At 39.6% G+C, this 288358-nt stretch overlaps 1 protein-coding gene and 1 long non-coding RNA gene across 2 annotated transcripts; one reads left to right on the top strand and one right to left on the bottom strand.

The window, feature by feature from the left end:
- The first annotated feature begins 48580 nt into the window (after positions 1-48580).
- Positions 48581-173054, top strand: LOC128741049 (transmembrane protein 208). Its single transcript, XM_053836627.1, has 4 exons — positions 48581-48685; positions 48787-48942; positions 102400-102536; positions 172796-173054. The coding sequence occupies exons 1-4, from the start codon at positions 48683-48685 to the stop codon at positions 173013-173015; spliced, it is 516 nt and encodes a 171-aa protein (XP_053692602.1). The 5' UTR covers positions 48581-48682; the 3' UTR covers positions 173016-173054.
- On the bottom strand, positions 68768-70158 carry LOC128741050 (uncharacterized). Its single transcript, XR_008412195.1, has 5 exons — positions 69986-70158; positions 69828-69927; positions 69595-69745; positions 69404-69460; positions 68768-69346 (listed from the first exon to the last, which is right to left on the bottom strand). It is a non-coding gene; the product is annotated as an uncharacterized LOC128741050 (long non-coding RNA).
- Positions 173055-288358: the final 115304 nt, after the last annotated feature.

Raw genomic sequence — 288358 nt, 5'->3', positions numbered from 1 at the left:
GCCATCTCCGAGAAAAGTGAGTGAGATTGAAAGCGTTACATACACACACACACACACGCACGCACACACACACACACACACACACACACACACACACACACACACACACACACACACACACACACACACACACACACACACACACACACACACACACACACACACACACACACACACACACACACACACACACACACACACACACACACACACACACACACACACACACACACACACACACACACACACACACACACACACACACACACACACACACACACACACACACACACACACACACACACACACACACACACACACACACACACACACACACACACACACACACACACACACACACACACACACACACACACACACACACACACACACACACACACACACACACACACACACACACACACACACACACACACACACACACACACACACACACACACACACACACACACACACACACACACACACACACACACACACACACACACACACACACACACACACACACACACACACACACACACACACACACACACACACACACACACACACACACACACACACACACACACACACACACACACATACACACACAGAAAATGCTCAGTTTTCGAAACTGAGTCGAATGGTATATAACATTCGGCCCGCAGGACCTTCTTTCCATTTCCGGTTTTCCAAATGATTTCTATGCCTTAATACTATATATTTATATAGTAGAAAGGCAAAACGTATTTATTGTCCACTACCGACCAGACAGGTCGGCGTGCCAAATCGGACTCTCCTTTATTTTCCTAAATTTTTCTCACAAAGTTATTTCTTACTTACTAAAAACTCTTTGCCCTAAGGAAATTCCTCCTTCTCGAGGTAGTTCCGTCCTATTCTGCCTAGCCCCCACGCTGTCCGTCGAGCTTCCCTCTCGCGCATACATTTTAGCCCCTCGCGCGGGGACTTTGTTTTTGTCAACTCGAACAGTTCCGCGCTTCATTGTTTACCTTAGTCGACAAAATGCAATGGCGCATTTGTTTTGGGAACTGTTCGTTACCGCAGGTTAAGAAACTTGCGCGTTCGTTTACCTAGAATGTGGTGGAAGAAACGCGACGATTGTTTTCATTTAAGTATTTTGCCCTACCGGCGCCGTCGCACGATCGAGTCACCGACCGGCGTGGGTAATCGAATTAAATGTTAAATTTAATGATATTAAATTGATATTTAAAAGCCGACCGGGTTGATTCATCCGGGTTCAGCCAGATGAAAATGCGTGCATGTAATGTTGTAGGGAATGAGGGTCGCTTCACTTCCCCACCCTCACAAACCTGCTGTGCGTCTCTGCAGGAGAGGCGCAGCAATTCGGTAAGTAAGAGGGAATGTTTAGATAAGATTAATTTCGGCGCGGTGGAAGAGCTCTACGTCAGGTGGAAACAGTATGCTATGGTTTTCGATTATGTGTATATATTTGACTTGTCCTTGATTGTTTTCTCTTTGATAAGTGCTAAAGCCTCTTATGGCCAATTTAACACCATTCCTCAATTTAATCTAATAATGGTACCGGGTTCCTACCTCATAATGTTATAATGTTATAGAGAAAAAATAGAATGTAATAATGTTATAGAAAAACTGAATATCGGAGATTAACTCTCGTTTAACGTTTGCGTACTATAATATTTGGCCTCAAGTGGCGAGTTGTAATTTCTAAGTATACGAGTGTTGATGAGTGTTTTAATGGAATTCAAATGTAGTGTTTATGTGTGTTTTGTACAATGTAGTGTTATGTTATAATTGTGTAGTATTGCATTCGAAACCATATTGGATGGTTTCTGGTGTCTTCCTCGTCTCGTCTTGCGCTTCATTAAATTGTTCCAGGTTAAGTTTCTCTTCCGTGATTAAGTGCTCGTAGTATAGTGGTGTCGGGCATCGGTAAGAAAATGTAATGGAATGTGATTGAATGTGGCCTGATTTGATCCAGGATTTCGTCCTTCGGATCCAGGCAGGATTAGTATACGGGAGAGTAGCGGGCAGGGTCGCTACGAAACTTTGAAAGCCATGCAGAAATGTATGGACAGTACGCTGAATAAGATATTTTAAATTTTTTTGAATATAAATTCCGTTCATGATACTCAGAAGCATGCAGTATAGTAATCAATTTTAATGATGAATAACATTGTTACTTATACTTGTGAAGCGACCCTCATCCCCTGTGAACATGATCTCACGTATTTTTATCTGGCTGAACCTAGAGGAATCAACCCCGGTCAGCTCAGAGCACATCAAAATTTAACATTCAATTTGATCACCCGTGCCGGTCAGTGACCCGATCAAGCGAGGGCGCCAATAAGGCGAAAACAATTTAAAACTTTACATTAAAATGTCGCGTTCGCACCATATTCTAGGTGAACTAACGCGCCAAATTCTTAACCTGCACCAACGAACGATTTCCAAAGCAAATGCACTATCGCATTTCACCGAATAAGGAAATAATGAATCGTATGACTGTTCGAGGTGCCAAAGCCACGTGACTTAGCAGTGGCGAATTGACATGGGTTGGCCGCTCAGCGAGGCTGATATGCTCGGAGCGTGCAGGCTCTCTCATAAGAATATGTCGTTTGTTGACAGACAAAGTCCCTAAATGGGGGCCAAAAATGTACGCGCGAGAGGGAGGCTCGATGGACGGCGTGAGGTCTGCCGTTAGGCAGAATAGGACGAAACTACCTCGAGAAGGAGGAGTTCCTTAGGGAGAGAAATACTTTTAGCAAGTAAGAAATGAAATTGTAAATTAAGTTTTAATAAAAGATTGATTCCGATTTGACTCGCCGACCCGTCTGGTCGGTTATAGGAAAATTGGGTTTTATTTCCTTGGAAAAGAAACAGGTACCCTCAGGGGCCAGCACTTGTTACTAGTTGAGCCCGAATCTTGCCATCTCGAGTATATAAATGTCTCTTCAGAATTCCGAAAACTGCGGATACATTTCATTGGCCAGTGTTTGCGAAGATGTTTAATCTTTGTGTTAGTTCTTTGAGTTCTTATATTGCATAAGAATTATTATTTAACTGAATAAAAACTTCAGGCTGTTTGCAACATTTATGCAGTCTGATTAGAGTAAAATGTTGCTTAGATAATTTTTGATCGTTTGCTATCTGATTAAAAGAGTTAAGTAAATTTTAATTTTGCGACTTAGTCCGGTCTGATTTAACACCGACCATATGATACAGCGACAAGCAATCCAGGCCAGTCAAGTCCAATCGAGCAGTTAAATCAAGGTGTTCAGTCAAGCAGTCCGGTCGAGCAGTTGAGTCGAGCAGTCGAATCCAGCAGTCGAATCGAGCAGTCGAATCGAGCAGTCGAATCGAGCAGTCGAATCGAGCAGTCGAATCGAGTGGTCGATTCGAATGGTCGATTCGAATGGTCGATTCGAGCAGTCAAGTCGAGCAGTTAAATCGAGCAGTCCAGTCAAGCAGTTTAATCGGGCAGTTGAATCGAGTAGTCTAGTCGAGCAGTTGAATCGAATGGTCTAGTCAAGCAGTCGAGTTAAGCGGTTAAGTCGAACAGTTGAGTCGAGCAGTTCATTCGAGCAGTCGAGTCGGGCAGTTCATTCGAGCAGTCGAGTCGAGTAGTCCAGTCGAACGGTTTATTCGAGCAGTTGAGTCGACTAGTCGAGTCGTGCAGCCAAGTCGAGTAGTCCAGTCGAGCAGTTGAGTCGAGTAGTCCAGTCGAGCAGTTGAAGCGAGCAGTTAAGTCGAGCTGTCGAATCAAACAGAAGTCAAGCAATCGAGTCGAGCAGTTAAATCAAGCTGTTCAGTCAAGCAGTCCAGCCGAGCAGTTGAGTCGAGCAGCCGAGTTGGGCAGTCGAGTCGAGCAGTTTAATCGAGAAGTTAAGTCGAGTAGTCCAGTAGAGCAGTTGAATCGAGTAGTCTAGTCGAGCAGTTGAGTTGAGTGTTGGATGTTCACTTCTCGCGTCTATTCGTAAAACTGCCGATTCTCCTTCAAAGTATCCGAGATACACAAGGTATTGATAGCAATGCAATGTATTCTATCGTACGGTGCAAGGTATATTGTATTTCCTACAAGTGACTCCAGTACACTTACGAAATGCATCCGTATGCCACTGATCCAAACAAACGACTTGCTTCTCTCGTATACTGCAATGCACGCTAATCTCGAAATATACAGAGCTACAACATAGTACAGTCATGTTCCTATATGTAATAATATACGATACCCTACATTGAGCAGTCGGGTCAAGCGGTTCGGTCGAGCAGTTAAGTCGAACAGTTGAGTCGAGCATTTCAGTCGAATAGTCCAGTCGAGCAGTTGAATCGAGCAGTTGAGTCGAGCTGTCGAATCAAACAGTTAAGTCAAGCAGTTGAGTCGAGCAGTCGGGTTGAGTGGCTAAGTCGAGTAGTCTAGTCGAGCTGTCATTTGTGCCGTGCAATCAAATCGAGTAGTCTAGTTGAGCAGTTGAATCGAGCAATCGGGTTGAGCAGTTGAGTCGAGCAGCCGATTCGAATAGTCCAATCGAGTAGTTGAATCAAGCACTTCATTCGAGCAGTCGAGTCGAGCAGTTGAGTCGAGTAGTTCAGTCGAGTAGTTCAGTCGAGCAGTGGAATCAAGCAGTTGAATCGAGCAGTTGAGTCGAGCGTCGAATCGAACAGTTCAGTCGAGCAGTGTAGTCGAGTAGATAAATCATGCTAAAAGGAAAAGTGCTTTATATGCACGACAGTCATTCTTAACGAAAACTCAACTCTAAACCCCTGAATATACCAAATTTTATGTAAACAAACCACCCGGTGGTGTCGGTCAAATGCAAAATAACGTCATCATCTTGTGATCTATTCTAACCATAGACCAAGTCAATTGACAGACACTGGCGCCCTTCTTTACTGTTTGGAAAATTTTCCTTTTCATGCATTTTTAACATTTTACTGGCATAATGGCCTTTCTAATTTAGTCATATTGCTATTTAACAACAAACTTGTCGTTTAAATAACTGAATCTTCGCTGGATTCTGTCTTCTGTTATGTGAACAAGGGCGCCAGTATCGGCCAAATCGGCTTCGTGACGTCACCTTGATTTGGTCTATTCTAACTGCCGTGTATACGTACATGCAAGGGGTTTAAAAAAGCTACCATTGATGACTTTACTGATTGCTCCATAATATTGTCTATACCTATAAAAATGGATTTCTGTCTGTCTGTCTGTCCCTATGTTCCTTATAGAATCGAAAACTACTGAACCGATCGGCTTGAAAACTTGCATGTAGGGGTTTTTGGGGCCAGGGAAGGTTCTCTCGATGGCAAAAGACCCCTCCCCCCACTAAGTGGGGGGGCTCCCATACAAATCTATGCCTATAAAAATGGATTTCTGCCTGCCCTATGTTCCTTATAGAATCGAAAACTACTGAACCAATCGAGTGAAAATTTGCATGTAAGGGGTTTTGGTGCCAGGGAAGGTTCTTATGATGGCTACAGATCCCTTCCCCCACTAAGAGGGGGGGGGCTCCCATACAAATCTATACCTATAAAAATGGATTTCTGTCTGTCTGCCCGAATGTTCCTTATAGAAACGAAAACTGCTAACCGATCGGCGTGAAAATTGGAATATAGGGGTTTAAGGGGCCAGGGAAGGTTCTTATGATGGTTAGAGACCTCTCCCCTCACTAAGACGGGGGACTCCCATACAAATGAAACACAAATTTCTGCATAACTCGAGAACTAATCAAGCAAATGGAACAAAATTTGACAAGTGGGTGTTTTTGGAGACAATAATTTTTTGTATGGTGAATTGAGACCCCTCCCCACTTTAGGAGGGGCTCCTATACAAATGAAATACAAATTTCCTCATAACTCGAAAACTAATTAATCAAATGGAACCATATTTGGCATGTGGGTGTTTTTGGAGGCATGAATGTTTTCTATGATGAATTGAGACCCGTTACCTTTTTAAGAGGGGGGCTCCCATACAAATGAAATACAAATTTCCTCATAACTCGAGAACTAATCAAGCAAATGGAACAAAATTTGACATGTGGGTGTTTTTGGAGACAAGAATTTTTTCTATGATGAATTAAAATCTCTCTCCACTTAAGGAGGGGGAGGGGGAGGGCTCCTATACAAATGAAATACAAATTTCCTCTTAACTCGAGAACTAATTAATCAAATGGAACCATATTTGGCATGTGGGTGTTTTTGGAGGCATTTTTTTTCTATGATGAATTAGGACCCCTTACCTTTTTAGGAGGAGGGGCTCCCATAGAAAAGAAAAATAAATTTCCTCATAACTCCAGAACTAATCAAGCAAATGGAACCAAATTTAGCATGCGGGTGTTTTTGCAGGCATTTTTTTGCTATGATGAATTGAGACCCCTGCCCTCTTTGGGATGGGAATAATGACCCCTCTCCCTTTCAAGAGCGGGGCTCCCATACAAATGAAATACAAATTTCCTCATAACTCGAGAACTAATTAATCAAATGGAACCATATTTGGCATGTGGGTGTTTTTGGAGGAATGAATTTTTTCTATGATGTATTAGGACCCCTCTCCCTTTTTAGGAGGGGGGCTCCCGTACAAATGAAATACAAATTTCCTCATAATTTGGAAACTAATCAAGCAAATGGAACCAAATTTGGCATGTGGGGGGTTTGGAGGCAGGATTTTTTTAATGATGGTTTGAGACCCTTCACCCCTGTGGTAGGGGGAAAAGGACTGTCATACAAATAAAACAGAAATTTTTGCGTTACTCAAAAACTAGTCGAACTCGAGAAATTCTAAACTCTTTCATAAAACATTAATCAATAATAAGACCACCAAAAACTATCAATAGTAACATTAGATAATTCAGCGCGAGACGGCCGCAGGCCGCGAGTGTTGCCGGCGACCTGCCGTCGGAAGCACCGGCCACGGGAGGGGGGAAGGTTCAGCCCCCCGTAGAGATCACCTCTATCTAGGTTTATTTAATTTCCTATCACACTTAAAAAAAAGTGCCGAAGTCAGCAAAATTTTGCCGAGATTTGGACAGCCGAGCGTTTGGTAAAATTTTTTATGATGCCAAACGTTAGTAAAGATCCGTAAACGTCGATTTGCAAAACTGAAATTTTCACCGAACGCTCGGCTGTCCAAATCTCGGCAAATTTTGCTGAGTTTTTTAAGTGTGTAGATCTACTGACCTCTATTACTTTCCTTCAGTTGGGTCACCCCTGCGAAATGGTACTTTCTACGAAAAGATTTTCCGTGAAATGGTACATCCCGCGTAAACTTTTTCGCGAAATGGTATTCGGCGAAATGGTTTGTAATGATGGCGAATATTCAAACGCTATCCACTTTATTTTATCAGGCTGAGCGTTGGGGGGTGTTGTTTTCTACTTTACTGTGAGGAAAATTTGTATATTAAAACACCCATGAACTCCTCAGAAACTAGCAAAACTCGAGATTGTGACAAAGGTCATCAGAGATTCACGATTTATGTACAACACAGTTTAATTTGTGGCAATACGAGGTTGGTCGGGTCAGCTAGACTAGCATGGTCAAAAATCGCATCAAATTGTTGTCATCGATACTCAATCACCGATTCAACTCACACAACCATCACCTTTTATATGCTCACTCAGAGAGTATGTGTGCTCTCATAGCAGTTTGCATCATTTGTTGCAAACGAACCAAATTGAATATGTGCTGAACTGATTGCGATTGCGATCATGCCTACTCTGTTTTTTTCACTCTCTGACCCTAACGAAGCGAACCAAACGTTTGCCACTGAGCGAATCCGATTTTATTTTGCTTTTCATTTTCTCAATCGTTTATGAACCGAAAATGATTGCAATCATCATTTGAATCAGCTTTAATTTTGCTTCAATAAGTTATGTAACTTCTGAATAAGTTACATAACTTATTGAGTGTTTGAATATTTGAAACATATGGAAAATAATTACAATATATTTTAATAGCAGAAGTGTGAATATCATTGAGTTAAAACTGAACGCTCAGTGAGCGTAAGTGAACCAAGTTCAAACCGATTCTCATCACTTTCGTCTTGCTATTGTGTCAGTTCTGATCCAATCACTATTTTTTCATATCCCATTTGAATCATTTCTCTTTCGTGACCGGTTCGTGCACAGTTGAAAGCGAGAGCGAATCTGCATAGTTCTGGATCACTGCTGAGCGTTAGCGGTAGTAATCTTTTTGCCTTCGACAACTTATGATCGTAAATCAGCGATGCTCACTTGAGTGAATGACTTTTTCCATCCTTGCAGCTAGTTTTTGATAAAAATGCTTTTATATTATTACTGAAAAGTAATGTTCACCAATGATTACAAAGGTAATCTTTGATTACTATGGACGATTTGTTGTTACTTTTGGTGGGTATCCAGCTATGCTGTAGAAGTGCTTTTCAAATTGGGTGAAACAAAACGCTAATCTAGCCACAAATTGACAATCTCTATTGGCGATGCCAGCAGTGAAAAAGATTTCGTAGGCTGCTCGCATTTGCAGGAAATCTCGTGCCGAATTGTCAACGCGTGAGTGTTGACAAAAGCAAAAATACTTACCTTTCTTTTTTTCTCACGCAAAATCCTGAACAATATCAGTAACGCTGGCAAGGCCAATCAACAGAGCGCACAATCCTTGTCGCTGCTATAAACTTTTGTATGCTTATAGAGAGCGCTTAAGTAAAACTTCAGGTATTATTGCGATGAAATATAAAAACCCGATTTAATCCATCTATTGGTGAAAGGAACCTTTGTTATATCATCTCATTTGTCAATTGAGTTCGAATTCGACACGCCTTCGGAACTCAACTTTTGGATAACACTATGGTAGTTATCATCAATACATATGCATGTCTATTTAATATACTGATAAATTTGTATAATGTTCCAAAGCAATCAAAAAATGTCTTCCTTTTATTTGTATAATTTGTTATTTTGAGTTAATAGCGGGGTGACATTCTGGGGTTTGGTTTAAGTGAGCAACTGTCCGTTTTCCTGGATGTATTCGAAACGTTCCTAGAATGTGTCCATCTGTGGCCAATGTAACCCAGGACACTTTATGTGTCGACAAATGAACTACTTTTGCAATTTTGAGTACTTAAAGATGTCATATGTTGTACGTTAGCTCAATTCAGAAACTGATCCCCGATCCGGAACATTCCCGGACGTGTTGTTCCGGAATATCTTCGGAACCGTACATCCGATCCAAATTCTGTTCAATAGAATTCATCTAGGCCACAAAACTCTGTGTTTGTTCGTTATTCAGTCAAATCGGTCCAGGGATTTTCTAAAAGCAGATGTTTATTGTTATATTTTCACTACTGAGACTGTAATGCGTTTATTTGTAACTTGTAACTGACATACTGTCATATTTTTTTCAAAATTTTGGGAACAAACATAACATTACTGTTTAAAATATTAAAAGCATGAACAATTTAAAGATGATTCCCAGGCTCATCTCAAAAGTGGTGAAAATCACATGGGACTGTTATGCATTTATAGGCAGTAAAGGTAGTTATCATCAACACATATGCATGCATATGTAATATACTGACAGATTTGTAGAATACTTGAAAGCAATCAAAAAATCGTGTGCAAAGTTCTTGGGCAGGATTGATATTTAAGGGGGGCCCTCACTGGAAAGTCGAAAAACTTGTTTGTTTTGCATTTTCAGAAGGCTTTTATCTTTAGAGATGTTGAGCCCATAGTATCTTTCGATACGTGGTCTCGTTGAGAATTTACAGTAAAACTGTTGGATCACTTGAAGGGAAGTGCAGTGCTGTATAATAGTTTAAACGCGCTCTCCTCGAAATCATATGTTTTCAGCGACTGTGCGTGTATCGCAGTATCTAGAGGATTGATTTGGGTGAATTTTTTTTGACGTGTAAAAATTACTTATCTAAATTGTGACGTAACCGTTTTTCGATATCTCAACTTTTTAGTTTTCGCTGCATTTTCAAAAAAATCGTTACACTTCGCAACCAGTAAGAGATAGATAGTTACTATGTACAGCAAAGTTGCTTATTTTACTGTGTTCTGTAACTTTTGTGGAGACACTGTACTTTTTGGACGCATTAAAAAAAACAAAAATTTGTATCACCCTAATAGGTAGATTTACCGTCACCCTAATAGTGTAAAAAGTTGCACCACATTTTTTAAATAAACTTTTCCAAAGACACACCATCTGGAAAATTAAGCATTTTTACGCTAGAGCACATGATCGCGTTTTTTTTTTATTTGGTTCATATCAGTAAAGTTTGCTTAAATAATTTCAGCAATGTTTTTCAAATAACTTTTGACTGGTAAGGCCAATTCTAATAAGATTTAGCAGATATGTTCACAGCGTTAAGTCTCCTGTTTGATACTAAAAGAATTGAAATCTGATTAATTATCTGGTTAAAACCGTTATAAATAATTGTAGCTTTTATTATGCTGTACACGACTGCTCATAACTTTCAAATTAAACATCCAATCAAAAAACTACAAGGTATACAGCCCTGGGTTGTACGAAAGGGTGACGTAGGCCTATGTTAACCTTCTGCGGCTGAGGTGGTAGTCTGACAGACACCAGAAATCCGAAAAATGCAACAGTTGCGTTATGTATTGTATTTTTATTCTAAAGTTTGCAGTGTCTTCCCGACTCATATCTGCGGTCTAATTACATCCAATAAATTGCTAAAGACATGTACTCAATTCTACAATAATAAAAATTAGAATTTACATCATTCAATAAAAGCAATTATTAAGCAAAGTTTAGGTGTCCAGCAGACTACCACGTCGGCATAATCGTTAAGATTAGGGCACCTCAGCCGCAGAAGTTAAACATTGTATTGTATTGTACATATTGAATACATGTTTTACTCGATGAAGTATTCCTCTATGTCAGATCGTTAGAGCAAGAACTAATGCAGACTGCATTTCAGGCATGTTCATAAGTATCTATCGCCTCCAGCTTGGCTCATCAAAACAGTAAGCAGATGCGCTACGGAAACCGCTCGTGAGGTTCAGATCTTCCTTTGTTTATTGTTTGTGAGTGCTCTAGTCAAAATGCCGTCCCGGAAGGCACATAATTATCATGTCATTCGAGCTCCTAGTAAATGTTTCAAGATAAATGTGAATATCATCCATCAATCAGCCTTGGTGGCCTATAACATCAAGTAATAAGGCCAATGCAAATCATTTTTAAAGTTTTTGTCACCCCCCTTGGAAATTGGCTTGAAAAATCGGGGGGCAGAAAAATAATTTGTAGGATATGAGTCAAATTTTTTTTTATAAAATCAATTGTCTGTGGGCTCTACAGTCTGAAAACCCGAAAAATGAGTGTACAAGTTGAGTTAATGCTTCTAGCACGAAACAGAAATGGAAATTCGAACAATGGAATTTCCGAAAATCGTCCAAAAAAAATTTCCTTCGTTTTTGTCTTTTTTCGTAGATTTTTGCATAGAAAATAATAACTTATATACTATAAGCAAGAATAGATTCGGTTTTCACGTTTAAACTTTAAATAAAAAAGCTAAAATCCAAACTTTTTTTTTGCTCGATTAAAAATTCACTTTGTTTTTTTTTTGAACTATTGAACTAATCAGAAAGCATTTAAGCACAGTCTATTAGCCATAGTTTAACTATTAGTAGTTGTTATTTTCGATATGAAGGCTACTTCAGAGTTGTCGCCATCAGTGGATGTTTAGTCCGCCAAATTATGACAATTTCTCACCTCTGATAGCAACAGGCATGTAGGTTATCAGCATCGATTCATTGCATCCTGCACCGAAAAGCTTTTACTAGCCACTATCACAGTGGTTTGCTCCCGTTTGTCATTCGTACTTACCGCCAGCCTTCCATGTTAACGAAATTTGACCTTGTTTTTACATACATTTTCCCTATTAAGCGTATGAAAGATTATTATAAGTATGTTACTATAAAATTGCATTTTATCTTTCCAACGACATATTAACAGTTATGTTTCGTTCAGTAGTATAGAAGTTATAAGCATTTGAAATCTTTCATTCAAACGTTACACTTCTATTTTCGTTTTCACAAAGTGCTACCCAGTCTCAGTATAGTAAACAAAGACGTAGTCCTACGTCAAAACAAATCAATAGTGATCCATGAGGCTATATTACCTACCAAATGAGACTAATAGCGCATAAATCGGTTTGGCCATCTCTGAGAAACGTTCGACTAATTGACACCTTGAAAAAGCACACTTTTAAGCATAACTTTTGAACCGCTTGATTGTTTGCGATAAAACTCTCCACAAAAAATTTGCAGTAGCAAGAGCCTTCATTTGATACTAAAATTGTTGAAATCGGTTGAGCGGTTCCGGAGAAAATCATGTCACGTAATTTTTACATTTTTGCTTATAACTTTTAAACAAAATGTCGGACCGCACAACAATTCAATAGTCATCTACAAGGTGATAACACCTTTCAAATAAGCGTAATAGCAAACGAATAGGTTTAGCCATCTCCGAGAAACAGACGACTAAAGTCATGCGTCACACACACAGACACACACACACACACACAGACACACACAGACACACACACACACACACACACACACACACACACACACACACACACACAGACACACACACACACACACACAGACACACACACAGACACACACACAGACACACACAGACACACACACACACACACACACACACACACACACACACACACACACACACACACACACACATACATATACACACAAACACACACACACACACACACACACACACACACACACACACACACACACACACACACACATACATACACACACAAACACACACACACACACACACACACACACACACACACACACACACACACACACACACACACACACACTCAATTCGTCGAACCTTATCGATTGGTATATGTGATTCGGGCCTCCGGGCCTCGGATCAACTTCGTGTTTTTCGACTAATTTTTAAACCTTTGTTATAGTATAACAAAGGTAAAAAGCGTGCAGTACTACATATATGTCGATCTAGTTGATAAACTTTACAAACAAAATTGTCAATAGATAGCGCTTGCATGTAAACGCCATCTATTATTAGGGTAAATGATTTTGAATGGACCTAGTCGAATTCTGATCTTGAATGGACGACCTATTTTTAAATAAGAATTTTAGGACATAGTTATCAAGTCTTTGTACTGTATCTTACTTTTATGTTTATCTTTAATCATTTCTGAACGTAAATATACTAAAATTAAATTAAAATTATAGCCAAAACCACTTTATAGCCGCGTATTTAAAAGTAGCTGTTTTTCCGTGTTTTGGCAGTCACCATAGAGTATTTTCAAACTGTTACTACCCGGAACCCTTTTGGTTTAAAATCAAACAATATTCTTAAAATGATGCTAAAATATGTGTAATTTCAATTTAGGTATATAAAAGTTCAGTAAAACCAGTAAAATCTTCAAATTCCTTAAAAATGTTAACCCCCTTTTGTGATCTTGAATGGACCTAGTATTGATTTTAGAATGGACCTAGTTTTGCGCTTCGAGACATCACTGACGGTAGCTATCATTGCCTGCCACTAACGAACACGCCGTTGTATATTCATTGAAACTGCTTGTTGTCACTAGTATCTCCGTTTATAATTAATCTATAAGCACGGGATATTGAAAGTAGGTTTAATTTATAGCCCAAATAAAAACTTAATTATATTGATAAAACTAACTATTATTATCCTTTTTCGCAGTTGCAGCATAGTGTTTGTACATTGTACCCTCAAGTTTTGAAACTAAAAAGTCTTCCTAATTAGTTAGCATAACATATATCATTTTATGCTTAAAATAATGTAAACTTAATTTATTCTCAGTATTGTACAAAAATAACCATTATTGATTAAAAGATAGGATGGATCAAAAGACAAAAGGGATACTAATTGCCTTCTGTTAAAAAAAGAGCTATTTATGCGTCATACGCATTTAGCAGAAAAGCAGTTACACTTAAGTTTTTCAATTGGATTTTACGTATTTGTTTTAGCACGAAGCACTTTTGGTAATCTACATAAGTAGAGTAAAATTTTCCCAATTTGGTCGCCCTATGTAAAAAAAATTCCAAGTTATCCTAAACGGGACAATTTTTGTGTCATTTAAAGTAATGAACAGAAGAATGAAAGAAGTTATTTGAGAATACAATTCCGAAGATTTATATATAGCTTTATTGTATAGGAAGCCCTAATATTGGAACTTCGGAATAAGTTACGAAGCTAATATTCCAAACTCTATTTAAAGTGGTTATCCATGCTTAACTATCAACGGGCAACATCGTAAAAATGGTTGGAATCAAACATTTTTTTCATGAACGAATAAACGTCCTGTATTTTCCATATAAATACAGCAATAAATTAGCTTAAGTTTTGACAAAACTCAGATAAGGGGGCATCCATAAAGTACGTCACGCTTATAAAGGGAGGGGGTTGCCCTAATCGTGACGATTTGTGACGTAGGGGAAGGGGGGGGGGGTTTGAAGTTATAATTTAGCCTTCATTTTAAGATACAACTATTGAAGGCTTCTATAAAATTAACGTACTGATGAATTTTAAAACAAATAGGTAAATTTTTTGAATGACATTTTTTCAACACATATGTGTGAACAGGACTTATTTATTCTTCTATGTAGTATAAACTCTCCATTAAGGTTTTACAGAATATGCAGTACACCGCTGAAGAGCTGCTTGAGTACCGTCCTGCCTAAAAGATGCCTAAAAGACTCATGAGGGGCTACGGGGTGCTACCAGAGACCCAAGGCAATGTTTTCCCTCGATATTCGTGCTGAACTCAATCGATGAACATTAACTCATACCGAAATTCCACGGCTGCTCTTAAGGTTTTTCGTTATAATTTATACTGCCCCTCACTCAAAAGCTCTTTGAAGGATAGAGTGTATGCCACTTGCGGATTATATTTCGTATCTAAGGTAGTGTTGAAAGATTACACGATTGAATGAATAGACAAAATGACAAAATCCATCAGAAAAGTTCTTCCAAGGCGTGTTGCTGCAAGACGTTAGTAGGAAGTCCTGATTCTTTAAACTAGATCAGACGAATTTGAGTGGATGTAAAGGACGTGGATATGCGCGAAACATTAATCGACGATACATCAGCGACTTCTGAAGCGAATCCGATCGCAGCAATCGGAGATCACCTTCAAACTCCGTGAATCGATGACTTATAAGCTCCAAAACTATCCTTTTTTATTTGCTGACATTCATTTGATAGCTTTAAATAAAAAGGTTGGAATGGATATTTGTTTTTTTTGTTATGAATAGGGGGTGGGGAAAGGGTGGGGTTGCCGTGACGTGACTTACTTTCTCAGGGGGGTCACGAATGTGTGACGAAATGTGACAAGAGGGGGGAGGGGGTTTGATTTTGGTCAAAATTTGCGTGACGTACTAAATGGATATCGCCAAGAAATAGTCTAAATACGTTAATCAAGCATATAAGCATATACCAAAGCTTTAAAACACCTTTAGTACGCTCAACGAAAAGCCTAAGGCCAATAAAAGTCAACCGGCTCCTGTAGTCACAAAACCAGACTCGTCTTAGTAAAAAGAAGCAGCCACTTCTGATGGTTAAGAACGCCAACTTCTTCACCTTCGTGAAACTCTGCGATGCCCAACCGACCTACAAAATTACTCGGTTTGGCAATAAAATCCTCTGTGCGCTATAAATTCCATATAAATGTGTCAAAAATTGAATAATTACCATTAATCAACGAATTTTTCATGATTGCAACGGTTTTATGTTCAAAATGTTCGATAGGGGCTGTCACAAACCTCTTGAATCTTTGCAGTAAGACGTAGTCCTACGTCAGTAAAAATCTTACCTTTCGAAATATTTAATAAACAAAAACTCGTATTCCCGCTTTACTTGATAAACTGCGTATAATACAAGTTATTTTACATATTTTTTAATGAATGGTTTAAATGTTTGAAACTAATAGGCGAGATAAAATTTTTATGACATGGAAATCGTTTCAATCATATTTGAACAACAGGTAAATAAATTTCCAATATACAAATGACACACACAGAAACATACACAACACATACCAAAACATTGAAACATTGTTCAATTGGGTAATTTAATTTTCCCAAAAAAGTGGATTTTTTCACCTTATTTGATAGCTCGTCGTTTTCTGCATCTAACAGTTCTTTTTTTATTTCAACTAGATCAATATTTAGGCTGTGAACCATTTCGCGAAATTTTTAATTTTTAACCATTTCGCGAAATTCTCACCCCTTCTAGGGGGTGACATTGTGCCAAAAACATAATGTTAGGCTAAAAACCTAAACAGTGAACAGTAGCATGTTTATAAACAATACACATAAATATCAGTATAAAGTAGTTCATATGGGGCCGTCCATGAACTAAGTGGACTGTTAGGGGCAGGGGGTCGGCCAAAAACAACGCATCATACAAAAAGTATGAAAGAAAATAACCCGGAGAGGTCTGAAATAACTAAAAATGAGTTCGTAGTCAATGGACAGCCTTTATATAGCCAGTAGTGTTTCTAGGGTTAACAAGGGGGAGATATATAAAGGGGTGTATCCTAGGGGGCATACCTATTTGATCATTTAACAAAAGTAACCATTACTTCGTTCGAGAACCCGCGGCCGCAGAACATGTGGCCCATCCCACCCCCCTTCCTCTCCTTAAAACTGGCAGTTTATTCACGGTATAATATATTCGTCTTATATTAGAGTGTTTATTCAAAGTATCTGAAATTTCCAGAGAAAAAGAAAAAATTTGTTTAAATTATTTAGCAGACCTATGAATGATACTGTTTGCTCTAAAATGGATGATGCAATCTAATCTGTCGAAATATTGTGCTCAATAGTAAAGAATGTGAGTGTACTGACGTATTTTTGTTGTGTATGTGAAATCCTCAAAATGGATCGATCATTATGGCTTGGCACAATCTCACCCCGGTGAAGCTCGAAAAGTACAAAGTTTCGAAAAATATTATTTTCGTTATCAAAACTTATCCAACGCATAATAACTTTTCAATACATTGTAAATGATTAGTTTATATACCTTCAAAATAGCAAGTTGATGCAATTTCTTGTTTGAGTTGGTTTATGCGGGACATTTGTTACATGCGTTATTTCCGAGTGTTTTTGATCGCGAACTTTGAAATCCCGTTTAGGCTAAAAAGTTTGCTAATATTATCTGTATTCCATTCTACGTTATGAATAAATATGTTATGTTCATCATCATTTTGAATTTTTCGTTTTTACCACAATCTCAGCCCCGTGGCACAATCTCACCCCGGATGGCGGTACTGATAATGTAGAAAAAAGGTGCTATTTTCCAACAAATAGTAACATCACCACATATTATTTATGAATGACGAGTAAATTAAGCAGAAGTGTGAGTGGTGGTGTTAAAAAGCGCTAAATAGGTCCATTCAAGATCAATTACCCTAATTTATAATGGACTGAGGAGCTGGGATTTTAACCAGGCAGCTGACATCTGTAAATTGTTGCATCAAAAATATTGTCGTTTTTCTTCTATAGCCTAGGCAAATCCTGCCCTGGATAAGAGATTGTTCGTGAGGTGCTCGAACCAGCTGTAGTTGTTTTAGAAGTTGTATTATTTTCAGCTTTGTGGTCTTCTTTAATCACCGTACGTTATTCTTTTCGGATTTAAATTGATTTTTCTCGGTGAAACCATCAAATTTTAACTTATCGTTAACGTTTCAGCTTACTCTATTCAGCCATCCTCAGAAAACAAGTTATAAACATTCAAATTCAAACTCAAACCATTTGTTACCGTTGCCGGTTCACTGTTTCAGCTCTAAGTGAATGCTGTGAATGCTTTATCGCCTATATTATACGTTAGTAATGCAAATGCAAGTAGGTATGAAAAATATTCGAATTATTGCAAGTGATAATTTCACAAAATCATATGGGGCATTCCATTACAAATGACCCAGAAAATATGCAACCTGATGCTGTGATAACGACAATCCCTGAAAATGTATGGTAGCACCACAGACAAACAGACATAACTCTTGGACGAAAAATCAACAAAAATTATGGTACCTCACATTTAGCCTGAACACTACTGTGTTACCTGACTCATAACGCACCCCTATTTCCGAAATTCTAAAATCTCTCATGCTTTTAGGATTGGAGTAAACATGTAATTTCTTATGTTATATCACAGACAAACAGACATAACTCTTGGAAGAAAAATCTATAAAAATTATCGTACCTCTCATTTAACCTGAACACTAGCACCATCTATGATCGACATTCCCAAATATCAAATAGCAACAGGAGTATCCCTCCTCGAAGTAGCAAGTATTTTTATGGGGAATTCCCTTTCCAGGTAAAGATTCATTTTCTATGAAACTTATTTTTTTTTCGTCAAGCGTAACTGCTCAAAAGGGCGTATTTAAAAATGAGGTCAATATTTAATATATAGCCTAAATTATGCTTTAAAATCTGGTGACGTGTTATCGATACGAACACTCCTTCGAATTTGAAAAAAATCTTTAAAATTTGAAATTTTATTCGAAAATACCTAAATTTACTTTCTTTCAACAAAACTCAAACAAAATCAAATTCTACGTAGAATTTTGAACAAAATATGTCATATAATCTTTTTTCTCAGGCACAGCCGTTCTCAAGTTATTGTAAATTCAAGTAAATGTTAAATGTATGTATGTATGTATGTGTGTATGTATGTATGGGAATCCACCATCAGTTCAAAGTCCTGCCAGTGTATGTGGGTAGACTTACAGTAGATACAAATTTGATTGTCAAATGAATTTCACACTAAAGCTGTTGTAGAAGGATCAAAAGGGATTGGGCGGTCCCACAAGCAGAGACATTCCGGGATTATAAGAATTTCCTTCCAGCATTAGGATCCTTCCATGTAACAAACAATTTCTGCTGCACCAGTTTTTACCCACGTGATGATATGCTTGTTCGAAGAGTGCAACATAAATATTGTTTCAAGCACGCACACACGCACACACACACACACACACACACACACACACACACACACGCACACACACGCACACACGCACACACACGCACACACGCACACACACGCACACACGCACACACACGCACACACGCACACACACGCACACGCACACACACACACACACACACACACACACACACACACACACACACACACACACACACACACACACACACACACACACACACACACACACACACACACACACACACACACACACACACACACACAGACATTACTCAATTCGTCGAACCCTATCGATTGGTATATGTGACTCGGCCCTCCGGGCCTTAGATCACCTCCGTGTTTTTCGACCAATTCCTAAACCTTTGTTATCTTCTACTATATAAAAATGGATTTCTGTCTGTCTGTCTGTCTGTCTGTCTGTCTGTCTGTCTGTCGGGATGTTCTTTATAGAATCAAAAACTACTGAACCAATCGGCGTGAAAATTTGCATGTAGAGGTTTTTGGGGCCAGGAAAGGTTTTAGTGATGGTTAGAGAACCCTCCCCCCACTAAAAGGGGGGGGCTCCCATACAAATGAAACACAAATTTCTGCATAACTCGAGAACAAATCAAGCAAATAGAACAAAATTTGGCATGTGGATGTGTTTGGTGACAAGAAATTATTCTATGGTAAATTGGGACCCCTCCCCTCTTTAGAAGGGGAATTAGGACTCATCTCCCCTTTAAGAGGGGGGGCTTCCATACAAATGAAATACAAATTTCCTCATAACTCGAGAACTAATTAAGCAAATGGAACCAAATTTGGCATGTGGGTGTTTTTGGAGACAAAAATTTTTTCTATGATGAATTGGGACCCCTCCCCACTTTAGGAGGGGGGGGGGTCCTATACAAATGAAATACAAATTTCCTCATAACTCGAGAACTAATCAAGCAAATGGAACAAAATTTGGCATGTGGGTGTTTTCGAGGGCAAGAATATTTTCTATGGTGAATTAGGACCCCTCTCCACTTTAAGAGGGGGGGCTCCTATACAAATGAAATACAACTTTCCTCATAACTCGAGAACTAATCCAGCAAATGGAACCAAATTTGGCATGTGGGTGTTTTTTGAGGCAAGAATTTTTTCTATGATGAATTAGGACCCCTCCCCACTTCAGGAGGGGGGGCTCCTGTAAAAATGAAATACAAATTTCCTCATAACTCGAAAACTAATCAAGCAAATAGAACCAAATTTGGCAAGCGGAGGTTTTTGGAGGCAAAAATATTTTCTATGATGAATTGAGACCCCTCCCCACTTTAGGGAGGGGGGGGGGGGCTCCTATGCAAATGAAAAACAAATTTCCTCATAACTCAAGAACTAATCAAGCAAATGAAACCAAATTTGACATGTAAGCGGTTTTGGAGGCAAGATTTTTTTCTATGGTGAATTACGACCCCTTCCCCTTTTAAGAGGGGGCTCCTATACAAATGAAATACAAATTTCCTTATAATTTGAGTACTAATCAAGTAAATGGAACCAAATTTGGCATGTGGGGGTTTTTAGGGGGCATTTTAGGGGGCAGAAATTTTTTCTATGATGAATTAAGACCCCTCCCCTGTTTAGGAGGGGGGCGAAGGGGTCCCATACAAATGAAATTCAAATTTCCTTATAACTTGAGAACTAATCAAGCAAATGGAACCAAATTTGGCATGTGGGAGATTTTGGAGTCTTGAATTTATTTTATGATAGTTAGAGACCTCTCACCCCTGTGGTAGGGGGATATGGACTCTCATACAAATAAAGCAGATTTTTTTGCGAAACTCAAAAACTAATCGAACTCTAGAAATTTGAGACTCTTCCATAAAACATTAGTCAATAACAAGACCACAAAAGCTATCTATAGTAACACTAGATCATTCAGGACGAGACGGCCGCGAGTGTTGCCGGTGACCCGTCGTTGGAAGCGCCGCCCACTGGGGGGAGGCAACTCCCCGCAGAAATCACTACTGTCTAGGTTTATTTGTTTTCCTAGGTCTACCTGGGTTTCCTGGAACGAGCGACAGCGAGTAAGGAGAGGATCGCGAAATGGGACTTTCCACAAAAAAGTTTTCCGTGAAATGGTACATTCCACTTTACGTTTTTCGCAAAATGATATTCGGCGAAATGTTGTACAATCATGGCGAATATTACTATCCGCTTTCTGTCTATGCAATGAGGGGACAGGGGAGTTGTTTTCTACTTTACTGTATAATTTGTATATTAAACTACCCATTCCTGGTAACTAATAAGCATTAACATAAGCAGCAAATCAGCGTATCTGGCATTTTATACTGCGCGTTGTTGAATATTATGTTTTTGACTGCATAGGTGTTGTAAATTGGCATCTAAAATTGTATTCAAATTCTTCGTGTCGGTAATTAGCTGTAAATTAGCATTGTCAGCACTATAAGAAGGTTATCAGTAAAGTAGCTGTATATTTTGCCAAAATAGCATTTAATTAGCATTTAAGGCGACTTTAATGCTTATTAGCCTACATTTAAATAGCATTGGTGATGCTTATTAATTACCTGGGATGCTTTCATAGTTACGTAACTGCCAAAATGAATCATCTAAGGTTGAACTCCTCAGAAACTTGCAAAACTCGAGATTGTGACAAAGATCATCCAAGATTCATGATTTATGTACAACACAGGTTAATTTGTGGCAATACGAAGTTTGTCGGGTCAGCTAGTATAGTATAACAAAGGTAAAAATAATATTGTACCAAAAAAAATCATCATGTCGAAAAAGTCGTAAGAAATGATTTTTCTGACTTTTGGGAAGATAGATCAATAATAAATAAAACATTTCTGATATCTAAAAGTCAAAAAACTTGACATACCAAAAAAAAATTTGTACCGAAAATGATGATTCGATTATCCGGGCTGAAAATAAAAATGAGCATCCGGATAATCGAGTTTATATAGTAGAAAGACAAACATCTTTTTCAAAGACGGAAAAATTGCAAAAACGGTTTCGCATAATTTTTTAACTACTTACCTTAAGAATGTGTACACGACGGTTCCAATAAGAAAATTATCTTTTTCTAGCCACGATCGATGTTCAATCAATATATCAAGTAATCCCTCTACCAGAGCGATATTTTTTGGGCTTATATCTCCACCACTGGCTTGCCTAAGTATATTCCATACAATATTATCAACATTAAGAACTTGATTCCTAATCAACTCTTTAAGAAACCATAAAAGCTGTTTTCGGGGAAGATCGTTTAATCTTGGATACTTTTCAGCCACCAACATTGCTAAATTATTTGTAACAAATGCAAGCCCATCAGGTGATAACAATGTTAAATCAGAGTATGCTTTCGCTGCCGCACTGGAATCCGTCAAAATAACATACATAATTGCTAAAGATATCTCTTCGTATTGTTTTTCTTTGCTGATAGAGTTGGACACGAGCTCATGCAGTTCCTTTTCATTTATATTGAAAATAATTTCCTCATATTGCCGAAAAGCTCTCTCATATTTCTGTAAAAATAAAGTTATTAGCATTCATCTGGCACAATACCTCAGAAACCATACCTCTTCGAATTCATCTCTAACATCAATAATTGTTGTAATAAATAATTTCGAAATATCCATGCTTGAGACTAACAAGTATATGAATGTGTATAATATATTTAAATTTCGGACAGCGCTTAAAATTTTAAAATAAATAATACTACTGTACACTCTTAAATGAGTTTAAAAATATATAGTAAAGCCCTATAAATGTAAAGTCTAGTCATTACCCCATAAAAAGTTTGACAGATGGCATTTTACGCGTCTCCCGACGAAATAGGGTGTCTATATATTGTGCTTTGCAAGAAATCTTTTCATTCTCGGAAAGTTCATAGCAAGCTGTCAAAATAATTCTGTATTGAGCGAAGCAGACGAATTTTCGTTAATTGAATATCGATATTTTTCACATATCGATACGTATACTCAGCTGAGAGCATAATCAGCAAAAATGCTCGCATCACGTGACGATCTGCATTTTACATTTGTTTTATAACACTCCGTTTGACTTGTTTTATAACGTGTTAACATTTACAAAGCTGTTATATGCATGCCGCAATTAACTATTTCGAAAAAAAACTATCGAGATTTCGTCCACGAATATCGGTACCAGTTATATCGATACATTATCGCCCAATGCTGACCTCGCCAAATATTGAAGGATGTGCTTTTGTCCAGAGCTGCCATACAAATAGATTAATTTCTATTGTTTCGATATTTGCAACCCCATTCCGTACTTCTTAAATTTTGTTACTATATTTACACATACAGGTATACCTCGATATAAGACAGCCTCGTTATAAAACAACCTCGATATAAGACAATTTTGTCTTATATCGAAACAAATCCCTTTGACATAGCTGATAACGATACCAGAGCTGATTTTCCATTCTGAAATCGGTGCCATGGAGATGTTCATTATTTCAAAATAACCCCAAAAATAGTAAAAAACTAATAGTTTAAACAATAATAAATAGTTCAAAAACCATAAACACATAACACAGAGCAAAACTGGCGACCGCTTATGCAATTTTTTTTTGAAAAAACCATGTTTCGATATAAGACAATTTCGATATAAGACAACTTTTAGGAATTATAAATTGTCTTATATCGAGGTATCCCTGTATTTTTATACTTATGATATTCAATGAATTTATATAATACATATTTTTGAATGTAAGATGCTAAAAGACATTTTTTATGTAGTTTTAGTTGCTAAAGCATCAGTAACAATTGCACATATAAACCAAAAAATATTTGGCCACCTTTCCTTGTTCTCGTTGCGGTGATTGACGATACGGGTTACCGCCGCAACAGGATGAAAATTTATGTAAATAACCACAATATAGAGCATTCAATGGAACGGCATAACTGCAGTTATGCGTGTGTTGCAAGGGGTCGGTCACTCGGCACAGCCGTTTTTATGTTAGGCGACTTGAAACGAGCCGAACTGTGCCGATGCTGTACCGAAAGTGCCGAACTGTAAGATTTGATAAATTCGTTATAATCTGATACACACTTAACAAAAAGCATCGAATTCGGTAAAATTTTACCGAAATCTAAACAGCTGATCGTTCGGTAAAAATTTCGATGGTGCCAATCGACGTTTACAGATCATTAGTAATGTTTGGTGCAATAAAAAATTTTACCGAACGTTCAGCTGTTTAGATTTCGGTAAATTTTACCGAATCGTTAAAGTGTGTAGATCTGGCAACCGTGCGAGATGATTTTGACAACTGGCAGTGCTCCCCAGGGATGGTTCGATCACTTTGACTCAATTTTGATTCATTTGACAGTACCGTCTTAACAGGGCCAAATATGACAAAGTTACATATGGGACATTTGTAGAACATGTTATTATTGTGCATTGCAAGAAATCTTTTCATTCTCGGAAAGTTCATAGCAAGCTGTCAAAATAATTCTGTATTGAGCGAAGCTGACGAATTTTCGTTAATTGAATATCGATATTTTTCACATATCGATGCGTATAGTCAGCTGAAAGCATAATCAGCAAAATTGCTCGCATCACGTGACGATCTGCATTTTACATTTATTTTTAACACTCCGTATAACGTGTTAACATTTACAAAGCTGTTATATGCATGCCGAAATTAACTATTTCGAAAAAAAACTATATCGAGATCTCGTCCACGAATATCGATACCAGTTATATCGATACATTATCGCCCAATGCTGACCTCGCCAAATATTGAAGGATGTGCTTTTGTCCAGAGCTGCCATACAAATAGATTAATTTCTATTGTTTAGATGTTTGCAACTTCTTTCCGTACTTCTTAAATTGTGTTACTATTTACACATATTTTTATACTTATGATATTCAATGAATTTATATAATACATATTTTTGAATGTAAAAGGTTAAAAGACGTTTTTTTATGTATTTTTAATTGCTAAAGCATCAGTAACAATTGCACATATAAACCAAAAAATATTTGGCCACCTTTCGTTGTTCTCTTTGCGGCGATTGACGATGCGGGTTACCGCCGCAACAGGATGAAAATTTATGTAAATAACCGCAATATCTATATTTTTGCTGAATGAAGTTATGCTGTATCTTTTGTAGTTACAGCGCTACAATGCTAGTATCTTATTAGTGACTAAATGAACGTTCATTTAGTCACTGATGAGTTACTAGCGTTGTAGCACCGTAACTACAAAAGATACAGCAAAACTTTGTTAAGAAAAATGGTAGATTAGAACTAGTTCTACAAATGTCCCATATGTAACATTGTCATATTTGGCTCGGCTGAGACGATACCGTGAAATGAATCAAAATTGAGTCAAAGTGATCGAACCATCCCTGGTGCTCCCATTTCATATGTAAAATTGAACCGGAGGTGTGTAAAGTATAAATGTTATTTTTATAATGCTTTAGACGTGTGCCGCTTGATATCTCTGCAGTGCCTCGGCACTATGTGCTGAGTGTCCGACCCCTTGGTGTGTTGCTGTTTGAAAATGAGGCAAACAACAACAGTAAACATGAGAGATGCATTCCTTTGTCACCAAGGTACAGAATGAATTTCGTCTTCCGCTGGCTTAAATACAGCAAATTTTCAAAATATGTGCTTGAATTTGGAACAGGATGCCCAGGTAACCAATAAGCATTTCCAATGCAATTTAAATGCAAGCCAATAAGCATTTAAGTTGCCTTAAATGCTACTCAAATGCTATTTTGGCAAAATATGCGGCTACTTTACTGCTAGCCCTCTTATAGTGCTGAAAATGCTTATTTGCAGCTAGTTACTGACAAGAAGAATTTAAATAGGATTGTGGATGCCAATTTACAACAGTTATGCAGTCAAAAAGCTGATAAACAGCAACCTGCAGTATAAAACGCCAGGGATGCTAATACACGATTGATTTACTGCTTATACTAATGCTTATTGGTTACCTGGGTGGAAAATTTGACCGAAATATGTGCTCTGCAGTGTGACAAACGGAGAAACACAAATAGTAATCGCTATTTTTCGGTTTGTTCCTCCACCATCAGCTGTTCCCCAAAATGAAGTAACCATCATGTATATACACGCGTATTTCGTGTTCGCTAGTGTGGGGGACGAGGGGCAAGACACTGTCGAAAATATATTTCTTTTCCCTATGGAAATATTTTTCCAACCTTAATATATTGACCTTTCCCACCCATAATATAACCGAAAGCCCTATAAAGTTACATTTATTTATACATTTATAGGGTTTTAATAGAGCCTAATATATTAATATTATGATAATATTATGAAGTGTCTTGCCCCTCGGTGGGGGATTACCCAAGGGGTCGGTCGCTCGGCACAGCCCTTTTTATGTTAAGCGACTTGAAACGAGCCGAACTGTGCCGGTGCTGTACCGAAAGTGCCGAATTGCAAGATTTGTTAAATTCGTTAAAACCTGATAGATCTGGCAACCGTGCGAGATGATTTTGACAACTGGCAGTGCTCCCATTTCATATGTAAAATTGAACCGGAGGTGTGTAAAGCCCTATAAATGTTATTTTTATAAGGCTTTAGAGGAGTGCCGCTTGATATCTCTGCAGTGCCGGGGCACTATGTGCTGAGTGTCCGACCCCTTGGGGATTACCACGAATGGCCGAAACACAAATGGCCGAAATAACAAATGGCATAATATATCTAATGGCCGAATCACGAATGACCGAATCACAAAAGGCCGAAGCACGAATGGCCGAATTTCATATTTGGCCGAAAATTTTCACGGCCTTCAACCTGCACAAAAGTTGGGTGCATGCTGTCCTTACTCGCTGCCGCTCGTTCGGACTTAGCTAAGGGATAATCCAAGGGGTCGGACACTCAGCACATAGTGCCGCGGCACTGCAGAGATATCAAGCGGCACACCTCTAAAGCCTTATAAAAATAACATTTATAGGGCTTTACACACCTCCGGTTCAATTTTACATATGAAATGGGAGCACTGCCAGTTGTCAAAATCATCTCGCACAGTTGCCAGATCTATCAGATTATAACGAATTTATCAAATCTTGCAGTTCGGCACTTTCGGTACAGCATCGGCACAGTTCGGCTCGTTTCAAGTCGCCTAACATAAAAACGGCTGTGCCGAGTGACCAACCCCTTGGGATAATCCCTACTAGTCAGTAAACCTAGAAAAATGCATGCATCTAAATAGAAGTGATTTCTGCAGGGGGGCTGCCCCCACAGTGGCCGGCGCTTCCTACGGCAGGTCACCGGCGCACACTCGCGGCCTGCGGCCGTCTCGCCCTGAATCATCTAGGAAACATTTGCTACTGATACGGTGAGGTCTCGCATTTGCGCTTAGGGGTAGAAATAGCTTTCACTCATCTTTACACTATAGTAAATAGTTGTGTTGCTTATTTTGTTCTTTGTTTGATTAAAGTAATTAGTTAACTGCTTGCCAATTCATGTTTTTTTATTGAATAGTTATATAGACATTCCGAAAAATTTCGGCCTTTCGTGATTCGGCCATCCGTGATTCGGCCTTTTGTGATTCGGCCTTCTGTGACTGTTGTTGACATTCGGCCATTTGGATTTCGGCCATTCGTGAGGGTGGCTAGTTGTTCAAATTAAAGAGTAACCCCGTTAGTTTGCATGAGGAATCGTTCAAACGAACGGGGGTCCACTGTATAGCAAATTTGTTTATTTAATCCGGGTTGAAACTGGACGAAATACATTGTGCCGGAAAGAAGTTTCGAATAACAACGCCAGTGGGCGAACGATAGCTGCAGCACATTTCTTCAGAACACAAGAAGGAATTCCGTCAGATCCAGCAGCGAACAAATATTTCAGATTTTTGATCGCGGTTTCAACGAGTTGATCGTTTATATGTAATATACGAGGGGCAAGACACTTCATAATATTATCATATTATATTAATATATTAGGCCCTGTTAAAACTCTATAAATATATAAATAGATGTAACTTTATAGGGCTTTAGGTTATATTATGGGTGGGAAAGATCAATATATTGCGGTTATTTACATAAATTTTCATCCTGTTGCGGCGGTAACCCGCATCGTCAATCACCACAAAGAGAACAAGGAAAGGTGGCCAAATATTTTTTGGTTTATATGTGCAATTGTTACTGATGCTTTAGCAACTAAAAATACATAAAAAACGTCTTTTAACCTTTTACATTCAAAAATATGTATTATATAAATCCATTGAATATCATAAGTATAAAAATATGTGTAAATAGTAACACAATTTAAGAAGTACGGAAAGGGGTTGCAAATATCTAAACAATAAAAATTAATCTATTTGTATGGCAGCTCTGGACAAAAGCACATCCTTCAATATTTGGCGAGGTCAGCATTGGGCGATAATGTATCGATATAACTGGTATCGATATTCGTGGACGAAATCTCGATATAGTTTTTTTTCGAAATAGTTAATTTCGGCATGCATATAACAGCTTTGTAAATGTTAACACGTTATACGGAGTGTTAAAAATAAATGTAAAATGCAGATCGTCACGTGATGCGAGCAATTTTGCTGATTATGCTTTCAGCTGAGTATACGTATCGATATGTGAAAAATATCGATATTCAAATAACGAAAATTCGTCAGCTTCGCTCAATACAGAATTATTTTGACAGCTTGCTATGAACTTTCCGAGAATGAAAAGATTTCTTGCAATGCACAATATTGTGCTTTGCAGCTGTACCTGGATTAATCCAGATTATTTTCTCTAATGCCAATGTATATGACAAAAGAAAACAGCAACACTGCAGTTGTCACTCTTTCTCTTTCTCACTCACAGCATTCGCATTGTCGCACTTTTTGTGCCAGTCGCACTTTTAGACTGCGGTGTCCAGTAAGGTGCAAAATGCGGGATATTAAGGTTGAAAAAATATTTCCATAGGGAAAAGTAATATATTTTCAACAGTGTCTTGCCCCTCGGTAATATATTCAAGTTGATCGCATCACACACACTTAGTTTTTATTCAGATCTTCGGTAATTTATTTTGCGGATTAAATCAGCACATTTGGAAAAATGCTGAGCAATTCGGTAATTTTTCAAGGAATGCTGAGTATCGCCACTACTTGACATTTCTTAATACAGATCTTCATTAACCGGTGGCGAGTTCGTTAATATTTTTAGCTGTATTTTTTCGCAAAGCGATTCCATTTCGTAACTGTCAATAATTCAGCAATTGTTTAACGAACTATCAGTATTTATTACAGGATAGCCCGCAAAAGCTATGCTGAGATCAGCAAAAATTGCGGAAGTTGTCATCAAGCATTTATTAGCTGTCAAAATGAAGCGCAATCAAGAAAATACTTTATTGCGTGTTTAAAGTGTGTGGAAATTGTTCAAAATATGAACAATTATAGTTCTTCTTAAGATATGAGTGGCGCATAGCAGAGCTTCTCTACGTTATTTAACCTTCTTTATATAAGGTATGCCAATTTATTATGTAATTTGTGTTTTAAATATATATCCCTCCATCTCTCATTCAGTTAATATTAATTTAAATTGTAAATCTTCATTTTCCTTCTCATTCAAAATTTTGTCATCATAAAACAAAGCAGCAAATGCTACTTAGTGCTTCGGTGCAGACTTCGCAGGTAGCTGCAGAACTAGATGACGATTGCGGGGCTGGTGCTACAGATAGGTTAACTCGGAACAACCTCTTTTAGTCCAGATTCGAACATGCGGCGGCTGGCAGAGCCATACCTCGAGACCAAGTTAGAACCATATCTGTGCATCATAGATCCTATATAATTAATTGTATTTATTTTTAAGACATGATTTCAATAAAAATATTTTTTTAATTTATGACAATTCAGTACACATTACCGAAGTATCAGCACTATAATTACGGCTTTCAGCAATGATTTTTGCTGAGAGATTTGTTAATTTATACTGAACAGTCCGCAATTTTTGACATTTCATAAAAATATTTTCATTGCCGAGTGTTCATCAAGCAAATTAATTACCGAACTGACCACCGAACGTTCAGCAGTTCTAATTTCGTCAAAAAATTACGGTGTTCGGTAAAAATTTTTAAGTGTGCATGGAGTATCTCGGATTGCAGAGGCAGTCTGCATTTCCGAAGCAACAGAAGTGTTAAAAGAATTCTTGAAGTGAGTGGCAAAGACCTCGCATTTTTCCACGGCAGTGTTCGCACATACGGTACCCAGAAACATGTTTACAGGCAGTCCTACCACAGAGAACAGACATCCATTCAGGAACAAATTTTTCGGTAATTCTTGGATAAAATTGCAAATTAAAATCACCTAATATGCTACCCAGGTAACCAATAAGCATTTCCAATGCAATTTAAATGCAAGCCAATAAGCATTTAAGTTGCCTTAAATGCTACTCAAGTGCTATTTTGGCAAAATATGCGGCTACTTTACTGCTAGCCCTCTTATAGTGCTGAAAATGCTTATTTGCAGCTAGTTACTGACAAGAAGAATTTAAATAGGATTGTGGATGCCAATTTACAACAGTTATGCAGTCAAAAAGCTGATAAACAGCAACCTGCAGTATAAAACGCCAGGGATGCTAATACACGATTGATTTACTGCTTATATTAATGCTTATTGGTTACCTGGGTAGCGTCACCACAACCAGGGATGGCCAGCACCTTAACTTGCAGCGGGTGAGAAGAGTGATTCACACAGTTCTCTCAGCGAATAGCAAGGATGCAGAGGTATAATCATTAGTTCACTGGCTCCTAGATGGAGTGTAAGTGGCAATGGAACTGACGACAGCGTCTTTTCTTCTCCGAAACACCGCACAAAGCGGACATGAAAACAACTACACTGCCACTGTGAAGGCCCCAAGTGTGGCTTCACTGTGAGATACAAGTGTGGCTTGGCTGTGCGATCCTTACTGTGAATTCACACTTCATAGAAATGTATAGTTCACCAGCGCGCTGCAGCGGTAAAGATACTGAGTTGAGACGTCACTTGGAAGCAGTTTATTGGGGAGTTCGCTTTGTGTTGTTTCCATTTCGATGAGCTACACAGAAATTGAAATGCTTCTATGATGCATGTCAATGAATGATTTTTTCGCGTGGAGCTGGCGGTAATAAGATATTTCGAAGATATTTCATATTTTTATTGCCGTAGGACTACGTCTTACCGCAGATTGCTAAAAACTTACTAGCACCGGACAAATAGCTCTAAGCGGACTTTTTAAAGATAAAATAGTTGCAATCGTTGATTAATAATATTTAGTCTATTTCCAACGCATTTACATTCAATTTTTGACGTAGGACTACGTCTTACGGCAAGTTTTGAGATAGGGTGTCATTCCAAAAAATCGAAAATGCGAGCGTCACGAAAAATGAAAGGTTTTGAGCGCTAATAGCTCTGCGGTTTTCCGATCGATTTTCAATATTCTTACACCAATCGATCGGAAAATCTTCTAAGAATTAACCCAAATGAAGAAAAGTATGGATTCTTGATGATGAACTATTGAAAAACTGAAAATAATGAACCTATGTTTTACCTGAATTCTCGCTTCGTGATTGGTTGGAAGACTCTTTACGATGATCTAAACCTATACCAATTTGATATCTGTGCTTGGGAAGTAAGTTAAAACAAGTGACAAAGTCCCCTCATTTCAACAAGATATCTTAACACCGCGGTTCAACCTAGACCATTTTGATGTCCTTGCTTGGGAAGTACGCCAGAGAGAGTGACAGAGCCATCTCGTGCCAACAGATTTCTTACGAACGCGATTAAACCTAGTCCAATTTGATGTCTGTGTTAGGGAAGTGTACCAGAAAAAATGACACAAGTTCGTTGTCCCAACAGATCGCAAATTCTTTACTGCGTGACGATTAAACCTCGGCGAATTTGATATCTGTGTTGGAAAAATGTGCTACAGCTGTAGTGTTCGGTTATAATACGGCTCTGTATGAATACGCATGCTTGCTGTTTCATTAGAAGTGTAGTGAAAAGATGTGCTGTTGATAAAATAGGATTGAATTGGTAAAATCCCTTCAACGTGGGAAACTATGGATAATAAAAACAATCTTTAATTTCTTGATTTTGTTAAATTGTTTTCAAATGCACAACCTTTTGAGAATTGAATGTATGCAATGTTACTACTTTGATAAATGTTACATACAACGCATGTAGCATGTATATAAGTTGCACATAGCATGTATACATGAAGAATCGAATGATTATAAGCATGAATACATGCTACTATCGCTACAAAGAGACTTACGTAGTCCTGCGTCACCTATATAGCCGGTCGTGTCTTGTGCACAACCCCTCTGATTTTTCATTTCAAAAAAGGGACTCGATTTTAGTTAGCACGGTTTCGATTTTCGCAACATAGGCAATACGCCGTTGTTGCCTAATTCGAAATCCTACTGTATTACAAATCACACCTGGTTGTCCGCGCTCTTAGAATACCATTCTGGCCCAATTTTCGAATAGGTTCTATTGTTGCCATCAACGTAAAAACCGCGTGGGTTATTCCAAACTACCATATAAGGAAACAAACACTCGCTTCTTTATTTTTGTTTACAGGACTTAACTAAAAATCAGGCTAGCAGTTTTTCTCTATTTCATTATCGCTAAGAACTTTATTCACTATGAAAATTTATTGTAATTGTAATTTATATAATTGTCTCGATATTGGTGTTTATGACATATACGAAATAATTTTTGATTTGATTTTTAACGGCTAAACATTTAATTATGAATAAAATACACGAATGTTGCATGTTGTAATATAATCGACACATTTAGTTAATAATCCAGTCCGACGTGATTTTGTACAGCTATTTTCGCGGTATTAGCAAGTAGGTACTATCTAAAAACTGACATGTAGCATGTAACTTGTTTTTATAATTTTCCCAACATTAATGTTGCCCGATGTTTCCAAGAAACTTTGGCCACACCCCACAAATATTAGGATGGCAACAGAAGTAATATTGATCAAAAATGAACAAGTCGCACCTTAATTAACATTGACATTATTCTAGCAGTAGGCGAGAGTAGTCAACAGTGAGTCAACGGGAATAGCTAAGTCATAAAACAAGATCCATGATATTTACATGGAAAGTGAAGTTTGTGAACCTACATCGTATAATGCAGTTTGAGAAAAAAATGTTGATTTTTAAATATATTTTTCAACAAAAATCAATTTTAGGGGGTCAACATAAATTTTTTTGCAATCATTTTTAAGTGATGTTCAACAACAAATACATATTAAATTAAAACTAAAATTACTGCACGGCATCACATAGTAATAATAGTTAATATTAAAAAAAATCAGAGGGGTTGTGTACAAGACACGATCGCATAGATAGGTGACGCAGGACTACGTAAGTCTCTTTGTAGTGATAGTGGCATGTATTTATGCTTGTAATCATTCGATTCTTCATGTATACATACTATATGCAACATATATACATGCTACATGCGTTGTATGTAACATTTATCAAAGTAGTAACATTGCATACGTTCAATTCTCAAAATATTGTGCATTTGAAAACAATTTAACAAAATCAAGAACACAAACTATTGCTTTCCTGCTACCTTACTGAAATTAAAGATAGTTTTTATTTTCCATGGTTTCCCACGTTGAAGGGATTTTACCAATTCAATCCTATTTTATCAACAGCACATCTTTTCACTACACTTCTAATGAAACGGCAAGCATGCGTTTTCATACAGGGTCATATTATAACCGAACAGTACAGCTGTAGCACATTTTTCCAACACAGATATCAAGTTCGCCTAGATTTAATCGTCTCGCAGTAAAGAATTTGCGATCTGTTGGAACAACGAACTTGTGTCATTTTTTCTGGCACACTTCCCTAACACAGACATCAAATTGAACTAGGTTTAATCGCGTTCGTGAGAAATCTGTTGGCACGAGGGGGCTTCGTTACTCTCTCTGGCGTACTTCCCAAGCAAGGACATCAAAATGGTCTAGGTTGAACCGCGGTGTTAAGAAATCTTGTTGAAATGAGGAAACTCGGTCACTTGTTTTGGCTTACTTCCCAAGCACAGATATCAAATTGGTATAGGTTTAGATCATCGTAAAGAATCTTCCAACCAATGACGAAATGAGAATTCTTGTAAAACATAGGTTCATTATTTTCAATTTTTCAATAGTTCAACATCAAGAATCCATACTTTTCTTTATTTGTCTCAATTCTTAGAAGTTTTTACGATAGATTGATGTAAGAATATTGAAAATCGATCGGAAAACCGCTGAGCTATTAGCGCTTAAAACCTTTCATTTTTCGTGACGCTCGCATTTTTCGATTTTTTGGAATGACACCCTATCTCAAAACTTGCCGTAAGACGTAGTCCTACGTCAAAAATATTGTCCACTAGTTCACTATTTTTTATAAAACATTCCTATTAGCAACGGTGACACACAGAGACGCGGGGGACAGTTAGACATAGCTTTCACCATGCATATTTTTTTGATTTTTTTTGTGTTCAATTGCATTAATCCATAGGGATAACCTGTAAATAAATGTGTTAGTTAACACTCCATTAGTCGCGCAGCTAAGCACAATGTAATTTCTTTTTTCTTGTTCATTCAGGTATATGCTTCAACTAATGCTTGTGGGATATTAATTTATCAAACATAAGGTGTTTGTCACAAGACAAGTCAATTGCATACGTTGTGTAATTTCTGAGAAAAAGGTACATAAAGTTTGAAAATCGTGTTTTTCCAGGAGCGGCGTTTTATTCGGCAGGGTTGTTTTACGCCGCACTGGAATGCTTATGTGTATGACTTTGTGTATGATTTTTTACAAATAAGGCCATTGCAAATAATTTCAAAAGTTTTTGAGTTCTACAGCCTGAAAAACTCGAAAAATGAGTGTATGAGTTGAGTTAATGCTTCTAGCACGAAACAGAAATAGAAATTCGAACAACGGAGTTTCAGAAAATCGGTAAAAATGCCTAAGATCAATATTTTTTTTTGCTCGAATAAAAATTTTTCGGCCGGTTTTCTGAAACTCCGTTGTTCGAATTTCCATTTATGTTTCGTGCTAGAAGCATTAACTCAACTCGTACACTTATTTTTCGAGTTTTTCAGGCTGTAGAGCCCACAGACAATTGATTTTATGAAAAAAATCGGAGGGGTTGTGTACAAGACACGACCGCATATATAGGTGACGCAGGACTACGTAAGTCTTTTTGTAGTGATAGTAGCATGTATTCATGCTTGTAATCATTCGATTCTTCATGTATACATGCTACATGCGTTGCATGTAACATTTATCAAAGTAGTAACATTGCATACGTTCAATTCTCAAAAGACTGTGCATTTGAAAACAATTTAACAAAATCAAGAACACAAACTATTGCTTTCCTGCTACCTTATTGAAATTAAAGATTGTTTTTATTATCCATGGTTCCCCACGTTGAAGGGATTTTACCAATTCAATCCTATTTTATCAACAGCACATCTTTTCAATACACTTCTAATGAAACGGTCGGTAAGCATGCGTATTCACGAGAAACTAGCAGTATTTGACTTTTCGCCGCAAAGCCCAATTTCGGAAGCAGCTTTTCGGCCCAAAAGCGGGATTGTATTTATAAAAATGTATATACTGCATTCTTCTTGCCAATCTGAATACAGCGAATATATTTTCATAAACCGAATTTTTGTTTCAAACAAAAAAACTGCTTTTGAAATTGGCAGAATCGATGATGACTAATTTCACCTTCATACAGAGTCGTATTATAATCGAACACTACACTGCCCATAAATGGAAGACAGTCACATCTGCAAAATCGTGCAACTACGAAAAACGCTGTTGAAGCCACGACCATTTTGACGTGGGACTACGTCTTACGGCAAGTTTTGAGATAGGGTGTCATTCCAAAAAATCGAAAAATGCGAGCGTCACGAAAAATGAAAGGTTTTGAGCGCTAATAGCTCAGCGGTTTTCCGATCGATTTTCAATATTCTTACACCAATCGATCGGAAAATCTTCTAAGAATTGACCCAAATGAAGAAAAATATGGATTCTTGATGTTGAACTATTGAAAAATTGAAAATAATGAACCTATGTTTTACCAGAATTCTCGCTTCGTGATTGGTTGGAAGATTCTTTACGATGATCTAAACCTATATCAATTTGACATCTGTGCTTGGGAAGTAAGCCAAAACAAGTGACGAAGTGCCCTCATTTCAACAAGATTTCTTATCACCGCGGTGCAACCTAGACCATTTTGATGTCCTTGCTTGGGAAGTACGCCAGAGAGAGTGACAAAGCCCCATCGTGCCAACGGATTTCTTACGAACGCAATTAAACCTAGTCCAATTTGATGTCTGTGTTAGGGAAGTGTGCCAGAAAAAATAACACAAGTTCGTTGTCCCAACAGATTGTAAATTCTTTACTGCGAGACGAATAAACCTAGGCGAATTTGATATCTGTGTTGGAAAAATGTGCTACAACTGTAGTGTTCGGTTACAATACGACTCTGTATGAAAACGCATGCTTGCCGTTTCATTAGAAGTGTAGTGAAAAGATGTGCTGTTGATGAAATAGGATTGAATTGGTAAAATCCCTTCAAAGTGGGGAACCATGGGTAATAAAAACAATCTTTAATTTCAGTAAGGTAGCAGGAAAGCAATAGTTTGTGTTCTTGATTTTGTTAAGTGGTTTTCAAATGCACAATCTTTTGAGAATTGAACGTATGCAATGTTACTACTTTGATAAATGTTACGTACAACGCATGTAGCATGTATATATGTTGCATATAGCATGTATACACGAAGAATCGAATGATTACAAGCATGAATACATGCTACTATCACTACAAAGAGACTTACGTAGTCCTGCGTCACCTATATATGCGGTCGTGTCTTGTACACAACCCCTCTGATTTTTCCTTTAATATTCAATCGATTTTGGAAACAAATCGTCCAAATCGTCATAAAATCACTTGAATGTACATAACAGAATATTTTTACAAACAATTTGTTCACAAGTGACCTAAAATTTGTTCCAAAACTTAGAAAAACTGCCGAAGTTACTGATATGCGTTTATTTGTGCTTAAATAAGCAAGAATAAACGCATAACAGTCACAGGTACAGCATGCCTTGATCCTTGCATTGTCGGTGGCTCGGCAGTATTTTCAAGACCACGTGTCGTTGTTTTGATAATTCACGTTCTCGTTCAATTCGATTGGTCAAAATGTCCTTTTTGACTCAAATCTCTTCCTGGCCTTTTCTCCTTTTTATTGTAATTTGTTATCTTGAGTTTATAGCGAGGTCGCATGATGGGGTTTGTTTGACTCAGAAGCTGGCCGCTTTCCTATGTGTCCGGTACACTCCCAGGACGTGTCCGAGTATGACCAATGTGAACCTGGACACTATATGTGACAACAAATGAACTATTTCAAACTAGTTTTGCAATTTCGAGTACCGACTCAGAGATGTCACATGTTGTATTTTAGTTAAATTCAGAAACTGGTCCCCGTAGACTGGAGAGGAATCCGGAACATTCACGGACATGTTTAGATGTGGCCAATGGCGTCTTGAACACTTTATACGACTACCAATAGTCTAGATTTGCAAATCCGTGTATTTATAGGTGTCACATGATGGGTTTGTTGTGATTCAAGGTGCTTCTATGTTTAAGTCCCATATATTCCGGAACTTGTTCCCACTGTAACTTCGGAACCTCATCCGATCCAAATTCTCCTCAATAGTGTTCTTCTAGGTCATAAAATCTTCCGTTTGGTAGTTGCTACAGGCGAATCGGTCCAAGCATTTCCCAAAAACAGATGCTTATTGATATATTTTTACTACTGTGACTGTTATGCGTTTATTTGTAATATGGGACTGACATAGTTTGATATTTTTTTCAACATCTTGGGAACAAACATAACTTTTTTGTTTGAAATATTGAAAGAACAGTTAATTTAAAGATGATTCCCAGGTTTATCTCAAAAGTAGTGAAAAGTCAGATGGGACTGTTATGCATTTATGGGCAGTACAGCTATAGCACATTTTTCCAACACAGATATCAAATTCGCCGAGGTTTAATCGTCTCGCAGTACAGAATTTGCGATCTGTTGGGACAACGAACTTTGTCATTTTTTCTGGCACACTTCCCTAACACAGACATCAAATTGGACTAGGTTTAATCGCGTTCGTAAGAAATCTGTTGGCACGAGGGGGCTTTGTCACTCTTTCTGGCGTACTTCCCAAGCAAGGACATCAAAATGGTCTAGGTTTAACCGAGGTGTTAAGAAATTTTGTTGAAATGAGGAAACTTGGTCACTTGTTTTGGCTTACTTCCCAAGCACAGATATCAAATTGGTATAGGTTTAGATCATCGTAAAGAATCTTCCATCCAATCACGAAGCGAGAATTTTGGTAAAACATAGGTTCATTATTTTAAATTTTTCAAAAGTTCAACATCAAGAATCCATACTTTTCTTCATTTGGGTCAATTCTTAGAAGATTTTCCGATCGATTGGTGTAAGAATATTGAAAATCGATAGAAAAACCGCAGAGCTATTAGCGCTCAAAACCTTTCATTTTTCGTGACGCTCGCATTTTTCGATTTTTTGGAATGACACCCTATCTCAGAACCTGCCGTAAGACGTAGTCCTACGTCAAAAATTAACTCATACCCTACAAATTATCTTTTGCCCCACGATTTTTCAAGCCAATTTCCAAGGGGGGGGACAAGAACTTGAAATTATCTGCAATGGCCTAACTTTTAAACGAAACCTCGGACCGCAAAACAATTCAATCCAGCTTTTTACTGGCGGACGTGTTCGTAATATTTGAACAGCATCTTTGACATTTCCCTAATACATCGCACGTTTGCTTTCCGCGCGTTCACGGTAAAACTAAAGGAATGCACGGAAAGAAAACGTGCGATGTACTAGGGAAATGTTAAAAATGCTGCTCAAATATGACGAACGCCGTCCGCCATTATGGCTCGTAAAAAGCTGGATAGTGATCTGCAGTAACACCTTTCAAACAAACTTAACGGCGATCAAATTGGTTAAGCCATATCCGAGAAACAGATAATTAAAGTCAAGCGTCACACACGCACGCACGCGCACACACACACACACACACACACACACACACACACACACACACACACACACACACACACACACACACACACACACACACACACACACACATTTTTAGTCGTTTATGTCCCCTTAAACAACACATTCGACTAAAGATTGAGACTCTCACCCTCGCTCTATTCGCTCTAAGTCTATATTTTTGGCCTAATATTAAGAAAATAGGATATTTTCAATTATCTTAAACTTCGCATATGCAGTATACTGCAACTGCAACCAAAATCCTGACAATGCTGAAGCCCTTAAATATTAGTTGGTACTTGTCACCATAAATTGCAAAATATAATTACTGTTTATTTCAAGGATTATTTGTTTCGAATTGATAGATATCTTATACAAAATTTATACTATTTTATTCAAACTCACATTTGCTGCATCGAACGGAAAAATATGCTAGGGGTATTCACGTAGCGCTTGCAATGTTGCGTATACGATGTATTGCGTATTTATACTGCCGCTATTTACATAACAGTTTCATCTCCATAGAAACTGGGACTGTTATGCGAATAGCGGCAGTATATACACGAAACACATCATCTATGCAACATAGCAAGCTCTACGCGAATACTACTGCTATGTTTTCTATTCCGTGCCGTCTTGCATTTGTGTGATATCTACGCAGCTTTGGCTGTGCCAGCGCACCTTCTCCTGTGCGAACTAGCGAAACACGATGGAAAAGAGGAGACTAACAAGTGTGAGTGTGAAGAAACAACACACTCACCTTTGAGTACGCTGCACCGATGCTGTGTGGTTCAATATTTCACTTCTCTGACCAACTGTGATTCACACAGGAAAGAGCGGGTGTACCCAGGTAACCAATAAGCATTAGTATAAGCAGTAAATCAATCGTGTATTAGCATCCCTGGCGTTTTATACTGCAGGTTGCTGTTTATCAGCTTTTTGACTGCATAACTGTTGTAAATTGGCATCCACAATTCTATTTAAATTCTTCTTGTCAGTAACTAGCTGCAAATAAGCATTTTCAGCACTATAAGAGGGCTAGCAGTAAAGTAGCCGCATATTTTGCCAAAATAGCATTTGAGTAGCATTTAAGGCAACTTAAATGCTTATTGGCTTGCATTTAAATTGCATTGGAAATGCTTATTGGTTACCTGGGCATTTACTCTTTCCAAAAAATTACTAAACAATGATATAAGTATTCATTATATAAGGTTATTAAAATAAACATTGTACCATTCCGTATGCACTGAATTGTATTTATTCGCCCACATATCAATAGCGAAAATGAATTCAACAAATGACCAGAAAAAGAACCAACAGGACCATTCATTTTAAATATCTTTGACGAGTGTCAAAAGCCTTATTTTACTGCAATGAAAATAAACATTTAGTAAAAACCCACCTTCTCTGTATTTTTTAGTTTTACTGAATCAGGAGTATCAGGAGGTGATCATGATCAGTTTATTTCAATTTAGACTCGATTTAGATTTACATTTCACGAATTCCTGATACAAATTGACTGCCATATTAAGCACTGAATAGACATAATCTTAACGTTAAATAATAGTAACAACAATTCTAACAAAATAATTGAGGTTATTTGGGAAACTTGCAACAAATAACAAGTGGGCGACATGGGGGACGAATTTTGGATCGCTATGGGCGAAATGTGGTACTAGAGGTTCCTGCTCAAAATTGAGTCTTTTGCTATCAAATTTCAATTTTCGCTATTCCGAATAGCCAAAATAGATAGAATATTAATATATAGTCATACTTGTCTGAGTTCAGGGCTGATTTTATAATAACATGGCGATTTATTCATTTTACTGCATAAAAACCTGATAAAAGGGGCGAATTCTGGGGTCGTTACCCTATATAGAGTGGTGACAATGTCAAAATTGGAATGATAATTATCTGTCAGCAAGTCTGTCAGTGTCATTCCAATCGAGCAGACGACTAATCCAACGCGTATGCAGGAAAGAGAAAGATAATAAGCTTTGCTAGAGCATTGCATATACTTTAGGGATGACATGTCGCCACTCTGTATATAGTCACTCTAGATGTGAGCTTACAGCTTGAGTAAATCACTGTCTGAAAATGGGTATGCAGGTTTACTGTATTAAATATTCCTGTTAACTGGTAAGCATACCCATCTTACCTACTGAACTATAGGATATTTTTTGACATAACTTGGAATTCTTAACTAGCATTTTTGGTTAGACTGGGTTTGCAATGCTAAGATATTAGAGTTTTCATGATATTATCGAAATATTCTTTTTTATCACCATGATTATTTCTTTGTTGTCTGTCTGCATTGCATTTTAAATACTTTTCAAAGTTTTATCCATGACAACAATTTTATTGCGCCTATATGCTTTAAAATAGTAGACGGATTTTTCGCGAGGTTTTCCATTAGTCGGATTTATTCGGAGAAAAGTTGTGATTTTTGAGAATATTATGCGCGTCTTACTAATTCGTGCGGTTTTAATATTATTATGAATTTCGATGTCGATTATTGCTAATTCAACATTTCGTTTGGTAGAAACTCCATTAACCCATGTTTAGCCGGTAATTCTTTTGTTAGATGAATTCAAATGAAAATATTATGTGCTTTCTGCATCAAAATATTATTTATTCGATACTTTTACTCACCATTTTGATAAACATAAATCAGCGAACAAACTAGTCGATTGTGACTCGCTTTTACTTATGTGTGATGTGTGGCATATTTGTATATATTTTTTTTGAAACGATGGTTCTACAATTGATACAAGGGACGGTAGGGGAAAGAAATGAAAATTTTGGTGAAGGAGGGGAAAGAGCGGAAAGGAAGGGGGGGGGGGTATTGGTAGCTATGCTTGACAAGTAGTCATTTTGACTCCTACCTTTTGTCCAATACTGGAAGGTGCATGAGTCGAACCAAGCTGTAATCTGAGATTATAACCGGATTCGAACCCACAACACCCTCCAGGGCATGTGGTTCGCTGGTACTTGTACCTTTGAACCATAGAGGCGCTGGATATATTTGTATATGTTTGATAGATGAGGGCGTAAACTGGTTCACGCAGGAAGTTCGCTTAAGTATATACAGATTCGACCCGGGCGAACTCATATGATTTACAATACCCAGTTTTCGCCCAGTGCATTTATGTTCTATTTTCAGCAGATTTGCAATAAAATATTAAAATAAAAGCACAATTATGAAATTTGAATCAAATATAACGAAATTGATGCGAAAAAAGTGCAAGGAGATACGATTTTCCATTACTTTTCCTCAATTTTATTTTTCGTGCTCGTTCTTGAGAATGGAAAAATCGCGTCTTAAATACAATATCTATTTTTCGAATCACATTAAATCATTAAAATACATAAAACAACACAACGAATTCTATTCAAATAACTGAAAACTGAGTTAAATTGAATATAAATTGAACTAACAACTTAGAATTCAACTATATATTGAGTTAAATCTCGGGAATACCAATGGGAGGGCGAATTCTGGGGTGGGGGCGAATTGTGGGGTTCTTACCCTATAGTCACTCTACTCACATCGAATCGAACCATCGGAAAATCGATGATGGAACATCGATATTTCGATTTATCGATGTGACATCGCCCATTACTATCCCAGATCCGTCATAGCAAAAACTAGAGTGACTATATATACAGAGTGGCGACAATGTCAAAATTGGAATTATAATTGAAGATAGAATTAACAAAAGGGCGAATGTCGCAAGCGTAAACAAACCGAGTGAGGGTTGATTTTCCTCTGCTGGGCCAGCAAAAAGTAACTCTCACCCGTTTTGTTTACATTTGCGACATTCGCCCTTTTGTTAATTCTATCTAGAATTATCTGTCAGTGTCATTCCAATCGAGCAGACGACCTATACAACGCGTGTGCAGGAAAGAGAAAGAAAAACCTTGGAAAATCCGCATTGCATACATTTGGGATGACTTGTCGCCACTCTGTATATAGCAGGGATACCAGACTTGTAGATTTGTCTGCAAATTGCAGATTTTTGGAACGGTCTTGCAGATCATTATAAATTTGCAGATATTTGCAGTTTTTATGACTTTTATTGTTTTGTTGCAGATTTTTGTTCGAAGCTCTTTGAACTTTCACAGACTTCGTAAAAAAGTGTGCAGATTTTCGCAGATTATTTTCAAACCAGAAAATTCGAGTAGCCGGAAAACTGCACGATTTTTTCGGTTTTCGAGCAGTTGCAGACATTTTTTTTTTAAATATGGCATCTCTGCTGGCAACTCTGCCAAAAGTCGAGCGACAGTAACAGCAATGCTATCTGCCGAGCTAAAGTTAAACTTTCGCATACTAGTGTGTGTATATTAGAATATGGATGTACACAAACACGTATGCAATGCATTGCCACGCTCGCACACATCTTTTCCCACCAATACATGTACAGACAGCTTCAACTTTTGTCGGGAGGGGTGCGCTGTTGCTTCTGTTGCTCGTCATTAAATGACATTAAATTTTGTATATGGGCGCTAGGAAGAGATGCCAGTGTTCTTGATGGAATGTTTTTGGTCATAGCGAATAGGAAATACTAGATAGAATTAACAAAAGGGCGAATGTCGCAAACGTAAACAACACGAGTGAGAGTTATTTTTTGCTGGGCCAGCCAGCAGGGGCTTGCGATGGGTGCCATGTTTTTGTTGCCAACATCTCAGCACATCTCGACAAAGGTTGGCAGCAAATCTACCTGTCAGACGGGCGCTATTTCTTGCATTTTTTGAAATAGCGCCCTTCGTTAAGTGGACTGTCAAACACCGTTCGTTAAGATACGGATAGCACCCCGCTGCCAGCCAGCATAGGAAAATCAACTCTCACTTGGTTTGTTTACGCTTGCGACATTCGCCCTTTTGTTAGTTCTATCTTCAATTTGGCCTTGCCAGCGTTGCTGATATTGTTCAGGGTTTTGCGTGAGAAAAAAAGAAAGTGAAGTATTTTTGCTTTTGTCAACACTCACGCGTTGACAGTTCAGCACGAGATTTCCTGTAAGTGCGAGCAGCCTACGAAATCTCTTTCAACGCTGGCAAGGCCAATAATTCTACAGCAGTAGACAGCGCTGCCAGATCAGCGGTTTTCCCGCTAGATTTAGCGGGATATCAAACCGGACAGCGGGACTTAATAACCAAGCAGCGGCTAGCGGGAATCTAGCGGTTTTCTTAAATAACTCAGCGGGATTTTAGCGGGATCTAGAGTTAGCGATATTTGGTAGGCCAGGAGAATGCTGAAATAAAGGTTGACAGCAAAACACTTCGTTTAGTGACATTCTAATGTCTGCTCATGCATTGGCAGAGGGTTCAGTATATTCTGTTGATTAGAAAACTCCGTGGTTTTTGCCTAGAATGAGATGAGTTCTGACAAATACTCATTAGAACTTTCTGAAAAAGTAGACCACCAAACCAATCCGTTTTGCGTATTCCTAATTTTTCCACTAACTAATACCACAGACAAACAGACATAACTCTTGGAAGAAAAATCAATAAAAATTATCGTACCTCACATTTAGCCTGAACACTAGCACCATCTATGATCGACATTCCCAAATATCAAATAGCAATATGGGTGTCCCTCAAAGTAGCAAGTATTTTTTATGGGGAATTCCACTTCTTTCATCAAAAAGCGCCACTTTGACCAAAACGGAGACATTCCCAACTAAGCCCAAATTTGAAATGACGGTTTTATCGGTACGATGAATGGAAAACGAGTGTTATGTCTGTTTGTCTGTGCTAATACGTTGTCAATGGCAAAATCTAACTGATTCATGAATTGGAAACAAAGCAACACTTATGTATGTATATCAACGGGGTAACAAACTGACAGCTCCCATATATAAAAAAAACTTACCTCGAAATGCTGGTTCCTGGTTCCGTTACTAACCTTTGAGTGTGGTGTATAACTCGAAATGATAGCAATTGGGTCCTAAAATTTGTGATAAAAAGATGATTTTTTTAGAAGGAACGATAAAGCTTCCCATTATGACTACCAGAGTACCGTGGACCCCCGTTCGTTTGACCGTTTTTAATCTGAACACTTTTTAATTTGAACCCCGCTGGTTTGCACGATGTGCAAATTAAAAATGGTTCAAATGTCATTCTCAACATGGCATCATTTGCCTTCGCAGACAATGCTCATAAACACAGTTTGTTTGTACTGATCTAGCGTGTTTGATCCTAGTTTAATCAGTTTCACATTTCGTTTCCCTACGATTACGATAGAAATCCGATCGGATAATAACATATTCGCTGCTTGCAACTACCAACTAATCGAGGCTAAATCAAACCATCAAACAATGACAAAGAGCAGGGTGGCCAGTTCATACAAGTTTCGGCATATTTAGGGTTGCTAGTTGTTCAAATTAAAAACGAACCCCGTTAGTTTGCATGAGGAATCGTTCAAACGAACGGAGGTCCACTGTATAGTTTTTTCTTTTTTAAAAAGAAGCAGAGCACTAAAAAATTAAAAAACAAAAATATTGTAATTTATTCTCCCTTGACATTAGAGATCTTTCTTGACATAACGAAAATAACACGTTTCTGGCAACAATGATAACTTTTTCTCACTGGCAACTCTGGTTTGACATTAGAGCAGCTGATCGTTTTGACAGTTACAGCTTCGCAGTTGTCTCTTGTGCTTGTCTGCGTTTTGCTGGTCGTGAGGAAGTGGAACATCAAATTTGTACTAGTTATCGGATAAAAGTTTTGATTCGGGCAATGTATTCCAATCCATCGATTCACGGTGCTAGACTTTGTCCAAATCTAGTTTGCGGTAAGAATGACTAAACGATGTCAAACTGATGGCCAACAGTATAATCTCGGTAAAATCGACCCCGCAGAACAGTATGAAAAAATAACGCCAACCGAAACTGGCACCGTATTATCAATCAGATTGGTATGTTGTGCTACTCCGATGTGAATCAGCAGTAGGGCGAACGGCAGACCAAAAATTTCTGTGCGTTTCTAACCAAACACGGTCGCATCTCGATGGCGGGTGTTGCATACGAAAACTGAAGCCATCCACGCTGTGACCAAGTGCAATCACTACGCTTATTGCTGATTTTGACAAAGGCCTTAATTAAACTGAGATGACCGGAACCGGAAAATGAGCTGTAAACTCAGAAAATGTTTTAGGTCGCGATTGTCAAGCCATTTCCTGACTTTGCAACTTTTGACTTTTTGACACTATCATATGAGCGTGAAGGTAAACAAAAAGTTTTCCGTGACATTTCAAGACATACTATGATTTCTTTTTATAATTCGTGTTGTCTAGACCACCCCATCGGCAGACAACCATGTTTTCGCCGCCAACATCTCGTGTGTGCGAAAATGAAATAGCATGTCAGCACTGCGTTTCACTCAACTGCCAGCAGTCTGATTTGGGCCCGCTGTCAAATTTTGAGCCCCGGACATGCTGTCGCTGACGTTTACTGCAGTTCGATATAGAGATATCGATGGGTTGGTCTAGACACCGCTTGACACAACCATGCACAACTATAGTTTGTCTATATAAGGTTGCCCAAATGTTTATTTTTTGTTCAAAATTTCACAAAATTAAAAAAAAAAGGTTTTTAACGGCAATAGCCTAAAAATATAAAATTGAATATCAAAATATGTGTTCCTAACCCTAACCTCATCGATTCAAGCTAAAAACGACATAGGGCTTTAGGACCCAATTCAAGAATTTTCATGCAATACGCGTTAAAATTTTCTCTTTCAGTATACTATTTAGAAACTATTGTTTCACTCAAGACCGTGAAAAATTGATGGCATGGACCGACCATTCCAAAATCATCGTCGTAAATACTTATTGCAACAAAGTTGATCTACCTTTTCATCTTACTTTTTTCGTTGAAATCTGCGCGTAAACAGATACATAACGTTTGAAGCATGAACCTACAAAAAGGCATTTGTGCAAACGAAAACCAAAACAGGTGAAAGATTGTTTTTCTACATATGCTGGCAAAAAATTTCCACTCGGTTTGTTTAAGTTTGTATATTTGCCGTGTGATGGATTAAGTAAATCTTATTTGCTTACGACTCATCTTAATTACATAATTATAAACAAATACAACAAAGAATAAAAGCTATCGATTTACAATCAGCAAGATAAATGTGCAATTTTGTAATACGCGCATTTCAAATGTAACGCAAAATGAGGTTTTGCTTCCATAATTGATGCTACAAAAGTGAACGTTTTCCTATAGAAATAATGCATCACTTATTATGGACGGCCCGAAAATGCGATTGCAGCGCCGCTCACAACACTGGTAGCAGTTACGGGAAACATGCTCTGAACTGTCATTATAATAGGGGGTAGATATATATACATCATAATTTTCTATATACCGCAGCATTTGTGTGATAACAGATCCAAAAAAAATCGGTACATCAGGCTTGCCATACACTTTTCTCTTCGATTTTGCTCTTTTGATTACTGCATCTCAGCCAAGCAAAATTTGAAAAAGTGATGTATGGGGCTTTTTGAAGCATTAGTTATTATCTACAATATTGCTGAAGTGCTATGCCTATTACTATGCCTTTTGTATTTATGGCGCTATAAGGCTGCCCTCTTGGTAGCAAAAAGAGCGCACTTTTTACCACCAACGGCATTACAGCCACACAGCGTCGTAAATACTAAAAATAAAACTTTACTTTCTTCGGCAATATTATAGATAATTACTAGCTCTACAAATGTCCCATACACCACTTTTTCAAATTCTGCTTGGCTGAGGTGCAGTAATCGGAAGAGCAAAATCAAAGCGAAGAGTGAATGTCAAGCCTGGGAACATTTTTCCTAAAACAAAATATCAGCGAGAACAAAGAACCGATGCGCTTTACAGATATTTTTGATTTTTGGGTGCTTATGAAGATTGAAACATATCTTCTTTTGTCACGAAAACCCATAACCATTTGCCAGCGTTGCTGAAATTTTGCATGATTTTTATCGTAGCTAGACACAGAAAAAGAATTTGTGCTAAAAGCTTTTTTCGAAATTTTTGCATGTGTTCTTAGACTCCTTAATCTTATAATTCTTGCGAAATTTCGTAGTAAACTTTCATTATATGAGGGATAACAAGATATTTCTTTTTCTGTTTCCTGAAGCCAAAAACCTCGTCAAAATGAATGCAGCAAATTTGCATAATGTTCATTTATTCGCAACCACTCAATTTCAGATCATCTTAATTTCAAATACAAGCCTACACTGAAATGAATATTTTTTATTTTTTATTCTGCACTAAAAACGAAAGAATAATATGACTTTTGATTCAGCGGGATTTCTAGCGGGAAATAGACTCTAGACATCGGGATTTCAGCGGGAAATCAACCTCTGGGCAGCGGGAAAATAGGCAGTCGACCTGGTAACACTGGCAGTAGATCTCCGCTGGATTGGACTAGAGTGACTATATACAGAGTGGCGACAATGTCAAAATTGGAATGATAATTATCTGTCAGTGTCATTCCAATCGAGCAGACGACCTATCCAACGCGTATGCAGGAAAGAGAAAGAAAAACCTTGGAAAAACCGCATTGCATACATTTGGGATGACTTGTCGCCACTCTGTATATAGTCACTCTAGATTGGACATTAACATTATCAACAATGGTTGGTTTGCGCAGATTTTAAACTTATTTTTTTATTTTCCGGGCAAAGTTTTATCCAATGAATGTACATTTTCAGCGTATAATCTTCACTTATAATTTCAGGCTTCTAAAGGAAAACAGGGAACTAAAGGTAGTAAGCAGATAATGGTAGAAAATTGTGCCACGTTGAAATTCTATCGAAATATGTGCTTGGGCACAACGGCATTTTGTTTACTAGCTCAATATTTTTTCATCGAGTCGTTCGGAGTTCTACAAATGGTATGTATAATAAATTGAAACTAGACCTGTAATGTAGGTATTTTACGGCAGATTTAAATAACAATTGTACTATATTTAGACGCATACATACATCAAAATGATTCTGTTAGTTCTGAAAATTGATCGTTCGGCCTATGCAAAAACTGATTATGGTTCGGCCCATCGGCTTGACTATGAATAATTCATTAAATATTTTGAGATTTAAGTAGTTTGATCTTATTTTAGTTTAGTATTTTAGTAGTAGTTTGATTTATTAGCTATTTAAATTACTATAGCTAGCTCAGATAATTAAATTTATATTAACTTACGTAAATGCGGCTTCCAATGTCGTCATAAAAGCATAGATTAAAAACATTTTTAAAACATTGATTCATCTATAATCTTTCATTGTTGGCACGTGTTATTCCAAAGAAAGAGTATGGACTTATTACGAAATGCGATTTTATTATTTTTTTCATAGTAGGGGAATTGTGTATAACGTGCCCCCCCCCCTGGCCAATGTGCCCCCCTCTTCGTTTTTCTCTAATCAAGCGAAATTAAAATGCAAAACCACCCAGAATCCATAGTATTTGATGTAACTCGCCTATTATGCAATTATGACAGGTCATATACTTTAAAAACAAAACAAAAATAAATTTGTTTTTGAACAGCTTCCGATGTAACTTTTGGCGTCTTTTATATAAGCTATTTACTTGTCAAAATCAGTAAATAACCGGTTGTAGAGATGGTCGGGTAGCGGAAAATTTGCCCGAAACCCGTACCCGCCGGGTTCGGGTATTGAAAAAAAAAAAAAAAAAATTGCGGGTTCGGGTCGGGTACGGGTTCTTAATTTTTGTTTTTGAAACCGGGTACGGGTCGGGTCGGGTATCTCTATTGACCACATTTAACACTAAAGATGGTCGGGTACCCGGGCCCGTCCCGTACCCTTCGGGTTGCGGTCGGGTTCGGGTATCAAAAATAATAAATTTGCGGGTTCGGGTCGGGTACGGGTTTTCTATTTTTTTCTTGATCGGGTACGGGTCGGGTTCGGGTATTCAAATTTTCATACCCGACCATCTTTAACCGGTTGTTGCGATTCGATTGCGTAAAGTGAACTTCAAAGAGACATCTCTGCCAAAAATGACGATATGAAACGCTTGATTTGCTTTAGCAATAATATTTTTTCAAATAAGTGAAAGCAGGCCAATATGCCCCACTTGCGGTGGTGCAATTTGCCCCTTGCAAATGTGGCTATAAACATAGGTAAACAGATCTAAGTTCAAGTCAATTGGCATTATTTAATTCAATTAGTATTGTAGAGTAACCGTGGTGGGAATAATTTTTATACCAACGTCCAAATTCCAGGTAATACAACTACGCGGTGCAAAATGCCACAGCTGCAGTATAATGTGTCCCATGCAGAAAAGAAAAAGTGCACCAGAAGGCCGAAACTAGGTTTATTTTATATAAAGATACGAGATTTTGAAAACAAAAGAAATAGTTTTGCTTTCTACAAAATAGAGTTGGTCACTGTCACTGGTAGAAATACTCAAATTACCGCACTGGGCATATTATACCGCAGGTGAGGCATTTTACCCCGCGCAGGCGAGAAACACGACATTTAGGTGCTTTTATTAAATAATTCCTATCATATTTATTTCACAATACTAAATGAAATAAACAATTGCAATTGGTTGTCAGCTTAAATACCAACATATGCTCGTAGTTGTCACGTTAATTTGGGGAAGCATAACAGAGATATATCCATTTATTCTTAGGGGGGCACATTATACACAATTCCCCTAACTGTTCGGCCTAAGGGCATGTACAACACTGTTTTACTATATATGAAAGTTTTAAAATGAAACAAATTTAAAATATCGGTAACCCCAACAGAGCGTTTCCGTTCTATTTTTTCTAACAGTTGAGTTACAAAATTTGAAACTGGTATACAACAGTGTTCTATTTCTGCAGATATTTGAAACACGAGTAAAGCGGAGTTTCAAACAGATGGGATATTGTGTATGTAGCCAATAATAAGCAAAACACAAACTTTTGACAGTTGATTGTTTCATAATCGTTTTGGTTCAGAATGATACAAGTAATTTAAAAAAAATTGGGATGTGTTTCGGCCGACGGTTATTTGTTTGGTTGTTTCCTATTGTAAAACTTGCTGTGAGTATAATTGCAGTTAAGTACGAAATTATTACAAAGATTTCTAAATTTCGCGACGGCAGCACTATTGCTTTGCTATCAAAATAGTAGTAATGACGGATTTTCTTTAACGCTCATTAAAAGATGACATTTACATCACTATTCGCCGGTCCAGCAGAACAAAGAGATGTAACCAAAGACATCCATTGCTGAAGATTACCTGGGGTCCTATTCTCACAGTCATCTCATCTAAATTTTTTGGGTGAGAGCACAATTTGCGATTCTCAGAGTCACCTAGGTGACTCCACTCACCTGGGTGATTGTACAAATCAAATGGGGCCGGTAAGGTGAGGTGAGGGTGACTGTGAGAATAGGACGCGTGAGAGAAATGAGGTGAGGTAACTGTGAGAATAGGGCCCCTGGTATGGCTTCCACCTGTCGTCCGGACCAGGGGGATTGGTATGTTGTGGCAGCGGTTGCGTAAATCTGACAGATAATGCTGGACAAACAGTGGAGTGCTGGATAGTGCTTACTTAGTTAGGTGGACTGTTGAATAACATTTCTGTTGAATAACATTTCTCCAATCAACTTGGTTGTAGGCTACCGCTCTCCAATTGCTTGGACACCGAGTACTCTCCACCAGATCTCGCTCCACATGGTCTAAACATCTTGCTCGCTATGTTCCTGGTCGTCTTGTTCCTACCGGATTTGAGGCAATCATCATCTTTGCAAGGTACTTGTCCGGTATCCTTGCAACATGAACTACCCATCGTATCCGTCCAGCTTTAGCCACATCTTGGATACTGGGTTCGCCATAGAGGTATGCGAGTTCATGGTTCATCCTCCGCCTTCATACTCCGTTCTCCTGTACGCCACCGAAGATCGCATTAAATACTCGTCGTTCGAAAGTTCCGAGCACTCGCAAGTCCTCCTCCAGCATATGACATATGACATTTGTCCCACACAAATCAACACGCATCTCTAAATAGGGGGAAAAGCAGGAAGGATTGTTTATGGGGTAATATCAAACAGAACTGCCATTAAAACTGGATTGCGGTTGCCTGCATTTTGTTTCATTTTTCACATGTTACAAAATTTAAAACTTATAAAATATAGAATAGAACAAACATTGTGCTGCACATGCCCTAAGGGTACCGCCAGAGTAAACGCGACAGCGATGTGACGTGACTTTGCTCACATTTGTTTAAATACGCAGCACTTTTTCGCCGGTAGCAGGGCTGGGTATTTAAATGAATGTGAGCGAAGTCGTGTCGCGTTTACTCTGTACGGGGCCTAAAGCCCTGCTTCCGGCGAAAAAGTGCTGTGTATTTAAATGAACGTGAGCGAAGTCGCGTTGCGTCGCTGTCGCGTTTACTCTGGCGGTACTCTTAGGCCGAACAATATTCAATATCCTTTTTAGTGGCAGCGGCGATTTCATTAATGCTAATAGCTGCTGGACAAGAAATGTTAGCAACTTCTCTGATGATTCGTTCAGATTCTTCGTCGAAACATTTTCCTTGATTTGGTATGGACTGACATAATCGAGACAATGGATCGGCTATATTGTTTTTTCCTGGTCGATACATGACTTTGTAATCATAAGCCATCAATCGTAATTTCCAGCGTTTTGCATTTAAAATGGAATCGAAATCTACCATTCAATTCCATACGCTCCGTTTCAAAATGGATTGGTTGAAAGACAGAATCGTACAATACTAAAAACAATTAAAATTAGCGTCACTATGGGTCGCGATTGGAAATCAGATCTGCAAGATTTTTTACTTGCTTATCGTGCTACACCTCATACGGTTACTAACTATTCTCCATCTGAACTCATGTTTGGCTGGAATATTCGTGACAAACTACCAGGAAGACAAAGGAAAATACAGATTGATCAAGCTATTGGCAATGACAAACAAACTAAGGAAAAGGGAAAGAATTACACGAATAGAAAACGTCGGGCGAAAATTTCTAACATTGATATCGGAGATATAGTTGTCGTTAAAAACTTAATAAAAAGGAATAAACTTACATCTACTTTCAATCCACAAGAGTATATAGTTACTAAAAGAGAAGGAACCAGATTACATTTACGGAATTTGAAAACAGATGTTATATGTAAAGGTACCAGTACACTGTTTGCTGAATCATCCAATATTTGATCTATTTCATCAAATAAATTTGAAAACCCGTGTACTGACCCAACCAAATATTCGAACAAATTTTATTTTTCAAAATGTCGCCGAGCTTTTCCAATAAAATTTGGTGGTTTGTAAAACAGTGTAATATGCCAATCAAATTAAATTTGTTTTCGTAACATTTTGCGCTGTTCGCCGGTTTGTTTGCTTGAAACTTATCAAAAAAGCTCACAATGTTTATTATTTGAACTGCTGTCAAAATCGAATTTGGTACAGGAAAAATCGTGCAGAAAGGAAGTTTTGCAAAGGAAATGACACTGGAATAAATCAGGACATTATTAAATCAATAGTGAAAAGTTAAAAAGATTATGAATAATGAGGAGATCACTTAATAGACCTGTTTTTCGAACATGATTTGTTTAACGGGAAAATAGCAGTCATTAACTTTTCTTCGGAGAGCCTAATTTCGAAAGCAGTTTTTGGACCCAATAGCTGGGGTCTGGTTGTAAAAATATAAATACTGCCTTCTTCTTGCCAATCTGAACACAGCGAATATATTTTCATTAACAGAATTTTTGTTTCAAACAAAATACTGCTTTTGAAATTGGCAGAATCGATGACGACTAATTTCACCTTGAATCTATACCTATAAAGAAGGATTTCTGTCTGTCTGTCTGTCTGTCTGTCCGTATGTTCATTATAGAATCGAAAACTACTGAACCAATCGGCATGAAAATATGCATGTAGAGGTTTTTTGGGGCCAGGAAAGGTTTTTGTGATGGTTAGAAACCCCTCCCCCCACTAAGAGGGGGGGGCTCCCATACAAATGAAACACAAATTTCTGCATAACTCGACAACTAATCAAGCAAATGGAACCAAATTTGACATGTAAGTGGTTTTGGACGCAAGATTTTTTTCTATGGTGAATTAAGACCCCTCTCTTCTTTAGAAAGCGAGTTATGGCCCATCTCCTCTTTAAGAGGGTGGGCTTCCATACAAATGAAATTCAAATTTCCTTATAACTTGAGAACTAATCAAGCAAATGGAACCAAATTTGGCATGTGGGAGATTTTAGAATCTTAAATTTATTTTATGATAGTTAGAGATCTCTCACCACTGTGGTAGGGGGATATGGAAATTTTTGCGAAACTCAAAAACTAATCGAACTCGAGAAATTCTAGACTCTTCCATAAAACATTAGTCAATACAAGACCACAAATAAAACAGAAATTTTTGCGAAACTCAAAAACTAATCGAACTCGAGAAATTCTAGACTCTTCCATAAAACATTAGTCAATACAAGACCACAAAAACTATCTATAGTAACACTAGATCATTCAGGACGAGACGGTCGCGAGTGTTGCCGGTGACCCGCCGTCGGAAGCGCCGCCCACTGGGGGGCTTGCAAAACTCGAGATTGTGACAAAGATCATCCGAGATTCATGATTTATGTACAACACAGGTTAATTTGTGGCAATACGAAGTTTGTCGGGTCAGCTAGTACCCTCTAAAATTAGGCACTACCACGTATATAATACTACATATGTAAAACATTATTCTAGTAAATCTAGTAAATAGTCAGCATGTAAACGTTCATTTCAGGATCGAAAGGCTACATTCTGTTTCTGTTAACATGGATAATTTACTAGAAAATATGAACAATAATTGTATGCATATCCACCTTTTCGCGCGCTTAATGGCGGCTAGTGGGTACGTTTTTCGACAATGTTTATTTGCTTTTGGGAACTCCGCTCACGTATGCTTGAAAGTTCTACAACTACAATTAAGGCTGGAAATATTAACTTAACGTGAATAAACCTGCCAAAAGCATGCTAACGTTTTCCGAAAGTTGTATCCACTAGCCGTCATTACGCACGCGAATAGGTGGATAGCTGTGTGACATTCAATTTTATTCTGGTTTTGTGTGTCGCAAGTAGTGCGCTGTAATCGCACAGTGATGTGCTATCCAGTTTTTACACCATCTGCCATAATAACGGACGGTATCAGGATTGCTAATGTGCGACTAATACAGTGGTTTGTGTGCATCGTGAAAAATTTTTCGCAGCGAAAATAAATTTGGAGATGCAAACAAACCGCGTATAGGGTAATTTGGGGGAATTTGGACACCCTAAGCAAATCACCTATTATCCCAAAATCTATGCATCAAAACTCAAAAACGTTGAATCGTATACTGAGATTTACTTGTTTTCTGTTTACCAGCGGAGTTTAACAATTGTATCTAGCTTAGTTTTGCTAAAATAGGTTAAAATAAAAATAATGTTTTTTTGGCAGCAAAATTTTGTTTGGGGTGATATGGACACCCACTGGGGTGAAATGGACAATGTGTAAAAAACGGTTGTTTTTAATTAAATAACATACTGAGGCTCATAGCAGATAACTTAGAAACACATATTAACTAGTAATAGTGTTTCGAACTCAATTCCGTCTATCTGAGTGGAAGAGCCAGTTCATAAGTTATACCAATATCACTTTAGTTTTTTCGCAAGTAAACAAAACCTTACTTCGAAGAATCTAGATCTTATTTAAAGTCTTATTCGACATGTGTCACATGCAAGTGCTCCTGCATTAGTTCCTGGTGGCTCATAGAGGGTGGTTAAACCTAAAGCTGAAGCTATAATGACAATTCGACATATCGATTAGGATAAAATAGTTACGATAATAAAATGAAAGTGACATTGCATTTTGCACAACCATAGACAATCAGGGATTAGCGCCGAGTGCCTCAAAAATCAAAAAATTTCAATATGATTCTGAGTATGAGGGAAAATGACCAGAGAAATATTTCGTTCAGTTAGTTCTCAAACGCATCGAAACCCTATTATTAAAATCCCTGACTTTTGTTGCGAATGTTCCCTTTGGCGATTGGCGGGATTGCAAATACTCTCAAATACTCAAAACCTATTCTTGATTGTCTATAATGATCTTTTCGGTGGATTCTTGTTCACATGCACATCTTTTTTGTACTTTTACGGTATCTAAAATTAATGAGACCGAAGAAATGGTTTAAAATCCACTGGACCATTTCACCCCAACAAAACTGTCCATTTCACTCCACACAGCATACAACAATATGAGTTTAAAAAAATGGATTTATTTTTATATAATCTAGCTATAATTTTCTGTCAAACAGTTTCTCTTATGTAGCCAAACAGAACTGCACTGCACAATAATTTGAAAAGTTTGTTAAATCACTGGAAAAGCCTTAAAACCTAGAGCAACAAAATTACTTTTGGTGTCGTTTTAGACAGTTGTTTTGTTTACATTTACATTTCACAACACCTGTCAAAGTTAAGCCCAATTTTTTTACGTAAATAATGGTGTAAGAAGATAAGGAAGAAGTTGAGAATAGTGTGAATGCAGAGAAACTGCTAGTTTCCGAGATAAAGCACCTGTCCATTTTACCCCAGGTGTCCAAATCACCCCAAACGACCCTACGTATACGCGGCGAACTGTGCGTGCGGTAAATGTCAGCAATCTCTATAATACAGGGTGTCGATTATCCGGTGAAAATAAAATTCCCTGACTTTTCCAGGTGTATTTCGAAAAAATTCAGTTGGAAAATATCTCGCTAATTTATCTTTTCAAAGTGTTTATTAGACTAAATTGGTTAATAACTCTTTAATTACTATTTCTTGATGAATCCATTTGTCTTTTTCAATTCAAATTCATCTTTTTTGCGACGATGAATTGAGCAACACGCTTCGTTCTACTATTTGATTATCCAGATCAAGGGGTTTCCAACAGCAATGATTACTACGCACCTTTGAAAAAAGTTACTTTTGATTACTTTACTGATTACCTCTGATTACCAATAATCAATCTCTTGTTACTCTTGATTCAAGCCCATGGCAGACAACTATGTTCTCGCCGCCAACATCTCGTGTGTGCGAAAGTGAGATAGCAATTCAGCACTGCGTTTCACTCAACTGCCAGCAGTCTGATTTGGGCCCGCTGTCAAATTTTGAGCCCCGGACATGCTGTCGCTGACGTTTACTGCAGCTCGATATAGAGATGTCGATGGGGTGTCTTGATTACTTAAGATTATCATTGATTACTCTACTGATTACCATTGATTACCTAATTAATTCGAAAATGATTACAAAAGTAATCTCTGATTACTACGCACTTATACGCCTTACTGGAAACCCCTTGATCCAGATCTTCTGTTTTTATTCAATCTACTTGCAGCTAGCTTTTAATATTCAGGATTAGAGTGACTGTATACAGAGTGGCGACAATGTCAAAATTGGAATGATAATTATCTGTCAGTGTCATTCCAATCGAGCAGACGACCTATCCAACGCGTATGCAGGAAAGAGAAAGAAAAACCTTGGAAAAACCGCATTGCATACATTTGGGATGACTTGTCGCCACTCTGTATATAGTCACTCTATTCAGGATAACTTCGGGTTTGCGATTCTATCGACTGTGCTCCCAGTCGAGTTTCACACATATGACTGATTTGTTTGACTAATTCAAGATTTTGAGGCTGAAATGGTCTATCCTCCGAAAACGAATTAATCGTAGGTTTTTACTAGTGATCGACATCAGAATAAAAATGAAAGTCCGGGTTCCGGCACAAATGGGTTAAATATCGTAGCTAGTTTCAAAAGCTGATTTTTGTTCAGTTTGATTCGTTCTTGTTTCGGTTACAGATTTCGGTCCGGAAGTGTGGAATTATCTAGATGCAAAGTTTCTTTGTTTTAAAGATTGGACTTTTTCTAAATGTCAACTCCCATGACCCAATGAATAGTTGTTCTCGAAGCGTAGAATAGTGTTTTAAGAATCTTGCTACATTGGCCGCAGAGAAAGCAGAAAATGTATTGTTTCAACAATAGCACGCACAGACTAAAAATATGCGCTGTGCGTTTCAACATCCACTAGCCACACCGGACTTTTTATGTCACTTTCCATGCAAAATAAACAAATTTAGCACAAGTTGTGCATAAAACTTTTGTGCTAGATATCCGATCAATATCGAAGAATCCAATAAATATTGATAATGATTAATTAGGTGGTGAACCCTTCCGAAAGTCGATCAAATCGGTCCAACCGTTGTTGAGAAACGTGGCCTGGTAAAGAGCGGGTCAGTCGCACATTCATGAAATTCTAAATTTCGAAATTCTGGTACGCAACAGATTGGTTGCACGTGAGTCAAAAACTTCATTTGTGCACACGTGATGGCATTGAGTAAAAATGTGCCAACTACTTGAAATAAATGTTATCCTTGCGAAGCCATAGCTTTTTCAGTATATTTTCTTCCCGTGTTAAAAATCCCTGACTTCAAATGAAATTCCCTGACATTCACTGACTTTTCCAGGTTGAAACGAATTTCCCTGACATTTCCAGGTTTTCCCTGATTTTCCAGGTAATCGACACCCTGTAATACGTACTAGTACTTCATAAACTTTGTACATTCCCGCTTAGGCGCGTCCGGCAGAAATCGAACAAAAATCTGGCAGCGAAAAACTTTTTCTGCCAGACATTCTGCCGGATTTCTGGCCGCCGTCACCCGTGAAAACTAGCAGAAATGCAACAACCGATTCTAGCAGAAATTTCGCCTAACGGTTTTGTCTGCCAGATTTCTGCCAGCCATGTCGAACAGAACCGATACCGAAACCGATTCAACCGGTTTGTGTTTTTTGCGTAACTTTTTGATTAAAAAAAGCTGTCATCAATAATAAATATATATATTTGCGCATTTTACACTACTTTATTGTTCATTCTTCAGCTTGTTTTTGTTAGTTTTCGGTGCATTTCAGAAGCTGAAACCAGATGAGCGGAACCTTCGGTCTGAAAACAAAAAGAATGCACGAAGCACGCACGTTATTGGAATCGACCATTTAAAATGTTTCGAGGCTTTAAAAACAGAAACTAAATCCCGCAGAAACAGGTTAAATATTATTTTCTTACCTGTAACGCAGAACTGCAACATTAGGCAGCATCGTGTGAAGCACGTATCTCCCGTTTTAAAATGTCATTTTTGACATACAGAAAAGCGAGCGAAAAAAGAAGAAGACGAGCCTGTTCTGAATGTCAAATTTTGCCGGCGCCATATTGATTCTGTTCGATTTCTGCCAGGTATCCGAATTTTTCCTAAGCGGGTTATAGCAAAAATTAGACTGCAAAAATGAAATACTGCGGAAAAATAATGTCCCAAATTTATGAGCATGCATAAATTTGGGACATTATTTTTCCGCAGTATTCATTTTTCTTGAATAGTAGGGGTATAGATTACCGGGTAATAAGCGCTTGATTAACTGTTATTCAACAGAAATGTTTGTTGGATATATCTGGCATCTGCTTACGACCTTTTGAAAAGTTGGTGCCGAACTTATTATATACCAAGCAATGTCTTTATGTAAAGAGCATTTTACGTGACAAAGCGACATGCTGACTGGCTGATATCGATGTTGCGCTTTCCCTGTGCTGTGCTGGTACTTTGACAATCCGCAGATGCCCCACGGGAAAGCAAATCAGAGCTGCCACAAATACAGATATTTGTGCATACATAAATTTGGGACCCATCAATTCTTTCAGTTGCTGTGATTTCTGGCGCTACTAATGTTCCTGAATTTTAAAGTAGTCCATAAACTATTTATGTTATTTAAAAGAATGGGTGAATGACCAATTGGTTAAAACCACAATAAATAGCAATAAGCAATTATTTAAAAGATTAGATTGAGAAAATTAAATACTCCGGAGAAAACGGTAGGGTCCCAAATTTATGCATGCACAAATATCTGTATTTCTGGCAGCTGTGAAGCAAAATCAATATCAGCAATGTTGTTATGGTTCGTAAAATGGTCAATTCGGCTGATATTCCAATACCAATATCAGCGACACGGCTGACATTGGTATTGATATTAGTGATGTCCGAAATTTTTAATTATTCGATTGCCGATTAATCGATCGAGTAGGCACTGGTCGATTAGTTCAGTATTCGTGCTAGTAGTAGTGTTCGACATCGGAACGAAAATTGAGGTCCGGGTTCCGGTCCGGTAAAAATCGGCACGAATTTTCTTATTCTGGTCCGATTTGGCTCTGTTCCGGTTCCGGAACCTAAACAGAGCCAAATCGGACCGGATCATTAGTCTTTATAGTCGGAATAACAAAGTTCGTGCCACCTTTTAACCGGACCGGACCGGAACCCGGACTTCAATTTTCGTTCCGATGTCGAACACTAGCTAGTAGTATTCGACTATAAATATTCGAATATTTCGTTAAATTATTCGATTAATCTTACGATTATGAACGATTAATGGGGATTATTCTCATTTTTTAATCTTATTTAAACTATTCGATTAATGAATTACTCGTGCCAGCAGTATTCGATTACAAATTATTCGATTATTCCATGCTGTAATCGATTAATCGAGAAATTACCGGACATCACTAAATGTAGAAATTGAATTTACACTCAAGTCGCTTTTTACGCGAAGGATACGTCCCGCGTAAATCAAAACCGCGCAAATTCCGAAAACCGCGTAAATTCTGAAAACCGCGTCAATTCCGAAAACCGCGTAAATTCCGCGAAAAAAACCCATAAAAAACAAAATTTCGCGTAAAAAACTGTGGATTTCAACAATACGTGTAAAAATAGACGTTTTCAGCACATCCGCGTAAATTCAGAAAACCGCCTAAATTCCGAAAACCGCCTAAATTCCGAAAACCGCGTAAATTCCGAAAACCGCGTAAATTCCGAAAACCGCGTAAATTCCGAAAACCGCGTGAAAATAGTCGCGTAAAAATCGCGTAAAAAGCGACTTCAGTGTATATAAATTGCATTTTTTCATACCGCAGTAATTTGTATTGATTATTTTGAATTAATAATAATGCCTGTATTAAAAAGTGTTTAAAAAAATTAAAATGGCTTTCAGCTTCCTGTTAAATGAATAGCCTCACTTTCCGAGCGTACTTTTTTTTGCGTATTTGCTCTGTTTGATCTGCACAGAAATCTGCTGGCGCAAACATTTTCGGGCCGAATGTATTTGATAATCTCACGAATTTCAAGCTGTTTTGCAAACAGTGTACTGGCCCCACAAAATATGTCAAAATTTATTTGATTTTGTAACACGGGTAACGTCTCAGATCGAATTTTTGACATCAAATTTGACAAACAGTGTACTGGGCAAGACAAATATGTCTGTCAAATACCAAAATTTGCCCAAATTCTGACAGGAAGAAAATTTGACGATAAAGCAAACAGTGTACTGGTACCTTAATAGACACGTGAATCATGCGAAGAAAATTATTTGTCAAAATCCGCTTTTTAATCAAAACTCCGAAGCTCAGCAAGTGTTTCGATCGGGTACTCTGATTATCTCTTCTTTATTTTCTCTTATTGGAAAGAATCTTATACCCAATATCATTTCAGACACGAAGAATGAACAATCTTCGTCAAATAATCCTCAAGAAAAGAAGCAAAGAGAAAATCATAAACGCTCTGCTGAACTGCCAACTCAACCATCTCAAAGAACTAAACATAGACCCAACTACCTTAATGATTATGTATTGTACTCTGTTATTACGAATTAATTGTAAAACCCATTATTGAAAAGAGCGAGAGATTGTAGGATCTTAGTAGACTATAGAAATATGTATCCTTGACTCCGTGTAACCAATACTTGCTATAAATAAAATTTTCATTCTAATCTGAACCACGAAGCAGTGAAGACTGACTTCAACAGTGATTCGTGACCGCCTATTTTTACAGATAAGGTACGGCCAATTAGATATGATTTCAGCCATTCAATTATGTTGGAAGAGGCTCCAAAGCGCTCGAGTTTCGCCAATAGGATGAGGTGGTCTACGCGATCAAATGATGCTTTTATATCCGTATACACGGCATCTACTTGAGCTCCGCTTTCCATAGTTTTAATGCAGTGCGAAGTAAACTGTGCTAAATTTGTCGTAGTTGATCTGCCTGGAAAAATCCATGTTGGTCTGTTGAGATGTATGCTTTAGCTTCTCGGAATAGCACTCCACCAATTAGAATTTCAAACAGCTTTGAGCCCACACAAAGAGACGTAATTCCTCGATAATTTGCTATGTTTTGTTTATCGCCTTTTTTAAAAATTGGAAACATAATCGATTTTTTCCAGCGCGTTGGGAATATCGCCTGCGCCAGTGACTGATTATAAAGTATTTTCAACGGAGCACATAGGGCGTTCGCACAGTTTATTAACACTATCGACGGGATTCCATCAGGCCCTGTTGATGTTGAAGACTTCAATTTCTTCAGTGCAGCAAAGATATCTTCGTCTGAGAAGCGGATGCTTCTAAGGTTTAGCACATTGTCCGGAACGTCACGGATAGCATTTTGGACCTGAGTCGGATTAGCTGAAGCAGTTGCAAACACACTCGAAAAGTGTTTAGCAAAGAGATTGCAAGTGTCACTCGTCTTGCTGGAAGTTTCGTCTGCTAGAAACATGCTGCAAGGTAGCCCGTTTTCTCGTTAACAAAAGACCAGAAGCGTTTGGGGTTTCTGAATTAGTGTGTTCGAGAAAATGTCTACTGCGGCGTTAACATCGGTTGTGTTGTCTAACAGATTATTCCAGTCAATGTGGGAGAGTGATTCTTGGAGCCCAGAGAAATCCGTTTTTGAAAAATTAAACTCCTTTACCTCAAACACATCTTCGTAGAGTACTTGGTGAGAACACGTAAGGAATACTGAAAGCGGTGGATGCTGCGTGTCGATATCGACAAGCGGGTCGCATGCTTCGAAACAAGTGCATTGCGAAGAAGCTTCTGCATTTACAAACACAAGGTCAAGTGTTCGATATCGGCAGTTTTTAACTGTAGACATCTGAAGCATGTTCAACAAAGACATGCCGTCAAGTAGCGCAGTACTAGACCGTGTGAAGGTGGATTCGACGGGGTCGGGTACCGCATGGCCAAAGGGTGTGCTGTTCCAAACTAGTCCAGGCTGATTATATTCCCCAAATAGTAGATGGACTGCGTTGGGATTTAAGGAATTAGCAACAGTGAGCGAGGAGTTTTTATGTTTATGTTTTTATAACAGCGAATTTATTTATTCAGTCCAGGTTGGAATTGGAAGAATTTTTGGTGTTCATTTGCTCCTATTTCATAGATAAAATTTATCTCATTTAATTTCGGATTGAATAAACAAATTTGTTATAAGTTAAACATCCATACATTGGTGAAAAAAATTCAAGGAAAAATCAGTGAAACACATCGAAGCTCTTTCCTCACCTGTGGCATATCTCATTGGCTCTCAGAACTTAGTTAAAACTAACCATGCTCCCGAGCAGGGTTATTTTCAAAAAACCTTCGTACTGTCAAATTTTATCCAAAAAGTTAAAAATTTCGCGAAATGGTTCACAGCCTTAGTGGGTAATATGAAGTATTGAGCCTCATACAGAGTAAACGCGACAGCGACGCGGCACGACTTCGCTCTCATGTTGCTAAATGCACAGTCCTGCTTCGGCCGAAAAAGGGCTGCGCGTATAACCACAACTACAGCAAGAAATGTCGCTTGCACTCTGGCGGTACCCTTAGGCCCCGTACAGAGTAAACGCGACAGCGACGCGACACGACTTCGCTCTCATGTTGCTAAATGCACAGTCCTGCTTCGGGCGAAAAAGGGCTGCGCGTATAACTACAGCAAGAAATGTCGCGTCGCGTCGCATGTCGCTTGCACTCTGGCGGTACCCTTACGTGCGGTATTGCTTCATTTATTTCACATTAAATCCCCAAATGCAGAATTTGTGAAAGCATTTGGCATCTTTGGTGCTATAAAAGTCATAATAAAAAAACTCGCTGAGTCGCTAGTCACTTGCAAATATGATGTTACGTAGATAGTCTACTAGCAACAAGCCAACAAGCACACACGCCGAATAGCGAATAGCGAGTTAAGTAGAGCAGCATTCAACTTTACTCGCTACAAGCAAACATTCTGATAGTTTAATACCCTGCTTACACGTAGACGAGTCCCTGCCAGAGCTGCCATAAATACAGATATTTGTGCATGCATAAATTTGGGACCCTACCGTTTTCTCCGTATTATTTTATTTTCTCGATAACCTTAAATAACATAAATAGTTTACGGAGTACTTTAAAATTCAGGAACATTAGTATAGCCAGAAATCACAGCAATTGAAATAATTGATGGGTCCCAAATTTATGCATGCACAAATATCTGTATTTGTGGCAGCTCTGGTCCCTGCGTACGAGTTATTTTGTTTTGTATTGCAGATTGCAAGAACAATCCTCACATTGCGGTTATCTTGACTGTTGAGCCAAATCATCAAAAGATCACCGCAGAGCAGATTTCTTTAAGGGGAAACCGAAAGTGGCTCAAAGATGGCTGGGTAAATGGCTACCATTCGAAGCATGTATTGTTTTGCACCTTAAAAATGCATCTGTATTGGCAGAGTACGTTTTCACCACGTAATCAGTGCTTCCAGCGCTGTTATAATTTCCTAAAACTTGTAATTCAAGTTATCGATCTGCTATGTATCAATAAACGCTCAGCAAAACATAATTGCTAATGGAAAATAAATTTAACTGATCATATCGATCATTACGTGTTCATAAAAGCGACTAATGTATAATTTGGAATTAGTTAATAGATATTTGGTTGCGCACATATTTCGTTGAACTAGCGATTTCCGAAAAAGCAGCAACACAGTATCAAACTTTCGTCACATCAATGAGCTTTTAAAGAGCTTTCAACTTTCGCCGCATCGATGAGCTTAGAGTGAGGTAAACAAACAAAACGCAAACGCAGGAATCAAAAACGCAATCCGATGCAAGCGGATTAATTAAACATCCTAGTGATCCTACGCATTATTCAGTTGCTGCGGTTAATTTTGATTGAATCGGAATGCCTTGATAAAGAAAACAAACCCTTTTTCGGGATGTTTGTAGTCAGTGCGGTTGGCTGCGGATCAGCTGTTTATGTTTGCAAGCTCCGCTATTTGACATATATTACCAATACTAATGCAATATTCAAATAAACGTTTAGGTTTTTAACGAACACGAGCTGTAGAGTACAGTGTTTGTCGCACTAACACAATAACGTTAGCCACTTTCGGTTCCGCCTTAATTTAATACATGGAAATTTACTAAATCAATTGTTTTTCATCAAAACCATGCTTCAAAACTGTTATTTTGTAGAACTGCAAACCATAAAACCTAAATTTTAATATTGCGTTTATCTCGCGGTTATCTCCTGAGTGCGTTATCACCGCCGCTGCAGGCGGATTTTTCTTAAGCGCCGCAATATCCGTACACAAAAATTAAGATGTGATGTGCATGTCATTTGTCAATAGGGTGTTTTAGGGTTGCCAAGGGGCCGGTTTTTGGCCGGCCCGACCGGTTTTTCACGTGCAAAGCCGGTGGCCGGTCAATCCTGCAAAAAGGCCGGTTTTCCGACATTTGAAGCTGGATTTGTACTTTTTGCCTGATTTGTTAAATTTTCTAATGAATTTATTAGCCATTCTGAGCAGTGGATCATTGAAAATAGCCAGTTTTGCAGTGACAATACTTTGCTTCTGGCGGTAATATACATTAAATCGTTCACTAGCACCAGAAGCAAGTAGTTGTCACTCCGAAACTAGCTATCTTCAATAATTCATTGTGGTTTCGTTTCGTTTCGTTCAATGTTCGTTGTGGTTTCGACTGCGATGTCCTACCAGCAACCATTTGCTTCTCCACTACTGGCTGATCATCGCATTTACACGGGAAACTGTCAACCGACTTCCGGCGGCTGACACATCCTCCCCCCCCCATTTTTTGAAGGCAGGACCGACCGGCCGGTTTATGTAATTTTCAGACTTGGCAACCCTAGCGGTGTTTGCAGAGTGCAGAGTTTGCAGCTTTTGGTTGCGAGTCCCTGCGTATGATCTATCGCATGCTGACAAGAACAAAAGAATATTCAATTCGCTTCAAGATTGGAAGCTTCCAACTTTTGAAGCGAGTACCGTTTTCAGGTAGCCGCAAGCCAGAATGAGGTACAGCAGAAAGGCAAGAAAAACATTTCTATCCTGTGTGGGCGTCATACACCCTTATTCTGCGAGTCACGTGACTCAATACCACAATTGTCACTCGCCGTGACTCGCCACGGCGAGTCGAATTGACTGCCGTCACCTAGGTGACAACCGTGTCACCTAATGCACTAATTTTAATTGTGGGGGAATGCTCATCAACTTTTCCGGTCCACCTCTAGCTTGAGGTGCCAGGTGAAAACTTACTGATTACCTGTCGCTCTACCTACCTAAGGATAATTCTGCATAGAATTATCTCAGTTTGAAATATTCCGCCCACTATTATCACAGTAGCTATAGTGGCGGTAGCTGAACGGAATAGAGATAAGGACGGCAATGTGTGCAGGACCAAGTCCTCCCGCCTGGCGCTGAAGGATGAGTACGCGAACGCCAGGCAGCTGCAGCACTGCACAGCAGCAGCATCAAAAACAACCACGAATCCCCACGGGACATGGAAGGGCCACAGCACACAGCAGCCATAGTATGTCAATCGCATAAGGCAAGTTCTTTGACGATTTGAACGAAAACATACATAGGATACAACTGTAAGGTAGATTGCATATTCCATAGACTGGAGCATCAAATTTTAAATATTTTTTGCTACATATTGCGTCACGTTCAAGTATATAGATTGAATATTTTATATCAGCATTATATATTATACTCCCTTATTCAATTAATTATTTTAACTACATTAAGGCCATTACAAATATTCAAAAAGTTTTTGTCCCTCCGGTGGTGGGCCACTGAAGAGGGGGCGAAAAAAAACAAAGAGAATTTTTTAATCGAGCAAAAAAAATATAGATTTTAGGCATTTTTACTTAAAGTTTAAACGTGAAAACCAAATCTTTTCTTACTTTTAATAAATACGTTGTTATTTTTCATGCAAAAATCTACGAACAAAAAGACAAAAACGAAAGAAAATTTTTTTGGCTGAGTTTCGGAAATTCCACTGTTTGAACTTCCATTTCTATTTCGTGCTAGAAGCGTTAGCTCAACTCGTACACTCATTTTTCGAGTTTTTCAAGCTGTAGAGCCCACAGACAATTGATTTTATAAAAAAAAATTTGGCTCATATCCTACAAATTATTTTTTTGCCCTCCGATTTTTCAAGCCTATTTCCAGGGGGGGGGTGACGACAAAAACTTTGAAAATGATTTGTAATGGCCTAACTATTTTATCTCGTTACAGCAAACCAAATGCCCTCGACTCTATTATTTCACTTTCTATCTCCAACTATATTCTGTGTCCCAACAGCTGAAATCTCGGTGAAAATCTCGGTAAAACATTGAAACACCGAGACCTTGGAAATCCAAAACATCAAACAACTGTCAAACTTTACCGACAATCTCGGTATTATTTTTCCAAGATATCCGGTAATCAATACTGAAACTCGGCTGAAATTGCCGAATATTCGTAAAGCGTAAGCGACCCAAACTGTCAAATTTTAACGAGATTTTCTGTAAAACACTAGCTGAAAATGCCGAACTACGGTATTAATATGCTGAAAACTCGGTATTTTTAATAAATTTATGAAAATCAATAAAATTTTGAATAAAACTATCATAACTAACCAATATGCACATTTTTTATTTTAAACAATTATTGTTTAACAGTATAATAGTATAGTTAATAGTATAAACTATTGAAATATAAAGGCAAAGTTAATAGTTAGAACCACGTAGAACGAGCAAATTTTTCACCTGTAGTGGTTAATTTGCCTACTGAAAAAAATTGTTGCTCTGATAAACACAAAGAATTGCTTGTTGCTGGGCATGCACTTGGTGGCACGCGTGCGCTTACAGCCTCTGGTAGGGTTCTTAGACCGAATGATAGCCAGGGATCGAAAAAAATCTGCAAGAATTTATGCGTTAAGTTAAAACATTCACACATTCATAAACATTCCATTTACCATCCGAAATTTCTTTGAAGAGATTCCGATACGCGGTTAGAATTTTCTCCTGCCAGATCCGCCATTGATCTATACATACTTTCGTACATTTGTGTATTTTGCGAAAATCGATGTCAATCTATGAAAAAAATCATCCATTTAATCCATTTTCACAATTTTAACTTCACCGGTAACGAAGTTGTTGAAAAGTGAGCTGCAGTTTTGTGATAATTTTGTCATTGAAATACTGTTTATCTTGTAATTTCACTGTGATAATCGTGATCATTGGAAGATACTGTGCTCGGAAGTATTAAAGTTTCTTTTGATAACGTGATTAAAGTGCAAAATAAAACAGCAGTAGAAATGGATCATCTCTGCAACGCCTGTGCTAATGTCATTCATACGGATGCAGATACAGTTGTTTGTCAAGGTTTCTGTAGATCAACATTCCATTTTGGATGCTCCAAGCTTAATCCAGCAGTATGGGAAGAGGTAAAATCTAGCGCTGGTTTATTTTGGATGTGTCACGCTTGCCGGAAAATTATGCATAATGTAACTTTTCGAGATTCTCTTACCAATGCTAATAACGTACTTCACTCCGTATTGGATCAGCAAAGCAAAATGTTCGAAGAATTAAGAGATGAAATCAAGAAAAATGCAAACATGATTAATCGAATTACGCGAAAAATTCCCGTTACGCCTTCAACTCCCAAAGTGATTCCCGGGTCAGAGGGTAGAGCGCCTAAGCGTCCTCGCATTCTTGTAGATCTCCCACACGAAGAAACAAATGCCGTTCGAATGCTTTGTGGGAATAAAGAGCCACCGCAGGGTTCATCTATTCCGATCGTACCGCTGCCCCCTCGAGTAAATAAATTCTGGCTGTTTCTGTCTAGATTCTCCCCACAAGCCACTGTGGAGGAGATTTCTACACTAGTACAGCAGAATCTGGAGCTGGAGGGCCCCGTCCAAGTCATTAAATTAGTCCGCAATGGTGCTGATTTGAGCCAAATGACATACGTGTCATTTAAGGTGGGAATCGATATCGCTTTCAAAGAAAAGGCGATGCAGCCCTCGAGCTGGCAAACTGGTATTTATTTCCGCGAATTCATAAGTGAACCTCGAACAAACACATTTCAAAATATCAGAGATAATGAGTCCAATCCAGAAAACTTTCTTACACCCCTTGCCAATACACAGTAGTAATAACGATCCTGCAATATTGAATGATCATAATCGTATTGAAATTAACATAAATGCTACTGACGTACCTGAGTTGGAACCAAATTTGACCGTCACTAGTCCTATAGTATCAATGACACGAAAACCTACCGAAAAGAAAAAGATATTGGATGTATATTATCAAAATATGAATAGTATAAGAGGATGCGAACGACAAAAAATTGTCTATATGTCGTCTATTGAATTAGACATAGATGTATATTGTTTCACTGAAACTAACCTGGATGCAACTGTACTGGATGGTTCATTGTTTTCTTCCGCCTTTCGTGTATACCGTTGTGATAGAAATGCCTTCAATAGTGAAAAAACCTCTGGCGGTGGTGTTCTGATTGCCGTCCGAAATAGCATCGCCAGCACAGAATACGCAGTGGCTAAAAGCAATGAAGCACTCTGTGTTAAACTAGCAGCAAAGACCGGATCACTCTATATGTGCTGCGGATATATTGCACCTACCTCTGGTATCGATCGTTATCGCTCGTTTTGTCTTTTTATTGAGTCCATAGTTGTAAGCATTAGTCCGGAAGACGAAGTTATCGTTGTCGGTGATTTTAACCTGCCAAATTTGAATTGGAATCAAATTAATTTCGACTCAAATAATCCATTTTACTTACCCGAACAAATTACTTCACAAACCGAGATAGCTATTGTTGATAGTTTTCTCGCTGCTGGGCTGATGCAAGTATGCAATATTGTAAACAACAACAATTGCTTTCTTGATCTGGTGTTCACTACTGACACAGACATCTGCCAGGTGGCATTAACGGATCCATTGATCAAGAACGAAATTCATCACTGTGCGATGTTATTGACCATCGAAGCGGCCGCATCGAACGAGTGTGACATTGGGGTGTTCAAAAAGTATTTGAATTTAAATGCAATGGACAGTGTAGGCGTGCGTACTGACTTAGGTAATATTGAATGGAACAATATCTTTGTTACAGAGGAAATGTTCCAAAGCGATGTAGCGGGATATGTTATGCAAGCATCTGTGCTGCTGGATTTTATTCGCGCCGTTGGTGTTCTCAATGTCGATATCGGGGATGCTGCGAATGTTAATAATTCCATGGATTATAATATTTTGTCGTTTTATCATGTGATTTTCGATATTTTTTCCCGTCATGCTCCAATGGTCATCAAACAGCAAAAATCACAGCACAATTACCCCGAATGGTTTTCTCGGTCGCTTATCAATCTAATGAAAGCCAAACGATCGGCTTTAAAACGAATGCATCGAAATAGGTCAGATGAAAACGTGACGCACTATAAGCAGGTTCTACGTATGTTCAAAGCTGCCCACCGAGAAGAATATGAAGTTTACCTAAGTGAAATACAAAGATCTATAAAAGGTAACCCGAAATGTTTCTGGAAGTTCGTAAATAGCAGAAGGAAGAACTGCAGTATTCCAGATCACGTTAAGTATAAGAACGTTACTGCTACCGGTGCTCAGTCATCAACGCACCTATTTGCGGAACATTTTAAAACCGTATTTGACGAACATACCTCCGCCAACAATATACCATTTCAATACAGCGATGCAGAAGCATACCAAGTATCTCAAAACAGCATCGGAAATGCTATTCGCAGACTCGACAAAAATCTGTCACCTGGTCCCGATACACTATCGAATAAGCTTTTGAAAGAGTTTCAGAATGAACTAATAGAACCTCTCGCGAGTCTATTTAATGCGTCTCTAGCCTCCGGTTACTTCCCCTCGATTTGGAAGGTATCTCGTATTAGTCCAATTCATAAAAAAGGATCTCGCTCAGATGTGGAGAACTATCGAGCAATAACTATCCAGTCGGCTATACCGAAGCTCTTTGAACAAACAGTTTACGATCATCTATACGAAACGGTTGCTGATCGTATCTCTTCTGCTCAACACGGGTTTTTGAAGAAAAAATCTGTAACCACGAACCTTTGTGAATTTACGTCTCTGGTAAACGATTATATCTCAAGGGGGTTTCAAGTAGACTGTGTATACACTGATATGAGTAAAGCCTTTGATTCTGTTAAGACGGATAGTATTATGCAATCGGTTACAGACTTCGGCATCGATGGACCGATTTACAACTGGCTAAGAACTTACCTTTCGCGCAGAGTTCAGTATGTGAAAATTAAGGAAAACGTCTCTGCTTCATTTGTTGTTAATTCGGGAGTACCGCAGGGTAGTCATCTAGGACCATTGCTTTTTGTACTAGTGATGAACAGGCTTCCGGATATGTTGTCCAATGCTACAATCTTAATATACGCAGATGATGTAAAAATCTTTTTACCTATCAAGACTGGCAGTGATTGTCTTAAGCTACAACTTGACGTGGATAACATTGGAATATTCTGTTCGAATAGCGGCTTGAACATCAACCCAGATAAATGCTCTGTTATGACTTTTTCCCGAAAACTACGTCCAATCGAATTTCAATACTCCTACAACGGAATCGTTTTGCCACGCAAGGAAACCATTCGTGACCTAGGAATCATATTTGATCGTTCACTTTCGTTTACAAGTCACATAGACAACGTTATTAAAGACTGCTTAAAGCTATTTGCTCTTGTGAGACGATACGGTCGTGACCTTAAGGATCCATATGCAATACTAGCAATATATGTAGGCCTTGTGCGAAGTAAATTAGACTTCGCAAGTGTAGTTTGGCGTCCGCAATATGTAACCTATATACAACGGATAGAGACAGTCCAAAAAAAGTTTGTTCGTTTTGCATTGCGGTACTTGAGGTGCAATGGAGATGAACTACCGCCGTATCACGACCTATGCTCTTTAGTCAACATTGACACAATCCACTGCAGACATAAGATTGCCGACATAGTGTTCTTCACGAACATCCTATCTGGACGAGCCGACAGTCAAATGCTTGCTTCAAGGTTGCATTTCAATCACAGCCAAGTTGCACTTCGGAACACCCGGGTGTTTAATCCACCTCATCGAAACAGGAATTACTCCCAGCATGAGCCAACGTGCCGTTTCATGAAAGCTTTCAACGATCTACAGCATATAGTTAATGTTACCATGGCACCAGCGAATATTAAAAATAGGCTTAGCTTGTATTTTAGGGGACAGTTGCATCCCATTTGAGTGTTTTTAATAGTTAATGTTCATAGTTACTAAGTACTTTTTTATTGGAAAACGGGCTTGAAGCCTAAACCTTAATTGAGCAAATAAACAAAGCAAATAAACAAACGAAACTGCTGTCGATCGCGCACAGTTAATTTTTGACATTGGTTTCCGAAATCTCGGTAAAACAATCTGTGGCTTTTTTCAGTAGCATTAAACGAAATTTCGTTAAAACGATATTGAAGTACCTAGATTCGGTACTTTATTTTACTGAGCTCGGGGCTTTACGCTTTACTGTTTTACTGATCTTCTCGGCAAATAAGATTGCAGTATCTCGGTAAATAAGCTTCATTTCCGATATCTCAGTAAAATAATATTCCAAGTTACGGAAAAACGAGAAATGCTAACCGATATCACGGGAAAACAGACCTATTTGTATGTAGTTCGGTATTTTACTTTACCGAGACTTTATTTTGGAATTAAGTGTGTAAGTTTCTTCAGGTCCTCGTTCAGCATATTATAGATAGAGATAGCCTTACATTAAGCTTAGTGCTGACCAAGAGGTGTAGTGTTGTTCCTGCTGGTCAGGGATCGTCCGATCACTTTGACTCAATTTTGTTGATTCATTTGACTGTGGCGTCACAGAAGTGGAAGTAGAAATCCAAACACGTACATGCTACTTTCTACAGATACTAGCGAATCTGGCGGTAGCGAGTCACTTTTTTCCACGAAAACACGAACGCATACGAATGCACACGAAAGCATGTGAAAGCTGCCATGCGATTGGCAACGAGCGTTCTGCTTATATTGCTGTTATTCGCTTCTATGCGAAAACCTTCCCAAAGAAAAATAAAAACAAAAAAAAACTGTTACCAGTTTTGAACGCCGAATCGTTTGAACTTCCACTTCTGTTCTGTGGTGCCGTCTCAGCCGAGCAAAATTTGAGAAAGTGGAGTGTTCTTCAATGATATGCTGCTCAAAGGACTTGTTATGTTGACAACGTTGACAGACATTTGAAGGCGATCCAGAATGTGGAATGTTGCGATGTGTGGAGCTATTCGTTAAATGTCTCACCAAATTCGCATCCGGGAAACGGATAAGCAATTTTTCAAGGCTTTCTGTGGCGGTGTATCCAGCGGAATCGCCCAAATTTTTGTGATAGATGTAGCAACGTTCAGAGCGACGTGCTCACCATGCTCAGCGCAATAAATTAAGAATGAATGCTCGAGAATGGGAAAAATCATACCTGAAAGCTTCCGAAGCGGTTGTCAATGCGCATTTTCTATGTTAATGATTTTCTGGATAGCGTCTATACAGCGGCTGAAGCAGTGGGTTAGTTCTGGATGTGCAGTACGTTCACTAGCAGGCCGGATTCGAGATTAAAATTTTCTTTTCCAATGCCCCGCAAGTATTGGATCGTCTGGAGAAGTCGAGGGAACCATCCTGCAAAATCATGAATTTGGAGAAACCCAAACATGTGGAAAGAGTGCTCGGGTTGGTATGTCAACGAAGCGCCAGGTACTGAGGACGATTATGAGATTGTTTGACCCTTTAGTGTTCGTAGCTCATTTCACTGCAAGCGGGAAAGTTCTCATGCAAAGTGTGTAATCTGGTACAAACTGGGACGAGCGCACTCCGGAAAAGTTAGTGTATGAATGGCGCAGATTTTTTGTTTGTTTAGATTATAGTCACTTTAACCAGTTTTGGGTCATTCGTGACTTCTGCGGGGTTATCCTTTTGGTCCTTCACGAACAGCATTGACATGAAAGTTGCTAGGTAGATAAATTCGATTCTGCAGTAATTCTACTTGCATACAATGGGAAACCCTTGAGGTGATGGTGGCTAACCCCTTACATACATACATACATTCGTGACTTCTGCGGGGTTATGATGCATAATTCATGATCATCATCACCATCATTAAAATAATCATCAACAAAATCATCACCATCATTAAAATCATCATTATCATCAACAAAACTATCATCAAAATAATCATCATCAGCAAAATCATCATCATCACGATCAACCAACATCGTCATCAGTAAAAAAAATCAAAGGAAGGAATTTTCTAACTTTAGGGTAAATAATATTCAATAATAGTAAACATTTAGTACCAAAAATATGATTCGATTATCCGGGCTGCTGAAAAATATATTAATTTCTCACTGATAAAAAAGCATTTTATAAACTAAAAATCGATTTTCTAGGCCATTTCAGAAATTGATGAATTCTTTTTTTGAAGACAGATATTTATGTGGCCTACAATCACAGACAAACAGACATAACGCTTGAAAGAAAATCACAAAAATCGTGCCACACATTTTTCTTTAACACTTGCACCATCTATGATCGACATTCCCAAATACCAAATAGCAACAGGAATATCCCTCGAACTAGCAAGTATTTTTTATGGAGCATTACCCTTCTTTCGTTAAAAAGCGCCACTTTGACCAAAACGGAGACATTCCCAACTAAGCCCAATTTTGAAATGACGGTTTAATCGGTCCGAAGAATGGAAAACGAGTGTTATGTCTGTTTGTCTGTGCTACAAGTCTTCCATACATCCCAAAATGCGCAATATTCAAGGGAAAAAAGTTAGAAAACAAAAACTTTCATGTCCATACTGACAATAGGGTATTGTCGTCATCGTCGGGCCACTGTTATGGTCGGGCCATCACGATTTTACAGTTTAATAACTCATGATATCTATGATACAACCATTGTAAAACTACTTACTGTGATAGCTAACTTTTCACAATATTGTGAGTTTCAATCGTGTATTCAAAACACCCGTACTGAATTCAGTGACTAAATCTTACAAAAAATCAGAGGGGTTGTGTTCAAGACACGACCGCATATATAGGTGACGCAGGACTACGTAAGTCTCTTTGTAGTGATAGTGGCATGTATTCATGCTTGTAATCATTCGATTCTTCATGTATACATGCTATATGTAACATATATACATGCTACGTGCGTTGTATGTAACATTTATCAAAGTAGTAAAATTGCATACGTTCAATTCTCAAAAGATTGTGCATTTGAAAACAATTTAACAAAATCAAGAACACAAACTATTGCTTTCCTGCTACCTTACTGAAATTAAAGACTGATTTATTATCCATGCCATGGATTTCATGGTTTCCCACGTTGAAGGGATTTTACCAATTCAATCCTATTTTATCAACAGCACATCTTTTCACTACACTTTCAATGAAACGGCAAGCATGCGTATTCATACAGAGTCGTATTATAACCGAACAGTACAGCTGTAGCACATTTTTCGAACACAGATATCAAGTTCGCCTAGGTTTAATCGTCTCGCAGTAAAAAATTTGCGATCTGTTGGGACAATGAACTTGTGTCATTTTTTCTGGCACACTTCCCTAACACAGACATCAAATTGGACTAGGTTTAATCGCGTTCGTAAGAAATCTGTTGGCACGAGGGGACTTTGTTACTCTCTCTGGCGTACTTCCCAAGCAAGGACATCAAAATGGTCTAGGTTTAACCGCGGTGTTAAGAAATCTTGTTGAAATGAGGAACCTTGGTCACTTGTTTTGGCTTACTTCCCAAGCACAGATATCAAATTGATATAGGTTTAGCTCATCGTAAAAAATCTTTCAACCAATCACGAAGCGAGAATTCTGGTAAAACATAGGTTCATTATTTTCAATTTTTCAATAGTTCAACATCAAGAATCCATACTTTTCTTCATTTGGGTCAATTCTTAGAAGATTTTCCGATCGATTGGTGTAAGAATATTGAAAATCGATAGGAAAACCGCTGAGCTATTAGCGCTCAAAACCTTTCATTTTTCGTGACGCTCGCATTTTTCGATTTTTTGGAATGACACCCTATCTCAAAACTTGCCGTAAGACGTAGTCCTACGTCAAAAAGTTTTCCAGCTGCAATGAACTTTTCTTCAAGAAATGATTCATGAAATGCAATTATCGAGATAAATTTTTAAAATGTATGAAGTGTGTTGTGCTGCCCACGAAGACTATAGAAAAATGCCCTCCAGTAAGCTGTTTGGGCAGGCTAAGGTGAATACTAGAAAAGCGTTATTTGTAAAGGTCGGACCACTTGAGTAGTCACGGTTGGGCCACCATAATTTTAAGCACAGAAGCGCAATAATCGCTAGAGAATGTCAGTCACGAAAAATGTGAGGAAATAAAGCAAAATTAATACGATAAAAATCTAGATTTTTGTTGTTTTTACCTTTGTTATACTATATAACAAAGGTTTAGGAATTGGTCGAAAAACACGAAATTGGACGAAGGCCCAGAGGCACTATGAGATATCAGGCGGACAAAAAACAGAAAACTGACTTTCACTAATCCTTCTAATGAAATTTTCTATTGATAGTAAACACTTTAATTAAGAAAAATTCAAAGTAGCAAGTCTCTATACGATGTTGTTTCTGAGATAGAGGCTGTCAAAGTTGAAAAACGATATGACATGTATGCTTTTTGCCGTAAAACACGTTTGATTTCAAATCAATTTTCGAACACTATTTTCAAAGTTAAATCTTATGTTTTATACATCATTAGAAAGGCAATGAATTGAGCTTTCCGAAAAACAGATGGTTTAGACAGCTAGAGTAAAAATAATAATCATAAAAAGAATGAGAAGAAGAAAAACATGGAAAAATAAGAGAATTTTCTGCTTTGTTAGACGAGAACTTTTTTTCTCCAAATATCTCCAGGTCAATTCTACATTCTGTGTTCAGTCTCAGGTATATACTACCAAATTATGAAAGAATTACGTGCCACCATGCGCCACTCTGCGAAATATAGTGTTTTGAAAATATGGGAGATTTCAAGACTAAATATATTTCCAGCGAATAACACACACACACACACACACACACACACACACACACACACACACACACACACACACACACACACACACACACACACACACACACACACACACACACACACACACACACACACACACACACACACACACACACACACACACACACACACACACACACACACACACACACACACACACACACACACACACACACACACACACACACACACACACACACACACACACACACTCACACACACACACACACACACACACACACACACACACACACACACTCACACACACACACACACACTCACACACACACACACACACTCACACACACACACACACAATCGCGCGCGCTCAGATAACGTTATCAACGTGAAATGATGTCAACAGAAGAAGCATTTAGTGTAATAATTTTTAGAAACTGGGTTAAGCAAATTTCAATATGAAATAATTCAGAGGGAGTCACCATCGAGATTTCCTACTTACGACATTATTGGAACTATGAAGAAAACATGCGCCCCTCCTGCTAAGTTCATCGAAGAAACACCTTCGAAAATTTAAAATTCCAATCCAATTGAGTGGGCTGAGTTCTTAGACCTATGGCCTATTTTAAGATCTATCTTCTAGATATGTTGAACTTATGGACCAATTTCGGTGAATCTTACAAAGTTTATATGGGACGAAAGTATTTTGCAAATGAAATATATTGTGTGACATTTGTTTGCGCCATCTCCGAGAAAACGTTGGTAGACAATTGATTACTTAAACGCATATATAGAAACTCATACGTGTATATATATAAATTCATACATACATACATACAATCAGACATTTGTCGATCTCATCGACCTGAGTTAAACAGTGAATGACACTCGGCCCTTTGGGCTTTGCTAAAAAGTCAGGTCTTCTACCGTGCGGCAATTTTTCTTCTGTTCTGAGTTCCTTTTATGATTTTTTGACGAGTTTCAACATAAAACCAAATTTTTTTGAGTTTTGGTTTTTGAGCCGAAAGGCCGATTTTGAAATTTTAAGGAATAAGGGACTATTAACATTTTATGACCGCCATCTTGTCCAATATAAAAAAAACATTTATACATTTGAAGACAGGATTTGCAGTCTTAATGCAAAAAACAGATCGAAAATCGGTTGAAAATTGATCATAAAACGGCGATTTTACAAAATCATATATTAGTTTTTCGCATATGACAAATGTAAAAAGTTAAACCCTTTTCAAAATATGTTCGTCAAATATTTTTGACCGCCTGCTTGTATGGAAATCCCCCATAGTGGGAGGGCCGAGTCACATATACCAATCGATAGGGTTCGACGAACTGAGCAATGTCTGCGTGTGTGTGTGTGTGTGTGTGTGTGTGTGTGTGTGTGTGTGTGTGTGTGTGTGTGTGTGTGTGTGTGTGTGTGTGTGTGTGTGTGTGTGTGTGTGTGTGTGTGTGTGTGTGTGTGTGTGTGTGTGTGTGTGTGTGTGTGTGTGTGTGTGTGTGTGTGTGTGTGTGTGTGTGTGTGTGTGTGTGTGTGTGTGTGTGTGTGTGTGTGTGTGTGTGTGTGTGTGTGTGTGTGTGTGTGTGTGTGTGTGTGTGTGTGTGTGTGTGTGTGTGTGTGTGTGTGTGTGTGTGTGTGTGTGTGTGTGTGTGTGTGTGTGTGTGTGTGTGTGTGTGTGTGTGTGTGTGTGTGTGTGTGTGTGTGTGTGTGTGTGTGTGTGTGTGTGTGTGTGTGTGTGTGTGTGTGTGTGTGTGTGTGTGTGTGTGTGTGTGTGTGTGTGTGTGTGTGTGTGTGTGTGTGTGTGTGTGTGTGTGTGTGTGTGTGTGTGTGTGTGTGTGTGTGTGTGTGTGTGTGTGTGTGTGTGTGTGTGTGTGTGTGTGTGTGTGTGTGTGTGTGTGTGTGTGTGTGTGTGTGTGTGTGTGTGTGTGTGTGTGTGTGTGTGTGTGTGTGTGTGTGTGTGTGTGTGTGTGTGTGTGTGTGTGTGTGTGTGTGTGTGTGTGTGTGTGTGTGTGTGTGTGTGTGTGTGTGTGTGTGTGTGTGTGTGTGTGTGTGTGTGTGTGTGTGTGTGTGTGTGTGTGTGTGTGTGTGTGTGTGTGTGTGTGTGTGTGTGTGTGTGTGTGTGTGTGTGTGTGTGTGTGTGTGTGTGTGTGTGTGTGTGTGTGTGTGTGTGTGTGTGTGTGTGTGTGTGTGTGTGTGTGTGTGTGTGTGTGTGTGTGTGTGTGTGTGTGTGTGTGTGTGTGTGTGTGTGTGTGTGTGTGTGTGTGTGTGTGTGTGTGTGTGTGTGTGTGTGTGTGTGTGTGTGTGTGTGTGTGTGTGTGTGTGTGTGTGTGTGTGTGTGTGTGTGTGTGTGTGTGTGTGTGTGTGTGTGTGTGTGTGTGTGTGTGTGTGTGTGTGTGTGTGTGTGTGTGTGTGTGTGTGTGTGTGGGTGTGTGTGTGGGTGTGCGGGTGTGGGTGGGTGTGCGGGTGTGGGTGGGTGTGTGTGTATGTATGTGTGTGTGTGCGCTTCATTTTCTATCGCCTGTTTCTCGGAGATGGCTTAACCGATTCGTTCGATTTTACTTTTGTTTGAAAGGTACTATTGCCTAGTGTATCACTATTGAATTGTTTCATGGTCCGACTTTTTGTTTAAAAGTTATGAGTAAAAATGTGAAAACTACCTGATACGGAAGTTTTATTGAGAGCAAACAAGTAGTTTAAAAGTTAACCTTAAAAAACCTGTTTTGACAAGGTAATAATTATCGCCTGTTTCTCAGAGATGGCTAAACCGATTTTTGTACTGTTAGTCTCATTTGAAAGGCAATATCTATACCTATAAAGAAGGATTTCTGTCTGTCTGTCTGTCTGTCCTGTGTTCCTTATAGAATCAAAAACTACTGAACCAATCGGCGTGAAAATTTTCATGTAGAGGTTTTTGGGGCCAGGAAAGGTTTTAGTGATGGTTAGAGACCCCTCCCCCCACTAAGAGGGGGGGCTCCCATACAAATGTAACACAAATTTCTGCATAACTCGAGAACTAATCAAGCAAATAGAACCAAATTTGGCATGTGGGTGTTTTTGGAGACAAAATTTTTTTCTATGATGAATTGGGACCCCTCTCCACTTTAAGTGGGGGGGGGGCTCCTATACAAACGAAATACAAATTTCCTTATAACTCGAGAGCTAATCCAGCAAATGGAACCAAATTTGGCATGTAGGTGTTTTTGGAGGCAAGAATTTTTTCTATGATGAATAAGAACCTCTCCCCACTTTAGGAGGGGGGGCTCCTATACAAATGAAATACAAATTTTCTCATAACTCGAGAACTAATCAAGCAAATAGAACCAAATTTGGCATGTGGGTGTTTTCGGTGACAAGAATTTATTCTATGGTAAATTGAGACCCCTCCCTCTTTATAAGGGGAATTGTAACTCCTCTCCCCTTTAAGAGGGGGGGCTTCCATACAAATTTCCTCATAACTCGAGAACTAATCAAGCAAATGGAACCAAATTTGGCATGTGGAGGTTTTCGAGGGCAGGAAAATTTTCTACGGTGAATTAGGACCCCTCCCCACTCTAAGAGGGGGGGGGCTCCTGTACAAATGAAATACAAATTTCCTCCTAACTCGAGAACTAATCAAGCAAATAGAACAACATTTGGCATGTGGGTGTTTTTTTTGGTGACAAGAATTTATTCTATGGTGAATTGAGACCCCTCCCCTCTTTATAAGAGGAATTATAACTCCTCTCCCCTTTAAGAGGGGGGACTTCCATACAAATTTCCTCATAACTCGAGAACTAATCAAGCAAATGCAACCAAATTTGGCATGTGAAGGTTTTCGAGAGCAAGAAAATTTTCTATGGTGAATTAGGACCCCTCCCCACTTTAAGAGGAGGGGCTCCTGTACAAATGAAATACAAATTTCCTCATAACTCGAGAACTAATCAAGCGAATTGAACCAAATTTGGCATATGTGTGTTTTTGGAGACAATTTTTTTTCAATGATGAATTGGGACCCCTCCCCACTTTAGGAGGGGGGGTCCTATACAAACGAAATACAAATTTCCTCATAACTCGAGAACTAATCCAGCAAATGGAACCAAATTTGGCGTGTAGGTGTTTTAGGAGGCAAGAATTTTTTCTGTGATGAATTAGGACCTCTTCCCACATTAGGAGGGGGGGCTCCAATACAAATGAAATACAAATTTCCCCATAACTCGAGAACTAATCAAGCAAATAGAACCAAATTCGGCATGTAGAGGTTTTTGGAGGCAAAAATATTTTCTCGGTGAATTAGGATCCTTCCACACTTCAAGAGGGGGGGCTTCTACACAAATGAAATACAAATTTCTTCATAATTCGAGAACTAATCAAGCAAATGGAACCATATTTGGCATGTGGGTGTTTTTGGAGGCAACCATTTTTCCCATTATGAATTAGGACTTCTTACCTTTTTAGGAGGGGGGGGGGCTCCCATTCAAACGAAATACAAATTTGCTCATAACTTTAGAACTAATCAAGCAAATGGAACCAAATTTGGCATGTGAGAGTTTTAGATGGCAGAATTTTTTTTCTGTGGTGTATTACGACCCCTTTCCCTTTTAAGAGCGTGGGCTCCCATACAAATGAAATACAAATTTCCTTATAATTTTAGTACTAATCAAGCAAATGGAACCAAATTTAGCATGTAGGAGATCTTTGAGTCTTGAATTTATTTTATGATAGTTAGAGACCTCTCACCCCTGTGGTAGGGGGATATGGACTCTCATACAAATAAAATAGAAATTTTTGCGAAACTCAAAAACTAATCCAACTCGAGAAATTCGAGACTCTTCCATAAAACATTAATCAATAACAAGACCACAAAAACTATCTATAGTAACACTAGATCATTCAGGACGAGCCGGTCGCGAGTGTTGCCGGTGACCCGCCGTCGGAAGCGCCGCCCACTGGGGGGCTTGCAAAACTCGAGATAGTGACAAAGATCATCCGAGATTCATGATTTATGTACAACACAGGTTAATTTGTGGCAATACGAAGTTTGTCGGGTCAGCTAGTAGCCTAATAAATCACTATTGATTTGTTTTTTGATTGGACGTTTAATTTGAAAGTTATGAACAATCGTGTTCAACATGTCAAAATTAACAATAATTTATAATAATTTTCACTAAGACAATTTATCAAGTTTCAATTATTTTAGTATCAAACGAAAGGCTGCGAATGTATCTACAAAATTTCATAAGAATTGGTCTTACCGGTCAAAAGATATTAATCCTCGAACACTCGCGCCAACTTTGGAACAAGGTTACTCGCGAGCACAATAGCCTAAAACCAAAAAACGTGCGCATTAGTTTTGACTGGGAAAACTTGGTTTTAGATTTATCGAACTTTTGGAAGAGTTTCTTGAAATTGAAAGCTCTATCGTCTGGTAGAATTTAAATTTTGATTAATTCCCTTAAAGTGAAATAAAAAAGATTAATTTTCTTCAGTTTCAATATAACACATTGACGAGTTCTGCAAAGTTTTAGAGCATATTATTACAAGAAATTTTGCTGGAGATAGCAATCTTCTATCTATTCAGCGAAGATAGAAAAACCTTATTTATTGTATATGAATTTGTAAAGTCACACCACCCAGCTAGCTTCGAGGTACGATGCTGGTCTAACAAGCCAGTCGTCGTATGTTCGAATCTCGGCTAGGCGGTGCTTGCTAGTTAGAGTCAGTAGGATTGTTGCACTGGCCCCGTAATTTTCCTGTACTCTAACAGCCGGCTGCGAAGTCTGTCGATAAAGAAGGGTAATGTCTAAAGACGGTATAAACCCATGGCTTTGCTTTTTTTTGAATTTGTAAAGTCAGTTTTTCTATTTTAGTTCTTTTTGGAATTGTTGTATGACTTTTACATGTATTACAAAGTTGTACAAAAATAGTTAAAATGCACAGCTTTGCTAAATATAGTATACCTCTATGTTTGCTTGTTCAGGAGCTGTAGAATTTTGATTATTAAAAATACCCTAATTTTGACTCCGAATTACTTGACTACCAACGGACGGATACATTTTAAAAATTTTACATTTGCTGATAGTTTTGCTGCAGAAAAACATCATTTTTCCATATGAAGAAACGAGAGAAAATTCCGGTTGGAGTCAATTGCGGTACACCTCACATGCTGCTTGCTTCATTTATTCTATTTATTGATCTATTTTCCTAACAATTTAAAGTATTAATGCATTGAATAGTTATGACATTTTGCTCATAACAAGTTTATTGAAGAATATCAGTGGTTGGAGAATTCGCGAAAAAGTGATCATTTGAATCGATGAACATCCCTCATGAACATACACTATTCGCCTGCCTCGCCGATAATGCATGCATCAGCTTTGAATTTTATCACGAACAGAACCTCAATGTGAACATCAGAATTCGTTCAAAAATTGAATATTGAACATTGAGTGTGTTCGATTTATCGGATGTAGAATGCCCGGGGACACCGGAAAGTATTCAAAATAATATTATTACGAAAAGGGAATAGTTTAAAGTAGTGTTAGTGGCTTTACAAGCAGCAGAAAGCAGAAACTCGCACTATTGCGTTACTCACGATATTCGTATATTCAGCGATGCTATGAAGCGTGAGTGTATGTTGCTCATTGTTATAGGCGAATTGAACCACTCGCGTAGCAGTTTTATCATGATAAAAACCGTTTGCCGATGCTCGGCGTATCTATTCATTTTGTGAATTTTCCAACCTCTGAAGAATATACGTTAGTTAAACATCGATTTGTAACTTTATAACAATATGGCATTCAAAAACCTTCACGTGTTGTACAAAATGTAACAGCGTGACTAACCGAAGGTTCATAAAAATTGATGAAATTTATTCAAGAAAACTTTATTGTTGTGAATCAAATAGAATGGCGTTACAGGAAATTATGCATAGTTCAAAAACCTATAAACTAGACCTTTACTACGCAATGTATATGTTAAAGAATAGTATTTCCCCTTACAACTTACTTTTACCTGCACTTACTTATATTAATAACAACTGACTCCTCAATTTCATGGAAAAAAGATCTATCAAAATTTATAAGTTCTCTTATTTTGTTCAAATTTTGTAAACTTATTCAATTTCTAAAAATGTTATCTAAACCAATGCACTACGCAACGTTAACCAATAGATGAATTATGTTCCGAAGACGTGTCGATTTCTATCTTAAATAGCAAGTAAGACCGTATAACAAAGGTTCCTTTCACCACTAGGTGGATTAAATCAGGTTTTTTCATTGTAGTTGTACTCTTCGCAAAAGGCGGTTTTAGCAATATTGATTTTACAAGATCGCCAAAATGCAATTCAAAATAGGATATTTGTACCTATATGAGCCGTTGTTCACGGAATTCATTTTTTTCATGTCTCTATATAGAATTGCAATACGTATGTCGTAGATTTTCTGCGGTGCCCTACCCAACCTGTACAACATGGCCCGACTATGACAACATTTTTTGTCTTCACGTAAATGCCTACTTTTTTATTTTTCAAGCAATCAGTTCAAAATTTCCCGGAAATCTACCTTATTCTTAGACCTTTGCAACAATGTATTTAGTTTTTCCAAATTCCTTTTGAAACGAAAGTTTTGGGCGAATTCCAAAACGTGGCCCAACCACGACGACACTGTGCTACATTATTTTCTTTAGTATGGACATGAAACAGTTTTTGTTAGAAACACTTTTTATATGCGCATTTGGTGGAACGGGGCAATTTAATATATGCCTGACTGCATTTCAAGGTCAAGACTAAAAACCAGTGTTACCAGGTCGACTAGTCAAAATCCCGCTGTCTAGACGTTGAAATCCCGCTGTCTACAACTCAAATCCCGCTAAAATCCCGCTAGATTTTTAAATCGTAGTTTTCTTTTGTATTTGATAAAGTTATTAAAAATTAGGTACGTACCTATTAAATGTTGGATATCTTCAAACAATATGGAAATCTAAGCACTGAATGACATTCGAATGGGACCTTTTTCACGATGTCCTTAACACAGCAGTAAAAACCACTTTTCTTCCAAATGGAATTTGATCACTAGGAAGGCATCTGCAATTTTCTCCCAGCCGGAGCTATCTTTCCAGAGCAGTTGCTCGGGTTTTCGGAATCTGCCGAATGCTTAGGCGAACGACTGAAGATTGTGGCCGTTTTGTAACTTAAACCTAACCGTGTGGAATACGCAGACAGGTAGTAGATTCCAGTGAATTGGACTTCGCACCCATCTTCCTGCGTTTATGCTTCAACCTCTGCAAACGCTTCTTACGCCACTTAGCTCTCATATCTCGTTGTGAAAAAAGCAACTCGACGAACGCCTGAACCGCTTGACACACTTCGAACGAAAGAGGTATTATTTTCTCTGATGAGCGACAAATATTCAGTTTGTATCGTAGCATAACAATGAACGTAGCTGCTCGTGTTAATTATGAAGTGAGAAAAGAAAATTAGATTAGTATTTTAGCTTTAAACATGATGGTAGGTGGTTTATTTAATATGCATACCTATTAAAGCTCATAGAGCGAAAATCAAAACAAAGTCACATAAGTTTTGGTTTTCTCTAATATTTATGTTATCAATAAAATTGTAAAAATGTTCAACTGCCTAAAATTAAGAAACCAAATCAATTAATGAATTACGCAGCTTAATATAAACCATCATTTACCTTACTAAAACTCTAAAATATCTACCGAATTCATTGCAGCGATAAGTTCTTCGGTATCATTTTCTTCATTTTCGTGATTCTCAGCAGCTTTTAAATATTTTTCATTTGACTTTATCTTTTTAAGAACTTCCGAAGGATATTCATAATTCTTACAACATTTTTCATGACGTCGAAGACCATACCGCACTGTAAGTATAGCATTCACCATGTCGTTTAGGAGCCGGTTTCGAAGCTTCGTTTGAACTAGATTCATGACACTGAAAAGCCGCTCCACTTCAGCATTTGAATGTGGCAGAACTAATATTCCCATTACAACATCAACGAGTTCTTGAAAAGGATTTAAGCCAGAGGCATCCGAATAATCTGAAACTTCCATCCAAAACGACATTGTGTCTTTTGTAGCATCCCATTTCACGAGATTAATGTTGTTGTATTGCGATTCAATTCGTGACGCAACACTATCAGATACCCGAAAAAATTCCAACATATCCCTGAGTTTTTCCTTAGATGCTTTTAATGTATTCGAGACAGACAATAGAGAAATCTTTTGCAAAATCGCAACATTATCGGAAGCCTCTGTTGTATTTGCTTTAATAAGCTTAGCACCAAACATTGACAAATCTCTCGGAATATTTTTTCGTCTTCAGTTGAAATTTTACAACGGTTTCGAAGATCCTCAAGCTTTTTCTCTACAACATATCCAAGATATGGCTTTGGGTCTAAATAATCATCGATCTTCGAATGTAAAACATCAATACGAGAAGTCGGTATAACAATTTTTTTAGCAATGGATCGAGTAAGCAAAGTTAAATCCTGGAACGTTAAAAATATTTTGAAAATGAATGACAATTTATTAAAAAATCTATTGATTTCAAGGTTTCGTTGCTAACATTTAATAGTAGGGGAAACTCATTCATATTTTTTTTTTATTCCACACTTCCCCTAAAGAAACTGACTAAAGAAATGACATTGGAGCTCAGCCACTCGCGGCTCAACGATGATTGTTGTGCGTGAACTCTGTTCAAAGTTACTAGAAAAAGTTCTAAGAATAATGTCGAGTTCGACATTTGGCCGATTTTATGAACTGTACGCTACAAATATGATTGCCTGGTGTTTTCGTTAGTCAGCACGGATCGATTTCGTGATATTACGATGATATTTGTTGCCGTTTGCTTGCAGTTAATATTTTCCCCCGCGTTCATCGACTGATATTCCACAAGTTTTCGAGCAAAAAATTCAGAAGATTACTTTGATTTTCATGTTCACTTGGTATTGACGAACCGTTAGTGAGTTACCTGTCACTTCTTTAGTCAGTTTCTTCAACTTCCCCGTCATCTGTTAGAATTCCTGGCGATTGTGAGGCCGGTACTATGATCTTATTGACCCTTACTCTCTCCTTCATCAAAATTCAAATAAACGGCTATTGGATTGTTTGACTGGGGCCATACCTCGACTACATGTACAATTCAAAAACATGTGGCATATACATATACACTTACCTCCAAAAGTTTTGTTGGATCGACGTTATTTGCCTCAAATGATTTATTTACTCTTTGCACCTCCGATAAAATCGGTTGTAGGAAGTTTAAATAAGCTAAATTTATCTCGTTTTGGTACATATTATGCAAGGTCTGCGCAGTGTAACATTTTTCAGTGTCCTTTACCACACTAAAATGTGTTTTAAGTTCCAACCACTGATGGATAATTCTGTTCGTAGCAGGCTCTATAGCAGTGGTGCCCAGGCATACGCGTGATGCGGGCCAAGTCAGATCACCCCATAAGTGCCGCGGGCCGCAATGAGCTCTCGCCATTCCTACGCATAACCAAATGACACATTCCGTGGGCCGGTATACCAGCCAGACATTTTATAAAAGTTGCTTTTAGCATAGTTGAATATTTTTCCATGATTGGGCAATGTTTGAACCTTTAAAAACTGCCATAATTGGTATTCTAGCATTTTCGGAAGTTATATAAAACGTGTATCGAAAATAAATAAAATTTAAAAGAAATAAATGATTTTTTGTGATATTTTTAAAAATGTTGCTACAGTGCGCTAAAACATTTAATAATATCACTTGTTTTCGACCAACTTACAAAGAAATATATGCTGAATCCATTCCAAAAATAGTTTGGATGTAATTTTGCAGTTATTTTTTTATTTCAAGTGGATTAAATAGGGTAATTTTTTTGCGTTGTAACGTCACGAAAAAGGTGTACTTTTTCGCTTTCGCAGAAAAGTACAAATTCGAACAATCTAATAATCCGTATTCTCTTTGTACTCATAATTACTTTTGAAACGGTGCCTAAAGAATGAAGTTAAGTTAAGTATAGAACCTAAATTACAACTGATTAAAGCTCGCGTTGTAACGTCACGGCAGACAGCCGGACGGATTCAAAACAATTGAGATATAAGTAATAGCATCGAAACCTTAAGATATAGCATAATAGTTGCTTCAAAAAAGTTCTTCATTTAAAAAGCACTTTCTAGTGATGAAAAAATCAGAGGGGTTGTGTACAAGACACGACCGCATATATAGGTGACGCAGGACTACGTAAGTCTCTTTGTAGTGATAGTAACATGTATTCATACTTGTAATCATTCGATTCTTCATGTATACATGCTATATGCAACATATATACATGCTACATGCGTTGTATGTAACATTTATCAAAGTAATAACATTGCATACGTTGAATTCTCAAAAGATTGTGCATTTGAAAACAATTTAACAAAATCAAGAACACAAACTATTGCTTTCCTGCTACCTTACTGAAATTAAAGATTGTTTTTATTACCCATCGTTGAAGAGATTTTACCAATTCAATCTTATTTTATCAACAGTACATCTTTTCACTATACTTCTAATGAAACGGCAAGCATGCGTATTCATACAGAGTCCTAATATAACCGAACACTACAGCTGTAGCACATTTTTCCAACACAGATATCAAATTCGCCGAGGTTTAATCGTGTCGCAGTAAATATTTTGCGATCTGTTGGGACAACGAACTTGTGTCGTTTTTTCTGGCACACTTCCCTAACACAGACATCAAATTGGACTAGGTTTAATCGCGTTCGTAAGAAATCTGTTGGCACGAGGAGGCTTTGTCACTCTTTCTGGCGTACTTCCCAAGCAAGGACATTAAAATGGTCTAGGTTTAACCGCGGTGTTAAGAAATCTTGTTGAAATGAGGAAACATGGTCACTTGTTTTGGCTTACTTCCCAAGCACAGATATCAAATTTGTATAGGTTTAGATCAATGCAAAGAATCTTCCAACCAATCACGAAGCGAGAATTCTGGTAAAACATAGGTTCATTATTTTCAATTTTTCAATAGTTCAACATCAAGAATTGATACTTTTCTTCATTTTGGTCAATTCTTAGAAGATTTTCCGATCGATTGGTGTAAGAATATTGAAAATCTATTGGAAAACCGTTGAGCTATTAGCGCTCAAAACCTTTCATTTTTCGTGACGCTCGCATTTTTCGATTTTTTGGAATGACACCCTATCTCAAAACTTGCCGTAAGACGTAGTCCTACGTCAAAACATTTGGACATTAGGGTGTCCCTAAGCAGATACAAAAATTATTTTCTCTATTTCAAGTCAGAAATGATTGCTGTCTACAGAAAATTTGTAGAGAAACTAATTTCAAGAAATTTCGTTGAAGACTGAAGGTTTCTATTTCTTACATGAAAAAAGTTATAGAGCCAAACTCTTAGGGACACCCTTAAAAATAGTTTTTTTTCGATCTATCTCTTTAATAACACTTCGTACGCCTTTTAGATGTTCTTAGATATTGGTAATCGTATTATATCGCACATTTTTGTCGAAAATAGTAGAGATCTTCCCTTTAGGAGCTATCCCTTGTTTCTTTTATTTCTACATGTTCACCAACGGTTGCCTTCATAATAACTTTTTTTAGATTTTCCACAATGTTCTACCCTAAGTTATACATGGTGGAATATAGCATAAACTGATTCACAAAAAACAAGTGAGTTTAGCTGCTCATAGTTGCTCTCCCCCGAGATACACCCCCTTAAAGATTACATGTACATTTAAAAAAAAAAAGCAGTGATAGCTTCTAAAGGGAAAAGGATAGAGCTCTACTATTTTCGACAAAAATGTGCAATTTGATTAGATCACCAATTTCTTAGAACATTTGCAAAGCATACGAAGCGTTATTAAAGCGCTAGATGAAAAAAAAACCTGATTTAATCCACCTAGTGGTGAAAGGAACCTTTGTTATACCGTCTTACTTGCGATTTGAGATAGAAATCGACACGTTTGGTTTACATGAAATTTTTGGAAATTGAATAAGTTTACAAAATTTGAAACAAATAGAAGCACTTATAAATTTTGATAGTTTCTTTTCTCATGAAATTGCTGAATAAGTTGTTACTAATGAGGGTAAGTGCAAGTAAAAGTAAGTTGTAAGATGAAATATTATTCTTTAACATATACATTGCGTAGTAAAGGTCTAGTTAATAGGTTTTTGAACTATGCATAATTTCCTGTAACGCCATTCTATTTGATTCACAACAATAAAGTTTTCTTGAATAAATTTCATCAATTTTTATGAACCTTCGGTTACTCACGTTGTTGTATTTTGTACACCATATGTAGGTTTTTGAATGCCATATTGTTATATAGTTACAAATCGTATATTACGTATATACTAACGTATATTCTTCAATAAACTTGTTATGAGCAAAATGTCAGAATTATTCAATGCATTATTACTTTAAATTGTTAGGAAAATAGATTAGCATAAACCGCCATCACAGAAACGAAGCAAGTAGCATGTGAGGTATACCGCAGTTGGCCCCAACTGGAATTTTCTTTCGTTTCTTCATATGGAAAAATGGTGTCTGTGTGCAGCAAAACTACCAGCAAATGTAAAATGTTTAAAATGTATCCGTCTATTGGTAGTCGAGTGATTCGGGGTCAATATCAAGGTATTTTTTATAATCAAAGTTCTACAGTTCGTAAACAAGGAAACATAGAGGTATACTATGTTCAGCAAAGTTGTGTATTTTTATTATTTATACAACTTTGTAATACATGAAAAAGTCATACAACAATTACAAAAAGAGCTAAGATAGAAAAACTGATTTTTCAAATTCATATACAATAAATAAGATCTCTTCGTTGAAGAGATAGAAGGTTACTGTCTTCAGAAAAATTTCTTGTAATAATATGCTCTAAAACTTTGCAGAACACATCAATGTGTTATATTGAAACTGAAGGAAAATAATTTTTTTATTTCACTTTTAGGGGGATTTTTTAATCAAAAATCAAATTCTACCAGACGATAGAGCTATCAATTTCAAGAAACTCTTCCAAAGGTTCGATAAACTTAAAACCAAGTTTTCCTAGTCAAAACTCTAGTGCGCACGTTTTCTTTGGTATTGGGCTATTGTGCGCGCGAGTAACTGTGTTATAAAAGTTGGCGCGAGTGTTCGAGGGTTAATATCTTTTGACCGGTAAAATCAATTCTTATGAAATTTTGCATATATATTCGTAGTGTGAAAACCTCTCGTTTGATATTAAAATATTTGAAATTAGGTTATTTTTCTTGGTTAAAATCATTATAAATTATTGTTGATTTTGGTGTGGTGTATTGAATTACTCATAACTTTCAAATTAACCATCCAATCAAAAAACCATTCAATAGTGATCTATCCGGCTATATTACCTGCCAAATGAAACTAATAGCACGTAAATCGGTTTGGCCATCTCTGAGAAACAGGCGATCATTTGAACCTTGTCAAACTGGTTTTTTAAGCATAACTTTTAAACCACTTGTTTGTTTTCAATAAAAATTGGCGTGAAGTTTAGCAATAGTAAGAGCTGTTATTTGGTACTAAGATCGATGAAATCGGTTATGTGGTTCCGGAGAAAATCGTGTCACGTAATTTTCACATTTTTGCTTATGTTGGAAGTACTTTCTTTTGGTTCTCTTATCAGCGACGCACCGATGTATTTCGAGTTTGTTTAGCTAAAAGATTTTAGGTAACCTCAATATTCTGATAAGCACGTTCCAACATACGGAATATAAGTTTAAGTAATATTACATTTTTAATCCATCACCAGTTTGAAAATATATTATTTAATAGAAAATATCAGTTAATAATTAATTAACAAATTGCTAACACGCTACATCTGCTTCTAATTGTTTGCGGTTCTGCCTGATCAATTGGTTTTTCCGGTACTGAACGTCATGTATGACATGTAATTGCGAGTTACCACAGTATAATATAACGTGTCTGCTACTCCGATCGTAGGACACAGATTGGGCCTGCGTTAGATGCCGTAACATCCTCCGGCCCGTAAAACTGATCCTTATTGTCCGAATCGGTTTTACTTGGAATAACGTCCAAAAGCGCCAACTTCACAACGGGCCGTAGCATAGTTCCCCGTGATGTTTGTACCAATGCACGACGAACTCGCCCGTCTCGTCCTGTGCGAGTCTCTAAAACACGTCCCCGTAGCCAGCCATTTCGAATTCCCTGTTCGATAAACACGACTAAGTCTCCCGGGCGCAACTCCTTCGTGTCCCGGAACCATTTCGTTCGCCGGGTTATGGTGGGAAGATACTCTTTGACCCATCGGAGCCGGAAGAGATCTACTAAATACCGACACAAATTCCAATCACCACGAGTTGCAGCTTTTGCCTGTACTAGATTTTTCATCGGTTGTGTCACACCACTAGAACTCAACATTAGAAAGTGGGTCGGTGTCAAAGATTCCTGAGTTCCATTCTCTAACGTTATGAAAGTTAATGGACGCGAATTAACAATCCCTTCCGCTTCTACTACTATCGTCGCGAAAGTTTCTTCATCTGGGTGTTTGGATGTCGTCATTGCCGCAAACGCTACCTTCACTGACCTGACGAGCCTCTCCCACGAGCCGCCCATGTGCGGAGATGAGGGCGGATTAAACAGCCACTTGGTTTGAGAATTGGTGAAGGTCTTCACGAGATTATTATTAATGGTTTTCAATTCCTGTTTTAGCTCATTGCTGGCGCCTACAAAATTGCTCCCATTATCGCTGTAAACTTCTGTAGGAGCGCCTCGTCGCGCTACAAATCGACGACCTGACTTTTTGAACGAAGTGGTAGAAAGTGAATGCACGACCTCAAGATGGACTGCCCTCATAGTGAGGCAGATAAACAACGCTACCCACCTCTTAGCAAGGCTTAGCAAGCTAATTGCAGAAATTTGTTCAACTGAATCAAACATCATTCTGATGGGTGATTTTAATATCAATTTGCTTGACATGAATTCCCCGAAAACTCAAGCTTTATTAGACAATTTAAATTCCTTAACGTTCAAAACTGTTCCTTCTTATCCCACATGTCACAAATATGGATGTGGTATGGATATGGATATATTTACAAAAACAGCCTAGACCTCAAGTTTACAGCTAAATCACTGAATTATTACGCGTGATTCTCGGATTTATCTCGAACTGCTACGCCTGTCGTTAGGTACGCGATGTAGAATAGTCCGACGGCTTTTGCAGGTTATATCGCGTTGGCGCGACGAATAGTAGTTTTCGAAGAACTGAGCAAAGTTTGTCCTTTGGTCAGCCTGATGCTTAGACTAGGGCGGGGCAGAAGTGCGATGTTTGAAGTTGTCATAAATGTATTGCAGCCTCCGTTAGATCGAAACTTTTCCAAACGTTTGTTTTTTGTTTCATCAGCGGAAACACATTGTTTTTCTTCGGCCAACATCTGTAGAGCACACAGTTTTCTGCAGATCTTTCATTTCTAGTATCTGTGATATAGTGCCTAAAGCTGTATATAATTAGCTATACATTTTTACCTCGTCCATGAATCGCACTTTTGCCCCGTCCGTGAATCGAACTTTTGCCCCGCTAGGCGCTTGACGGGGTTTGATTAAATTACGGAAAAGCGAAACATATTTTGTAAATTATTTTCGCCGTATTTTCAGAACAGATATGTGAGTGATGTAAAACGCTGCTATAAATTTTCAACAAGTAATATCCTGTTGATATCGCATTTGCCGTATAACGAAAAATTACATCAAAACCGCCCTAAAAGAACATTTGCACATAACTCAGCAACTATGCTTCGTTAGCAACCAAAGTTTACGTTAGATTGAAGCTGTCAAAGTAGTCACCCATCCATGCCAATGTAGAAATTTACCCCTCCTTACTCTGTATATCAAACGGGTTTCGGTATCAGGTAATTTATTGTGCGCGGTTTTGAACCAATCGAATGAATTAAAAGTGCCGATGCGTCAGTATTTGTCGACTAACATTTGAAAGGGGCGGATAGGCCAACTGTCAAACAGAACGAGTGAGAGTTCATTTTCCTATGCTGCTCCAGCAAAAAATAACTCTCACTCGTTCTGTTTGACAGTTGGCTTATCCGCCCCTTTCAAATGTTGGTCGACATTTCATTAATTGCCTTGCGATGATTAGATGGTCGTTCTCACACCGTACGCATGTTCGTAATGATCGCACCACCTACCTCGGTGGATCCAGATCAATACCTCTTCACTACCACAAACTCCTTCCTGTGACACTTGTGGATGATGCAGAGGATTCATCGGTCTCTAGTAGCAGCAAGTGCCCGACTAATATTCCTTCCCTTCCCTAATTGACCTGCATGGACGTGGCCAGCTTTGCTATTGATCACTATAAAGACTTGGATCATCAGAAGTTGTACACTGAGTATGATTTGCTATTCCCGAGCATCATTTTGATGGTTCTTTGTGCAATTTCAGCTGATCTAGATCAATCGCGGGCAACACACGGGCGGTTAAACTATGCTATGCTATGCTATGCTATGCTATGCTTTGCAGTTATATTTGCAGCAATAAAACTTCTAATTTGATGCCAAACTAATTTAAACTAGATAAATTATCTAAGATGCAATCATCGAAAATAATTGTAAATTTTAATGTGTTGTATACGATTGCTCATAACTTTTGAATTAAACGTCCAATCAAAAAACAAATCAATAGTGATCTATTAGGCTATATTACCTTTCAAATGAGACTAATAGCGCATAAATCGGTTCAGCCAACTCTGAGAAACAGGCGATCATTTGTACCTAGTCAAAAAAGGTTTTTTTAAGCTAACTTTTAAACTACTTGTCCGTTTTCAATGAAACTTGGTAAAAAGCTTAGTAATAGCAAGAGCTTTCGTTTGGTACTAAAATCGTTAAAATTGGTTGCGTAGTTCCGGAGAAACGCGTGTCACGTAGTTTTCACATTTTTGCTTATAACTTTTAAACGAAACGTCGGACCGCAAAGCAATTCAATAGTGATATACTAGGCAATAATACCTTTCAAACAAAAGTAAAAGCGGTCAAATCGGTTCAGCCACCTTCGAGAAACAGGCGATAGAAAATGAGCTGCACACACGCATACACACATTGTTCCGTGATCGTCGTAAGGGGGGCCGGTTACCAACGGGACTGTAATATTATTATGCAATATATAACGAACAAGTGTTGCGATATGCACACCATCGCCAGCGGCGGTGGCTGCGAACGGACTGAACTACAAGACTCACGTTTATTACCCTATTTATAGGTACATCGTTTGATAATAGCTTATTGTTCTTACATCTAGCCAGAACAACAATAGCGCTTTGTCTCATATTCGACCGAGTACACTGATTGTTGTTCTGCTAGATGTGAAGGTCAACGTGGTCATATTGCGGCTTTGTGCCGCAACACACATACACACATACACACACACAGACATTGCTCAGTTCGTCGAGCTCTATCGTTTGATATATGTGATTCGGCCCTCCGGGCCTCGGATCAATTTCGTGTTTTCCGAGGCCCGGAGGGCCGAATCACATATACCAATCGATAGAGCTCGACGAACTGAGCAATGTCGGTGTGTGTGTGTATGTGTGTATGTGTGTATGTGTGTGTGTGCAGCTCATTTTCTATCGCCTGTTTCTCGAAGGTGGCTGAACCAATTTGACCGCTTTTACTTTTGTTTGAGGTATTGTTGCCTAGTATATCACTATTGAATTGCATTGCTGTCCGACGTTTCGTTTAAAAGTTATAAGCAAAAATGAGAAAACTACGTGACACGCGTTTCTCCGGAACTACGCAACCAATTTGCACGATCTTAGTACCAAACGAAAGCTCTTGCTATTACTAGAATTTTTACCAAGTTTTATTGAAAACGGACAAGCTCTTTAAAAGTTAGCCTTAAAAAACCTGTTTTGACTAGGTACAAATGATCGCCTGTTTCTCAGAGTTGGCTGAACCGATTTATGCGTTATTATTCTCATTTGAAAGGTAATATAGCCTAATAGATCCCTATTGATTTGTTTTTTGATTGGACGTTTAATTCAAAAGTTATGAGCAATCGTATACAACACATTAAAATTTACAATTATTTTCGACTATTTCATCTTAGATAATTTATCTAGTTTAAATTTTTTGGCATCAAATTAGAGGTTTTCTTGCTGCAAATATATCTGCAAAATTTCAGAAGAATTGGTTTTGCCAGTCAAAAGATATTAACCCTTGAACACTCGCGCCAACTTTTGTAATACGGTTGCTCGCGGGAGACAATAGCCCAAAACCAAAAAAATGTGCGCATTAGAGTTTTGACTAGGAAAACCTGGTTTTAGGTTTATCGCACCTTTGGAAGAGTTTCTTGAAATTGCAAGCTCTATCGTCTGGTAGAATTTAAATTTTGATTAATCCCCCTTAAAGTGAAATAAAAATATTTTTCTTCAGTTTCAATATAACACATTGATGTGTTTTGTAAAATTTAAGAGCATATTATTACAAGAAACTTTGCTGAAGACAGTATCCTTCTATCTCTTCAGCGAAGAGAGAAAAATTTTATTTATTTTGTATGAATCAGTTTTTCCATTTTAGCTCGTTTTGTAATTGTTGTATGACTTTTTATGTTGTACAAATAGTAAAAATACACAACTTTGCTGAAAATAGTATACCTCTATGATTGCTTGTTTAGGAACTGTAGAACTTTGATTATAAAAATATCCTAATTTTGACCCCGAATTACTCGACTATCGACAGACGGATACATTTAAAACATTTTACTTTTGCTGATAGTTTTGTTGCATACAGACACCATTTTTCCATGTGGAGAAACGAGAGAAAGTTCCAGCTGGGGCCTATTGCGGTACACCTCACATACTGATTGCTTCGTTTCTGTGATGTCAGTTTTTACTGATCTATTTTGCCAACAGTTTAAAGTATTAATGCATTGAATAATTATGGTATTTTGATCATAACAAGTTTATTGAAAAATATACGTTAGTTAAACATCAATTTGTAACTTTATAACAATATGGCATTCTAAAACCTACACGTGTTGTACAAAATACAACAACGTGAGTAACCGAAGGTTAATAAAAATTGATGAAAACTTTATTGAATCAAATAGAATGACATTACAGTAAATTATGCATAGTTCAAATCCTTTAAACTAGACCTTTACTACGCAATGTATATGTTAAATAACAATATTTCCTCTTACAACTTACTTTTACTTGCATTTACTCAAATTAGTAACAACTTACTTATACTTTCTCAGCAATTTCATGAAAAAAGGATCTATCAAAATTTATAAGTGCCCCTATTTTGTTCAAATATTGTAAACTTTTTCAATTTCCAAAAAAATTATGTAAACAAACGCACTACGCAACGTTAACGTAGATGAAGACCGTATAACAAAGGTTCCTTCACCACTAGGTGGATTAAATCAGGTTTTATATAGTATAACAAAGGCAAAAATAAAATAAAAAACCCGATTTAATCCACCTAGTGGTGAAAGGAACCTTTGTTATAATTCATCTATTGTTTAACGTTGCCTAGTGCGTTGGTTTACATAAAATTTTTGAAAATTGAATAAGTTTACAAAATTTGAACAAAATAGTAACACTTTTAAATTTTGATAGATCGTTTTTTCATGAAATTGCTAAGTAAGGATAAGTAAGTTGTTTTTAATCTGAGTAAGTGCAAATAAAAGAAAGTTGTAAGAGGAAATCCTATTGTTTAACATTGCCTAGTAAAGGTCTAGTTTATTGGTTTTTGAACTATACATAATTTCCTGTAATGCCATTCTATAGAGAGAATGTAATGCCATAGAAATCAATAGAGTTTTCTTGAATAATTTTCATCAATTTTTATTAACCTGCGGTTACTCACGCTGTTGTATTTTGTACAAGACGTGTAGGTTTTCCAATCCCATATTGTTATAAGGTTACAAATCGTTGTTTACCTAACGTATATTTTTCAATAAACTTATTATGAGCAAAATGTCATAATTATTCAATGCATTAATAATTTAAATTGTTGGGAAAATAGATCAGCATAAACCGCCATCACAGAAACGAAGCAATCAGTATGTGAGGTGTACCAGAATTTGGCCGTAACTGGAATTTTCTCTTTTGTTCATATGGAAAAATGGTGTCTGTATGCAGCGAAACTATCAGCAAATGTAAAATGTTTACAATGTATCCGTCTGCTGGTAGTCGAGTAATTCGGAGTCAAAATTAGGGTATTTTTTATAATCAAAGTTCCAGCAAAGTATTTTCAGCACAGTTGTGTATTTTTACTATTTGTACAATTTTGTACTACATGAAAAAGTCATACAACAATTACAAAATTGATTTTACAAATTCATATACAATAAATAAGATTTTTCTATCTACGCTGCAGAGATAGAAAGTTATTGTATTCGGCAAAATTTCTTGTAATAATATGCTCTATAACTTTGCAGAACACATCAATGTGTTGTATTGAAACTGAAGGAAAATAATTTTTTTATTTCTCTTTTGGGGGGATTAATCAAAATTCAAATTCTACCACACGATAGAGCTTTCAATTTTAAGAAACTCTTCCAAAGGTTCGATAAACTTAAAACCAAGTTTTCCTAGTCAAAACTCTAGTGCGCACGTTTTCTTTGGTTTTGGGCTATTGTGCGCGCAAGTAACCGTGTTATAAAAGTTGGCGCGAGTGTTCGAGGGTTAATATCTTTTGACCGGTAAAACCAATTCTTATGTAATTTTGCATATATATTCGTAGTGTGAAAACCTCTCGTTTGATATTAAAAAAATTGAAATTAGGTAAATTATCTTGGTTAAAATCATTATAAATTATTGTTAATTTTGGTGTGGTGTATTCGATTGCTCATAACTTTTAAATTAAACGTCCAATCAGAAAACCATTCAATAGTGATCTATCCGGCTATATTACCTGCCAAATGAAACTAATAGCGCGTAAATCGGTTTGGCCATCTCTGAGAAACAGGCGATAATTATTACCTTGTCAAAACAAGTTTTTTAAGCATAACTTTTAAATTAATTGTTTATTTTCAATAAAAAAAATCCGAACAATTTAGTTTTAACAAGAGCTTTCATTTGATACTAAGATCGTTGAAATCGGTCATGTAGTTCCGGAGAAACCCGTGTCACGTAGTTTTCACATTTTTGTTTATAACTTTTAAACGAAACGTCGTATCACGAAACAACTCAATAGTGATCTACTAGGCAATAATACCTTTCAAACAAGAGTAATAGCGAACGATTCGGTTCAGCCATCTCTGAGAAACAGGCGATAGAAAAAATCATTACATACATACACACACACACACACACACACACACACACACACACACACACACACACACACACACACACACACAGACATTGCTCAAATCATCGAACCCTATCGATTGGTATATGTGACTTGACCCTCCGGGCCTCGGATCAATTTCGTGTTTTTCGACCAATTTTTAAACCTTTGTTATAGTATAACAAAGGTAAAACCCGATTTAATCCACCTAGTGGTGAAAGAAACCTTTGTTATACGGTCTTGCTTGCTCTTTGAGATAGAAATCGACACGTCTTCGGAACATAATTCATCTGTTGGTTAACCCCAGCACACAAATCTTCCACATGATTGTGAGGAACGTGCAGCTCGAGCCAAAGATGCTGATAACCCCAGCAAACCACAAATCGTATAATAATGTGTGAAAATCATCTTAAATATCGCTAAACAAACTCAAAATCGTACATAAAGCTTAAAGAAGCGCACCCTAGTTTACATTTATTCGCACAAAATGATAGTAACTGATTCACAAACGATTTTCGTCACGGAATTGTATAGCATTATGGAACTAATCATAATGAGTCGGATTTCATCGTATACAAATACTTATGAATGTGAATTGTTCTCATATAATTTGCAGTACGTATAATACCTCCAAAACAGTACGCATATGCTGGTTTCGTGCATCGAATGCGATTTTTCTAGATATATCGGTACATATATCATATTTGTTACTTTGATATACGTACGAAAATGTTTGCTGGGACGTTGCGTAGTGCGTTGATTTTCATAAAATTTTTGGAAATTGAATTAGTTTTCAAAATTTGAACAAAATAGCAGCACCTATAAATTTTGATAGATCCTTTTTTTCATGTTATTACTGAGTAAGGGTAAGTTGGTTGTTACAAATTTGAGTAAGTGCAAGTAAAAGTAAGTTGTAAGAGGAAATATTATTCTTTAACATATACATTGCGTAGTAAAACTCTAATTTATAGGTTTTTGAACTATGCATAAATTTCTGAAATGCCATTCTTTTTGATTGATATCAATAAAGTTTTCTTGAATAAATTTCATCAATTTTTATTAACCTTCGGCTACTCACGCTGTTGCATTTTGTACAACACGTGTAGGTTTTTGAATGCCATATTGTTATAAAGTTACAAATCTGTTTAACTAACGTATATTCTTCAATTAACTTGTTATGAGCAAAACGTTATAATTATTCAATGCATTAATACTTTAAATTGTTGGGAAAATAGATCAGCATAAACTGACATCACAGAAACGAAGCAATCAGCATGTGAGGCGTACTGCGATTGGCCCTGGAATTTTCTCTCGTTTCTTCATATGGAAAAATGGTGTTTGTATACAGCAAAACTATCAGCAAATATAAAATGTTTAAAATGTATCTGTTGGTAGTCGAGTCATTGGGGCTAAAAGCTAAAATAGAAAAAACTGATTTTACAAATTCATATACAATTATTAAGATTTTTCTATCTTCGCTGAATAGATAGAAGATTACTGTATTCAACAAAATTTCTTGTGATAATATGTTCTAAAACTTTGCAGAACACATCAATGTGTTATATTGAAACTGAAGAAAAATATTTTTTTTATTTCACTTTTAGGGGGATTAATCAAAATTTAAATTGCACCAGACGATAGAACTTTCAATTTCAAGAAATTCTTCCCTAGGTTTCATAAACCTAAAACCAAGTTTTCCCAGTCAAAATTCTAGTGCGCATGTCTTTTTGGCTTTGGGCCATTGTGCGCGCGAGTAACCGTATTACAAAAGTGGGCGCGAGTGTTGCAGGGTTAATATCTTTTGATCGGCAAAACCGATTATTCTGAAATTTTACAGATATATTTGAAGCATTAAAATCTCTAATTTGATATATTTTTTTTTTTTGAAACGATGATTCTACAATTGATGAAGGGACGGTAAGGGAAAGTAATGAAGAAGGATTTTTTCGGGAATGAAGGGGAAGGGTGGAAAGGAAGGAGGGGGGGTAATAGGTAGCTATGGTTAACAAGTTGTCGTTGTGACTCCTATCTTTTGTCCAATGCTGGAAGGTTTGATCTAATTTGATGCCAAAATAATTCAAACCAGATAAATCATCTTAGATGAATCGTTATAAATTATTGTAAATTTTAATATGCTGTATTCAATTGCTCATAACTTTCAAATTAAACGTCCAATCAAAAAACAAATCAATAGTGATCTATTGATCTATTGTTTGGTGATGTTACCTTTTAAATGAGACTAATTGCGCCAAAATCGGTTTAGTCATCTCTAAGAAACAGGCGATAATTATTACCTTGTCAAAACAGGTTTTTTAAGCATAACTTTTAAACTACTTGTCTGATTTCAATAAAATTTACCCGAAAAATTTAGTGTTAACAAGAGCTTTCATTCGATACCAAGATCGTTGAAATCGGTCATTGGGCTCCGGAGAAAATCGTGTCACGTAATTTTCACTTTTTTTTCTTATTACTTTTAAACGAAATGTCGGACCCCGAAACAATTCAATAGTGATATACTAGGCAATAATACCTTTCAAACAAAAGTAATAGCGAACAAATCGGTTCAGCCATCTCCGAGAAACAGGCGATAGAAAAGTTGCACCCCGCACATACATACACACATACACATACACAAACACACACACACACACACACACACACACACACACACACACACACACACACACACACACACACACACACACACACACACACACACACACACACACACACACACACACACATGTCTGAGCTCGTGTCACTAGACACGAACCCTTCTGCTTTTCCGAGAATGCTCTACATATTTATAACATGGTTTGTGTATTTGCTTTTAATTTCAGGTGATGATGCTATTTAGCGCTTGCATTTATTTTGGAAGCTATACTTTCTTGATGTCAATAAGTAAACCAAAATATTCAGATGCAGGCAGCGTTTTAGATTCCGGTAATGATTTAAACATCGAAGGTGGAATAGCCGAGTGAGTATAAATATATTAGCATAATTAGTTACACTGAAGAGGGGAGGTTCCCATACAAATGAAACATCTTTCCTCATAACTTGAGAACTAATTAAGTAAATGTAACCAAATTTGGCATGTCGGGGTTTCTGAAAACATTTTTTCATGGCGGTTTGAGACTCCTTCCTCTTCTGAGAGGGGAGGCTCCCATACAAATGAAACACAAATTTCTGAATAACTCGAGAACTAATCAAGTAAGTAAATGAAACGAAATTTGGCATGTGGGGGGGGGGGGGGGAACTAACTTTTCTCCGGAACTAGACAACCGATTTCAATGATCTTAGCACCAAATGAAAGCTCTTGCTATAATATAAAAATTGTCAGAAAGTTTTATTGAGAACAAACAAGTAGTTTAAAAGTTAACCTTAAAAAACCTGTTTTGACAAGGTAATAATTATCGCCTGTTTCTCAGAGATCGATTAACCGATTTTTGTGCTATTAGTCTCATTTGAAAGGCAATATAGCCTAATAGATCACTATTGATTTGTTTTTTGATTGGACGTTTGATTTGAAAGTTATGGACAATCGTGTACCACACATCAAAATTAACAATAATTTATAATAATTTCAACTAAGACAATTTATCAAGTTTCAATTATTCTAGTATCAAATGAAAGGTTTTGACACTGCAAATGTATCTGCAAAATTTCATAAGAATTGGTTTTGCCGGTCAAAAGATATTAACCCTCGAACACTCGCGCCAACTGTTCAACACGGCTACTCGCGCACAATAACCCAAAACCAAAAAACCCCAATTAATCCACCTAGCGGTGTGACCTAGCCTTTCTACTGCCACAATAATCATTATTTAATTTCTCAGGAACATCTATAATTAACTTGACTATATTTTTAAATATCCGTTCCATATTCCTTAAAATCCTTATTTACCAGTAAAATTCACAACGTATTGCGTAGAATAATTATATTTTCTTTCCTTGGGTGCATAAATACTTGTAAGCGTCATTTATGTTACTTGATTATTTAGTTTTATAATCGGTCGGCCTTAACTTTCGGGCTTCAGAGCCACATGCGAAATTTGTTTTGAATTTACAATATGAAATATGTGTTCATAGCAGATTTTTTGATATTTTGATGTTAATACCAAAATTAGCATCTTTGAAAAACAAGAGTTCAAAAAAATTATTATATACTTCACTTTTGAAGAAAAAGGATATCGACAACAAAATTATTAATCTCAAAATTTTACTATTAGTTTGCTTGGCTTCAATTGTGCAATATATCTGAATCAGAAAAAATAACTGAATAGAGCATTAGATATGAAAAAGAGAAATTGAACTTTTTCTTAGCTGGCGCTTCTTCAGATAATTATTTTTGCATGGAAATCAAACTTAAGCTTCTTTTGAATGTACTTTCATGTAAAGATAGTCAGTAGCTTGATCGCATCGTTTTTACAATGTGAGAGGGTTAGGAAAACAAGACGAGGTCGAAAAATACTGCAAACGCTGCGCCACAAACGTGCTTGAGAATGGGAAATATGATCGATATGATTTCCAGTGCTTGTCATTTTTGATTTATTTATTAAAACATGATTCATGACATAAGACATCTGTCCTTTAAAATGTCACTAACGAAAACAAATCTTACAAAATTACTATCGTGCAACGTTTACTTCTTATTTTTCATATAACATTTCTAAGCTCTAGTATCTATTGACTGAAAAGAGCATCTATTGATGCGCAAAATTTGTTTGAAATTTGTATAAATTTATTTGGAAAAATCAACTCACTAGTATTTTTAATCCTGTACACCACTATACCTACATGCTTAAATTAACTGCTTTTCTTCGCTTTTTGCTTTTCTTGTACAATTGTGAGTAACAACAAGTGAAGGAAATAGCAATTGAAATCTGAAATCAAAGAAAAGAAAAACTTTTCGATTGAATCCCACTATTTAATATTTATTTGGAACAGATACGTAGTTCGCCTACGACGTGCAGGCTTCATCAGTGTTTTATTTCAAAGCGTATACGTATCTGTCGCGAATGAATATTAAATAGTGGAATTTAGTCGGTAAAAGTTTTATCTGTTCCTTAAGTTCAGAGTTCGTATTCAACTAAGAGGCTTCAAAAACTTCAGATAATTGGCATGTTTCTCACTTCTCTTGAATTTCAATGCAAATTTAAAAACTGCAAATTGTCATCATATACACACATACATACACACATACATACATACATACATACATTTATACATATATACATACATCACACACATTGAATACAATTAACATTTGATTGATCTGTTTTGATTTCACACGTTTTAACGGTTTAATATACGGTGCTTAAGTGTTAAAGTTTGAATAACTTTTGAATAAACCGTCCGATTTTAAATAACTCGGGTTCGTTTGATAGATCTCAGCAGTAACTTTCAAATGATAATAAAATGCGTGATGTTTTACATTGAATTAATGTTTATATGTTACAAAAATATGTTTTAAATACTATTTTTTCACATTTCTTTATATAACTTTCAAACCACAAGTTCATTCGTCATGAAATTTGAAAGTTAAGGGTTTGCGAGGCTCCTCTTTCATATACAATCAATTTTGTTCAAATCGGTTAAGGGACCTATGAGATAATGAAGTCCCATATTTTTCGTATTTTTATACATAACTTTTGAACTAAAAGTCCGATCAAAATGAAATTCAATAGCGACCTATGGGACACCTATACCTTTCATTCGACACTAAGAAAATTAAAATCGGTGCAGCCATCTCCGAGAAAAGTGAATGAGATTGAAAGCGTTGCATACACACACACACAAACACACACACACACACACACACACACACACACACACACACACACACACACACACACACACACACACACACACACACACACACACACACACACACACACACACACACACACACACACACACACACACACACACACACACACACACACACACACACACACACACACACACACACACACACACACACACACACACACACATATACATACACACACACACACAGTAGCCGCGTTGAACAGTTGGCGCGAGTGTTCGAGGGTTAATATCTTTTGACCGGCAAAACCAATTCTTTTGAAATTTTGCAGATACATTTGCAGTGTCGAAACCTTTCATTTGATACTAAAATAATTGAAACTTGATAAATTGTCTTAGTTAAAATTATTATAAATTATTGTTAATTTTGATGTGTGGTACACGATTGTCCATAACTTTCAAATCAAACGTCCAATCAAAAAACAAATCAATAGTGATCTATTAGGCTATATTGCCTTTCAAATGAGACTAATAGCACAAAAATCGGTTAATCGATCTCTGAGAAACAGGCGATAATTATTACGATACGGGGGGGAGCTTAGCGGTTTCGAGATCGATTATTTTTGTACCAATCGATTGGAAAATCTACTACGCTTCTTCTTCTTCAGCAGCATAGAGCCGGGGTGGCTCGTGCTGTTTCAAGCACTCGTCTCCATTCAACTCGGTCTTGGGCCACTCGTCGCCAATTTCCTAGTCGTTTCAGAAGTCGCAAATCGCTTTCGACCTGGCCGAGCCATCGTGCACGTTGGGCCCCCCTGTTCCTGGTGCCGGTGGGGTTGTTGAAGAGGACCGTTTTCGTCGCACTGTCGTCCGGCATCCTTACGACGTGTCCGGCCCACCGTAGCCTGCTAACTTTCGCTAGATGTACGATGGGAGTCTCCCCAAGCAGTGCCTGTAGCTCGTGATTCATACGCCTCCGCCACTCTCCGCTTTCAGTTTGTACTCCGCCAAATATCGTCCGCAGCACTTTCCGCTCAAACACGGCAAGGGCGCGTATGTTCTCCGTAAGCAGCGTCACGGCTTCAAGTCCATAAAGAACTACCGGTCTAATAATGGTTTTGTACATTGTTAGCTTCGTGCGACGGCGTATGCTTCCTGATCGTAGCGTTTTACGAAGGGCAAAGTAGGCCCGATTTCCCGCTTGGATGCGCCGCTGGATCTCCTTACTAGTGTTGTTGTCCGCGGTCACCAGCGATCCCAAATACACGAACTCTTCTACCACTTCTAGTTCGTCGCCGTCAACGGTTACCGTCCGTGGGAGGCGCGCATTTGTTTCCTTTGAGCCTCTTCCTTTCATGTATTTGGTCTTCGACGCATTTATTTTTAGCCCAATTCTCCTAGACTCCGCTTTCAGTCTGGCGTAGATTGCCTCCGCCGTCGCAAAGTTCCTGGCTATGATATCGAAGTCATCTGCAAAGCCTAGAAGTTGGCTACTCTTGGTAAAAATCGTGCCTCTCGTTTCAATGCCCGCTCGTCGGATCACCCCCTCAAGAGCGGTGTTGAACAGCATGCAGGATAGACCGTCACCTTGTCTCAACCCTCGTCGCGTCTCGAAGGGACTCGAGAGTGTCCCAGAGATGCGTACGAAACACATCACTCGATCCAATGTAGCTCTGATCAGTCGCGTCAGTTTGTCCGGAAAACCGTATTCGTGCATTATCTGCCATAGCTTGTCTCGATCAACTGTATCGTATGCTGCTTTGAAATCGATAAAGATGTGATGCGTGGGCACGTTGTACTCCCGACATTTCTGCAAGATCTGTCGGATAGTAAACATTTGGTCCGTAGTTGCGCGAGCCCCCATGAAACCCGCCTGATAATTCCCTACGAAACCTTGTGCTATCGGTGACAGCCGGCGTAACAGGATCTGGGAGAGTACCTTGTAGGCGGCGTTTACCAGCGTAATACCACGATAGTTGCAGCAGTCTAGCCGATCACCCTTTTTGTAGATGGGACAAACCACTCCTTCCATCCATTCCTCCGGTAGCTTTTCCTCCTCCCAAATCCTCGAAATAACCCAGTGTAGAGCCTTTGCTAGCGTTTCCCCGCCATGTTTATAAAGCTCTGCCGGTAGGCGGTCCTTCCCAGCGGCTTTATTGGTCTTCAGCAACCTGATTTCTCGTTTGACTTCTTGGAGATCAGGTGCTAGGACATCACTATCTTCCATGGGCGCTCCTAGGTTAATTTCCGTTCCGCCTCCTTCTGCGACTTCGCCATTGAGGTGTTCATCGAAGAACTGCTTCCACCTGTCGACCACCTCGCGCTCGTTTGTAATTAGATTCCCTCCCTCGTCCCTACACATGTCAGGTTTCGGTGTGTAGCCCTTCCGAGTTTGGTTCACTTTCTCATAAAACTTGCGCGTGTCATTAGCTCGGAATAGTTGTTCTAATTCTTCACGATCTCTGTCCTCCTTTTGACGCTTTTTTCTCCTCAGGATCGTGGTCAACTGGTTCCTAGCTCGTCGGTACTTGGCCAGGTTCTCTAGTGGCAATACTTAGATAATTTTTCCAAGCGTTTTTTTTCTCCTCCACCGCTTGTTGGCATTCCCCATCAAACCAATCATTTTGTGTACTCCGAGGCTCAATACCTAGTGCCGCGGTAGCGGCCTCTCCGATGGCCGAGCGTATTCTGCCCCAACCGTCTTCGAGGTTTGAAGCACCTAACTCCTCGGAAGAAGGCAGTGCCTCATTCAGTACTCGCGCGTAGTTCTCGGCAGCTTGTGGGTTATCTAGCTGCCTGATGTTCAGCCGAGGAGGGCGGCTTTGACGTGTCCGGTATACGGTGGACAGCTTTGAGCGCACATGTACTGCTACTAGGTAATGGTCAGAATCAATATCCGCACCCCGACGGGAGCGTACGTTCGTGATGTTAGAGAAGAACCGGCCCTCTATGAGAACGTGGTCAATTTGGTTCATTGTACGTTGGTCAGGTGATCTCCAGGTGGCTTTGTGGATATCCTTGCGCGGGAAAAAGGTACTTCGGATCACCAGGCCTCGGGAAGCTGCGAAGTTTATACATCGTTGGCCGTTATCGTTTGTGTTGGTGTGCAGGCTATGGGGTCCTACCACCGGTCTATACATTTCTTCCCTACCGACCTGGGCGTTCATATCCCCGATGACGATCTTGATGTCCCGTGACGAGCAGCTGTCGTACGTAGCCTCCAGCCTCGCGTAGAACGCTTCTTTCTCATCGTCGGGTCTACCTTCGTGCGGGCAGTGCACGTTAATGATGCTATAATTGAAGAAACGGCCCTTTATCCTCAATACACACATTCTCTCGTTGATCGCCTTCCAATCTATCACGCGATCCTGCATTCCGCCCAGCACTACAAAGCCCGTTCCCAGTTCGTTGGTAGCGCCACCGCTCTGGTAAAACTGGGCCTTTCCGCCACGGATCTTCCATACCTTCTCTCCTTTGCGACAGATTTCCTGCAGAGCTACGATGCCGAGTTTGCGGGGTTCCAGCTGTTCAATCAGCACCCGCTCGCAACCTGCGAAATTTAGCGATCTGCAGTTCCAAGTCCCGAGTCTCCATTAGTCGTCCTTATTTCGTCGCCTAGGTCGATGCCGAATATTCCGCTCCGAATATGCTTGAATGTTGTTAGTTAAGTTTATTTAGGTGTGTAGCCGTACTGGGGCAACACTACCGAGTCTCGCGATGGGGCTGCCATCTCATAGTGCCGAGACGCACTATACCTCCTTCCCGGTTAGTATACGACCTTAGTTTCCACCGGGGTTGGTTACCCGATCTCCGCTAAGGTTGCTCGTATTCCGGCTGGTACCACGAGGAGGTCGGGATCGGAGTTGCTGGATAAGAGGCTAACGACCACTATGGGGTCTATATTCCGCATTATCTAGCCGTTTACCAACCACCACCAAATCTACTACGCATCAACCCCAATAAGGAAACCTGTTGATTACAAAGTACGCACTATTGAAAAATTGAAAATAATGAAGCATTGTCTAACTGGAAATCCTCGCTTCGTGATTGGTTGCAAAAGCCACCATAGTTTTAACGTATTTTTAGAAAAAAAAGACAAAATCTTCCCGTCCCAACAGGTCGAAGTCTCTGCAACGATTCAACCTAAACCAATTTGATATCTGTGCTTGGGAAGTACGCCAGAGAGCGAAACCATCCACCCTCTTCAACGGATGTTATTGTTTGAACATTTAACCTACCCTAAATTGATGTCCTGAAAGTAAACAATTTTGTTAAAGATAGAACCACCCCACCCAAATCTAGTCCAAATTGATGTCCTGAAAGTAAAACGTCATATTAGATTAATTTCTTTCGAAAATAATGGACGATACAAAGCAGGAGGAATCAGTAGTGATGCCGATGTTTATTTCACCGTCAACTCAGTATCAGGCAGTAAGGTACGAAACATTATGCAAACAACTTACATAGTAGCTTTCAACCATGAAAATTTTGTGTGTGAAGGTAAACAAATTGGTTTGCTTTTGTTTCGCTCTGTGCTAATTTACACTTTTTACGCTTTTTCGGAATTTATTCGTTGCTGGATATAACTATTTGGAATCTGCTTATTTCATCGCATCGGAGTAATTTGGAGTGCAACATCTTCCTGCGGTTATTAGTGAAAAACCACCAAAAATTTACACTGCTGTTTTACTGACTGCTGATCGTGCAAAAAAAGCAATGGAGTCGGTTTGTTGTGCTTGTGCTTGCGAGTTAGCAAAGCCAGATGAAATTATTTGTAGTGGCTTTTGCAAATCGGCTTTCCACCTAAAGTGTGTTCATATGTCTGCTGAAATGCGCGATGCTGTTGCTGGTTGTCCCCAATTATTCTGGATGTGTAGAGCCTGTACGCAGATGATGAAAAATGCTAGTTTTCGTCAAGTTGTATCGTCCACAAATATGGCGATGCAGACGATGGTAGACGAGCAAAACAAGGTGCTGGACGAAATACGAAAAGAAGTCGCTCTCAACACTACCAAAATTAATACCATACTCGAACGCACACCGCTACCGTCTACACCGCGTCTGCCGAGATCACAACACACGTTAAACTTACGTAAAAGGCCACGGTTGTTGATCCCGGACGAACCCCCGCAACGTGAGAATGCATACGAAGGTACTAGAGATATCGGACCAGATGAAGTAATACCTTTAGCCGCCGCTCGAAAAGAACAACTGTTTTGGCTGTATCTCTCTGGTTTCGATCCTCAGGCCACAGTTCAACAAGTCGAACAGCTTGTGAGAAATAATTTGAAAACCGACAAGACAGTGCAGGTTGTAAAATTAGTTCCTAAAGGAAAAGCACTCGATGAACTATCATTTGTTTCCTTTAAAGCTGGTGTCGATGTTCAATTGAAAGATGTAGCACTTTCCAAGCCGACTTGGCAGAAAGGAATCATATTCAGACAATTTGATTTCCAACACACGACTAACACACGCGCTCCATTTCGCTTCGTATCTACACCAGGAGCGGATCAGTCTTAATGATCCAGTAGCACCATTGCCACTTTGTCACCGCACAGAAAATTCCGACACTAGCACCGAACGATCCACACTCTTGCTCAACCACAACCACACACGTTGTCCTTCGAATCGCCTTATGACACCAAACAGATCTAATCAGACTGTTCCCATTAAAGGTTACCGCTCATTGAACTGCTATCATCAAAATATTCGGGGTCTTCGTACCAAAACAAACGACTTGCTGCTGGCTCTGACTCATAACGACTATGACGTCATCGCACTCACAGAAACTTGGCTAAACGATAATATTCAAAACTCTGAGCTCTCGCACAACTATACCGTTTATCGATGTGATAGAAACGCACAAACCAGTCGGCACAGGCGCGGCGGAGGGGTTCTCATTGCCGTGAAGAACGAACATCGTAGCACAGCTGTTTGCATTGCAGACAGTGATCAGCTGGAGCAAACTATTGTGCGAATCTCGATGCGAAATTTTGACTTATTTGTTTGCTGTGTTTATCTGCCTCCTAATACTGAGCCTGCACTGTATGAGCAGCATGCGATGTGTGTTCAAAAACTGATTGATTTAGCCGGTGATCGCAGTCACGTTTTGGTGGTTGGCGATTACAATCTCCCACACTTATGTTGGTCACGTGATGAAGTTCTAAACTGTCTACTGCCAATGAATGCATCTTCTGACCAGGAAAATGTTTTGGTTGAATCGATTTTATCGAATGGACTATTGCAAATAAACAATATTACAAATTTCAATGGAAGGCTTCTCGATTTGGCTCTCATCAGCGATAACAGTCGGGTGGAATTGCTGGAGCCGCCGTTGCCGCTGCTGCCAATTGATCAACACCATCGTCCCTTTGTTGTAATATTCGAACTTGCGGATGAGAGCAAAAATGTTTCTAATGTTATTGACCCGCTCAACTTTGACTTTAAAAGATGCAATTTTGAATCAATTAATAGACTGTTTGCTGAGATTCGCTGGGAGGAGTTTCTTGTTGGTTGCAGTACTGATGAAGCCGTATCATGTTTCTATGAGCGCATTTATGGTACACTTCGTGGTGTTGTCCCTATGAAGCAACAATTCTGTCAGCGTGGTAGTAGACAACCGTGGTGGAACAACCAGCTTCAGCGTCTGCGTAACCGTCTCCGTAAGGCAAGAAAAAAATATTTTCGCTGGAAAGATGATAGCCATAAAGCTGTGCTGCGTGACATTGAGAGCGAATACAACTCATTGCTTGCTCACTGCTTTCGTTGCTATATTCGTCGCATGGAAGACAACATTAGGCATGATCCTGCATCGTTTTGGACGTACGTGAAAAATCGCAAGCAACAAGGCGGAATCCCTCAACGTGTGCATTACAACGAAAATGTAGCTGAGTCCCCGTCGGAGTCGGCAAACTTGTTCTCATCTTTCTTTCGAAGTGTGCAAAGTAACAACTTACCACTTTCGTCTGAGGAGTATTTGAACAGATTGCCGTTGTTCGATTTGAGCATGCCGCTTTTTCATTTTTCGGATAATGACGTAATGCGGAAGCTGCAATCAATCGACGAATCGAAAGGTGCCGGACCTGACAGCCTGCCACCGCTCCTCTTCAAAAACTGTGCTGCGACGCTCGCGATTCCTGCAAGGATTATTTTTAATCAATCCATGTCGGAAGGAACTTTCCCGAATGTGTGGAAAACTGCTGCTATTACACCTGTTCATAAAGCAGGTAGCACTCACGACGTTAAGAACTACCGCGGAATTTCGATTCTGAGTTGTTTGCCGAAGGTATTCGAGAGCCTTATCCACGATTCACTTTACCCGAAGGTTCATCATGTCATTTCGGAATGGCAGCATGGATTCGTGAAAAAACGTTCGACAGTTACCAACATGATGGAATATGTTTCTTCACTAACGAGTGCGCTTGAAAAACGTCAGCAAATTGATGCGGTTTATGTGGATTTTGCAAAAGCCTTTGATAGAGTGCCACACTCTTTGATGGTCACGAAGCTGGAAAAAATGGGATTTCCTGAATGGTTGACACGGTGGGTACTATCATATCTCACCAGTCGCGTTGCAGTCGTACGTGTTAATGGAACCAAATCCCTACCATTTGAGATTCTATCCGGTCTGCCCCAAGGAAGTCACCTGGGCCCACTGTTGTTCATTCTCTTTGTAAACGACTTGTGCCCCACGATAAAATCGTCCAAGTATATGTTTGCGGACGATCTGAAGTTCTATCGGGTAGTCGCTTCCAGTGTTGACTGCTCTGCCATACAATCCGACATCGATTCGCTGTTAAGTTGGTGCAAACTCAACGGAATGGACGTGAACGTGCAGAAATGTAATGTCATCTCATTCTGCAGAAATAGGCATCTCACCTTGTTTGACTACAAAATGGATTCAGCTAGTATCACCCGAGTCGATTCCGTTAAAGATTTGGGCATTCTTCTAGATAACAAATTATGTTTCACTCAGCACATTACAGCTACTACTGCTAAAGCGTACGCTATTCTGGGCTTCATAAAAAGGAATACGCAGCAGTTTACCGACCCTTATTGCTTAAAGGCTCTCTACTGTGCGATTGTACGCAGTATCCTTGAGTATGGGGCGCTTGTATGGGCGCCCTACCACGCTGTCCATATCAACCGGATCGAACGAATCCAGCGTCACTTCGTTCGGTACGCTCTGCGGTTGCTGCCCTGGGATGACCCAATTCGACTGCCTCCTTACGAACATCGATGCGCTTTGATACGTCTGCCAACGTTGGCGAATAGGAGAACTTTTGCTGCAACGACTATTCATCTTTGATCTTCTTGGAGGTAATATCGACAGCCCGGAGCTCCTAAGTCGAGTCCGATTTAACGTTCCACCAAGGCATACTCGACGAGCTGATTTCTTTAGGCTTCCAATGCACCGTACTCAATTCGCTCAAAACAATCCATTTGACGTATGTTGTCGTGTATTTAATACTGTTTCCGACGATTATGATTTTAATGTTACTCGGACTACTTTCAAACTTAGAATAAGTAATTACTAAGAACTGTCTGTGCGAAATTTCGAAGACTAGTATAAATAAATAAAAAAAAATAAAAATGAATAAAACGATGACAAAAAATTATCGACTTGCAAAAATTTGGATTACTCAAACTGCGGCACAGCCAAGCCATTTTAACATAACCATTTTTGGTATATCAAAATACATATTGAAGGGTATGAAATGGGGAAGGCAAACGAGAAAGCGACCAACATAGCTTTAGCCAGCCCAAGCTCCTACCTAGCGCCTCTACGCGGCCATACACGGTAATACTCTATTGAATAGGTAAGCTAGGAGGTGCGATGCCGCGTGGTTCCCAGATGCCTGATCTCAAAACTGAGATTTTGGGCAGACGGCTGAACCACAAGGACGTGGTAGTTGGTAAGCATAATACGTTATTTTTATTATTTGTTTCGTTTTAACTCAAGTATCTCCTACTGTAAAATAAGCGTGTAGGGCGCTATATCTCTGCATATTAGCGTTGATAGGAGGAAATGCTTATCAACTTAGGGACTATATTGTATGCCAGAAGAGCATTGGGTTAAATACCTTTAAAAATCATTTAAAAAAAACTTTAAAAATAATTTGCAATGGCCTTAGGCCATTAATGAAGAACACAAATCTTCTTATATAGAAAAGAGAACCGAAAAAGTTCGACCGCGCATCACTTGAGAGCGGAGCGTCGCACCAACTTGGTTTTATTATATAGATAGAAGATCGCACCCCTTGAAAGTGTATAAAATCTCATAAAATTATGCTTCTGTGTTAAATTATTTTAGTGCATGAAATACCAAAGGAACAAAGAGAACAAAAATGGATTTAAAGCAAATATGTACTTTTATTAGCATTTTCATATATTTGAAGAGACGGTTAGAAATAAAATTAACATTTCAATTCATTTTGTGGAATAATGAAGTTATCTTGATCAGTTATTTATTACTAAAGCAGTTTGTAAATTACAGCTATCCAGATTCTGCCATGCAATTAGTTCTGCTAATTCTTACCCATCAATTTACAAATCTAATAAAAACATAAATCATATGCTTATTGACATCGAATACATATCAGAATATTGAGTTGAATTTCAATTATCAAGAAATCCCAAATGAACCGCTGATTGTGATGAAGGAAATATGTTTGAGTCTCAAAAAATTGTTGGCTAACTTGAGAACCAGCATACAGAATAGCAAGATGATAATGGGATGATTTACTTAAGCAAAAAAAATTTTTGAGAGCATTAAATGGAACAATGATATATTTCACCATCAATTAAAATATAGTTGGTGGTGTAATGATTACCCAGCTAGCACCAGTTCGTATATCAATGTACGAAAACTATCGTAAATATCTCCTAAAAAACTCGAAATCGTAACTAAAGCTGGATAAAGTGGGATCAAGTTGATTTTCTGTCGTATATAATGATAATGACTGACATACATACGATTTTCAGCACAAAATCGTAGAGTAGTACAGAGCGACTCGCGCTTAATCGGATATTATCGTATATAAATACTTATATAGTCGTAACGCTCAAAATTATTCGTAATCACGTATATCGCCTCCAAAATAGCACGGATATGCCAATTTTGAGCATGAAATACGATTTATTTAGCATGTATATCTGTTCATAATGCTGATTTTTACCTTTTTGCCTTTCTACTATATAAATATATAGTATAATGGTATAGAAATCACTCAGAAAACCGGAAATGGAAAGAAGGTCCTGCGGGCCGAATGTCATATACCATTCGACTCAGTTTCGAAAACTGAGCATATTCTGTGTGTGTATGTATGTGTGTGTGTATGTGTGTGTATGTATGTATGGGTGTGTGTATGTGACGCTTTTAATCTCACTCACTTTTCTCGGAGATGGCTGGACCGATTTTAATGTTCTTAGTGTCAAATGGAAGGTCTAGGTGTCCCATAGGTCGCTATTGAATTTCATATTGATCGGACTTTTAGTTCAAAAGTTATATATAAAAATACGAAAAATATGGGACTTCATTATCTCATAGGTCCCTCAACCGATTTGAACAAAATTGATTGCATATGAAAGGGGAGCCTTGCAAACGCTTAACTTCCTTATTTCATGACGATTGGGCTTGTAGTTTGAAAGTTACATAAAGAAATGTGAAAAAATAGTATTTAAAACATATTTTTGTAACATATAAGCATAAATTCAATGAAAAACATCACACATTTTATTATTATTTGAAAATTACTGCTGAGATCTGTCAAACGAAACCGAGTTATTTAAAATCGGACGGTTCATTCAAAAGTTATACAAACTTTAACATTTAAGCCCCGTATATCAATCCGTTAAAACGTGTGAAATCAAAACATATCAATCAAATGTTTTTTTTTTTTTTTTTTTTTTTTTACGAGTTGGGAAATCTGCTGAGCACCTTAGAAGATACGGTACTATCAGACACCTGAAAAGATAACTCAGGGAGTGGGGTTTAGGTATCCCGACCCCCCTAATGGGGCGTGAGGATCCCGACCCACTAAAACCCTACTCGAGTCTCCAGCCTCAATCCCCCCTGGCACCACCTTATCGGTATTACTTCAGGGAGGGGCTATTGTGCTTAATGCACTCGCTTAGATAACTACTGGACTATGGTAGTTAGGCTGTTTATTCGCCGTTGATCGGCTCTCCAGTGGTTTTGTAGCTCGAGTACAATCTGGGTTGCAGCCGCATTGACCGCTCCCCAGATGTCCGAGCTGGAACACATCTTTTGGACTAAGTTATCCGGGGTAGTGTCCTGTCCGCTCACTGCCATCATGCTGCTCGCGCCCGCGAAACGAGGGCATATGAAGAAAGCATGTTCTGCCGTTTCCTCAACATCCACGCATTCGGGACACGCGGGGGACTCCGCATGCCCAAACTTATGCAGATACTGTCTGAAGCAACCATGCCCTGACAGAATCTGTGTCAGGTAGAAGTTGACTTCGCCGTGGCGCCTGTTGACCCACCCAGATAGTTCCGGGATAAGTCGATGTGTCCACCGACCTTTTGTGGAATTAGACCATGCCCGCTGCCATGTGGTCATCGAGGCCGATCTTGTGGTACTCCGTATGCCTCTAGTTCCACGTTGGTTGAAGCACTCTACGTCTTCGCTGATAATGCCAATAGGCATCATACCTGCTAAGACGCAGATTGCGTCATGTGAAACTGTGCGATACGCACTCGCCACTCTCAAGCACATGAGACGATAGGTGCTTTCCAGCTTGGCTAGATAGCTTTTGGTACCTAACGCCGATGACCACACCGGTCCGCCATACCTAAGTATAGACTGGACCACGTTGGCTAATAGCCTTCGTTTGCTGCCATATACCGCAGAGCTATTAGACATCATACGAGACAATGCCGAAATAGCTGTGGAAGCCTTCTTGCAGGCATAGTCGACGTGGCTCCCGAACTTGAGCTTGTCGTCGACCATGACTCCCAGAAGTTTTAAGGACCGCGTTGACGAAATAGTGCAATCCCCGACGCTGATCTTTGCTTGCTGTACCGACTTGCGGTTGTTCACCACGATAACCTCCGTTTTATGATGCGCTAGCTCCAGTTTCCTGGATCGCATCCAATCTTCAACAATGCTTATAGAGTGGGCAGCCGTCAACTCAACCTCTCTGATAGATTCACCATAGACTTCCAGGGTGATATCCGCAAAGCCGACAATCACCACCCCTACCGGGAACTTTAGCTTCAACACCTCGTCATACATGACGTTCCACAACACCGGGCCCAGTATGGAACCTTGCGGAACCCCTGCGGTGATTGGAACGCACTTCTGACCCTCCTCCGTGTTATAGCATAGCACACGATTCTGGAAATAATTTTCCAGGATCCTGTACAGCGACACCGGCACTTGGACGTTCCGAAGCGAGTTGGCTATGGAGTCCCAGCTAGCGCTATTAAACGCATTTCTCACGTCAAGCGTGACAACTGCGCAATAGCGGATACCTGTCCTCTTGCGCTGGATTGCCACCTCGGCTGTCTTAGTGACAGACAAGATTGCATCCACCGTAGATTTGCCTATTCGGAAGCCGAATTGATTCCTTGACAGACCGTTTGTACCCTCCGTGTACTGTACGAGTCTGTTAAGGATAACCTTCTCCAGCACCTTACCGGCAGTATCGAGCAGACAGATCGGCCTATATGAGGAGGGAACACCCGGAGGTTTTCCCGGCTTCGGCAACAGCACGAGGTTCTGTCGCTTCCATCTGTCCGGGAAGTGGTCAGCTTCCAGGCATCTCCTCATTACTGCTCCAAATAACTCGGGAGCCTCTAACATAGCCGCTTTAATGGCCATATTCGGGATTCCGTCTGGCCCCGGTGCCTTGCTCACCTTTAGGGATTTAGCGATCTCAATGAGCTCCTCATTCGTAACCGTCACTTCGTCCCCGACCGCCAAACCGCCGTCGCCCACGTTACTTTGGATGTTCGGCTGGGAGGCCGACCATCCTACGCTATGGTCTGAGATACTGGAACGTCGGCCGTGGGACGACTCAGCGGCCTGGGGCCAGGGCCTTGGCTCGTGGCGCGGAAAGAGGCCCTCGATGATCCGCTCCAGCATCTCTGGCGATTGCTCTGAGGGCGCCATCACTCCCTTGGTCTTTGCCATTACGACCCTGTAGGCATCACCCCACGGGTTCGCATTGGCACTAGCACATAACCTTTCAAAGCAGGCTCGTTTACTAGCTTTTATCCCACTCTTAAGCGCTGCGCGTGCAGCAGCAAGTGCTACTCGACATTCAGCCCTGCCTTCGTCCGAACGAGCTCTTTGCATAATTCTCCTCGCACGAAAGCAGGCTCCGCGGAGTTCCGCAATTTCATCTGTCCACCAGTAAGCCGGTGACCTGCCATACCTATGTCGACCTTTCCTAGGCATGGTAGCGTCACATGCTCGCGACAGTACCTCAACCAAATGATCAGCGTTCGGATCGGGCATACCACGATCACCGCACTCTCTTCGGATTGCTTCCACAAATACTTCGGGATCGAAGTATGAAGTCTTCCATCCACGGGTGGTTGGAGTGTCGGCTCTACTCGCCGCCTGCCGTCTCGTTATCTGACCGACACCATAGCGGACCGCCTGATGGTCGCTGTGAGTGTAGCCATTGTCTACCCTCCAGTCTCCTATCAGACCAGGACTGCCGAATGTCACGTCGATGATAGACTCCGCACCGCTCCTACTGAAGGTACTTGTGGTGCCGACGTTGACCAGATCTACGTTGAGCTTTGCCAGAGCTTCAAGCAGAATCCGGCCCCTGTGGTTCGTGCGACGACTTCCCCACTCTACCGCCCAAGCGTTAAAGTCGCCCGCCACAACCAACGGCCTTAGACCAGTCAGCACAACTGATACTCGGTCTACCATCCGCGTGAACTGCTCGATAGACCAACTCGGCGGAGCATAGCAGCTGCAGTAGAACACTCCACCCACTTTGGCAACCACGAATCCCTCGTCTGCAGTTGACACAACATCTTGAACCGGGAACCTGCTTGTCGTCCATATAGCCGCCGTCCCGGACCTATCCGACACCCAGTTACCGTTTCCGGCAGGGATGCGGTATGGGTCCGAGATGATTGCAATGTCCGTCAACGACTCAGTAACTGCTTGGTACAACAGCTGCTGAGCCGCGTGGCAGTGGTTCAAGTTCAGTTGCGTTACCTGCACTACGCCCGGGTTTTAGTCGCCAGCGCGCCTGCCGGGCACTTCGGGCCTCCTGTTGTGTGCTTAGCGTCCCGTTGGCCGGTACATATCAGGCACTTGGGTGGCGCAGTACAGTCCCTCGCTATATGACCCGTACCGCCACATCTCCTACACAAGTGGCTTCGGTCTGGCCCCTTACAGCTCCAGGACCTGTGCCCTCTCTCAAAGCACCGGAAGCAGGCCTCCGGCTGCTGGAACACGCTCAGTGGGCACACGGACCATCCCACCTTCAGCTTAGCCACTTTCAGGGCTGCATTTCCGTCTTCCAGTGGAAGTCTTATAGTTGCTACCTGGGTTCCCGCCGGTCCCTTACGCAGACGAACTGCCTCGGTAGTCACCACCACTTTGCATTGCTCGTTGAGAGCTCGTGCTAGTTCGCCCGCTTGGGTGATCTCGTCCAGGTTTTTAAGCTGGAGAGTCATCTCGGGCGTTAGTGCGCGGATCTGCACGCTATCGCCAAGGACATTTTCTGCCAGCACTTTGTAAGCGGAACCCTTTTCAGTGGCGTTCTTTTTGAGTTCAAGAATCATGTCGCCTGTGCGAGAGCGGCGGATACTCCGCACATCCGCGCCAAGACCCTTCAACTGATCATGCCCTCTCATGGCCTTTAAAACTTCCGCATATTTCGGCCCCTCAGTTTTGAGGATAAGGGCATCGCCTTTGCTCCTTTTTTACCTAGCCACTTTCGGTGGAGCTCGATCCTCCTCTTTCTTCCTGGCCTTCTTCTTTTTGACCAACTCCCACTGGTTGTCGGACGCTAACAGCGTCTTGTTACCCTCAGTAGGTTCTTCAGTTGGCTTACGACCCTCTGCTATCATGCGCTTCTTTGGACCCGTGGGGGTTTCTTCCCCTGGGGACTGCCTTGCGCGTTTGGCGGATGCCTTGTCGTTAGACTGCTCCGTAGTCGCGAGTGCCACGGAATGGTCAGTCATTGACGGGCAGGCATCTGTTTGTGCAGACCTTGATACAAGCGTCTTCTCTTTCTCTGCAACTTTTACTCGCGCTTCGAGTTCGCTGTGCTCCTTCGTCGCAGCACGCATGGTGCTCCGAAGCATGAGCAGACTTTGTTTCAGGTCCTTCGCTAAGGTGCTGCGACCTGCCACGAACTCGATAATGGCATCGAGTTGATGAGACGCCGCTACCACTCTTGGTAGCATGTCTCTCTTGCCTGCCACTGCTTTTATTAGCGACGGGCCGTTCATTGCTGCGTCCGGCGTAGATGCAGTTGGAGCGACAGGTGTGCCGTTTCCTTTTCCGCTTACGCTGGCGCTTCTACTGGTATCCATCGGCGGAGACCTCTGGATACCACTTCTTGCGAACGGATTGTCTAATCCGTCCGCGCTCACTGAAGTTATTATTTTATTTTGATTGCTCATATAGAATCCCACGAGTTGAGGGGAAAGAAGAGTCCGCCGCATCAGAGCCCCTCATGATGCGGTAAGGGCTGTTTACTGTGGAGGGCGCTCTGGTACTCCACAGGCTCCGTTTGAGGCTGAGTATTTATGAAACCCCCCCCACCATTCATCCCTCGGCACGGGTCGCATGACACCTTGGATTAGGGGTTTATCCATTCTTGTTTTTACTTTTAGCCATGGATAACAGCTATTAAAACCATCCTCCTTTGGGGGCTTTGGACCCTCTGCTTAGGTTCTCAGTATTTTCAGGTTCATCGAACATGCTTCTACCGAGATCCGTCATTTGCAGGCGGAGAGTTTACACTCAGCCTTCGCGTGAGTGCCCCCTTCTCTGTCCGCATACGACCCTAGTTTCCACCGGTTGTCCGATTTCCACTAAGGAACGTATCCCGGATGGTACCACGGGGAGGTAGAGAGAGGAGTTGCTAAATAAGAGGCTGTGGAACTTCGTGGTAGTTCTGGAGCGCATTATTCAACCATTTACCATCCCAATCAAATGTTGATTGTATTCAATGTGTGTAATGTATGTATGTATGTATGTATGTATGTATGTATGTATGTATGTATGTATGTATGTATGTATATAGGTGTGTATGTACGTGTGTATGTAATGACAATTTGCAATTTTTAAATTTGCATTGAAATTCAAGAAAAGTGAGAATTATGTCAATTGTCTGAAGTTATTGAAGCCTCTTAGTGGAATACGAACTCTGAAATTAAAGAAAAGAAAAAACTTTTACCGACTAAATTCCACTATTTAATATTTATTCGCGACAGATACGTATACGCTTTGAAATAAGACACTGATGAAGCCTGCACGTCGTAGGTGAACTACGTATCTGTTGCAAATAAATATTAAATAGTGGGATTCAATCGAAAAGTTTTTTTCTTTTCTTTGATTTCAGAATTCAATTGTCAAGATATACAGCCCTAAGGGTTGTACGAAAGGGTGACGTAGGACTGTGTCATATAATACTCATTACATTGATAACATGTTTTAATCGATGAAGTATAACTTTATGTCTGATCAAAGACTAATGCAAACTGCGTTTATGCACATGCATATTTGAGTATCTGTGAGTATCATTGTTTGAGTGTTTAATGGAAAAGGAGAGCGAAATATTCTGGTTTAATTCTTCATTGAATCAATGGTGGTTTTGAAAAAAACCGTTCGAAATTGTTTGGTGGCCCTGAAAAGAACTATGTTTGAGCTGATAGCACTTCTTAAAAATCAGTACTATAATTACTGTTGCCAATATATAGATGGATGTCGCTATTCGGTCCTTTAGACTCTAGGATGATGGTTGCCCGCTAATACAGGAGTGATAGGAAATACCAAATCACTGTAAAGTAGAAATGGATTAGTTTTATCAAAATACTGGCCATCCGTCAGTGCGATCGTGCGATAAATGAGCAGACGGCGAACCTAGTGTGCTATTTTATAGTCACTGGCACTGCCGTTGCTACTTGTAAGCTAGTGTAGGTGTGGGAGAAACCAGATCGGCTGCTGCTGCTGCTCAAATAATTATCCGAATGGAACGTTAACCATTTAGAAAGTGTAGAAAAATCTTTCCGTTCTTCAATTACTATAGCTCTTATAAGAACTATAAGACCACAACGGCCTGCTGCTGAATTTACTGCCAGTCAGTCGTTCCGTTTCCGTTTACCATCAGTGTTGGTTTACGATAATTGCGATCGAAGTTGCCGGCAAAATGCCATCGGCTTTGCCTCCAATTGCCGTTAATGTTACCACTAACAACCGGTGTTGCCGCGAAATGTCCTTGGTCTTGCCATCCCAAGCCGTTGGTTTGCCTCCAATCGCCGGTGTTTCCGCCGAAATTCCATCGTTTTTGCCTCCATTTGCCATCGGCGTTGCCGCCAATTACTGGTGTTGCCCCACCAATAGCTGTCGACGGTAAATACTGACCGTCCGTCAGTGCGATCGTGCGATAAATGAGCTGGCGGCGAACCAAGTGTACCATTTTATAGTCACTGGTACTGTCGCTGCTACTTGTAAGCTAGTGTAGGTGTTGGGGGAAACCAGATCGACTGCTGCTGCTGCTCAAATGATTATCCGACGCTGAATGAGCAAGTATTTTCCATGTTTACCATGGTATAACGCAAAATGGAACGTTAACCATTTAGAAAGTGTAGAAAAATCTTTCCATTCTTCAATTACTATAGTTCTTATAAGAACTGTTTAAGACCACAATAGCCTGCTGCTGAATTTGCTGCCCGTCAGTCGATCCGTTTCCATTTGCCTTCAGTGTTGGTTTGCGATAATTGCCATTGAAATTGACGCCAAAATGCCATCGGGTATGCCTCGAATTGCCATTAATTGCCGCAAAAGTCCTTGGATTTGCATCCAATTGTCGGTGTTGCCGCCAAAATGCCATCGTTTTTACCTTCAATTGCTGTCGGTGTTGCCGCCAAATGCCGTTGGTTTCGCTACCAATAGCCGTCGATGATAAACACTGACCGTCCGTCAGTGCGATCGTGCGATAAATGAGCAAGCGGCGAACCAAGTGTACCATTTTATAGTCACTGGCACTGCCGCTGCTACTTGTAAGCTAGTGTAGGTGGTGTAGGAAACCATATCGGCTGCTGCTGCTTAAATGATTGTCCGACACTGATTGAGCAAGCTATCGAACAATTTCGCATGTCTGCGATGGGGATAATGCAAAATGTAACGTAAAGTGCATCGTGTGGGATTCACCTTGGCCATTGCCCGCTGATTCCGCTTGTCTTCGGGGTCGGTGTTGCCGTCAATAGCCATCGATGTTACCAATTGGATTGGAAAAGGGGTGTGGCTTACAAAATGGTCTCAAACGTTATCATTTGGATCCAAATCCTTTGGTGTATCTAATTGTCGTCCGTGCCTGTGAAGCTAGGCGATCACCAGGGAAATGTATGGGAAAATTCGACCTTAAAACTTTACACACATTTTCACTATTTAGCGTATAAAAAATTATTATTAATATGTTACTATAAAATTTCTGGACATTTTATCTATCCAACGACATACAGGTATACCTCGATATAAGACAGCCTCGTTATAAAACAACCTCGATATAAGACAATTCGATATAAGACAATTTTGTCTTATATCGAAACAAATCCCTTTGACATAGCTGATAACGATACCAGTGCTGATTTTCCATTCTGAAATTGGTGCCATGAAGATGTTCATTATTTCAAAATAACCCCAAAAATAGTAAAAAACTAATAGTTCAAACAATAATAAATAGATCAAAAACCGTAAACACATAACACAGGGCAAAACTGGCGACCGGTAATGCAGTTTTTTTTTAAACTCATGTTTCGATATAAGACAATTTCGATATAAGACAACTTTTAGAAATTATAAATTGTCTTATATCGTGGTATCCCTGTACTAACTATTATGTTTCGTTCAGTAGTATAGTAGCTATTAGCGTTTGAAATATTTCATTCAAATGTTACACTTCTATTTTTCGTTTTCACAAAGTGCTACCCAGTCCCAGTATAGTAAACAAAGACGAAGTCCTACGTCAAAAGCAAAAAGCAACGAAAATCAGTTAATTTAAGCATGTAGGTATGGTGGTGATAGGATTAAAAATACTAGCAAGTTGATTTTTCCAAATAAATTTATACAAATTTCAAACAAATTTTCCGCATCAATAGATGCTCTTTTCAATCAATAGATACTAGAGCTTAGAAATGTTATATGAAAAATAGGAAGTAAACGTTGCACGGTAGTAATTTTGTAAGATTTCTTTTCGTTAGTGACATTTTAAAGGACAGATGTCTTATGTCATGAATCATGTTTTAATAAATAAATCAAAAATGACAAGCACTGGAAATCATATCGATCATATTTCCCATTCTCAACCATGTTTATGGCGCAGCTTTTGCACTATTTTTCGACCTCATCTTGTTTTCCTAGCCCTCTAACGGGATACATTGGAAAAACGATGCGATCAAGCTAATGACTATCTTTTCATGAAATTACATTCAAAAGAAGCTTAAGGAAACACCAAAAGTGGCTAACGTTATTGTGTTAGAGCGACACACACTGTACTGTACATCGCATGTGTTCGTTTAAAATCTAAACGTTTATTTGAATTTTGCATTAGTATTGGTAATATATGTCAAATGGTAGAGCTTGCAAACATTAACATAGCAGATTCGCAGCCAACCGCACCGACTACGAACGTCCCGAAATATGGTTTATTTTCTTTGTCAAGACATTCCGATTCATCTAAGATTTGCAACAGCAATCCTATTGATCCTATGCATTCAATAGGACGGCTAATTAATCCGTTTGCATTGAAGGCGAGTTTTTGATTGCTGGTCAGCTGTTAGTTTGTTTACATTCTCTAAGCTCATCGATGCGATGCGGCAAAAGCAGAAAGCTCTTTAAAAGCTCATTGATGTGGTGAAACTTTGAGACCGTGGTGCTGTTTTTTTCGGAAAGCGCTAGTGCAACGAAATATGTGCGCAACCAAATATCTATTAATCAATTGCAGATTATACGTTTTATGAACACATAATGATCTATATGATCCGTTGAATTTATTTTCTATTAGCAATTATGTTTTGCTGAGCGTTTGTTGATATATACCGGATCGATAAATGGAATGAAAAGATTTAGGAAATTCTAACAGCACTGGGAGTACTGATTACGTGCTCTGCCAATACATATGCATTTTTAAGGCACAAAACAATACATGCATCGAACGGTAGCCATTTATCCAGCCATCTTTGAGCCATTTTCGTTTCCCCTTAAGTTTTGATTTTCATGCAAAAATAATTATCTGAAGGAGCGCCAGCTAAGAAAAAGTTCAATTTCTCTTTTTCATATCTAATGCTTTATTTAGTTATTTTTCCTAATTCAGGTATATTGCAAAATTCAAGCCAAGCAAACTAATAGCAAAGTTTTGAGATTAATCATTTTATTGTAGATTTCCTTTTTCTTCAAAAGCGAAGCATAATAATAATTTTTCTGAACTCTTGTTTTTCAAAGATGCTAACTTTTGAACGCATGGTATTAATATCAAAATATCAAAATATCTGCTATGAACACATATTTCATATTGTCAATTCAAAACAAGTTTCGTGGCTCTGAAGCCCGAAAGTTTAGGCCGTTTGTAGACCCGTTAGAGGGCTAATTTCTAATTTTCTATATATATTCATTGAAGTCTGCAAAAATTATCTTTTGTGTCTACATAATTTTTCTATAAATCACGTAAATATTATAAAACTAAATAAGGTGTTCATCAAGTAGCATAAATGACGCTTACAAGTATTTACGCACCCAAGGAAAGAAAATATAATTACTCTACGCAATACGTTGTGAATTTTACTGGCAAATGAGAATTTGGAGGAATATGGAACGGATATTTAAAAATATAGTTAAGTTAATTATAGATGTACTTGGGAAATTAAATAATGATTATTGCGGCAGTAGAAAGGCTAGGTCACGCTGCTAGGTGGATTAATTCGGGTTTTTACCTTTGTTATACTATATAACAAAGGATTAAAAACTGGTGGAAAAACACGAAATTGAACCGTGGCCCGGGGGCCGAGTCACATATACCAATCGATAGGGTTCGACGAACTGAGCAATGTCTGTGTGTGTGTATGTATGTATGTGTGTGTGCGCTTTATTTTCTATCGCCTTCTCAGAGATGGCTGAACCGATTCGTTCGCTATTACTTTTGTTTGAAAGGCACTATTGTCTAGTGTATCACTATTGAGTTGTTTCATGGTCCGACTTTTTGTTTAAAAGTTATGAGTAAAAATGTGAAAACTACCTGTCACGATTTTCTGCGGAACCACACAACCGATTTCAATGATCTTAGTACCAAATGAAAGCTTTTGCTATCATAAAAATTGTCAGAAAGTTTTATTGAGAACAAACAAGTAGTTTAAAAGTTAACCTTAAAAAACCTATTTCGACAAGGTAATAATTATCGCCTGTTTCTCAGAGATGGCTAAACCGATTTTTGTGCTATTAGTCTCATTTGAAAAGCAATATAGCCTAAAAGATCACTATTGATTTGTTTTTTAATTGGACGTTTAATTTGAAAGTTATGAACAATCGTGTACAACACATCAAAATTAACAATAATTTATAATAATTTTAACTAAGACAATTTATCAAGTTTCAATTATTTTAGTATCAAACAAAAGGTTTTGTGCTATTAGTCTCATTTGAAAAGCAATATAGCCTAATAGATCACTATTGATTTGTTTTTTGATTGGACGTTTAATTTGAAAGTTATGAACAATCGTGTACAACACATCAAAATTAACAATAATTTATAATAATTTTAACTAAGACAATTTATCAAGTTTCAATTATTTTAGTATCAAACGAAAGGTTTTGACACTGCGAATGTATCTGCAAAATTTCATAAGAATTGGTTTTGCCGGTCAAAAGATATTAACCCTCGAACACTCGCGCCAACTTTTGTAACACGGTTACTCGCGCGCACAATAGCCCAAAACCAAAAAACGTGTGCATTAGAGTTTTGACTGGGAAAACTTGGTTTTAGATTTATCGAACTTTTGGAAGAGTTTCTTGAAATTGAAAGCTCTATCGTCTGGTAGAATATAAATTTTGATTAATCCCCCTTAAAGTGAAATTAAAAAAATATTTTTCTTCAGTTTCCATATAACACATTGACGAGTTCTGCAAACTTTTAGAGCATATTTTTACAAGAAATTCTAGAAACCTTCTATCTATTCAGCGAAGATAGAAAAACTTTATTTATTGTATATGAATTTGTAAAATCAGTTTTTCTATTTTAGCTCTTTTTGGAATTGTTGTGACTTACATGTATTACAAAGTTGTACAAATAGTTAAAATACACAACTTTGCTAAATATAGTATGCCTCTATGTTTGCTTGTTCAGAAACTGTAGAATTTTGATTATAAAAAATACTCTAATTTTGACTTCGAATTACTTGACTACCAACAGACGGATACATTTTAAATTTTTTACATTTGCTGATAGTTTTGCTGCAGAAAAACACCATTTTTCCATATGAAGAAACGAGAAAAAATTCCGGTTAGAGTCAATTGCGGTGCACCTCACATGCTGCTTGCTTCATTTCTGTGATGTCAGTTTTTGCTGATCTATTTTGCCAACACTTTAAAGTATTAATGCATTGAATAATTAAGGCATTTTGCTCATAACAAGTTTATTGAAGAATATACGTTGGTTAAACATCGATTTGTAACTTTATAACAATATGGCATTCAAAAACCTTCACGTCACACGTGTTGTACAAATTCCACTGCGTGACTAACCGAAGGTTAATACAAATTGATGAAATTTATTCAAGAAAACTTGATTGATGTGAATCAAATAGAATGGCATTACAGGAAATTATGCATACTTCAAAAACCTATCAACTAGACCTTTACTACGAAATGTATATGTTAAAGAATAGTATTTCCACTTATAACTTACTTTTACTTGCACTTACTCACATTAATAACAACTGACTCCGCAATAGAAAAAGGATCTATCAAAATTTATAAGTGCTCCTATTGTGTTCAAATTGTGTAAACTTATTCAATTTCCAAAAATTTTATGTAAACCAACGCCCTACGCAATGTTAACCAATAGATGAATTATGTTTCGAAGATGTGTCGGTTTCTATCTTAAATAGCAAGTAAGACCGTATAACAAAGGTTCCTTTCACCACTAGGTGGATTAAATCAGGTTTTATACATATGAAAATGCTAGCTGGGTATGTTCTCAGGAAGGTTTTAACTATAGTTACTATATATATAGTCCGGCGGATACAAAAATCGGGAGCCAAATAAACGTCAAAAGCGGAGCCAAACGTTTTTCAAAATTCGAATTGTGGGACTAATGTTAATAAACACACTTTATTTTCATAGAACTAGTCATTTTCAACACCCACTAGCGATTATTTTCCGTAAAAACCTGCACATTTCTCTATAATTTCAAGTTTAATTTCAAAAATCAGAGTTGCCAATTCGCCTAGTTTTCTATCCGCCGAACTATATATATATAGTAACTATAGTTTTAACGTATATCTTATATATAAAAATGGAAGTGAAAAAGTTCGACCGTGCATCACTTGAGAACGGAGCGTCCGATTTGAGCCGTCTTTTCTTTATTGTGTTCGTTTCCACCACCACTATGTTTTTACGGCGAGAAAAGTTGAAAAATTTACTCGGAAGATAGGAAAACTCGAAAAATTAGTTTTCCATATAAAACCCGCAACGCATTGTATGCGCCATGTCGTTGGCTGCTATGATCATCGTACGATTTTTTGCAGCACCGTTGTCGTATTCAAACAAACACGTGGTTACCTTCATTGGAATCGCCACATCTAACAATGCTATTAAACATTTTGGAGGTTTACAATTTCAGAAAATAACCAATCAATAGGTCCAACTTATTAATCAACCTAAACTCAAGCCTAAAGTGTCATCAATAAAGTTCGTTAATTTCATTCGTTCGTTCATTCATATCAAATTTATGAAACAAACACAAATCATTTTTATTCCTTTTTACATCGGATGCGTAGCCAGAAGATGCAGGTTAACAAAAGGTTTAAGCACTAAATTCACTAAATTGCCACTTCCCAATCGTCAAATGAAGAATACATTTTGCATATGTTAACGGATTATGAGCATATTCGGTTTAACTTAACCTTAACAATTTCTTCTGATTGTCACGTAAAATAGTCTTCGAACTCCGGATATAACATCAGTTTTCTATCAGCACCAGCAGTTTTTAATAAATATCTATCTTTCAATTTTTATTATTTTGCAAATTTGCTAAATCTACCATCAATAAATGTTTTAAAAATAATTTTCAATAAAAAAGCAACAAAAAATATTGGTTATTTCATACGTAATATTGTTAACTGTTATTTTAGTTATATGTGTCATTCTTTAATCACAGGTAAGTATATCAAAACAGGCAAAGAGGTAAAAGAGAAAAATCCTATAGATCCTTTTCGCAAACTTCAACCACCTTATATCAGAATATCGTTGATTTGGAAAACAAAAAGGGTAGTAATTTATTTGAGAGATTCAATAAATGTTTAGTTTTCGAAATATTTTATTATTGATAGCAAAATAATATTTTATTATATTCATAATTGGTTTACGCTTGGTGGAAGCTCCAGAGTACGTGTACAATACGAACGATTTTATATTGCAATGACTGGATCGGACGATAGCAGGAGGCGTCCGGAGGAACACATCCTCCAAATTGGCAATCCGGTTAAATTTTCTGGCGTGAAATTCCCTGAACTTACGAATACATTTATTTCGCGTTTTTTGTACCTCTTCGCTTAATAACCCTATGGGTAGTGTCGCGACGTGTCCGGCCCACCGTAGCCTGCTAACTTTCGCTAGATTACGATGGGAGTTTCCCCAAGCAGTGCCTGTAGCACGTGATTCATACGCCTCCGCCACTCTCCGCTTTCAGTTTGTACTCCGCCAAATATCGTCCGCAGCACTTTCTACTCAAACACGGCAAGGGCGCGTGTGTCCTCCGTGAGCAGCGTCACGGCTTCAAGTCCATAAAGAACTACCGGTCTAATAAGAGTTTTGTACATTGTTAGCTTCGTGCGGCGGCGTATACTTCCTGATCGTAGCGTTTTACGAAGGGCAAAGTAGGCCCGATTTCGCGCCTGAATGCGCCGCTGGATCTCCTTACTAGTGTTGTTGTCCGCGGTCACCAGCGATCCCAAATACACGTGTAGCTTATTGCACCGTTAAACTTTATTTAACTACTAAAACCCTGGTATGTAGCTTATTGCACCGTTAAACTTTATTTAACTACTAAAACCCTACTTAAACCACTAATAAACTAATCAGCCTTTTGACGTAGGACTACGTCTTACGGCAAGTTTTGAGATAGGGTGTCATTCCAAAAAATCGAAAAATGCGAGCGTCACGAAAAATGAAAGGTTTTGAGCGCTAATAGCTCAGCGGTTTTCCAATCGATTTTCAATATTCTTACACCAATCGATTGGAAAATCTTCTAAGAATTGACACAAATAAAGAAAAGTTTGGATTCTTGATGTTGAACTATTGAAAAATTGAAAATAATGAACCTATGTTTTACCAGAATTCTCGCTTCGTGATTGGTTGTTGGAAATGACGTCATCAAAGTAGAAACGCGTTTTCACGATTCGGCTTATAATTCAGTCAATTTTCAATAGATTTCCCAGATATTTACACCAATTGATCGGGAAATCGATTGAAAATATTGAAAATATAGAAAACTATTGATTTTGTTTTTGAAATTGAATTTGAAAAATTGTTGTTTGTGAATTGATTTTGAAAATTTGAATTATTTTCATATTTTTGCCTTCCCTCGTCAGTGCTTCCCTAGCACGGATGACAGAAATGTACACGACATAAGCTATGGGTTAAGCTTCCTTATGATTGTATTTAATTTACGCCCTATAGAATCCGATCGAAAATTGTTGAGCTTCAGTTGTTGCTGCTTCCCACGAATAAGGCAACGAAGACATGCAAATTCACCAAGCGAGGTGTTGGAGCTGGAGCACTCAATGATCGCTGCCGTGATGGAATATCTGGCGACAGGAGTTCTGGAATTGGGAGGACATATGCTGCTCGCGACAACGAAACGATCAGAATTATCGTCACTTGCAGCTGGCCATCCGCAACAACGAAGAGTTGAACATATTGCTGTCCCGTGTCACCGCTGCTATGAGAAGTGTCTTTCCGAACATCCAAACTGTTTTGTTGCTGCCCAAGAAGACGGAAAAGAAGGCTTAAATTTCCAGCATATCACGTCGAAAAACCGTTCTTTTAAGAACGAAACATGTGTTCATGTAGATTTGAGGAATTTTCACTCACAGATGTAAATTCTATTTAATTTAGATTGATCTGATTGTTCGCTTCTTATCAAATAATTTTGACCGATCACCTCGTGGTTTTGTTCGCTTGTTGCTGGTGGTTCATTTCGTTGCCGTGATGGCATAGGTGGCTGCTGAAGTCCTGGAATTGGCAGGAAATATGCTGCTTGCGACAACAAAACGACCAGAAGCATCCCACGTCACTTGCAACTGGCCACTTGGAGTGGTATTTCATCGTGATTCAGGACCATACACGAACGGTTTCGTTGAGCGCATAGCTGCTGAGGCTTTCCGGTTGGTCTGTTGCAACAAGCCGTGCTTGGTTAGCGGTTATCGGTACTCCAATTTACCGAACAGAGAATTACGTTAAATGCGTTAGTGCAAGTTTATTGCAAGCAGGAGTAATGATAATCAAACAATCGGTTCTTTTAAGGGCCACACAACGATTGAAGAGTTTATTATTTTTTCTTGCCCAGTTAATACCATAATTAACAGTCAACGAGGGAAAAGTTGAATTTTTCGCCATTGCGGACGACCAACCAATGACGGCAATAAGTTTTCTGGTCACAGGTGACATTTTCTGCGACTTCCAATACGTCTGCAGGTTGTAAATGCTTTATCCGTGTCCTTTTGTAAGCCGCAGAAAAGTTGCGTAAAATTTTCAACTTTTTGAAAACTCGCGCGTACCGTCTACCGATTACCAAAGGAAAAGCACTATTCAACGTAGAAACATATCATACAAATTTATTTACTGTTTGGTTTAGTTACTAACTTGGTTTCGTTTTAATAAAATAGATTCAATCAATTCATGGATATAACTCCAAAATCGGTTGAGGATTGAATGTATACAATGTTTCTACTTTGATGACCGTTACGGATGTAGCTTGTATACATGAAGAATCGTATTATTATATACATGGATACATCCTACTATCGCTACAAAGAGACTTACGTGGTCCTACGTCACCTGTGCGGTCGTGTCTTGTGCACAACCCCTCTGATTTTTCACGCTAAAAGAACTATGTTAACTCTACGTTTTCAACACTAAAACCCTGATCCTAAAACGAAACGAACGAACAACACCTTCTGCTCGCGGCGCCGCCGCTGGTATTTATAACAGCTTTTAATTGTTCGTAGTAAGAAGTACTAGAACAGCTGCCGAGAAAAAAATCCACCTAGTGGTGAAAGAACCTTTGTTATACGGTCTTCATCTACGTTAACGTTGCGTAGTGCGTTTGTTTACATAATTTTTTTGGAAATTGAAAAAGTTTACAAAATTTGAACAAAATAGGAGCACTTATAAATTTTGATAGATCCTTTTTTCATGAAATTGCTGAGTAAGTATAAGTAAGTTGTTACTAATTTGAGTAAATGCAAGTAAAAGTAAGTTGTAAGAGGAAATATTATTATTTAACATATACATTGCGTAGTAAAGGTCTAGTTTAAAGGTTTTGAACTATGCATAATTTCCTGTAATACCATTCTATTTGATTCAATAAAGTTTTCATCAATTTCTATTAACCTTCGGTTACTCAGGTTGTTGTGTTTTGTACAACACGTGTAGATTTTAGAATACCATTTTGTTATAAAGTTACAAATCGATGTTTAACTAACGTATATTCTTCAATAAACTTGTTATGAGCAAAATGCCATAATTATTCAATGCATTAATACTTTAACCTGTTGGCAGATTAGATCAGCAAAACCTGACATCACAGAAACGAAGCAATGAGTATGTGAGGTGTAATGCAATCGGCCCCAAATGGTGTCTGTATGCAACAAAACTATCAGCAAATGTAAAATGTTTTAAATGTATCCGTCTGTCGATAGTCGAGTAATTCGGGGTCAAAATTAGGGTATTTTTTATAATCAAAGTTCTACAGTTCCTAAACAAGCAATCATAGAGGTATACTACATTCTGCAAAATTGTGTATTTTTACTATTTGTACAACATGAAAAAGTCATACAACAATTACAAAACGAGCTAAAATGGACAAACTGATTTGTCAAATTCATATAAAATTAATAAGGTTTTTTATCTTCGCTGAAGAGATAGAAGGTTACTGTCTTCAGCAAAGTTTCTTGTAATAATATGCTCTTAAACTTGACAGAACACATCAATGTGTTATATTGAAACTGATGAAAAATATTTTTTTTATTTCACTTTTAGGGGGATTATTCAAAATTTAAATTTTACCAAACGATAGAGCTTGCAATTTCAAGAAACTCTTCCAAAGGTGCGATAAACCTAAAACCAGGTTTTCCTAGTCAAAGCTCTAATGCGCACGTTTTTTTGGTTTTGGGCTATTGTCTCCCGCGAGCAACCGTGTAACAAAAGTTGGCGCGAGTGTTCAAGAGTTAATATCTTTTGACCGGCAAAACCAATACTTCTGAAATTTTGCAGATATATTTGCAGCATTAAAATCTCTAATTTGATACCAAACTAATTTAAACTAGATAAATTAACTAAGATGAAATCGTCGAAAATGATTGTAAACTTTAATGTGTTATACACGATTGCTCATAACTTTTGAATTAAACGTCCAATCAAAAAACAAATCAATAGTGATCTATTAGGCTATATTACCTTTCAAATGAGACTAATAGCGCATAAACCGGTTCAGCCAACTCTGAGAAACAGGCGATCATTTGTACCTAGTCAAAAAAGGTTTTTTAAGGCTAGCTTTTAAACTGCTTGTCCGTTTTCAATAAAACTTGGTAAAAAGTTTAGTAATAGTAAGAGCTTTCGTTTGGTACTAAGATTGTTAAAATTGGTTGCGTAGTTCCGGAGAAACGCGTGTCACGTAGTTTTCACATTTTTGCTTATAACTTTTAAACGAAACGTCGGACCGCATAGCAATTCAATTGTGATATATTAGGCAATAATACCTTTCAAACAAAGGTAAAAGCGGTCAAATCGGTTTAGCCATCTTCGAGAAACAGGCGATAGAAAATGAGCTGCACACACACACACATACACACATACACACATACACACACACACAGACATTGCTCAGTTCGTTGAGCTCTATCGATTGGTATATGTGATTCGGCCCTCCGGGCCTCGGATCAATTTCGTATTTTTCGACCAATTTCTAAACCTTTGTTATATAGTATAACAAAGGTAAAAAACAGAGAGTAGAGCGGAACTTAAGTTCTATGAGAGTTTTAGTTGGCACGCGAAACCTCTCACACATGTACTAAGCTAACTCCCATCGCACGTTCGACGTAATGTTTGTTATGTTCCATGTGCAAACGTTTGCGCTTGCCCCTGAAACGGTCAGAGAAATAAACTTTACAAAAACCGCACCGAATGGTAAAACTTTCGCTGTCGCGGAAGCTTCGGTCAATGTTAACCGTCAATGCCAGCGTTTGTCAATGTTACCCGTACGGGCACGCTTCTGGGCACTGACGTTGCAAATCCCCCTTCCGAATGAGGTCGCAGAATTTGAAAACAGATTTTGCGAGGGTACGTTAGCGGGAAAATTTTAATTCTCTCTCTCTCTCTCTCTCTCTCTCTCTCTCTCTCTCTCTCTCTCTCTCTCTCTCTCTTTCTTCTTCGGTGTTAAAAACTTTCCTATTGTGGACTACTGGCAGATAAATAATATTATTGCTCTACCCCCTAGCGGTGCGTTATCCTATTTTCCTTCAACTGTAAATTCTTGATTTGTTATGTTTCAACTATGTAATATAATTTGCCTTAATCACTATTCTGGAGCTCGTCTCCGTGGTGGTGCTTGTGTCTTCAATTATTCTTAATTGGCTCGGTAAAAATGTGCTTTATGGCGTGAGTGGGGAAGAACGGGGAAACATTGAGTGCAGAGTCAGTCGATGGAGATCGTAAGTGGTTGTTGTGGTTCCATTTCTTCTGTTGCTCACCTTCGCTTTTCACGTTGCTTAATTCTATTCGGTTATTTATCCAAGATGTTGGCGGAGTAATGGCTTTCACTCTGCGTACTTCGTATATCGAGATGCTCATTGATACTAACTGTGTTAGCTTTTCGTCTATTTGCTGGACGAAATAGTGTTTCGTGGTGTATTAATAATGCCAAGTTCTATGCTTGACCACCTTTAAGTTTTTCTAATGCACACTGTATAGTTATAGTGTATATGTATAGGGTGTGCATATTGCCTTGTTCACAAGACTTGGGAAGTAGATGCCCTCCGAATTGCGTTTTACCTTTTTGTACTATTTGCCGGGATGGTGCCTTTGCGATATCTTCATCGCTCCTAGGAATAGTTTATTCTAGCGCGTTTACTTCGCACTGAATTTGGAAACTTCTTGTACTGGAATTCGCCTGGGATGTCTATCTCGCTAGTTCCTGGTGTATTGTTACGTACTCCTTGACCGTCTACACTCGTTGTTCCCCACAGTCCTTTCTCCTCTCGTGCCTGTGAGAGCTCTTCAAGCTTGAGCTCACCGATATTCGTACTGTAGGATGTCTTCACTCGTCTCGGGTACTGTAGGATGTCTTCACTCGTCTCGGGTGGTCTTCCGGCTGCTGGTCTCAATGATCTTCATAATTTAATAATTTTTCACTTCTTATATCTACACTTTTTTGGGGAAAGGAAAGAAAGTTATACCAATCAGAAAAGAGTTAAAATTTTTGAATGTGCTGAGATGCTCTGATCGCACCGAATTTTATTGTCCTCTTTCTCTGAGATTGGTTTACATGTAAAACGTTAATAACGGATTTACGCACTTAATTTAATTTCTTTGTTATTTTAATTAATATTTTATGGCGACTTTTTTTCTTAATCTTCACGCCTTTGATTTGATTTACTTATGTTCTTTATAACATTCGATTTGTTCATTAAAAGAACTCTTACAGTTTACTACTGTTCCTATTGAACTTCTTTCTTATTTCACTAACCGTAATATCGCTCACGTTCCGTGGGTTTCGATTTTCTATCGGGAGTCATTCCTGTTACTCTCCCTCCTTTAATTCTTCTACGGAGTCATACTTGTTACTCTCCTTTCTTTAATTATTTCTTCAATTTTCAAAGTATGTTTTAACTTTAACTTTTAAATTATTATTGTAACTTTCTATTTTTTTTCAAATCTACTAAACAACAACAAAAATTAAATGGAAAACTACAAGAGTAACAAAAACAGGGTGCAAACTATAAGGATTGAAAAAAAAAAAAACAAATTATCTTATTTTGAAACTTTAAAACTTTATAACCTTAAAACAAATTAGCTTTAGTTCTATTTAACTCTAACTAATTTATTTTTCTCCTTATGCCAAAATATACTCTATCTTCCTTTCCTAGCCTTAGCCGGAAAGACTTACTTACTCTTCTCCGTTTGCATAGTTGCATCTCTCTCTCCCCCTTCCGATCCGAGGTTCGCGCGTCCGCTTCCCTACTCTGAGGATTTCCTGGAAAATATAAATTGTTAGTAAAAGAATAGAAAGGTTTGAAATCTCCCTTCTCGTGAAGGTTAAGCCATTATTATATGTTAGTTCCTGTCTTTCCGGTTTCGACTCCTCTTCGCTCTTGTCCACTCTGCTCATTGATTTCCATCCCGTAATTGTCTACTTTATAGATATTTATATTCCTATCTTATCTTATCAATTGCCTTTGCCGCAACTGTTACAAGAATTTTATAGTCGTATGAAATTCTTTCTGCATAACGATAATTTCCGTACTGTTACGTTAAACCATTGAATTTGACCACTGCCGTATTACCACCTTAAAAATCCCTCTCTCTGGGGTACTTCCCAAGTAAGGACATCAAAATGGTCTAGGTTGAACCGCGGTGTTAAGAAATCTTGTTGAAATGAGAAAACTTTGTCGCTTGTTTTGGCTTACTTCCCAAGCACAGATATCAAATTGGTATAGGTTTAGATCATCGTAAAGAATCTTCCAACCAATCACGAAGCGAGAATTCTTGTAAAACATGGGTTCATTATTTTTAATTTTTCAATAGTTCAACATCAAGAATGCATATTTTCCTTCATTTGGGTAAATTTTAGAAGATTTTCCGATCAATTGGTGTAAGAATATTGAAAATCGATCGGTAAACCGCTGAGCTATTAGCGCTCAAAACCTTTCATTTTTCGTGACGCTCGCATTTTTCGATTTTTTGGAATGACACCCTATCTCAAAACTTGCCGTAAGACGTAGTCCTACGTCAAAACGAGGTACTTAATTTGGACTCCTACCAGAACACCCTACGTATATACGGTTCGTTCAACAACATGGATAACGCTTTGAATTTGATTGTACTGTTTCTTTAACAGATTTCGTACTGCTATTTCCATTAATGTGTTCAATATATATGTTTCGTTTACGACTTTAAAAAATTGAATTTGAAGTTTGCTTCGTATTTCGAATATAGTTTTGGGTTTTTAAACGAGGCTTATGGCAAAAATACCGTTTAAGCCATATCTGAACTACAGGTAATAAAGTCTTAGTTGCTACATCAATACTCATCTTTACTCTAATACTCTACAAACTATTGTATCCAAATATTTAGCAAAAATAAAATTGTACAAAATATCGTTGTTCCGCATTACACGAACTAGTCATACACTATTCCGGATATTGTACACGCTTTGGAGCAACGACCTGTGTGTATGTCAAGTTGATTCTCCGATGTTGAGTATGTTTTTGGAATATGCAACATACCTATGGTTTACCAATAAATCCTAATATTACGCACACGCATTTGATCTGAACAGACACGATTGATATTTATATCACTTTGCAAATTTAACGCGTACTTTGTATCGTTATTTCAATTATGGTAGATGAGTTTTACTCACTTGGCTCTAGTTCCTCAGTTCAGCTCTCCACCCAGTAGATTTTCCGGTAGAAATGAGTACAAGTTGAACGGTGTTCCTCCGAACCGTCGCAGTATCGATGCCTGAGCACTTCACTTTCTTTCTTCACTCACTATTCTTCTACTCTATGCTATGTCCCTACAAACTTTAACTTTGCCTGCTGCTGGCTACCACCAGTCAGAAATGCGTCCCTGAAGTGTTTTCACTTCTGCTGTCACCATATGTAGCTTATTGCACCGTTAAACTTTATTTAACTACCTGGTATGTAGCTTATTGCACCGTTAAACTTTATTTAACTACTAAAACCCTACTTAAACCACTAATAAACTAATCAACCTTTTTCATACTAAAAGAACTATGTTAACTCTACGTTTTCAACACTAAAATCCTGATCCTTAAACGAAACGAACGAACAACACCCCCTGCTCGCGGCGCCGCCGCTGGTATTTATAACAGCTTTTAATTGTTCGTAGTAAGAAGTACTAAAACAGCTGCTGAGAAAAAAAACAGAGAGTAGAGCGGAACTTAAGTTCTATGAGAGTTTCAGTTGGCGCGCGAAACCTCTCACACATGTACTAAGCTAACTCCCATCGCACGTTCGACGTACAATGTTTGTTATGTTCCATGTGCAAACGTTTGCGCTTGCCCCTAAAACGGTCAGAGAATTAAACTTTACAAAAACCGCACCGAAAGGTAAAACTTTCGCTGTCGCGGAAGCTTCGGTCAATGTTAACCGTCAATGCTAGCGTTTGTCAATGTTACCCGTACGGGCACGCTTCTGGGCACTGACGTTGTACACGAACTCCTCTATCACTTCTAGTTCGTCGCCGTCAACGGTTACCGTCTGTGGGAGGCGCGCGTTTGTTTCCTTTGAGCCTCTTCCTTTCATGTATTTGGTCTTCGACGCATTTATTTTTAGCCCAATTCTCCTAGACTCCGCTTTTAGTCAGGCGTAGATTGCCTCCACCGTCGCAAAGTTCCTGGCAGTGATATCGACGTCATCTGCCTAGAAGTTGGCTACTCTTGGTAAAAATCGTGCCTCTCGTTTCGATGCCCGCTCGTCGGATTGCCCCCTCAAGAGCGATGTTGAACAGCATGCAGGATAGACCGTCACTTTGTCTCAACCCTCGCCGCGTCTCGAAGGGACTCGCGAGTGTCCCAGAAATGCGTACGAAACACATCACTCGATCCAATGTAGCTCTGATCAGTCGCGTCAGTTTGTCCGGAAAACCGTTTCGGGGCTCCAATTGGTCGTTTTATTCCGTAGTGTCCAAGAACTTACCCTAATTTTGGATGTTGGGGACATAAAGCTTACAATTTTACCTTACAAATACAATATTTTACCATGCATTGAATGCATGCAGAAAGGATGTTACTGAATTGTTCGAAACTTTTCGGACTATTGTCATGTTGTGATTATCTTTGGGATCAATGGTGGCCCCGACATTAACATCAAATCAAGTCATGTTAAGTTATATTGCTTTTGTACTGTGCATCTTCTTCTGCTTTAAAAATGGAGTTTTAGTATGGATTATGGCAATGTGCGAAACTGGAATTAAATTGGAATAACATTTTCATTGCTAGGCAGTCGTAACGGTTTATCACTCCAAACATTTCAATGATTGGTTCGGTTTGAACTAAAATTTAAGTACTGTACAATATTTTTGTATTAAATATGCATTAATATGGAAAAATAAACACTGGTTTCTACTCCTTTGTTTCGGTTTTGAAGGTTTGATGTCATTATTTTTTTCTTGCCCCCCCCTTGAACAATATTTCGAGACCAGGACATAAACTTTTTTCCAAATTTGTATAAGCCTAACTGCTTAATTGAAATATTTTCGGTTTAGAAATTGGATTGAATTATTTAAAGTCATTGCTGAACTTCAACTTCATTACAATTTCGTATGTATAATTTGTTCCAATTCGAAAAGTTTCGGTCATGAAACTTGTTTGCCACAGTGCAGTCATTAGAGTAAACATTGCTTGTTACAGAATTAAAAGATTATCCTGGGGAATCGAAGCTAGGTCGTCCTTATTGGCATTGTCCCTAGGTAGCCCAGGATTAACCCCTCTACGGCGTGGTACACAAATTACGTAACGCAAAAATTCAGATTTTTTGACCCCCTCCCTCCCCTATGTAACAGGCTTGGCATAACCCCCCCCCCCCCCCATTAAATTACGTAACGTTAATCAAACCTCCCCCCCCCGTACCTCAACATTCAATAAAATCGGCTTGAACCGCATATTTTTTTAATTTTTAAGAAATTCAACCAAATTAGCAAGATTAGCAAATTAGCAAGCTACATATTAAAAACAACAATCAGGCATCGGCCCATGTTAAGGTGAAACGATACTAAATCCAAATATGGCCGGAAAAGCAATATCCTCACGTAGGCGCCATCTTTCCGGTCATGTTTGGATTCAGTACCGTTTCACCTTAAGCTGAAATGGTAAAAAAAGCAAAGCCATGGGTATAAACGTCCTGTTGAGAACTTGACCCTTCTTTATCGACAAACTTGGCAGCCGGCTATTAGAGTACAGGACAATTACGAGGCTAGTGCAGCGATCCTGCTGGCTCTATACAGCACTTCCCAGCCGAGATTCGGACGTACGACGGTTTGTAAGGCCAGCATCGTACCCCGAAGCAAACTGGGCAGCCTGAAATGGTCTTCAACCGTAATAACTGGAAATTTAATAAGATTATCTTCATCAGCTGCAAACCATAACTTTTTATCTTAATTTTCATTAATTATAAACCGATTCACTGTTTTCCACCTCCAACAAGTCCTTTCCTCATTTGGCAACTGCCTTTTTGGTATTCATAAATTTGTTACGTAACTATTCTCATGACTTCCCCTCCCCCCTATGTAACAACAAGTAACGCTAACTCGACCCTCCTCCCTCCCCTCTAAGCGTTACGTAATTTGTGTACGAAGCCTTTTCAAGATGTCAATTAGTCGAACGTTTCTCAGAGATGGCCAAACCGATTTATGCGCTATTAGTCTCATTTGGTAGGTAATATAGCCTCATAAATAACTATTGGTTTGTTTTGCCTTTCTACTATATAAATATATAGTATAAAGGTATAGAAATCACTTGGAAAACCGAAAATGGAAAGAAGGTCCTGCGGGCCGAATGTTATATACCATTCGACTCAGTTTCGAAAACTGAACATTTTCTGTGTGTGTGTGTGTGTGTGTGTGTGTGTGTGTGTGTGTGTGTGTGTGTGTGTGTGTGTGTGTGTGTGTGTGTGTGTGTGTGTGTGTGTGTGTGTGTGTGTGTGTGTGTGTGTGTGTGTGTGTGTGTGTGTGTGTGTGTGTGTGTGTGTGTGTGTGTGTGTGTGTGTGTGTGTGTGTGTGTGTGTGTGTGTGTGTGTGTGTGTGTGTGTGTGTGTGTGTGTGTGTGTGTGTGTGTGTGTGTGTGTGTGTGTGTGTGTGTGTGTGTGTGTGTGTGTGTGTGTGTGTGTGTGTGTGTGTGTGTGTGTGTGTGTGTGTGTGTGTGTGTGTGTGTGTGTGTGTGTGTGTGTGTGTGTGTGTGTGTGTGTGTGTGTGTGTGTGTGTGTGTGTGTGTGTGTGTGTGTGTGTGTGTGTGTGTGTGTGTGTGTGTGTGTGTGTGTGTGTGTGTGTGTGTGTGTGTGTGTGTGTGTGTGTGTGTGTGTGTGTGTGTGTGTGTGTGTGTGTGTGTGTGTGTGTGTGTGTGTGTGTGTGTGTGTGTGTGTGTGTGTGTGTGTGTGTATGTAACGCTTTTAATCTCACTCACTTTTCTCGGAGATGGCTGGACCGATTTTAATGTTCTTAGTGTCAAATGAAAGGTCTAGGTGTCCCATTGGTCGCTATTGAATTTCATACTGATCGGACTTTTAGTTCAAAAGTTATGTATAAAAATACGAAAAATATGGGACTTCATTATCTCATAGGTCCCTTAACCGATTTGAGAAATGTGAAAAAATAGTATTTAAAACATATTTTTGTAACATTTAAGAATTAATTCAATGAAAAACATCACACTTTTTATTATTATTTGAAAATTACTGCTGAGATCTATCAAACGAAACCGAGTTATTTAAAATCGGACGGTTCATTCAAAAGTTATTTAAACTTTAACATTTAAGCACCGTGTATTAAACCGTTAAAACGTGTGAAATCAAAACAAATGTTGATTGTATTCAATGTGTGTGATGTATGTGTGCATGTATGTGTGAATGTATGTATGTATGTATGTATGTATGTATGTATTTATGTATGTATGTATGTATGTATGTATGTATGTATGTATGTATGTATGTATGTATGTATGTATGTATGTATGTATGTATATATGTATGTATGTATGTATGTATGTATGGATGTATGTATGTATTTATGTATGTATGTATGTATGTATGTATGTATGTATGTATGTATGTATGTATGTTGTATGTATGTATGTATGTATGTATGTATGTATGTATGTATGTATGTATGTATGTATGTATGTATGCATGTATGTATGTATGTATGTATGTATGTATGTATGTATGTATGTGTATGTGATGACAATTTGCAATGAAATTCAAAAAAAGTGAGAAACATGTCAATAGTCAGAAGTTTTTGAAGCCTCTTAGTGGAATACGAACTCTGAAATAAAAGAAAAGAAAAAATACTTTTACCGACTAAATTCCACTATTTAATATTTATTCGCGACAGATACGTATATGCTTTGAAATAAGACACTGATGAAGCCTGCACGTCGTAGGCGAACTACGTATCTGTCGCAAATGAATATTAAATAGTGGGATTCAATTGCAAAGTTTTTTCTTTTCTTTGATTTTAGATTTCAATTGTCATTTTCTTCACTTGCTGTTACTCACAATTGTACACGAAAAGCAAAAAGCGGAGAAAAGCAGTTAATTTAAGTATATAAGTATAGTGGTGTATAGGATCAAAATACTAGTGAATTGATTTTTCAAAATAAATTTATACAAATTTCAAACAAATTTTGCGCATCAATATATGCTCTTTTCAATCCATAAATACTAGAGCTTAGAAATGTTATATGAAAAATAGGAAGTAAACGTTGCACGGTAGTAACTTTGTAAGATTTGTTTTTGTTAGTGACATTTTAAAGGACAGATGTCTTATGTCATGTATCATGTTTTAATAAATAAATCAAAAATGACAAGCACTGGAAATCATATCGATCATATTTCTCATTCTCAAGCATTTTTATGGCGCAGTTTTTGCACTATTTTTCGACCTCATCTTGTTTTCCTAACCCTCTAACATTGTAAAAACGATGCGATCAAGCTAATGATTATCTTTTCATGAAAGTACATTCAAAAGAAGCTCAAGTTTTGATTTTCATGCAAAAATAATTATCTGAAGGAGCGCCAGCCAATAAAAAGTTTAATTTCTCTTTTTCATATCTAATGCTCTATTCAGTTATTTTTTCTAATTCAGATATATTGCAAAATTGACGCCAAGCAAACTAATAGTAAAATTTTGAGATTAATCATTTTGTTATAGATATCCTTTTTCTTCAAACGCGAAGTATAATAATAATTTTTCTGAACTCTTGTTTTTCAAAGATGCTAACTTTTCAACGCATGGTATTAATATCAAAATATCAAAAAAAATCTACCCTTTGGGCTAAAACCACTCAAAAAAAAAATATCAAAAAATCTGCTATGAACACATATTTCATATTGTCAGTTCAAAACAATGGCTCTGAAACCCGAAAGTTAAGGCCGACCGATTACTATAAAACTAAATAAGGTGTTCTAATCTAATCTAATCTCACACTAACTATAAAACTAAATAAGGTGTTCATCAAAAAAAAAACCCGAATTAATCCACCTAGCGGCGTGACCTAGCCTTTCTACTGCCACAATAATCGCTATTTAATTTCTCAGGAACATCTCTAATTAACTTGACTATATTTTGAAATATCCGTTCTGTATTCCTCAAAATTCTTATTTGCCAGTCAAATTCACAACGTATTGTGTACAATAATTATATTTTCTTTCCTTGGGTGCAGAAATACTTGTAAGCGTCATTTATGTTACTTGATGAACACCTTATTTAGTTTTATAACATTTACGTGATTTATAGAAACATAATGTAAACACAAAAGATAATTTTTGCAGACTTGAATGAATATATATATATATATATATATATATATATATATATATATATATATATATATATATATATATATATATATATATATATATATATATATATATATATGTCGGTTCCTGGGATAATTTCTCAGCAAACCACAGATGACCACTTACGATTTCGGATCGCGAATATTAACGTAACCGCCAAGTTCAATTTAACTAAACTTTATTGAACAATCGAATCGATAATAACTGGATGAAGGACCGGTCCCTCTCGCATCTAACTGAGTACTGAATTTAATGTCTTTTGTGAGGATGTGCGAGGGCCGACCTTTACTGTTTAGGGATGATCAAATTAAATCTCACATTCGGCCAGACTGACCGTTATCCGGCCCGGATGACGCAGGAACAATACTATCATCTTTCTCTTCGATGTCGCCAACCGTCGAATCATTTAGGCCACCTTCGGTTGAAGGTACAAGCTCTTCGTCGATATCGTCATCGTCGCCGTCTGGAGTGAACCGCTTCATGAACTCTGCACACGTCGATGTTCTGTTCGGTCCCTCGTGGACCCCAACCTTCGCAACGTCATAACGGTCATTGCGCTTCTGTTTTGTAACTCGGTAGGGTCCAAGGAACTTTTTAGCGATTTTAAGGTGGCTGCCAAATTGCGTACGATTTATCGCCACCAAATCTCCAACATCGTAAACGTTTGGCATCTTACGCTTACGATCGAACTGACGTTTCATCTGTTGCTGAGCTTCTAAAATTTTCAGCCTTGCTTCCGCACGCTCTTCTGCCCTTGCTTCGTGAAACAGCTCGGCCCGTTCCTGCCTTACTGCTTCAGCCAATCGCACATCTTCTGGAGATCTCATGGTTGTTCCAAAAAGCAATTCAAACGGACTGCGATCGATACTACGTTGGTGCGTATTGTTGATATAGCGTTGCAAAGAACCAACATGCCGATACCAGTTTTCTGGGTTTTCAATCGACAGTTTTGTCAGCGCTGGAACAATGATGCCGTGAATTCGTTCCACCTGTCCGTTTCCCCGAGGAACACCAGTCGTCGTTAGCAAGTGCTCAATACCTTCAGCTGCGCAGTATTCCTGGAACACTGCCGATGTAAATGCTGCTCCCCGATCAGAAATAATTCTCGCCGGATTCCCAAAGGTAATTTTCTGGGTTTCTAGCTTCTGCAGCACTTCCTCGGCTGTAGTAGATTTTACAGGATAGATCCAAATAAACTTCGTGAAAGCATCCACAACCGTAAACAAATAGCGATACTGTTTTTTAGATGCTGTAAGTGGACTGAGGTGGTCAACGTGGTACGTTGATAACGGTAGATCGTCTTTAGGAATTGGGTGAAGCAGACCTTCTCTTTTTCCGGCTTTTCTCGTTGCTAAAATGCATGGAACACAGCTACTAACAATTCTCTCTAGCTTGGATTCCAAGTTATCAAACCAGTACTCCCGCTGAATCAGCTCCTTCATTTTTCTTGAACCGAAATGCCCTTGCTCGTGAATTTGTCGAATAATAGAGTTTTGCATCACTCCGGGGATTACTAAAAGCTTTCCACCTTCATGCTGCCTGTAGAGAACTCCGTGATCCAAAAAATAGTCGCCATAGTCACCGGTCGCCAACACCTTCACGATAGCTGCTAACTTCTCATCCGTCTGCTGATTCGCCTTGACCTGTTCTATCACGTTGGTATGCAGCAGGTAAACCGCTGGTGCACGACTCAGCGCATCAACATGCTTCATCCGGACACCTGGACGGTGCTCAATGACATAATCATATTCCTCTAAAATTAGCGCCCAGCCCGCGATCCTGGGTGCTATGTCCTTTTTCTCCATCGTCATCTTGAACGCAGAGCAGTCAGTGACAATTTTAAAAGGGATTCCCAGCAGATACACCCTAAATTTTTTCAAAGCAGAAACGATCGCCAGGACCTCAAGTTCGTAGCTCGGGTAGTTTTCTTCTGCCGGAGAAGTTTTTCTGCTATAGTAGTAGGTCGGATGGAATTTACCGTCTTCCTGATTTTTCTGCAATAGAATTGCCCCGTAGCCTGCTTTGCTAGCATCCGTGTGGAGCTCAGTTTCAGCCTGTGGGTGGTATAGTGCTAAGGCTGGTCGCGAACACAACGCCATTTTCAGTTGTTCAACTGCTTCCTTTTGCTTTTGTCCAAATACAAAAATCGCGTCTTTCTTCAGGAGGTCCGTGAGTGGCTTTGCCAAAATTGAATAATTCTCCACAAATTTTCGAAAAAAGCCAGTCAATCCTAGGAATCTTTGTATCTCTTTAAAATTCTTAGGATCCGGATAGTTTTTAACTGCTGCTATTTTGTTTACTGTTGGCCGTATCTCTGCTCCTTCAATCTCATACCCCAAGTACTCGATCCGCCGTTTCAGAAACTGGCACTTCTGCCATTTTATTCTCAGCCCGTGACGTTCAGCAACTTCCAGCACTATCTTTAATTTCTCCAACGCCTCTAGTTCATCCTTTGCCGGAATCAATACATCGTCGATGTAAACTACTACCACTTTCTTCTCAATCAGCTCTAAAAAGATGTTGTTTATATAGCGTTGAAATACAGTCGGTGATGTACTTAACCCGAACGGTGTTGCCAAAAACTCATATTGCCCGGAAGGCGTGACAAAAGAAGTATACTTTCGACTGCCCTCGTCTACTGGGACGTGAAAGAAACCGTTCTCCAAATCCAAGGTAGTAAAAACCTTGGCTCCTTGCAAGTCGTCTATGATATCCTCAATCAGAGGGAGTGGAAAATGATCGCGTATGATTACTTTGTTTAGACGCCTGTAATCTACGCATAGTCTTCTAGTGCCGTCCTTTTTGTGTGCAAGGACAATAGGACTGCTAAACTCAGAGGAACTTGGCTGGATTATTCCATCGTTTAACCATTGGTCGATCTGCTTCTGTACGATCTCCTTTTCCAGGGGCGCTAACCGCCGTGGGAGCTGCTGAACTGGTGTCTCATCCTTAAGGACTATTTTCAGCTTAACATCCGTTTTGTCTGATTTTCGAGGCTTGTAGTTGGCAATTAGATCGCGAACTTCACTCCGAACCGCTGCATTGCTAATATGACTTACTGCATCATCGAGTGGCTCATCTGCAACTTCGATATGGTGCACGAAATTCTCCACTTTTGGGAAAAACTTGGACCCACTAGTAGAAACTCTAACATCACCATTGTAAAGTAGGTTCCGTCCCAAAAGCATCTCCATTCCAAAACGTTTCGTTGGCAGCACACTGAATGACAATGTCATTATACAGTCCTCTATTTGTATTTTCAACGACACAACTCCCAGGGAAATGATACGGCCGCTGAGAGTGTGTAACTCCTGCTTCTCGTCCACGTTCACCACTAATCCTAGCTTCTCCTGCAAGTCGCTGCTGATCAAGGAAACAGCTGCACCGCAATCGAACAATACTTCCTTTTTCACCGAATCTACAATCACTATCAAGAAAGTCCCACTTTCCACAACCGCCGTCGTATTACAAAGCTTCACAGATTTATTCACTTCTCTGGGGCAATTCCGTATTATATGCCCCGGCTCTTGGCATCTGAAACAGATAGGTGTTTTGCTTCCTAGCGCATTTCCACTCGAACGATGAGAAACTTGACGACCGTAGCTCTTCCGCTGTGTCACATTCTGTTGATTCCGCTCCGGCACCTGGCCTGAACCACTGGATCGCTTACTGTCTTTGATATTCTGGTACACCCGCAGTTTTTCCTTAAATTCGTCGACCGTTTTGGCGCCGTACAGCACTGTTTTATCGGCTCCACTATCGATAATCCCATTCACCGTATGGGCGATGATTGCCTCAGCATCCAAATTTGCCTTCGCTCCGAGTTCTCGCATAGTCAGAAAATATTCAAAAACACTCTCTGCAGCAGTTTTTGTTCTATAACGAAGTTTTTCGTGTACCGTAGTACTGTTTTCAGGTTGATCGAATTCTTTTATCAGGAACTCCGTAAGCGCCGCCCAATTTGTGACATGACACGCAGTATTCAGGGAAGTTCTAGCCAAACCAACTAACTTTCGCTTTGCAACCACATATTTCCGCAGCTCAGACAGCCCGATGGAGTTTGCCATCTCTTCGAAGTCCGTAATCCACTTGCGTATCGGGTAATAGTCCGTTCCCGAAAATTCATTGAAAGCCGATTCTACCTCCGAAACAGTCAATCTTGCCATCTCCGCTGCTACTGTATCATCCATAAGTTGATCATGGCGTGGCGTACTAGACATTTGCGGTTGGCATGTCCGCATCTCATTGATAACACTATTCAACCTATCATTCTCTGTTCTAAGAGCGTTCATTTCATAAAGCATCTCGTTCATTTGTTGAGATATATTGGCCAGAGTTATGTTGGAATAATTTATCTGATCGACCAACCGCGCATACGTATTGTCATTTGGGTTTTCCAGCGGCGGTCTCGGAGGAGGACCGGGAGGGTTGTTATAATGAAACGGGTACATGTTGAATAGTTCTAGCCACTTGGATCCGGCGTGTGGATTTATATTCCAGGTGATGTCTTTTGTGCACTGACGTATGCCAAACGGCTACTTATTACCGCTAAAAGCACAAACTATTCACTGTTAGACAGTTAACCGCGTGATTTTTCCGATAACCTATATCTCTTTGTGTCAATCTACTTTTGTGTCACTGAACAATGGACCTTTTGTTTTAATCATCAGGCACAATGCCTCACTATGGATCATGTGGTTTGTGGTTCCCGGACGAGCCCCCAATTTTTGTCGGTTCCTGGGATAATTTCTCAGCAAACCACAGATGACCACTTACGATTTCGGATCGCGAATATTAACGTAACCGCCAAGTTCAATTTAACTAAACTTTATTGAACAATCGAATCGATAATAACTGGATGAAGGACCGGTCCCTCTCGCATCTAACTGAGTACTGAATTTAATGTCTTTTGTGAGGATGTGCGAGGGCCGACCTTTACTGTTTAGGGATGATCAAATTAAATCTCACATATATATATATATATATATATATATATATATATATATATATATATATATATATATATATATACATACTAGAAGACCCGGCAAACTTCGTACTGCCACAAATTGGGCTAAATATACGATATGTAAACTTCAGATGAACTCCTGCTGCGTTTTAGAAAAAGGGATATTTTCTAGGTATAAGTCAAGTTTTGCCGTTGTCTAAGGAGTTCTGCGTTTGGTTTATTAAACGCTGGGATTTCAGAGAATGTCTAAATTTAACAACTGTATTAAGTCATTAGTAAGAAATGCATATCGGTGTAAAAGTTGGTTTGCCAATCCCCGCAATATCAACAGTCGTGTTTGTGGTAGTTGCATTGAGTCTTGTTTTATAAACTCTGCTGGTTAAAAATAGTAATACTGGATGTTAATATATTTGTTGTAAAATTTGGTACGACGGCTAATATCGTCTGCTGCAACTTTGGAATTTCTCGATAATTTAAGGGCCAATTTTATATTCTGATATGTCAATTCAATATCAATATCAATATCAATAGTCATCAGATTTTTATTTTTTTTTTTTGATTCATAAATCTATTGATAAGAATTACCCAAAGGAATTGCATCGCTGAATCTCGATAACTGTTATTCTCAATTCTCAAAACAAACTAAATTTTATTATTCCACAAAATCAATTGATCGCTGTATTGTTCCTTTGGTAATTCACGCACTAAAACAATTTAACATAAAAGCGTCATTTTATAAACCTTTTTACACTTCTAAAGAGTCTAATACGAAATGAAATCGACTGAAAGTTAAATACGATTGTTTTTTGTTTTGATTATAGTCACTTTAACCAGCTTGGGTCATTCGTGACTTCTGCGGGGTTGGGATTTGAACCCGGGTCCTCGGCGTGAAAGACGTGAATGCTAACCACTACGCCGGGACTGATCCCTTAAATACGATGTATAATAGTTGCTTCGTTCACTATATTTTTTAAAATTCTAAATCATATGCTCTTACTGTTGATTTATTAGCTTGATATTCAGTTAAACCGAATATGCTCATAATCCGTTAACATATGCAAAATGTATTCTTCATTTGACGATTGGGAAGTGGCAATTTAGTGAATTTAGTGCTTAAACCTTTTGTTAACCTGCATCTTCTCGCTACGCATCCGATGTAAAAAAGAATAAAAATGATTCGTGTTTGTTTCATAAATTTGATATGAATGAACGAACGAATGAAAGTAACGAACTTTATTGCTGACACTTTAGGCTTGAGTTTAGGTTGATTAATAAGTTGGACCTATTGATTGGTTATTTTCTGAAATTGTAAACCTCCAAAATGTTTAATAGCATTGTTAGATGTGGCGATTCCAATGAAGGTAACCACGTGTTTGTTTGAATACAACAACGGTGCTACAAAAAATCGTACGATGATCATAGCAGCCAACGACATGGTGCATACAATGCGTTGCGGGTTTTATATGGAAAACTAATTTTTCGAGTTTTCCTATCTTCCGAGTAAATTTTTCAACTTTTCTCGCCGTCAAAACATAGCGGTGGTGGAAACGAACACAATAAAGAAAAGACGGCTCAAATCGGACGCTCCGTTCTCAAGTGATGCGCGGTCGAACTTTTTCACTTCCATTTTTATATATAAGATATATATATATATATATATATATATATATATATATATATATATATATATATATATATATATATATATATATATATATATATATATATATATATATATATATATATATATATATATATATATATATATATATATATATATATATATATATATATAAATTACCCCTCTAACGGGTCTACAGACAGCCTTAACATTCAACGAAACTTGTTTTGAACTGACAATATGAAATATGTGTTCATAGCAGATTTTTTGACATTTTGATATTAATACCATGCGTTCAAAAGTTAGCATCTTTGAAAAACAAGAGCTCAGAAAAATTATTATTATATTTCGATTTTGAAGAAAAAGAATATCTACAACAAAATGGTTGATCTCAAAATTTTACTATTAGTTTGCTTGGCTTCAATTTTGCAATATATCTGAATTAGAAAAAATAACTGAAGCATTAGATATAAAAAAAGAGAAATGGAAATATTTTTTAGCTGACGCTCATTCAGATAATTATTTTTGCATGAAAATCAAAACTTAAGCTTCTTTTGAATGTATTTTCATGAAAAGATAGTCATTAGCTTGATCGCATCGTTTTTACAGTGTATCCCGTTAGAGGGTTAGGAAAACAAGATGAGGTCGAATAGTGCAAAAGCTGTGCCATAAACATGCTTGAGAATGGGAAATATGATCGATGTGATTTCCAGTGCTTGTCAATTCGATTTATTTATTGAAGTATGATGCATGGCATAAGATTTCTGTCTTTTAAAGTGTCACTAACGAAAACAAATCGTACAAAATTACTACCGTACAATGTTTTGCTCCTATTTTTATATAAAATTTCTAAGCTCTAGTATTTATTGATTGGAAACAGCATCTATTGCATCTATCTATGCGCAAAAATTGTTTGTAATTTATATAAGTTTATCTGGAAAAATCAATCCATTAGTATATTAAATCGTATACACCACTATATCTAAATGCTTAAATTATCTGCTTTTCTTCGCTTTTTGCTTTTCTTGTCTAATTGCGAGTTACAGCAAGTGAAGAAAATGACAATCGAAATCTGAAATTAAAGAAAAGAAAAAACTTTTTCCGATTGAATCCCACTACAGTGGGATTTCGAATTTGGCATGGTTCGGTTTTGGCATGGTTCGATTTTGGCAACAAAAGTATCCGTTTTTGGCAACACAAAATATTTTACTTCCAAAAGTATGCTTAAATATCAGTCAGTTTCTGCATTACTTTAAATGACGAAAAAATATTGCCCTAAGTGTGTTCATGAAAAAAAGTTTGCGATCATAGAATGTTTCGAACAATAATATTTTTATTGCCGTAGGACTATGTCTTACCGTAGGTCACCAAAAACTTACTTACACCGCATGGATTGGTCTTGGCGGATTTTGTGAAAAAGGTTGCAATCGTTGCTTAATAACATTTAGTCAATTTTCATTCAATTTTGTCATATCAAAAAGGGTCTCGATTTTGGCACGGTTTCGATTTTGGCAACATAGGCGACACGCATTTGTTGCCAAATTCGAAATCCTACTGTATTTAATATTTATTTGCGACAGATGCGTAGTTCGCCTACAACGTGCAGGCTTCATCAGTGTCTTATTTCGAAGTGTATACGTATCTGTCGCGAATAAATTTTAAATAGGGTAGTTGATCCAGTAGTTGTGGTAGTACCAATAGTTGCGCTACTATTCATTATTAATGCATATTTTCGTCACCGTAGCATTTTAGATAAAACAATTACATTCATTATATAAAAGAGGTTTTTAGAAGTATTTGTAGTTAGACTACACCATTTAAAATTAAAGCATTATTTGCTAAAATGCCAATTTTCCAAAATCTAACGCGCAGTTGGAGCGCACAACTATAGGCGCTCATCTATAGTTTTGCTACGATGTTTTTTCACTTAGCAACCTAGCAATGTATATGGAATAACACAATTAAAGGAACATCAAACTTAATTAAGGAAACATTAGCGCAACTGTTGGTACAATATAACTGAATAGGAAAATTCATTTTTTCTTTATAAAGCTTCTCGTACAACGAAAGCAATTGTCTTGCCTTGTGACAAATACCTTGTATTTGATAAATTTATATCCCACAAGCATTAATTGAAGCATATATCTCAATAAACAAGCAAACTGAAGGTATATTGTGCTTAGTGGCGCAACTAATGGATCATCTACCCTAGTGGAATTTAGTCGGAAAAAGTTTTTTCTTTTCTTTAATTTCAGAGTTCGTATTCCACATTCCACTAAGAGGCTTCAAAAACTTCAGACAATTGACATGTTTCACACTCTCCTTGAATTTCAATGCAAATTTCAAAATTGCAAATTGTCATCACAAACACATATACATACATACACACATACATACACACATACATACATACATACATACATACATACATACATACATACATACATACATACATACATACATACATACATTCATACATACATACACACATACATCACACACACATTGAATACAATCAACATTTGATTGATATGTTTTGATTTTACACGTTTTAACGGTTTAATATACGGTGCTTAAGTGTTAAAGTTTGAATAACTTTTGAATGAACCGTCCGATTTTCAATAACTCGGTTTCGTTTGATAGATCTCAACAGTAGTTTTCAAATGATAATAAATCGTGTGATGCTTTACATTGAATTAATGCTTATATGTTACAAAAATATGTTTGAAAAACAATTTTTTCACATTTCTTTATGTAACTTTCAAACTATAAGACTAATCGTCATGAAATTCGGAAGTTAAGGGTTTGTAAGGCTCCTCTTTCATATGCAATCAATTTGGTTCAAATCGGTTGAAGGACCTATGAGATAATCAAGCCCCATATTTTTCGTATTTTTATACATAACTTTTGAACTAAAAGTCCGATCAGTATGAAATTCAATAGCGACCTATGGGACACCTAGACCTTTCATTTGACACTAAGATCATAAAAATCGGTACAGCCATCTCCGAGAAAAGTGAGTGAGATTGAAAAGCGTCACATACACACACACACATACACACACACATACATACACACACACAGAAAATGCTCAGTTTTCGAAACTGAGTCGAATGGTATATGACATTCGGCCCGCAGGACCTTCTTTCCATTTCCGGTTTTTCGAGTAATTTCTATACCTTTATACTATATATTTATATAGTAGAAAGGCAAAACATAAATGACGCTTACAAGTATTTACGCACCCAAGGAAAGAAAATATAATTATTCTACGCAATACGTTGTGAATTTTACTGGCAAATAAGGATTTTGAGGAATACGGAACGGATATTTAAAAATATAGTCAAGTTAATTATAGATGTTCCTGAGAAATTAAATAATGATTATTGTGGCAGTAGAAAGGCTAGGGAGGGCTATCTAGCATCACCGGCAAAACACCATAGTCAGCGACGAAAACCAAAGTACTGCCGTCTCCATCAACGACAAAAAACCGACTAACTATTTCTGGCGAAAAACAGTCACCTTTTTTTTTTTTTTTTTTTTTTTACGAGTTGGGAAATCTGCTGAGCGCCTTAGAAGATACGGTACTATCAGACACCTGAGAAGATACCTCAGGGAGTGGGGTTTAGGTATCCCGACCCCCCTAATGGGGCGTGAGGATCCCGACCCACTAAAACCCTACTCGAGTCTCCAGCCTCAATCCCCCCTGGCACCACCTTATCGGTATTACTTCAGGGAGGGGCTATTGTGCTTAATGCACTCGCTTAGATAACTACTGGACTATGGTAGTTAGGCTGTTTATTCGCCGTTGATCGGCTCTCCAGTGGTTTTGTAGCTCGAGTACAATCTGGGTTGCAGCCGCATTGACCGCTCCCCAGATGTCCGAGCTGGAACACATCTTTTGGACTAAGTTATCCGGGGTAGTGTCCTGTCCGCTCACTGCCATCATGCTGCTTCTCGCGCCCGCGAAACGAGGGCATATGAAGAAAGCATGTTCTGCCGTTTCCTCAACATCCACGCATTCGGGACACGCGGGGGACTCCGCATGCCCAAACTTATGCAGATACTGTCTGAAGCAACCATGCCCTGACAGAATCTGTGTCAGGTGGAAGTTGACTTCGCCGTGGCGCCTGTTGACCCACCCAGATAGTTCCGGGATAAGTCGGTGTATCCACCGACCTTTTGTGGAATTAGACCATGCCCGCTGCCATGTGGTCATCGAGGCCGATCTTGTGGTACTCCGTATGCCTCTAGTTCCTCGTTGGTTGAAGCACTCTACGTCTTCGCTGATGATAATGCCAATAGGCATCATACCTGCTAGGACGCAGATTGCGTCATGTGAAACTGTGCGATACGCACTCGCCACTCTCAAGCACATGAGACGATAGGTGCTTTCCAGCTTGGCTAGATAGCTTTTGGTACCTAACGCCGATGACCACACCGGTCCGCCATACCTAAGTATAGACTGGACCACGTTGGCTAATAGCCTTCGTTTGCTGCCATATACCGCAGAGCTATTAGACATCATACGAGACAATGCCGAAATAGCTGTGGAAGCCTTCTTGCAGGCATAGTCGACGTGGCTCCCGAACTTGAGCTTGTCGTCGACCATGACTCCCAGAAGTTTTAAGGACCGCGTTGACGAAATAGTGCAGTCCCCGACGCTGATCTTTGCTTGCTGTACCGACTTGCGGTTGTTCACCACGATAACCTCCGTTTTATGATGCGCTAGCTCCAGTTTCCTGGATCGCATCCAATCTTCAACAATGCTTATAGAGTGGGCAGCCGTCAACTCTACCTCTCTGATAGATTCACCATAGACTTCCAGGGTGATGTCATCCGCAAAGCCGACAATCACCACCCCTACCGGGAACTTTAGCTTCAACACCTCGTCATACATGACGTTCCACAACACCGGGCCCAGTATGGAACCTTGCGGAACCCCTGCGGTGATTGGAACGCACTTCTGACCCTCCTCCGTGTTGTAGCATAGCACACGATTCTGGAAATAATTTTCCAGGATCCTGTACAGCGACACCGGCACTTGGACGTTCCGAAGCGAGTTGGCTATGGAGTCCCAGCTAGCGCTATTAAACGCATTTCTCACGTCGAGCGTGACAACTGCGCAATAACGAATACCTGTCCTCTTGGGCTGGATTGCCACCTCGGCTGTCTTAGTGACAGACAAGATGGCATCCACCGTAGATTTGCCTTTTCGCGCGCCCGCGACAGGTTCCTTGACAGACCGTTTGTACCCTCAGTGTACTGTACGAGTCTGTTAAGGATAACCCTTTCCAGCACCTTGCCGGCAGTATCGAGCAGACAGATCGGCCTATATGACGAGGGGATACCCGGAGGTTTTCCCGGCTTCGGCAATAGGACCAGATTCTGTCGTTTCCATCTGTCCGGGAAGTTGCCAGCTTCCAGGCATCTACTCATTACTGCCCCGAATAATTCGGGAGCCTCCAGAATAGCCGCTTTAAGGGCCATATTCGGGATTCCGTCTGGTCCCGGTGCCTTGCTCACCTTTAGGGATTTAGCGATCTCAATGAGTTCCTCGTTCGTAACCGTCACTTCCTCCCCGACCTCCAAACCACCGTCGCCCACGTTACTTTGGATGTTCGGCCCGGAGACCGACCATCCTACGCTATGGTCTGAGATACTGGAACGTCGGCCGTGGGACGACTCAGCGGCCTGAGGCCAGGGCCTTGGCTCGTGGCGCGGAAAGAGGCCCTCAATGATCCGCTCCAGCATCTCTGGCGATCTCTCTGCGGGTGCCATCACGCCCTTGGCCTTTGCCATTACGATCCTGTAGGCATCACCCCACGGGTTCGCATTGGCTTTGGCACATAACCTTTCAAAGCAGGCTCGCTTGCTAGCTATTATCCCACTCTTAAGCGCTGCGCGTGCAGCAACTAGTGCTACTCGACATTCTGCTCTGCCCTCGTCCGAACGAGCTCTTTGCATAATTCTCCTTGCACGAAAGCAGGCTCCGCGGAGTTCCGCAATTTCTTCTGTCCACCAGTAAACCGGTGACCTACCATACCTAGGTCGGCTTTTCCTAGGCATGGTGGCGTCACACGCTCGCGACAGCACCTCAACCAAATAATCAGCGTTCGGATCGGGCATATCGCGATCACCGCACTCTCTTCGGATCGCTTCCACAAATACTTCAGGATCGAAGTATGATGTCTTCCACCCACGGGTGGTTGGAGTGTTGGCTCTACCCGCCGCCTCGTTATCTGACCAACACCATAGCGGACCGCCTGATGGTCACTGTGAGTGTAGCCATTGTCTACCCTCCAGTCTCCTATCAGACCAGGGCTGCCGAATGTCACGTCGATAATAGACTCTGCACCATTCCTGCTGAAGGTACTTGTGGTGCCGACGTTGGCCAGGTCTACGTTGAGCTTTGCCAGAGCCTCAAGCAGAATCCGACCCCTATGGTTCGAGCGACGACTTCCCCACTCAACCGCCCAAGCGTTGAAGTCGCCCGCCACAACCACCGGCCTTAGACCAGTCAGCGCAACTGATACTTGGTCTACAATCCGCGTAAACTGCTCGATCGACCAACTCGGCGGAGCATAACAGCTGCAGTAGAACACTCCACCCACTTTGGCAACCGCAAATCCCTCGTCTGCAGTTGACACAACCTCTTGAACCGGGAACCAAGATGGCGGACTATTGATTAGCATTTTGCATGAAAACCCTTGCAATATATGCTTTTTTGGAATGCGGTTGACGGTTACAAGATGAAAATCGATGTTTGACGCCATTTTGAAGTCCAAGATGGCGGACTATTGATTAGCATTTTGTATGAAAACTCTTGAAATATATACTTTTTTGGAATGCGGTTGACGGCTAGAAGTCGAAAATCGATGTTTGACGCCATTTTGAAATCCAAGATGGCGGACTATTGATTAGCATTTTGTATGAAAACCCTTAACCTAAAAATAAAAAATAAGAAAACTTATCGAATTTAATTCTACTATGTGTCTACTTTTGCATGAAAGCCCTTGCAATATATGCTTTTTCAGAATGGGAGTGACGGCTAGAAGTCGAAAATCGATGTTTGACGCCATTTTGAAATCCAAGATGGTGGACTATTGATTAGCGTTTTGCATGAAAACCCTAGCAATATATACTTTTTAGAAGGCGGTTGACGGTTAGAAGTCGAAAATTGATGTTTGACGCTGTTTTGAAATCCAAGATGGCGGACTGTTGATTAGCATTTTGCATGAAAACCCTTGCAATATATGCTTTTTTAGAATGGGAGTGACGGCTAGAAGTCGAAAATCGATGTTTGACGCCATTTTGAAATCCAAGATGGTGACCTATTGATTGGCATTTTGCATGAAAACCCTTGCAATATATGCTTTTTTAGAATGAGGCTAGAAGTCGAAAATCGATGTTAGACGCCATTTTGAAATCCAAGATGGCGGACTATTGATTAGTATTTTGCATGAAAACCCTTGCAATATATACTTTTTTGGAATGCGGTTAACGGCTAGAAATCGAAAATCGATGTTTGAAGCCATTTTGAAATCCAAGATGGCGGACTATTGATTAGCATTTTGCATGAAAACCCTTGCAATATACAGTTTTTTGGAATGCGGTTGACGGCTAGAAGTCAAAAATCGATGTGTCGAAAGATGACGAACTATTGTTTAGCATTTTGAAAAATGAAAATGAAAAAGAAAAGTTAGAAATTGACTATATGTTATTAATCAACGATTGCAACTTTTTATCCATGCGGTGCAAGTAAGTTTTTGGCGACCTGCGGTAAGACGTACTCTTACGGCAATAAAAATATCATTGTTCGAAACATTCTATAACCGCAAACTTTTGTTCATGAACACACTTTGGACAATACTTTTTCTAAAATTAAAAAAGAAGAAAACATATCCAATTTAATTCTACTATGTATATTTTATTTACGACAGATACGTATTTCGCCTACGACTTGCAGGCTTCCTCAGTGTCTGTTTTCGAACTTTATACGAAAACTTTTTCGTCATTTAAAGTATGTATGCGGAAATTGACTGATATTTAAGCATACCCAGGTAACCAATAAGCATTTCCAATGCAATTTAAAAGCAAGCCGATAAGCATTTAAGTTGCTTTAAATGGAAGTTGCTTTGGCAAAATATGCGGCTACTTTACTGCTAGCCCTCTTATAGTGCTGACAATGCTTTTTTGCAGCTAGTTACCAACAAGAAGAATTTAAATAGAATTGTGCATGCCAATTTACAACAGTTATGCAGTCAAAAAGCTGAAAAACAACAACCTGCAGTATAAAACGCCAGGGATACTAATAAACGACTGATCTACTGCTTATTTTAATGCTTATTGGTTACCTGGGTATTTTTGGAAGTAAAATATTTTGTATTGCCAACAATGGATACTTTTGTTGCCAAAATCGAATCATGCCAAATTCGAAATCCCACTGTATATACTTTTTTAGAATCCGAGTGATAGCTAGAAGTGGAAAATCGATGTTTGACTCGACTCGACTGCTCGACTGGGCTGCTCGACTCGATTATTCGACTCGACTGGACTGTTCGATTCAACTACTCGACACGACTGCTAGACTAAACTGCTCTATTTAACTACTCGGCTTGACTATTCGATTTAATTAGGAAATCACCAAGTTATAAACGTTCGAAACCTGACGACTTTAAGAAATAGATTTTTTGGAACGACTCTTATCACAGCTACCTTTCTGAAAGACGTAGTCCTACGTCAAAAAATGTGTGGGTATGGTACATTTCGAACAATATTTTTGTTGACGTTGTTGCCCTATATTCGATTTTGGCAACATGGGTGACACGCATTTGTTGCCAAATTCTAAATCCGACTGTATATGTATAGATACATATTTTCAAGACAAAAACTTGATATTGTTCGAGGTAAACAGAATTTAAACTGCTGAGCTCGAGCAGTCCAGATAAGTAGTAAAGTCCAGTAATGAAGTCGAGCAGTCCAGTCGAACACTCGACTCGAGCAGTCAACTCGAGCAGTCAAGTCGAGCAGTTCGAGTCGAGCAGTCGAGTCACACAGTCCAGTCGAGTAGTCGAGTCGAGCAGTCCAATCGAAAATTCCAATCGAGCATTCAAGTCGAGTCAAACATAGTTTTTCACTTCTAGCCGTCACTCGTTTTTCAACAAAGTTTATATTGCAAGGGTTTCATGCAAAATGCTAAATAATAGTCCGCCATCTTAAATTTCAAAATGGCGTCAAACATCGATTTCCGACTTCTAGTCGTCAACGGCATTCCAAAAAAGTATATATTGCAAGGGTTTTCATACAAAATGCTAATCAATAGTCCGCCATCTTGGATTTCAAAATGGCGTCTAACATCGATTTTCGACTTCTAGTCGTCAACGGCATTCCAAAAAAGCATATATTGCAAGGGTTTTCATGCAAAATGCTAATCAATAGTCCGCCATCTTGGATTTCAAAATGGCGTCAAACATCGATTTTCGACTTCTAGCCGTCAACCGCATTCCAAAAAAGTATATATTTCAAGAGTTTTCATGCAAAATGCTAATCAATAGTCCGCCATCTTGGATTTCAAAATGGCGTCAAACATCGATTTTCGACTTCTAGTCGTCAACGGCATTCCAAAAAAGTATATATTGCAAGGGTTTTCATGCAAAATGCTAATCAATAGTCCGCCATCTTGGGTTTCAAAACGGCGTCAAACATCGATTTTCGACTTCTAGCCGTCAACCGCATTCTAAAAAAGTATGTATTGCTAGGGTTTTCATGCAAAACGCTAATCAATAGTCCACCATCTTGGATTTCAAAATGGCGTCAAACATCGATTTTCGACTTCTAGCCGTCACTCCCATTCTAAAAAAGCATATATTGCAAGGGCTTTCATGCAAAATGCTAATCAATAGTCCGCCATCTTGGATTTCAAAATGGCGTCTCATGTTGATTTTTTAACTCTGACAATTTTCCCATTCCAAAAATGTCATTACTGTATAGGATTTCATGCAAAATTACCAAAATAACTTAAATTGTAAACCGCCATCTTGCATATGAAAACGGCGTCAAACTTCCAATTTCGAACAAATGGTAAAATGGCATTAAACAATCCATCCATCCATCTATCCATCCATCTAATAGTATCCCCGGTTCCAAAACATCAAATTAGGAACCTTTTTATGTTTTCCAAATAAATAATCGGGCTTTATTTTTATTTATTTTGTCAACCGTTGTAGACTAGTATAATGCATATACAGTGATGGTGATTAAAAAGTGTTCTTATTCCTTTTTTTCGTTATCTACGCGTTATGATTACGTATTGAATTAAAGTGATGTTTAAGTCTATGCCGAGACATTGTAAAGTCAATGGTTTCGCAGTATTGATTGTACGCTGCCATCATACGATTTAGTGGACCGAATTTTGCATAATTAGTACGATAATGGCTTATGGCAAATAGATTTCGATTACGAAGTTGCCGGGTAGGTGTATAAAAGTTCAGTTTTGATAAAAGTGTTGCTGAGTCAATACGGTGCGAAACGATATCGTTTACAAATGAGACCATTGCATAAATACGACGCTCTTTTAATGATTGTATATTTATAAGCATGCAGCGTGCTTCGTATGATGGAAGAGGAAATGCTGTCGAACCTAATTTACGAAGAGCATATAAGAGAAATTGTTTTTGTACTGATTCTATTCTTTCTTCGTGCGTTATTGAAAACGGAGACCATACAATACTGCAGTATTCCAGTATTGACCTCACATAAGCAATATATAGTGTTTTGATGGTGTATGGATCTGAAAAATTATAGCTAAAGCGTTTAATAAAACCTAGCATGTTGTTTGCTCTGTGTATTATTGTGTTATAATGGTCGATGAAAGTTAGTTTGGAGTCTAAGATAATTCCTAAATCCCTAACTTTTTCACATTTTTCTACTATTTGATTTCCTAATATGATTGATATTTCCGGTGTAATTCTTTTTCTGCTAAATGATAATAGGGTGCACTTTTTTACATTAAGTTCTAATAAGCTTTTTTTACACCATATGTAGAATATGTGTATTTCGTTCTGGAATACATTGATGTCTTCTTCATTTCTTATTTCCAAAAAGAGCTTCATATCGTCGGCATATATTAGCACTTTAAGTTCCTTGAGAATGAAGGAAATGTCGTTTACATACAAGATAAAAAGAAGAGGTCCCAAATGAGAGCCTTGAGGAACACCAGAAGTGACTTGAATTGGATTCGAGGTCTTTCCGTTAAATTTAATTATTTGTTGGCGATTAGTTAAATACGATTCAAGCCATTTCAGGAGCCCTGGCTCAATTCCAATTTTTTGCAATTTGAAAAGCAGCATTGGTATGTCAATGCGATCAAATGCCTTGCTAAAGTCCGTATAGAGTGCTTCTACATGGTTTCCATTATCCATTGCATTCAGTGAGTGGTCTATAAATTCCAGTAAATTTGTCGTAGTCGAACGTCCTTTGAAGAAACCGTGTTGCATTTCTGTAATTCTGTTTTTAATTTGAAGGAATAGTTTTTCATTGATAATAGCTTCGAAAAGTTTTGGAATGCAAGAGATAATGGCAATACCACGATAATTACGTACGTCAGATTTCCGGCCCGATTTAAAGATAGGCACCAGCAATGAGCTTTTCCATATTTTTGGAAAGATTCCGGATTTTAGTGATAAGTTAAAAAGCCAAAACAGAGGAGCAGTGAGCTCTATTGCAAGATTTTTTATGAATACTGGAGGGATTCCGTCAGGCCCAGGACCTTTTGAGGCATCCACATTTTTCAAAGCCAGCAAAACATCCTGAGCCTGAAGTTGGTTAACGCCAATATCCATTGAAGAATCCGGAAAAAATGCAAAATAGTCGCGATCGCGATCTTCTTCAGAAAATGTTGTATAGATTTCTTGAAAAAAATTTGCAAAAAGCTTACAAATATTTTCCGGGCTATCCCCAACATTTTCATCAAGATGCATTATGGATGGAAAATTGTCAGATTTTAGTTTAGTTTTCACGTAATTAAAGAAGTTTTTAGGACTGGACTTTATTTCAAGTTCAATTTTTGAATTGTACTCTTCAAACGCATTGCTGATTGCAAAATTTAGCTGGTTGCATACGTCCAAATATCTTGCTAAATTTTCAGTACTGGCATGTTTTTTATAATTTTTATGGGCCTTTTGTTTGCGATTTTTCAAGTTCTTAATCTTACTGTTATACCAGACTGGACTTTTTGTATTTTTGTGACGTCTTCTTTTCTTTAACGGTATGTTCTGTATCATTACTTCTAATAAAATTTTATAGAATGTGTCTACAGCAACTTCGACATTTTCTTCATTCTTGAGAATAAGTTGCCAATTAACACAGTTTAATCTACGTCTAATGTTTTCATAGTTTGCCTTTTCGTATTCAAAAACTTCTTCGAACTCGCAATCGTTGGGTCTATGGTATTTGTGTATAAATAAAGAATATTCAATTGCTGTGTGAAACGCCTCATTTTTCCATAGTGGATTTAATGATTCAGTCACGCAGAAGTCTTCATAAATGTTCGTAAGCAAAAAATCTAGATAGCAATTTTGTTGGTTTTTAATATGGTTAATTTGGTTCAGCCCTAAATTGGCAGTTTTGTCGAAAATAAACTGCAGTGTTTCATTCTCCCCAACGATTGGGAGTAAGATGCATTCATTTTCAGAGTCTGGAATGAAGTCAGCATGGCGTTGATTGAAGTCTCCATAAATGTGAACTTTAACCTCGGGAGGCAGTTGTGATAGAATGTGTTCGGCAATTTGGAAAAATGCTTCGTAAGTTGTTTTATGAGCTTGGTCTGGAGGAAAATACACCGAGGCGAATACATGTGTTTCTCCTGCTAAATGTGATTTTACCCAGACATGCTCGAGTTCTTTAAATTTTGTTGTCGTTATAATTTCAGAATTGAAATTAGACGACAAAGCTATGAGGACTCCGCCACCCGACTTCTTTTGGGACGAAATGCACATCAAAACTTGTCTGGGAATGCATTCAATCACTCCAAAAATTGTCTTGTCGTAACCTAGTCATCCTGTACTGGGTCCCAGGTCACTGTGGAATCGATGGAAATGAAAGAGCTGATGCGCTTGCAAGACTCGGATCATCTCATCAATTTGTAGGACCTGAGCCCTTCTGTGGATTATCTGCTTCTGCTTTAAAAATGGAGCTTAAATCATGGGAATGTACGAAAGTGGAAACAAACACTTTCAATGCTAGGCAGTCGAAACGGTTTATCTCTCCAAACGTTTCTATGACTCGCAAAATCCTGGAGCTTTCGAAGAAAGATCTTAGCATTTATACTGGTCTTATAACAGGACATTGTCCGAGCCGATATCATCTGAAGCTAATGGGAAAACTTCAAGATGATATATGTCGCTTCTGTGGCATAGAAAAAGAAGACTCGGAACACCTGTTATGCCGATGTCCGGCAATTCTCAATAAAAGATTAAGGTTCTTCGAAAGAGGGCGGTTAGAACCCTCTGATATTTGGAGAACAACTCCCAGCGCAGTAGTGCACTTCATCCGAAGTGCATCACCGGGCTGGACAAATGCTATTAGTCAAACAATGACGATCACTTCTGATAGTGGTACGTCATCTTGACAACATAGCTATAATAAAATGGGGGATATATCACAATAGATCAAACAAATGGTCGTAGTGATAAAAATACCCAACACGGAAAAAACTACTAGGATGAGATAGTCATCCGCAAAACCGTATGACGGATAGCCTAGACCATTGAGTTCCCTCAGTAGGCCATCCGCCATAAGGTTCCATAAAAGAGGCGAGAGAACGCCACCTTGTGGACATCCACAAACACTTTGCTTCCAAATGCTTGCGTGCCGTAAGGACGAAAAAAGCAATCGGTTACTAAGCATTTGTTCTATCCACTTTATGATTATTGAAGGCACATTATGATAACGAGCAGCCTCCAAATGGAAGCGAAAGATACGTTATCAAACGCGCCTTCAATATCCAAAAAAGTTCCTAAGCAAGATTCCTTTTGTGAAAAAGCAACCTAAATTTTATCCACCACATCATGTAATAAAGTGGTTGTAGACTTGCCACTTTGATAAGCACGTTGCGCTGAATGAAGAGGAACTTCTACTAAACTTGTTTCGCGGATGTGGTGATCAACAATCCGCTCAAGTGATTTAAGCAAGAAAGACGTTAGACTTGTTCGTATATCGCGCGTCCACCTTTAGGAATAAACTTAATGGCTATTTCACGCCATTGAGTTGGGATGTACCCAATAGCAATACTACACACAAACATCCTTCTCAGAATGTGTTTGAAGCACTTGAATCCTTTCTGCAGTAGAATAGGGTATATTCCATCTGTTTCAGCTTCCAGGAGATTTGTATGGCGAGAAGCTGTTCACGGCCCACTCAATCGCTTCAGTTGTGACAAGTCTTTGAGCAAAAGCCCATGAGTCTAAGCCACCTAAAATGATTTCTGGATCGTTTCGAACTTCAGCTTTCACACAGCCTGGAAAGTGACTATAAAACAGACATTCCAGGATTTCATTGTCATTCGAACAGCATTCGCCGTTCGAACTTCGAATGTTATTAACCTGATAATCTTACGATTTTGCCAGTACAGCACTCGTTCGCTAATTGCACGAAAGAGGCGATGCGATTAGCGAACTTCGTTGTTTAATTGCACGATGGTTGCCAATATTTATTGTAAAACGTGATGCGTTATCACTGTAAAGAACTCTTCACATGCATTCACACGTACGCTAAATTTTGGGAAAAACATTTAAATTTTTACAAACGAACTAAAAGCTTAATGAAAATGTGTTCAATTTGTCAAAGTTTAGCCAAATTTGCATGAATTTGTTTGTAATGTATCTATGTAATGCAGAGATAGAGAGTTTGCATTCGGCAACGCTGCATTTTTGTTTATAGCAACCACCTGGGAAACCACGTGTAGTTTGACAGATAACTGCTTTTTAATTGCACGATCGTGCAGTTAGCGGACGTGCAATTAAAAGACGGTGCGATTAGAGGACGTGCAATTAGCGCACGACTGCTGTATTGTATTAAGTCTACTTGCCTCGCCGAAACTGGAAATGTTGCTGCAGAACCTGTGCCAGTTCGTGCGTGCTGAAGATCGTAGAGCCTTTGCATAGGCTTTCCGGGCCTGCTTGAAAGGCTCCACGCCATTCCTACGACGTCTATTCCAGGCTCTCCTGCATCGTTTCTTTAGTTCCGCGAGATGAGAGTTCCGCCATGGTGTTCCTCTAGTAGTTTTTATAGTTTTTAACGGGCAGGCTACTTCAAAAGCTTCAGCAATAAAAGATGTTGTGACATCATCTACAGCCACATCCAAGTCGATCGATGACTCAATCGTCGGTTAGAATCCTTGAAATTTCGTCGCCAGTTCCTCCTTAAAGAGTTGCCAGTCGGAAAATCTCGGATTGCGAAATGTTGCAGCGTTAAAGGAGATACCCAAATGATCAAAATATATAAAGCAATGATCAGATATTGGTCATCTCATTTGAAACATGCCATTGTGCCAACTCATGACTGCAGAAATAACTGCAGATTGTGTAAACAGACCGATTGAGTCTCTCTCTGTGCTAAGCCAGCAGAGAAAATAACTCTCTCCCGGTGTGCTCAGACCCCGCAGCCACGCCCTCCGAAAAACCGGCGCCGAACTGCATGATTAGGTAGCCGGAAACCACACGGCGAGCGTTCCACCTTCTCTGTCTGCGCACGACAACCAGGGTTGCGCACCACTTCATTATTATTATTATTATTATGCTACTGGTGTTACAATTATAATCATCTTCAATATTGCTATCATTTTTGTTACTGTCACCTCTATTGTACTGTTTTGGATGTAATTAATTATAATTATTATTGTTATTTTCTCATTTCCCTCCTTACAGTTGTTGTTATTGTTGTTTTTTATTTACGACACTTTACACTCGTTAGTGCATTCGTGTCGGCTTTATTACAGTGATTTGCATGTCTTGTGACTAATCGCGTTAACGGTATTCAACTAACGATATAAAATTATCATGAATGACGCTGTTTATCTCCCAAAGATCCTCCTAATGGTGTTGAGCTACTGTCGGAGAATCCATCAAGTCGGCCGGTGGCAGCTCAACGCTGGCCTGCTCCTCTCCATTCTTGCTGCTGTCGGTGCGGTTGGACTCAGTGGATCTCTCGAAAAGCTTTATAGCCTCGATATGCATTTTGTTCTGTCCATTGCCCAAACCTGGCAGACTTCAACTGGAATTCCACTTCTAACTAAATCTTTTTAGAGTATAGCTCTTCAAGTAAAAACATTCTCTGGCGATTCGATTCTCTGGCTGATTCAAGCGATAGCGAAGGACTGTCCTCAATATACCATCATTCCCACTTCCTAAAATATGGTCATAGTACATAATATATCCCTTTAAGCACGAAGGGTTTTAGTTACGTTATTTTTGGTTTTTGGATCAATATAAATTTTTTTTATCTCTCGAGATATTAAAACCAGTGTATTCTGCACATTGCAATAAATGTTTGCTAAATTCAGCAACCTACACAATTGTGTGGGTTCGGCCGTGCCGAAAAAACGGACGCAATTAAGATATGGCCTGCAGGCTGATAAAATTTTGGCGATCTTAAGTAAAATTTTCCGGAGAATCGCATGGTGCCCACCGCTTTCCTGTTTGTCATCGGGAAGTGCCCCATTTTGCTCATTTTCCCCTATTTTTAACATTTTTTACCCTTTTTGGACTATATCAAGCCAGGCTTTGAAAAAACAAAACATAAAAACCTAATTATTTTGTGTAAAGAAGTCCACAGAATTGAATAGGGTTGACCCCGTTTAGTTTAGAGCGAGATCATCGCTTCGAGGCTCATAGACTTTAGCTTCTGAACGGTCGTTACCTAGCTATGGAAATACATGCAACTTTTTACAAGTTAAGTTTTTACTAACCTTAATACAATAGATATACCGGAACGTCCAGGTCGGCTTGAAAACATTCAAATGTTGATCCAAGAATTTGTCTTAGAAAATCCCGTAGTTGAATACATCATTTGCCGCACTTCTTTATTATTTTACAATTTATAAATGACCAGTTTTAGGTTCCGGTAGTACTCTAAACGGAAGTTCCGTAGTGTGGAGCATGAACGATTGCTCTACAGTATAATGTATTCATTCTTACTGACCCAAAATGAGATGGCAGCAGCAGATTTCGTTTTATTTCATCTGTTACTTATGACGTGAAAAAATAATCCCATTGCGATCTGGAATATCTCCGGGAAAATGGATCCAAAATTTGCTAATATATGTTTTCATTGAAGGTCAATCCAAGGTGGTTCTTTGAAGACAAGTTGTATAAAAATCGAACCAAAAATAGTAACGATAGAGCCAAAAGTGGAACGGCAAGTACACTAATTATTGAAGTCCCGGCGGGAACGTAAAGGTAAAACTAGGTGTACAATAAGGCCGAACCTACACAATTGTGTTGTTGTAAAAGTTTTTTTTCCCTAAATTTTTAATTACATCAATTAGAAATACTTATTACCAATAATTTTTTATCCAAGTAATTTCGAAGAACGGATCCAATAAGAAAATACGACAGATAAAACTTTTTGCTGTTTTCACAAGATTTTGAAGACTAGACAATAATTAATCCAAGTACAACAGAAAACTTCTTTTCAGCTATTTTCTATTTTTTCTACGAGTTACGATGTTTACACAAGAGATTGGTGCCATATATGTAAAAGTACGACGTTTAGAAAGGAAAGGGAAAGTACTCATGTCTCACCTACACAATTGTGTGGGCTCGGGCTTAAAGGGATATGGCCATGGTATGAGGATTTTTTCGATTCAATACCATCCTCACAGAGGGTTATCAACTTCGTTAATATCTTGCTTCAGTGACAGTTTGCTCTTATGACTTTACACGGCATATATACATATCTCCCAGTCAGTGACGTAGCCAGGATTTTCGTTCGTCATTTTTTTATTAGAGAAGTTTTAAACTTAAGAGGTTCACTCGCCTCTGGAGGGAGGCCAAGTTGGTATGCAGAAAACTTTTTGTTTAAGAAATATATTTAATGCTTATGTTACAGAATATTCTTTCGAATTAACTAATTAAGTAGTTTAACTAAGTGTTCATGTAACATAAGTAACTTTCTAATGGTTTTCATAAGTTTGCGTACAATATGATTTATGCTAATTAGTTTGCTGGTGAGACGAATGTTTTACAGGGTTTTTGAAAACTGCATAGCTTCTGGCACTCTTGCAACGAGCCTACTTTTCTCTCCGCAAGACGCTTTGATCAAGGAGCATACGCCGCACAAAGCTGACGATGTACAAAGCGCTAATCGGACCGATAATCCTATTCTTCAGCTGACGAATTTCTCGCCGGCTCTTCGAGATCGGGAGCCGGCACGCTGTTGTCGTTTGTAGGCACTCCGAGGTTACCTTCCGTTGCGTCTCCTATTGCTATGTCGCCGTTGAGGTGCTCATCGAAATAGTGCTTCCACTTATCGAACATCTCGTACTCGTTTGTGATTAGATCCCCTCCCTCGTCCCTACACATGTCAGGTTTAGGTGTGTAGCCCTTACGAGTTTGGTTCATCTCTTCGTAAAACGTGCGCGCGTCATTAGCCCAGAATAGTTGTTCCAGCTCCTCACGATCTCTGCTCTCCTTCTGGCGCTTTTTCCTCCTTAAGATCATGGTCAACTCATTCCGCGCTCGTCGATTCTTGGCCAAATTCTCTCTCGTGGATATGATTAGATAGTTTTCTCAAGCTCTTTTTTCCTACAATTCTATCGCTTGTTGGCATTCCCCGTCAAACCAATCATTTCGTGCACTCGATGTTTCCACTCCTTGCACCGTGGTTGCCTCATTGACCGGTCTCGTTGACGGCCGAGCGTATCATACTCCATCCGTTTTCGAGGGTCGAAGGCCCCAGGACCTCCCCTGGCAACGTGGCTGCTCCCAGTGAAGTTCTGCATGATCCACCTCATCCTTTCATAATTTCTTAGTTACAGAATTGTTTCAATTTGACCACTGTCTGAAGAGCATACCGACAAATCGGTTGACTACCGCTACAAATAAGCAATTACTGCCACCGGAAATAATACGAGCGAGTACCAGTCCCCATTATATCGCATCTGCTCTATTTTTCGGAAGTTCAAGTAGTTTTCGATAGTTCTGAGCGATAATATTGCTCTTGAATATTCCGCACAAAATATTCGAAAAATAACGCCAACAGCTACAATACTGCAAAGATGGCAGGTAAAGAAGCGGCTGTGGCTTTTAAGGAGCATAGGTGGTTGAACAGCGGTGGATTGCCGACCGTGGTGACATGGGACATGGAGATGAGTAGCGTCCCTCCTAGCGAGTAGTTAGTTGGTAGTAGCATAGGAGATGGGCAGACATTGAATCCTCGTGATATTACTAACCCGAAAATTGGGGGGCTCCGTAGCAGCAAGGTTACCGAGTTTGCTTTGACAAGCGAGTGGTCGTGGGTTCGAATCTTAGTAGAATCAAGCGATGTCAAGTGACTTTAACATGGGTTTATTCTCAGGCCCCTCCATTTACCCTTCCTTCATGCTGAATTCTATATTTACCCTCTGAAGCCTCTTGCCAGTGCAAATGTCCCTCCTATAGCTTAAGTGTATTGGTCAGAGATACGAATAAGTCCTCGCCAGGGACGACTATAATATGGGATAGTACTGGCAACGAGGAATAAGTGGGTAAAGTAGATCAAGCTTTGAAGGAAGGGTAAACCTCAATACACACAAGCACGCATAAAATTTAATAAGCATATCGTTCACTCAATAGCGAATGTAGCAAAAACAAATGCAGTGCTGCAGGTCATACAGCAAACACCCGGGCGATATTACAATAGATTAACTATACTAGTCGCAGAAATGAGCCCACACATGAAAAAAAACCCGAAATCTTTTTCTTCTCTTTTTCGTTGTCTGATTTCGGTCTTTGCTCCTCACGGCGAGCCTAACGTTGCCGTGGCCCGTGGGGGCAACGAGGGATCAGCCATAGGTTGAAGACGTTGGAGAGGACGACGTGAAGTCAACACAGGCCAAGAGTTATCAAGGTTACATGGGCAGAACAAGACTGACACACGCAGAGAAGCGGATAAACAAAAGGAAGGAGAATTTCAAGATAAGTACATTCATTGTTATTGCTTATACAATTATAGCGGGTATGGAAAGAGTCAAGTTCTGTCATTCTTCTTCCTCCTCATTAATTAATCATCACCAAAGCATTAAGGCGCTAGCGTTGTTCGCAAGGACTCTTTAATCATTACCACAATCACCTTCTCTCAGCCCTGGACAGACTGGGCTCTAACTGCCCCACCTCGTGCTGCAAACGGAAACGGAAACGGAAGTTTTGATCCGCCATACTACTTGGCCATTAACCAAATACAGTCCCAGAATTCCGGAACTCAAATTTCCGCAGGAATATCTGGTATGCATAGAGAACTAGTTGTATTGCAATTCGCAAAAAATATCATTTGGGTATTGACGCTTTTGAAATTTATAGAGAGGACTTCTTTCGTATAAAAAAATGAAGTGGTTTGGTCACTCTTGAGTGGATTCCTGTGGGGCCAAGGATGAGCATTCAAGCTTTAATATGAAATCTAGCAATATGGATATCAAAGTTGTTGGATAGGTTCAACGGGTCATCTTCTGACGTTTCAAAATAATTTGAATTGTCATTTAGAAACTGGTTCCTACAGGATCAGAGGTGGTAGTTTAGAATACAAGATATAGCTTAATAATTAGACCATTCATTATATCGCAGAAACCAGTTCCGAAATGATCAGTCGGAACTAAACTGCTCATAAGTAAAGCAATGCCTAGGTGCTACATTCCGTTTTCGAAACTTGACCTTCTGTTTTTATTCGACAGATTTCGAATAATTGTTAATTGCGGGGCTTGTGCTACGATCTCATTGACTCTAACAGCCACTCCCAGATAAGATTCTAACATATGACGACCGGCTTATTTGATCAGCGTCGTACCACAGAGAACAGATTAACAGGCTCGAAGGAAGTAATCGATTTTTTGTGTGTAAAATAGATAGTTTGCCAAACGCATAAAAAAATATGCATGCACCTTTACCAATATTTTGTACTGGAGTTAACTAGTAGCGACGGCAGCGACATCAAGTTTTAGTTTGCCACTTACAGCTCGAGGGGTGCTCTATCGTAGAATTACTCGTTGATTATCTAAAAACTTTTTACAAACTTCTCATCAATTACCTGCTAATCTGTACTTTCTTCGAGCCTGTTAATCTGTTCTCTGTGCTAATTCGCTATATAATCGAAAGCGGTTTTGTACTGAAATGCAGGTTGATGTACAATATTTGTAAAATATTTGTTTATATTTCAGACACATGAAGGATGCTATAATACTTACTGCTGGAACACAACTGTTATCACTGATATCTGACTACTTCTGGCTGTTACTACTCTTGGCACCATTGCGCGCATTCTGGTTACTATGGACCTGCATACTGAAACCTTGGCTACAACAGAAGCATGAACAAGAACTAACCGTAAATGAAAAAAAACAAAGACAAGCTGATAAAAAAAGTAAACGTACTAGATAGCTATCCACTAAATATATTACTTTATTGCATAGATTGCGATAAATAGTTATGAGCATTTTGTGATAAAAGTGAAAAAATTGAGAATAATAGCGACAAGGTTTTTTAGTTGCACCACTACATTTTTTCCAGTGGGTGTAGAATCTGGTAGGGACTGGGAATGGAGGGAAATGTTCACCTTTTCCGTTACTAGGTATTAAATAAGCACTTTTATATTCGAATCGCACTTCGCTTTATTTGACCGTCCGTTACAATGGTTCAAACTATAATAATCTCGGTGCCGTCTCGAACACATTACACGAACTGCCCGCGCCAGCTTGTTCGTTCGTCGTCGGTTACTCTTTTTTCTTTGTTTCCGATCGATTGTCATGATAAGGTATACTGGGGCATGATGAACAGATCGTAACTCTACAATCCCTTTTCTACTCTGGAAAAAAAGAAAAGAAAAACAAAATGTAAAATAAATAGAATAGAAATACTTACTAATGGAATCTGGCTGGCAATTTCCGTACTCTTTTCAGGCGCTTGGATGTTGTTTCTTCTTCCGTTGCAGAGTAATGCATCATTTCCTCTTTTTTATCGTTGCGATCTATCTCTGATTGCTGCTGTTTTTCTTCTTCGGAGTCTTCATTATCGACGGCCTTTCTTAAATGGGATACGGAGCATCGGTATCTTACTCCTTCCTCATTCATAACAACTGTATCATTACCTTTCTTTCTAACAACCTTAAGCTTTTCGAGCCTTGGGCTCCAATTTTCTGTTTCGTAATTCCTTAACATCACTATATCACCCTCAAAAATATCGGATATTTTGGAACGTCTACGCTTACCGGCATAGATCTTTCCTTTGGCCTTTTTAATTGCGTCGTTGTCACGTACATCATCGTCACGATTCCAATAGGGCTCTGTTCTTAAAGATGGTAAAAGATCTTTTACTGACCTTTGGCAATTCGGGGTGCTCTCAAAACCCCCTGGTTTTGCCTCTCAACCAACGTTCATTTGCGACCAGTAAGGAATAGTACGAACCAGCCGGATATTCCTTCGAATACTATAATTGAAGAACTCCTCACTTGAAAATGGCGGGCCGTTATCGCTCCGGATTGTCTCTGGATATGTTTGTTCGATAAAAATAGATTCCAAAGCCTCTATGGTTTTTGTTACTGTTGTCCCTTTCATCTCAATGATCTTCAAAAAGCGACTACCGTAAAAGCACCTAATTCCGATCACCTAGGGCATGATTCATCTTTGAGTCCCCGCTGACAAATATAGATTTGATATTTCTTTACACGGTACATATGTGTCTTTAGCAAGTATTTTCAATTATGTTTCATGGAAAAATACTAAAATGCCTAAATTATTTACCGAAAGTTAAAAAAAAGCATCAAACTATGATGCATCAGTGCACCTAATTCCGATCATCAATTATAAGGGATGAATCTAATTCCGATCACAGGTGTAACTAATTCCGATCACGTCATGATGAGCTGTTAAAGTATAAAACTATTGTCAACTCGTACCAATTGGATCTGAAATGTTATTGCATTTATGTAGTTTAACGACAATCCCCCTACCAGTCATCTTCTGCTTGCTTTAATGATCGTTATTATCATTAGCGTAATATTCATAAAATTTGTGTACTCAAAAGCTCGACAAGCGGAAGTTTCCTCTTCTTTTATCTTTATTCGACTGTTACAATTACAATAAAATTGGGTCACATTCGACGTTATCACACAGCTTTGATCATACATAATAGTAAAAATCAAATCAGAAAGATTATGTTCCAGACATGACCGCGTAGTTGGCGTAGAACTACGTGAGGCTAGTTTTTGCGAAAAAACCTCGAATATTAAAGAAAAAATTTTACACTATATTGGTATAAATGTAGCGTAAAATAGCGTAAAGTGAGAACAACAAACAATATAATAATAATATCTTGTTGTACCGTATTTATGGTAGGTGAGCTATTTTTTTTTTTATATATCATTTATTTTATTTGGCTCGTTTGCGGTAGCTTAGCGGAGCCGAAAGGCTTTTATAAAAATAGTACACGAGGAGCACTGCTTACATCTATGTTAGGAGGTATGATCGATACGCCCGATTTACTGGGGTTAGTAGGTATTTACAGTTTTCTTAATATAGAGGGGGGCTAGGAAAGGTGGATTAAGGGTTTCATTGTATTTGTATCAGTGGCGATAGTGCAGATACATTGGCAGTGTGTGGTATCCTATAGCAGTCATATTGGTGTTCTTTGGTGCTGGATAGCGTCTTACTGTCTTCGGACCATGTCTGCTCTCACCAGTACGTGATATTTTTACAGTGGAGTGTGGGACGAGTGATCTGAGAATTAAACAGAGCTTTTTAAATAGTTATGTCTGCATTTTTCATGAACTCGTATATGAGGCTCATATACTGGAGATCTCGGCTACCCAGAATATCTCGTACAGGGACGTTAGGTTGTCTTCCTCGGGCCCGAAGGGAATCAGTTAGCTTAGACCTAGCATCACAGAATTCGGAGCACGACCAGACAACATGCTCGATGTCATGGAAGCCATCGCCACAAACACAGTGGTTACTATCTGCAAGCCCAATACGAAAGAGATGCGTGTTTAACGTGTAGTGATTGGACATAAGTCTAGACATCACGCGAATGAAATCTCTACTCACATTCAATCCCTTGAACCATGCTTTCGTCGATACCTTATAGGAATGATGGAATGTAGCCATCGTCCCAACTCATCAATATTCCATGATGTTTGCCAACTAGTGAGCGAACTCTGACGCAACGTACTATAAAATTCGTTATAAGCAATTGGTCTATCGTAAATCATGCCATCAATCGCACCCACCTTAGCTAAAGAATCAGCCTTCTCATTACCCGGTATGGAGCAATGAGAAGGGACCCAGGCTAAGGTAACCTTAAAATTTTTATCAGTTAAAGCACTCAATAGCTCCCGTATTTTCCCCAGGAAATACGGGGAGTGCTTTACCAGCTTCATCGATCGCAGAGCCTCAATGGCACTGAGGCTATCTGTGAAGATGAAGTAGTGGTCTATGGGCATAGTTTCGATGATCCCAAGGGAGTATTGAATTGCAGCAAGTTCTGCGACATACACGGAAGCAGGAGCATCGAGTTTGTAAGAGGCAGTAAAATTTCCATTGAAGACACCGAAGCCAGTGGACTCGTCGAGGTAGGATCCGTCAGTTAGAACATCTTATCGCAACTAACACTTTTAAATTTATTGGAAAAAATTTTGGGGATCTCTTGCGATCGCAGTTGATCCGGGATACCGAAAGTTTCTTCTTTCATGGTGGTGTCGAAGAATATAGCAGACTTAGACGTATCTAGTGATGCGACACCCATGGGGACATACTGAGAAGGGTTGATATCTTGAGCCACGTAGTCAAAATATAAAATCATAAATCTAGACTGAAATTGAACTGCGACCAGCCTTTCAAAATTATCAATTACTAATGGGTTCATAATCTCACATCGTATGAGTAAACGATAGGACAATTCCCAAAAGCGATTCTTCAATGGTAGAATCCCCGCCAACACTTCGAGACTCATCGTATGGGTCGATTGCATGCAGCCTAAGGCAATACGCAGACAACGATACTGTATTCTTTCTAATTTGATAATATGCGTGTTAGCGGCGGACCGGAAGCAAAAACACCCATATTCAAGAACAGACAATATCGTTGTTTGGTATAACCTTGTAAGGTCTCCTGGGTGAGCTCCCCACCAAGTTCCGGTAATTGTACGAAGAAAGTTTATCCTCTGTTGGCATTTTTGAATCAGATACCTAAAGTGGCATGCCCAAGTGCATTTGGAATCGAACCAGATACCGAGATATTTGTAAACCAGTACCTGAGCGATCGTTTTACCCATAAGTAGGAGCTGAAGTTGTGCTGGATCATGCTTTGATTCGATACCCAGCTTTAACGCCCAATCTGACAAATTGTCCAAAGTATCTTGCAAGGGTCCTTGCAAATCGTTAGCCGTGGATCCTGTAATGGAAACAACGCTATCATCTGCAAGTTGCTTTAACGTGCATGAATCTTCGAGACAACTATCAATATCGTTAACATAAAAGTTATACAGAAGAGGACTTAGACATGAGCCCTGGGGAAGACCCATGTAGCTAATTGGAGATGTTGTCAAATCATCATGTGTAAAACTCATGCGTTTTTCCGACAACAGATTAAGCAAAAAATTATTCAAAACCGGTGAGAGACCCTGCAGGTGAAGTTTCTCGGTCAAAACTTCGACGGAGACAGAGTCAAAGGCCCCTTTAATGTCCAAAAAGACGGATGCCATTTGCTCCTTCTGAGCGTAGGCGAGTTGAATCTCAGTAGACAGCAACGCTAAGCAATCGTTTGTTCCTTTGCCCCTGCGGAAGCCAAATTGGGTATTTGAAAGTAAGCCATTCTCTTCGACCCATTTATCCAGGCGAAGGAGGATCATTTTCTCCATTAACTTTCGGATACAGGAGAGCATCGCAATCGGCCTATAAGAATTATGATCGGAGGCTGGCTTCCCGGGTTTCTGAATGGCGATTACTTTCACCTGCCTCCAGTCTTGCGGAACAATATTCAGCTCGAGAAACTTATTGAACAGGTTCAACAAACGTCTTTTGGCAGGGTCAGGCAGATTCTTCAACAAGTTGAATTTAATTCTGTCTAACCCTGGAGCAGTATTGTTGCAAGAAAGAAGAGCTATAGAAAATTCTACCATTGTAAACGGAGGTTCATTTGCAGTCGAGGGGGACGCGTCGCGAAAAGATCTCTGAGCCGGGACAGAGTCCGGACAGACCTTCTTGGCAAAGTCGACAATCCATCGGTTGGAATACTCCGCACTTTCATTCGTAACGTTACGGTTCCGCATGCGTCTAGCGGTGCTCCAAAGAGTGCTCATCTCTGTTTCTCTCGGCAACCCGTTCACGAACCGGCGCCAATATCCGCTTTTTTTCGCTTTCATCAAGCTCTTCATCTGTCTCTCCAGTACCTCGTACTTCCTGAGCAGATCTATCGAACCGAATTTTCAAAAGTCCTTATACGCCAGGGACTTTTTCGCGTACAGTTCCGAGCACTCTTTGTCCCACCAAATGGTGGAAGACCGCCGATTGATCGTTTTCCCGGGTATCGGTTTCGTCTGAGCTTGAGACGCGGCGTCGAGGATCAAGCCAGTGATAAAGTCGTATTCTTCCTCCGGGGGAAGTTCTTCGCGCGATTCGATGTTTTCCGAGATTATGGTCGCGTAGTGTTTCCAATCGATATTGCGTGTGAGGTCATATGTAACATTGATTGGATTCACAGGCGGGTAGCCATTAGTAATTGATATAAGGATTGGCAGATGATCACTACCGTGGGGATCATTGATTACCTTCCACTTGCAATCTAACGCTAGTGATGTCGAGCAAAGAGATAGATCCAGTACGCTTGCGCGGGCTGGAGGATTAGGTATACGTGCCGCTTCCCCAGTGTTTAGAAGTGCCATATCGAAGTCGTCAATCAGGTTATTAATCAGGGCGGATCGGTTGTCGTCGAATAGTGGCCCCCATTGAGTGCAATGGGAGTTAAAATCTCCCAAAATTAGCAAAGGTGCGGGAAGCTATTCTGCAATATCAGAAAGTTGCTTCTGCTCAATCCGCACCGATGGAGGAATATATATTGAAGCGATACAAAGGTCCTTGCCTTGTATTCTGGCTTGAATGGCGACGACTTCAATATTCGAGATCGAGGGGAGGTCTATGCGGAAGAACGAATTGCACTCCTTGATCCCTAGTAGTACTCCCCCACCATGTGATCCTTGATCTCGTCGGATGACGTTAAAATCGTGGAAGTTGAGATCATTACTTGAATTGAGAAAAGTTTCACACAGCGCGAATACGTCACAGTTAGAAATAATTAATAATTGTTTCAAAAGGTCGAATTTGGGGATGATACTTCTGCAATTCCACTGTAGCACAGCGATAGAGTCAATGGCACGGCTCTCTTTAAGTATTTCTGCATAAGAACGCTTGGAGCGTTCCCTAAGGGAGCGCTTAAGTTTTTCCTCGCGCTGTTTGTACGTGGGACATGCCGCAAGATCATGCGGAGTTCCCTCGCAGTAAGGGCACTTCTCAGTGTTCTCATTGCAAGCGTTCTCCACATGATTGCCGCCACATTTGCTACAGCGTGCCTTATTGCAATAGTAGGTAGCTGTATGACCCAACTGCTTGCAGTTCTGGCAGTTCATGACCCGCGGTACGAACAGGCGTACAGGTAGACGAACCCTATCCAGAAGGATGTAGTTTGGCAATGCAGATCCGGCAAAAGTTACCCGAAAGGATTCCGAAGGGTAGAATATTTTCTTCCCATCTTCGACCAATGCTGAATGCAATTGCTTGCAGTCCAGCACCTTTACCTTCTGCAGCATGGGGTTCTTGAAACAGCCAACGCCATGCTCCAAAATGTATTCGACGGCGAGGTTCCCATCGGTAACTACACCGTCAATCTCTACATCCTTGGCAGGGATGTAAACGCGATACTCTCTCGTAAAAAGCTCGCAGCTAGCAATTGCGTTTGCTTGCTTCAAGCTTTTCACGGCAACTCGCAGTTTATTCGGTCTAACCTTTGTTATCTCGGCTACGTCCGAAAACTGTTGTGCCAGGTCTTTGCCAATTTGAATAATATTCAAAGGTTTCATTTTGGGCCGGAAGAAGACAATAAACGGCCCCTTCGAGTCATCCGGATAAGCTTTGATCCGTTGGGTGATCTGTTGGCCCGGAGCTGGCAGGCCGGGTGGGGCTGGAGGATCAGACGAGGCTGAAGGAGTGGGCGGAGAGTTTAATAGAGGTGAACTAGGCGGAGTGATATCTAGCTCGTCTATCTCCTCCTCATCCGTTTCGACGTCGACAAACATCGCAACGTTGAGGTGTTCCATTTTAGCGGGAGCAATAAGCTCTACCGCTTAAAAGCTTTGCAAATTCGAATTTAGGTGTGTTATCAATTGGACGGTTTAGAATCGAGTCACTAATAGTATTCAGTAATACTCATAGTAATAGTAATCAGTAATAGTAATAGTAATAGTAATAGTAATAGTAATAGTAATAGTAATAGTAATAGTAATAGCTGTTCGCCGCAACAGCCCCTTGTAGCGTTTGCAACAAACGGTAACCGACGCGACACGCTGATCCCGACAGTTGATACAAACATCTCAACCGTCATGACATGATGACGGGCGAAATTGAGTGACAGAACTAAGACATATATAGTGAGTTTTGGATCTTTGATATAAGATTGTTACATTTTTCGGATTTCTCAATTATAATTGTTACATGCAAATAAATACGGGTAAATTAAAACTATTTATAAAACTAAGCTAGAATATTTATATCATGCACTTATAATAACTTACAGACTAGAAATCTACACTCTGTTGTGACTAGATAAGTGAATAATAGTACGGGAGACTAAATTGTGAGTAGGAGAGGAAAGAGTACATTTTTATTCTAAATAAATTGATTTTCTAGCTTTGAGCTAATTACCACCCAAACCTGGGTCTGTGATATTGCTGAAGGAACTTCCTCAAAATCTGGTGCAACAGATTCTCAAAGAATTTATCCTAAGATGAATCAATCACACGTGCGGCAAACTCGGTCCCGAACAAAGGCCATGCAAAATACTAACCTCACTTTGGACGATGCTGATAAGGTATCGAGTTGTTCTTCCGAGAGCTCGTTTATTCCATCGATGATTGATATCGACGGCGGAGAAGGACAGGAATGCATCCGATGCAATCGACCAAACAACGCAGAACGATACATGGTGCAGTGCTCGAACTGCAACGGCTGGTGCCACTTTACATGCGCCAATGTAAACACAGAATCGGTACGGTCATCTAGTTTCGTGTGTGGATGTGTAACAAACGTTGCCGGACGAGTACCGAGCGTAATTAATGGCATTTCGGAGACCTCCAGTGTTCGAAAAGCTAGAGTGGAACGAGATCTTCAGCGTTTGCAGGAAGAACAAAAACTTTTGGAGGACCTAGAGAAGGAAAGGATTGAAAAGGAAAGAGCTTTGGTCGAGCGCGAACTACGTGAAAAGCTGGAGCGCGGGAAACAGTTCATAGCGAGGAAGCATGAATTGTTGAGTCAACAAGACGTTGATGAGGTGAAAAGTGTACGGAGCATGCGCAGTAGCCAACGAAGTACGCAACGAACTGCAGATTGGGTGAAGCGAACCGGGATCGCAGAGATTTCCGGTGAGGATGTCGTTGGGAAGACATCTACGCCCCCGACTCTAAACGACGATCAACTAGAGAATGCAAATTCGAGTAATGCGCAGGAAGTACACCCCTCTTCTACCCCGTTAGGTACTCCTGCAGCTCTTGTTCCTCAAGCCGTTCATGATGCTACGGAATTAGAGGACAAATCGATTCCGGGTACCGTTCAAAGTCTCACATTTCATAATCCCGAAGATTCAACAGCTGGCACTGTAGGAAATGGTGATGGCGGGAAACTACCCAATTTGTCCCACGTCAATCTTCAGCCGTTCCCAAGCATGGATATGCTGAAAATGGAAGTAGTTTCTGCGACGAATAGTGGAATGCTTCCGAAATTGAATCGGCCTTGCTACAAACGGTGGAGTGTGGAAACCGGGGAGCTACGCAAGCAAAATGCTCTACAACGACAAGCAGAAACTGATGCTCGAATGATCCAGGAATTGAACGCGAAACATCAACTGGAGGTGGACGAGGGGCGTAGGCGAGAGGTGGATCTAATAAATAAAATTAGGTCGCTGGAATCGCAAAATGCAACTGAGCGGAATCGAATTCGTGAATCGGAGGAAGGTTTGCGAGATCAGCTCGAACAGCGCACTCAGCAACAAGCGGCTTTGCGGTCAGATATCAATCTTCTAAAAAAGCAACACGGCGAACAAATCGAGCTGCTTAAGAAACAGTATGGCGAGGAAATCGACAAACTTAACAGTCGTCACGGCCCTCAGCAAGCGGCACTCCGGGATACGATAAAACACCTGGAGAAAGAAATCGAACTGCAGCGTATGTCGGCGGTAGATTTACGCAAGCAGTTTGACCAGCGTAACCAGTACTGCGCAGAGCTTCAACACCAGGTGGTAGACCTGGAAAATGAAATTCGCCTTTTACGGGAAGCAGAAAAGACATCGCAAGTTGCGCGGGATGCGGCCAACGAACGAGAGGTTGAAGCGATGCGGCCCCGCAGGCGCACGGAAAAGGACGGTTTGGAGCCTCGCGAGTCGGCCCAAGAAGGAGTACAAGGCAATAATAGGGCCGGTAACGACAGGCAATCGGTGTTGGGTCCAAATCCGGGGTTGGTTCCCCACAACACTCTCGGGAACTTGGGGCCGTCTCCTCAGCAGCTAGCGGCTAGACAGGTAGTCACCAAAGAGCTACCAGTTTTCTCCGGAGATCCAGTCGACTGGCCACTTTTTATAAGTAGTTACCAGAATTCCACGGAGCTATGTGGTTACTCCGATGCAGAAAATCTTCTTCGGTTGCAACGTAGCCTTCGAGGTGCCGCCAAGGACGCAGTCAGCAGCTTCTTGCTTCACCCGTCAACGGTTCCTCAAATCGTGTCAACATTACAGCAACTCTACGGTCGTCCGGAGCAGATCGTCAACAACATGATTGCGAAAGTTCGATCAGTTCCACCACCGAAGGCGGACAGATTGGAAACGTTGGTAAGTTTCGGGCTTGTTGTACAGAATCTTTGCGGGCATCTAAAGGCTGTTGGGTTGGAAAAACACCTGTCGAATCCAATTCTGCTGCAAGAGCTGGTTGACAAGCTACCAGCAACGGTGAAGTTTAGCTGGGCGCTTTACCAAGATCAAGTTCCACTAGCAGATCTGCAAGTGTTCAGCGACTACATGGGTAAGGTATTATCGGCAGCGAGCGGCGTAACGCAACATGTGGGCGTCCCTCAAAAGTTTGTGAAAGAGGAACGGAGTAAGCCGAAGGAGACATCGTTCGTGAACACGCATATTCCGACAGATCAGCAGATAGGCAAGCGCCGCGAGGAAGCCGAGAATGGTGTTCCCAGCGACAGAGTACAGAAGCCGAGAGACGGTGGTACACGTAACAAATCGTGTGTAGTCTGTAATCGTGACTGTCATGGGCTGAAGAATTGTGTGGCTTTCAAAGCGTTGGACATCGATAGTAAGTGGAAAGCAGTAAAGACACATAGACTGTGCTCGCGATGCCTCATGCCACACGCACGTTGGCCCTGTAAAGGAGAAATTTGTGGGGTCAATGGGTGTCCGAAACGGCATCACCGGTCATTGCATTTTGAGCCCCCAGTAGAATCAAAATATACCGGTGCAGTAGTTAGCGTACATCGCCAGCCCTCGTCTTCAACGCTTTTCCGCATCCTCCCGGTAACCTTGTTTGGGCAAAACGGTCAGCTCAACACGTATGCCTTCCTAGACGACGGATCATCTGTGACGTTGGTAGAACGATCCATCGCAGACGCGCTTGGAGCCCGCGGCGATGTGGAAACATTGCACCTTCAGTGGACCGGAGGAATCAACAAGAAGATAACTGGGGCAGAAGTCGTCACAATGGACATAGCTGAAATGGGTGGGCGTAAACGGTTCAAGCTTACCGATGTATACACCGTCGGAAACCTTGAGCTCCCTCAACAAACTTTAAATTTCACAGAACTTGCAACACGGTTCGACCATCTCAAGAATCTTCCGGTGAAGGGCTTTGATTCGGCGGTACCGGGAATTCTCATTGGTCTCAGTAACGCGCATCTGTTAGCTACGCTTAAACTTCGACAAGGCAGATCGGACGAGCCGATAGCCACGAAGACCAGGATTGGGTGGGCGATATGTGGCAGTCTGCGAAAGCCTATCGTGCATCGACAACTACATATGAATACTGAACCGTCTAACGCTGAGCTGCACGAATACGTCAAACACTTCTTCGACATCGAGAGTCTGGGGGTTGCGGCTGCAGCAACCGTCAAAGGAGTAGAGGAACAACGTGCTTTTAAGATACTAGCAGAAACCACGCGGCGACAGGAGAACGGGAAGTTTGAAACAGGGCTACTCTGGAATCACGATTATATCGAGTTCCCGGACAGCAGGCCTATGGCGGAGCGACGCTTCAAATGTCTTGAAAAACGATTGGCACGGAACCCAGCCCTGTATGACAGCGTTCGTCAGCAAATTGTGGACTTCAAATCCAAGGGATACATCCACGAAGCAACGAATGAGGAGTTGGATGGCTACGATCTGCGGCGCACTTGGTACTTGCCGATTGGAGTGGTGTTCAACGAGAAGAAGCCCGGTAAAATCAGAGTAATCTGGGACGCAGCAGCGAAGGTGGATGGCGTGTCGCTTAATTCGATGCTGTTGAAAGGTCCAGATCTCTTAACACCGTTACTGTCCGCATTGTTCCAGTATCGGGAACGACAAGTTGCTGTCTCCGCAGACGTCAAGGAGATGTTCCTTCAAATCATGGTTAGAGCACAGGATCGCAGCGCACTACTGTTCCCGTACAGGGATTGCCCCGAGTTACCGATGAGTATCATGGTCTCCGATGTAGCAATCTTCGGTGCGGCCTGCTCACCAACGCAGTCTCAATACGTTAAGAATTTGAACGCCTCGGAACACGAGTTGGAGTTTCCACGAGGAGCAGCGGCAGTGATAAAGAAGCACTACGTGGATGACTATGTGGACAGTTTCGATACTGCGGAAGAAGCGATTGAAGTAGCCAAGGAAGTAATCGAGATTCACAGACGAGCGGGGTTCCATATTCGCAACTGGATGTCCAGTGACCGATTCGTGTTGGACAGCTTGGGCGAGGCGAATCTGAAACAATCGAAGGCCATGCTACCGGACAAAGAAACCGCATTCGAACGAGTACTGGGAATGGCGTGGCAGCAAAACGAGGACATCTTCACGTTTTCTCTACAGTTTTCTGAGAGAGTACAAAACCTAATGGACGGTACTACGATTCCTACAAAGCGAGAGATGCTTCGACTCGTCATGAGTATTTTTGACCCTTTGGGATTGGTGGGATCGTTTGTCATCCACGGTAAAATCCTCATTCAAGAGGTCTGGCGCTCGAATACGGAATGGGATAGCAGAATTCCAATGAATATCGCGACGCGTTGGATGGAGTGGATAGCAGCACTCAAGCAGATAGAAGGCATACGTATTCCTCGTTGTTACTTTCCCAACTACCATCCGGATAGTTTCAAATCGCTTGAACTTCACGTGTTTGTAGACGCGAGTGAGCAAGCTTATGCAGCGGTTGCATATTTCCGCATCGTGGATAATCGACAGGTCAGGGTCGCTCTAGTCTCGTCAAAGACGAAGGTGGCACCGTTACGAGGATTATCGATACCACGAATGGAATTGATGGCAGCATTGCTGGGAGCTCGATTGCGGAAGACTATTGAGGAGAGTCATTCGTTGACGATACGCAAAACCTATTTCTGGAGTGATTCATCGACAGTTTGCTCCTGGATTAAATCAGACGTTCGAAGGTATCGGCAGTTTGTAGCCTTCAGAGTGAACGAAATTCTGAGCCTGTCAAGTATCGACGAATGGCAATGGATCTCGACCAAGGTCAACGTCGCGGACGAGGCAACCAAGTGGGGGAAGGGACCCGTTTGCAATGTAGATAGTCGCTGGTTTCGAGGACCGGACATCCTGTACGAAAACGAGACAGCATCGACAACGATTGCGGAAGAAGCCATCGATGAAAGCGACAAGGAATTGCGTGAGGCGCACGTGTACAGTCATCTGGTCAGACACCCAGTGATCGATGTGGATAGGTTTTCGAAGTTCGAACGACTGCTGCGTTCTACAGCGTATGTTCATCGTTTCGCCGATAGAGTACGTTCGTTGGGTGGATCCACGGATACTGTCGGACTGACGAGCGAAGAAATACGGAAGGCCGAACGTACACTGTGGATGACTGCGCAAACTGAGGCGTTCCCGGACGAAGTGTTCATCTTGAAGAAGAATCGTGAAGAAGGACGAACTGGTGGGAAGCAATTAGGATCGTCAAGTAAACTGTTTAAGCTATCTCCATTCTTGGACGAGCATGGAGTATTACGTGAAGCAACTCGAGCCGCAGAGGCAGAGATACTGTCGTATGATCAGAAGTTTCCCATAATCTTACCCAGAAAACACCGAATTACGGAACTGCTGCTGGACTATTATCACCGAAAATACCGTCATGCAAACGACGAAACCGTCGTTAACGAGCTGCGTCAAAGGTTTTCCGTTTCACGGCTGCGAGTTGAAGTACGTATGTCCAGGAAACGCTGCATATGGTGCCGTGTGTATAAAGCGATGCCGGTAGCTCCAAAAATGGGACCACTTCCGTCGGTCCGGTTGGAACCCTTCGTACGCCCCTTCTCGTATGTGGGTGTTGACCTCTTCGGTCCCTACTTGGTGAAAATTGGAAGAGGAGTTGCAAAGCGGTGGGTCTGCTTGTTTACGTGCCTGACAATACGGGCTATCCATCTAGAGGTAGTGGCTAGTCTATCTACGGATGCGTGCAAGAAGGCGATAAGGCGATTCATTGCACGACGTGGTTCCCCTCAAGTGATTTACTCCGACAACGGGACAAATTTTGTTGGAGCGAATCGGGAGTTGCAGGAAGAAATTAAGAGGATCAACGAGGAGTTGGGTAGTACTTTCACAAACGCCCACACCCAGTGGAGGTTCAACCCACCTGCCGCTCCTCACATGGGGGGTTGTTGGGAAAGAATGGTCCGGGCAGTGAAACCAGCCTTAGCGTTTGTTACGGTAGTGCGAAAGCTCGACGACGAGTCGTTCGCTACAGCACTTGTAGAAGCCGAAAGTATGGTGAACTCTCGACCGCTCACCTTCGTTCCCCTAGATACAGCCAATCGTGCATCTCTGACTCCCAACGACTTCCTACTTCTGAGTTCAAACGGAGTACGAGAACCGGAGAAGTTCCCTACGGATTCTGGAATGGCCCTGCGGAGTAGCTGGAACCTAGTAAAACACACTTTGGATAACATTTGGCGTCGTTGGGTGAGGGAGTATCTACCAACGATAACTCGGCGGACGCAATGGTTCCAGGACGTAGCACCAATAAAAGTAGGAGATCTAGTTCTCGTGGTTGACGAAAACGTGCGGAATAGGTGGTTGCGAGGACGGGTAGTCCGAGCATTTCCGGGAAAGGATGGAGTGATTCGCCGGGCAGAAGTGCGGACTTCTGGTGGGTTACTAAAGAGACCTGCTACAAAGTTGGCATTGCTGGACGTCGTAAGCTCTGGTGCCGCCAAATCGGAAGTTGTGGCGACACGGGGGGGAGGATGTTCGCCGCAACAGCCCCTTGTAGCGTTTGCAACAAACGGTAACCGACGCGACACGCTGATCCCGACAGTTGATACAAACATCTCAACCGTCATGACATGATGACGGGCGAAATTGAGTGACAGAACTAAGACATATATAGTGAGTTTTGGATCTTTGATATAAGATTGTTACATTTTTCGGATTTCTCAATTATAATTGTTACATGCAAATAAATACGGGTAAATTAAAACTATTTATAAAACTAAGCTAGAATATTTATATCATGCACTTATAATAACTTACAGACTAGAAATCTACACTCTGTTGTGACTAGATAAGTGAATAATAGTACGGGAGACTAAATTGTGAGTAGGAGAGGAAAGAGTACATTTTTATTCTAAATAAATTGATTTTCTAGCTTTGAGCTAATTACCACCCAAACCTGGGTCTGTGATATTGCTGAAGGAACTCTCTCAAAATCTGGTGCAACAATAGTAATAGTAATAGTAATAGTAATAGTAATAGTAATAGTAATAGTAATAGTAATAGTAATAGTAATAGTAATAGTAATAGTAATAGTAATAGTAATAGTAATAGTAATAGTAATAGTAATAGTAATAGTAATATTGTATGTTTGTCGACTGTTGGGATTTACTTGTTGGATTTTTTTCCTTCGGCTTGATCAGTCTCAAAAATGTCAAAAACGAGCTTGGTCTCTACATCCGACAGTTTCGATGATTTATTTCATCTTTTTCAGAGGAATCTATAAAGTATAACATAGTTTTGGTTTTCCGTTACTATTTGGTCTGTTGTCTATGTGTATTTATGTTTGGTTTACTTACAGAAAATTTATCGTTTTGTCGTTAACTGTGTTAGTGTCTAACATTGGTTGTCTTGGTTGTGTGTATTATTTTAAAAAATGGTGTCCCTCTAAGCTATGGATATTATTCTGTAATTATTTTAATAATTTGGAACTGTTTTTGTCCTGAAATTCTACTCACTGCAGCTGTTTTGATTTCTTTGTGGTTCACTGTGGTTACTGTTCTACGCTGTGTCTGTTCTATTGGCGGTTATCATTCCTACTTGGTGCACTGGTTGTACGCTACGTGTCCGTGCTTTTACCTTTTGCTGTCTATTAATTTCTTAGCAGTTTTATAGCGTGTGTGTATGAAAGTGGTGTTTTGGAGTGTGTTGGTGTGTATACAATTTATCGTTCGTTGTCAGTTTGGTTACGGTTTGCTTTGTTTTGATTGAAATTTCTAATAGAGTGTAGTATGCCAAACGCACAGACACTGAAGGACTAAATAGCATATATGCGGGCATACTACACTCTATTAGAAATTTCAATCAAAACAAAGCAAACCGTAACCAAACTGACAACGAACGATAAATTGTATACACACCAACACACTCCAAAACACCACTTTCATACACACACGCTATAAAACTGCTAAGAAATTAATAGACAGCAAAAGGTAAAAGCACGGACACGTAGCGTACAACCAGTGCACCAAGTAGGAATGATAACCTCCAATAGAACAGACACAGCGTAGAACAGTAACCACAGTGAACCACAAAGAAATCAAAACAGCTGCAGTGAGTAGAATTTCAGGACAAAAACAGTTCCAAATTATTAAAATAATTACAGAATAATATCCATAGCTTAGAGGGACACCATTTTTTAAAATAATACACACAACCAAGACAACCAATGTTAGACACTAACACAGTTAACGACAAAACGATAAATTTTCTGTAAGTAAACCAAACATAAATACACATAGACAACAGACCAAATAGTAACGGAAAACCAAAACTATGTTATACTTTATAGATTCCTCTGAAAAAGATGAAATAAATCATCGAAACTGTCGGATGTAGAGACCAAGCTCGTTTTTGACATTTTTGAGACTGATCAAGCCGAAGGAAAAAAATCCAACAAGTAATAGTAATAGTAATAGTAATAGTAATAGTAATAGTAATAGTAATAGTAATAGTAATAGTAATAGTAATAGTAATAGTAATAGTAATAGTAATAGTAATAGTAATAGTAATAGTAATAGTAATAGTAATAGTAATAGTAATAGTAATAGTAATAGTAATAGTAATAGTAATAGTAATAGTAATAGTAATAGTAATAGTAATAGTAATAGTAATAGTAATAGTAATAGTAATAGTAATAGTAATAGTAATAGTAATAGTAATAGTAATAGTAATAGTAATAGTAATAGTAATAGTAATAGTAATAGTAATAGTAATAGTAATAGTAATAGTAATAGTAATAATAATAATAATAATAAGTCTAGTTCCCATGAAAAACCACAATACCCGAACACCAGTCCTGACAAAGCGAGCGGGTACCGCTATAAGTACCTTAGCCCATGACCTCACTAACCGGTTAGGCTTCCGGAAAGAAAAGTCAACCCAATATGGAGTACAATCTAAGAAATCGAGATATCATGCGATCGCCCGAGGAGGGAGCCCCTACTGGAGCTGGTCCTGGAACGGGGGACAGAGCGAGCGGCCAGCGGCTGGAGGATGATCAGGTGCAAGAGCGACCTCCCAGTCAACGGGCTCAGCCCGTAAACCGAACGCGAAACAGACGAAGCAGCAACAAACACCACCAAGGCAATGCTGCACCTGTTAATGATGCTACGACTGACCGACGTCAGTCGCTCACTTTGGCAGGCCGCCCACGGCAACGGATCATGTGGACGAGAGAGATGAATATATATGTGATCCGCTGCTACTACGTTTGCACGAGGTTGGAGACGGATATGTCCGGCAGACCAATGATGCTGGACATGTTCAATGAACGGTTCCCTCGATTTGCTAACCAACTTGATCGGAACAAACTGTACAGTCGACGACGAACAATACTGTCGAATAACATGCTCACTACCACAGAGCTGGATACCATCAAGTTGGAAGTGCAAAGGGAGCTCGAGGGAACAGGGAATAGATCGAGTGATACGTCGAGGAGGAGTTCTGTTGGAATAGATGCAGCAAGACGCGAATCAGTTGCATCTGTAAACACACCAGTTGGGGAGTCACACGCCCCAGGACAAGACATGGGTCGACAACAACAACAGCTACGAGACGAACTAGCTTTCCAAATGGACGCAGCGGTTACACAATTTCGAGGTACAGATCCCCTATCTCGACACCGGATACCAAAGCTGCAGTATTCCTATCGGCTGACGAATGCAGTAAGCACTCTTAACGAGGGTATTTTGCCACGGTATTCTGAGGCCGCCGAGAACCTTGAGGAACTGCAGTGTATTGTTTATTCCGCAGCTGTAGCCGTTGTGAGGACTTTGGGTATGCGGACTTATCCCCAAGACATTGGTGAAAGTCGTGCACGTCCCAGTAAACAGAAACCAGCTTGGATGCGACGATTGCAATCAAGAATTGCATCTTTGCGGGTAAAAATCGGTCGATTAACACAGTATACAAGAGGAAATCGATCGAGAAGGCTGGTTCGTCAAGTAGTGGAAATTGTTCAATCCGCAGAGCTCCAAAATCTCAGTGAACTAAACGTCACGGAGATCCTCGACACCCATGTACAGCGGTTAAGTGCTCTTGCAAAGCGGATGCGACGTTATGTTGAATGCTCGAAACGGAAAGAACAAAACCGAATGTTCAACACTAACGAAAGGGAGTTCTATAACCACATCAGAAAAGAGAAACCCAACTACAGCGAAGGACTTCCGGAGATTGGCCAAGTTACACAATTCTGGGCCAATTTATGGGAGAACCCCGCTCAACACAACAATGATGGGATGTGGTTGGTAGAAGAGGAGGAAAATAGTGATGAAATTGATAGCATGGCCGCTGTAGTATTGACCGCCCAGGATATTCGTGAGGCTCCACGGTATACTAGGAATTGGGCCGCACCTGGACCAGACTTTGTCCACAATTTTTGGTATAAAAAGTTCTCTACAATTCACGGACGGTTAGCGGAATGCTTCAATATGGTCTTAAGAGACCCCCGAACACTCCCAGAATTCATCACTAAGGGGGTAACATACCTTCTACCGAAGGACCGAAACACAGCTGATCCAGCCAAATACAGACCAATAACATGCTTGTCAAGTCTGTACAAAGTGCTATCGTCGGTAATTAGTAGTAAAGTGCAGGACCATTGTGATGCCAACGGAGTGATGACAGAAGAACAGAAAGGCTGCCGAAAAAACACACAAGGCTGCAAAGACCAAGTCATCATCGATGCAGTTATTGTTGGTCAGGCAAGCCAAAACAAACGAAACCTTGGTATGGCGTACATCGACTATAAAAAAGCATACGACTCCGTACCACACACGTATCTCATTAAGATACTGGAATTGTATAAAATAGACGATGGCGTCATCAGGCTAATGAAGCACGCAATGAGAATGTGGAACACATCGCTGCACATTACCGACGGAGCAACAGTGTTACGGTCCAGAACTCTTAGCATAAGAAGGGGGATCTTCCAAGGTGACACCTTTAGTCCTCTATGGTTCTGCCTTGCGATGAACCCCCTTAGCAGAACACTTAACCGAACCAGTTATGGCTACAAGTTGAAGAGTGGGACAACGAGAACAAAAATTACCCACACCTATATGGACGATTTGAAGCTGTTTGCGGAAACGAAGGATCAACTGCATCAATTGTTGCAAGTGGTTTCGACGTTCAGCAACGATATCCGGATGGAGTTGGGCATCGACAAATGTCGACTCGTCAATATTCACCGGGGTAAAATTATGGACGCCGAAAGTTTCCGCGTCAACCCTAGAGAAGAGATTCGGAGTATGGTTGAAGGTGAATCGTACAAATACCTGGGATTCCTGCAACTAAAAGGTATTCACCACACGATGATCAAGAAAGAACTGCAGGAAAATTTCTTGCATCGTATCAACCGTATAATGAAGACTTTTCTCTCGGCCGGCAACAAGATCAAGGCTATAAACACGTTTGCCGTGCCGCTGTTGACATACAGCTTCGGGGTGGTCAAATGGACCAAAACGGATTTGGAAGCGATCGAACGAGCATTAAGAGTATCGCTGACAAAACACCGCACCACCCAAAATCGGCCACCGAAAGAATCACCTTACCACGAAGTGAAGGAGGAATAGGTGTGATTGATATCCAGGCACTTTGTGCCTCACAGATCCAACAGTTGCGGAGATATTTCGTAGAAAGCCAGAACCGTCATGAAATCTATCGCACTGTTTGCGAGGCAGACCACGGGTTCAGCGCTCTGCACCTGGCGCAGCATGACTATCAGCTGAACTGCGTTCTTAAAACCGACGAGGAAAAGATCGCAACGTGGAAGCAAAAAGAGCCACCCCCATCAGTTAGAACAATCACACGTAGACAAAGCAGCATCAAATACGTGGTTGGTGCGAGGTGATCTCTTTTCGGAGACAGAAGGATTCATGGTAGCCATCCAGGACCGGGTTATTGCAACGAAGAACTACCGCAGGTACATATTGCACGAAAACATAGAGGATCGTTGCCGTAAGTGCAATGTAGTAGGGGAGTCGATTGAGCATGTTATTGCAGGCTGCCAAGCGTTAGCAGAAACAGCCTACCTCAATCGCCACAATACGGTTGCCAAGATTGTGCACCAACAACTTGCTTTGAAGCATAACTTGGTAAACTGCTACGTACCCTACTACAAATACCTGCCCCACCCAGTCCTGGAAAATGACTGTGTAAAGCTGTACTGGGATCGCGAGATCATAACGGATGTCCTCATACGTGCCAATCGCCCTGACATTGTGGTCTACAACAAAAGGATAAAGCGGGTCACCCTCATCGATATTGCTGTACCGCTAGACCACAATGTGCAATCAACTTTCTCGACCAAAATCACGAAATACCATGATTTGGCCGAGGAGTTACGGCAAATGTGGCACCTGGAGGAAGTACGAATAGTTCCAGTAGTAATCTCTGCTACTGGACTAGTTCCCTGTACGCTACTGCGCTCCTTAGAAGAGTTGGAGCTGCGCCCGAACTACAAGTAATCCAGAAAGCGGTGGTTTTGGGTACCTGTAACATTGTACGGAGGTTCCTGAACCACCATAACTGATCCAACCGAAGCAAACATTCAAACACCAAAAAAATTAATAACTGATGAATGAGACCTCAGAGCCTAACCCCTTTGGCAAAACGGATAGCCCGGGGTAGGTGAAAGTTTCCAGCGTTACTGCTGAGAAGTGAAAAATTCTGATAATAATAATAATAATAATAATAAATAAATAAGTAAATAATAATAAATAAATACGAAGATCACAATACTTCACCGAACGCAATCCAAACCGGCTGGTAGGTGAATTGATATCTTCCAATCTAAGCGCCGCACGAACAATACACAGCACCGACTGATGTAATCAATGCTTCTGCTGGAGCACGTGTTCGGGGCACAATGGTTACCGGTATCGGTAGAAAAGAACAATGTCGCTTGCTTTGATGTGCTGGAGTTCACATACGGCTAGCAGCACGAAGGATCGGAAATTAACAATGGTACTCGCTTTATCGAGACACACTTGTGTCTTGTCGAAGCGGATGGCACTATGCACTAAGTACACAATTTAACCGAATTAACGCGAGCAAAAAGAAATCAAAATCGAAATTATTTACGAGCGATCGCACAGTACGTGTTGACTTGGCAACGGTTGTCACTCGAATGTAGGTGAGCTATTTTGTGATATCAAAAACGAATATTTTTACCAGTGCCATAATCGGAGTATTTCAGTATATAAATCTGCCTCACGCATCCAGCTATTAACCGTTATGTGTTCGGCTGGGTACCCGGGTACCTTTTTAGACTTTATTGCCTCGAAAAACAAGGTTAACGACAACTCAGCCAGCTAAAACTCGTAGAATGCTCCTAACTAGTGGGAATAAATCATTCCCGCATTTAACGAGTTGTCTTCGGAATGGCCATTCCGGAGCAGGTTCCTGTGGGGCCCTATGAGACCAATAACATGTTTGGATAGAAACCCTTGCAATATGTATATCAAAATTCGTGAAATCAGTCCAGGAATTGAAATTTATCTTTTTTGAGTTCAGTTGATGACATATCCTCGGAATGGCCATTCTGCAACAGGTTCCTGTGGAGCCTTATGAGACCAGTAACATGTTTGGTTAGAAACCCTAGCAATATGTATATCAAAATTCGTGAAATCACTCCAGAAATTGAAATTTATCCTTTTTGAGTTCAGTTGATGACATGTCCTCGGAATGACCATTTCGCGGCAGGTTCCTGTGGAGCTTTATGAGACCATTATCATGTTTGAATACAAACCCCAGCAATATGTATGTCAAAATTCATGAAATTACGCCAGGAGTTCATTTTTAATATTTTTACCAGTGCCATAATCGGAGTATTTCAGTATATAAATCTGCCTCACGCATCCAGCTATTAACCGTTATGTGTTCGGCTGGGTACCCGGGTACCTTTTTAGACTTTATTGCCTCGAAAAACAAGGTTAACGACAACTCAGCCAGCTAAAACTCGTAGAATGCTCCTAACTAGTGGGAATAAATCATTTGTCATCAACAGATTGCCTGTAGCAGCAGGGGGGGTCGAAGGGGGGGCCTTCGAATTTTTTTATCCCATAAGTGTTCGGATGGGTACGCGGGTACTCATCGAAATGAAATGCTTCTAACTTTATCAATTCTTGGCCGATTTGGGATCTTAAACCGTCAAAAAATTGGAAAATTTGTCTATTTTTAAAACATGAGACTTACCAAGCCTAGAACCACGTCTAGTTCCCGTAAATCCGGATCTCCGGGACCATGTTCCGGATCCAAAACAAATGTGTACAATTGTCAATAAAAACACACAATATTGGTATCGAAATTCATCAAATCACTCCAGGAGTTTATGTTTATCCATTTTGAGTCCATTTAACGAGTTGTCTTCGGAATGGCCATTCCGGAGCAGGTTCCTGTGGGGCCCTATGAGACCAATAACATGTTTGGATAGAAACCCTTGCAATATGTATATCAAAATTCGTGAAATCAGTCCAGGAATTGAAATTTATCTTTTTTGAGTTCAGTTGATGACATATCCTCGGAATGGCCATTCTGCAACAGGTTCCTGTGGAGCCTTATGAGACCAGTAACATGTTTGGTTAGAAACCCTAGCAATATGTATATCAAAATTCGTGAAATCACTCCAGAAATTGAAATTTATCCTTTTTGAGTTCAGTTGATGACATGTCCTCGGAATGACCATTTCGCGGCAAATTCCTGTGGAGCTTTATGAGACCATTATCATGTTTGAATACAAACCCCAGCAATATGTATGTCAAAATTCATGAAATTACGCCAGGAGTTCATTTTTATCCATTTTGAGTCCATCTGACAAGTTGTCCCCGGAGTGGCCATTCCGAGGACAACTCATCAAATGAACTCAAAATGGATAAAAATCAAATTCTGGAGTGATTTCATGAAGTTTAACATACATCTTGCCGAGGTTTCTTTTTATATCAAACAATCTAGTGGCCATATCGGGCCCCTCGGTAAGTTACTCTGGAATGGTCATTCCTAGGACAACTCGTCAAATCGACTTAAATGGACAAAAATCAATTCCTGGAGGGATTTCATGAAGTTTGACATACATATTGCTGGGGTTTCTAAGCAAACATGTTACTGGTCTCATAAGGCTCCACAGGAACCTGTTGCGGAATGGCCATTCCGAGGACATGTCATCAACTGAACTCAAAAAGGATAAATTTCAATTCCTGGACTGATTTCACGAATTTTGATATACATATTTCTAGGGTTTCTATCCAAACATGTTACTGGTCTCATAGAGCCCCACAGGAACCTGCTCCGGAATGGCCATTCCGAAGACAACTCGTCAAATGGACTCAGAATGGATAAACATCAACTCCTGGAGTGATTTAATGAATTTTGATACCAATATTGTGTGGATTTATTGACAATTGTACAGATTTGTTTTGGATCCGGAACATGGTTTCGGAGATCCGGATTTATGGGAACCGGACATGGTCCCAGGCTTGGTAAGTCGCATGTTTTAAAAGTAGACAAATTTTCCAATCTTTTGACGGTTCAAGATCCAAAATCGGTCAAGAATTGATAAAGTTAGAAGCATTTCATTTCGGTGGGTACCCGGGTACCCATCCGAACACTTATGGGTGTTAAATTTCCCGTACACATGACGGTTCAAAGTTCTGAGAGAAAACTTAAGTCCTCAAGATAATATGTTATTGTTATGTAATAAGATAGTTCATAACTGCGCTGTCGCTGTCGCTTGTTTGCATCGTTAGAAAAGCAAAACGTCTGAGCCTCTCAGTTGTCCTGGAGGTCGGTCATTTTGATAACATCTCGATTGTTTATAAGACTGTACAGCTGTCAAAACCTTGCTATAAATCGCAACGTGATTTTTTTGCAAGTAGTTCGACCAGCAAGGTTGAGTTCCTGCTGTGTTTTAGATATTTTTTAGAAACTGCCACTTAAAAATTCAATATGGATATTCAAGACAAAGGTATGTAGAGTAAATTTAAGCATAAGTTTATTTAAACATATTTAGGTGAAGCCCGTAAACCAAGCTTGGAAGTAGTAACTTTTTGCTTTTTTAAGGCATTTTTTTTACAAAAAAGCATTTTTGTTTATGTGCTAAGCATCTCCAAGCAAATATTTTACCATCATTAGAAAGGTATGGAGTTCCAGAATAAAGTTGCGAAAGAAAATCTCACGCATCCTCACGCTCTCAATTTATTTCTGAATTTAAAGTTGGGACGATTTTTCACGCGTTTTCCAACTTTATCAATTAGTGTGATTTGGTTTTAATATTTATCAATTAGTTGTGTTTGTCATGCATTAGTTAAGAAATTTCGATGTATTCTTTCAAATTTTGAGAGAATTGATCGAAAATTTTCTAGAAACCACCTCTTTCAGTTTATACGGCAATGTTCTGATCGCTCAATCGACAAAACGCTTTTGTTTACAGAAAAAAACTTAAAGAAACTCTTAAATGCCCTCCGAATCACTATCATGTACTGAAACATCAATTGAGTGGTTTTAAAACACAGTTTAAACGCAAATGGACGACTTCTTATAACCATAAGGATCGGTTCAAAGAGGCAAACAAAACATGGATGAGTTCTACAATCAAGTCATCTACTTGGTCTGAGATATCAAATGCAGGTCGTCCAAGTAAGAAGTTTGTAGACTCTACTGAGAGAAACAAGCGAAGCCTGGAACTGTGAGAAATTGTCCTAGTTGAGATCTTAAGTTATGCAACACAAATAAGTCAAAGATCTGTGGGAAATACGACGGTTTCCAGCATCATTAAAGATATCACCTAAAATCCCTCATAAGCTTCAGAATTAAAAACGCGCTGACAGCTGTACAGTTAAATGCTGTTCAAAAGCATTCGCCAGGACACACTTTAACTATATTCGTCGTTTCGAAAAAAGCAGTATAAAGTTATATATTCTTCAAACAAAAACATTTATCCCTATTATTCGCGTTTGAAGAACGCTAAACGAAACTGCTATTCACCAGAAGTAGAATTTTCAGTAACAGATACCCATGGTGAGGTAAAGTTGCAGTCCTAGTGTAGCCGCTCGTTTGCCTGACCAATCTGGTTTTGTTAACTCGGTGGCTTATGCGCCACTCTCCTGAAAGGAAGAGACCACCGGTCGTGTCGAGTTGCCCGGCTATGATTTCTATTCCGACAGTCAGGTAAACATTGAGCAGGTTAGGCGAAGATAACACCGCGACACATCTTAAGCCAACACTTCAATCGTCTCCAAATTACTTTACCAAATAGTTGCAATAGATCATCACAAACTCGCCCGCCTAATGAAAGCTAAACCAGAGTTTCTTCTTCCGTACTGGAACATTAGGTGGACCGAAAGGAAAAGCTCCCACGAGTCGCGAACAGAGGCTACGGTGTTAGAAAATATAAAAGCACTAATCCAGGGAAATCATTTGTATTCAGTCACAACTTTACATAGTCGGTTGGGCCCTGAACTCTCCTAATCAATCGTTACTCTAACGGTTCTTTATGCTGCTCACCTAGCATAGGGTGGCAGTTTCGCCTTGTACTTGTTCGTGGTTCATTCGGTTTCTTCTTATATCTAATTGTGTATGGTCATATCACAAACACACATACCTGCGCGCAGGGTTTACCCGGAGGCTGGCAGTTTATGCTGGGAGCGGTTCCGATGAACTAGCTGGGTGCGATCATGCGATGTTAGTGCCTGAGCTTAGCGAATCACTAGCGGCTTGGGCCGCCCAGGGGTAGATCGATGCGAAATACCCAATGCAGTCGAATCCGAAGGTCGGTCGATTCTCTGGAAGCGTAGCGTGTGTTGACGGACGCTACGTGGCACTGCGGCTGCGCCGAATGCCGGTCGGACGTTCGGTTTAACTCCCGTCCGTTTCGTTCACGGTCGATTTCCTTGGTTCCGTAGTAGCTCAACTACTAAGAAGCTAGCGTGGCTACCTACAGCTTCAGTGGCCCGAGATACAACGAAGGGACTTCAGTCTGGAACCTGCCGCCTGTTGAACAGGCGTCTGCGTTCAACGGAATTTCTTAATTAATTTATCCGAAAGAATAATTACTAATTCCTACCTTCAATTTTATTTGATTATCACTCGACAGAACTTTGTATCACTATGCTATCAAAGCAATTAACTATTAGCTAAGGCTAAAAATGAGGAAATATACTATTAGCACTCTTAATCATTTCTAACACCACGTTTTCTACCAAAAAGAGGTTATTCGAAGACACTACTTCGACGCGTTCTATCCCCGACCGTTCCGCAAACGAAAGTGAAACTCTGATAGATCTCGAACTCTTGTGAGAGTACGGATGTAATTATATATATGGTAAATAGTAATTCGGCTTCCCCGATGCAACTGTTTCCCCTTTAAATTTGACGAAGATTGAATGTCAGTATTTTCAATTAAATTTACATTATTACGTAACTTAGCCTATTCAAAATTTAACTACTGGATAGGATAACAATTATAGAATTAAGTTAATATAATGTTTAAATAATAAATACTCTAAATTTTGTTTATTATTTAAATATCGCTGGCAAACTTGCGTGCTCAATTTTAACGATAGCCAAGACTCAAACCATCATACTTAAATCTGCTTCCACTAACATTAAGGCGGTTCATTCGGTTTCATTAATGAACCGATCCTCGTTTCGAATTATTTATCTAAGCTCAATCTGCATACTTGTTACACTAGTAGCAGCTTCACGCTTATGTAAATATCTAGATGAAGTTTTTTGTCCTTGCCTGATGATGGAAATCTAAATTCGGATTTGATTCGGAGCTGATCAGAAAGTGGGGATGCGATGGTTCTCAACAATATTCAATATAATCAAAAATTTGAGTACCCGTTAGACACGATTCCAGCATTTTTATAAGCTCCGTCGTTCCTCTTCGGATGATAAGCAACATTACCAGGCAGAAAAAAATTGTATGGCATAATCCTTAATCGCTGAAGTTTTGCCGTCCAGTCAAAGTCAGATTCGCTCGTGAAACTAATAATATAAGAAAGAAATACCATTGCTGAGTAATTCTCGCGCCAAGCCAATATAAACTACCCAGTCTTTTACAGCCGAAGCGCTTAAACTACTCGTTCCAGGTCAGCCATACCTGTAACTTGAGGGATACAACGATGTATCAAACGCAAGTTCAGATGAAAGTGAGAGTGATTCAAATTCGTAGCGATTTCTAAATCGTAAAATTAGGATTTACGATCTACATGTTTTTTATTGTACTGCAGAAAAAATACAACAATGATGTAATTTTGTTTTTAAGTCATGTTTCTCTTGATTGCAATATTTGCTTAACGATAAATGGGAATACTATACTGTATGCCAAAAAGGACATATGTTACTGCTAGCTGAAAACAAGCTGTTATTTACTAGTTTTATCATCTAAAAATAATAAATAATAACTTTTTTGAGCTATTTGATGCATCAACTGACTCAAAATCCATTGAAATAATTTTGACCACGTTATTGTTCTACATACTCCTATGTGCGGTGGCTTGACTCCAAAGCAACTTCGTTAGCTTGCATTTTGCCAGTTTAAAACTTTGATATAGTGATCGGAATTAGAAGCAGAAAAAATTATGGTATGTTTGTCGACTGTTGAGGTTTTCATTCTCGGATTTTTTTCTCGGCTTGATCAGTCTCAAAAATGTCAAAAACGAGTTTGGTCTCTACATCCGACAGTTTCGGTGATTTATTTCATCTTTTTCAGAGAAATAGAAGATTTATCGTTTTGTCGTTAACTGTGTTAGTGTCTAACATTGGTTGTCTTGGTTGTCTGTATTATTTTTAAAAATGGTGCCCCTTTTAGCTATGGGTATTATTTGTAGCTGTTTTGATTTGTTTGTGGTTCACTGTGGATGCATGATCATAAACAATGTTTTCAAACATCTTTGGTATTGCTGACAAAATGGAAACTCCTCTATAATTTTCATCCGATGCTTTCGAACCATTCTTGTGAATTGGTATAATATGCGATACTTTTCAGATGCCTGGAAACATTCCTGTCGTCAGTGATGCGTTGAAGAGTATATACAGCGGAAGCAGCAACCCATCTGCACACTTCTTAAGCAAAGAGTTCGGTATCCCATCCGGTCCAGGTCCTTTTGATACATCTAGTGACATTTGCCCTTATTCTGCGAGTCACGTGACTCAATACGACAATTGTCACTCGCCGTGACTCGCCACGACGAGTCGAGTCACCTAGGTGACAGCCGAGTCACCTAGGTTAGAAACCCCTGTCACCTAAGTGACAGACCGTGTCACCTAGGTGACAAAGCGAGTCACCTAGGTGACAAATGTCACCTGATTCGCGGTGACTCCAAATAGTCACGTCACTCGCCTCGCAGAATAAGGGTGATTGTCATATTACGAATTGTTTCCAATTGATTGCAGGCTCGTATCGGACGCAACAAACTCAGGGACGTTGCTCGTGGTTGCACGATTGTAGACACTTTTAAAGAATTCAGTAAACATGTCGACGGAATCCTGAACATTTAAACTTTCCCTGTTGTTCAGAACAACGTTTAAAGGAACACCTTTGTCTTTACGTTTGTTTATAAAATTCCAGAAACATTTTGGATTAGACTGGATATTTCTTTGCAACTCGTCTAAATAAAAACGATGTAACAATTGGTTTCTTTCTTTGAAAGCGTCTCTTGTCCGATTATATGCAATTTCATCGGTTGCATACCGCGTCCGATGAAATTTGTTGCAGAGCTTCTTTTTTTCTTGCAATCGTATCGTTTTAGAATCGAACCATACAGGATATTTCCGTTTGACTTTTATATTACTTACGCGGCAATGCCGTGATAATATGCCGTATACAATATAGTAAAACACAATCAAGTTGTAGTCAAGTGCAGTTTCAGTGTTCCAAGTACATGCAAAATGGAAAATTTTCTCAAAAAATCCAACATAGAAGCAACGCGAGATCTCGCATCATCCGTATTAAAAGTATCGTTCGAAATACAAACGACGCGCCAGGCTACACCAAATAGTTCCTGGGTAATCCGTGCGCTCATAGCATCGTCGATGAGGCGAGTGTCTAAAATCTTTATCGCTTGATCCAAATTCGCAACAGAATCATAAGATGCTATAGGCAACTCAGTACAGTAGGATTTCGAATTTGGCAACAAATGCGTGTCGCCTATGTTGCCAAAATCGAAACCGTGCCAAAATCGAGACCCTTTTTCGATATGAAAAAAATTAATGTAAATGCTTTAGAAATTGACTAAATATCATTAATCAACGATTGCAACCATTTTATGTTTAAAAAGTCCGACAAGAGCTATCCGTCCGGTACAAATAAGTTATTGGCACCCTGCGGTGAGACGTAGTCCTACGGCAATAAAATATTATTGTTCGAAATCACATAACTTTTTTTCATGAACATACTGATGGGCAACATTCCTTCGTCATTTAAAGCATGTATGCGGAAATTGATTGATATTTAAGCAAATTTTTGGAAGTGCAATATCTTGTGTTGCCAAAAACGAATACTTTTGTTGCCAAAATCAAGGCATGCCAAATCGAACCATGCCAAATTCGAAATCCAACTGTAATAGTAACGTCAATTGACATGGCATTGTGATGCACTTCGGTCTTGATCAGCGGATCACTCAGCTCAATACGACAGCACTCATCGTCACTGGTAAACAACAAATCGAGATACCTGTTGTTTTGATTCGGGATAACGCAAATTTGGAAAAAGCCACAAGCAGCCATCGAATCAACGAGCAGCTCTTCTTCTGCCTGACGTACTTGATCAGGTAAGAAATGCAAATGTTTTTCAGTCTCACGACACCAAGTTGTGTTTTAAGATTGAAATCACCCACGACAATAGTTTTGCTTTCAGGTGACGACGAATCTACAATTTCGCGGATGCTTTCTACGTGTGACGCATATCGACCGAAATGCGAATCAGGAGGTATGTATGCACAACAAAGCATAAGTTCAATTTTGTTCAATCGGATTTTAACGGTAATTTCCTCATTGCAGGACGATTCGAAAACAACGGTGCTACAAATCTTCTGATTAACAGCAATCAGTGTACCACCGCGGTGCACCGCCGCTGGTTTTATCAGAATTAGATTAATTTATTTATTCACTAGCTGACCCGACAAACTTCGTATTGCCACCTGTGTTGTACATAAATCATGAATCTCGGATGATCTTTGTCACAATCTCGAGTTTTGCAAGTTTCTGAGGAGTTCAACCTTAGATGATTCATTTTGGCAGTTACGAAAGCGTCCCAGGTAACCAATAAGCATAACCAATGCTATTCAAATATAGGCCAATAAGCATTTAAGTCGCCTTAAATGCTACTTAAATGCTATTTTGGCAAAATATACAGCTACTTTACTGATAACCTTCTTATAGTGCTAACAATGCTAATTTACAGCTAATTACCGACACGAAGAATTTGAATACAATTTTGGATGCCAATTTACAACACCTATGCACTCAAAAAGCTAACATACAATAACGTGCAGTATAAAATGCCAGATACGCTGTCACACGCAGTATCGAACAGCGTCACACGCAGTACCTTGCAACTCGTAAGGGCCTGCATAGTGTCGTCGTCCTGAAAGTAAAAACACGTTAGATTAAAACTTCTCGGTCGGTGGTTTCTACAGTAGGTGAAGGAAGAGGCACAATTTGTGTCTGAAAATAGACCAACCCATGTCGCTATGGTTAATAAGGGGGGTTGTGCAGACTTCTTTTGTCCAGCGCCTCTGTGGTTCAAAGGTACACGGGTACCAGTGAGCGACACGCCCTGGCAGGTGTTGTGGGTTCAAATCCGGTTTTAATCGCTGATTACAGCTTGGTTCAACCCATGCACCTTCCAGCATTGGACAAAAGATAGGAGTCACAACGACAACTTGTTAAGCATAGCTACCTATTACCCCCCTTCCTTTCCACCCTTCCCCTTCATTCCCGAGAAAAATCCTTCTTCATTACTTTCCCTTACCGTCCCTTCATCAATTGTAGAATCATCGTTTCAAAAAAATATCCATTTGCTTGATTAGTTCTCGAGTTATGAGGAAATTTGTATGGAAGCCCCCCTCTTAAAGGGGAGAGGAGTTATAATTCCCCTTATAAAGAGGGGAGGGGTCTCAATTTACCATAGAATAAATTCTTGTCACCGAAAACACCCACATGCCAAATTTTGTTCTATTGGCTTGATTAGTTCTCGAGTTATGCAGAAATTTGTGTTTCATTTGTATGGGAGCCCCCCCTCTTAGTGGGGGGAGGGGTCTCTAACCATCATTAAACCTTTCCTGGCCCCAAAAACCTCTACATGCAAATTTTCACGCCGATTGGTTCAGTAGTTTTCGATTCTATAAGGAACATACGGACAGACAGACAGACAGACAGAAATCCTTTTTTATAGGTATAGATTTTTGACGTAGGACTACGCCTTACGGCAAGTTTTGAGATAGGGTGTCATTCCAAAAAATCGAAAAATGCGAGCGTCACGAAAAATGATAGGATTTGAGCGCTAATAGCTCAGCGATTTTCCGATCGATTTTCAATATTCTTACACCAATCGATCGGAAAATCTTCTAAGAATTGGCCCAAATGAAGAAAAGTATGGAGTCTTGATGTTGAACTATTGAAAAATTGAAAATGATGAGATTATGCTTTACCAGAATTTTCGCTTCGTGATTGATTCGAAGATTCTTTAGGATGATCTAAACCTATACCAATTTGATATCTGTGCTTGGGAAGTAAGCCAAAAACAAGTGACAGTTTCCTCAATTCAACAAGATTTCTTAACATCGCGATTAAACGTAGACCATTTTGATGTCCTTGCTTGGGAAGTGCGCCAGAAAGAGTGACAAAACCCCCTCGTGCCAACAGATTTCTTACGAACGTGGTTAAACCTAGGTCTATTTGATGTCTGTGTTAGGGAAGTGTGCCAAAAAAAATGACACAAGTCCGTTGTCCCGCAAATTCTTTACTGCGAGACGATTAAACCTAGGCGAATTTGATATCTGTGTTGGAAAAATGTGCTACAGCTGTAGTGTTCGGTCTTATAATATGACTGTATGAATACGCATGCTTGCCGTTTCATTAGAAGTGTAGTGAAAAGATGTGCTGTTGATAAAATAGGATTGAATTGGTAAAATCCCTTCAACGTAGGTAACCATGGGTAATAAAAACAATCTTTAATTTCTGTAAGGTAGCAGGAAACCAATAGTTTGTGTTCTTGATTTTGTTAAATTGTTTCCACATACCCATTGAAATAACTGAAATCTTTTGAGGATTGAACGTATGCAATGTTACTACTTTGATAAATGTTACATACAACGCATGTAGCATGTATATATGTTGCATATAGCATGTATACTTGAAGAAACGAATGATTACAAGCATGGATACATGCTACTATCACTACAAAGAGACTTACGTAGTCCTGCGTCACCTATATATGCGGTCGTGTCTTGTACACAACCCCTCTGATTTTTTATTTATTTATTGGTAATTCATCTGACACAAAATAGTCTACATGAATGATCTATCGCATCATACCCGGTAAATTTCAAATGATTGTGGGAATATAAACGTATTTTGAACTGATTTGTCTAAATTTGTTTCACAAAACGCATAGACATCGAGATCAATGCTCTAATGCGGACATAAAGACAGCCTCAAGCCGGCTATTACTACGGATACTATTCATATTTTGGTAATATATGTGCAGGGTTATTTCATTCCTCTCAAATCCTTCTTTTCTCAAATATATACCCTTCTGCCAAGATGCGGCAGACATTGCCTTTTCTTTATATTCCGATCCCACTCCCACCTTGAAAGATACATAGGTAAGCTCATCTAAGTGTCTATACCGAGGAACAAGTTTCACAGTATCAATTGTTGATGCTGGTTCAATTTCCAAATTGTCTCCACTTGAGCGAGTCCTTTCACCTCTAGGTGGACTAAATCAGGTTTTTGTGGTAAAATTGAAAAAATATTTTTTACTATACATAACATTCAAGCAGCCACGTAGCCAGAGGTGGGGGCCAGGAGCCCTATCTTGGCTGCTAATACATTATGTGCATATCTTACTGCTTATAAATATAATACAATTCAATACATTTAATGTATTGTAGTTCTAAACGAAAAAATATGCAAAACAGTTAAAATCAAAAATGGGCCCCCGGGCCCCCCGTTCTGGCTACGTGGCTGCATTCAAGTGCCAAATTTATATCAGCCTGATGTAGGTTCTTTATCCGGTATGGTAGGGGTACCTGGGGTAATAAACACCGTCGAGGCAAAATGCACCCCCTTCGTTTCTAAGCTAACACACATTTTAAAAACAAAAAAGGACTTGTGCCAGTTAAATCGATGTTTGCTTTGACTGCTGTATCAATTTGGCCGTTTTATCTGATAAGGAAACGTAAATAATAACAAAAATATGTTTTCTATAAATAACCTATAACTTTTTGCTTCGTTTCGCTAACGCTTTTTAACTGCACTGACAATATTGATCGCCGGTAAATGTTATAATTCGAATAATTATGGTTCGAGCTGCACAATTCTGATTAAACATCAGAAGTTTTGATATTTATTACTTTTGTTTTAACCAGGAACACTTTTTTCGTAACTTCGGGGCAAAATGCACCCCGAAACTCGGGGCAGAATGCACTCTCAGCAAACATGTTTTATTCACTTTGTTTATTTTTAAAAATAATACGCAATTACGTCTGAATTTCTAATATGTTTTTTGGTACTGTTAAACAACTGCAGTCAACACTGTAGTGTGTTAAATACTGTTTTTCAACAATTATGCTACTGGGGTGCTGGTAAACGGCTGGGTAATGCGTACCATCGGTGCCTTGTGCACTGCGCATAAAATAGACCTCACAGTGGTCCACAGGCTCTCACAACTCCTACCCCTACCTCCTCGTGGTACCAGTCAGGATACGAGCAACCTCGGTGGAGATCGGGTAACCAACCCCGGTGGAAATCAAGGTCGTATGCTGACAGGGGAGGAGGGCTCCTTCGAGCTACGTTGGTCCTCCGGCGATACTGTGGGGTTGATTGCGGGCTTTGCAAGCCTGAACCACTAAAAAAATCAAACTGGACCAAATGGACTGCGTAAGTAATAATAATAACTTATTATTATTATTTTAAAATTATTTTGTTACAAATTAAAATAAATATAAATAAATCTAAAATAATAGAGACTAAATTATATACTTTAGGGACTAAATAAGAATAAAATAAGCATTCCGGGTAATTAAAAAGAGGTCAAAATTAGCGTAGACAAAACAGCTCACTGTGGTTAACGAAAGACAAACATAATTGCACCAAAACCTAGAGGACGAATGTAAAACGCATAATTAGCGTTCAGTGGCTTAACATCCTGAACCAAGTAAAATATCCGGCTCTGCCTGATAATTTAGAAGTGATCATTTTGGATCGAGTTGCGAACAGAGCAAGAGTTACATTCGAAGCTTGCTATATTTTCGATTATTTTAAAGTGCTACAGTGCAAGTCAAGTAGTACAGTGCCATATATCCCGTTAAGAAAATAAAGTGTCATATATTCCGTTAAGAAAGGAATCCCAGTCAGGACCCATTAATGCTTTTAGAGGAACAGCCGAGAGAATAGCCACGAGTCGACCGGTACAGGTATTGGACCGGTGTCGTTGGCCGAACAGTGCCTATGTGTTACACGCGGCCCGCCGCTAAACGATCAAATATAACCTTCCGCAACTGCGGACGATTCCTGCCTTCGAGGTCACACGCGCTCGTGCCAGAGGCGGTGACGGGCTTGGATACAGCAACGATCCTAGTACCACCCGGAAAACTTACTCCGCAACCGTGGTTAAACCCCGCCTGTGAGGTCACTCGCACTCGCGGTAGAGGCCGTGACGGGCCTGGGAACACCTGAAGCTGCTGTCTGATCCCACACAGCATTCGCAGTTCGCCGTTTGTCATCGAGAATTTGTCATCGTCAAGTGAATGGTCGGCCGACCCCGCAGAGAAAGAAGAAAAGTACAGTGAGTCTATAGGGTAATTAATAAAACTTAATAACTAATTATACCAAAAGATAGGTCTTTTTTCTAAACAAAATCTTCTGAATACATGAAATAGAGCCAATGGTTTTCGAGATATTGATTTTTGTCTGGAATTTCTGCTTTTTCGACCATAGTGCTGTGGACGAAATTTCTAGACTAGTACAGCAGAATCTTGAAATTGATGATTCTATCGAAGTAGTTAAACTAGTAAGTAGGGATGCCGACTTGAATCGTATGACTTTTATGTCGTTCAAAGTCGGTGTTGATTTTCAGTACAAAGAAAAAGCGATGGAGCCCTCGAGCTCGCAAAAAGGAATATATTTCCGGGAATTCGTGAACGACAACGCAACACAACCTTTTCGATCTGATCCTAAGGACAACGATTCCAGCCCGGAAAACTTCCTCACTCCGCTTGCCAGCTTTCAGCCAAGACAGTGATGACGAACCTATGAACGCATCTGAAATAAGAAATGACTATAATGAAACTAGCAAATAATGTTATAAATGAACAAGTACTTGAAACAAGCCACCGTCATAGCGAAATCTCTGCCACCGTATGTATACCGACAAAACACTGCGAAAAGGGAAAGAATGTTTGATATTTATTATCAAAACATGAACAGTATAAAAGGTAGCGAAAGGCAAAAAATGTATTTTTGTCTTCGCTAGAATTGGACATAGATATATTTTCATTTTCTGAAACTCACCTGGACGGCACTGTAATAGATTCATCACTCTTCTCGCCCTGCTTCAACATCTACCGCTGCGACAGGGACACCACCAATAGCGATAAATAATCCGGCGGTGGTGTATTGATTGCTGTACACAACCGTTTCAGAAGTACCGAGCATGCAAAGGCTGAAAATAACGAAGCAATTTGCGTTAAGTTATCAGTAGCCAATGGTGCACTATTTTTGTGCTGTGGATATATTCCACCTACCTCCAGCGTTGATCGCTACCGTTCGTTCTGCTCATTCGTTGAATCCATCGTAGAATCAGCCGGTCTTGAAGATGAAATTATTGTTGCCGGCGATTTGAACCTGCCAAATTTGAAATGGAATCAGTCGCATTTTGATTCGAATAATATATTCTACTTACCCGACCAAGTCAGCTCCCAGCGCGAGATAGCTATTGTTGACAGTTTTCATTCGGCCGGTCTGTTGCAAGTGTGTTACATTCCAAACAATAACAGCTAAAGAAACTGACCAAAGAAGTGACAAGTAACTCATTTTCAGTTCATCGAAACCAAGTGCGCATGAATCTCGATGAAACCTTCTGAATCTTTTGCTCGAAAACTTGCGGAGTATCAGTCGATGAACGCGGCAGAAATTAATGATTGCAAGCAAACGGCAACAAATACCATTGTATCACCACGAAATCGATCCGTGCTGCCTAACGAAAACACCGGGTAATCAAATTTGTATCGTACAGTTCATAAAATCGCCTAAATGTTGAACTCGAAAAAATATTGTTCGAACTTTTCCTAGCAACTTTGAACAGAGTCACGCACAACAATCATCGTTGAGCAAATCAGGTTTAATGATGACAGGAGGCCGCGAGTGACTGAGCTCCAATGTCTTTTCTTTAGTCAGATTCTTTAATAACAGCTGTTTTCTCGACTTGGTGTTCACTACGGCACCGAACATCTGTCAAGTATAAAGAAATTGACCAAAGAAGTGACAAGTAACTCATTTTCAGTTCTTCGAAACCAAGTGCGCATGAATCTCGATGAAACCTTCTGAATCTTTTGCTCGAAAACTTGCGGAGTATCAGTCGATGAACGCGGCAGAAATTAATGATTGCAAGCAAACGGCAACAAATACCATTGTATCACCACGAAATCGATCCGTGCTGCCTAACGAAAACACCGGGTAATCAAACTTGTATCGTACAGTTCATAAAATCGCCTAAATGTTGAACTCGAAAAAATATTGTTCGAACTTTTCCTAGCAACTTTGAACAGAGTCACGCACAACAATCATCGTTGAGCAAATCAGGTTTAATGATGACAGGAGGCCGCGAGTGACTGAGCTCCAATGTCTTTTCTTTAGTCAGATTCTTTAGTCAAGTAGCATTAACGGATCCATTGATAAGAAACAAAGTTCATCATAATGCGATGTTATTGACCATCAACGTAATCGTATCGATAGAGTGTGAACAAGGGGTGCTCGAAAATCACTTAAATTTAAATGCAATGGATTTTGGAAGCGCCCGTCTGGAACTTGCAAATATCAGGTGGGATGAACTGTTTATAGCAGAGGATATTTATCACGATTGTGAGGAATATCAACGACAAGCGGAGAAAATGCGTGATTCTCTTCGATCAATGAAAATTTTAAATATTGATTGTGAAATCGCAGTGGTTGTTGAGAATTCAGTCGACTATAATGCACAAGTGTTTTATTATACAATTTTTGACATATTTTCTCGTCATTCTCCGATGATAACAAAACGGCAAAAATATTCAAACAGCTATCCAGATTGGTTTACACCGGCACTTGCAAATTTAATGAAGGAGAAAAGAGCAGCTCTGAAGCGGATGCGTCGGTCTCCTTCAAACGAAAACGTGTTAAAGTTCAAACAAATACTAAGAACGTTTAAGGCCGCTCATAGGGATTCGTATCAGGTTTACATCGCAGACATACAATTTCGTTTGAAAAGTGCCCCCAAAGCGTTTTGGAAATTTGTGAACAGCAGAAGAAAGAGTTCCAGCGTTCCGGATTGTGTCTGCTACAAGGGTGTTCAATCTACTGATGTTCAATCATCAACAGAACTTTTCGCGGAGTTTTTTGAAAGTGTTTTTACTGAAGCAACGGGCAGCATCACCGAATTGTCCGTTGATAGTGACGATGTACCATACCAATTGTCCAATTCTTGTGTCGAAAACGGTATTCGCGAGCTCGATGTCAATAAGTCTGCAGGTCCTGATAGTAGAATCAATATATATAGAATGCCAGTGTCGCTGCAGTGCTCGTGGTAAACATCACACATTTGAAAATTATGTATTTACATTGTATGGGCATATGTGTGAGTGATCGATTCGAAACGGGAATCTGATTGTCAAACTAAAAAGGCAACCCAATAAAAAATCTTTCTGCTTTTCGTAAATCACGTAGGATAAATCACCCGATTTGGTCGTTTTAAGGTATTTCGTCGGCAGGAAAATTTTCTATTGGGCAATTTGACAATGTATAGTTCCCGTATCCAAGACACGAACCAGCAACATGTTTGCCACCAAAATATCCATGAAACACCAGCGACACTGGCATTCTATATATATTGATTATACTGTCCTGATATGCTAACAAATAGAATCTTAAAACAGTTTCGACTAGAATTTGTGGTGCCTCTTACACGCTTGTTCAATGTGTCACTAGCTACCGGCATTTTCCGGGGATCTGGAACATCTCGCACATCACTCCGATACATTAAAAAGGGGCTAAAGCTCATGTGGAAAATTACCGAGGAGTTGCTATTCAATCGGCTATTCCGAAACTTTTTGAGTCGTTAGTTTACATTCGCCTTTACGATAATGTGAGTAGCCGTATCTCTCCTAGGCAACACGGATTCCTGAAGAAAAAATCTGTCATTACAAACCTTTGTGAATTCAGTTCTACAGTTACGAATTACATTTCAAAAGGGTTTCAAGTGGATTGTATTTATGCAGATATGAGCAAAGCATTTGAGGCTGTCGACATTAATAGTATCTTGGAGGCGGTTAAAGATTTCGGCATTCGTGGCTTACTGTACAACTGGGTAAAATCGTATCTCAAATATAGAGTACAATTTGTAAAGATGCGTGGCTACAAATCTCGTTCGTTTACTGTGCACTCAGGAGTACCACAAGGCAGTCACTTAGGACCTCTTCGTGCTTCTGATGAACAGATTGCCTGATCTTCCATGCAGCTATACTGATTTACGCAGATGATGTGAAAATCTTTTTTCCCATCAAATCCATTGGTGATTGCATGAAATTGCAGCTTGATTTAGGCCTTGTTGGAAGGTACTGCGAAATCCGTGGATTGAAAGTGAATACTAATAAATGTTCGGTTATGACATTTACCCGAAAAACCAACCCTGTTATCTTTGATTATGCATACCGAGGAAATGTGGTGCCGCGAGTTGAATATATTCGTGACCTGGGGATAACGTTCGATCGCTCGCTTTCCTTTAGTAGGCACATTGACAATGTGATCAAAGAGAGTCTGAGCCTTTTTCCCCTTGCCAGAAGATTTGGACGTGATCTCGACGACCCTTACGCAGTACTTTCGATCTACAAAGGCCTTGTCAGAAGTAAACTCGATTTTGCGAGCGTTATTTGGCATTCTCAGTATATAACGCACATCCAGCGCATCGAAGGGATGCAGAAAAGGTTTGTAAGATTCGCTCTCAGGAATCTTAGATGGACGGACAACAGCCACTACCGTATCACGATCTGTGTTCTCTGGTGGATATTGATACGGTCCACTCAAGACATAAAATAGCCGACATCGTATTTTTTTTGAACATCCTCTCAGAACGAACAAACAGCCAACCTCTGAGCAGTCGGTTAATATTTAACGATAGTGCAGTCACACTCCGACAACGCAGGACCTTTGAGCCGCCTTTTTGGTCCAGAAATTATTCGCAGCACGAACCTACTTCTCGCTCCATGAATGCCTTCAATGCATAACAGCATGTTATAACCATTGGCATGAGCTCGGATGTGATTAGACATAGACTTAGTTTATACTTCAGCGGACAATTACGCCAACTCTAAAACTATTTATTTTATAACTTGTAATTTTTGTAACTTTTGTAACCTGTAGAATTATATTTATTGTCATTATTACTTGTATAGATTTAAGAATGGGTAAAGGGCTTGAGACCTATATTCGAAATACATTCATTTCATTTCATTTCATGTCTATGTAATATACTGATAAATTGGTATAATATTTCAAAGCAATCCAAAAATGTTTTCCTTTTATTTGTATTATTTTCACTACTGAGACTGTTTTGCGTTTATTTGTAACTTGTGACTGGCATAGTTTGATATTATTTTCAATATTTTGGGACCTGTGGGATCACTTGAAAGGAAGTACAATCTGTACAATAGTTTAAACGCGCTCTCCTCGAAACCATATGTTTTCAGCGATGGTGCGTGTATCTCAGTATCTGCAGTATCGATTTGGCTGAATTTTTTTTTGACGTGTAAAAATCAGATCCCTGTCACGTCAGCTGTCAGCTGAAGCCGCCTCTGATAGTGGTGGTAATAGAGGTAGACAACAAATTTTGAAACCAAATTTAAACGGGACAACGCATGTATTTAATGCTGCGCAGTATGACGAAAGCAGCGTGTTGTATCCCCCTTTTGTTTATTGTAAAAAATAAGACCTTCAAAAATCAGAATTTTTCCTATCTTACGTTGCCGATAACAAAAAAAAACGAACATCTTTCACTATCTACATCCTACATGCAACAAAATTTCTGAAGCATAAAACCGTAATTCTTACAGCTGTCGTCAAATTTGACGTAAAATCGAGCCAGCAAGCCTATCTCAAACGGCTTCAAGAAAAATGTATGAGAATGACGTTCGTGCCAGGGATGTGGTAAAAATTAATTATCTAGATTGTGACGTAGCCGCTTTTCGATATCTCAATTTTTCAATTTTCGCCGCATTTTTAAAAAACTTGTTACATTTCGCAACCAGTGAGAGATATTGCTTCTCATATATCACCCGCCTAATCTTACATCGGGTACAAGATGCTCAGTTTTAAGCACCCCATCGACATCTCTATATCGAGCTGCAGTAAACGTCAGCGACAGCATGTCCGGGGCTCAAAATTTGACAGCGGGCCCAAATCAGACTGCTGGCAGTTGAGTGAAACGCAGTGCTGAATTGCTATCTCACTTTCGCACACACGAGATGTTGGCGGCGAGAACATAGTTGTCTGCCATGGGCTTGGTTTTAAGATAAGGCGGTGACATATGAGAAGCAACAAATTCTATAACTCTTATAAATGGTCTCAAATTAGCAAATGTTGATCGATTTGGCTGAAATTTTCACCAAAGCCTTAGGATTGAATATAAAGCAAGTGATGCTGAGCTGAGGAATGTGGGTCATTTTTAAGGTCACTTTAAAGACCCCTAAAGTGATTTTTTTTTATTTTTACCTTTGTTATACTATAACAAAGGTTTAGGTGGTCGAAAAACACGTAGTTGATCGAGTTTTATCGAAAACAATCAAGCGGTTCAAAAGTTATGCTCAAAAATATGCTTTTTCAAGGTGTCAATTAATCGAACGTTTCTCAAAGATGGCCAAACCGATTTATGCGCTATTAGTCTTAGCCTCAATATATAGCCTCATAGATCACTATTGATTTGGGTATGAAATGGGGAAGGTAAATGAAGAGCATCCAATATAGCTCTAGCCATCCCAAGCCTCAACCTAGCGCCTCCACGTGGCCATACCTGGTAATGCTCTATTGAGTAGCCAAGCTAGGAGGTGCGATGCTGGGTGGTTTCCGGCTGCCTGACTTCAAAACCGAGGTTTTGGGCAGACGGCGGAGCCACACGGCCTAGCTAATTGGTAAGAATTTTTTTTTCGTTTTAGCTTATGAAGCATCTACTGCTATACAGTAAAAACTTTGGCCAAAACGAGTTTTAATACTGCACATGGATACCAGAATGAAAAATTAAATTAACTATTAGAAGCACTTATGGAACCTCAAAGGACGCTACTTTATTTCATACGAAGGACTGCTAAATGATGATGATGGTCCCACCTCATACCCCTACAACGGTTTGAGCAGAACGGTTTATCTACTTAAGATATTTATAATATAACAATGTAGCCAGGTGGTAAAAGCAAGTAACGAGCTGACTTCTAATACAGACATATCAAACTTTCAAACGAATATCAAAATTTCAGTAACTGTCTAAGGCTCGTCCAAAACGTTTCCAACCCGAAAATTATCTGGACTTGATTAGGAATTGAACCTAGGAGCACAAGCTGGTCAGAGTTGGTTCTAGATAACGATCTAGAACTACGAGGGAGATCCTGCAGAACTTTGGTGCTCGATATACAACTCCGTAACAAAGCGATGGTATACGAGTTCCAAAGTCCACAAGCAAACCCAAGCCTGTCCAGCTTCCGCTCCAAACCTTTTGTTCAGGACTTTAACCTAATCATTCAATTTCCAGATTGTGTATGTCTGTTCTCGCGCGCGTGGCTCAAACATGTGTAGCCTTCTCTAAACTTTTTTAATTAATAATAATAACAATTTCAAATCCATCATCATCAGTGAACATGATAACTTACTATATCCACTAAATATACAAAAACCTGATTTAATCCACCTAGTGGTGAAAGGAACCTTTGTTATACGGTCTTACTTGCTATTAGATAGAAATCGACAAGTCCTCGGAAAATAAATCATCTATTGGTTGGTGCGTTTGTTTACATAAAATTTTTGGAAACTGAATAAGTTTACAAACTTTGAACGAAATAGAAGTACCGTAAAACGGGAAAACATTGATCAGTTCAGGAAAGTTGGCAGTAGTGGTTTATTTCACTTATTTATGCGAATAGTCCATTTGATCAATGTTACCCCGGTGATCAATGTTATCCCGTTTTACGGCACTTATAAATTTTGATAGTACCTTTTCTTATTGTTATATATTCTTTCGATCAGTTAGCCAAACCCTTTAATATAAATTGTATAACTCACCGCTTGACGGTACTCAATCTATGCTAGATCTCATTGGAGAGTTTCTATTGTATAAAACGAGTTCGAATAAAGAACTGGTAGTTTATTCCAGTTAGTGTTACCGTAACTGCAGCATCTCTTATATTACTCTTCACGTTGAAGATTCCCCTGATAAATAATACATAACAGTGGCGACGATAAGGATAAAAAATTTTTAAAAGTGATTACAAAAGTGCGTGCAAAGAAAAAGTGATACCGGCAAAATTTTGTAGAAAAGCTAATTCGCGCCCAGTGAGATTTTTATCAAAAGCGGTTATTGTCTGGGTCGCGTGAATTCAACGATATTGTGTGATATAAAACAAAGCGTTTTTATTCAATAATACAATAGGGATTATTAATTGCGCTTTGTTTAAACAGTTATTAACCTTTGTTAAGTAAAATCCATTTTGTACTAAAGCGTGGGTTGACTAAGCTTTGTATAGTCGCTTTTAAAGGTTTAATAGTCATCATTTAGTTCGATCTCACCCCGAAAGTTAATTCGCTACTTGAGTAATACCGAAAATCAAAAATAATCGCGTGAAATTTATTCACAGTGCGAAAGGTAGCGTGCTGAGTAGCTATATTTAATTCCGGTGGCCAATAATTCCGAGTGAAAGCTAGTAAAAAAAAATAAGTAGTGAAATCTGGTAAAAACGCAGTTGAAATTTTAGAAGAGCAGATAATTACAGTGACACGCGGCAAGATTTTTTTTTAACGCCATCGCCAAGTACAGTATAATTCTATAAGCCGATATAGTGAATCCGCAAAGGAGGTGAAATCGCTCACCAGCATTTTTGGCATTCGTTTTCACTGGATAAGCAGCAGTTGGAGAGGCAGCAGTTGGAGAGGCAGCAGATTGCTATCAATATTCGCCAGAGGAAAGAGCCAACAGCACAGAACAGTAAGCAATCAAGGTCACGTAAGTCGTTCCAATTTTATTAATTGTTTTTTTTTTCCTTTTCACCTCTCACATAAGTTAATATTTCGCTATAAAATGTCTTTGATTGGGTCTGTTGATCACTATATCAGAGGATCAAGCTTCAGTAGCTACTTAGAGCGTTTAGGTTTTCTTTATCAATTAAACAATGTGCCAGAAGAAAGGAAACGTAGTTTGTTCATTACTCTTAGTGGAACAGTGGTATTCGATGAACTTAAATTGCTTTATCCCGGACAAGATTTAAACATAATCAGCTATGATGAAATGGTCAACCGGCTCAAAGAGCGTTTTGATAAGACAGAGCCAAATATGATGTATCGGTATAAGTTTCACAATAGAGATCAGGGCATCGAGGAATCGGCGGAAAACTATATCCTTGCTATTAAGCTTCTTGGTGAAAATTGTGGCTTTGGGGAACATAAAACAGAGGCGATAAAAGATAGAATTATATTAGGTTTGCGTAATGAAGAGTTAAAGAAAAAACTACTTATGAAAGATGGCTTAACGTTGGAAGAGGTTGAACAAGTGGTAGTGAGAACCGAATTGGCTAATATGAGAGCAAGATTTCTAGGCGATGATGCTGGGCGAGTTTTGTCTGTGAGGCATAGATTGGGCGGCAGATCGACTGAGTATCGCAATAACGGCGGTCAACGATGCAGACCGTATGTCAGGTTTTGGGATCGAAGTCGGAGTCGTAGTCGCAGTGGTAATAGGAATTATACTTTCAACCGACATTCGGAGAGGAATCGCGCTAGTAACAATAGTTTTTCTCGCAAAAAATAATGATTCAAATCATCAATCCAGAAATAATCATTTTCGCTTAATTTGCAATTGGTGTAAGAAAAGAGGTCATATAAAGAAAAATTGCTGGCTCATGAGAGATCGCAAATCGGTAAATTTTGTTGAACAGATAAATGATTCCCTTGAAACTTATGATTTTAAGAGGCTACAAATTAGTGATCGCGAAGAAGATGAAGTTTATCCCTGCATGATGATTTCAGCCATCAATCATGTCAGTGAGCCATGCCTAGTAAACGCTTTGGTTAACAATGTAAGTCTTAGGATGGAAATTGATTGTGGTGCGACAGTTACTGTTATTAGCAAATCTACTTACTTAGCCTTATTCTCTAAGTTACCTGTTTCGAACTATCAAAGCAAACTTGTGGTAGTGAACGGTGAACCATTGAATATTTTTGGGAAAATTTCTGCTTGCGTTAGAGTAAATGGGGTAGAAGAAAATACATCGTTGGTGATTTTGGATGGTAAAAACTCTTTCACACCGCTGTTTGGAAGGAATTGGCTAGATACCTTTTATCCTAACTGGAGAGGTATGTTCCGGGGAGCTTTTTCGGTAAACAACGTGGATATTACCAAATCTGACGGAAAAGACTTAGGTATGATTAAGTCCACTTTTCGTAACGTATTTGAGAGAGACTTAACCAAACCCATTATAGGTTTCGAAGCAGACTTGAAAATGAAAGATGAACAACCGATATTTAGGAAGGCATACGATGTACCATACAAATTGAAACAAAAAGTGTTGGTGCACTTAGATCAATTAGAGAAACAGCAAATCATAACTCCAATCGAGGTAAGCGAATGGGCTTCTCCGGTTGTTATTGTCATCAAAAAAGATAGTGAGATTAGGCTTGTGATTGACTGTAAAGTCTCTGTTAATAAAGTCATTATACCCAATACCTATCCACTACCCGTGGTTCAGGATATTTTTGCATCGTTAGCAGGTTGCAAAGTATTCTGTTCGCTTGACCTGACAGGAGCGTATACCCAGCTGAAACTTTCAGAGCGTTCGAGGAGGTTTATGGTAATAAATACCATAAAAGGCTTATATACCTATAACAGGTTGCCTCAGGGGGCCTCCTCTAGCGCCTCAATATTCCAGCAGATTATGGATCAAATTTTGGTAGGGTTAGATTGTGTATGTTGCTATCTTGACGACGTTTTAATTGCAGGAAAATCAAGGAAGGAATGTGAAGAAAAACTGATGCTAGTTCTTGATAGGTTGAATCAAGCAAACATAAAAGTTAATTTTATGAAATGCAAATTTTTTGTAAATATACTACCTTATTTGGGTTATTTATTAACTGACAAAGGTATTTTACCTTCACCTGATAAATTACAAACAATTAAAGAAGCTAAAACTCCAAACAATACTTCTGAACTTAAAGCGTATCTAGGGTTAATTAATTTTTATGGAAAATTTGTCCCTCACTTATCTACCAAGCTAGTTCCATTGTATAGATTATTGAAAAAGAATGTTAAATTCGTGTGGGACGATAGTTGCCAAAAATGTTTTGAGGATAGCAAAGAGTCTTTACTGAAAGCAAATCTATTGGAATATTACGATCCTTTAAAGCCATTGATAGTCGTTTCTGATGCTTGCAATTATGGCTTGGGTGGAGTTTTAGCCCATGTCATTGATGGCAAGGAACGACCTATAAGTTTCACATCATTCTCCTTAAACAATGCACAAAAATCGTATCCCATTTTACACCTTGAGGCCTTAGCTTTAGTGTCGACGGTAAAGAAATTTCATAAATATTTGTTCGGTCAGAAGTTTACTGTATTTACTGACCATAAACCGTTACTAGGGATTTTCGGAAAAGAGGGCAAGAATCAATTGTTTGTAACTAGATTACAAAGGTACACAATGGAATTATCTATTTACCAATTTGATATAAAATACAGACCTGCATCTCAGATGGGAAACGCAGACTTTTGTTCCCGTTTTCCCCTGAGCGACCCTGTTCCAAAAGGTTTAGATTTTTGTGAAATAAACAACATTAATTTCTTCAATGAAATTCCTTTGGATTATTTAGCTATTGCTAAAGAGACGATGAATGACGAACTTCTTGCGAAAATTAAACATTTTATAGAAAATGGTTGGTCAGATAAACCTGATAAGCGTTGGAAGACTATTTATTCTCTAAAAGATGGTTTAGAGTTATTGAATGGGTGTTTGTTATACCAAGATAGAGTTTTCATACCATTTTCTATGCGCAATCGTGTTCTCAATATTCTCCATGCCAATCATAGCGGCATCGTGAAGATGAAGCAGATGGCCAGACGATGTTTGTTTTGGTTAGGGATTAACGGTGATATAGAGAAATTCGTAAAACAATGTCAAGTTTGTATGACAACGACTGTAAACCCAAGAAAGTGCACACCTTCTTCTTGGATACCTACAACACGTCCTTTTAGCAGGATTCATGCGGATTTTTTTTATTTCGACCATAAGCATTTTTTACTTGTGGTTGACAGTTATTCCAAATGGCTTGAGATTGATTTGATGAAATATGGCACTGATGCAAGCAAGGTAATTAGGAAATTTACAATGATTTTCGCAAGGTTTGGACTTCCGGACGTATTAGTCTCGGACGGAGGACCCCCGTTTAATTCAGGAATCTTTATTTCATTTATGGAAAGGCAGGGAATTCAGGTTATGAAAAGTCCTGCTTATAATCCTAATAGTAACGGACAAGCAGAACGAATGGTAAGGGTAGTAAAGGAGGTATTTAAAAAGTTTATTTTAGACTCTCAGACGAAATCATTACCGATTGAAGATAGAATAACATATTTTTTGATTAATTACCGTAATACTTACTCATCTTCCAAGGACGGTTTACCTTCGGAAAAAATTTTAAGTTACAAACCCAAAATACTGCTAGACTTGCTACATCCAAAGAGTAATTTTAGGTATTTTTTAGAAAAGCCTCATGATAAGAGCAAATCCACAAATTTAGGTCCAGTTTACGATGCGCCTGTTAACGATCCATTTTTTAATTTAACTTTAGGTGATAAAATATTGTACAAAAATCCTAACAAAACAGACAGTCAAAGATGGATCGAAGCTAAATTTGTGAAAAGGATCTCTGTTAATGTTTTCTCAATATCTCTTTCAAGATCAACTGTTAACGCGCACAGATGTCAACTTAAATTGGTGGAGAGGAACAAACCTAGTACGGCGATAAGTATACCAATGCAGCGCAGTAAACGTCTACGAGAAATTTCTGATACAGAAGCAGAAGCTTCCAATGCTCGAGGCATGGACGGTGAAATTACTAACAACCGCAAGCGTTTAAAGCGCAGATTACGACGACCTCGGAGTCCTATCGTCACGCGATCTAAATCGCGATCGAATTATCCAGTTGTACAGTGAATTTACGGAATATTGTACAAGCAAAATAATTTAATATGAAATGTTAAATTTTCGGAATATTGTATGTGCAAAATATTTAATTTAAAAATGTTAAATTTTCGATTATTATTGTACGATTAGCTGAATCAGAATATACTCTGCGTTAATATTAATTGTAATTGGAAAAATAATTACGTTATGTTAATTCTTACTATAGAGAAGATAGAAAGGTTGTCATCAACTAAAAGGGGGAGAATTGTTATATATTCTTTCGATCAGTTAGCCAAACCCTTTAATATAAATTGTATAACTCACCGCTTGACGGTACTCAATCTATGCTAGATCTCATTGGAGAGTTTCTATTGTATAAAACGAGTTCGAATAAAGAACTGGTAGTTTATTCCAGTTAGTGTTACCGTAACTGCAGCATCTCTTATATTACTCTTCACGTTGAAGATTCCCCTGATAAATAATACATAACACTTATGAAATTGCTGAGTAAGTTGTTACTAATTTGAGTAAGTGCAAGCAAAAGCAAGTTGTAAGAGGAAATATTATTCTTTAACATATACATTGCGTAGTAAAGGTCTAGTTTATGGGTTTTTGAACTATGCATAATTTCCTGTCATGCCATTCTATCTGATTCACAATAATAAAGTTTTCTTGAATAAATTTCATCAATTTTTATTAACCTTCGGTTACTCACGCTGTTGTATTTTGAACAACATGTGTAGGTTTTTGAACACCATAGTGTTATAAAGTTACAAATCGTTGTTTATCTAACGTATATTTTTCAATAAACTTGTTATGAGCAAAATGTCATAATTATTCAATGCATTAATACGTTAAATTGTTGGGAAAATAGATCAGCATAAACCGACATTACAGAAACGAAGCTAGCAGCATTAAGGTGTACCGCAATTGGCCCCAACTGGAAGTTTCTCTCGTTTCTTCATATGGAAAAATGGTGCCTGTATGCAACAAAACTATCAGCAAATGTAAAATGTATAAAATGTATCCATCTGTCGGTAGTCGAGTAATTCGGGGTCAAAATCAGGGTATCTTTTATGATCAAAGTTCTACAGTTCCTAAACAAGCAAACATAGAGGGATACTATGTTCAGCAAAGTTGTGTATTTTTACTGTTTGCACAGCTTTGTAATACACAAAAATATCATACAACAATTACAAAAAGAGGTAAAATAGACAAACTGATTTTACAAATGCATATACAATAAATAAGATTTCTCTAACTTCGCTGAAGAAATAAAAGGTTACTGTCTTCAGCAAAATTTCTTGTAATAATATGCTCTAAAACTTTGCAGAACATATCAATGTGTTATATTGAAACTGAAGAAAAATAATTTTTTTTATTTCACTTTTAGGGGGATTAATCAAAATTCAAATTCTATCAGACGATAGAGCATTCAATTTCAAGAAACTCTCCCAAAGGTTTGATAAACTTTAAACCAAGTTTTCCTAGTCAAAAGTCTAGTACGCACGTTTTCTTTGGTTTGGGCTATTGTGCGCGCGAGTAACCGTGTTACAAAAGTTGGCGCGAGTGTTAATATCTTTTGACCGGTAAAACCAATTCTTATGAAATTTTGTATATATATTCGTAGTGTCAAAACCTCTCGTTTGATATAAAAATAATTGAAATTAGTTAATTGGTTAATTTTGGTGTGGTGTAAACGATTGCTCATAACTTTCAAATTAAACGTCCAATCAAAAAACCATTCAATAGTGATCTATCCGGCTATATTACCTGCCAAATGAAACGAATAGCGCATAAACCGGTTTGGCCATCTCTGAGAAACAGGCGATCATTTGAACCTTGTCAAAACTGGTTTTTTAAGGCTAACTTTTAAACCACTTGTTTGTTTTCAATAAAACTTGGCACAATGTTTAGCAATAGTAAGAGCGTTCATTTGGTACTAAGATTGTTGAAATTGATTGTGTGGTTCCGGAGAAAATCGTGTCACGTAGTTTTCACATTTTTGCTTATAACTTAAACGAAAAGTCGGACCACGAAACAAATAGCGTAGCAATATTCTCCATTATAATACCTTTCAAACAAAAGTAATAGCAGACAAATCGGTTCAGCCATCTCCGAGAAATAGGCGATAGAAAATAAGCAGCGCACACACACACATACACACACACACACACACACAGACATTGCTCAATTCGTCGAACCCTATCGATTGGTATATGTGACTCGGCCCTCCGGGCCTTAGATCAACTTTGTGTTTTTCGACCAATTCCTAAACCTTTGTTATATAGTATAACAAAGGTAAAAATAAATAAATATACAATCTTCTTAAAAAAATACAAAAAAATCGAATTGTGACTATAAAGTAGATTTTATGTGTGAAATACAAAGCCTTTTGAATTCCGCCATTGTTGCTGCACGTTTTATTTGTCTAGGCATCAAATTGAAATAGTTCATTCCTTTGTACAACAGAGAGTTCTGTGATCTTCCAAACAAAATATTTGGTGTTCTTGCATCATTCGCGTTTCTAGTGTTGTACGAATGCAAATCACTTCCTCTTTCAATTCGATCACACAAATATCGAGGCAGCATCCCATTAAGAATTTTATATAGAAACACCATTGTCAAAAAATAAACTCTTTGCTTCACAGAAAGCCATTGCAATGCGTCCAGCATAATATATGAGGAAGTGTATCTATTACATCTTAAAATCAATCGCATAACTTTATTTTGCAAGCGCTGCAACTTCAATATTTGTGTATCGTTTGCGAGGAACAGGATGGATGAACAAAAATCTGTATGTGGTGAAATGATTGACTTATATAAAAGAATTTTACTACTAATCGTCAATTCATTTTTTAAACGGCACAAGACACCGTACTTTTTCGCCATTTTTTTGATGACATTGTCAATGTGAGGCTTAAAGGTTAACTTGTCATCAATGATTACTCCAAGATACTTTATTTCATTTACGCGATCAATTGCCTCACCATCAATTTCAACATTTACGTTTGGTCTGGAGTTGGCCAAAATAATCAAATATTTTGTCTTGCTAATGTTGAGTTTAAGTTGTTTAAATTTTAACCAATTCGATAGATAATGTAAATCTTGGTTTAAATGTGGTACAATTTCATTAGGATCCTTAGCCGCAATGAATAGAACAGTGTCGTCAGCAAATAAATTCATGTCACAGAACCGTAAAACTCGTTTCATGTCATTTATATACATTATAAACAAAAGAGGCCCTAATACACTTCCTTGCGGTACACCCAGTGTGTTAGCAAGGGAATCAGAATTCAAATTTTCAAAGCGAGTCTTCTGAGTTCTACCACATAAATAGCTTTCAAACCATTTATATGCTATCCCTGCAATATCAAATCGCTTCAAAGTTTGTAACAATATGGGCCTAGAAATTGTTTCAAAAGCGCGTTTTAGATCCAAAAATACAGCAAGAATAGTCTCTTTAGCTTCGATTTTTTCTTTCCATTTTGCTAGTACCAGATTTAATGCAGTTTCACAAGAGTGTCCCTCTCGATAGCCTGATTACTCTGGAATCAGCAAATGATTACACTTTAAGTAATTTATTAGCTGGCCTTTAACAATAAGTTCTAGAATTTTCTCTAATGTGTGCAATATGTTAATAGGACGGTACTCTTCGGCTTTATCCGTCCCATTAACTTTGGGAATAGGAATCACAATTGATTCTTTCCAAACCTTAGGCACGTGCCCTGTTTGCAACGATTCATTAACAAGGTCCAGCAAGTCGCGTCCAATGACATGAAAGCAATCTTGTATCACTTTTGCGTTGACATTGTCGATACCCGCCGATTTCTCTAAAGAAAAACAAATATCCTTCAACTCTGCAAAAGTAATAGGGCGAAATCCATCAAATCTGATATTATTAGAAATCGGCTGCATTATTTCGTGAGGTTCACTGACCAAGTCAATACTTTGATTAAAGAAACTGACTAAAGAAGTGACAAGTAACTCATTTTCAGTTCATCGAAACCAAGTGCGCATGAATCTCGATGAAACCTTCTGAATCTTTTGCTCGAAAACTTGCGGAGTATCAGTCGATGAACGCGGCAGAAATTAATGATTGCAAGCAAACGGCAACAAATACCATTGTATCACCACGAAATCGATCCGTGCTGCCTAACGAAACACCGGGCAATCAAATTTGTATCGTACAGTTCATAAAATCGCCTAAATGTTGAACTCGAAAAAATATTGTTCGAACTTTTCCTAGCAACTTTGAACAGAGTCACGCACAACAATCATCGTTGAGCAAATCAGGTTTAATGATGACAGGAGGCCGCGAGTGACTGAGCTCCAATGTCTTTTCTTTAGTCAGATTCTTTAGTTAAATTTATTGGCTATTACTTGCGACGATTGTTCTTCTATACCGTTAAAAGTTATGGAGCGCGGGGAGTTATCTTTACATTTTATTAACTGCTTTAGAATTTTCCATAACTCTTTGCTGTTGTTTTGATGGTGGTCAATCTTCCGTTGTATATAATCACATCGAGCCTTTTTCAAGGCACGTGAATATACGTTATGTGCGGCTGTGTATCTACTCCAATCATCGTTATTATTACTTCTACGAAACTTCTTGTATTTTTTATATCTTTCCCGTTTCAAACGTGTCAGATCTAAAGAGTACCAGTTGTTCGTATTATGTAGTTCCACATATTTTTCAATAACAAGCTTATTGGTACACTCTTTCAGCGTGTTGGTAAGAACAGCTGCTTTATGGTCCACATCACCAGTTATTGGAAGAAAATCCAAGCTTCTCGAAACAAGCTGAGACACTGCCTGCTTCGAATATCTATTCCAGCACTTTATCTTTACTTTATCGTCACGGGTTTGGTCATTCTCGATGGAAATAAAAATTGTCTCATGATCAGAAATCTTACAATCGGCCTCTGTAATAGAATGCACTATGTCAAAGTTTGAAAACACGTGATCAATTAGCGTTCGACTATGTCTGGAAATTCTAGTAAATTGGCAAACTGTTTGTCTTAAGTTGTAAAAATCTGCTAACTGCTTTAATTGATTCGAATTTTGTCCACTAAGCCAATCAATATTAAAGTCACCAGCTATAATATTTAGTTTATTTAGGTCTATGAAACTATCCCACCAGTTGTCTAAAATTTCTAAAAAGCGCTGGTTACTTGAACTAGGGGAATGGTATATTATTCCGTAGTTTCCCATCGTCATGCCTCTTTCAACTGAAATCCCTAGAAACCAATTATTCTCAACAGATTCGTTTGAACGAATGTTGAATTTAATTGATTCCCTGGCATAAATAGCAACACCACCAGTATGCCTGGAATGCGAAAGGCAAAAAGCAACTTTGTAACCCGGTATACTATATTGGTCAAAGGCATCAGCGTCCACTATATGAGTTTCAGCTAGTGCTACCAATATTGGACGTTTTATTTCTACAAGATGTCGCAAAGCAACATAATTTGCAGCTAAACCAGCAATGTTCAGATAGACTATATCTAATTTCCTATCGCATTGCAATTTCTTTTGTTGCTATTTACTTGACAATATGTTGCTTTTTCTTTTTTCATACAGCCTCCGATAAACCGGACACTGTGAGCTAGATGCTGGATGTTTTACGTCCAAATTCATATTTAGATCTTTATTCGATTTTATACAATTTACGCAATTGAATTCAGTTGAAGAGCAATCAGATATCTTGTGCTTTCTACTACACTTTGAGCATGTTTCAGTATTAACACACTCCGTACTTTTGTGGCCAAATTCTCCACATTTAAAGCAACGTAAAACATTAACGGCCTCTTTAACATGACACTTATCCCACCCGATGCTTACTTTACCAGCATTCATCAAGTTGTTATAAGTGTCTTTGTCAACTTCAATTACTATATTATATTTGTTATATTTGAAGCGTGGATTTTCGTATTGCGCAATTATTTTTACTTCACTAATGCCGATGTTCTCGTTTTGACTCTTAAGCAAGTCAACGAAAACATCGGAGGAATATTGATCACTCATTCCTACAATTTTAACCTTCGGTTTAGCAATTGTAGCTAAGCAGCGCTAAACTTTTCACCCAAGTTGCTTTGAATGTCATTTTTCACGACTTCAATGTCGTCCCCTATTGCACACTCAGCAATAATCGAACCATTTTTCCCGTTTCTAAAGTTACTAATTTTGTGTTTTTTTGGATCTAAATTTCTTTTCACAAAACCTCTCGTATCTTCACGATTGAGAAGACTCGACCGGTTTGATCACAATGACTGATCGAGCTTTGCGGTTCTCTTTTTTCTGTACCTTATTCGATTTATTTCCAGCTGATCCCGCTAAAACACTCGCGTAAGTTTTATTATTGCTCGAAAAAACCTCGTCATCATTGTCAACAATCGGTTTATAGCGACTAATCAACATTTTCTTGCTGGGATTTGAGTCCGATTCAGAGTGAACCGTTCTCTCATTTCGCGACCTTTTTCTATTCATTGAAGCAACATTTCCATCCCGATCTATATTATCAAATATAGCTTTGAAATCATCTAGTTTTTTGGCCACACTGGATTCAATGCTTGCCATACTCTCACGAAGCGAGTTACTGATAGATTTCAAAATACTATCAATACCGTTAGAAATTGCGTTGTTTATTTGGTTTTCAATTCCACTTTCGTTGTGTGCAAGTGACTGAGAGACAGATGATAATGTATCCATCATCGCAGTCAACTCACCACGAAAAGCGTCGTCTTTACCACCGTCATCTCGGGCTGATAAACACGATCCACATTTAAATACAATATTTTCATTGTCATTCACAATTTTCGCTGCTATCTTGGTTAGTGGCGTGCAAGCTCTGTAAAATACAGATTTGCATTTACCAACACAAACAACAGGATCATCGCTGGCCCGAATAACATTACCACATTTTGCACAATCCATCTCGACTTCCATACACACGCACGCCGGCTGGACTCGTCCAGCAGAAACGGCAGGCACTCAAGGCAGTGAACAATAAAAAAACGCAACAATGAAATTTCAAGCAGCCGCCGGCCGTAGCGTCTACTTGCATAGGCGCTATGTGCGGCGCTGGTTTAGAAATAAATCGTTTAAAAAACAAGATAAATGAAAAGCATGCAATGAAACTTTTACTTATCTGTCGATGTCACTGAATACGCCGTCGGATCACTAGCAATAGATCACCAATTGCACTTGATTTCACACAAAAAATGTACTTTTAAACTAGACACAAATGATACGCAAGCTACCATGTTCACCATATCATCCAATCCTGCTGGTGAGATTGTTCTATTTTTACCTATATATACCACATTTCATCTTAATATCATATTATTAACAGTATTATTATTGTCTTGTGTCTGTGTCTTGTGTGTCTCTGCTTGTGGGTCCGCCCAATCCCTTTTGGCCCTTCTGTAACAGCATTAGTGTGAAATTCATTTGATAATCAAATTCGGATCTACTGTAATTCTACCCACATACATTGGCATGTCCTTGAAATGATGGTGGCTTTCCCCTACTACTACTACTACTACTACTACTACTACTCAAAGAACACTATTGATTTGGTTTTTGATTGGATGTTTTATTTGAAAGCTATGAGCAGTCGTGTACAGCATAATAAAATTTACAATTATTCATAACGATTTAAACCAGATAATCAATCAGATTTCAATTATCTTAGTATCAAACGAGAGGCCTTAACGCTGTGAACATATCTGCTAAATTTTATTAGAATTGGCCTTACCAGTCAAAAGTTATTTAATAAAACATTGATGGAATTATTTAAGCAAACTTTACTTACATGAACCAAATAGAAAAATCCTCTCCTTACTCGCTGTCGCTCGTTCCAGGAAACCCAGGTAGACCTAGGAAAACAAATAAACCTAGACACTAGTGATTTCTGCGGGGAGTTGCCTCCCCCCAGTTAGCGGCGCTTCCGACGGCGTGTCGCCGGCAACACTCGCGGCCGTCTCGTCCTAAATGATCTAGTGTTACTATAGATAGTTTTTGTGGTCTTGTTATTGACTAATGTTTTATGGAAGAGTCTCGAATTTCTCGAGTTCGATTAGTTTTTGAGTTTCGCAAAAATTTCTGTTTTATTTGTATGAGAGTCCATATCCCCCTACCACAGGGGTGAGAGGTCTCTAACTATCATAAGATAAATTCAAGACTCAAAAATCTCCCACATGCCAAATTTGGTTCCATTTGCTTGATTAGTACTCAAATTATAAGGAAATTTGAATTTCATTTGTATGGGAGCCCCCCTCTTAAAAAGGGAAGGGGTCGTAATTCACCATAGAAAAAAATTCTGCCATCTGAAACTCCCACATGCCAAATTTGGTTCCGTTTGCTTTATTAGTACTTAAATTATAAGGAAATTTGTATTTCATTTGTATGGGAGCGCCCTCTCTTAAAAGAGGAAGGGGTCGCAATTCACCACAGAAAAAATTTCTGCCATCTAAAACTCCCACATGCCAAATTTGGTTCCATTTGCTTGATTAGTCCTCGAGATAAAAGGAAATTTGCATTTCATTTGTATGGAAGCCCACCCTCTTAAAGGGGATATGTGTCATAACTCGCTTTCTAAAGAGGAGAGGGGTCTCAGTTCACCATAGAAAAAAATCTTGCCTCCAAAACCACTTACATGTCAAATTTGGTTCCATTTGCTTGATTAGTTCACGAGTTATGAGGAAATTTGTTTTTGAAGTAGGACTACTTCTTTGATTTCTATATTGGGGTGCACTTTAGAAAAACGAAAAGGGAACATGTAACGAAAAGTGGTTATGGTTTGCACGCTTATAACTCAGTCATCCGTCAACAGTTTCTAGAGATATTGGTATCAATCGAATGGAAATTTTTCAAAAAATCCATTACAGCACAGTAGATTACATGTTTCCCTAACAGACGTTTAATAATTGAGAAAATATGAGCCGAATATTTAATATTTCATTATTTGCATTTTTTTGCCTTCCCACGTCAGTGCTTCCCTAGCACGGATGACAGAAATATATACGAGATGAGCTATGGGTTAAACTTCCTTTCTTACCTTCTTCGGTCACCGGCTTTCGTTGGCGAAACATCAGCCAGCAGCAGCTAGTTTGCGACGCATCGGGCAGCTAGTTTTCGAGACACATCGGTGGCAAATTGGCAATTTTAAAGGTTGTATTTGAAACTTTGTTTGCCTTTGCCCCGGTGTGCGTCTTCAGTCGGTCGCCGACTTTCGTTGGCGAAACATCAGCCAGCAGCAGCTAGCTTGCGACGCATCGGGCAGCTAGTTTTCGAGACACATCGGTGGCAAATTGGCAATTTTAAAGGTTGTATTTGAAACTTTGTTTGCCTTTGCCTCGGTGTGCGTCATCAGTCGGTCGCCGACTTTCGTTGGCGAAACATCAGCCAGCAGCAGCTAGCTTGCGACGCATCGGGCAGCTAGTTTTCGAGACACATCGGTGGCAAATTGGCAATTTTAAAGGTTGTATTTGAAACTTTGTTTGCCTTTGCCTCGGTGTGCGTCATCAGTCGGTCGCCGGCTTTCGTTGGCGAAACACCAATCAGCAGCTAGCTTTCGACGCATCGGACAGCCAGTTTTCGAGACACATCGGTGGCATTTTTAAAGGTTGTATTTGAAACATTGTTTGCCTTTGCCTCGGTGTGCGTCATCAGTCGGTCGCCGGCTTTCGTTGGCGAAACACCAATCAGCAGCTAGCTTTCGACGCATCGGACAGCCAGTTTTCGAGTCACATCCGTGGCAATTTTAAAGGTTGTATTTGAAACATTGTTTGCTTTGCCTCGGTGTGCATGATCAGTCGGTCGCCGGCTTCCGTTGGAGACACATCGGCAGGCAGCTAGCTTGCGACTCATAACATCATAAACATAAAAGTCTATCTTGATTACAGATCCTACCAGTAGCGTTTGTCCCATAAACAGTATTCCCACTATTAATCCACACACCAATAACCTATCTGATGGACGAAAATAGACAATGGACACCAAGAGTCAGAAATTTGAGAATTCGAGAATAACAAACGGACCTTTGCAGGTCCACTATTTAAATTAGCTGAAGAGTTGAAATTATGAATTTCTCACATGTAAGAACACAATCCTTTACCTTTCGTTACTCGCGTCAACTCCGATTTATAGGCATGCTAAAACGTAACAGAATTCTCTCGAATACTAATGCCACTTGGTGAAAAACTTATGGAACTTTTTCCACCATTTGTATGCGGATCAACCTTACTGAAAACAGTAATTTTATTTATTGCTAGATTCCCGAAATAAAGTCAACGGTTCACAGGTGTTGTACAAAATACAACAGCGCAAGTAAACCTTCCGTTACTGCGCAACTGGGGAATCTATTATATGAAATTCGTACAAAAATCACCGGTTTTGGCATTGGGAGACGAATTGCTCTACATTCGTAGTCCTACTTCAAGCCTGCGCCCATACCACTAGGCATGGACCCTTATACTTTTCATTTGTATAGGGGCCCCCCTCCTAAAGTTGGGAGGGGTCCTAATTCACCATAGAAAATATTCTTGCCTATAAAAACATCCACATGCTAAATTTGGTTCCATGTGCTTGATTAGTTCTAGAGTTATGAGGAAATTTGTATTTCGTTTGTATGGGAGCCCCCCCCCCTCCTAAAAAGGTAAGAAGTCCTAATTTATCATAGAAAAAATGGTTGCCTCCATAAACACCCACATGCAAAATATGGTTCCATTTGCTTGATTAGTTCTCGAGTTATGAAGAAATTTGTATTTCATTTGTGCAGAAGCCCCCCCCTCTTAAAGTGGGGAGGGGTCCTAATTCACCATAGAAAATATTTTTGCCTCCAAAAACCTCCTCATGCCAAATTTGGTTCTATTTGGTTGATTAGTTCTCGAGCTATGAGGAAATTTGTATTTCATTTGTTTAGGAGCCCCCCCCTCCTAGAGTGGTGAGAGGTCCTAACTCATCATAGAAAAAATTCTTGCCTCCAAAAACACCCACATGTCAAATTTGGTTCCATTTGCTTGATTAGTTCTCGAGTTATGAGGAAATTTGTATTTCGTTTGTGTAGGAGCCCACCCCCCCTCCTAAAGTAGGGAGGGGTCCTAATTCACCATAGAAAATATTCTTGCCCTCGAAAAATTTCACATGCCAAATTTTGTTCCATTTGCTTGATTAGTTCTCGAGTTATGAGGAATGTTGTATTTCATTTGTATAGGATCCCCCCTCCCAAAGTGGGAAGGGGTCCCAATTCATCATAGAAAAATTTTTGACTCCAAAAACACACACATGCCAAATTTGGTTCCATTTGCTTGATTAGTTCTCGAGTTATGAGGAACTTTGTATTTCATTTTTACAGGAGCCCCCTCTCTTAAAGTGGGGAGGGGTCCTAATTCACCATAGAAAATTTTCTTGCCCTCGAAAACCTTCACATGCCACATTTGGTTCCATTTGCTTGATTAGTTCTCGAGTTATGAAGAAATTTGTATGGAAGCCCCCCCTCTTAAAGGGGAGAGGAGTTCTAATTCCCCTTCTAAATAGGGGAGGGGTCTCAATTTATCATAGAATAAATTCTTGTCACCAAAAACACCCACATGCCAAATTTTGTTCTATTTGCTCGATTAGTTGTCGAGTTATGCAGAAATTTGTTTTTCATTTCTATGGGAGCCCCCCCTCTTAGTGGGCGGAGTCTCTAACCATCACTAAAACCTTTCCTGGCCCCAAAAACCTCTACATGCAAATTTTCACGCCGATTGGTTCTATGAGGAACATCCCGACAGAAATCCAGTTTTATATACAGGGTGGCAACTCAACCAGGAAAACCAGGAAAACACCAGGAATTTTACTTCACCAGGAAAAACCGGGAAAAAACTAGGAATTTTTATTCAAAACCAGGCAAAAGTTCTGTTGCTTGCTGACGACTTAATCACTTATGCGTCCATGTCCGCTAGTTCGCCAGAACAAAATGTTTGATTTCCCAAATAATGACAGCAATCCGCCATGGCCTTGATCTGTCGCCAGGAGCGTTTTGAATCAAATCAATAGTCTGAATACGGTCGACTAGGCTACACCGCCAATAGTCTCTAGATCTGCCTATTCTGTGCTGTCCCTGTGGGTTCCAGTTGACTGTCTTTCTGTAGATTTCGTTCTCTACTCTCCTCAAAACATGTCAGATCCAGGCAACGATTGACGAAGACCTGCGGTTGTGTCCGCTGAAATACATCACAACTCACAGGCAATTGAACGGATTTCACGTTCAAATTGAAAATTCGTGTTACGGCTTGGTACCACCGTTTAGGATTATCTGCTACCAGGATATAAAAAATCTGCCACCTCAACATCTACTGTGAAATTGGAGGGATTGTTGATGTTCACTCCCACTGAGTTAATGTTTGTGACATTGACTATGAGACCTGTTGCCTTAGAGTTATCGCAGAGACCATCAAGTTTTCCCTGCACATCATATTGCATTTGAGAGAGAAAGATAATGTCGTCAGCCAAATCGAGGTCAATTAATTACTCATTTGCCAAAGGGTTCCAGGGCAATCCTTGGCTAAGTTTACTGTCAATGGCTCCAATTAAAATTTCGTCAATAATGACGAGGATCAATTGCGGTGAAACTATGTAACCCTGTTTCACTCCTGCAGCAACCCGGCAGGAGGCCTCATGTCATAGCGTCGATAAGATAGACTAGCTTACCAGGAACTCCTCTACGCCTTAGTGCGCCCCAGATATTTTCGTGATTTAGTCAGTCGAATGCTTTTTTTTTAAATCAACAAGCGCTAAAAGAAGACAGCCTTGGATTTCGATGATTTACTCGAATATTATATTGACCGTCGTGATCCGATCCACACATGATTGGTCGGCATAGAATCCAGCTTGCTAGAATGAGTTTATCCGTAAATTAGTTGGTAGCTAAAACTTGGTTAAAACTACTTAAAATGCCCTTAAAGTGTACAAACTCAGATTTTGAGTAGTTTTTCAACCACAAAATTGGTAGTAGGAAATTAAAAGTGCGTTATTTATCGCAGAGAATAATCCAATTATTGGTTGCAAGTAGCCAAAATTTGTTAAATTTTTACCCAAAATTTGAGTTTGTACACTTTAAAGGCATTTTGAGTAATTTCAACTAAGTTTTAGCTAAATCCGACCAGGTAGTATCATTTTAGAGTGCACTATCGAAAAGTTGTATCGTTTTTTCTGGATTCGATTGAGGTTCACCTTTCATAGTACTTTATGAGTGATACAGAGCACTATGATACCGCTCTAGTTCCCACATTCAGATAGGTTCCATCAGAGCCGGCGTTTATACCGGCAAAGCCTTACTGTCGCGCTTCGGAGGGGCCTTGCGCGCTTGGTGATGAAAGAAAAATGTTAAAAAAATCTCAATCCCTGGCTGTATACAATTGGCTATTCAGAATATATTTGCATGATTTCCATTGTTTCCTTTTCTCTTTTATTTAAATGCAGAGTGTAGAGTCAAGAAAAAATCGATGAATGTGCCAAACGATTTGGCTCAGCTTGTGCGCCGATTGCTCGAATCTCGGCTGGGAGAGGCTGTTAGAGTTAATAGGATCGTAGCATAGACCCCGCACTGTCCTGTATTCTAACAACTGGTTGCGAAGTCTGTCGTATAAAAACAAGGTCAAATTTCGATAACAGAATTAGCACCCACGCTTTGCTTTGCTTTGCTTTGTGCGCCGATTGTTTACGGAGGTTTCGTTCAAATGGACACTTAGACCTTTTGAACCAATGGAATCTTCAAATCCGGATGGCATTCTACCTATTTTTTTCGAAGAAAATCATTAAAATATCGGGAGTGCCGTCTCCCGACTCTTTGTGCTTTCCTTGATATTGAAGGAGCTTCCGATTACACGTCGTTCATTTCAATTATTACGGCTCTTTTTTAAAACGTAATTTACCACACTCAGTGAGCTAGATTCAAGCAATGCTTTCGAGCAGAGAAATCATAACACTATTGAAAGATACGTCGGTCACGATTTCGGTGATCAAAGGATGTCCATAAGGAGTTTTTTTCCCTGATAATCAAGCTGTTATGAGATTATTGCTTAAGCCATCAACGTAGAACTTATCGTCAGAGAAAAGTTTAACGCAGTACTGTCAAGTTGTTCGTTAGGAGCTCTAAACACCACCACGTTACAATGCTTGCAAGACGGGCCTAAAATAAACGCCACAAAAACAGTCGCTATATCATTCACTAGGTGAAGAAAACATGCTATTTCTTCCCCTATACTGATTGGTGTTAGGCTGAGCTTCAGTAACCGCCTAGACAATGTTGTGAAGGAAGCATTCCGTTAAAATCAAATACAGGGTTGTAGACTAAACAGTTGAACAGTTTATCTACCCAAATCCTGCAGTAACTAAAAAACTACTCAACTTAACTCGTAGTGAACTACGCACAATCACGGAACTCCTAACTGGACACTATCCCGCTTTTGATCGTTTAAAGAATATCGGGTGATTCCGGAACCTGCCGCTTTTGTAACTCTAAACTTGAAAGTTCTCCGCATCTTTCCTGCAATTACGGGGCGCTTGCTTTATCTAGGCATAACTTCTCTATGCAAAATTTCATCAATGGGCATAAGCAGTCCGTAAACTGTGATAGAGCAATCGGAGCCTAACTCAAAAGATGATCATTAAGACTGTTACAGTGGCCTTTTAATCCAAAAAAGCCTCGCTGTTTAGTCTGCACAGGGACTCGCGCGTTGTAACGCCGGTTCCCTTCTTGGTGATTTAACAAGATGCCTTGCTGAAGATCACTAAATCTCTGGATCATCAAGATCCAGATATTGCTGAAGAGCTGATGCAACATTTGCGGTGACAATACTGGGTAAGCTTTCAGCATCTCGGTTGACATGCAGAATTTTCCTGGTGCTCTGCAAGACTTTATATATTTGAGTGCTGCTTCAATTTGAACTAACAACAGCGCCTAGGAGCTGACACGGTCGATGCCACGCGTAGTGTGGGCTTCATGCGCTGCTTATTTTGTTGACCTGCGATATTTGAGACTCAGAATAGTTATTTAAATGTGCAGTTCAAGCTTAACCTTGTCTGTACGGTCGATTACCCGAGCAGGAGCGAGGAGCAAAATAATATAAAAACAATATCCAACTGTGTTATAATGGTATATTTTGTTATTGAATAGATATGGAGATACATTGATAACACATTTTGTTATTGAGTAGATATTTAAAACAGTCTTACAACCGATGAGTTTAATAACTGATTTTGTTATCATATCTTATTTTGGCCTTAGAAATGACATTCGATATATTTCATACAATTTTTTTATTGATTAAAGAAATTTTAGATTATAACTTACTTTACTTTAGTGGCAACGGTCCGCTACCGATCCTGCGCCGAACGAATTATGGTCCTCCAGTACCGTCGGTCCTGGGCTGCCGTTCTCCAATCCCCACAAACACCAGCTGAACGTGCATCATCTTCGACAGCACACACCCACCGGGTGCGGGGTCTGCCTCGGAGTCTACGGCTTCTTCCTGGTTCTCTGTTGAAAATAGTTTTGGCTACTCTTTCATCGGGCATTCTGGCCACGTGTCCAGCCCACCGCAGCCTGCCACATTGCACTACCTTCACTATATCAGCATATTTGTATACTTGGTACAGCTCGTGATTCATGCGTCTGCGCCACACTCCATTTTACATTTTGCCACCAAGTATAGATCGCAGAATTTTACGCTCAAAAACCCCAAGCACTCGCCGATCAGCTTCCTTTAGCGTCCATGATTCGTGTCCGTAAAGGGCCACCGGGAGGATTAGTGTTCTGTAGAGCGCCAGTTTTGTGCGAATTTGCAAACTACGGGACTTCAGCTGGCTACGTAATCCGTAGAAAGTCCGATTCGCGGCTGCAACTCGTCGTTTCACTTCGCGGCTTACATCGTTGTCACATGTCACGAGTGTACCAAGGTATATAAATTCCTCCACTACTTCATATCGTTCCCCATCTAACACCACCTCGGCACCAACACCACTTGGGCTCCCACGTTCCCTACCAGCAACCATGTACTTCGTTTTGGCGGTATTAATGGTAAGTCCCAATCTCGCAGCTTCCCTTTTAAAAGGCCTAAAGGCCTCTTCCACTGCTCTACGGTTGATTCCGATGATATCGACGTCATCCGCAAAACAAAGAAGCATGTGAGATTTCGTGATGATAGTTCCATTCCTTTCCACGTTTGCTCTTCGTAATGCACCTTCCAAGGCAATGTTGAATAGCAGGTTAGAGAGTCCCCTTGCTTCAGTCCATCCAACGTCACGAAAGCAGCTGAGGTCTCACCCGCTATTCTAACGCATGATTTGGATCCGTCCAGCGTCGCACGAAGCAGCGTAACTAGTTTCGTCGGAAAACCATGTTCTAGCATTACCTGCCACAGCTCATTTCGTTTAACTGAATCGTACGCCGCTTTAAAGTCCACAAACAGATGGTGTGTCTGCAAGTTGTACTCCCGGAACTTGTCTAGCAACTGGCGCAGGGTAAACATCTGATCCGTCGTGGAGCGACCCTCATGAAAACCAGCTTGGTACTCGCCGACGATGGACTCCGCTAATGGTCTCAGTCTGCAGAACAGGATACGGGAAAGCACCTTGTAGGCAGAATTGAGCAATGTAATTCCTCGATAGTTTTTACACTCCATTCGTTGTCCTTTTTTGAAAATTGGGCAAATGAGGCCTTCCAACCACTCCTCCGGCATTTGTTCTTCCTCCCAGATCCTGACAATGATCCGGTGGATTGCTTCGTACAGCCGCTCGCTCCCCGCTTTTAGAAGTTCAGCCGGGATACCGTCCTTCCCAGTAGCCTTACCGTTTTTCAGCTCACTGATTGCCTCCTTAACCTCCTCCTATGTTGGTGGCTCCACAGCTTGACCATCGCTTACAATTTCTATCCTGTCCCTGCTGATCTCCGCATTTACCTCTCCATTCAATAGTGTCGGGAAGTGCTCCTTCCACCTGGCTGCTACCGCCGTTTTGTCGGTAAGCAGGTTGCCAGCACTATCAATGCACATCACAGGCATGGCAAAATTCCTGCTTCTCACCGTTTTATAGAAACTCCGTGTGTCGTTGTTGGCGTATCGCTCCTCTGCGCCGGCGAGCACGTGTTCGTACTCGCGTTTCTTTAGACGATGGATTCTTTTTTCCGCAGCTCTAGTCTCTCTGTATCTCTCTCTGTTTTGACGCGTTACCGCAGTGACCATGCGACTCCTGGCCTGGTTCTTTTCGTCTGTCACTCTCTGCAATTCGGCATCAAACCAGCTGTTACGCTGTCTTCCACGCGTCGTGCCTACCACCTTTCTCGCTGCTGTTTGGATGGCACCATGGATGTTCCTCCACAGCCCATTTATATCTTCTTCTACCTGCTGTTATGCGATTCGCTGGTCAAGTTTCCTGGAGTACTTCACTGCTACGCCGTCTGCCGTTAACCGCTGGATGTTGAAACGCAGCGTCCTTTCAGTGCGAGTTTTCGCCGTGTTCGACAGCCTTGCGCGAATCTTACTCACTACGAGATAGTGGTCAGAGTCGATATTTGGTCCACGAAAAGACCATACATCGATAACATCCGAAAAGTGTCGACCGTCAATCAAGACATGATCGATCTGAGAGCTAGAGTCTCCATTTGGATGCCTCCAGGTGTGTTTCCGAATATTCAAACATGGAAAGTAGGTGCTACAGATGGCCATCCCTCTGGCCGCGGCAAAATTTATGAGCCTCAGACCGTTATCATTGGTGGACAGATGTAGGCTATGTCTTCCAATAACTGGACGGAAGAATTCCTCCCTCCCGATCTGCGCGTTTGCATCTCCGATGATGATTTTCACGTCGTGTTTTGGGCACTCTCCATAGGTCCTCTCAAGCTTGTCGTAAAACTCGTCTTTAGCATCATCGGATTTATCATTTGTCGGTGCGTATAAGTTGATTAGGCTATAGTTGAAGAATTTGCCCTTGATCCTCAACACGCATATACGGTCATATCCGGATAACTCATATCCGGATAACTCGTTGCTTTTGTTTTCCCAACACTACGAAACCGACTCCATGTTCAGCTTTCTTACCGCCACTGTAGTAGATGTGGTACTTGAAAGAAGTGCCTGCAATAGGGTCTACTGCACGGAACTCCCTTTCTCCGGAATTTGGCCACCGAACTTCCTGAATAGCAGCGATCTCCACTCCGAGTTGATGCAGCTCTCGAGCAAGCAAGCCAACCCGTGCCGGTTCATGGAGAGTTCGGACATTCCAGGTACCAAGTTTCCAATCGTTATCCCTTAATCGTTTCCTTGTCCCTTGCCATGTCCTATACCGATTGTTCCGTCCTGAATTTCTTTGTTCGTTGTTCGTGGTAATTGAAGTTTCGGTATACTACCTCACCGGGGTCGCGATACCTACATCCCGCTGATGGGTCTGCCATCTTAGGTATAGCTTGCGGGATACAGCATTTCATATTCAGCCGCCCGTTACGAGACAGACGCTCTGTGAGCCGCCCCTCACCTGGAGAACAGGCGCTCTAGTTCGCACCTCCTAGCTTAGCTGCTTCAGTAAGTACATGAAGCATTACCGGGTAGGGCCATCGACCGTCATCATATGACTTAGATCTGCGTGGAGGCGCCAGGTGGGAGCTTGAAAGAGCCAGAGCTATGTTTGACGCTCTTTCCAGGTAACTCTCTCCATTTCATACCCTTTAGATTATAAATATTTTATAAAATGATCTTTTAATATCTCATATACTACTGCATTTGTTATTTAATACCTTATATTCAATATCAATACCAAAATATGTTATTCTTGTCATGTTATTGCTTTGTTATGCAAATAACACAAGTAATTATTCTTTTGGCCTTAAAGGAGTAAAATTTTGATATTATTTTTTGTTATTTTACCAACTATGTCAGCCAAACCAAGACCAAATTTTGATATGAGTTATTCGATTTCGAATAATACATTTTGATATTATTTTGCTCTTCGCTCCTGCTCGGGTAGTTATTGGCCAGCTCTTCCCGTGAGCGACATTCTCACATTGGTGCACACCACTAAGGCGATAAAATTTTTCTACATGTCCACTTTTATTAAGTGAATATGTCTATTGGCGGTGGCCCTTTCTTTCTCCTTAACTAGATAGTTTACCCTGGCTGTTTTGTCCCGTTAACCAGACTTCTTAATAGCCCTCTCCAGCATGGCATATCATTGATAGGTTGCTGACTTAGTCGCCCTGGTTCATGCACGCTCAATCCTGGATGGATTTCGCCGTGTTTGGAATCAGGCAATGGTTGTTTTTATTGTGTATCCGTTCCCATCTCATCAAGGCCACGTGAGCTTCTTGGATCTTGTATAGTTACAGTATTTGGAGCTACAGACGGCTATGCCAATTGAGCCAACTGGCCAGAAGAGGCAAATTACTTCGCTGCGCAAGGGTCTGTAAAATAATCTGTGACCACATTCCACAATTTTGAATTTTACCAAATTGAATAGAAAGCTTTCAGTTCAAGCTACAGAATGATCTGAGTAGTTTTAAATGGAAGTGCGAAATTTATTTTTAAAAGAGTTAATCGTACTAGATTAAGGTAACTTATAAATGAAACGGGTGATTCCAAGCCTTTTCAGTGCAGCAAATATAAATTTCTATTTTTACTCTTTCGTACTTGGTAAAAAGGGAACAGGTAAATCGATAAACTTTCCAGCATAATATTCCATACAAAAAAAACTTTGTTATTCTTGTAGCTAATTTTAAGCTATATTCACCAACTAGGAATCGTCCCAAAATCGTCCAGGAAAACCGGGAAAAAACCAGGAATTTGAAATCATCAATTGAGTTGCCACCCTGTATATATAAGATTGTTCCCAAAATTTTGAAAAAAAAATCAAGTTATGTCAGTCACAAGTTACAAATAAGCGCATAACAGTCTCAGTAGTGAAAATATTACAATAAACATCTGCTTTTAGGAAATGCCTGAACCGAGTTGACTGAATAACTACCAAACGCAAAGTTTTGTAGCCTAGAAGAATTCTATTGACCAGAATTTGGATCGGATGTACGGTCCCAAAGATATATCCGGAACAAGTTCCGGAATATATGAAACTTGAACACAGAAGCACCTTGAATCATAACAAACTCGTCATGCGACACCTCCAAGTACTCGAAATTGCAAAACTAGACCATTAGTAGTCGTATAAAATGTTCAAGACACTGGTCACATCAGAACGCATCCGGGAATGTTGCGGATCGGGGATCAGTTTCTGAATTGAACTAAAATGCAACATCTCTAAGTACTCAAAATTGCAAAAGTAGTTCATTTACTGCGACAGAAAGTGGCCAGGATTACATTGGCCACAGCCGGACACGTTCTGGGAACTTTCCGAATACATCCAGGAAAACGGCCAGTTTCTAACTTAAATCAAACCCCAGAATGCGACCCCGCTATTAACTCAAAATAACAAATCTATAGCTGTAAAAAAGGATTTCTGACTGTCTGTCCCTACGTTCCTTTTAGAATCGAAAACTACTGAGCCGATCGGCGTGAAAATTTGCATGTAGGGGTTTTTGGAGCTACGGAAGGTTCTTTCGATGGCAAAAGTCCCCTCCCCCACACTAAGAGGGGGGGCTTCCATACAAATCTATGCCTAAAAAATGGATTTCTGTCTGCTTTATGTTCCTTATAGAATGTAAAACTATTGAACCGATCGGAGTGAAAATTTGCATGTAGGGGTTTTTGGTGCCAGGGAAGGTTCTTAGGATGGTTAGAGATCCCTCCCCCCACCAAAAGAGGGGGCTCCCATACAAATCTATACCTATAAAAATGGATTTCTGTCTGTCTGCTCGAATGGTCCTTACATAATCGAAAACTACTGAGCCGATCGGCGTGAAAATTTGCATATAGGGGTTTTTGGGGCCAGGGAAGGTTCATATGATGGTTAGAGACCTCTCCTCCCACTAAGAGCACACAATGCATACAAATGAAACACAAATTTCTGCATAACTCGAGAATTAATCAAGCAACTACAACAAAATTTTACATGTGGGTGTTTTTGGAGACAAGAATTTTTCGTATGGTGAATTGAGACATCTCCCCACTTTAAGAGGGGAATAATAACCCCTCTCCCTTTCAAGAGGGGCGCTTCCATACACATGAAATACAAATTTTCTCATAACTCGAGAACTAATCAAGCAAATGGAACCAAATTTTACATGTGGGTGTTTTTTTTTGAATTTTTTGAAACCTCTCCACACTTTAGGAGGGGGGGGGGGGCTCCTATAGAAATGAAATACAAATTTCCTCATAACTCGAGATATAATTAATCAAATGGAACCATATTTGGCATGTGGGTGTTTTTGGAGGCATGAAATTTTTCTATGATGAATTAAGACCCCTTACCTTTTTAGGACGGGGGCTCCCATACAAAGGAAACACAAATTTCCTCATAACTCGTGAACTAATCAAGCAAATGGAACAAAATGTCATATTGTTTTTGGTGGGTGTTTTTGGAGACAAGAATGTTTTCTATGGTGAATTGAAACCTCTCTCCGCTTCAGGAGGGGGGGCTCCTATACAAATGGAATACAAATGTCCACATAACATGAGAACTAATTAATCAAATGGAACCATATTTGGCATGTGGGTGTTTTTGGAGGCATAAATTTTTTCTATAATGAATTAGGATCCCTCTCCCTTTTTAGGAGGGGGGGCTCCCATACAAATGAAATTCAAATTTCCGCATAACTCGAAAAGTAATTATGCAAATGGAACCAAATTTGGCATGTGGGGGGTTTTGGAGGCAGATTTTTTTTAATGATGGTTTGAGACCCCTCACCCCTGCGGTAGGGGGATAAGGACTGTCATACAAATAGAACAGTAATTTTTGCGTAACTCAAAAACTAATCGAACTCGAGAAATTTTAGACTTTTTCATAAAACATTAATCAATAACAAGATCACCAAAAACTATCAATAGTAACATTAGATAATTCAGCGTGTTACCGGCGACCTGCCGTCGAATTCGTCGGCCACTGCGGGGAGACAGCCTCCGTAGAGATCACCTCTAGCTAGGTTTATTTATTTTCCTAGATCTACTGACCTCTATTACTTTCCTTCAGTTCGGTCACCTCTGCGAAATGGTACTTTCTACGAAAAGATTTTCCGTGAAGTGGTACATTCCGCGTAAGGTTTTTCGCGAAATGGTATTCTGCGAAATTCTATATTCCGCGTTATGGTCAACCGAGAATTGGTCTTCCGCAAAATGGTATTCGGCGAAATGGTTTGTAATGATGGCGAATATTTAAATGCTATCCGCTTTATTTTATCAGGCTAAGCAATGGGGGGAGTTGTTTTCTACTTTACTGTGAGGAAAATTTGTATATTAAAACACCCATGAACTCCCCAGAAACTTGCCAAACTCAAGATTGTGAGAAAGGTCATCCGAGATTCACGATTTATGTACAACACAGTTTAATTTGTGGCAATACGAAGTTTGTCGGGTCAGCTAGCTACAAATAAAAGGAAGACATTTTTGGATTGCTTTGAAATATTCAGGCATTCAATTTATCGTTTCAAATGCGCGATATTCAATGAATTTTGCCTACTACGACTTTTAACCTAGCAAAAGAGAAAAGAGAATGTTTTACCTTTGTTATACTATAACAAAGGTTTAAAAATTGGTCGAAAAACACGAAGTTGATCCGATGCCCGGAGGGCCGAGTCATATATACCAATCGATAAGGTTCGACGAATTGAGCAATATCTGTGAGGGTGTGTGTGTGTGTTTATGTGTGTATGTGACGCTTGACTTTAGTCGTCTGTTTCTCGGTGTTATCACCTTGTAGATCACTATTGAATTGTTTTGCGGTCCGACATTTTGTTTAAAAGTTATAAGCAAAAATGTAAAAATTACGTGACATGATTTTCTCCGGAACCGCTCAACCGATTTCAACAATTTTAGTATCAAATGAAGGCTCTTGCTACTGCAAATTTTTTGTGGAGATTTTTATCGAAAACAATCATGCGGTTCAAAGGTTATGCTTAAAAATGTGCTTTTTCAAGGTGGCAATTAGTCGAACGTTTCTCAGAGATGGCCAAACCGATTTATGCGCTATATATCTCATTTGGTAGATAATATAGCCTCATAGATCACTATTGATTTGTTTTTTGATTGGATGTTTAATTTGGAATTTATGAGCAGTCGTGTACAGCACAATAAAATTTACAATTATTTATAACGATTTACCCCAGATAATTAATCAGATTTAAATGATCTTAGTATCAAACGAGAGGTATTAACGCTGTGAACATATCTGCTAAATCTTATTAGAATTGGCCTTACCAGTCAAAAGGTATTTGAAAAACCCGATTTAATCCACCTAGTGGTGAAAGGAACCTTTGTTATATGGTCTTACTTGCTATTTGAGATAGAAATCGACACGTCTTCGGAACATAATTCATCTATTGGTTATCGTTGCGTAGTGCGTTGGTTTACATAAAATTTTTGAAAATTGAATAAGTTTACAAAATTTGAATAAAATAGGAACACCTTTAAATTTTGATAGATCCTTTTTTCATGAAATTGCTGAGTATGGATAAGTAAGTTGTTATTAATCTGAGTAAGTGCATATAAAAGTAAGTTGTAAGAGGAAATCTTACCCTTTAGCATATGGGTCATTCCACGTCAAGTGTCCGAGTCACCTGTAATCGACCTTCTCGGATTATCACCAAACTCGGCCAGATTGTTCGTTTTGGGTCAAGAAGAAAAAATCCCAAGTTTGGTGCCGCATGGACTTTCCTTTGATTTTTGGGAACCTCCCCTTTTATTAAAAAAAGCATCATTTTCATCAAATTCGCTTATTTTCTATTGCTTATATCTTCGTAAATATTCAATTTAGAAAAAAACTCTGTTATACATTTTCATGGGAAATCATCTGAGGAATCCGACAAAAATATTAGTTTTTTGTGGCAGTGCTGCCAAATACTTTTCTTTTTGATCTGAAAACTAAATTTGTATTTTTCTCTCAATGAGTACAATTTGATCCCTAAAATTTCAACATCATCGTATTCCTCAGACTTTTTTACATAAGAATCACTCAAAACCACGAGGTGTTCCGTCGCGTTCTCGAGATATAGCGTTTTGAAACAAACAATTACCAATTTCTCATGTAAAACTGTCAACAAAATGAAACTTCCTAGTAATAAGCATATAACAAAAGAAGCAAAATTAATTTGGTTTAATCTAAAGCAACATTGCGTAGCACATAAACAGTATATAATATATCAAGTATCAAGCAGAATACGAAAGTTGAGTGAAAGAAAATAAATAAAATTCCACTATTAATTTTAATTCAACAGATACGCTTTTCACTTTCTACTTGAAGGTTTCATAAATGTCTGTTTTCGAACTGTTTTGTAGTTTCGATTTTTCTTTCAATCAAGAATATAAAATAGTTTTTCCTAACAGTGATGCCAACTTTACAGTTTTTACTAGTATTGGAACATTATAAATCCATATCTATATTATATATCAGTATTAACCCTCTAGTTCCCAACCCTGCCAATTGGCGGGCTTCAGCAAAATCGTTGTAAATCTACTATGCTTATTCGTTTTATGTTGGTATCAGCCCATACTTCTCATTATAGTCTAATCTAACTATTCGAGTGGTTTGTTTGTTTTATTACGTTAATTAGAAATAGATATTTCGTGCGAAACTTGAAAAATGCAAGAAAACTGAGAAAAAAATTATTTTGCTCTGCAGAGTGAAATTCAAATTGTTGTAAATTGCTTATTTCTTGGAATAAATGAACAAAAAAATTATTGGTGAGTAGCTGATAAGTTGTACTTCATGGTAAAAAAGTAAATTTGCGATAAAAGTTTAGGAACTGGCCGATTTTTATCAAGGAACTGACCCCGCCAATCGGCGGGGTTGGGCAGTAACGTCAACTTTTTTTTGGTAATTTGACAACGTGTTGTTTTCGTTGTATTTATTGATTTTTTTTTCGAGTTTAAGCTACAAATTATTGTTAAAGGCCATGTTAGCTTCTTTTATATGCCTTGAAAAATACACAAGCATGCAGTGGGATTAATATGGAAGGGGAATTTACAGGATTTATCACCTAATTTTCAGTACGCCTTTTGACGAGCTGTATTTGAAAACCATAACCCTATAACCAAGAAACAGATTCATTGAAACCCGGCGAATTTTACTGCTTAACGACAAATTCTTGATAAGCAAGACAATATTATTGAAAATGGGATCCATCATAGACTATTTTAAAACCGCAAATTTTAATCTATACCGCTTAATAAGTTTGTGTTAATGAACAAATTGAATGAATTACCAGTCGATAAAAGATTACAGTGAACAAATGTGTACTACAAAATTGAAAAACCCAATTTATCAAACAAGTCACATAAATGAGGATTTAAGTTTCATGTTCTATCAGACTCTAAAGGTTTTTCAAAGGTTACAGTTTCAAAGCATATTATGGTGTAGGCAATCCTGACTTGGGAGCAGCTACTAATGTTGGTGTTCGTCTTTCTAAAATTTTGCCGGATTTTAAAAATCATATTTTTCGATTATTATTATACGACATTACCATACCATTTTATATCTCCACTCGAGAGGAACGAGAGGAATATACGACTGGGAACTATTCGGAGTAATAGAATCCCCAAAAGCAAACTGCTTACTGATAAGGACATCAATAGGCAAGATCGTGGTGATTCTGCTGAATCCATTGCCAAATTTGAAAATACAACTGTTTCTGTGTCTGTTTGGAAAGATTCGCTTCCCACGGGCAATGACTATAGACAACGATGAACTGGAAGTGGTTGATGAGTTCATATATTTGGGATCTCTAGTCTCCGCCGACAATATTACGGGCAAGGAGATTCAATGATGCATTCAAGCTGGAAGTCAAGTCTAGTTTCCCTCCGCAAGACGCTTCGATTAACCCCTCTAGGGTCTACTTCATTTTTAGCACTGCAAAATTCACTAAAATGGCCGTAACTTTTTTATCTTTCAATATTTTTTCACCAAATTTGAGATTTTTTCCGCTAATATTTTCTATTTTCATAATATCTGTAGATAATAGCCATATGTCATATGGTCCCGGAGTTATTCCGGAGTTCCTTGGGCGACCGTGACATGGCTTTTTTAGATAAATTTGCCAAATATTTAAAACTGGTTTGAAATCTGTTGATTTTTATAAGCATATCATCGACTGTGGACATATCAGTTACTTTGCCGTAGTTATGAGCCATGATGCGTGCCATCCGAATCCGGGGGGATATTATAAATCTGGAACCGGTTCCCATAAAGGGACATTTCAGCATCAGTAAATTATGTCGTGTCGCATATTAAAAAACATCAGCACTCGACAAAATAGCGATTGGCGATCATCTCATGTCTCACAGAGGCCGTATGACCGGTTCCGGGCCCGGGGAGGGTTTCTTTTCAGATTCAAGTATGGAACGGATTTCGAAGGAACTTGTCCGGGACCTGGAATCGGCCATATGGTCGAAAATTCCAGTTGAAGCTCATTATAACTAGTTTCATACATACTAGCACTGTCATAGATGTTCTGAAATCGAGGTCCCGAATTAAATTGAAAAATTTGATTTTGCAACTTTTTTGCGCCCAGGTGCCCAACCCCGCCAATTGGCGGGTTACGAATTTCTATAAATAATCAAACTATTCCTGAACTTAGTAATTAGAGAATATTTTTTCCATTATGCTGCCCACGAAATGAGCATTTTAAAAAATTTTCAAGCAAATCAAAAATTTGGGCACTAGAGGGTTAACAGTATTAATATATTTTTATTTCTCCAAATAATTATTTCCTTGTGCCTTTTCTGCTTATTTTTTTTGATACTTTATATGTAGTCCCTAAATTTTATTCGGAAACCATTTTCATTGTAACAGAGTTGGTACTAACAGGAATTGCGGCATGCATAGATCGGATACCAGGAATAGATGCTGCTGATTGGATATTTATTGGCGTTCCTTCAATATTTCCTTTTCTTCGCAACTCCGGCGAAGAACTAATTTATTTCATATGAATTATATAGAAACCTTAACAATGATATGTACTGCTCATTTCGTCAATACAATACAGATTTTCGATAAAAGCAATTAGGCATTGATAATTTTAATTTAATTTATTAATACTGGTCTTCGAAGGTATCGTACAGACAGTTCTAATATATACTAATTCTAAGTTTAAAAGCAGTTCTTGTTACATTATAGTCAAAACAATCAGATACAACATTAAACTCACGACAACACACATCAATAGGATTATTCCCGGCAAACAAAGTACGGTGCATTGAAAGTCTAAAGAAGTCCGCTCGTCGGGTACGCCTTGGCGGGACGTTGAGTCGAAGCTGTCCTAACATCTCCGGGCTATCGACATTGTTTTGCAGGAGGTCGAAGATAAATAGTCGTTGCAACATACTCCTCCTATTTGCCAAAGTGGGCAGACGTATTAGGGCGCAACGGTGCTCTTAGGGAGGGAAACGGACTGAGTCATTCCAAGGCGGCATTAATAGCAATGGGCCCAGATGGCTTCCTTGGGGCAAACCTGATTGCATTTCAAATGGAGGGGAACTGGCTCCATTTACACGCACAAATGCATTCCGACCGGTAAGGTATGACGATATCCACCGTGTTAGCCACACAGGAAATGCCATTCTGTCTAGCTTCGTTACTATTAACAGGTGCAGCACCCTATCAAAAGCTTTAGCAAAATCAACATAAATCGCACCGATTTGCTGTCGCTTTTCAAGCGCTCGCGTCGGTGTTGAAACATACGCCATCAAGTTTGTGATCGTCGAACGTTTTTTCACGAATCCATGCTGCCATTCCGAGATAATATGATGAACCTTCGGGTAAAGCGAATCGTGGATAAGGCTTTCAAAAACCTTTGGTAAACAACTAAGAATCGAGATACCGCGGTAGTTCGTAACGTCATGGGTACTACCTGCTTTATGGACAGGTGTAATTGCAGCAGACTTCCAAACACTCGGAAAAATTCCTTCCGTCGTAGATTGATTAAAAATAATCATTGCAGGAATCGCAAGTGTTGCAGAGCAGTTTTTGAAAAGAAGCGATGGCAGGCTGTCAGGTCCGGCGCCTTTCGGTCCATCAATTGATTGTAGCTTCGACGCCACATCGGTGATCGTAAAGTTGAACAGCGGCATGTTTAAGTCGAATAGCGGCAAACTGCTCAAATACGCTTCAGACGAAGGTGGTAAGTTATTACTTTGCACAGTTCGAAAGAAGGATGAGAACAGGCTTGCTGACTCAAACGGAGACTCGGCTACAGTGTCGAAGTAGTGTACTCGTTGTGGAATTCCGCCTTGCTGCTTCCGATTCCTCACGTACGTCCAAAACGATGCGGGGTCACATCTAATGTTAGATTCCACGCGACGAATATAGCAGCGAAAACAGTGTGCATGTAATGAGTTATATTCGCTCTCAATATCACGCAACATAGCTTTGCTCCTTTCATCTCTTCTGCGAAAAAAACGTTTTCTAGCCTTGCGGAGTCGGTTACGCAGATGCTGTAGCTGATTGTTCCACCACGGCTGCTTACTTCCTCGCCGGCAGAATGGTTTCTTCCTTGGGCAAACTTCGCTAAGTATTCCGTAAATGTGGTCATAAAAACGTGCCACAGCTTCATCAGCACTGCAACCAACAAGAACATCCTCCCAGCGAGTCTCGGCAAATCGTCTGTTAACCGACCCGAAATCACATCGGTTGAAGTCAAAATTCAGCGGGTCCACAGTATTAAAAGCATTATCTTTCTCGTCAGCAAGTTCAAACCTTAACACAAAGGGACGATGGTGTTGATCGATTGCAAGTAACGGTAGCGGTGGATCCAGCAGTTCTACATGACTATTATCATTGATGAAAGCTAGATCGAGAAGTCTCCCATTAAAATTCGTTATGTCATTTATTTGATATAGCCCAATTGATAAAACGGATTCGACCAAAGCAATTTCCTGTTCGGATGAGGCATTTATAGGCAGCATACAATTCAAATTCTCATTGCGTGTCCAGCATAAGTGTGGGAGATTATAGTCCCCAACAACCAAAACCAAATTGCGATCACCAGCAAGATCGATCAATTTTTGCACGCATACCGCATGCTGCTGATATAATGCAGGCTCACTGTTAGGTGGCAAATAGATACAGCAAACAATTAAGTCCAAATTCATCAGAGCGATTCGAACAATAATTTGCTCCAGCTGATCACTGCCTTCAACACAAACAGCAGTGCTACGAAGATGTTTATTCACAGCAATGAGAACCCCTCCGCCGCGTCTGTGTCGGCTGGTCCGTTCGTTTCGATCACACCGATAAATGGTATAGTTGTGTGTTAGTTCTGAATTGCGAATATCATTATTCAACCAGGTTTCTGTGAGAGCGATGACGTCATAATCACATTGTGACAAGGCTAGCAGTAAACTATTAGTTTTTGTGCGAAGCCCGCGAACGTTCTGTTGATAGAGCGTGAGTGAACGGTAAGTGTTAGCGGGTGCAATCTGATCTCGCCTGTTCGGGATCAAAAAGCGGTTGGCAGGAGAAGGCGTGCTGTTGTGTAAAACTGTAGACGATCGATCGTTGCTAGTGTTAGAATATTCCGTGCGGGGACAATTAGATGACGATACAGCTTGATCATTGTGATTGGTTTCCCGTTGGTGTAGATAGGAAGCGAAAGGGAGCGCGTGTGTTTGAAGCATGCTGAAAATCGAATTGTCGAAAAATAATGCCTGTTTGCCAGGTCGGTTTTGATAGCGCTAAATCTTTCAACTGGGTATCGATGCCGGCTTTAAAAGAAACAAATGTGAGCTCGTCCAGTGTTTTGCCCTTAGGGACTAATTTAACTACTTGTACAACTTTGTCAGTTTTTAAATTGTTTCTGAGTTTTTCGATTTGCTCCACTGTCGCCTGAGGATCAAAACCGGACAGATACAACCAAAACAGCTGTTCCTTTCTAGCAGCAGCTAACGGTATTGCATCATCTGGTTCGATATCCTTTGTACCTTCGAAGGCTGGTTCGTGTTGCGGCTGGGGCGGTTCATCCGTAATCAATAACCGTGGCCTCTTCCGCAAGTTTAATGTGTGTTGTGATATAGGAAGCCTCGGTGTAGTTGGTAGTGGTATTCGCTCAAGTATGGTGTTGATTTTGGTAGTATTTAGTGCGCCTTCTTTTTTCAAGTCTTCCAGCAGCACCTTGTTTTGCTCGTCAGCAATTGACTGCATTGCCATGTTTGTGGATGAAATGACTTGACGAAAACAAGAACAAGAAAAAAATAATGACATCAAACCTTCAAAACCAGTAGGAGTAGAGGAGTAGTAGGAGGAGTAGAAACCAGTGTTTATTTTTCCATATTAATGCATATTTAATACAAAAATATTGTACAGTACTTAAATTTTAGTTCAAACCGAACCAATCATTGAAATGTTTGGAGAGATAAACCGTTACGACTGCCTAGCAATGAAAATGTTATTCCAATTTAATTCCAGTTTCGCACATTGCCATAATCCATACTAAAACTCCATTTTTCAAGCAGAAGAAGATGCACAGTACAAAAGCAATATAACTTAACATGACTTGATTTGATGTTAATGTCGGGGCCACCATTGTTCCCAATGATAATCACAACATGACAATAGTCCGAAAAGTTTCGAACAATTCAGTAACATCCTTTCTGCATGCATTCAATGCATGGTAAAATATTGTATTTGTAAGGTAAAATTGTAAGCTTTATATCCCCAACATCCAAAAATTAGGATAAGTTCTTGGACACTACGGAATAAAACGACCAATTGGAGCCCCGAAACGGTTTTCCGGACAAACTGACGCGACTGATCAGAGCTACATTGGATCGAGTGATGTGTTTCGTACGCATTTCTGGGACACTCTCGAGTCCCTTCGAGACGCGGCGAGGGTTGAGACAAGGTGACGGTCTATCCTGTATGCTGTTCAACATCGCTCTTGAGGGGGCGATCCGACGAGCGGGCATCGAAACGAGAGGCACGATTTTTACCAAGAGTAGCCAACCTCTAGGCTTTGCAGATGACGTCGATATCATTGCCAGGAACTTTGCGACGGTGGAGGCAATCTACGCCTGACTAAAAGCGGAGTATAGGAGAATTGGGCTAAAAATAAATGCGTCGAAGACCAAATACATGAAAGGAAGAGGCTCAAAGGAAACAAACGCGAGCCTCCCACGGACGGTAACCGTTGACGGTGACGAACTAGAAGTGGTAGAGGAGTTCGTGTATTTGGGATCGCTGGTGACGGCGGACAACAACACTAGTAAGGAGATCCAGCGGCGCATCCAAGCGCGAAATCGGGCCTACTTTGCCCTTCGTAAAACGCTACGATCAGGAACTATACGCCGCCACACGAAGCTAACAATGTACAAAACTCTTATTAGACCGGTAGTTCTTTATGGACTTGAAGCCGTGACGCTGCTTACGGAGGACACACGCGCCCTTGCCGTGTTTGAGTAGAAAGTGCTGCGGACGATATTTGGCGGAGTACAAACTGAAAGCGGAGAGTGGCGGAGGCGTATGAATCACGTGCTACAGGCACTGCTTGGGGAAACTCCCATCGTACATTTAGCGAAAGTTAGCAGGCTACGGTGGACCGGACACGTCGCGACACTACCCATAGGGTTATTAAGCGAAGAGGTACAAAAAACGCGAAATAAATGAATACGAATACAGTTCAGGGAATTTCACGCCAGAAAATTTAACCGGATTGCCAATTTGGAGGATGTGTTCCTCCGGACGCCTCCTGCTATCGTCCGATCCAGTCATTGCAATATAAAATCGTTCGCATTGTACACATACTCTGGAGCTTCCACCAAGCGTAAACCAATTATGAATATAATAAAATATTATTTTGCTATCAATAATAAAATATTTCGAAAACTAAACATTTATTGAATCTCTCAAATAAATTACTATCCTTTTTGTTTTCCAAATCAACGATATTCTGATATAAGGTGGTTGAAGTTTGCGAAAAGGATCTATAGGTTTTTTTCTCTTTTACCTCTTTGTCTGTTTTGATATACTTACCTGTGATTAAAGAATGACATATAACTAAAATAACATATAACAATATTACGTATGAAATAACTAATATTTTTTGTTGCTTTTTTATTGAAAATTATTTTTAAAACATTTATTGATGGTAGATTTAGCAAATTTGCAAAATAATAAAAATTGAAAGATAGATATTTATTAAAAACTGCTGGTGCTGATAGAAAACTGATGTTATATCCGGAATTCGAAGACTATTTTACGGGACAATCAGAAGAAATTGTGTCAAGGTACGACAAATTTCTTTTTTGCTATTGACATGTTGACTCGTTAGAAAAAAAAACGTTAGAACTCGTTATACGTATGAGTTTTCAACATACAATGTTCTACAAAAATATGTTTTTTGATAAGATAACCAACTTTGTAAAACATTATGATACAATAAAACCATTGCATTTGAAGAAATCAGCGAAAAAGTGATTTTTGAGAGGTCTTGTTGTAAAACACCCTGTAAGTTAGAAACGCCTAAAAATACGCCTACTATGTCTTTGGCAAAGTTACCTATATAATCTTTAGCTAAAACTTTGTCGAAGAAATTATCCTTCTATCTCTTTCTTATAAAAAGTTATTATGGATTATGTGTTCGCAAGCCAAACTGGAACTTAGTCGTTGATTTCGAATTATTTGTCTTTTAGAGTTGAACAACTTTGCTGAACATTGCAAGGAGCTATTATATATCGCTTAGCCGCAAAAGCAAGTTTCCACTTAACTTTCGTTTCTGGACCACTGTGCATTGGTTACAAATAACATTAAAGCCAAAGCATGTTCATCGCAAATATGACGTGCCTTTTCTTTTGACATGAATGGCAATAGGCACGTATGTTAGCGGCGTCGATTCACTGTCCCTTGCTCCGGGAGGTTTTACTAGTTTACTTTCACAGCTTTCCGCTTGCAGAAAATATGGCACATACGCAAAAATTTCACTTTTATTTTTTATCTCATAAATGCAAGTCCTTATCCTACCACAGGGGTGAGGGGTCTCAAACCATCATAAAATAAATTCATGCCTCCAATAACCTCCACATGCCAAATTTGGTTCCATTTACTCGGTTAGTTCCCGAGTTATTAGGAAATTTGTGTTTCATTTGTATAGGAGCCCCCCCCTCTTAGAAGGGGAGAAGGTCTCAGTACACCATAGAAAGAATTCTTACCTCCAAAAACCCCCACATGCCAAATTTGATTCCTTTTGCGTGATTAGTTTTCGAGATATGAGGAAATTTGAATTTTATTTGTTTGGGAGCCCCCCCCCCCTCCCACCTAAAGAGGGAAGGGATCTCAATTCACCATAGAAAAAATTCTCGCCTTCTGAAACCCCACATGCCAAGTTTAGTTCTATTTGCTTGATTAGTTCTAGAGTTTCTAGAACTAACTATTAGAGGAAATTTGTGTTTCATTTGTATAGGAGCCCCCCCTCTTACGCCCTCCATAAAATAGCTTCTTAGCCTTCCATAAAATTGCTGGTCATTTTATCTATCCAACGACATATAAATTGTTCAGTTTCGTTCAGTAGTTTAGTAGTTATTACCATTTGAAATCTTTCATTCAAACGTTACACTTCTATTTTCGTTTTCACAAAGTGCTACCCAGTCCCAGTATAGTAAACAAAGACGTAGTCCTACGTCAAAAATTTTCGGTCGGCTTTCTGAAGCTACATTATTTGTACTTCCATTTTTGTTTCGTTGTTTCGGGATCAGTAGACAGTAGTGACGCCGATGTTTATTTGGCCGTCAACTCAGTATCAGGCAGTAAGATACGAAACATTTTGCGAACAACTTGAACTTATATAGTAGCTTTCAATCATGAAAATGAATAAAACGATGACAAAAAATTATCGACTTGCAAAAATTTGGATTTCTCAATCTGCGGCACAGCCAAGCCATTTTAACATAACCATTTTCTGATATATCAAAATACATATTGAAGGGTATGAAATGGGGAAGGCAAACGAGAAAGCGACCAACATAGCTTTAGCCAGCCCAAGCTACCTAGCGCTCGTCCACGCGGCCACACCCGGCAATACTCTATTTCCTAGCTAAGCTAGGAGGTGCGATGCCGCGAAGTTCCTAGATGCCTGATCTTAAAACTGAGATTTTGGGCAGACGGCTGAACCACAAGGACATGGTGGCTGGTAAGCCTAATATGTTATTTTTATTATTTGTTTCGTTTTAGCTCGTCAAGTATCTCCTACTATACAATATGCGTGTAGGGCGCTATATCTCTGCATATTAGCGTTGATAGGAGGAAATGCTTATCAACTTAGGGATTATATTGACTCGTTTCATTATATCTGATTTTTATTTTCAGATATAATAAATTCAAATTTGTCACGAAGTTTTCGAGCCACCATAAATCTCGCATGTGCATAATATTTTTAGATATAAATTAACAAATTATGGTTGATTGTGTAGTACCGTTACCATTAATATTAAATTTATTTGAAAAAAACTAGAGGACCCGGCAAACTACGTACTGCCACAAATTAGACTGATTATTTCACATTGTAAAAATCAGACGAACTGCAAGAGCTGCTGGTTTCAAGAAAAAGGAGTGTACTAACGGTATAAGTAGAATTTTGTAATTTTTTGAGGATTGCAACGTTTGATGTAGTCGATAAACTCCTAATTTTCAGAGAACGTGTATATATAACAACCGTATTAAGCCATTAGCAAGAAATGAAAATTAGACAAAATCTCAAAATTATTATCAATTACACGTTGCTTCCAACGTCGGTGTAAAAGTTGGGTTTTCAGTTCCCAATACCCAACAGTTGTGTTAGTAGAAGTTGCATCGAGTCTTGTCTTATAAACCCTACTGGTTCTAAACTTATTTTTTGTAAAAGTGAATTCGATGGCTTAAACAGCGGTAGATAGAGGTTTTCCGTCAGATTTTCTTATTTCTTATTTTTTCTCGAAAGTACTCCCAATGCGAGTGACAATGGTGCAAAAATATATTTTTTTCGTTGACTCTAGAATTTACTACGATTTTTTAAACAATGCAAATTGCAAGAATGTTGAATTTCTGTTCACCAAATCACGAACGTTGAGTTTTAAAAACTTCGTTTCGGCCGCACTGTTTATCAAAATGTGTAGTTTTTCTGGCAGCTTTGCACAACAGATTTTGACATATGTGTATCAGCGATCTTCATATTCGTTTCGTGTGTTGCTTGCCACAAGAGTAAAGAGTGGCACAAATGGTTTCGAAGTGGTGAAAATAGAGGACACTGGTACAAAAAGGCATGTAATACATCCGCGAAGTGACGGGTTGAAATATACGTATTTTATTTTTTCATTTTTACAGTAGTTAGAGGCTTTATTAAAGAAAGTTTTATGTGGGCATCATTTCTAAGAGTCAAAACCGAACATTAAATGAAAAAATTTTTTTGACGGAAAACCTCTATTGCGTCTCCTGCAGTTGATTTTCTAATTTATTATTCAATGCATTAATAATTTAAATTGTTGGGAAAATTTATGCAGCAAAACCATCAGCAAATGTAAAATGGTTAAAATGTATCCGTCTGCTGGTAGTCGAGTAATTCGGAGTCAAAATTAGGGTATTCTTTATAATCAAAGTTCTACAGTTCCTAAACAAGTAAACATAGAGGTATACTATTTTCAGCAAAGTTGTGTATTTTTACTATTTGTACAATTTTGTAGTACATGAAAAAGTCATACAACAATTACAAAAAGAGCAAAAATAGAAAAACTGAATCATATACAATAAATAAGATTTTTCTATCTTCGTTGCAGATGTGTGGTATGCAGTCACCTGATAAATAAGTGTATAACACGTATCGTGAAATATACGACAGACTGCGCATCAGCATATCCCTCAGCGCCAGCCCGAAGTCGTGCTGTTCGTTCTTCGGTTTTCGTATGCGTTGTGAGTTCGGACATTGTTCGGGGATGTTGCCATCGTAAAATGATCTTATCCCTAATTGTGTAGTTAACCTCCTTGAAGGTAAGTTGTGTGTTCTAAATGCTGCATGTTGGGTGATTCCCAGCGAATGGCCGTTTTACACAGCAGAGATAGAAGGTTATTGTCTTTAGCAAAATTTCTTGTAATAATATGCTCTATAAGTTTGCAGAACACATCAATATGTTATATTGACACTGAAGAAAAATATTTTTTTTATTTCACTTTTTACAAAAGTTGGCGCGAGTGTTCGAGGGTTAATATCTTTTGACCGGTAAAACCAATTCTTATGAAATTTTGCATATATTCGTAGTGTCAAAACCTCTCGTTTGATATTAAAATAATTGAAATTAGGTAAATTATCTTAGTTAAAACCATTATAAATTATTGTTAATTTTGGTGTGGTGTATACGGTTGCTCATAACTTTCAAATTAAACGTTCAATCAAAAAATCAATCAATAGTGATCTATTAGAATATTTTACCTTTCAAATGAGACCAATAGCGCATAAAGCTGTTTGGCCATCTCTGAGAAACAGGCGATAATTATTACCTTTTCAAAACAGGTTTTTTAAGCATAACTTTTAAACTACTTGTTTGTTTTCAATAAAAAATTTTTGCACAATTTAGCTTTAACAAGAGCTTTCATTTGATACTAAGATCGTCGAAATCGGTCATGTAGTTCCGGATTACTCCATGTCACGTAGTTTTCACATTTTTGCTTATAACTTTTAAACGAAATGTCGTATCACGAAACAACTCAATAGTGATCTACTAGACAATAATACCTTTCAAACAAAAGTAATAGCGAACGATTCGGTTCAGCCATCTCTGAGAAGCAGGCGATAGAAAAAATCATTACATACACACACACACACACACACACACACACACACACACACACAGACACACACACACACAGACACACACACACACAGACACACACACACACAGACACACAGACACAGACACACAGACACACAGACACACACACACACATACACACACACACACACACAGACACACACACACACACACATACACACACACACACACACACACAGACACATACACACACACAGACACATACACACACACAGACACATACACACACACAGACACATACACACACACAGACACATACACACACACAGACACATACACACACACAGACACATACACACACACACACACACACACACACACACACACAGACACATACACACACACACAGACACATACACACACACAGATACATACACACACAGACACATACACACACACACACACACACACACACACACACACACACACACACACACACACACACACACACACACACACACACACACACACACACACACACACACACACACACACACACACACACACACACACACACACACACACACACACACACACACACACACACACACACACACACACACACACACACACACACACACACACACACACACACACACACACACACACACACACACACACACATACACACAGACTTTGCTCAAATCGTCGAACCCTATCGTTTGGTATATGTGACTTGGCCCTTCGGACCTCGGATCAATTTCGTGTTTTCGACCAATTTTTAAACCTTTGTTATAGTATAACAAAGGTAATATAGTATAACAAAGGTAAAAACCCGATTTAATCCACCTAGTGAACCTTTGTTATACGGTCTTACTTGCTTTTTGAGATAGAAATCGACACGTCTTCGGAACATAATTCATCTATTGGTTAACGTTGCTTAGTGCGTTGGTTTTCATACAATTTTTGGAAATTGAATAAGTTTACAAACAAAATTGAACAAAATAGCAGCACCTATAAATTTTGATAGATCCTTTTTTTATAAAATTACTACGTAAGGGTAAGCTGGTTGTTACTAATTTGAGTAAGTGCAAGTAAAAGCAAGTTGTTAGAGGAAATATTATTCTTTAACATATACATTGCGTAGCAAAAGTCTAGTTTATAGTTTTTTGAACTACGCATAAATTTCTGTAATGCCATTCTTTTTGATTGACATCAATAAAGTTTTCTTGAATAAATTTAATCAATTTTTATTAACCTTCGGTTACTCACGCTGTTGCATTTGGAACAACACGTGTAGGTTTTTGAATGCCATATTGTTACAAAGTTACAAATCGCTGTTTAACTAAAGTATATTCTTCAATTAACTTGTTATGAGCAAAACGTCATAATTATTCAATGCATTAATACTTTAATTTGTTGGAAAAATAGATCAGCATAAACTGACATCACAGAAACGAAGCAATCAGCATGTGAGGTGTACCGCAATTGACCCCAACTGAAATTTTCTCTCTTTTCTTCATATGGCAAAATGGTGTCTGTATGCAGCAAAACTATAAGCAGATATAAAATGTTTAAAATGTATCTGTTGGTAGTCGAGTGATTCGGGGTCAAAATTAAGCCATTTTTTTAATCTAAGTTCTACAGTACCTGAACAAACAAACATAGAGGTATACTATATTCATCAAAGTTGTGTATTTTTACTATTTATACAATTTTGTAATACTTGAAAAAGTCATACAACAATTACAAAAAGAGTTAAAATAGAAAAAACTGATTTTACAAATTCATATACAAGGAATAAGATTTTTATATCTTCTCTGAACAGATAGAAGGTTACTGTATTCAACAAAATTTCTTATAATAATATGTTCTAAAACTTTGCAGAACACATCAATGTGTTATATTGAAACTGAAGAAAAATAATTTTTTTATTTCACTTTTAGGGGGATTAATCAAAATTTGAATTGCAGCAGACGATAGAACTTTCAATTTCAAGAAATTCTTCCGAAGGTTTCATAAACCTAAAATCAAGTTTTCCCGGAAAAAATTCTAGTTTGCATGTCTTTTTTTGGCTTTGGGGCATTGTGCGCGCGAGTAACCGTGTTACAAAAGTTGGCGCGAGTGTTGGAGGGTTAATATCTTTTGATCGGCAAAACCGATTCTTCTGAAATTTTGCAGATATATTTGCAGCATTAAAATCTGTAATTTGATGCCAAAATAATTCAAACTAGATAAATCATCTTAGATGAAATCGTTCTAAATTATTGTAAATTTTAATATGTTGTATTCAATTGCTCATAACTTGCAAATTAAACGTCCAATCAAAAAACAAATCAATAGTGATCTATTAGGTTATGTTACCTTTCAAATGAGACTAATAGCGCCTAAATCGGTTTAGTCATCTCTAAGAAACAGGCGATAATTATTACCTTGTCAAAACAGGTTTTTTAAGCATAACTTTTAAACTACTTGTTTGTTTTCAATAAAATTTACCCGAAAAATTTAGCGTTAACAAGAGCTTTCATTCGATACCAAGATCGTTGAAATCGGTCATTTTATTCCGGAGAAAATCGTGTCACGTAATTTTCACTTTTTTACTTATAACTTTTAAACGAAATATTGGACCTCGAATAGTGATCAATGGTGATATACTAGGCAATAATACCTTTCAAACAAAAGTAGTAACGAACAAATCGGTTCAGCCATCTCCGAGAAACAGGTGATAGAAAAGTTGCGTTCCGCACATACATACACACACACACACATACACACACGCACACATACACACACATACACACACATACACACACACACATACACACATACACACACATACACACACACACCACACACACACACCACACACACACACACACACACACACACACACACATACACACACACACATACATACACACACACATACACACACACATACACACACATACATACACACACACACACACACAGACATTGCTCAGTTCATCGAACCCTGTCGATTGGTATATGTGGCTCGGCCCTCCGGGCCTCGGATCAATTTCGTGTTTTTCGACCAATTCCTAAACCTTTGTTATAGTATAACAAAGGTAAAAACGCGATCATGTACTCTTGCGCAAAAATGCTTAATTTTCCAGGTGGTGTGTCTTTGAAAGAGTTTATTTAAAAAATATGGCGCAACTTTCTACAGTATTAGGGTGACAGTAAATCTACCTATTGGGGTGTTATAAATTTTTGTTTTTTTTTTAATGGACGTATTCAAAAAGGACAGTGTCTCCACAAAAGTTGTAGAACACAGTAAAATAAGCAACTTTTCTGTACATAGTAACTATCTACCTCTTGCTGGTCAATTTTTACACGTAAAAAAATCAGTCAAAACGATACTCTAGATACTGAGATACACGCACCGTCGATGAAAACAATATGGTTTCGAGGAGAGCGCGTTTAAACTATTGTACAGCACTGCACTTTCCTTCAAGTGATCCCACAGTTTTACTGCAAATTCTCAACGAGACCACGTACCGAAAAATACTTTGGGCTCAACATTTCTGAAGGTAAGGCTCCTGAATATGCATAACAAACAAGTTTTTCGACTTTCCAGTGAGGGTCCACCCTTAAATATTAACCCTGCCCAAGAACTTTGCACACCATTTTTTGATTGATTTCAAATATTCTGCAAATTTATCAGTACACTCAAAAAAATCAGCACGTCAAGTTTACGTGAAAACATAGGTAATTCTCACCCATCACACTTTTCATGTACCATTCACGTGAATTGTTGGTAACTCGCGCTCATACTAACTGGTTTACGGGCAATCCCGGTAAATTTTATCAATTTTCACATTAACTGACCCAATTCAAGAAGCTGGTCAAATCGAAAAACTATGGTCATTGGCAAAACGGTTTAAGGGAAAATCCGCAGCACAACAACTGAGAGATGAGAAGATATTAAGCCAACTAATATATAAAATCGCTCCGTGCTCTACGCTACCACCACCCACCGCCAGCAGCAGCCAAACAGAGCCACTACATTCATCGCCATTTTGCACAGTAATTTGTTTATTTGTTTAATTGTTTATTTATTTGTACATCAACAGGCCTTGTGGCCCAAATGATAATTTAACCTAAAAACTACGCGCTATTGAAAAAAAGCGATTTTTCAGCACGTTACGGCTGACGTCAAATTCGAAGCTGGTGTAAAAGCGGTTAAAATGGCGTTGGAGACCGGTAATCGTGCTGAAGCTGCTGTAGTTAGTCCGTCGATTCGGCACGTGTAAAAAGTGGCTATTGCGTAATGTACGACTCCGGACGTGAATTCGGAGTAATTGACTTGGAAGCTGCGTTATCTCCGTGCAAAACCTCTAGTCCAGGATTAGACCGAGTCCCCTATATAATGATCCGGAATTTTTCCTTCAGTGCTAAACAATACTTAGTCAAAATCTACAATCTCATCTTTCTGGGTGAATTGGAAATTCCCGAAGAATGGAAGCAATGTCGTGTTGTAGCCATTCTCAAACCAGGAAAACCGCGGACAGAAGTGGATTCGTATCGTCCAATTATTTTGGCAAATTGTGCAAGAAAATTATATGAAACGATCATCAAAAACAAGCTTGAATGGTACATCGAACACAATAACTTTTTCCCAAATTCAATTACCGGGTTCCGAAAAGGTCGAGGCACACAGGACGCGTTACACATACTAATCTATGATGCGCGACTGGCTATATCATCAGAGGCATCTGTTAATGTCTGCTGTGTGGACGTAAAAAGTGCATACGATAACGTCAGTATTACTCTGCTGGCTTCGGAAATGCAACGAATGAATATCCCAGAAGAATACGTCAATGCTGTGATGGTACTTTTCCGTGAAAGAATTATAGTGGGAACCATAGATGAAGCATCGGTTATCAAGCGTACAGTGTGGGTGGGACTGCCCCAAGGATCACCGCTCAGCCCACTGTGCTTCAATATTTTCATAACAAACTGTTTGAACACGCTACCCCAAGATGTGATTGTCATTGATTTTGCTGACGACGTGACGCTAGAAGTAACTGGTCTGTCAGCCGAAGACAATGTTGCAATTCTACAACGCGGTGTTGATACGCTAATCGAAGGGCTATGCAACATAGAACTGGAAATATCACCAAATAAGTGCAGCGCAATGATATTTGGGAATGCAGATCCTGATCATACATCAAAGCTTCGGATTGGTAATCAAGAGCTCGAATACGAAAAATCCATCAAACTGCTGGGTCTACACTTAACGCCCAGACTTTCCTGGAATGCACATTGCTATGCAGTGAAGAAAAAAGTTACCCCGTATATCAACTTCCTGCGAAGTATCAGTGGACAAAAGTGGGGATCACACCCTGCGGCTATGCTCGGCATCTATAAAGCATGCATCAGGTCATGTTTGGAATACGGTTGCATTTTTTTTGGAAACATCACACAACGAGATGCAATGATAATGAATAGAATACAGTGGCAGTGTATACGCATATGCCTGGGCTCAACCAAAACAACACATACTAGATCTTTGGAAGTTCTCTCTGGTCTCATGCCTTTGGCAGAGAGAAGAAGAATAGCCAGTGAAAAGTTCTTTACGAAACGAATCACACAAAGTGAGTGGCATAATCAATATGTTAGTGCGTATAGAGAATACTTGCCCAACTCTGACTTCACTGAGATTATAAATAATTTACTGGAGTACGCTCCTGATGTAGGCATTGAGGAAAGATTTCCCTGTTTCGAATATCCCCTGGAAGTTGCACGAACAATGATTATGATAGACACGTCACTCCAGGCTGCAATTAAGCAACGTCCAAGTGGTGTACGAATAAAGCAAATTGCGGAAGATCATATTCAGAGTAATTACAATAATCATTACAATCACATCACATATTCGCGACGGACGGTTCAAAAACGGTCACCGGGGTTGGCTACGCGGTGATCGATAATTTAGGTGAGGCAGATCTTTTTAAGTTAGATGCTAATCGAACTATCTTCAACGCCGAATTTTTAGCATTAGCTAAGGCATTAGAACGGATACAACCTCTGGCTGCAGAAAATTATCTGATTGTATCAGACAGTCTGAGCTGCCTTAAAAGTCTTGATAATCTGAATGCTGATGCTGTAACACCAAGAGTTTGGTTTAAAGTTAAAGACCTCATCCTAAGATGCAGTAGAGAAGGCAAATCCATAGTTCTCCTATGGGTACCCTCACATGAAGGTATTATTCACAATGAAATCGCGGATATAGAAGCAAAGCGCGCCACGGAACTGGGGAGACCTGAAACGTACAAATTTACATTTAGCGATTTCACTTATCCCTATCGACGAGCGGCGACCACCAGGTGGCAGCAACAGTGGAATACAGGCCGAATGGGTAGATATTGCTATAGCCTCTTCCCGGATGTAAGTAATAAACCGTGGTTTCAAGATCTAACACTAAATCGCCGAGAAATTGTAATCTGTAGTAAACTACTCTCCAACCACTCGCGCTTACCGGCGCATCTTTGGAGAAATAACATCGTCCAGGATCCATCGTGTACATGTGGTGCACAACTAGCAGACCCAGACCATCTGATCTTCAACTGTCAAAGACACGAGGACAATCGGTGAGAGCTGTTGGAGCTTTTAACAAAGAAACAAGTGCCCTGTAACACATTTGATGCGCTTAAATCTAAAAATTGTAAAATTTATAAGACTATAGCCAAATTTTTCGACATATGTGAAATAGACCTTTAGTATTTAACTTATTCTACAAAGCTTGGTCTGTAAGGTGGCAACACGAGGGATCAGATACATTAAGAATAAATAACATTTTTAAAAAAAAACTAGCACATGAAGTTCACGTAAGTTGCTGTACAGAATTTTACATTATTTTTCACGTGGTTGCGACGTGTCGATTTTTTTGAGTGTAGATTACATACACATGCACATGTGTTGATGATAACTACCATTACTGCCCATAAATGCATAACAGTCCCATGTATTTTCACCACTTTGGGGATAAGCCTGGGTATCATTTTTAAATTGTTCATGCTTTCAATATTTCAAACAGTAATGTTATGTTTGTTCCTAAAATTTTGAAAATAATATTAAAGTATGTCAGTCACAAGTTACAAATAACGCATAACAGTCTCAGTAGTGAAAATATAGCAATAAATATCTGCTTTTAGGAAATGCCTGGACCGATTTGACTGAATAACTACCAAACGCAAAGTGGCCTAGAATAATTATATTGAACAGAATTTGGAACGGATGTACGGTTCCGAAGATATGTCTGGAACAAGTTCCGGAATATATGAAGCTTGGACATAGAAGCACCTTGAATTTGTTATGATTCAAGGTGCTTCTATGTCCAAGCTATGGACCCGTCATGCGACACCTCCAAGTACTCGATATTGCAAAACTAAACCATTGGTAGTCGTATAAAATGTTCAAGACATCATGGACCCCGTTTGAATACGTCCGGGAACGTTCCGGATCGGGGATCAATTTCAGAATTGAACCAAAATAAAACTTGTGACATCTTTAAGTACTCAACATTGCAAAAGTAGTTCATTTGTCGTCATATAAAGTGTCCAGGATTACATTGGCTACAGCCGGACACGTTCTAGGAACGTTCCGAATACTTCCAGGAAAATGGCTAGTTTCTAACTTAAACCAAACCCCAGAATGCGACCCCCCTATTAACTCAAAATAACAAATTACAAATAAAAAGAAAACATTTTTGGATTGCTTTGAAATATATTTGTATAATATAACCAGTATATTACATAGACATGCGTATGTATTGATGATAACTACCATAGTGTTATCAAAAAGCTGAATTATGTTCCGAAGGCGTATCGAATCCTAACTCAAATGACAAATGAGATGGTATAACAAAGGTTGCTTTCACCAATAGGTGGATTAAATCGGGTTTTATACATATCGTTTGTTTGAGAAACCCCACAAGTCCACTCGACACTATTGTTGGAAAACAACAAAAAACTAATTTTCTCAAAATTTTGAACCAATCCTTATATTTTTTGGTATGAGGTTCTATGATAGTATGTAAAATACATTATGTAGACTTATCTTTTTATTAAAATAATGATTCTAGCTAAAGTTATAAGGCTTTAAAGTTGATGGATATTTGGGATTTCTCAAACAAACGAGAAATTGACGGTGAACTTAAGTAGTTTTAGACCGTTTTTATTCAAACTTGTAATCTATCCATGTTCATAGTATGTAATTTGCTACCATATATCATTGGGGATATTAATTTAGTACGAACCGCTAAGATGAAGAAGAGGGGACGGGCGCTAAATATTATTTATTAAAATTTTTGAAGTAGAATAATACAAGTTTTAGAAAAACTTTTGTACTTTTTTAATGGACATTTTTATCATAGTTTGCATTCACCTATTAGAAAATAAAAGGTAAATGGAATAACGGGGGTATTTGAGTTGCATAAATGGACCAGAGTAACACGAATTCACAACGAATAGAATACCTTGATACTTTGCTTGTAGTTATTAAACATTTTAAATCTTGGATAACAACCATACGGTGATTATGGAGCAGAATCTGAGAACATGGGTCTGTTCTCAAATTACGTTATACCAAAAAGAAATGGAGATACGTGAACAACACTTTAAATATTTCGAACGGATAAACTATTGATTTTACAGTTACTCAGGAGTGCTCGACGGATTACTCACATTAGGAAAAGCAACGAGTTAACAAAAAAGATAAATAGAAGATTAAACCTTTTGTTTATATATTGTGCTATTATTAACATTGTATAGTAAATGGTGGGTTACTGTTTTTGTGAGAAACGCATGGATAGTTTAGTTTCCGGAACGAGATTGCTACAGTTTTTACGTTATCTAGATTACAAGAATGGTTTATTTACGTTTTTCTTGTCGACCACCTAATCCAAGCTTATCTACATTTGCAATCAGCTCTCACTTTTTCGGCTAAAACATCCTTTTCGATTTTATACGTCGTTCTTTTACTTTTAATAACTTTTGCCTTGTATTCTGTAGTCCGCCGAACACTATGTTTCTTCTTTTTGACTGTGTCCATGTCGTAATTTTTCGATTCCGAAGACATTTTTATACTATTGAATTGTGTTGCGAAAACTGCTTACAACTTACTTACTTACTTAGTTGGCTTGCCGTCCTGACAAAGCCAAAGCCTGTTGACAAAATTTCTCCATGTAACTCGGTTGAGGGCTACCGCTCTGCAGTCTATTATCGACGTGACATTTGGCAGTCCTGGTCTGATAGGAGACTGGAGGGTAGACAATGGCTACACTCACAGTGACCATCAGGCGGTCCGCTATGGTGTTGGTCAGATAACGAGGCGGCAGGCGGCGGGTAGAGCCAACACTCCAACCACCCGTGGGTGGAAGACATCATACTTCGATCCTGAAGTATTTCTGGAAGCGATCTGAAGAGAGTGCGGTGATCGCGATATGCCCGATCCGAACGCTGATCATTTGGTTGAGGTGCTGTCGCGAGCGTGTGACACCACCATGCCTAGGAAAAGCCGACCTAGGTATGGTAAGTCACCGGTTTACTGGTGGACAGAAGAAATTACGGAACTCCGCGGAGCCTGCTTTCGTGCAAGGAGAATTATGCAAAGAGCTCGTTCGGACGAGGCGTGATGGCGCCCGCAGAGCGATCGCTAGAGATGCTGGAGCGGATCAGCCAAGGCCCTGGCCTCAGGCCGCTGAGTCGTCCCATGGCCGACGTTCCAGTATCTCAGACCATAGCGTAGGATGGTTGGTCTCCGTGCCGAACATCCAAAGTAACGTGGGCGACGGCGGTTTAGAGGTCGGGGAGGAAGTAACGGTTACGAACGAGGAACTCATTGAGATCGCTAAATCCCTAAAGGTGCGGCAAGGCACCGGGACCAGACGGAATCCCGAATATGGCCATTAAAGCGGCTATTCTGGAGGCTCCCGAATTATTCGGGGCAGTAATGAGTAGATGCCTGGAAGCTGGCCACTTCCCGGACAGATGGAAGTGACAGAATCTGGTCCTATTGCCGAAGCCGGGAAAACCTCTAGGTGTCCCCTCGTCATATAGGCCGATCTGACTGCTCGATACTGCCGGCAAGGTGCTGGAAAGGGTTATCCTTAACAGACTCGTACAGTACACTGAGGGACTCCATAGCCAACTCGCTTCGGAACGTCCAAGTGCCGGTGCAACGTCAGTGCCCAGGAGCGTGCCCTTACGGGTAACATTGACAAACGGTAGCATTGACGGTTAACATTGACCGAAGCTTCCGCGACAGCGAAAGTTTTACCTTTCGGTGCGGTTTTGTAAAGTTTATTTCTCTGACCGTTTCAGGGGCAAGCGCAAACGTTTGCACATGGAACATAACAAACATTGCACGTCGAACGTGCGATGTGAGTTAGCTTAGTACATGTGTGAGAGGTTTCGCGCGCCACCTGAAACTTTCATAGAACTAAAGTAAAGATTCGCTCTACTCTCTCTTTGTTTTTCTCAGCAGCTGTTCTAGTACCTCTTACTGCGAACAATTAAAAGCTGTTATAAATACAGGCGGCAGCGCAACGAGCAGGGGAGATTCAGGTTGAAAATACAGAAAGTTTATCCCCCGGTGGGGGAGAGATAAGTGTTACAATGTAGAAAGGGAGTTGTTGGTTCGTTCCGTTTTACGGACAGTTTTTAGTAGTAAAATTGTTTGTAAGTTTAGAGAGAATTCCGGGTCAATAAAGTTTAAGCTACATACCAGTAAAATTGTAAGTTTAGAGAGAATTCCGGGTCGATAAAGTTTAAGCTACATATGGTGACAGCGGTGGGATCCCCCCCCCCACCGCTACATATGGTGACAGCAGAAAAGAGTGAAAACACTTCAGGGACGCATTTCTGACTGGTGGTAGCCAGCAGCAGGCAAAGTTAAAGTTTATAGGGACATAGCATAGAGTAGGAGAATAGTGAGTGAAGTGCTCAGGCATCGATACTGCGACGATTCGGAGGAACACCGTTCAACTATCTAAACTATCTAAATTTCGATAGCGTCGAGTGAGACAGTCGTCTATTTCTACTGCTGAGAAGTTTTATCTTTTTTCGTCGAAAATTAAGTGATTTTCATCAAGTTTGTTTCCAAACGTGTTCAGTGATTTATTTAGTGACGAGATTCTATAAAGTATACTTGTTCGTGATATTATTGGCTGAATATTTTGCTGATTACCGGCATGACCGTTTTGTCGCATTTTATCTACGATAGCCACACGCTGTATTGTACCTACTGTTCCATAACAAAGTAGACCGATCAAAGCGCGATGGATAAAAAGCAGTGCGGGGAATGCAAGTGTGAAATCGATGATCTCGAGCCACTTCGTTGTGGTTTCTGCGAAGCGTTTCTGCACATAAACCAGCAGTGCTGCGGAATTAATGCACGTGGATTAAAGGAATCCTTTGCAACCGGAAAAATCTTATTAATTTGCTCAACCTGCAGGGCTGAGCTCAAAGGCCGCAGTATTAGTCGCTTTATTGATGAAACTAAACCAAGCCAGTCACAGCCGCCTGCTATGCCTGATCTGGCTACACAATTTCAGCAACTATGCGGTGTTGTCGAAGCGCTAAGCAATAAAATCGACGGTTTTACATCTAAACCTATGCCCGTTACAACTCCATCCATATGTGATACTCCAGTTTGGCCTGGACGTAGTGCAAAACGACGTCGTGATGAACACCAGCCCATTATTCGTGCCGCTGCTGAGCGCGGAACAAAAGACATCAGCTGCTTGAGTGATCTTTCTATTCCTTCTGTTCTCCCGGCTGCACAGAATAAATTTTGGCTATATCTATCCAGCTTAAACCCGCTCGCTACCAACAGAGACGTACAAAAAATAGTCTCTTGTTGCTTGGACGTTTCTGATGCTATCGAAGTGATACGGCTAGTTCCAAAGGACAAAGATATTACAAAGATATTAAGATATCATTTGTATCATATAAAATCGGTATTGACCCTGCATTGAAAGAGATTGCATTGGATCCCTCTTCATGGCCAGCGGGTTTGATGTTTCGAGAGTTTGTTTACCAGCCAAAAAACGCAGTTCGTCAGTCGAGGATGGAGTAAATGTTTTGAATGATGAATTAATTGTCACGATGGACTCGCTTCACACTGTTACCGATTCAATTTTTTCTGGATATACACTGGTTGATTCAGGCCCGGGGCGCACTGATTTAAGCAATTTGGAAGCCCCTAATCCGCTCATCACAGTCGTGCCACTGCAGCCTGTGCTCATCAGCCGTCCCGGTCCTGTGTATGAGTACGGAGAGGGGGTCTTCCAGCTTGCTAGCATGGGCAAGTATATTTCTATCGACAGTAATTCGACACCTGATTTTCCTGCAACTTCCAGACATTCACATGCCAATCTTCACCAACTTGACAAAGACGCTTCTGGATTTCGGATAATGTATCAAAATGTCCGTGGGCTTCGGACCAAATTAGATGACTTCTTTTTGGCTGCAACCGAATGTGATTACGATGTCATTGTATTGACTGAAACGTGGTTAGACGATCAAGTACACTCTGTGCAGCTGTTTTGTAATCTTTTTAATGTGTATCGTTGTGATCGTAATGGCATTAATAGTACCAAGGCACGTGGTGGGGGAGTTTTGGTTGCTGTTTCAACACGATTAGTTAGCTTTGTTGATCCAGCTCCGGTGTGCGACATAATTGAACAACTGTGGGTAATAATCGCAACCCCGATTCGCAAAATCAATGTCGGTGTAATTTATCTGCCTCCTGATCGTCGAAGCGATGCCACCGCTGTCGAGCGGCATATCAGTTCTATCGGGTCGATTATGTCACGTTTGCAGCCTGATGATTTTTCGTTGCTATTCGGCGATTACAATCAGCCGGGATTGCGGTGGATTCGGTCGACCAATAATGTACCTGCTGTTGACTATTTCCATTCAAATATTACTCCTGCTAGCTCCGACTTGTTGGATGGTTTCAGTTTGCACGGTCTAACTCAAATTAACCATGTGTCAAATAGCAACGATCGCCTTCTCGATTTGGTACTGACTAACAACCTTACTTTGTGTGAGCTGTTCGAGGCTGGTGAGCCACTGGTACCACTCGACTCTAATCACCCGGCGCTGATTATAACGGTACATCAAACCTTGCCCGTACAATTCGAAGATACTCCAATGGAAATGTGTTTGGACTTCCGTAAAGCGAACTTTGACTTTTTAAATAATGCTATCTCGCAAATCGACTGGCGGTTTTTGGAACTTAATCCTGCTCTCGACGATGCTATCGTTTATTTCAATGATGCTATTAATAATGCGTTTGCTATTGATGCTGTTAATAATGCGCAGACCGTTGCGCAAACCACCGTGGTCTAATTCTCGCTTACAGCAACTTAAACTCTCTGGCACTACGTAAATACTGCAGACAACGTAACACTATCTTGAAGCAGAGTTTCAATCGTGCCAGTAGCTTATATCGCACATACAACCGCTACCTGTACAGACGGTATACACATCGAATGCAGCGTAACATAAGGTTGAACCCGAAGATCTTCTGGTCATTCGTTAACAAAAAGAGAAAAGAAGAACGATTGCCCAAAGACATGTTTTTGGGTGACTGCCATAGCAGCACGTTGCTAGAGAAATGCAATTTGTTCGCCCAACACTTCCAACACAATTTCCGTGACTCCGCTGCTACAATCGCGCAAATCAACGCAGCAGTAAGTAGCATTCCGAGCGATGCCCTTGATTTCAACCTACCCGCAATAGCTGATCGTGACATAGAAGCTGCAATAATGAAACTCAAGCATTCATTTGCCGCTGGTCCGGATGGAATTCCATCATGCGTTTTGAAAAAATGTGCAACTGTGCTAATACGCCCACTATGCTTGCTGTATAATTTATCGCTTCAACAGGGTGTATTCCCTACAACTTGGAAGCTCTCCGTTATGTTTCCTGTACACAAAAAGGGAGACAAACGTGATGTAAAAAATTACAGAGGTATTACATCACTATGCGCATGTTCAAAAGTGTTGGAAATTAGTATACACGACTCTCTATTCGCAAGCTGCAAACACTACATCTCCTTAGAGCAACATGGTTTTTATGCAAAACGCTCAACTGCTACAAACCTTGTACAGTTCACTGCAGCGTGCTTGCAAAACATGAGCGTAGGTGCCCAAATAGATGCGGTTTATACCGATTTAAAAGCTGCATTTGACCGAGTCGATCACAACATTCTACTAGCAATACTGGAAAAGCTTGGGGTTTGTTCTGCGCTAATACGATGGTTTCGATCCTACCTTTTAAATCGAATGCTATTTATGAAGATAGGAAATCAGCAGTCTGCACATTTCACGAATCTCTCAGGCATTCCACAGGGTAGCAACCTCGGACCATTGCTCTTCACACTGTTTATAAACGACGTCTCATTTTTAATCCCGGAGGATTGCCGACTGATGTTCGCAGATGACGTGAAACTATTTAAGATCGTCAACGATAATGCAGATTGTTTGGAGCTCCAGTGCATGGTTGAGATTTTTCTCCAGTGGTGTTCTAGTAACCTACTAACGGTTAGCATCGAGAAATGCTGTGCGATCTCGTTTCATAGAAAATTTCACCCGATTACCTTCAATTATACAATATATGGTCTCACAGTAACCAGAGTAAACCAGGTTCGTGATTTGGGCGTTACCTTGGACACATCGCTAACGTTCAAGTCACACTACAATGAAATAATTGCCAAGGCAAATCGACAGCTTGGATTTATATTTAAAATAGCTAATGAATTCCGTGATCCTAGGTGCCTTCGATCACTTTACTACTCCCTGGTGCGTTCCGTCCTTGAGACCAACTCGGTTGTTTGGTGCCCATTCAATGCTAACTGGATAGCAAGAATTGAAGCCGTTCAGCGAAAATTCGTACGTTATGCTTTACGATTCCTTCCATGGCGGAATCATCATCAGCTACCACCGTATGTAGAGCGCTGCCAGCTTCTTGAAATGCAGACTTTGGAGCGAAGGCGGTTCGAAGCTCAAGCTGTTTTTGTGGGAAAAATTCTGTTTGGCGAGATCGATGCTCCGAATATTTTACAGCAGCTTAATATGTACGCACCGGAAAGAACCCTGCGACCCAGAAATCTGCTGTTATTACCTCAGCGGAATGTAACGTACGGGCAACATGACCCCATCCGCTTCATGTCGGCAAGTTTTAATGCCGTAGCCGATATATTTGATTTTAACTTAACCGTAACAACGTTCAAACAACGGCTTCGTAGTTAACTATGTTCTTTGTATGTTTTCATATTGCTTGTACTGTTAGTTGCATAGTGCTCGTACTATTTATCATTTAGACTACTATTAAGTCAGATGATGTATCTTATATCAAAATAAAAAATAAATAAAAAATAAACTTGTACTCATTTCTACCGGAAAATCTACTGGGTGGAGAGCTGAACTGAGGAACTAGAGCCAGGTGAGTAAAACTCATCTACCATAATTGAAATAACGATACAAAGTACGCGTTTAATTTGGAAAGTGATATAAATATCAATCGTGTCTGTTCAGATCAAATGCGTGTTCGTAATATTAGGGTTTATTGGTAAACCATAGGTATGTTGCATATTCCAAAAACATACTCAACATCGGAGAATCAACTTGACATACACACAGGTCGTTGCTCCAAAGCGTGTACAATATCCGGAATAGTGTATGACTAGTTCGTGTAATGCGGAACAACGATATTTTGTACAATTTTATTTTTGCTAAATATTTGGATACAATAGTTTGTAGAGTATTAGAGTAAAGATGAGTATTGATATAGCAACTAAGACTTTATTACCTGCAGTTCAGATATGGCTTAAACGGTACTTTTGCCATAAGCCTCGTTTAAAAACCCAAAACTATATTCGAAATACGAAGCAAACTTGGGGAATTTAACAGTAGAAGAAGGGAAGGAAGACTCACTCCCCATTGTTAACTTATCGGAGAAAGTGTATTCTAGCAGAAGGATCAAATTAATAGTCTCGCTTATTTTTAAATTAATGATGAAAAAAAAAATATTTTTATAAATTTTGAGAATAAATAAACTTTACATAATTTTGAGCGCTAATAAAATGACGAAAACAGTAGTAAATTCAATTTTTTAAAGTCGTAAACGAAACATGTATATTGAACACATTAATGGAAATAGCAGTACGAAATCTGTTAAAGAAACAGTACAATCAAATTCAAAGCTTTATCCATGTTGTTGAACGAACCGTATATACGTAGGATGTTCTGGTAGTAGTCCAAATTAAGTACCTCGTTTTTAAGGTGGTAATACGGCAGTGGTCAAATTCAATGGTTTAACGTAACAGTACGGAAATTATCGTTATGCAGAAAGAATTTCATACGACTATAAAATTCTTGTGACAGTTGCGGAAAATGCAATTGATAAGATAAGATAGGAATATAAATATCTATAAAGTAGACAATTACGGGATGGAAATCAATGAGCAGGGAGGACAAGAGCGAAGAGGAGTCGAAACCGGATAAGACAGGAACGAACATATAATAATGGCTTAACCTTCACGAGAAGGGGGATTTCAAACCTTTCTATTCTTTTAGTAACAATTTATATTTTCCAGGAAATCCTCAGAGTAGGGAAGCGGACGCACGAACCTCGGATCGGAAGGGGGAGAGAGAGATGCAACTATGCAAACGGAGAAGAGTAAGTAAGTCTATCCGGCTAAGGCTAGGAAAGGAAGGTAGAGTATATTTTGGCATAAGGAGAAAAATAAATTAGTTAGAGTTAAATAGAACTAAAGCTAATTTGTTTTAAGGTTATAAAGTTTTAAAATAAGATAATTTGTTTTTTCCGAATCCTTATAGTTTGCACCCTTTTAGTTTTCCATTTAATTTTTGTTGTTGTTTAGTAGATTTGAAAAAAAAATAGAAAGTTACAATAATAATTTAAAAGTTAAAGTTAAAACATACTTTGAAAATTGAAGAAATAATTAAAGAAAGGAGAGTAACAAGTATGACTCCGTAGAAGAATTAAAGGAGGGAGAGTAACTCCCGATAGAAAATCGGAACCCACGGAAAGTGAGCGATATTACGGTTAGTGAAATAAGAAAAAAGTTCAATAGGAACAGTAGTAAACTGTAAGAGTTTTTTTGATGAACAAATCGAATGTTATAAAGAACATAAGTAAACCAAATCAAAGGCGTGAAGATTGAGAAAAAAAAGTCGCCATAAGATATTAAGGAATTATCAAAGAAATTAAATTAATTACGTAATTCCATTATTAACGTTTTACATGTAAACCAATCTCAGAGAAAGAGGACAATAAAATTCGGTGCGATCAGAGCATCCCAGCAAATTCAAAAACTTTATCTTTTTTTTATTGGTATAATTTTTTTCGCGAGTGTAGATATAAGAAGTGAAGTATTAGTAAATTATGAAGATCATTGAGACCAGCAGCCGGAAGACGACCCGAGACGAGTGAAGACATCCTACAGTACGAATATCGGTGAGCTCAAGCTTGGAGAGCTCTCACAGGCACGAGAGGAGAAAGGACTGTGGGGAACAACGAGTGTAGACGTTCAAGGAGTACGGAACAATACAGCCGGAACTAACGAGATAGACATCCCAGGCGAATTCCAGTACAAGAAGTTCCAAATTCCGTGTGAAGGCAACGCACTACAATAAACAATTCCTAGGAGCGATGAAGGTATCGCAAAGGCACCAACCCGGCAAATAGTACAAAAAGTGAAAACGCAATTCGGAGGGCATCTACTTGCCAAGTCGTATGAACAAGGCAATATGCACATCCTATACATATACACTATAACTATACAGTGTGCATTAGAAAAACTTAAAGGTGGTCAAGCATAGAACTTGGCATTATTAATACACCACGAAACACTATTTCGTCCAGCAAATAGATGAAAAGCTAACACAGTTTAGTATCAATAAGCATCTCGATACACGAAGTACGCAGAGTGAAAGCCATTACTCCGCCAACATCTTGAATAAATAACCGAATAGAATTAGGCAACGTGAGAAGCGAAGGTGAGCAACAGAAGAAATGGAACCACAACAACCACTTACGATCTCCATCGACTGACTCTGCATTCAATGTTTCCCCGTTCTTCCCCACTCACGCCATAAAGCACATTTTACCGAACCAATTAAGAATAATTGAAGACACCAGCACCACCGCGGAGACGAGCGCCAGAATAGTGATTAAGGCAAATTATATTACATAGTTGAAACACATAACACATAACAAATCAAAGTGAAGAATTTACAGTTGAAGGAACCTTCAACTGTAGCTGTAACGGATTTAAGAGAGGGTGTGTAGAGTATTTTAACAATTTGGTTTAAATGCTTGATCAATGTACATTATTCTTTGTTTCCTGTTTTTATAAATGCTTCTTCCTGCTAAGATTTAGTAACGAGATCCAGTGCGGGAGATTCAGGTTGCAAATGCAGAAAGTTTATCCCCCGGTGGGGGAGAGATAAGTGTTAAATGTAGAAAGGGAGTTGTTCGTTCGTTCCGTTTTACGGACAGTTTTTAGTAGTAAAATTGTAAGTTTAGAGAGAATTCCGGGTCAATAAAGTTTAAGCTACATATGATAAGCTACATATGTTAAGCTACATATGGGGTCTTCAAGCTACATATGGGGTCTTCGACACATCTTCAGAACATAATTCATCTATTGGTTATCGTTGCGTAGTGCGTTGGTTTACATAAAATTTTTAAAAATTGAAAAAGTTTACAAAATTTGAACAAGATAGGAACACTTTCAAGTTTTAATATTGACGAGGTGTTGAAACTAAAATTCCCGGTTGGGGTGGTGATTGTCGGCTTTGCGGATCACCCTGGATGTCTATGGTGAATCTATCAGAGAGGTAGAGTTGACGGCTGCCCACTCTATAAGCATTGTTGAAGATTGGATGCGATCCAGGAAACTGGAGCTAGCGCATCATAAAACGGAGGTTGTCGTGGTGAACAACCGCAAGTCGGTGCAGCAAGCAAATATCAGCGTCGGGGACTGCACAATTTCGTTAACGCGGTCCTTAAAACTCCTGGAAGTCATGGTCGACGACAAGCTCAAGTTCGGTAGCCACGTCGACTATGCCTGCAAGAAGGCTTCCACAGCTATTTCGGCATTGTCTCGTATGATGTCTAATAGCTCTGCGGTATATGGCAGCAAGGGGGGCTCCGTAGCCGCAAGGTTACCGAGTCTGCTTTGACAAGCGAGTGGTCGTGGGTTCGAATCTTAGTAGAATCAAGCCATTCGATGTCAAGTGACTTTAGCATGGGTTTATTCTCAGGCCCCTCCATTTACCCTTCCTTCGTGCTGAATTCTATACTTACCCCCTGAAGCCTCTTGACAGTGCAAATGTCCCTCCTATACTTAAGTACGGTCAGAGGAACGAACGAGTTCTCGCTAGGGACGGCTATAATATGGGATAGTGCTGACAGCGAGGAATAAGTGGGTAAAGTAGATCAAGCTTTGAAGGAAGGGTAAACCCCAATACACACAAGCACGCATAAATTTAATAAGCATATCGCTCACTCAATAGCGATTATAGCAAAAAGAAATGCAGTGCAGGTCATACAGCAAACACCCGGGCGATATTACAATAGATCAACTATACTGGTCGCAGTAATGAGTCCACACATGGAATAAAAAAAATATGGCAGCAAGCGAAGGCTATTAGCTAACGTGGTCCAGTCCATACTTAGGTATGGCGGGCCGGTGTGGTCATCGGTGTTAGGTACCAAAAGTTATCTAGCCAAGCTGGAAAGCACCTATCGTCTCATGTGCTTAAGAGTGGCGAGTGCGTATCGCACAGTTTCACAAGACGCATTCTGCGTCTTAGCGGGTATGATACCTATTGGTATCCTCATCAGCGAGGATGTAGAGTGCTTCAACCAACGTGGAACTAGAGGCATACGGAGTACCACAAGATGGGCCTCGATGACCACATGGCAGCTGGCATGGTCTAATTCCACAAAAGGCCGGTGGACACATCGACTTATCCTGGAACTATCCGGGTGGGTCAACAGGCACCACGGCGAAGTAAACTTCCACCTGACACAAATTCTGTCAGGGCATGGTTGTTTTATACAGTATCTTCACAAGTTTGGGCATGCGGAGTCCCCCGCGTAGGGGTTGGGATACCAAACCCCGCTCCCTGAGTTGTCTTCTCAGGTGTCTGATAGCAAATTTCCCTACTCCTTAAAAAAAAGGGCTACCGCTCTCCAATTCCTCGGACACCGAGTACTCTCCGCCAGATCTCGCTCCCCCTGGTCTAGCCATCTTGCTCGCTGCGCTCCTGGTCGTCTTGTTCCTACCGGATTTGAGCCGAACACCATCTTTGCAGGGTAGTTGTCCGGCATTCTTGCAACATGCCCTGCCCATCGTATCCGTCCAGCTTTAGCCACCTTCTGGATACTGGGTTCGCCATAGAGCTGTGCGAGTTCATGGTTCATCCTCCGCCTCCATACTCCGTTTTCCTGAACGCCGCCAAAGATCGTTCTTAGCACTCGTCGTTCGAAAACTCCGAGCACTCGCAGGTCCTCCTCGAGCATTGTCCATGTTTCATGCCCGTAGAGAACAACCGGTCTAATAAGCACCTTGTACAGGGTGCACTTTGTACGTGGACTTAGTCTGCTCGACCGCAATTGCTTGTGGAGCCCATAGTAAGCACGACTTCCGCTGATAATACGCCTCCGAATCTCACGGCTGGTATCATTGTCCGCCGTTACCAGTGAGCCAAGGTAGACAAATTCATCGACTACCTCAAACTCATCGCCGTCGATCAATATACTACTGCCCAAGCGGTGTCGTTCGGCCTCGGTTCCGCTGGCCAGCATGTACTTTGTTTTAGACGTATTTACCTTTAACCCAATCTTTTCTGCTTCGCGCTTTAGTCTGGTGTACTGCTCAGCCACCGCCTCAGATGTTCTGCCGATAATATCCATGTCATCGGCGAAGCAGACGAATTGACTAGATTTGTTGAATATCGTGCCCCGCGTGTTGATATCCGCTCGGTTCATAACACCTTGTAGCGCTATGTTGAACAGCAGGCATTAAAGACCATCACCTTGACGAAGCTCTCTGTGTGATTCGAATGAACTTGACAATCCACCCGAAATCCGAACACAGCACTGTGTACCATCCATCGTATATTTAATCAGTTTGATGAGCTTCTTGGGAAAGCTGTTCTCGTACATGATTTTCCATAGCTCTTTCCGGTCGATGGTATCATATGCGGCTTTGAAGTCAACGAATAAATGATGCGTGGGAACTCTGTATTCAAGGCCCTTTTGAAGGATTTGCCGCAGTGTAAATATTTGATCCACTGTAGACCGACCTTTGACGAAGCCGGCTTGATAAGTTCCCACAAATCTATTCGCAATTGGTGATAGACGGCGGAAAATGATTTGGGACAGCACTTTACACGCGGCATTGAGAACGGTGATCGCTCGATAGTTCTCACAGTCCAACTTGTCGCCCTTTTTATAGATCGGGTAGATAACCCCATCTTTCCACTCCTCCGGTAGCTGTTCCGTATCCCAAATTCTAACAATAAGTTGATGCAGACAAACGGCCAGCTTTTCTGGTCCCATTTTAACAAGCTCCGCTCCGATGCCATCTTTTCCAGCTGACTTGTAGTTTTTTAGCTGCATGATGGCCTCCTTAACTTCGCCTATCGTTGGGGCTGCCACCTCTTCCCCGTTTGTGGCACCGTCGAAATCGCTTTCCCCGCCGCCATGGCTTTCCGCCTGGGCGCCATTCAGGTGTTCGTCGAAGTGCTGCTTCCACCTATCGGTCACCTCACGATCGTCCGTCAGAATACTGCCAGTCTTATCCCGACACATTTCGGCTCGCGGCACAAAGCCTTTGCGGGACCCGTTCAGTTTCTGGTAGAACTTTCGCGTTTCCTGAGAACGATGCAGCTGCTCCAACTCTGCATATTCCTGCTCTTCCAGGTAGCGCTTTTTCTCCCGAAAGACTTGGTTTCGCTGCATCTTTTTCTGTTTGTGTCTTTCCACGTTCTGTCGTGTGGCACTGCGCATCTTGGCCGCCCGCGCACCGTTCTCCTCATCCATCACCCTCATACATTCATCGTCAAACCAATCGTTCCGCTGATTCCGGGCCACATGCCCGTTGGAGCTCTCCGCTACACTGCTGATGGCTGTTTTGATAGTGTTCCAACAGTCCTCGAGGGGCTTCGTCCAGCTCATCCTCTTCCGGCAGTGCAGCTTCGAATGAATGCGCGTAGTTTGCGGCGACGTCTGGCTGCTTCAGCCGCGCGAGATCTAACGAGGCTGGCGTCGCTACCGAATGTTGTTCACAACGGAGAGTCTTGGGCGCATCTTAACGATCACTAGGTAGTGGTCCGAGTCAACGTTAGCGCTTCGATAGGATCTGACGTCGATAATGTCTGAGAAGTACCGACTGTCGATCAAAACGTGGTCGATCTGTGATTCTGTCTGATTTGGTGGCCTCCAGGTGTACTTATGATGGATTCTGTGCTGGAAAAAGGTACTACGTACGGCCATATTCTTGGAGGCGGCAAAGTCTTAGGCCCATTTCATTGGTCCGTTGGTGTGCACTGAACTTTCCAATCACCGGTTTGTATTCCTCCTCCTGGCCGACCTGACCATTGAAATCCCCGATGACGATCTTGATATCATGTTTTGGGCAGTGGTCGTATCCACTCTCCAACTGCGCGTATAATTCATCCTTGTCGTCATCGGTACTTCTGAGGTGAGGGCTGTGCACGTTGATGATGCTTATATTGAAAAATCGGCCCTTGATTCTCAACCTGCACATTCGAGAATTGATTGGCCACCACCCAATCACCCGTTTCCGCATCTCGCCATCACTATGAAAGCTGTACCCAGCTCGTGTGTGTTGCCGCAGCTCTGGTAGATGGTATGTCCACCTCTAAACGTACGTACCGTTGAGCTCTTCCAGCAAACCTCCTGCAGCGCTACGACGTCGAGCTTGCGGCTCTTCAATACGTCGGAGAGCACTCGAGTGCTCCCTTGGAAGTTGAGAGATCGGCAGTTCCACGTCCCGAGTTTCCAATCCATAGTCCTTTTTCGTCGCGTGGGTCTATTCCGATTGTTCCAGTAAGAATTTGTTTGTTCTTCGTTCCGTGCTTTAGTATTTTTCGTGGTGACGGCTTGCAAAGCCTGCTACCCCCTGTTTCGCCGGAGGGCCAACGAAGCTCAAAAGAGCCCTCCTTTCCTGTCAGCATACGACCTTGGCTTCCACCGGGGTTGGTTACCCGATCTCCACCAAAGTTGCTCGTATCCCGGCTGGTGCCACGAGGAGGTAGGAATAGGAGTTGCTGAATAAGAGGCTATGAACCACTGTAGGGTCTATTTTATGCCTACACGTGCACAAGGCACCGACGGTACGCATTATTCAGCCGTTTACCAGCCAACAACTTACAGCCAGCCAGCCAGCCAACTGCTTACAACATTGCACGTAAATATTGAATGATAGTTTTGTACCTATCGCAGCGCCGCTCTAGGTAATTATCGGAAACATGGATATTTGGGGTTTCTCAAACAAACGGATTTTTGCAACCCCAATTAAAAGGGGTTCGTGGAACTAACTTTGTCTGGAATTTTGAGGGAAGGTGTAGATATCCTCAAGGCTTCGAAAACTGTTAAAAAGTCATTTTTCGTAAAACTGGCGTTTGTGGGGTTTCTCAAACAAACGATTCATATGTATTGTCGCTCGTGAGCGCAGGCTATCCATATTTTCCTTTATCTCTTGAAACACGCGATCGAGATTTGTTTATTTTTAATTTTTCGTAACACCAGTTTATCCTCTCTTTGTTGTGAGAGGATAAAGCAATATCAGCCGTCTCTCAGAGACGAAAATACACAGGTTACTATTGAATTTATCAAGCAACCAGCCAACAATAGAGAGATATATAAAACAACCGAATTTATGTATTTGGGTATCACCATGGGTTTCATTATATATCTAGTATTGCATTAGAGTTTCGCGCCAATTCCACCTGCGATTCATATTTTTCATGGAACACTGAGAGAAGATAAATATTTTTCAGGGAAAAATGCAATGGGACATTATCAACTCTCATTTTGTAGCGGAAAAATGTTTTTCTTTCGCTTCGTACAAACAGATAACCACAGAATCTAGGTGTCATATGAGAATAATGGGTGAGCGAAAAACGTTTATCCTACATGTGAGTGAAAATTTTAATCAATGGAAATATTAGACAAATTTATCAGTATATTACATAGACATGCATATGTATTGATGATAACTACCATAGTGTTATCAAAAAGTTAAATTATGTTCCGAAGGCGTGTCGAATTGTAACTCAAATGATAAATGCGATAGTATAACAAAGGTTCCTTTCACCAATAGGTGGATAAAATCGGGTTAAAAATTGGTCGAAAACAGGAAGTTGATCCGAAGTCACATATACCAATCGATAAGGTTCGACGAATTGAGCAATGCCTGTGTGTGTGTGTGTGTGTGTGTGTTTTTTTTTTTTTTTTTTTTTTTTATCGTGAGGAAAAGCTCAATGCCTGGCACACTGATGATGCACTGCATCACGTGGCACGGTGTGGGACTCTAACCCACTAAAAACCTCACTGCTCCTGGCCCCAAAACCCTCCCGGGACCACCGCTAGGTATTACTTCGGGAGGAGGGCGTGCCTATGCACTACTCCGCTACCTGTCGAGACGTGCACCGATGCTGAGATGGCGACCAACTTAACGTCCATCTCTTCACGGCCACCCTCGCAGGATTTCTTTACGGAAGTGTAGCTAGCATCGCGACCGCATTCACAGGAACTTTACCCGTCGAGACGTGAGCCAAATCGGGTACCTTCCAACAGCGCGCACATGGCCTCCGTAGCGGGATTTCTCCACCTGTCGAGACGTGACCTGATAAGGAAGTGCCCTCCAACATAACGCGCACCCCGCACAGTCACCATCGCAGGATTTCTTCCATTTCCACACTGAATATTGTTCATCTAGGTACAGGGACTATTTTGGGGAAGATCCCATCCCCCACACATATGAGTCCGTCTAGGGTTTTACCGCGCCCAGAATCGCGTTGCTTTTGATCTGTGTGTCATATGCGGCCTAGAGACGTCCATTCAGTGGGCCACCTTGTCCTCTATATGCTAATCACCCCTCTTTCGAAGCTAGGCGCTACCGACTTGCTGATCTGCCCTCCATTTTCGCTGCAACTCAACCAGAATTCTTGCAATCGATCTATTGACGACGTTCCAAGTGCCCTCATCTAGACACATTTTCTCAACAATGTTGTCTACGTTTAGAGCGAACATATCCTCGCGCACAGCTTCAAATCTGGGGCATACAAAGACCACATGCTCGGGTGTTTCTTCAACATCTCCGCACTCCGGACAGAAGGGTGACCTTGCATGCCCGAATCGATGTAAATACTGTCTGAAGCAACCGTGTCCCGAAAGAAATTGCGTCAGATAGAAGTTCACTTCTCCGTGCTTCCTGTTCACCCAGGCTGAGAGTACCGGTATTAGCCTATGCGTCCATCTTCCGTTAGTCGCGGAGTTCCACTCTAGCTGCCATTTTGCCATTGACTCCGCTCTCATAGCTTTTCGAATTCCTGTGGTACCCTTCCGCTTATAACATTCGTTGTCTTCTGCCAAAATGATATATATGGGAATCATTCCGGCTATGACGCAGACCGCTTCCGAAGAAATAGTTCTGTACGCGCTCACGACCCGCATTGCCATGAGCCGATACGTACTGTTCAATCTCGTCTTATTCCGCTGGATTTTTAGCGCTGCTATCCAAGCAGGTCCACCGTATCTCAGTATAGAAGAGGATACGCTGGCTAACATGCGCCTTTTGCTGCTGTTTGGACCAGAGTTGTTTGGCATAATTCTGGCCAGTGCGTTAATCGCTTTGCCCGCCTTTTCGCAAGTGTAGTCGACGTGGTAGTTGAAATTTAGCCGATCGTCAATCCATACACCTAGGTGTTTCAGCCATCGCTTCGAGGCTATCGTGTGCTCTCCCACAACAATCTCCGCTGATTGAGCTGCCTTGCAGTTGCTGACCACCAGCACTTCCGTCTTATGTTGGGCTATTTGCAATTTCACCCCTTGCATCCAGCTTCCGATTATGTCTATCGACTCGGTTGCCAGAATTTCTATCTGTTCCAGCGACTCTCCTGTTACTACTACTACGATATCGTCTGCGAAGCCAACGATCTCCGCGCCTCTAGGCAAAACCAGTTTTAGTACACCGTCGTACATACAGTTCCAGAGAGATGGACCTAGGATAGAGCCTTGCGGGATTCCTGCTGTAGTCCTGATCATCCTCTGTCCCTTGTTTGTCTCGTAACACAGCACCCGATCCTCGAAGTAGCTTTTCAAGATCCTGCACAAATAGTCAGGGACGGTCATTCTATGGAGCGCTAGTGCAATGGCCTCCCAGCTGGCACTGTTAAACGCGTTCTTAACGTCAATCGTTACCACTGCACAGTATCGGTTACCCCTTCGCTTCTGTTTGGACGCCTTCTCAGCTCTTTCGATCACTGTGCAAATGGCGTCCACCGTAGATCTCCCTTTACGAAACCCGAACTGCCTCTCTGAGAGTCCGTGATCACTCTCCAAGCATACCGTCAACCTGTTCAAAATGATTCTCTCCAGTAGTTTTTCAAGTGTATCCAGCAGGCATATAGGTCTATACGATGCTGGATCTCCCGGAGGTTTTCCTGGTTTAGGCAGCAACACCAGTTTCTGTATCTTCCACCTCTCTGGGAAGTGGCTTTCGTCTAAACATTTCTGCATTACCGTTCTGAACATGTCTGGATACATCTGCACTGCCGCTTTCAGGGCCACGTTGGAAATTCCATCCGGCCCCGGTGCTTTCTTTGCTCTCAGTTTTTTTACAGCTGCTATTAGTTCGTCGTTGGAAACCTGTCTGCGCTCAACGTTGCCGCCTTCCCCTTCGTCATACGGCGTAGGTGGCCAGAGGGTTGGATCATGCTTCGGGAATAGCTCCTCAACAATGGCTTTTAACTTGTCGGGACACCTTTCAGTTGGTATCCTTGGACCACTGAGCTTCGCCATCGCTACCCTATATGCGTTACCCCATGGGTTTACATCCGTGTCTCTGCATAGCTCCTTCAGACAGTTCGATTTACTCTTCTTTATCGCCTTTTTTAGTGCAGCCCTGGCCACTCTAAACTCCTCTCTTCGCTCTTCCCTCACTGCGACATTTCTTTCTCTTTGAAAGCTTCTTCTTGCCCTGAGGCAGTTAACGCGAATTACGCAGAGCTCCTCGTTCCACCAATAAGCTGGAGGTCGGTAATTCCTCGGTTCTTGTTTCCTTGGCATAGTTGCATCGCAGGCCTTCACTAGCACATCCGTCAATTCATCTGCGTTTAGGTCCAGGGAATCGCTGTCCGCGCGTAGTACTTCAATGAAAAGGTCCTTGTCGAAGGCCTTTGTTTTCCACCTATGTTTATCGACTCTATTTTTTGGAGCTGCTGCGGGATTCCGTGTGCCAATGGAATACCGGATCGCCTGGTGATCACTGTGAGTATACTCTTCAGATACCCTCCAGTTCATGTTTGCCACCAACGATGGACTGCAGAAGGTGACGTCGATGATGGACTCTCGACCATCCCTGCGGAAGGTGCTTGTGGTGCCCTCATTGCAGAGCCTTACCTCTAACTTAGCCAGAGCTTCCAGCAGGCTATTTCCTCTCACGTTGGTGCATCTGCTTCCCCACTCTACCGCCCAGGCGTTGAAATCACCGCCAATAACGATCGGCGTTCTTCCAATAAGGTTCTGTGTGCAGGTGTCCAGCATATGGTGGAACTGTTCTATTGTCCAACTTGGGGGTGCATAGCAACTGCATATGAAAATTCCATTTACTTTAGCGATCACAAAACCTTCGTGCAGGTTCGAAATCACTTCCTGAATAGGATAGCGTCCCATTACTTGTATGGCCGCCTTTCCTGCTCTATCTGCCACCCAGCTGCCATTACCGTGAGGAACACGATACGGCTCCGCGATAATTGCGACATCACACTTCGCTTCTGTTGTTGATGCCACAACAGTTGTTGTGCCGTGTCGCAGTGGTTGAGGTTTATTTGAGTTACCTCCGTTACTGTTGGTTTGCCTTTGCCCTTCGGTACACAGGGCAATGAAATCCCCCCGTCATGTGGTCGTTGCCGTCCTCTCTTTTGCAGAGCATGCACCTCGATTGCCTTTTGCAGTCACCGGCAAAATGTCCCTCCTGTCCACAGTTCCTGCATAATTTGGACCTGTCAGGACCAGGGCAGTTTCTGGCTTGGTGACCAAAGTCCATGCATTTAAAGCACCTCTCCAATTGGTTGGGAACACGCGGAATAGTCCTGAAGCGACCCACTGCTCAGCAGACGTTTATTCTCTCTAACTTCAACAACTTGTTCGCTGCGTCTGTTGAGAGACGTATCGTCGCGATCTGTGTTCCGCGATACGCCTTTCTTAGCCGGATTTTCATCGGCACCTTACCCAAGATGTTTTTGGTTTCCAGCTTCTGTCTCAGATCGTTCTCCGTAGTAAACATGCTCAGTTCCCTACACTCGATCGTGGTCTCCTGAGATAAGGCTCTCACGTTCGCCTCGTCGCCTAAGACCTTTTCAACCATCTCCTTGAATGCTAAGCTTTTAATTGCCGGGTCTTTTTTCAGCTCAAACAGCAATTCACCATTTTGGGTGCGCCTAGATTTTATCACGTTCTCTTCTAGACCTTTCAGTTTCGGGTCCTCTCTCATCCTTTGAAAGAGAGCAGCGTATGACGTTTCTCCCTTTGCTTCAACAATGAGCGCGTCACCTTTGGTTCTTACCCGGCGAGAATTGGGTTTTCCTCTCTCCTGCTTCCTAGCTTCCGTTTTTTCCTCGTTGCGTTTTGTTTCCTTTTCCTTTTCTTTCTTTTTCCTCTCCTTTTTGTTCGTGGCTACGCTCCAATCCGCTCCCTCTTCATCGCTATCGCTCTGGTCGCCCTTGCGCTTTTTGGGCAGCTCGGATTCCACTGGCGAATCTTTTTTCCTCTTCTCCGACCGGTTTTGCGTTTCCTTCACCTTGGCTCGCGCTTCTGCCGCAACGTTCTCTAACGTTTCAGCGAGAGCGCTTTCGGCGACCTCCGCTCTTTTCACAAGAGCATTGTGCTCTTCCAAAGCGCTTTTCATGAGGGTTCTTATACCTACTACTCTGCTCTTAACTTCTTTATGCAGGTTGGACTTTTCTTGCGTTAAGTCGTAGAGCTCGTTGACCTTCGTGATAATTGTCCTCAATATTGTGTTTCCAGGTAACCGCCCCTGTCTGGTTTGACTACTTCTCGGCGTAAATAGAGGGTTTAATCCCAAGCTTTGCTCTGTCTGAGAGATTTGCTGGTCTTCGCTAGTACTGTTGCTCCTAGAGTGTGTGTGTGTGTGTGTGTGTGTGTGTGTGTGTGTGTGTGTGTGTGTGTGTGTGTGTGTGTGTGTGTGTGTGTGTGTGTGTGTGTGTGTGTGTGTGTGTGTGTGTGTGTGTGTGTGTGTGTGTGTGTGTGTGTGTGTGTGTGTGTGTGTGTGTGTGTGTGTGTGTGTGTGTGTGTGTGTGTGTGTGTGTGTGTGTGTGTGTGTGTGTGTGTGTGTGTGTGTGTGTGTGTGTGTGTGTGTGTGTGTGTGTGTGTGTGTGTGTGTGTGTGTGTGTGTGTGTGTGTGTGTGTGTGTGTGTGTGTGTGTGTGTGTGTGTGTGTGTGTGTGTGTGTGTGTGTGTGTGTGTGTGTGTGTGTGTGTGTGTGTGTGTGTGTGTGTGTGTGTGTGTGTGTGTGTGTGTGTGTGTGTGTGTGTGTGTGTGTGTGTGTGTGTGAGTGTGTGTGTGTGTGTGACACTTGACTTTAGTCGTCTGTTTCTCAGAGATGAGATGTACCATGTAGATCAGAATCGGTCCGCCATTTTGTTTAAAAGTTATTAGCAAAAATGCAAAAATTACGTGACATGATTTTCTCCGGAACCGCTCAATCGATTTCAACAATTTCAGTATCAAATGAAACCTCTTGCTACCGCAAATATTTTGGGATAGTTTTGTCGAAAACAATCAAGCGGTTCAAAAGTTATGCTTAAAAATGTGCTTTTTCAAGGTGTCAATTAGTCGAACGTTTCTCAGAGATGGCCAAACCGATTTATGCGCTATTAGTCTCATTTGGTAGGTAATATAGCCTCATAGATCACTATTGATTTGTTTTTTGATTGGATGTTTGATTTAAAAGTTATGAGCAGTCGTGTGCAGCATAATGAAATTTACCATTGCAAAAGGAGTTCATTTGTCGTGATATAAAGTGTACAGGATTACATTGGCCACAGCTGGACACGTTCTGGGAACGTTCCGAATACATCCAGGAAAACGGCCAGTTTCTAACTTAAACCAAACCCCAGAATGCGACCCCGCTATTAACTTTAAATAACAAATTACAAATAAAAGGAAGACATTTTTTGATTGCTTGATACAAATTTATCAGTATATTACATGGACATGCATATGAATTGATGATAACTACCATAGTGCTATCAAAAAGTTAAACGTGGGGTCAGTCCCGGCGTAGTGGTTAGCATTCACGCCTCTCACGCCGAGTATCCGTGTTCAAATCCCAACCCCACAGAAGTCACGAATGACCCAAGCTGTTACAGTGACTATAATCTAACAAAAAAAACTGACTCAATCCACCTAGTGGTGAAAGCAACCTTTGTTATACGGTCTTACTTGCTAGTTG

Source organism: Sabethes cyaneus, chromosome 3 (genome assembly GCF_943734655.1).
Source record: "Sabethes cyaneus chromosome 3, idSabCyanKW18_F2, whole genome shotgun sequence".
Classification (NCBI taxonomy): domain Eukaryota; kingdom Metazoa; phylum Arthropoda; class Insecta; order Diptera; family Culicidae; genus Sabethes; species Sabethes cyaneus.
This window is presented reverse-complemented; position numbering and strand designations above follow the sequence as displayed.

Bases quoted from the DNA above. Each gene is read 5' to 3' on its own strand.
- LOC128741049 (XM_053836627.1), top strand. The intron at 48,943-102,399 runs GTATGTATAATA...TTTTAATTTCAG, and splicing joins CGTTCGGAGTTCTACAAATG to GTGATGATGCTATTTAGCGC. The intron at 102,537-172,795 runs GTGAGTATAAAT...TTTATATTTCAG, and splicing joins ATCGAAGGTGGAATAGCCGA to ACACATGAAGGATGCTATAA.